At 43.7% G+C, this 288,358-nt stretch overlaps 4 protein-coding genes across 5 annotated transcripts; 1 reads left to right on the forward strand and 3 right to left on the reverse strand.

Moving 5' to 3' along the window:
• Positions 1-14,256: 14,256 nt before the first annotated feature.
• Positions 14,257-110,319, forward strand: LOC309672048 (unconventional myosin-X-like; the record flags this gene model as incomplete). The annotated part of the gene is made up of 42 exons (XM_082483453.1): positions 14,257-14,269; positions 19,859-20,043; positions 24,768-24,866; positions 30,515-30,673; positions 34,974-35,161; positions 35,407-35,541; positions 41,874-41,998; positions 44,396-44,409; positions 45,065-45,149; positions 48,626-48,729; positions 50,105-50,234; positions 51,105-51,223; positions 54,969-55,115; positions 55,838-55,938; positions 58,151-58,217; positions 58,677-58,769; positions 63,031-63,099; positions 64,032-64,114; positions 65,640-65,748; positions 66,448-66,528; positions 67,558-67,682; positions 68,480-68,594; positions 74,605-74,711; positions 79,271-79,576; positions 83,662-83,701; positions 85,237-86,028; positions 88,156-88,279; positions 88,688-88,931; positions 89,751-89,846; positions 91,493-91,586; positions 92,208-92,263; positions 93,915-94,057; positions 95,801-95,995; positions 97,193-97,350; positions 98,617-98,740; positions 100,651-100,948; positions 102,259-102,466; positions 103,255-103,391; positions 104,268-104,391; positions 105,954-106,403; positions 107,203-107,394; positions 107,979-110,319. 42 exons carry the CDS (start codon positions 14,257-14,259, stop codon positions 108,090-108,092), a joined length of 6,348 nt encoding a protein of 2,115 aa, XP_082339579.1. The 3' UTR covers positions 108,093-110,319.
• A 6,179-nt stretch (positions 110,320-116,498) lies between these two features.
• LY75 (lymphocyte antigen 75) lies at positions 116,499-166,841 on the reverse strand. The gene is made up of 35 exons (XM_082484562.1): positions 166,545-166,841; positions 163,797-164,171; positions 162,641-162,814; positions 162,199-162,363; positions 161,496-161,606; positions 159,555-159,695; positions 157,638-157,826; positions 156,805-156,962; positions 155,761-155,871; positions 154,411-154,499; positions 153,897-154,069; positions 153,548-153,744; positions 151,989-152,131; positions 146,080-146,161; positions 145,429-145,500; positions 143,959-144,082; positions 143,065-143,100; positions 142,620-142,795; positions 141,450-141,514; positions 140,133-140,209; positions 138,875-139,011; positions 137,716-137,821; positions 135,585-135,745; positions 134,761-134,890; positions 132,059-132,285; positions 130,152-130,320; positions 127,673-127,834; positions 126,620-126,742; positions 126,004-126,198; positions 125,388-125,608; positions 124,061-124,235; positions 123,365-123,532; positions 121,956-122,078; positions 120,315-120,482; positions 116,499-119,377 (listed from the first exon to the last, which is right to left on the reverse strand). The coding sequence occupies exons 1-35, from the start codon at positions 166,627-166,629 to the stop codon at positions 119,193-119,195; spliced, it is 5,193 nt and encodes a 1,730-aa protein (XP_082340688.1). The 5' UTR covers positions 166,630-166,841; the 3' UTR covers positions 116,499-119,192.
• A 22,886-nt stretch (positions 166,842-189,727) lies between these two features.
• On the reverse strand, positions 189,728-233,842 carry PLA2R1 (phospholipase A2 receptor 1; the record flags this gene model as incomplete). Of its 2 annotated transcripts, XM_082484343.1 has the most annotated exons (30): positions 189,728-190,878; positions 191,104-191,133; positions 192,351-192,527; positions 192,964-193,080; positions 193,495-193,635; positions 194,977-195,145; positions 195,672-195,910; positions 199,147-199,291; positions 199,853-199,983; positions 200,857-200,974; positions 201,787-201,929; positions 203,237-203,340; positions 203,721-203,785; positions 206,715-206,872; positions 207,384-207,419; positions 208,201-208,333; positions 209,263-209,347; positions 209,853-209,998; positions 210,298-210,500; positions 211,668-211,837; positions 213,934-214,046; positions 219,430-219,537; positions 220,733-220,890; positions 222,363-222,551; positions 223,523-223,666; positions 224,318-224,431; positions 225,539-225,712; positions 226,816-226,983; positions 229,229-229,612; positions 233,743-233,842. In XM_082484343.1, the coding sequence occupies 30 exons, from the start codon at positions 233,840-233,842 to the stop codon at positions 190,661-190,663; spliced, it is 4,380 nt and encodes a 1,459-aa protein (XP_082340469.1). In that variant the 3' UTR covers positions 189,728-190,660. The 2 variants fall into 2 exon arrangements, with proteins under 2 accessions (XP_082340469.1, XP_082340470.1); XM_082484344.1 differs by lacking the exon at positions 223,523-223,666.
• A 13,139-nt stretch (positions 233,843-246,981) lies between these two features.
• Positions 246,982-285,988, reverse strand: ITGB6 (integrin subunit beta 6; the record flags this gene model as incomplete). The annotated part of the gene is made up of 15 exons (XM_082484452.1): positions 246,982-247,083; positions 248,982-249,148; positions 258,278-258,397; positions 263,230-263,327; positions 265,855-266,077; positions 267,024-267,441; positions 267,871-268,005; positions 272,939-273,028; positions 278,322-278,417; positions 279,180-279,341; positions 279,950-280,115; positions 280,985-281,231; positions 282,147-282,351; positions 285,135-285,214; positions 285,928-285,988. The coding sequence occupies 15 exons, from the start codon at positions 285,986-285,988 to the stop codon at positions 246,982-246,984; spliced, it is 2,370 nt and encodes a 789-aa protein (XP_082340578.1).
• Between the last annotated feature and the right edge of the window lie 2,370 nt (positions 285,989-288,358).

Raw genomic sequence — 288,358 nt, forward strand, 5'->3', positions numbered from 1 at the left:
CTACACCAATAAACTCTTCACAGGAACCACATCTGGCTCTTCGCTTTTGTTTGTTTATTGGCAACAAATTAAATTGATTGCAATTCCATGACACAAAACTGTTTCTTGCCCACAACAGCAGCCAGCAAGGGAGCAAGCCCCAGCTAGAGTGGGGACTGTTACCTTGTCACCCACTACCAGCACAGAGGTTGGCTCTCCACTGCCATCACTAAGCAGGCTGGTTACTGTGGGCCCAGCTGGAGCTCCTGTGCTGGCTGCTGGAAACAGGAGGCCGAGCCCCATATTTAACCAGGAACACGTACTCGTGCCTGCTTGCATCCATACACGCACGCGTGTGTGTGCCTGCATGCTCAGCAGCACTTGGTGCCCATCACCTTACCCAGCCTGTAGCCACACGGCAGGGCCATGGGCTGAGCATGGAGGAGACACCTCATTAAGCATGCATTCCCTCCGTGCTTTCTTCCCAGGCTGGAGCTGAGCCAGGTCCCCATGAGCTGCTGGATGCCTGCACCCCACGTGGTGATGGGTTGGACATCCTCCAGTCATGATCTCCTGGTTGCTGCTGCTGGGACTAGGTGGTGGTTCCACCTCCCGTGGTCAGGGTTGCTGGCGGCTTCTGGGGCTGGTCACTGCCATGGGACATGGCAGAGGGCTGAGCCCACCCGGCTGCAGTGGTGGTGGCTGTCTCGCTTCTGAGCTGGGCCCGCTGTGGGGTGGGCAGTGTCTGGCCTTGCAGCATCCTCTCCAGGTCCCGGCAGCGCTGCTGAACCTGCAGGAGGGAAGGCAGCGAGGGTGTCTGGCTCCTGAGCATGCAGGTGGGCTGGATGGGAGCATCCACAAATGCTTCCTACAGGCTGTTCCTCCACGTTAGGAAACAATCCCTCTCCCATTCCCCAGTCTATGGCTTTCCTTCCTCACACCTGAATGCCCAGGGCTGCCCAATGGACCATTGGTTTGGACTGGAGAGGTTGTGGCTCTACCCAGTCCCGCAAGATCCATGTCTCCACCTGGATGTCCAGCCCTTTCCATGCAGCTCCCCTGCCCATGACAGTGCCCCTGCTCTCGCCCTGGGACATGGGACAGGGAGAGCAAGCCAAACCAGGATGTGCCTCTTACCGCATCCATCCTCCGGATGAGGATGGGCCTGACCTCGAGCTCCAGCAGCCAGTCGGCCTCCAGGATGCTGTGGTGGTACTCCTCCAGCTCCAGGCTCTTCTGCAGCTCCTCAGTCAGGGCAGCCTGGTGCTGATGAGTCCCTCTCTCTGAGCTCCACCTGGGCTGGGCCAGCTCCATCCCTTCACCCTGCTGCTGCAGGCGCAGGACCTTGATGCGCTGGGTGATGTGATGGACTTGAGCACGCAGGGCAGCTGCCCGTTCCCCACGGTGCCGCAGGGCCAGCAGCTCCTCCTGGCTCTCCTGCAGCCGAGCTTGCAGCACCCCAGCGCTGCCGCCTGCGCCCAAGGGCTGCGACAGGACCAAGAGGTCAGGCAAACCCAGGGAAGAGCTGGGCTGCTGGAAGGCCCTGCTGCATGGCGGGGGCTGCATGGTGCTGCGAGACAGTCCTGTTCTCCCCTGCCCTAGTGGCTGCTGTGGCGGTGATGGTGATGGTGATGGTGATGGTGATGGTGATGGTGATGGTGATGGTGGCAGGGAGAGGCTGTACCTGCTGCGGTGGAGATGGACCCACTGTCGGGCAAGCTCCGCCATGGCCAAGCTCCGGTGAAAGACATCAGGGACTAGCCGCAAGACCTTCACAAAAGGCTCCGCACCCGAGAAACCACGCAGGTCACGCAGGCTCCGGGGGCTGAAGACCCGCTCACTGAGGGACCTCCCCTGCAGCAGCAGCCCCCAGTTACGCCGGTGGGTGAAGAGCTGTGCAGCCAGGTGCGGGATGGAGGCCGGGGAGGACCGCCGGGTGGGGTGGGCAGCCGGTTCCTCATGCATGTACAAGTACTCGCAGAGTGGGCTCACCACCCTGGTGTCAAACCTCTCCTTCAGCGCACTCAGATGCTGCAGGTAAGAGGCCAACCAACACACGTAGCTGGCCACGTCGGGGCTTGCTGAGCCAGGCCAGCGCTGGGCAAGGCTCTGCAGGTGCTGCCAGCTCTCCACCTGCCCCGAGGGGCTCCGCGGCAGCACCAGCAGCAGCACGTGGTATAGGCTGCGCAGGTCGAAGCCCTGCTGGCACCGCTGCACGTGCCCTACAAAGACACTGATCTCCCTTTCGAGGGCAGAGTAGAGAGCTTCCATGGACGGCCACGGTGATGGAGAGGATTCAGCTGGGATTGCAGCTCACCCACACGATGCTGGGCCCTGGATGTGCTGGAAAACAAACTGCACTGGGATGCAGTGCATGGGCTGGTGCAGGTGGGATTGCTGCGGGTCTCTGGTTTGGGTCACGTTTGGGCTCAGCCAGCAGACAGTGCTACCAAAGGCTGGCATCCTCCTCCGAAGGGTGGGACATCTGGCCGGCTCAGAGGAGTTGCTCTGCTCAGCAGCTCAGATGATTTGCTCTCCCGGATGCTCTGCTGGAGAGGAGACAACCCATGGGTGGGGAGGAGGGCAACAGGGATGGGCTGTGGTGGGAGCAGTGAGGGAGCTGCAAGGAGTGAGCTCAGAGAGGTACTCTGACTTTTGCGGGACCAGAGAAGGGAAAGGCTGCTGGGTGCTGCCGGACCTGGAGCACTCTGGACCGCAAAACGCCATTGTAGTGCGGGGAGAGGAGTGGAGAGGCTGCCTGCAGCCCCAGGGGATGCTGCTGAGGGTGGGGGAGAATACCCTGGGTGCCCACAGCCCCCCAGCTGCCCGCGGGATGCTCTGGGATGGGGCAAGTATCCTTCTGCTCCCTGGAAGGGGACTCGGTCATGCCAGACCAGGACCACGCTCTGACCAGCAGTTTCTTCCACCTCTTTGCTGTTTGAGAAGTAGTTTATCTCTACAAAAGTAAGCAGCCACCCTTGCCTATCTGGAGAACTAAAAATAGAAGGTCTGTTCCCAAAACTTATTTTAAACCATTGTGTGTTTAGGCAAACTACTTGGGTATCTGTTTCTGCCGCTTGGGTTCAAGTACACCCAAGCTATCTTCTCCAGCTATTTTTATTCTCCGCAGCCAGGAGGGGCTGGCACATCTCTGTTGTGAGATACCACTGGCACCCATTCACATGGATGCGTGGCTGGGAAGTTAAGGAAATTGCTGGCTAAGAATATCCCCACGACACAACTGGGAACCAGTGCCACTGGCACTGTTTCCCCTTTCCCCTGCATAACTGCAAGCCCTTGCCTGGGCTTTGGGGTCTGCTTTTCAGGCACTCAAACTTCTGTAAAATAAGTTAAAAAACCCTTTTTCCTCTTTTTGATGAGGAGGGGATTTGCAAGCCCTGCACCTGGGGGGGCAGGTAAAAATGGCAGGAGGCGGCAGCACACGCGTTCCTCGCACTGCGAGCCGGTGGGGCGAGAGCGGCTTCAGTTGAATTCACCTTCCCCAGTAAGTGTCTCCAAGTGGGTTTGTTTAAATGTGAGTTGCACCATTTTGAGGGGAGCAGAGCTGATGCTGAAGGGTACAATGCCTGTGCACGAAGTCCCAGAGACCACCTCAAGATCAGCCCCAGCTCACAGGTGCTGGGGTCTGGCTTGCTGTTGCAGATGCCGAGACCACCAGTGAGTACTGCTGAGCACCAGTGACCCCACATGTCCCTGCCGTGGCTCCAGCCCCACTCTTTCTGCCCCCTTCTGCCCTCCACCCACCTCCCCTCCGCATTGAAAGAAGGGACTCACCAGCCCCAGGAGAGGCGCCGGGGAGAGGAGAAAGGGCTGAGCTGGGCCCTGCTGCCTGCCAGGAGAGGAACCTGCCCTCCTTGGGCATGGACACAAACCTTCCTCCCCATGGGAACGGCAGGTTCGGACGCGTCCCTCACACCAGAGCCAGCCTTTCCCGGAGCCGGTTGCCGGCCCCGTGGGCATTGCCTCAGAGCTACAGTGGAGAGATGCAGTTTCCTCCAGCCCCGTTCCCTCACACAGGTCTTTGCTAAGGCCACTTCTCCCGCAGGGATGCCTGAATCCTGGGCACGGGGAATGGGCTGGGATAGCACATTTCTGCTATACGAGTACAACTATGCACGGCCCTGAATTTGTCCCAAAGGCGATGTCTGGCCTTGGCAAGAGGGAGGCTCCTTAGCCTTGGGCAGTTCGCTGCCTGTCTGCCGCCTCCTGCCCTGCCCTCCCAGTGCATTGTCCTTCCAGGGATCTTCAGCCCTGCGGCTCCCTGAGGTGCCTGTGCTGGGACTGAGCCCCAAAGGGACTGTTAGGAGAAATAAATGATTTTTCAAGGGAGTGAGAATGGGGAATGGCAGCAAACCCTCTGTTAGAAACCTCTGATGGGGACAGCATCCCTGGAAACAGGGCTCTGACCCTGACTGTTCCCCTTCCACCTCCACCTGGCTGCCCATGGGAGAGGGAGCCTTGACCATGATGTTTCAGCCCGCTCAGGGAGCCAGTCCTGCCTGCTCAGAGAGATGGCCAGGGCTGTGCTCAGCCCTCCTGCCCAGCGCTGGGACCCCATGGGGAGGGAGCCAGGGGCCCTGGGCTGTAAGCTCTTCAATGGGGACAATGCTGGGACACTTCTCCTGTGTCTGTATGAGGTTCTCCTGGCTGGGTGCACGTTTTTGTCTGGGGTACACCTAGCCATGAGCCTCTGTGTCTCGCTGTGCAGAGGTGGCTCACATGAGCAGCTCTGCAGAGAGGGGCAATGTGGGGAAGGCTCAGCCTGAGCTCTAAAATGTGGCTGCCAAAGCTTTTCCCTGCAGGGAGCAGCAGAGATGTGGGCTGGCACCCATGGGTGTCCTGACTCTCTCAAAGAGGGCCATGCAGCAGCTGGAGCAAGGCAAAGCGCTGAGCACCAGTGCTGCACAGCATCCCCCATCGCTCCTGCCACGTTGTTCTGTGACCTCCTGGGCCACGGGCTGCCAGATGTGACCTTGCCACCAAGCAGGACAGACAACTAATTCCTCTCTGTAGTCTTCTGCAGAGAGGGGGGACCTTGCGGTCCCTGCTGCGGGAGCTCAGCTGCATGATCGCCTTCATCTATCAGCCCAGTGTCCCTGGAGGATGTCCCCCCCCTGCCAGCACGAAGGGTGCAGCAACGTCACTGGGGAGGGAGAGGCTGGGCAGCAGCAGACTCCTGCTGTGACAGCCTCTCATCCCCAACAAGGACAGATGGCCAGCTGCTGGGGCCGGTTCCTGGTGCTCTGAACTGGGGCAGCGCTCACTTTTCAGCTCTGAAACAGACCTCGAAACCGAGTGCTTTGGAGACAGGAGATGTCAGCACAGCCTCGCCTGCTCCCTGGGTTTGCCAACCCGGTAGCCCAGCACTGCAGGTTGCCTCCTGCGGACTGACAAGGGACAACTCCATCAAACCGGGGCAGGGGTTGGCATTGCTTTGGCTGCAGGTGCACAGCGAGAAGAGCCCTCTCCTTTAGCACAGAAATGACTTTGCAGGCTGAAGCTGCACAGGCGAGATCAGGAAAGGGAAATGTACCGGGCTCCGGCTCTCAGCACCCGTCAGCAGACCTTGGCCATGGCCAGGGGTGGTGATATGACACCATTTAACCTCCTCGCTCGCTCGCCTGGGTTTATCACGCAGCCAGAGACAAAGACGGAGGGCTACCTGTGCCTGGTAACACAGCCCAGTCTGGGAAAGCGATTGCACCACAGCTGGCTGACACACTTTCTACGGCACGAATCCCGCAGTAACGGTATCTGTGAGCAAAACCTGCTTATGCGCTCACTTAAGCAGAATCCGTAAGGCTGTTTGCAACAGAGCCATCTGTGACCTCCGCAGCATCGCGCCATTAATAGCAGGGCTTGGTCTGGGTCAAACAAAAGCAGGGCAGGCTTAATAGGAGAGGAAATTAGGTGGATGTGCTTGGCTGGCCTCATCCCCGCATGTTCCTACTGTAATTATAGCCTTGTGCAGCTCAGCTCTCTTATTCAGCAATCTCACTGCCGGGACTGCATTTCTCATGATGAGGTGTAAAAGCCGCACATGGATACATTTTGGCCCCAAGCAAACCTGCAGCAGCACAAAGGGACCGGTGGCAGGGAACCTCCGCTTGTCGCTGCTGGCAGATGGACTTGTGGCCCGGGATGTGGCAGGGAAGGGAGGGAAGGGTTGGGCTGGGGGGACAAGACTGGGAACCCCATCTGCAGAGAAAGCTGGAGACACCTCATTATGGGTTTGGTCCATCCAGCACAGCCAAGTGCAGATGGGGCTGGTAGAAAGTCCCAGCTAGTGCTGGCCGCAGTGGCGCAGCTCGGGAGGATGCTTCAGAGGCCATGGGGTGGCACACAGTGACAGTGGGGTGGACTTTCCCAGCATCCACCCTCTGGGCCTATCTGTTCCAGCTCTCTGCTCTTGGGCTCAGGCTGAAAATGAAGAAGACATCCTGTTTTTCTGACCTATGGAGAAAGGGCAGCCCTGGAGGTCATTCCTCCACCTGGACGGGATAAAAAGCCTTTCCCGCTGTGGTCAGATTAAGCAGAGGTGCAGCCGCCCTCGGCCTGGGCTCTGTAGCGTGCAAAGGCAGCACACTCGCTGCTGATGGTGGCTGAAGTGAGATGGGAACCAGAGAGGTGTCCAGGACAGATAAACACCCCCCCCTGCCCTCAAGTCATCCCCCCTTGCAAGGAGGGCTCCCCCTTAACACTCCCGCTCTCTGGGGGAGCAGGTGCTGCAGTTCTTGGTGATACCCTGTGAAAGCCTCTCCCGGCAGCCTTAATCACATTCCTCTGGAGCAGGGACACATCTGGTACAAACATGATCCTGTCCCCAAGGAGCCTGGGCTAATTCCTGCTGCAGAGCCTCAGAGCAGCCCCGGGCAGGGAGAGCTTCGGCACGGCTTTGATCGCCACCGTCCTCATCCTTGCAGGGATGGGGCTGGCTCGCGAGCAGCGGGGCAGGAGGGGAGGTCCACAGCTTCATGCTGAGTTGGGGCAGTCCGAGCCTGAGCTGGCCTGGCTGGACCCTGCCCTGGTCTGAGCTGTGGCCGGGCTCCCCGCAGGCTAGGGATGGGACAAGGGAGGAACTGCCCTTTTTTTAAGCCGATTTCAAGCAATTGTGAAACTGGAGTGGGGAGGGGGGCCAGGGCTTGCGGGGACAGTGTGTGCCCAGGCTGTGTGTCCCCTTCCCCTCTCATATGTGCAGTCTGTGGCAGGAGAGTGCCTCAGTGTCTGGTGCTCTGCCAGGGTCAGGCCACTCCTGCAGCAGGGACACGCTTGATTTTTGGTTGCTGCTTCTCAGTATTTCTCCCCCTTTTTGAGAACCTGCTCCTGGCTGCCCTGTGCTTTGAGCAAGGGGGGGATTTGGTAGCCCTGGCAAAGCAGCAGGACCTGCCAGCGGGGGCTGCGATGGTGGTGACGCACAGCAGAGCCCGGGTGCCCTCCTCCTGCATCCGTGCCACCTTGTGCCCCCTGGGTCCAAGGTATCCTGCCTCTGCTGCCAGCTGTCCCAAGTGACATCATCCCAGGGATGACGGCGGAGGAGATCCGTTCCCCACCCTACAAGCACAGCTCCAACGAGCCATTGGGGAGGTGGCACCCACGGCCGAGGTGTCACAGCTCATTCCCTCGCAGGTGATGGGAGACCAAGCCTGGCAGATGCTCATCACCCACGGCAGGGGCACGCTGGCCTGCCCGCCTCCCAGCCGTGTGCCAGACCTGTGGCAGAGGAGGAAATCAGGATATTGTCTGGTGTCCAGGAGGAATTCCTGCCTCGGCTTGTTCCTGCCAGTCCTCTGCCGACCTTTCCTCCGTGTGGAAAGCCCAGCAGGAAGCTGACTCACTGTCTGCTGCCGCCACGGCTGGGTGCGGGGCTCTGCTGCCTGCAGCACCGGAGCGCTGCTCCTTTCACGGACGCAGGAATAGCTCATCGCCCAGACGCCCCCCCGGCACTCGCCCGCTCTGGCTCTCGTCTGCCAGAGCCCGACTCTCTGCTGAGAAGCAGAGGACAACAGCCGTGGCACCCTGGTTTCTGTGCCGTCTGCAGCTGGGCTGGCGGGAGGGCTGGGAGCTGGTCCGGTTGGACACACTGTCGAACATGTGAGCGGTGCTGCTGCTCCAGGCTCGGGGCAGGAGGCAGCCCCGAGGCAAGGAGGGGGGCTGATGGGCTGGAGAGGGGTCCCCAGGCTTGTCCCGGGCGGTGGGGTCCATGCCAGCTCTCGTTGTCTGCTTCGTGTTCATCGCGTCGCTGATGTGGCAACCAGCCCTGGAGCTGCTGGGGGGCAGAAGCAAGGTGCCAGGCACATGGTGGTGGCAGCGTCCGGGCAGCCAGCGAAGGCAAGTTAGCACTCGCCTGCTTATCAAAGCTCTACAAAGAAGCAGATTGTGGTAGCCACCCCTTCCCGGTGAGCAGCACCTAAAGAGATTTAGGAGACAGTTCAGACATCCTCGGTTCCAGCTGGGCTGTATGGACGTAGGACTAACGATTTAATTCTGTAACAGAAAGGAGCAAATATCGTGCATAAGTTTCTTATCAAGATTCTTGCCACTTTTCCTACCAGGCAGATGGAGCACAGGGCTGACAGCATCACTCACTGCTGCTGTGTTTGGGGAATCCAATGTTTATTGCCTGGATAGTTTGGAAGGCTACTTTGTTTTGAGGACTGGATCAAGCCACCTTCTTCTTCCCTCCTAGATGGTGTCACTTGACAGTTGTGTTAATACTAAAAACCTTGTCTTTTGAAAGGTTGGTTCCTTACCTCACCCTGGGCTTTCCAAATCCCATTAACCCTCTGGCTCAGAGCTGCAGGGAGATCTGCCAGGCTGGAGCAGTGACTGCTCCCTTACAGCCCAGCGGTACACGGGCTGCACTGCTGTCACCGTACTGAAAACTGCAGCAGTTACCAGCTAAGAAATTTCTTCCACGGTGTGTGTGGAAACACAGACTCGCAGCACTCTCTGGGAGCTGATGAATAGGAAAGGGGAAAGGAGCTCACAAGGACCCTGGCCTGGGAAACAGGGGTAAGGCCCGGAGCTTACAATAAGAGCATTTGGGTTGCTTGGTGTGTTTGCTGTTAGCTTGACACTTCATTGTCAGACCTTCCTTGACATGCAGCTGTGAGGGTCATGCCTTGATGGGCAACGCAGCCCTGGATGCCAAGAACCATGGCCAAAGTTTCTCCACTAAAGAAGTCTGGGAGGGGACATCTGGTGCTGAAGGTGCCTGCTGGTGGAGACCTTTGGCAGGCAGGCAGAAGAGGTAAAGGAGAGGTGTGCTCCTCAGCTTTTCCGTGGCTGTGAGGAGCTCCACAGCCCCCTGGTGAGCACTCAAAAGGGTGGAGCTGGACAGTCAAAATGGTCTGCAGAAGCAGCAATAGCAGAGGAGGAACTGTCCTCCTGCAGAAAGCTGGCTGTGGCAGAAACAGCCTGATGACAAATGTGTGGCTGCGGAGGGGACTGTCAAGGACACATCGCTGTTGAGTTGATCTAATCCCCTTCACTAACAGGATAATTGGCCTTGTGGATAGAAGTATTAGATGGGAGATAAGAACTGTAGTTAGGCTTCTGGCGCTGTCTTGCATGACGTTTTCATAAGACGGGGAAAGTGGTGTAGATTAAGCTAATCTAGCGCAAGTACGAAAGAGGTTGGAGAGTCATGCCCAGCGTAGCTCTCAGTGACTTGATATCAAAATGGAAGGACACATGACAGTGACACATATTAGGAAACTTTACCAAAAGGTCCAGACAGTGAAGGTGGAAGAGGGTGGTGGGGGTGTTTGTCGCAGGCATCTGTTGCAGTGACCTAGGCGTGACTCTGTCTTGTTGCAGAGGTCGGACAAGATACTGCCACCTCGCTCAGAACCGTGTCTCTCTTAAGTAGTTCAAAAAGCACCTAATTCACCAAAAAAATCCCAATCCCCAAAACTTCCCTCTCCCTTTGTTTGATCTCCTTCTTTCAGAATAAAGAAACGATTTCTTACTGCTGCAAGGAACATCCCCCACAGTGTAGGTACTCATGGACTGTGATCTAGCCACACTTTTTTGACAAACTTCACCCAGCCTGTTGCTCTACGTTAGCTGTTCCAAATCCGAGAGATACAACTTTGAAGTGCTGTCAGGATTCCCGATAACAGTCTCTCTCACGGCACCACGCTACGCTACCCTGCTGAAGGGACCCCGAACCCAACACGTTTGCTCTTCCAGAAGACACCAGTTGCCCTTCCAAACCCCACGCTTGGCTGCGGTGGCTGTATACGGAGGCGGTCCCTCCTCGCCGCTGCGTGTCCGTGGGTGGCACCGGCCGCCCGGGCTCAGCCGGCGCCTCCCGCACCCCAAACCCTTTCCCTCATCCCAAACCCTTTCCCGCATCCCCCCTCTGGAGATGCTGGCTCCTCCCCAGCCGGCGTGACCAGCTCCCCGGCTCCTCAACGCCCAAGCCCCGCCGCAGCCGCGCTTCCCCGCGCCCCGGGGCGGAGCGGAGCGGGGCGGAGCGGGGCGGCCCGACCGCTCCCCGCTGCCCGCGGCCGGCGAGGCGGAGCCAACGAGGCGCGGGGCCGGCGAGTCGTGCCCACCCGGCCCCGGGGATGCGGCGTTGAGAGCCGGCCGGCAGCGCTCCGTGCGGGGCCAGACCGCCGATGGACGCCGCTCTCCGCCAGGTGGGTAGCGGCGGGGACCGGGGTGGAGCCGGGGGGGGACGGGGGGACGGCGGAGGGGCTGCCCGCCTTCCTGCTGGCCCCTACCCCGGGGGAGGCGGGCGTAGAAGCCGGCCGGTAGGGTCAGGTCCCGGGGTGGGATGAGCATCGGTGTGCCGTGCCCGAGCTCGGGGCCGGCGGGCGCTGCCCCGGGCCGGGTGCGCCCCGGGAGCGGCGGGATGGTGCGCTCCCCGCCGCCCCCCTCGGCAGGGCAGTCCCGGTTGAGCTTTTTCTTGAGCGCCGAGAGGCCACCGGGGTTTGTCCCCGAGCGCTCCCCAGGCCCAGCGCGGCCCCGGGCGACCCTTGTGAAGGAGCTGAAGGGGTTACGGGAGCCAAAGCCCGAGTGATGCGCGGTTCCGGCGATTCAGGCTGAGGGCTGCTTGCAGGAGGAGAGAGGATTTGTCGCATGATAGTCATGGCTGCCCGGAGACGGCTCGCATGCTGCTTTAATCCCTTGGAGCGACTTAAGGGTCCAAAGACTGCTCCTGCCTGCGTGTGCGTGTCACGGCTCGGCTCGCCATGCGTGGCACCGGGCCAGGGCCCGGCCGGTGAGGAACCGGGAAACGTGCGACGGGGAGGGAGCCTCCGCCTCAGCCCGCTGCCTTCCCCGTGCCTCTGCCCAGTCACCTTCACGCCGGCGGGCAGAGCGGGCTCCTCCGGAGCCGGGCTCGTTCGTACCTGTTAGATGTGGGCTCTGGTCCTACGTGTGCCTGCGGTGCCCTTTCCTTGGGGGTTTATCCCACAGCCCGGGGAGGGGGAAAGTGATGTGCAGCCTGAATGCATGTGGTCCAGTGCCATGCACATCCCAGACACCCCCAAAATTCACTCTGTCTCCTTCCTTGCCCTGAGCACACACAGGTTTCCAGCTCAGCCTGATGCTGCCTTTGGTTGAGGGGCAGGTGGATGCAAGGCTGGGGCAGCCCTTGCTGACCTCATGGCTGACAGCAGATGCCCATGGCAGTGGGCACGGCAGGCACTGTGAGGTGACAGGGCCATCCTGAGGTCTGCGGATGAGCCCTGAAAGCCTCCTGGTTGGGGCCAGGGGCTTCAGACACTCCCCCTCCTCCCAACCCCCCAGTTGGTTTCCAGGCCATTAAACCCAGTGTCTGGCCCTTGTCGTGTCCTGGGTGCGGCGGGGGAACTGGCAGCCCCCTCGGAGCAGCCCGTTGTCGGTGGGCTGGAGCAGCGGATGGGCTCCGGCCTGCCCCCTCCCTGGTGAAGCGCTTTCTTTATCAGAACAGATGTTTTCCCAGATCTGGCCCCAGCGAGGAAGGAGTGGCTGCCCCGGGGGCTGTGCATCTGGGGCTGCCCCGCGGCATGCACAGCACATCGCCCAGGATCATTTCAGCCATTAACTGATTAACCTGCTGCTCCTGGAAGTCTGGGCCGCCTGTATCTAATCAGATGGAGGCCAGGGTTTCCCAAAGGGCCATTTCACCAGAGCCTTTATGCCCACCCCTCTGTCACGAGGAAACTCCTGGCTTCTTGCAACAGGAGTAGCCACCGGGGAGCCTGAAGCCCCTGATGGGAATGGGAGGCTGGAGAGGAGATGCCCAGAGGTGCATGTCTCAGCAAGTAGCACCCAGCAGAGAGCTGCCTGCTTTGTCCAGCTCCACTTGTCCGGGCGTGATTCCGCTGTCGTACGGAGAAACAAGGAATTTCCAGGGAAGGACTGAGGGGCAGCCCTGAAGCCAGGGACTCTCTAGGAGTCTTAAACCTCTTGTAAATCACGGGCTTAAAACCTAGTGAAGCGAGGTGGCCAAGGCTGGAGGGACGGGGAGAGTGTGCGTGGGAAAGCATCAAGCTTTGCTTTGCAGGAAAGGCAGTAGGGGTGGGAGAGGGGGACGTGGCTTCCCTGGAGTGGGAATGTTTGGCATTTGCTGCACCCCAGCCACTCTTCCTCCTTCTCCATGGGGGGTTCTTGGTGGGAGGGCAACGCCTGAGCAGAAGGGAGTTGCTCCAGTTCTTTCTGCTGCAGCAGAAGCCAAGCTTGTCCCAGGGGATACATGTCTTCCCTTACAATGAATAGCTTAAACCCCAGCTTGTTGTTGGTCTTGCCTTAGCAGGCTCCCATGCTGTGCTTGCAGCATTTAGGTACTACACTCAGTAATGTGGTCAGTGTCTGGGGTTAGGTGGGGATGCTGTGGGTCTTCCCAGCTTCCCTGGTTCCTGCCTTGCAGGCAGGAGACCAAAGGAGTTCCTATTCTTTGAAGTTTATCTATGGTAAGTGGCTTAGTGATGGGTTCAACCAACTTATCGTTCTGGCTCTGCCGAGGAGGGAATGGTTTTGGCTGGTTGTGTCTGCTTGACACTGCTGAAGAGCTTCCCATGTGCTGTGCCCTCCTCTGGCTGCTGACCCCAGGGACGGAGAGCTGGCGGGGCGCATGCTGCCACCGCTCTTTCCCGGCGCCGTCCCAAGCGGGCCAGATTATAAAGCCTGTATCCTCAGCAAGTGGTACAGCACAAGGATGTGTGCCTCTGCCATCTGAGGTCTGGTGTGCGGTGTGGCTCAGAGATATGATAGATGATGCCTTTGCTCGAGCCGGGCATGAGCAGAGGAGCCGAGGCGGTGTGTGCGCTCTGCCGTCTCCTTTCTTGGCTGCTGCAGCGAGTCCTGTGCCCAGACAGGGAAGGAGGGGCCCTGGAGGCCAGGGCTGTGGCACGGTGACGGATGATAGTTTCCCTGCGTGTCTGGAGTGTGGGCAGGATGTGGGGGTGACACAGAGGATGTGACTCGCTCTCCAATTCCCCCAAGGAGCAGGAATGTCATGGCCAGGGTTAAAGGAGACACTTCTCCCATCCCGTTCCTCTCTGCTCTCCAGTTGGAGTGACCAGCCGGCACGGCCCCACGGTCAGCCTGCACTGAGCAGCGGCATCCAGTGGAGTCACAGATGCTGTTCTCCTGCTCATGTGCCACTGGCCTAGAAATGCTGGCATTTTAAGTGTTAAACAGTTTTTATCATTGCTTTTTTGGTGAAGTGCAATGCTTTTCATCTATGTTGTAAAATAAATCCCCGAAAGTCCTTAAGCTTTCTGACATTGAGAGAGAAAAGCAGGGTGGATCCTGTGCTCATGTCCTGTGTGGCTCTTCCCTATAGCTGGCCTGGTCTTCACTTACTGTCCCCCATCCTCTCCTGGCTGCAGGCCATTTCTTCTTTGTGGCCTGGGACGTCTGCCGTGGAAGTAGGGAGCTGAGCCACCTCCCCTGAGGACACATGCAGACCAGCAGAAAGCCTCAGGGTCAAGCCCATGGAGGAGCACAAGGGCTGCCCAAGTTGCCACCATGCATGTATCTGAGCTGCTTTCTTGGCCCCAAACCGAAGCATCATGGTGGGGAGCAAGCAAGCAGCTTCACCAGGTCTCATTTGCTCTGACAGCTTTGCCCTAGCTGCTGCATGGTAGTGCTGACTGCCTGATGCAACTGGAAAGTTTCTGACTACTCCACAAAGCCATCAGCTAGTCTGCAGAGTGTGACCCTTTGCTGGCCATGTGACACTCAGCTGTACACACTGTCCTCCAGGTGTCTGATGGCTCCATAGTCCTGGTGTAAACTCACATGTGTAAGCATTCGCAGATGGAGTACATGGGTAAGGAGAAGAGCTGAAAGGACTTGTCTGCGAATGTGCCTTTGCAGTGTGGAGCCTGTCTCCTGCAGCAGGTACGGGACTGCTCTGATTTTTGGTTGCACATGCGATTCTCACGAGCTCTTGGTTGAAGCTGCCTGGCTGCATCATTCAGAGATCAGTGTCCCCAGGGAACCCAGGCTGTGCTGGGTATGGAGGGCTCGTACATGGCATCCTGGATTAGGTTTCTCAGCAGCTTGGTTTGCCCTCCCCACACTCCCTGAAGCGGGGAGAAGATGGAGTTCCTGTGAGAGAAGAGCATGGCTGGGTGTCCCAGAGAATCCTTCCAGAGACTCCTGTCTGAGACGAGGGAAATGGATGACGCTGACCATGAGTGATGTGCTGTCTTTCAAGATAACAATGAGCTGAGTGCCTGTGTATTAACAACCCTTGGCTTAGGAAAAGGCCATCTTGGAAAGAAACAGCATCGTCGTCTTCAGCGTGGGGCTGCTCCGTGAAGGAGTATTCCCACCAAGCTTCTCTCCTCCCCTGAGGACCATGTGCTTTGCCGACTTTCCCTGATGACCTCCTCTCAGTTTACCAAGAATATGGTGACCTCTTAGAAAAGAGGATCTGGAGAGATTGGGAAGAGACAGAGAAATGCTGACTGTTACATTCATGCTGTGAATGTAATGCTCTCTGAGTCAATACCAAAGAGAGCAACCCCTCTCTGTTTAATTAGTCAGTGTAGTTCAGCTAAAGAGGAGTACCGCTGTCCTTGAAGATATCCGTGGGGCTGGTGTAGCATGGATGCAGAATCCTCCATCCCAACGGCATCTTCCCAAAACCATTCAGAGTGATAAAGAGGCAGATGTAGGGCAAAAGGACCCGTCTGCCCTGTTGTGGAGCAGCAATTGCAGGGAAGAAAGCTCTTGTGCCAAAGGTGACATGAAGAAGTGTCTGGCAGAAGAGAGGGAGCCCAGTTAGCTCCCTCCTTAGGGCATTCATCTGGAACCAGGCTGCGTGAGCTGCAACCTTGTCAGATCCTATCAGCGGTGTGAGGGTGGGCTGGCGCAGGCGCTGGGTGGGAGCCCCCCCGTGAAGGGGAGCCAGGTCTCCCTGTGCCAGCCTGCAGCGGCCCCGTTGCTGCCTCCAAAACCACCTCGTACCGCTCCGGTTTCACTTCTTGCCTCGCTTTTTTTTTTTTTTTTTAACATAATAATCGCAAATGTTTCGCAATTTCTTATTTCCCATTTTGCATTGAGGAGAATGTGCGAGCTATTTAAATGTGATCATTAAGACTGAAACTTCTGCGAGTCTGGGTTTCCTGGTTATCCTCCAGTTACCCTGAGCTCTGTGGTTCTGCCTCCTCATTTCCATCCGAGATGGCACACAGTTCAGCAGTGCTGTAGAGCCGAATCCCAGGAAAAACACCTACGGAGAGCCTGTCTGCCATGCACCGCTTGGCACAGCGTCCGGGGTCCCTTGGGTCCTGTCATTATAAACACAATAATTAGTGTAACAACTGAACCGGTGGTGGGGCCTCTCGTAGATACAGTGATCAGCCTATTTGATGGGAAGGGGGGAAATTTGGGTTAGGACCAGGGCTGTGCATTAGTCCTGTCAATTCCTGCTACCTGCGTCTTGAGCCAATGATCAAGATTTGGCTGAATCACACTTTCTGGAAAGGCTTCTTATTTCTGGAGGATCCCCCGCCTTCTGCAGTTTCTTCAAGTGGTTACACAACCTTGTTTTAAAATAAATCCTGCTTCATTTCTAAAGTGTCTGGCAGCTCCATGCGTTTTTGGGCCCTACTTTTTTTCTGCTTCATGAGAGTTGTTTCATCCCAAGTAACTTCTCTGTCTGCGAGAAATTATCCTCCGGCACCGGGTTGCTGACAAAGGTGAGGCAGCAGGCAGCAGAGCAATGGTCTCGGTACTGCCGGCAGCGGCGTCCTCGCGGCAGGGGTTAGTTAGTTGAGTATGCGGGGACCAAGGTGAGGTTTGCAGCCCACGCTGGGCCACACGCTGCTGTGATCCCCCCCGCTATCAGCGTCTGGGCTAGATAGGGCAGCCCTGGCTCTGGCAAATCTACATAATGACATTAACATTTTCACAAGTACTTTTGCATTACAAGGGATCTTTCCGAATAGCAAAAATGACCGGATTTTTTAGATTTTCTCTGGAAGGCTTCTCTCGCACCTCAAAGCATAAGTAAGCAGTAAACTTCCTTACTCCTGTTTATACATCCCAGACACGCATCAGCTTTTGTTGCAACCAAATGTCCTGGGAGTTCCTGTTCAGCAATTTGCAGTCCTCTTTGGGTCTGTGACTTTGCAGAAGACATTCCTCCGTTTGAAGTGCTCCTTGCATTCCTTCTACCCTGAAGCTGACCTTTCAGTTTGGCTGTATTTTAATCCCATTTTGTTCAAACAAGCGGACTGTGGAATCCACACTGCTCTGATGGTCTCATCCTGGTGGGTACTTAGTGATCTACCAGATGTTGGCATCTGCTAGTACTGTCAGCCCTACTTCTGATGTTAGGTCCTTGATGAGAATGCAAAATAGCACTGCCTCTGCTGAGTTTTTGGTAGAAACTCCCTCTTAGTCCTGATTTTCCCCGTTCATAACAACTGTTTTGAGATCCCTTTGCTGCTGTTTGCTCCCCAAGGTCTGACTTTTATCAGAATGATGTGTTCCAGATGATCAATGCCATGAGAATCTGTTACTGTCCTATTTATCTTTTTGCTTGGATGCGAAGGACGAAGAAGTCTATTTGACTAGACTTCTTTCCACATGTTGACTGGCACCGGACAATGATTAAAGCTAGAGTCTCTGTAAGGGAAAAGCTGAAGGCAAACCCCCCGTATTTTCCCTGGGATTGTGAGACTAAGCGACCCATGGTTACTTGGGATAATCCTGCTATTGCCCTCCTTTAGGCTCTGACCTTTCCAGTCTCTTGGAATTTCCTCATCATTTCTAGGCTTATCAAAATTGAAAATCAGCTGGTGAGAAACTTTACTGGACAGATCTCTGGGAACTTGTGGGGCTGTTGATTTTTAAAATGTTTTACATCCTTTCCGTTTACTAATATATGGGAAAGCACTTCAGCACCTCAGTGTGGTGCAAGAGGGGTGCTTTCCAGGGGTGTTTATTAAAAACTTCTGCACGTCTCTGCTGTTACTCACAATGCTGCCATTCCCATCCAGTAGTTGGATGCTCCTACAAGCACGTCTTTCTCCCCAATGATTTTAGAAGAGAAGATAGTGAAACATGGACTTTACTGTCTTTACTGTTTCCCAGCTTCGTACTTACGTGGGCTGTTTCCCCCCTTTTACTCGTGTTTCAGATTGGCTGACAGTGCATCCCAGCTCAGAGGCACTCCACCTGCTTTCTGTCTGGTGTTTGAGGGAAGGACACTGAGGACGATCAAACACCAGGAAAATGTCTCACGTGAAGAGTTTAAAAACCCTGGGAATACTTTATTAGCAAAATGACAAATAGGGGGAGACGTGGCAAAAGAGCAGAAAATAATGGATGAGACAGAGAAGGTGGATTGGATTCCTCTGTTCCTCCACCTCTGACTGCAAGAAAAAGGGATTTTCTGCTTCACAGTGATGAGACTGATTGATTAAAAAGTGTATGTTTCCATATAAAGTGTGAGTAGATGGTAGGACTCCGCATGGCAGGGAATTATTGAAGTCAAGGATGTGGCAAAATGCAAAAAGGCATTGGACATAATCCCAAATTATGTGTAACAAACATCGCAGAAGAAATACTATTTCAGGACTCTCATCTGAGATTTTTACAAAACGCATTGCGTTGTGGCTCCTCAGAGGCAGGATGCTGGAGCTGGCGTCCCTGTGACAGACTGCTGTATCCTTGTGGCTTCCTGAGGTCCTTGAGCTCTCCTCTCTGGACCTTGGATGCCACTCAGCCATCTGTCAGCCCAGCTTCAACCTTAAAGCCATTGGCCAAATTTGAGAGAGGGAGGGAGCTGCAAGGAATCTTCCTCACTATATATTTGGTGGCGAGAGGGAGAGGAGACCCAAAGCAATGCCCGTGTTGAGGGCAGGGCAGGAATAGCTCTTCACTTGCTCAGTTTGGAGCCGCTAGCCGGTCAGTGAAAGCTCTGCTAGGGCCAGGCTAGGCTTTTGCACATACCGTGTTGGCTCCTTCCTTTCAGGGCTTCAGAGAAGACGTAGGAAAGCCAGCGTTGCCATGATGTGTCAGGGATGTTCAGAGACAGGGAATACACATCTGTTGATCCATGTGAGTAACGTGCCCTGGTGAATGACTTGTTTTAAATTCAAGTTTTAGGTGGGGAAGAGCTTGTAGAGAAGGCACGGAAGCGGTGCTGGCTTTTATGAACAGAGCTTTAGTATGCATTTTTGAGGCAGGTGAGTAGTTGCAGACTCTATAGGATTGTTGCTTCACCTGAGGAGGCCAGCGACTCCGCTGCTCGTGGTGGAATTGCAGGGGGCAGCTCATCTTAATCTGAGCCTGGGGAGAGCTTGCAGTCAAGTCTGGAAGGATGCACGCCTGCCTCCTCCCTGTGCACCTTGTGCTCAGGGCAAAGGGTGGCCTTGAAGCGTGGGAAGACAGTTGGGGGTTCGCTCCTTCCACTTTCACGGTGAAGAGCCGGTGTGGTTGCTGTAGTGGGTAGTTGCTCGTTTGAAAAGAGCAAGAATTACCTTCAAGGACCAGGCATTTCCTGGGGGATATCTGAAGCTGGGAGATGTGCAGGAGAGTGGGGAGAAGAGAAGCTGTGTAGCAGCCAAACTGGGGGAGGAGAGAGGAACAGAACAGATGGGAGGGGGAGGCAGAAGAGGGGTGGGAAGCAGTGCACATACATCAGTGACCAGAAGTGACAAACTGCTCTTAGATTAGACAGCATAAAAAATGCACAAACCTTTTCCTGATTCTGCAGTTCTGCAGAGCTGCTGGCAGGCCGAAGGCTTTGCTCCTTAATTAGTAAGGAATGGGGCTGCTAATTGGTAGGACTAGTCTGAGTCACCGGCTCAGCCTGGGCTGCAGCTCTGGAGCAGTAGGACCCGTGGCTGCAGCTTTGTGCTAGGCTCCGTGAGCTGTGGTGGCTTCCAGAAGCTGCCTGGGCCAAGTGGGCTACTGTGTGGGAGCCATGGGTCCTTCCTGGGTGAAATCCAGTCCCTTCTTGCTCTGCAGTGTGTCATCCTTGTGCTTTGCAAGAAGTAGACTTCTGTTATCCCTGGTGCTGTTGCAGGTATAGTCCCTCGTGCCAGCTGCTCCATGCTGGCTGTTGGCAGCTCAGCTGTTCTTGCTTTTGTATCTCTCTTTACCTGTGGCCTCCTGAGCTTCCCCCTCCCTTCCAGCAGCTGCTCCAGGTTTTGCTGATCAGATCTAACCCAGGGACTGGCTGTATGACTTCATTTCAGGCTGACATCAGAAAAACTGCAAGGCTGCATTCCTTCCCATAAGGGTCTAGGGTGTCAGGGACTCCCCCTCCCCACCAATCTTGTATCCATTAGCTAAGTGTCTTTATATCTGTCCTATCACTTATTCATGATCATCTAGATCAATCTGTTGAAAAGTGCATTTATTGAAACCTGATCCTGACTTTGTCTGGGTTGCAAAGGCCTTTCTAGCCCAATCTCCGCTGCGTGGTTTACAACCACAAAGCCCGTTGAGGCTGGGAAGAACGCCGGCTTAGCGCAATGCTGCTTCCAAGCCTGGGAGCGTGTGGATCCATCGCCAGGAAAAAGCACAAGGTTTGGATGCCTGATATCCGTTGAACAGCTTCAGTGTGCTAGGACGACGAAGGTATGTATATACACAATAGTTACAGCTGGAAAAACTCAGCAATTTTTAACTTGGAATCACAGTGCAGAGACATTTCTCACGTTTTTGAGACAGCACAGCTGCAGCAGCCGTCGGGGATAGTTACCCAACCCAAGGCACTGCAAGAGCCTCTTCAGCATTGTGTTTGCAGGTTCATTTGGATCCTCAGAACTATGTTCACTCACAAAAGAAAACATCACAAAAGCCTCCCATAATGGGAACAGAGCCGACAATTTTGTGCGTGTTTCGTACCCTGGAAGGCGTCTTCCAACCAAGAGCGCTTTTCTGCTCTGAATAGCTCCTGCAAAATTGATGCACCCATCACGGTTGCAGACCCTGCCAAGCATGTTCCTTCTGGGAGTTGTGCAGGTTTGTGCACAAGGAGGAATGGGGCACGTGAGTGCTGTCAGAGGCAGTGCTGCTGTCTCCTCAAATCCTGTACAGCTGGGGCAGCTCGCTCTCCCTTGCACCTGGGAAGAAGCCATTTCCAGAAAAGAGGAGGTCCTGGGGAAATATGAAGATTCAAGGATAGTCTGGACTACACAAATAAGAGGAGAGCAGGAGAAGATGACTGCAGGATACAGCACAGTTGCAGAGCAGTGGCTTGCTCATGTCAGTCCCTGAACGTGTCACCTGCTGGGCTGGCAGGTTGTGGAGAGGCAAAGGCAGGTACAGAGTTCTGTGTCTTGTCCTCTGGCACTCTCTTTGCCTTCAGTCGGAGGATAGCTGATGAGGAGGGTGTACCTGCTGGTAGCTGCACACTCTGCTTTAATGCCTGGGTGCTTTGCTTCTGCCGTCAGGGTTGTGACCTGCTTGTCTGCCTCTATGCCCTGTCCCTGGGGTACCACTGTGCAAGGTCTCCTTTATCCTCTCCCTGCCCACACGGCATGCCGTGTCCGCTTGGATGTGGATACAGGCGTGGGAATGCAAGAGAGAACTCCTGGTATCAGTCACTCTTAAAAAAGCCAGAGAAGGCCGAAGAAATCTATGGCTTCAATTGATTTCTGGATATCATGGATACCAGGAAATGTTATTTATTTCCAAGCGTAGGACCCCAAAGGGCCAGGTGTTATGTGAACTGAGAAAAGCGACATCTTAGAGTTTACTGTCCACAGTGGAAGAGAGCATGGTGTGAGAGGGAGGCACTACTGATGAAACGGTAGGCTCGGCATGCAAGCAACTTTGTTTTCTAAATTATAACCCTCTGTTATGGGATCAGTTTTCAGGATTGTGCTTTGCTATGCACTTTGTGGCAAGGCCGGTTCACGGACAGATTATCACTGAGGCCATAGGAACGAGGATGCTGGTCTCTCAGAGTTCATTTAACATTTGAGTGACCTACCCTCCATACAGGAACTCTGGTACATTACTACTTTATTCTTTCTTTCAGTACCTGCTGTTGTTGCTCCACTTAAAACAACCCCCTAATAAACTCCCAGTTAAAAGAAGAATTGGGAGGGGGTGAGCTATTCTCATTATCTGAGGGGTTGAAGTTAACTGTATCATCCGTATTCAGCCGGCTTTATTCAGTGGAAAGCAGTTACACAAAATCATCACTCTGCTGTTCCTTAGCTGTCTTTTAAGGTCTTCTTTTCAAATCCGTGATTGCTTGTTGCTTCATTTTGTTAAACTCTTTTTGTCTCTGGACGTGGGTGAGACCTTCTACATCCCAGTTTGAAAACTGAAGGGTTTTCCCATCGTCTGCGGTGCCAGCAGGAGCTGGGACCCACCAGAGCCGGCAGGTCGCTGCTCTGCAGTGCTGGGCCATGCTCTGCTGCCCTTGCTTCTGCCGTGGAAGTTCAGCCTTGCTGCCTGGCAGTTCTTGGAGGTTTTCTGCTCAATTTAATCCTTTCAACTGATCAATGAAATGTGTGGTATTGGGGGAGAGGGGAGCAGTGTGAGGGCAGTCTCTTTGGTGTCACCATCTGTTTCTGTCTTTAGCCAAGGCTCCTTGGGGAATTTCATGTTTAGAAAAACGGGCTGATGGAAGGAGATGCACTAAAACAAACCTCAGCCTTTCAGGAAACGGGGGCTACGCTGGGCAGAAGTTACAATAATTATTTGCTCTGTGGTTCCTATTCTGGCTGGCTCAGCATGATGTTCCTTTTGGAAACAACATAAATGGGTGCAGTTATTCTACTGGGCAGAGGCAATTGCTGTTGTAAAAACAGCTACAACATCAAAGTAAGCTGAAGTAAGTAGTTCTGGGCAGCTGAAATGCCAGAGTGCCTGGGAGTTTCATCATGTTGCCTTCTACTCCTTTAGCAGCACACAGCAGGATCTGCCCTAAGTCTGTAGGAAATGGTGCAATATTGTACAAAAGAATTTGGTCTCCTTTGGGGAGTATTTGTTACTACTTTTGCACATGGACTTCTGCGGAGAAAGGGGTCTGGACTTTTGGATAATTTCTAGGTGTTGAAGATGCCAGAGGGATCTCACTGCCCATCTCCCCTCTTTTTCTCTCTAAATGGTACCTATTAAATAACGGTGTTCGTGCCCGGGGAGTGTCTCCTGTGTGTCAGATTGTCAACTGCCTCTATCTCCAAACTAATTTCCAAGCTCAGGAAATGGAAAGTGTGTGTAACCCTGACCCCCCCGGGTCTGCAGGGAGAGACCATGTAGGGTTCTGTGAGCGTGGCACACTCCTAGTGCTGAGGTGTGTGCGCGTTTCTGTGCCTGCCATGGCATCGGGGTGCAGTGTGTGTGGGGCGGCGCAGTCTTGGCTCCTGATTAAACTGCTCTTCCCTGCAGGCTCCCATCTGTGTGCTCCTGGGTTACTGGTGTCTGAAGGCGTTGCAATGCCCTGTTGGGCATGAGCGTTCGTGATAAGTGGATTAGAAAAGGTTTTCTTTCATCCCACTGTTGGGAACTCCAGACGCAACTTCGCTGTTTTCTGACTCTTTGCTCTCGGTGCCGTGATGGTAGTAGGAGCCTTTGGTGAAAATAGCATAAAAATCTACTAACGCATGTTGCTGTTCATACGTTTGTGCGGAACAGTCAGCATGGGATTTGGGAAACGGCTGATTTCTCAACAGCAATGTCTTGCCCAGATGCCTCAGGACACTTAGTCTCAAGCATCAAGATTTTCAGAAAATGTAAGAGGATGTCATGAAGGCCTCTATATAGTTCCTCAAAATCTGTATTCAATGCGTTGCTTACTGGCTCTCTGGGATCTTGAAACTTGAATCTGCAACATAAGACAGCAATGCTTTCTATTGCTCGCTGGCCACGAGGGTGATCTTCGCACACTATTCTTGGGTTAGGTACTGATCAGATGCACTGGTGCTTTTCATTCATTTGGTGAGGGCAAATTAATCTGCCTGTTGTGGAAACTCTAGAGCAGAACACAGCAGCAAAGCTAGAATTATGTAGGCCTTTTTTAATGTCATTAAAACTAGCCTCTTCATTCTGAGGACCGGAGGTTGGCCAGTAAACATATCTTCTACAATAAGGAAAATCCAGGGTACCAAAGTGTTTAAAGCGACCAAAGTAGTTTTAGAAAAAAACCCACCTAAACCAAAATAAATCATTAAAAATACAATTAGTGTTCCACATTCTGTATAATATGCTGTAGAAATACTATTGCATCTCTTCAGACATAATAAGCCTATAAGCAAAGAGCTAACGGTGCTGACGGGTTTAAGAGGATAGGAAGGGGTTTTATAATCAATAACTTGGGGGCAGAAAACAAATTAAGAAGAAAGTAGGTCTATGAATCGATGAAAAGCAGGATGGCCTTAACGTTACTCAACAGTTGAGCACTTTGGCTTTTTCTCAATAATTATCTACGCAGAGTTTATGTGATCTCTATGGAAAGACATGGAACAGATTAGTTTGCAATAACTGAAATGTGGGTGTGACGTTATGCCTAATTCTGGGTAATTGTAGGTCACGCTCTCCCTGATTTGCTTTCGTGTTCCTGCTCTTTCCCTTGAACCAGGTCCCAAAGTCGGGCAGGGCAGAAGAGGCCAGGCCAGCAAACTGATTTCCCCAGCACTTTTTTGGTAGGCGAGGTATGAGATCTGCTTGTCCTGCAGATCCTTGCATTTGTGTTACCAGAAGTCTGGTGCTCAGGGTTGACTTGGGAGACACTGAGGAATTTAAGATGCTGTGGTGTGTGTGAAACTATATATACATCAGAGTGTATATACATCAGTTTATATACACGTCGGAGAAACACTCAAGTCATGTCATTTACGCAAGGAAACTTTTGCAAGAGAGGAAAAAGCTCTGTGAAGTCTACTTAGCTGTAGCTGATGACTTCTGGAAGCATTTTGACTTACAATGATGTGTGGGTGTATGAAACTCTAAACATGCTTTATTTACATTTTCTATTATTATTATAGCATGATTTTTAATGACCAGCTATTCTAAGTTTGAAAATATTTAGACAGTCAAACCCACTATTGTGCGTGTTTTTGTATCTTTCCATGACTCTTCTTATAAAAACTGATGCTTCCTTACATTGGTTTCTGCATGAAGCTGATTAAAACTGCTTTTTCGTCCTCTCATGTTACGTTAAGAAAGTCAAAACCAGTTTCCCTGAAAACGTAACTAGGACTTGCTTAAAAATTTTAAGCAGCTGTAGCTTGGAAGTCGCCTCTGAATACTGCAGCTTCCCCCAGCTTTCCGTGGGTGTTTGCACCCCGTGTACAGATCTTGCAAGTTCCAGTTCTTTCTAACGGGAGGTCTTCTGGTTTTTGCAGGGTGCCAGGGTATGGCTGCGGGAGCAGGACCAGCTGCAGCCATGCACTGTTGGCTCATCTGCCGATGGAAACGTGCTCTTCACCTCAGATTACGGCACGGTAAGTGAAGTTTGCGTGAGGCTGTAGCCTATGCCAAGTTGCAAGATGGACTTCTTGGGTCTTCTACAACCTTCACGTTAAAAGGAAATTTATCAATTGAAATGCTGCAATTGTGTCTGAAAATGGACCCAGCTCTGTTACAAACCATGCCAAAGGTCTAAGGAAGGTTAAAAAGATAAGATTGTTCTTTCTTCTGTTCATTTGTCTGCCCACTTTCCTTTGCTTGGCTTTTCTTGTGCCATCTTTGAAGGAGTTGCATTAACAGCGTAGCAAAACCATTATATTGGCGAAATGCTCCTAGGAAGGAAGCAGCTCTACCAACTCAGCAGCCCTTTCTGCCAGGGTGTGCTTCTTGCCAGCCGTGCTGCTGCAAGGGCTGTTGGGCTCACCGCTGTCTGCTTCGGTGGGTTTTGCCATCAGCCCTTTGGGTCAGGGGCACGTGGAAGTGAGCTCCTTATCTAAGTGCAGCAAGCTACGCATCAGAGAGTTCAACAAGGCAGCTGAGGTCCTGTGAGAGCAGAGCTCGCTGCTGGCGATAAGAATCAGGTCTTTTCCCTGCCTTATTTCCAGCCCTGTGTTCCTTGTGGTTCCCCAGCATGCCTGCTCCCGTGCTCGTGGAGTAATATTGGTAGGAAGGGACCTCTGGGGATCATCCAAGTCCTCAGTGAGTCAGCTCTGCTCTCTAACCCTGGGAAAACTATTCACTGCCTTCACTGAGGTTCTTATTGAGTCAAACTAGTGCCTGGGCTGGGAGGAGGATGGGGAAACGGGCAGGACTGTGCCTTCCAGCAGTGAGCAATTAGATCTGCTAACGGTGCTCTGCAGGCAGCTTCTTTGTTACAGAAAATCGGACAGGTTTTTTTCAGCCTCTTACCTGGCAAACAAAGGAGGATGCAGGGGGAAAAGGGGATTTAGGACTCCAGCTTGTGGAGAGTCAGTGGTAGGACTCTCATATTTTTCAGTCTTGCTTTGAAAGGGCTAGATTTCAAATCACCATTCCTCTTTAAAGAGCCCAATTTGTTTCTCAGAGACAAAAACTCACCTAGCAAACACAGATTTTCCATCTGGTTACTGTGGCCTCTCAAATCCTTTCTTGAGGAGCTGCCTTGTGATGGGAGCGCTGGATAGTCACTTACTCAGTTCAGGAGATCACAGAGGCATTCATCACAGGTAATGCAGCAGCCTGCGAAGCGTCAGCCAATGGTGAGTACTTCTGTGACTCCCAGACTTGCTCCTGTCTCTTTTGATATGATTCTGTGGCCTTGGAAAATCCTCCAAACCCACCTGGCACCTCTGAAAGGACACCAGAAATCCCACCGTAGAGCCAGCTGAGTGGGTGCACCCGCCGCCAGCCTGTGTCTGTGCTAGAAAAAGTGCACAGGATAATGCCAGGTGGAGTCACAGGTCTTAAAAGAAAAAAAAAAAAAAAAAGCTGGATTTGTTTTTTTTTCCACCATGAAAGAAGAAACCAGTAGACTGAAGGAGTATGTGCTTTATGGCTTATGCAGAAAAAGCACATGGTGATCATTGAAGGGCTTGCTTTATTCAGTGCCCTCCACAATAGCTGTCCTATGTGCTTCCCTTGCCTGCTGCCTTCATTGCTTGATAACTGTAGGCAGGACTGGCTGTCTTACCCCAGGTGAAAACTCAGATGAAAACATCTTCGCTTTTCTTTGAGATGGATGGGCCAGATGATCTTTCTGATTTTAGGATCCCTAGATCTAACGTCCTCATGTTTGCTGTGGCCCAACATCCCTGCAGCTCTTGCAGCTCTGAGGTAAGGCGGCCAGTCATGCTTCAGAGCTTTTGCCATTTGTTTTTACTTCCTTAAAACCACCTCAAGCAACAAATCCATCAGAGATGTGACTTCCTGGGAGGAAAGGAGGAGCCAACGCTTAGGAAACACAAGATTGGAAACCACAGTCGAGACAGACCAGCTGAATGCTTTATGGATAAACATAACTTAGATGCTGGGTGGGAGCTTTGCTCATGTGCTCAGGGTTGCACTAATGGATTGATCTGAGGCTGAGAAGGAATAATTTCTCCCCTGGAAAGCCTGGCTTGGTTGGCAATCCTTTTATTGGCTTGTCTGCCAGCCAGGTTTTGCTTTATTCCTGACCATTGCAGGGGCTTGGAGAGTCCTGGTCGTTTTGTTCTGACTGTGGGCTAAATCTGAGGCAATCAGTTCATCACTGGGGAGAAAGTAGATCTCTTTGGCTGTGTCGTGAGCTGCCTGTGTAGTATTTGATGGCTTATTTGTAGTTAGACTGAAAGCTGACAGGCTTTCTTCTCAAATACTAAAGATCATCTTATTAATGCCTATAAGTTTCTGTTTAAGTATTACTTGTTGGGAAAGGGATGTCCCAGAGGCAGCTCTGCTGAGAGATCAGTTTGTGTTCTCACTTGCTTCAGGCAAAATCAACCAGGAAAATCAGCAAGCTGCTGAAGCCGGACTGGCTCACCTTACCTGGAGCGGGATGATGGGGAGGATGTTCCTCCAATCTGCTCTTCTAGCATGTTGCTGGAGGAGTCCAGAAGTGAGCAGTGGGGTAACAAGAACCTCTTTGCTGGGGTGACTGGAGGTGGGAAAGGGCCTGGCTGGCATGGATCAGTGCAGCACCTTGCAAGCTCTAAGGGTTGAAGGGTCATTATGTGGGTCATGTTTGGGTCTAATCTCAGAACTCCTCAGGAAAAGCCCCTTTGACACAATCTTGGGAACAAAAAACCACCACATGTTTATCTCCAGAACGCTGGATGGTGTCTGCAGCCTGTTGGTGATATGGAGACTGGAAACTTGTCTCTACCCTGGAGGGCAGAGGACAGATTAAAAGCCAGCTCTCTTCCAGTGCCAGGGAAGGCCTGAAACCTCTCCCACATGCCACAAGTGCTTTCCAGAGGCACAGAGACCTCACCTCCCAAATCTCAGTGGGGCTGGAGGCCCCAGCCTCTGCCTGAAGAAGGGTGAGCTGCTAGGTGTGACATGGAGGACAACGGTACTTGGTGAACCTCCCCAGCCTCAGGGACAGACAAGTGACATCTTGGTCTTGGCTAGGGTGTCAATGTGGCATCAGACTGCTCCTCCAGGGAGTATATTTCACCTATGCAGTGTTTCTGTCCAGAGGGTACCAGAGTCAATGCTCCCAATCCACCTTTGCTGCAGTCCTGCCGGAGTACTTGCTTTGAGGATCATGGACCAGATTTTATTTAGAGAGGGATGACTGAATAACCCCAATCAGGTGGCTCAAGACAGGTTTAACAAGTGATGATCTAATCCCTACTAATCACTTACTTGTGTATTTAGGGTCCCTGTTGCTATTCAGGGTCCCATTTTCTCTTGTGTTGTCTACAAGAGCAAGCAAACAAGCTCTGACCCATCACACAGTTATTTTTCATGCACAGCAGCCTCTTGGTAAAGGTGCTGCCAACCACCTGGTATCTTTTGGGATATTTGTCCACTCAGCTTTTCCCTAGATATTTTCTTAATGTTTCTCTTCTGGCCCAAATGGCCACAAGTGCTGACAATGTGGTCAATGAGTAAGGGCACGGCAGACCTAAGGAAAGATCACGTCATACTGTTTTGGACTTGTCCTCTTCCAAAATTTGTCCAAGTCAGCAGAGAAGAGAGAGCCAGGGTGGTTTGCTACCTCATGGTTTGAAAGTGCTGTAGTGGTTTTTTCTCCTGACGGAGTCCAGTTCATGTTGTGCATCTGCAGCTTGTACTGTCCCCTGAATTTAGTTGTCCCATTCTCCCTTCCTGCTCCCTCAGTTTTCTTCTGGAAGTGCCTGAGGCCTCTGCTGTGAAAAGGAGGGGAAAAAAAAAATGATGCATTTTTTTTGGGGCCATGCCTGCAGAGTGGGGGTCGTGCTGCTGGCAGAGTCATACCTCTCTGATACCCGGGTGGAGAAGTGGTGCAGAGAAGACCAGAGAGGCCTGTAGAGAGTCTGTGTGCTGGAGTGGGCTTCATTCCGTGCTGCTCATGAAAACGAGCTAGGTATTTTTGAAAGCTTCCTGGCTGGTGAGAAAATTGGGCTGTGGAGCAGTTTCCCAGTGGAAGAGACCGAGTCTTTGTCGCGTTAGGTGTGACTGGGCAGACCTGGGGTGAAGACATCTGGGGAAGTGAGCCTGCTTCTCCTCCCCAGCTCCCTCCAGGAGCAGAATTGCTGTTTTCGATTGTGCACGTTTTTGCAGGCATCCTGGGGAGAGGTGTGTGTCTGGTAAAGACATCCCATGCCAGGTTGTTCCTTCCCCGCAGTGGCAAGGGTGCAGGCTCAGAGCTGAGGAGGGGTGTTTGGTGGGCACTTGCAACGCGCTGCAGCAGTGAGCTCCCTGCGGGGGACTCGCAAGGGTGGCTCGCTGGAGGGGGCAGGGTGACCTCATTCTGTCTTCAGCCTGCAGCTGCGTGGATGGCCTCTCCCTAGTAGTTACGGCAGCCCGAGGACTCCAGGAAAGCAGGCAGGAGAAACCAGTTAGATCAATGCTATAGATCATGGTTCATTCTCTACGGGGTCCATCAGTTTCTTGCTGGCACCCAGGAGGACTGACAAGCAGGGATGGAAATGGAGACCCAGAAGGGAAGGAAAAGCCCAAGTTTCTTTGGAAGGGTTACCACGGGCCAGTTTGCTTCTCCAGGCTGCCCGTATGAAGTCTCCCATCTGTCTACCTTGGGTCTTACCATCTAGTGCAGCTTGGGATGCTGGGTGGGAGATGGCGCATCGTTGAATCCAAGAGTGGGAAGCAACTGAAATAACTTTTGTGAAATGCCAGCGTCGTGCTTGAGGAGGAGGAAAGGAGGGCTGGGATGTGGCTATGGTGGAAGGAAACAGTCACATAATCTTAGCTGTGTTGAAAGGGGGTGAAGAAGATGACCTGATAGCTGAGGAGTGGGTTATTGAGGAGGAGGAAGCTCCAGCAGGAAGAAGGATGCGGAGGTTGAAGCAAGAGGAGTGCAACTGCATAGAGAGGGAAGTGGGCACTTCCCAGAGCAGTGATAGAAGCTAATAGCTGTCACTGTACAAACATTCTGAAAGCTGCATCATATACATACATGCCAGCATGCACACAGGATGTCACCACTTTATTTGGCTTCTCATCTGCTTTGCGTTCCTTTGCTCTTGACGTGACTGCCTTTCCCGGGCACTCTCTGGCTGCTCCTATGGAGAGTGCAGGGCCAAACCTGGAATGTGGATAACCTCAACTTCCCCCCAGTCAGATATGATCTCACCTGTGTTTTTGTGAAAGACTGTTCCTGGTGTCTTGGGAGCAGCTGCCATCGTTATTCCCACTCGTGAGTGCAGTGTGTGATACCTGTCCAGCCTGGTACAGCTGGAGGCTGGTGTGCTGCTCCTGCTAAGAGGATTTTGGTAAAAATCAAGTAACCTTGAATTCATAAGTCACTGTCAGTAGTGAAGATGAGAGATTGACTCTGTAGCAAAACAAGGGAGTGCACTGTATGGCTTCTGGCCAGAGAGCTCAAATAGGTAGGAACAGAAACGGAAGAATGACTATAAAAATAGGGAGCAGATCTGCGCCTTATTTCCTTTTCCAATGCTGAAGTATAAAGCTGTGCAAACGGGCACGTTTCTGGTAGGAAATCAGACCATGTGCCCAGGTGTCATGAGCTTATTTGTCCTTCTCCCCATTCTTCCAGGTATTCCAGTACCCCAAGGCCTCCCTTTCCAGAGGAAAGGTCTTGCCAATGCACCAGACCAGCGTTGATGGGGTAGAAGACATGTCCATGCTGGGAGATCTGCATGAAGCTGCCATCCTGCTCAACCTGCACCAGCGCTACCAACAGGGTAACATCTATGTAAGTGCTCAAGCTGGGCCACGTCCCTTCTGGCCGATGATGTTAGTTTAGCTCCGGGGCTGTCACTTTTTGCATGTGAAATACTGATTTTAGCATTGTTTCATGTGGATAGAAATGGAGGGGTTTTTCTGCCTTGCCAGCTCCATCAGCCCTGTGAGAGCCTACCCCTACCAGAGGGGCCTCTTTGCTTCTACAGAAAAACTTCCAAAACATGAACATTCACCTCTAGGCTTTGTGGTAATTGTGCAGCTCTCTATCCTCCCTGACCACTCGTGTTTTACAAGCTGGCATTTGTGTTCCCCAGATTCCCCACTATTACTGTTCAGAGTTTTATATGGCCAAGTAGACTGGAAAGTGTAGGGTACACAGGTTGCTGTTGAGTATCCCTTCTGATCCAGAGAAAGCTACTGCTTGACAAACCTAGGAAAGCAAACCTGTTGCCTAATTCTTTGGCTTTTCTGTGCAATTGTGCCTTTTTTGAGTTGCTCTGCTCCTCTTGCACAGATGAATGCTCAAAGCATCTCCTAATTTCCCTCTCGGGCCCACAAGAAGGAGGCAAGAGTCAGGAAAGGGACTTGTGAAGAAAAGCACACCTCGGACGAGACATCCCTGGAGTGCTGGGATGGCAGCGTGCTCTGCTGAGACTTGGAGAGGACTAGGAGGATATATTGCAAAGACTGCCTTCCCTTGCTTTACTCTTACCTTGCTTGTCCATGCTTCGTGCACCCAGAGTTTTTCATATTATGACAGGAAAAATGTAAATCTCTCTCTGTGTTGCATAGCAACTGTTACCAAGACAACCAAACCATACGCACCTGTATTCCAGGGAATGATCAATAAAGTGACCCCATTTCTGAACCACCTCCTGCACTGGGATGCAGAGGAGGCTGCAAATTCTCCTTTTTGTTGCTGTAGACTCCCTTGCCCGTTGTCTGTCAACATAGCCTTGTGACCCTGTGGCGGTACCCACGTCCACACGCTCTTTTGATGGCCCTTGTCCTTGCTGCTCGTCCTGACCCGTGTTTGATGTGTGCTATGTGCTTGTGTAGCTCTTCGCCCGTTTGGGTGCATTCCTCCTGTTACTCTTCCTCACACTTTGAAACGCGAGGCGGGATTCTCTCCCTTTTCAGTCTGTGCCTTGCACCAGAAATGCCACAACACCAGCACTGTGACAGTGTCACAGCAGCTGTATCTCCTTAAGCCTTTCCTCTAGCTCTGATATGTCATTCCTTCTCCTCTTCAACATTAGGTCCGTGGCTTCTCCATCCATGTGTTAAAATTGTTAAAAGTTTAAATACGATGTCGGTTTTTTGCCTGTGCATAGTGCATGAATGTCAGCCGTGCACCTCAGATCTGAATTTTGGGGAGATTTCTGAAGGGGCCCGACTTCTGTAATATGCTGAGCACTGGGAAGAAACCCTCGGTGAAGGATTGTAAGCCCCTTCTTGAGGGGGACCGTATCTGGGCATATGTTTGTGCAATGTCTGACCTGGAGGACACCAAACCGGACAAGGGCTGTTTTGCATTTCTGCAGTTCAGACATTAATATTGCAGTTACCTTATCACTAACTGTTAGTTTTTGCCACAGCCCTGCTGTGTATAGTTTTCAGTTAAGCAGAAATTGGTAATGTCAGCTGTAGTGCCCCCTAATGATTTGCAGTGATCTGTGAATACCATGAATGTTACAGGGGTTGAGTTCATTTAATATCGTTCTCCATGCTCTCCGCAGATCGAGCACAGTAGGCTAAAGTTGCAGATGAAGCTGTACTGAGAGGAGTTATGCCTATCAGTCAGGGCCAAAAATATTTGGAAGGAAATCACAGAGATCAGAAATGGGTGAGAGATATCATCATTTTCTGGAAAACAAATTCACCTGAAGGAAGGGGTAACCTGGAATACTGGTAATTAGTATTAAAAAAAATAATAAATAATAATAAAAATAAATAATGTGGGGATGGAAAACTGAAAACGTGGAATGGACAACTGCTGTGAAAAAGGGCAGTGCAGTTTTGAGCTGCGTGCCTGGAGGCATCCTACCATGAACTTCTAAAGAGGATCCTTTCTGGTCATGGAGTGTAGGTAGCAGTACTGATGTGGTACCCATAATTAACATGCTACAGGAACACTTAAAATCGCAAAAGTATCTTTTGTTTTCCAAAGAAATACTATTCAAGCTCTACCAAGCTGTTTAAGGAAATTATGTGAGCACAGCAACAGCCTGCAGCGTTTAAAAGTGTATCTTCCCCCTTCATTCCTGCAATTCCTGCATCCCTTAATAAAGTAGACCCAACATAACATGAGTGATGTATAAATGAACCAGGAGATGTACTGCCACGTTTTGTGCTGTTCCTAGCTCTGCCATGCCTAACCACCCAAGTAGGATCTATTGTCTTGAGAAGTAGACATGCCACGTGTGGCTTGTCCTGCTCTAGAGAGTTCTCTGGGGACGATCACCCCTTGCTAATAGAGTGGCTGGTATGTACATGGTTGATGCACAAATGCTACTATTAAAAATTGTGGATAGAAATTGTCTATAGGGGACTGCAGGTGATGAGGAGACTGCAACTGGGGGATGGAGAAGTTTCCTAGAAACACCTTTGAAAGAGATGGCTGTACTGGGAGAAGTTCTAGAAAGGACTGAGGTGGGAGCTCTGTTCCTTGGGAGAGCTGAACCTGGAGTGGGAAATGCAAAATGAAACATCTGAGAGGAAAAAATACTGTGAAGGTCTGGGAGAAGTGTTAGGATGGACGTCACTGTCTTGCAGTCTCTGGACAATGTCTGTTGCTGAACTGGTCATATAGTGCTTTTTCCCGATCCAGGTTTTCTCTCTGTTCTCTCCCATTTCCTCCCACCTGTCTTGCCAAAGTTCATCTGCTTGCTTATTGCTTCCATCACCAACACCCACAATATTTCCACCCACAAAGGTCCATGTCAAAGGGTCCTCAGGTCTTGTTCCATGCTAGCCTGTTCATACTGATAATGCAATTAGGGCTAGGTAATGTTTTTTGTTGGTTTGTTTTGTTTTGTTTTGTTTTGTTTCCCCTGATGATCTGTGACTGCTGCTTTAATAAATGATTTTTAAATATTTCGGTGACTCGAGCATCTTAGTTTGGCTTCAGAGCTTGGCATTGCAGTATGGCCCCAGATTTCATTTGGCAGGGAGAAAGCACGCATCTTTCTTGTCACCAAGTGTTTTGTTTACAGCTTCTCCAATGGATGCATGCAAATCCTTGTATATGTATGTGGTGACTCGCAGTTCATGGTTTGGAAATAATACTAGATGTTGTCCCTGGCCACAAAGCTTGGCACCTTGGCAATCTTAAGTATTTCCTCTGACACCCCTGCTGAGAATGGGTATTCCTGGAGTAGAGCAGCCCAAGATGTCCCCATAAAGGAGGCCACTGCACCAGCAGCAGGATTTAAGCTGGATGTTGACCATATTACAAAGCCCTTGTTAGGAGAGAGGTGGTACCATTGCTCTGAACTGCAGCTCTGAGAATAACTGGATTTGAGCTGGTTGGCTGAACCGAAAAAGTCATGCCCCAAAAGCCAAAATGAATTTCATTCTGACTTCACAAAAGAATACATTCGAAATTCAATATTAGGCTTTGGGTATTTTATTTTAAACCTTAGTAACTCTTTTCTTGAACTGCGAGATTTTCAAATGAAATATTTTCAAAATAAAATGTTTAGAAAATATAGAAATGTTTTGACTTGAAATACTCAGCTTTGTCTTCAGCTGTCAATTTTGATTCAGCTTACCAAATGATTTAACCTCCTCCAAACAGCATTTTTCAGTAGAAGAAAAACGATACGCTTCAATGGCTCTTTGCACCCATGTGTGCATATCTCTGTCCCACCTCTTTGTTCAAGAGGTGCTTGAACCCTGCCAAGCCCCCTCTTCGGGGCTTAAGACTGTGGATGGGGCACTGAAAGTATCTCCTGACACTCCTGCAGTCCTGGCTCTGCTTTTCAGCTTCAAGCACAGTGCAAGGTAGCTGGGTATGAAGATAGCTTCATGTTTTTAAATTGTGTAAGCTTAATTTAGCAAAGACAACAGACTAAGGACATTTTATTGTAAAGCAGCGAAATTCAAATTGCCTCATCCATACCCAGTCATGCAGCCCCTGCCCTGGGGTTTGACATTCTTTGCCAAATTGGGGAGCTCTTTGCTGAAGCTCAACTTCCTTATTTAGGCTTTCTCCCTTCATCGTGAGTTATTTCAGGGTCCAGGTTTGTCGTGATTTTTTTTTTTCCAGGAGCTTTATTTCCTTGCTGTGTTTTGTTTTCTCCCCCTAGACAAACATTGGTTCCATCTTGGCATCAGTAAATCCCTACAAACCCATCCCTGGTCTGTACAGTGTGGATGCCATAGACCTGTACAGACAGCACCGCCTGGGTGAGCTGCCTCCCCATATCTTCGCCACCGCTAACGAGTGCTACTGCTGCTTGTGGAAGCGTCATGACAGCCAGTGTGTTCTGATAAGGTTAGAAACGGGAGAACCGGCTACTCCCTGACTGCATTACACGCCTTGCTCCTGCCGCTCCGTTTGCAATGACATCTGCCTAAATATCCACACCATCCTACCCTACCCTGTGCCTGACTCCTGCTTGCCGCAGTGGAAACGCCACGTGTTTATTCCTGGAGATCACTTCTCTGCCGTGGGTGGGATGGTCTTTAGCTCGTTGTGTCCTGGATTTGTGAATGGAACCTCTGTCTTTTCCTTAACAGTGGGGAAAGCGGAGCTGGAAAGACCGAGAGCACCAAGCTGCTGCTGAAATTTCTGTCGGCCATGAGCCAGACCTCCCTGGGGGCCCCTGCATCAGAGAAGAGCACTCGTGTGGAAGAAGCCATCCTGGAAAGCAGGTACGGTCACCCCCACGGGCACCGTGGTCCCCGTCCCTGCGGGTGCTGGTGTGCTGGGGCAGCCTGCCTTTGGCAGGGGCAGTGTCTGCGTTTGGGCCACCCATGGAGCTGAAGCTGGGCGGTGAGGTGAGGCTCGTGCAGCCCGACGGTGTCATGTCAGGGAAATGGGGAGGTCGCAGTCTCGCCGGGATGCCTCACGCTGGCCACTCTCCCAGCGGCTTGTGGATTAATTTGGCTTCTTTCCAAGAGCAACATGGGGTGTGTGTGGCAGCTGGAGAATTCATGCTCTCGCCAAGGCTGGGCTTCCTCCTTCCTTCAGTAACTCGTTCTCCATGCCTGCCTGGCTGCCGCCTGTACATCACTGCGCCGTCCCTCTTTCTGGCTCTCAGGTCCACGTCTCTCATGGAATTGGCTGGAGTGGACGTGGGTAACATCCCAGGTTGTCCCTGTCTCCCACAGCTCTTGGTTGTGGCTGTGCTCGTGGTGAGTCTCCATCACGCTCCAACTCCCGGCCTCCATTTGTTTCAGGCCACCAGTACGTCTTGCCCTCACAGGTCCTGTGCACCACCTTGCAGCTCTCTTCCTGTCCAGGCAGGTGATTTCACAGAGAAATGTTCACGGGAACTGTAAGAGGCAGGAGCGAGGAGGTTTCCCTGGGGGCTGCAGTGGGGTCCATGTGGGTCTGGGGCTGGTTGGAGCTGGTCTTGGCCAGAGCTGGCACTGGGGAATAACCACCACCTGCCAAAACCTTGCCAAGGCATCAGGACAGCAGGGAAGCACATGGTGCCTAGATCAAATGTGTTCGGGAGAGAAACTGGCAGCCACGAGGGCATGGAGATACAGTGTGCAGGGGATCCTTCTTGCCAAAGGAGGTCCTGATGCCCCTGAGGGACCATGGCCCATGCCAGGGCAGGTACGCTCTTCAGGGACCATGGGTGACCCATGCTGGAACATGAACACCAAGGAAAAAAGTGTCAGGAAATCCTGAAGAAGCAAAGTGCAGCTGAGGAAAAGCAGTAAGAGGCAAAGAGCAGCCGAGAAAACGAGTGAGAGGTGTCCCTGCCTATGGCAGGGGGGTTGGAGCTCGATGATCTTCAAGGTGCCTTCTGACCTAAACCATTCTATGATTCTAAAACAAGCCTCCTGTGCTGCCCGCTGCCTTGTGGGGGGAGCTGTGAGGGACTGGTTGTAACCTGAGGTTAAAAATGAAAGCTGAGGCTAAGAAAAGGAGGACAATAGTTGTTTGATTTTCAGGTAAGCCTTGGGAAGAGGGAGGAAAGATGTTTACTTAAGTGCCTGTTTTATTGTTTGTGTCCTCCTTTTTCTTAACACCTGAATTCTATTTAATAAATTGAATTAAATTAAACAAAAATTTCCCAACACAAGACTGTCTTGCCTATGACTGGAGGACCTTGCTGGGAGCCTTGCAGTGTGGTACTGTCTAGGGCGAGGCTGCAGGTTGGTCCCAGTTCGAGCCTGTGACAGTGGCAGAAACCTCCAAAGGAGTAAATCATAGAATGGTTTAGGTTGGAAAGGACCTTGAAGATCATCGGGTTCCAACCCCCCTGCCATAGGCAGGGACACCTCCCACTAGACCAGACTGCCCAAGGCCACGTCCAGCCTGGCCTTGAACACCTCCAGGGATGGGCCCTCAATAACCTCTCTCGCCAACCTGTTCCAGTGCCTTAATGCCCTCAAAGTGAAAAACTTCTTCCTAATGTTTAATCTGAACCTGCCCTCTTCCAGGGTAAAGCCATTCCCCCTCGTCCTATCGCTACATGCCTTAGTAAAAAGTCCTTCCCCAGGTCTCCTGTAGGCCCCCTTTAGGTACTGGAAGGCCGCAATAAGATCTCCCCGGAGCCTTCTCTTCTCCAGGCTGAACAGCCCCAACTCTTTCAGCCTCTCCTCATAGGAAAGGTGCTCCAGCCCTTGGATCATCCTCGTGGCTCTCCTCTGGACACGCTCCAGCAGGTCCGTGTCCTTCTTATGTTGGGGACTCCAGAGCTGGATGCAGTACTCCAGGTGGGGTCTCACGAGAGTGGAGTAGAGGGGCAGAATCACCTCCTTTGACCTGCTGGCCACACTTCTGATGCAGCCCAGGATACGGTTGGCCGCCTGGGCTGCGATCGCCCATTGCTGGCTCATGTTGAGCTTCTCGTCAATCAGCACACCCAGGTCCTTCTCCTCAGGGCTGCTCTCCAGCCATTCCCTGCTGAGCCTGTATTTGTGCTTGGGATTGCCCCAACCCAGATGGAAGACCTTGCACTTGGCCTTGTTGAACTGCATGAGGTTGGCTTGGGCCCACCTCTCCAGCCTGTCCAGGTCCCCCTGGATGGCATCCCTCCCCTCCAGCGTGTCTACCTTGCCAAAGAGCTTGGTATCATTGGCAAACTTCTGATGGTGCGTTCAACCCCACTGTCCATGTCGCCGACAAAGATGTTGAACAGGACAGGTTCCAGTACTGACCCCTGAGGGGTTATATGAGGTCGTATGTCCGCAACAGGCTCTAGTTGTGTAATAAGCTGGAATCCGTTGAACCATCTGTGTAAAAGTGACCCTCATGCAAGTGGCATATTTCAGGCCCCAGAGAGTAGAAAGAAGGAATGTTTCCTGGAAGATGGTGACTCAAAAAATTACTAGCAACTGTGGTGCAAATAGCCTAAGCAGACATGCAGTGTCTAACGTGGCAGCTGCAAGAGCAGTGCAGGATTAGGCCCCTTCTAAGCAGAGCAGCTGTTGAGCAGAAGGGTTGCTGCCTTTGGACCTGGAGCTTGAGACATAGTGGTTGGATGATTTATCCTTTGCAGGTGTGCAGATTTTACCAGGGACGTTGGCAAATTGGAAAAAGCTCCTAAGTGCAATATGGTCACAACTCAAGATCTGCAAAATCCACTTTAAGGCAAGTGGCTTAGAAGGCTCAAGCCTGCTTAGCAGTTAAGTGGTAACTTGACTGCGATCCAGAAAGCTTACGATGGTAGGTAGATGATTCCTGAGTCTGCAAGATCCCACAGCTGTGAGGTGGAGTGAGAGCTCTCGACCCGTTTTGTGTACATCTCAAGTGCTACGTGAGCTACTGCAATGCAAGTGCAGGAGAATTTCATTTGTCACCTTTTCCCTGAAGAAGAGAAGCTGAAGACCTGGCCCAGAGCCAGAAGCTGCTGCCACTCCTAACGAGTCTACCTCATATGTTTGCAGTTCAGCTTCACTTGCTCTGCCAGCGGCCCTCCTTGGGTTAGCTTATGGAGGATTTTCATCCTTGCCCCCCAGCACATACCCAGGAACAATGCTGGATTCTTTCTCCATTTCAGACAGCATTATAAACAAAGCGTTACGTCAGCTTTCTATCATTTACTTGTGTGTTGTAACATTCATGCTTTGGTGTATTTCTCAGAAATCAGGCTCTGAAAAATCCCTTGGCACTGTTGATTTGTTCTGTTTTCCTTCTTGAAAATATCCATCAGTCCATTACAAATCCTGCTAACTTTCCTCTTGGCTTTTTTTCTTGCTTGCTTGACTCTGAAGCTCCCATCTTTTCCTTGTTGGGTGCCACTGCTGACAGCATAGCCGCATTTCCTTTTATTCATCCCTCTAATCTTCAAAACATCTTTTTTGTCTTTAGCTATGCGCCTGAATCCTGGACCTGTGTCCGTTGCAATATTTCTAAAATCCAGGCTTCCCTTTCCACTGCCCTGCTGAAACCGGTTCCCGTCATTTTGATTCCTGCAGCACAGCCTGCCCACATCCAGCCGAGCAGCCACCATCACCTTCCTCACGCACGACTCCACCTCACAGAGTTCACTGCTGCATCAGATGCCACGGCATCCTGGCCTGTATCAGGAATAATGTAGCCAATAGGACCAGGGAGGTGATTTTACCCCTGTACTTGGCACTGGTGAGGCCACATCTTGAGTGCTATGTTCAGTTTTGGGCGCCTTACCACAAGAAGGACATTGAGGCGCTGAAGCATGTGCAAAGAAGGGCAACGAAACTGGTGAGGGGTTTGGAGCACATGTCTTATGAGGAGCAGCTGAGGTTGTTTAGCCTGGAGAAAAGGAGGGTCAGGGGAGACCTTATCACTTTCTACAACTATCTGAAAAGATAGAGAGGTGGGAGTCGACCTGTTCTGTCAAGTAACAGGTGATAGAACAGGAGGAAATGGCTTCAAGTTGCACCAAGGGAAGTTTAGATTGGATATTAGGAAGAATTTCCTTACTGAAAGGGTCATCAGGCACTGGAACGCGTTATCCAGGGCAGTGGTGGAGTCCCCATCCCTGGAGGTATTTAAGGGTCATGTAGATATGGCGCTCAGGGACATGGTTTTATGATGGGCTTGTCAGTGTTAGGTTAATGATTGGACTAGATGATCTTACAGGTCTTTTCCAATCTAGGAGATTCTGTGATTCTGTTGTGCTGTGCCTGCTGGCGCAGGCAGTTCGCTTGGCCCAGGCACCTGCCCTCGTTCCTGGCTGCGTCAGCTCTCCCACCCCTCCGCCTTCCAGCTGCCGCCAGCCTCGGACACCCACGTGCCTATTTCCTCCCCCGTCCCTGGAAGACTTCTGCACTCATATGCCAAACTAAACATCAAAGATACTTCCTTGTGCTTTGCCGATCTAATTTAGCATGATTTAGAGCCATAGAGATTGGCTGGCTGGTTACTGCGCTCTCACTGCAACTGTGGTGGTCATATAACATAACCCTGTCCTCCCTTTTTTCTGGTTGTCCCCGTTAATTTTTGTTGATTCATGGCATTGGTGTGCTCAGTGGGATATTCCTGTGCAATGTCCTTATTTACATACTTGTTTCAGAGGCGTGGGTCTTGGAGTTCAAATTCTCCAGGGCGAGGAACTTAGCTCCTGATCCGTACACACAGATTTCTGTGACTGGGTTTTCTATGGTTGTAATGTATTGTAAGAGAGCAATTTCATTTCTATGCTTATGTTTGTTTAAAGTGATATTTTCAAGAGATACATTAGGAAAATGCTGCCTGAAGTTTCCTGAAGGTTGTTGGGCCTTTCCCACAACAGCTCTTGCTTAGCTAACACTTGCAAGGCCTGAAGCTTTCAGCAAACTCCAGCAGTATCTGCAGTTGTGATTATTTTTCATAATTATTAACTTGTGATTAATCCTGGGTCTGCCCCATCTCCAGTGGAACTGCTCAGTAGATTGATGGAGGTGTTTGAAAAGCCAGTATTTGCCAGGGTAGTAACTGCAATAACTTTTGTTTAAAGCCATGTATGTTTCAGAATTAAACATAGAATCATAGAATTATTAAGGTTGGAAGGGACCTTTAAGATCATCAAGTCCAACCATTAACCTAACCTGACAAAACCACTTCTAAACCATGTCCCCAAGTATCACATCTACCCTTTTTCTTGTAGCGTCTCCGTGACTCCTTGCTTGTCAGGCCTTCAGACTATTTTAGAATTGGCTAAATTGCAAAAATGAACAATTTTAATCCTGGATTCAGTGTGCCAGTTTCAATGGTTTGGGATTTTCTCTTGTACTGTTCTGTGGAGCAAGAATCAAGCTGCATTTTAACTCCCTCTTTTCCGTGTTGTATGAACCTCCTGAAGACAGGAAGGTGAACAGGAGACAAAATTCTTCAGTTCATCATCTGTCTGAAGTTTGGCAATAGATTTTTTTTTTTTTGCCACTTTTTTTTTCCTGAAGCAGATGATATAGCTCCCTTAGAATGAACTTTTCAAATCTATAATGTGTGTGTATTCCCTCTGCTTGGAAACCATGTGGCTCATATCAACCTAAGCAAGATGTAAGTAACACCAAGGGTTTGTGTGTTCCGGTATCAAATTTCGGTACCAAACAAATCAGTTTAGTACTATGTTTGTCTGTTAGGTTGAAAATATTTACCTGTAATTTTAAGAGATGTCTTATACTCTCTTCTCTTTCAAAGGCTGAAACGGAAACAAAGTATGTGGTTTAAAGCTACAGAGTGTTTGCCCTATATGTCTGATGCTTCTGAAAATCCTGAAAAGAAATACAAATCCATTAACCCATTTCATGGGAAGCTGCTGTGTCAAGCATACAGCCTGGCGGGGAATGCCCTCGACAGCGTGAACGCCAGCTGCCCATACTGATTCGGGACTGATTTAATTAACTCCATTCCCAAAGGTTTAAAATTCGTCTAGCAGTGTGTTAAATTGCTCTTGCCATCCTTCCTTGCCCTTGAGCTCTTCCTACTTGTCCAGTCTGGTGCTGTAACAAATTAATCTCACATGGCAGTGCACGCTGTGCACATGGCAAAAGGCTGGGCACACGCTTTGCTGTAATGGTATCCCATCACCAATCCTATCTCCATTGCCTTGTTTCTGCAGCCCTATTCTGGAGGCCTTTGGAAATGCCAAGACAGTTTATAACAACAACTCCAGCCGCTTTGGCAAGTTCATCCAGCTGCACTTCTCTCAACACGGACACATCCAGGGAGGACGAGTAACTGATTGTATCCTTTTCTTCAGTGGACCAGAAACGGGTGGAGTGAGCGAAGATGAGGAGCAGCTCAGAGTGGGTCAGGAAATCCCTCATCACAGTTTCTCAAAGGCAGTTTATAACTGTGGGCAAATTTGCAACTTAAAGAGGGAAGAAGTGTTTGTTTTGTGGCTCTGCAGCACCTAAATCTGGAAACCTTTTGTCTAGGTGCTACATTAGGTAGGGACATAGTTTGACTTTTCACTTTGGTAATCGCAACACTTGATTCTTCCAATTCCTAGAATTTTCTCCCTAGGAAGATCCCTCACATTCATTGCATCCTGTTTCTCCCAGAAGATTGTTCTCTTATGTTAGTTCTGCCAATTAAATCATGATTTAGAAAAGTGAGACCAAGCTAAGAATCAATATATTATGCACAGTATTTGGATGCAGAGAATAGGAATTTAGAGGGCCAATTATGACTCCCTGTTTTGGGCTGCCCATCTCCAGTGGACCTTGGAACCCTAATCATAGAATATCTCAAGTTGGAAGGGACCCATAAAGATCATCGAGTCCAACTCCCTGCTCCTTTCAGGCCTACCTAAAATTAAATCACATGATTAAGAGCATTGTCCAGACACTCCTTGAACTCTGAAAGGCTTGGTGCTGTGACCACTTCCCTGGGGAGCCTGTTCCAGGGACAACAAGGACAGGGAAGACTTGGTGGATTGAGAACTGGCTGACAGACAGAGCTCAGAAGGTTGTGGTTAGTGGTGCAGTCTAGCTGGAGGTCAATAACGAGTGGTGTCCCTCAGGGGTCAGTACTGAGTCCAGTCCTGTTCAATATATTTGTCAATGACATGGATGAAGGGATAGAGTGTACCATCAGTAAGTTTGCTGATGACATGAAACTGGGAGGAGTGGCTGACATGCCAGAAGGCTGTGCTGCCTTACAGCGTGATCTGGACAGGCTGGAGAGTTGGGCAGAGAGAAACCTTATGAAATTCAACAAGGGCAAGTGTAGGGTACTGCACCTGGGGAGGAATAACCCCATGCATCAGTACAGGTTGGGGACTGACCTCCTGGAGAGCAGCTCTGTGGAAAGGGACCTGGGAGTCCTGGTGGACAACAGGATGAACATGAGCCAGCAATGTGCCCTGGTGGCCAAGAAGGTGAATGGCATCCTGGGGTGCATCAAGAAGAGTATGGCCAGCAGGTCGAGGGAGGTCATCCTCCCCCTCTGCTCTGCCCTGGTGAGGCCTCATCTGGAGTACTGTGTCCAGTTCTGGGCTCCCCAGTTCAAGAAAGATAGGGATCTGCTGGAGAGGGTCCAGCAAAGGGCTACAAAGATGATTACGGGGTTGGAGCATTTCTCTTATGAGGAAAGGCTGAGGGACTTGGGTCTTTTTAGGGTAGAGAAAAGAAGATTGAGGGGGGATCTTATTAATGCTTATAAATACTTAAAGGGAGGGTGCCAGGGGGATGGGACCAGTCTTTTTTCAGTGGTGTCCAGTGATAGGACAAGAGGTAACGGGCACAAACTTGAGCGTAGGAAGTTCCATCTTAACATGAGGAGGAACTTCTTTCCTTTGCGGGTGGCAGAGCACTGGCACAGGCTGCCCAGAGAGGCTGTGGAGTCTCCCACTCTGGAGACATTCAAAACCCACCTGGACGCCGTCCTGTGCAACCTGCTGTAGGTGACCCTGCTCTGGCAGGGGGGGTTGGACTAGATGACCTCCAGAGGTCCCTTCCAACCCTGACCATTCTGTGATTCTGTGATATAGTTGAATTATGTTGTGCCACGACCACTTCCTTCCCTGTATGCCCATGTACCCCTCTCCCAAAGGCTTTGACATACGTTTTGTCTACATGAGGCAGCTAAAGCTGCCCTGGCTACATTTCGTGATGTTGATGTTCAAAGCTGCTGATGACTACAAACCACAATTTCCACTGGAGTAGCAGTCAGATGAATTTACTACTGTTGTAAATAACAGGCTTGGATTGTTTAGTCTCTGCTCTTTGTGCTGTGGGTAGATTAAAGATAGCGGTGTCTTACAGAAGCAATGAGAACTGATGCAAGACTTGCTGTGTGTAATACAGACTTTCAGATTAGAGCGGCTGCTCTAATCTTTCTAGGTGTCCCTAATGTGGCTCATCCTTTGTTAGGTTACCTCACCATTGTGCAGATCTTATGCTCTATCTGACCCTGCCCCTTTAAATATCTCTTTGGCACATAATACCTCTGTGGACAAGGAGCGAAGAGGAGGATCCGAGATGATGTTTGGGACCACTCTTTGTCCACTTTCCAAAGCATCATTTATTTCATGGTTGTTACAGGGTTCACCCCAGTGCGTCTAGAAGATTCTTTGCCCATTGTTAGGAGGTCTGTCAATATGTCATTTGAATGTTTTCTCCTTAATGTGCTGTTCAGATTTACTGGAAAAGGTAGGTATTACCTCTACTGGCTGCTTGGTGAGACCCTTCCTGATAGTATGGTGGGGCAGTGCTGGATCTCCTCCTGGATGATGCTGCCACCTTCATCACAGCACACAGACATTAGCTCTTCAGGTGTTACTCCTGCAACTGTCCCAGCTGTGGGAGGAAAAGGATGGTGGAGGAACAATGTTCTGTATCTATCGGAGCTTGTTCTCCTGCCTTTTGATAAATGCCATGCATTACAGAGAGACTCCAAGAAAAAGCTGTTTACCTAAGGGGAAAGGGGGAGAGAAAAAATGCCTGGAAACTCAGTTCCGTAGAGAGGAATATGGGCGTACAAGTCCAAATGCAGACATCTCAACTCTGATGTAGTTTACTTTGGACCCAGGAACTCACTGAGCAGCAGGGCCAGAACTGAGAAGGTTCAGTTTGTCCGTGCGCGCACTCTCTAAGCAAGTTCAGAGAAGCCTGTACGTGCTCGGTTACACAGCCACATGACAAGATCGTGATGTACAGCTTATTTAGACACCACCATCCCTAAACTGGAAGAAGCCCCTCTTGTGCATTGCCCCTGGAGATTTACCTGTATCCTGGTCCCCTCTTTGCCTTTGCAACCACAAATGTGATCTTTTTCTACTGTCTACTCCTGTATTCTTTGTTTCAGAACAGAGTGGTACACCAGAACCCCGGAGAGAGGAATTATCACATCTTTTATGCTCTGCTAGCTGGTGTGAGCGGGGAGCAGAAAGGTAATTTTCATTTTTTGGGATATGGCTCTGTCCTCTTTCCAGTCCAGCATGTGAAGCAGGTATAAGTCAACTAGAGCATGGATATTTCAGGTACTTGATATAAAACTTTCTTGAAGGCCATATGGTGGTTTCATGGGAAACAGAACGGGAGGTTGAGAGAAAGAGGCTGAGGATGACAGAAATGCTGTATGAGAAAAAGACACTTTGGGTATTCTGAGCTGGAGGGAAAAGTCTGTGCAAAGTGAAGAGGGAATATAGAGAGATGAGGTAATGAAACTGGCCTAGAGGCAAAGGAAAGGTAGAGAGTCTTAATTCAGATGTTGATGGAAGCTGTTCAAGGAGTTCAAAGGTTGGACTGACAGAAATACTTTTACAACAAACTTTCAGTATAGGTAATAGGAGAGATAAGAATTAGAAAGACAAGTGATGTAGTGGCAGGACTAGAGTCAACACATGTAGTATCTGAACAAAGGGTTTATAGCTCTGTACATGGGGAAGGGAGAGGTGGGTCTGGAAGAGGGCATGCAGCGAAAGTGGCAGCTGTGGAACTCTTTGTAGTGCAGCACCCCCTTAACAATATTTGTGTGTACCTGCTCCAGGCACTGCTGAGCACTGATGGTCTTGCTGAAGAGGTCAGATAGGTGGGCAGGAACATGTTACAGTTGCACTCTGGTTTTGAGGGCCTGAGGAATTTATTTATGTCTTTGTTCTGTGTGTGTTAGAATAATCAAATGGAAGAATGAGCCTGACACAGAGTGGAAGGAAGTAGGGCTTTAGTTCTAGGGAGTTCATGCAGTAATGGCCATGTGGGTCAATTCAGAGATCCATCTAAAGCAAAGGCAAATAGTGGGGACCATGGTTATCAGCAAGTACTTAGGGAAAGCATACAAAACAGGTTACGTTCTTCTGCAGATCTCTGCTATTTTCCCCCATCTCCCTTTCATAGAATCGTAGAATAGTTTAGGTTGGAAAGGACCTTGAAGATCATCAAGTTCCAACCCCCCTGCCATAGGCAGGGATACCTCCCACTAGACCAGGTTGCCCAAGGATGGATGTTGCCACATCTAGCCTGGCCTTGAACACCTCCAGGGATGGGCCCTCAATAACCTCTCTCGACAACCTGTTCCAGTGCCTCACCACCCTCAAAGTGAAAAACTTCTTCCTAATGTTTAATCTGAACCTGCCCTCTTCCTGGGTAAAGCCATTCCCCCTCGTCCTATCGCTACATGCCTTAGTAAAAAGTCCTTCCCCAGCTCTCCTGTAGGCCCCCTTTAGGTACTGGAAGGCCGCAATAAGATCTCCCCGGAGCCTTCTCTTCTCCAGGCTGAACAGCCCCCACTCTTTCAGCCTCTCCTCATAGGAGAGGTGCTCCAGCCCTCGGATCATCCTCGTGGCTCTCCTCTGGACACGCTCCAGCAGGTCCGTGTCCTTCTTATGTTGGGGACTCCAGAGCTGGATGCAGTACTCCAGGTGGGGTCTCATGAGAGTGGAGTAGAGGGGCAGAATCACCTCCTTTGACCTGCTGGCCACACTTCTGATGCAGCCCAGGGTACGGTTGGCCTTCTGGGCTGCGATCGCCCATTGCTGGCTCATGTTGAGCTTCTCATCAATCAGCACACCCAGGTCCTTCTCCTCAGGGCTGCTCTTGATCCATTCCCCGCCGAGCCTGTATTTGTGCTTGGGATTGCCCCAACCCAGATGGAAGACGTTGCACTTGGCCTTGTTGAACTGCATGAGGTTGGCTTGGGCCCACCTCTCCAGCCTGTCCAGGTCCCCCTGGATGGCATCCCTCCCCTCCAGCATGTCTACCTTGCCAAAGAGCTTGGTATCATCGGCAAACTTGCTGAAGGTGCACTCAACCCCACTGTCCATGTCGCCGACAAAGATGTTGAACAGTACAGGTCCCAGTACCACCCCCTGAGGAACGCTACTTGTCACTGCTCTCCACTTGGACATCAAGCCATTGACCACAACTCTTTGAGTGCGACCGTCCAGCCAGTTCCTTATCCACCGAGTGGTCCATTTGTCGAATCCATGTCTCTTCAATTTAGAGACCTGGATATTGTGCAGGACAGTGTCAAACGCTTTGCACAAGTCCAAGTAGACGACATCAGTTGGTCTTCCCTTATCCACTACCGCCTGTAACCCCTTCGTAGAAGGCCACCGAATTTGTCAGGCATGACTTGCCTTTGGTGAAGCCATGCTGGCTGTCACCAATCACCTCCTTGTTTTCTATGGGCCTTAGCAGAGTTTCCAGGAGGATCTGCTCCATGATCTTGCCAGGCACAGAGGTGAGACTGACTGGCCTGTAGTTCCCTGGGTTTCCCTTTTTGAAAATAGGGGTTATGTTTCCCCTTTTCCAGTCGGCAGGAACCTTGCCAGACCACCACGACTTCTCAAATATGATGGCTAGTGGCTTAGCGACTTCATCTGCCAGTTTCCTCAGGACCCGCGGATGTATCTCATCGGGTCCCATGGACTTGTGCACCTTCAGATTCCTCAGGTGTTCTCGGACTTGATCTTCATCTACAGTGGGCAGTTCTCCATTTTCCCAATCCTCGCCTTTGCATTCTGCATCATGGGCAGTGTGGCTGCAGTCCTTGCCAGTGAAGACTGAGGCAAAAAAGTCATTGAGTACCTCAGCTCTGTCTCTGTCCTGGGTAACCAGTTCTTGCGTTTCCTTCCGGAGAGGGCCCACGTTTCCCCTAGTCTTTCTTTTCTCGCTGACATACTTAAAGAAGGATTTTTTGTTTGTCTTAATGTCCTTGGCCAGACTTAGTTCTATCTGGGCTTTAGCTCAGATCATTCTTGTCTCCTTTCTCCATAGATTTTTTTTAGTTCTCCTTTATCCTTTTTGAAATGGGGAATCAAACCTGCAGATAGTATTTAAGATGTGGTTATGCTACAGGTATGTACAGAGACCTAATTCTGATGTTTAGTTCTGTGTTCCTTCTAAAACTGAAGGAACTGAACTGTATTCAGTTTTTGACTGCTGCTCAGCACTGAGATGATGTCTTTAGAAGTCTTACTGTGACTCTCTCAACTCTGTCTCAAGTGCCGATACCTAATTTAGAAGTCATTACTGTATGTGTATAGTTAAGACACATATATTCTGTACACTTTATGGGACTGAATTTCATCTTCTGGGTTTTTTGTTTGTTTGTTTGTTTGTTTGTTTTTCTGAGTCAATTCACTACTGAAATATTCCTCTGCCACTCTGCAGCTTGGGATTTGACTGTTCTAAATCATTTTGCATACCATCTGCAAGCATTGTTACCAGACACCCTTCTCTTCCTGCTCCCCAGAGCATTTACTGTCTAGGTGCGGCTTTTGAGGGATATGGGATCTGTTCAGATGAACTCTCCCTATGGTAGACATACACACTGTCTTGGGAGACAAAGGTCATAGAATGAAAAGGCTGATTGCTAAATAAATTGTTGTCTTTCTCCTCCTTGCCTCTTTTTCCTCTGTTGCAGAGAGCCTCTCCCTCTCTGAGCCAGAAGCTTATCGCTACTTGAACCAGTCTGGTTGTGTGACTGATGAGAACCTGAATGACGTCGAGATGTTCAGTAAGGTCATGGTGAGTCCTGTCCGAAGTCCTCCTGAACTTCCGGGCACAGTCTCAGGGCTAAACGTGCTGCAGGGTCTAGATCTCACAGGCAGAGTTTATTTGCCCTAAGCTAAAATTTGATATTCAGTAAGTCTGAAACTCAGCTCTGTTTATGGTAAAAACAAGGCTTGATGAGTGGTTTTAGTGTACAGAAATAGGGGAATTTGGGAAACAATCAAGGATGAATAATAATTTAGAATGATGGAGACTTTGGAGAGCATGAACCCCACACCCCACCCCGTAATGTTTCCTGGGAGCCCTCTAGATGGCCTGATGCAGGAAACCTCACATTGACCATTAGATGGGGAACAGTTTGGTCTGAAGTTAGTGTTTTGCAAAAATGTTGTAGTAAAGTTGTATCACCTGTGCAAATGGCATGTTCCGAAATACTACGCAGATTTCAATAGCCATCTGTAACTTTACCAGAGATTATGGGTTTAGCAGGATGAATATGCAATTGAAGTTTTGTTTGATAAGTGGTTATCACCCTGAAGGCTTTAAATAATGTAGGTGAAACCAGATAGGCAAGGTGAGAGGAGTCAGCTTAGGATTTCAATAACTCCTGCTTAGGTGCGATTTAAAGGAAGGAAATGTCTCCTGTACAGCAGAAGTTTCAATGGCGACATCGTATTTATACTTCAGCTGAGGAGAGGCCTCCTGGAGGAAAGAAGGGAACTAGAACCCTGACAGGGCAAATGCTTGAAAACTAAGTTCTACCTCTCAAAGTCAATTTATGCCCCAAGAACCCTGTGCCACATGCATGAACTAAGACAGAGGGAACGTGCCATACTTCCTCATTTTCTGGTAATCTGTTTCTAGCCTTCTAGCAGTTAATGCCAAAAGCCTGGGTTTAAATCTTGCTGCATACATCTACTATTCTAAGCTAGACCAAATTAAAGGGGTTACATGGATCAGAGTAAATTAAATATATTACATGGATCCGTCCTTCACGGAAGACAATAAGACAGAATGTGGAAGCAGTCCAGTGATATCTGTAACCTGTACTGCCAGTGTTCAGGGAAGGATTTCCTCACACAGGCACAGACAAACCATGTCACGTTCCTGTGACAGACAGGCAACGGCAGCAGCAAAGTCCAACTTGAGGACAGGGCAAATGCCCACCTGCCCTAGACGGGGGTAGGGTATATGAAGGAGAGAATGGGAGACAGTCAGGATCATTGACAGATGTATAGCTGAGAGAGGGGCTATGCCACCCCATTTCACTTTGATTTATGATGACTATAATTCTGAGTTTTACGTCTTATATGGGCTGGCCATGAGCGTGGCGGTTGCGTTTTACTGTGGCTGTATGTACAGCCGACATTAGCTGTATGGTTTTGCATAGACTGCCATGAAGGTGGTGGACTTCAGCACTGAAGAAATCAGAGACATCTTCAAACTTCTTTCTGGCACACTTCATCTGGGAAATGTTGAATTCATGACAGCCGGTGGGGCCCAGGTTACAACGAAAGCGGGTAAGTGTGACCCTAGCAACCTGGTAGACCATGCAAAGCCTCGTAAGGCCCCCCATAATTCTCACTCCATCGTCCTTTCTCCCTCTGCTGTGCTGGCCTGTAGTGCCTTTGCCAGCAGGTTCCCTGCAGTTTTACCCAGCAAAAGTACTGTCACAGGATGCATGGCTCCAGAGCGCTGGTATGGTTTAGCTGGGCTGTGACCCTGTGATCCGTTTTGTTCTCCTGGATACTCTCAGACTGAGTCCACAGTCTCACAGTTTCTCTTCTGTGTTGAAAGAGCAGTAGGAAATAGGAACAGGGAGGAGTCAGAGATAAAAGTAGTCTGTTACAGACTTTCCCACATCTTCCTTCGAAGCATCTGCTAGTGTGCAGTCTGTTACAGTTATCCAATCTGAGCTGGTCTGGTAAAGTGAATCCCTAAACAGAGAGAAGCAATAAATATATATTACAAGTGCTTCAAGTCTTAATTTAATTGCTTCTTTTCTAGACATCCACATTTAGCAATCCCATGCTCAGACTGCACTATAGTGCCTTTAGGAAAACATATCTTCTCATTCAATAAATATTTTGCTGGTGCTGAGCTTTACACTGTGCTTTGCTTTTCCGTTGTCAGCAGAAAGGCTGACTTACATGAGCATCTGACTGTGGCCCATAACAGGTGCTGACCCTACCTCGGACTGGATATGTGAGCTTACAGCTTTGGGTATGCCAAAGAGAACTTAAGTAAAGGGAAGTGTGTTTTGTGCTGGGGCTTAGTCACTTGCCTTGTAGGAGTCCCTGGGATTTCCTCACTGAGTTGCAGAATATGGATCCCTCATGAGCGATGGGGATCCATGCAGGAGAAAAAACTGTGTCCTCCTTTGTTATTAGTGCTGAACATTGCCAGTGACCTCCTGGGCTTAGATGCCTTCCAGCTTTCTGAAGTACTGACGCAGAGGTCCATGATTCTGCGTGGGGAAGAGATCAGCTCCCCTCTCACCGTGGAGCAGGTAAGCGTCCTAGTGTATGCTCCTGGTTCTGCCGCTTCTGCATTTCCAGGCCCTCTGTCTTCCACTTGTATCATCCATTCAAGTTTAGGGTTTCCTTAAGGTGCTCAGCTGTGTCCCCAGGTATTTTGCCCTTATTGATAGTTCAGGTCCCAACGTTGACTCTGCTTTTTAGGCTTTACAGGGGAGTTCACTTGCAAATGGGAACGCACAATACTGTTTTTAAGTCACCTTCACTCACCAGGAATTGGTCGTGCTGGTGTCATGCGGAAGGTACATCAGATGTTTTGTGGTCATTGCATGTGTGCATGCTTTTACCTTGCAGAACTCCCAGGTTGTGCTGCCGTGCTGTTATGTAGATGAAAGCTTGCACACAGTTACAACAAAACATCCGGTAGATGGTAGGTTGTTACCCCACAGTAGCTTCTTTGTATATCCATACAACCGCAAAGGAGGACCAAATAAACTGATATGCAGTTCTCATCTTCTGAACCTGTACTGTGTGCTGGAGCCAGTCCTGCTTATCTATTACATTTCCCTGTGGTTCATTACAGTGTTGTGCCTACTAACTTTAACTTGTGGTGTTGCTGATCACTTGAGGGCACTCTTGGTGTTTTAGGTCCATGCACAGATAACTAGAAAATCTTCTGTCATTAACAAAATACAAGACACTGGGAAACAAGGAACAATATTACTAGGATGGAAGAAGCATAGCGTTGTAGCAAGACGAACATTTGTAATGGAAATCTTGTGCTGGCACGGACTGCAGAGGTTTATCAATCCAACCCCTACATTGGCAGAGAAACCAGAGTTACTAGGCGTTCTGTGATGGATGTCTGTCTAACTTTCCTTCAGATTTCCCATGGAAGGAATTTCACAGCCTCTTTAAGTATCCTGCTCTAGCTGCAGTGGAATCTGGAGCTGAAAAGATATTCCTCGTATTTAGATTACCTTTGACATCCCAGCTGTCCACCTTATAAGCTTCCGCTTCTGTGAAGTTTTTCATGTGGTATTCTCTTTTCTAAGCTAAACAATCCAGTTCCTTCAATGTTTCCTTGTAAGTAATTTTCTAAATCTCTTCTTCTTCTTCTTCTTCTGTCTCTGTTTTCCCTCATCTTTCAAGAAGTGGAGTGCCTATAACTGGATGCTATATTCAAGCTGAAGTCTCAGCAGTGCTCATTACAGCAGGGTAGTTCCTTCTTTTCTTGCTGTGGACACACCTGTTAAAATATCACAAACTAAGCTTTGCCTTTAAGAAATGGTATCTTTTTTTCATAAGCTGTGACCTTTCTTTGCAATGAAATGGTGTGAAAATTATTTTTCAGCCTATAGTCCGTGGTAGATATCCTCAGTATGTAGTTCTCTTCTCAGCTGTCTGTCCAAAACAAGCCACACCTTTCTATATCAGTGCACGAGGATGGATAACGAGTAATGCCAGAGACAGTCCATGCAGTCCAGAGCAACAGTGCACAGTTGTAGGATTTAGAGTCTCCCTGAACAGAGCTTTTCCTGATAGTATAGCTATTCCTGACATTTGTGCGTGTTGGACCCCATACTTATTGCTTGCAGCCCAGTGAAGTACTGAGGCTGTAAGAAAATTGTTCGAGCAAGTGGATGCTGCTACTTAGCTGTTCTCAGTAGGTGTGCCTGTCCCACTGAACACGGGGCCTGTAGAGACTGTTCCCGCTTAAGCCCTCGTGTACTGTGCCCACCTATGCCCACTTGTTGTCGCAGGAACACATTGAGAGAGCTGCCAGGGATTTCTCATTGTGTAACGGGCTCCTTGCCCATCTGAGCTTTGACATTTCAGTGGGCTGAATGGATGAACTGGCCTGAAGGCGGGCAAAGCTGGGAGGATGAAAGGAGCCTTTGAGAATCTCATTTGAGCCATATTGTGGGGAAGGCGGCTTTGCTTACAGCTGGATGGGGAGGTTCTGTTCCAAGAAAATGCGTCCAACTTGCTGTGTAGTCAGAGACACTGCGAGAGGCCTTGAGGGCAATCTCAGTCCCAACTAATAAGACAGACCATCTGATGGAGAGGAGAAATACCCAGAAAAGGTGTGTGTGCCCATGATTTGAAATGTTCTCTTCTGTGGAGAAGGGAGGTTGCTGTGTCTCCTAGGCCTTGGGTTGCTGGAGGGGAGATACTAACCAGGAAGAGAAAGGAGGAGAAAAACAGTGAAATTAGGTGAAAAGGAGAATCTTGCAGGCTGAGAGGTGCTGGGAGGATTCAGAGGCAGTTGGCCTGTGCCATAAGCAAAGCAGAGCAGGAGGGGTCATGTTATCCAGGCTTGTAAAACTAAAGAGGATGAGGGTGCATTTAGAAGATGTCTGTCATTGCTGGTCAGGCCTGCTGAAGGAATTACCCTGGTGTCATAGGCAAGACACAGTAAAAAACCTGTAATTGATCTAGATACTGCGGTTTATTTATGAAATGATAAGATTATAGCTTTTACCCTACTTGATTATTTCACATACTTGCTCTCTCACCCCTCAGCATTATGTTCACTGGGTGTCAACTTCTTTTCCCAGTAGGGAGATTGCTGCTTGTCCAGGGGATTGGGGAGAAAGTTATGTTGGTTGATATTGTGTAGCTCCTTGCAGTTACGAGTCTCAGGAACTACCATCCAAGGTCCTCAGGTGTACCCTGACATTTGTCTCCACATGTCTCTGATCTCCAGGATCTTTCCCCACTTCCAGCATCTTTCTTCCAGTCAAGATCCTTGCCACCTTCTTTCCTGGCCCTTTTTTCTACTCTCTGGGATCACATCTTCTTTTTGGGAACACTTATTTTTGGCTTCCTCTTCTTTCCAGAACCTTAAGCCCTGGTTTACCAGTCTAAATAGCGTATGCGCAGGACAGCATGTGATCAACATCTTAATTTGTGATTCTGTGTCATGTCTTTTTATTAATTGGAGGATTTGGGGCATGTCCCTTTTGTTTAGTTCAAGTCTTATCAAAACTTACAACCAGCCCATTCCTGTTACAGCTGTCAAGTAGCAGGCTTTTGCTTGAGATTTCAAAAGCTCAATTTTGGACATTTATCCACACACTTACATAACACCCTATTATCTACTGCCTGTTAGCGATCACAATTTAAGTTATTTTTTCCACCTCTGACCCTTGGTTATGATCGCTGCATGGCATGTTGGGTCAGCTCCAGAAAGGTCTCTCAACCCATGCTTTTTTGGGGCATGTGTCCTGGCTGTTGGATGTCCTACCCTGTCTTCCAGTAAGATAATGCTGTTTGCAGAAAAGTTTTGGAGAGGGGATTTTTGCGGCTAACTTGGTGACACAATACTCTATTAAATCCTGCCCTACCAGTTTTTGAAAAATTGAGTGGACACCCATTTGACAGCTCTACTAGGAGTACTGAACCGAGATATCTTGCCTGTCACTGCATATGTTGGCTCAGGTGATGCAAATGACTTGTATGGGCTTAGTCATAAGGTATTTTGCGACCTTCCCTGCCCCAGCACTTGTTCCAAAAGATGTCAAGGATTTTGCTGCTTCCTTCAGCCTCTCAAGTTCAGTTTCCCAAAGGTCAGACATGGTACATCTGTGTGTGCATGGGCTATTTGCAAACTTGAGTGTTGACTGTGCATACAAATACTGCACCATGCACAAGCAGTACAGAGGCTGAGACATCTAAAGAGGACTGGAGGAACCTGAAGTCCCATATTGATTCGTGGTGCCCCTTATGCTTTATCTTCTCCTTGTGACTTATTTTTTCTCTCTGCATTTACAGGCAGCTGACTCCAGGGACTCCCTCTCTATGGCGCTGTATTCCCAGTGTTTTTCATGGCTCATTAGCAAGATTAATACGAAGATCAAAGGCAAGGAAAACTTTAAGTCTGTGGGCATCCTGGATATCTTTGGCTTCGAGAACTTTCAGGTCAGGATTTTGTCTTTTGCAGGGTGGGTTGGTTTGGGAGATGTAAGCACATATAGGAAGGGGTTTTGGTAGGTTTGTATCCTGTTTAGGTTAGCATAGGGCATTCTGGGATTTCTCCACTGTCACTTCCCTCTGGCAGCAGCAAGATATATTTAGCTGTCCATTTCTGCCACCGCTATTCATGTAGGCTGATGCTCAAGGTCTGGTTTGTCACACAGACTGTAAACAGATATGCCGTGATAGATAATATTGAATTTGTGACTTGTATACAAATTAAATGTCCAACTCTTATGTGCACTTTGTTTGTTTACATCTGTTTTGCCTTGTGTTGAGAATCCTGTGTGTAATACTTCTGATTGCAACTGATGAGGGACATATGTTCAGCAGCCATATAGTCACTGCTCAGACATTTCACAGAAGAGAAAGCCCAGTGACCTAACACTTAGGGAATTATGTTTCTTTCTTCCTAAGAAGAAGAGAAATGTGATTGTCCTTAGCATTCTTTACTACCATTTAGGCCGACTTAATTAACCTTGCATGAGCTACAAAAGCTGTTCTCCCAGTGGACCTCCCCATGCTGTCCACCTCATGTCCACCTGACACCCCTTGCCTCTATACTCTGGCTTTATTCCAGCCTGGCACCTTCCCCATCACTGTTACACGTTCTTTTAGAGCCCAGGGAAAAGAATGTTAAGTTTTATAATCTTTGTTTCTTCTCACAGGTGAATCGCTTTGAGCAGTTTAACATTAACTATGCAAATGAGAAACTCCAGGAATATTTCAACAAACACATCTTCTCTTTGGAGCAGCTGGAGTACAACAGGTGACAAATGGAGGGAGTGGCCCCCTACTGCTTTCACGGGTGGTAGAATGGGGGACATCGTTCCTCCTTTGCGCTCTCCAGTCCCTACTGCTAAGGCCGGAGAGGCAGCTGGGCCTTACTGCAACCCTGCCAGTGGATGTGTCTCTCTAAGCACTGCCCATGTGCTTTGCCACCATAGGTCACTTCTCTTCAAGCAAAAGCTTTCTCTCCTGTAAAATTTAGAAAGTCCAGATTCCGTTCTGTCTCTCAGCTGAATAGGAATATCTTGGGCTTTAACCCATTGGAACACACGGTCACTGGCCTTGTTACTGACTTCAGTAATGATCTACTTAAGGTAGCGGTGGTGTTATGCAGGGGGAGTTTTGGTGTGCAACAAGTAAAGTCCCTAAAGATAGATGGATAGATATCCGACAGCCCTTTCTGTTCTAGAGATTCCTATGCTGTGAAAAGGGTTCTTCTCCTCAGCTAGGAGATTAAATCAGGCTGTTTCCTGAGCTTAAAGAGCGTGAGGTGTTCTGCACAGCTGTTTCTCTTCTGTGGGCTTCATATTGGATTGTACTTTGTGAAGTACCTGGGATGTTCTAGAGTATTTCTGCTTCTAGAGAAGGCTGCTAGACAAATACTTCAGTTCTCTCTCTGAAACAGAAGTCTTTATGTTTGTGAATGAAGCAATTGAATAGGGTCAGTGCGGGCAAATGAGAGCAGCCTTGTCAAGGGAGACAGTTGAATAGGCAATTCATGAAATTCTAAAGATTACAAAACTGCAAGGCTATTTATGCACTCACTTCTCAGGCCAATTCCACCATTGCAGGAAGCTTGTGTTAAGAATGGTATCATCGTGACAAAAGATTTTTTCCTGATGATTACATAGGAGTTTCAGTTCTGTGGCTTAACTTTGGAAAGAACAAGAGAATTTCATTATTGACTACTCATCAAGTTATATTTATCATTAAAGCTTATCTTTCACAGTATCAGCTCTGCTTCCTCAGGTTTAGTAAGCAGCTCCGTGTATTTCATCATTCAATTAGACAAGACGTCTGTGGCACTAGACACAACTTGATTCATTTGTGATTTGATTTGTTTCAGAAAAATCTGCTCCCTTCAATTCTGGAAAGACTGCTTGCTCTTAGAAGGAATCCAAGAGGTCTTTTTGTAAAAAATATATGGCCTCTCTAAAACCCATTGTTGCAAATATCTGAAACACTGTGAACTGATATTTTCTGTCATTAAATGGATAAGATATTCTGTTTCCTGTGGGGGATAGATAGTTCTTTCCATTCTTCAGAAATTATTCCAGTTTGTTGCTTCCAACTGTTGCCCACAGGTTTCTGAATGCTTTTTGAAATGCGTGAAGCCTAGGCTGAAGGGTTTGTAGACAACAGCTTCATTATCTTCAAAACATTAGCCTTCACCTGAAAGGTGTCTGTATCAGAATCGCAGTAAGTAGCTTCACACATAGCCTGTAGTCTTCCTTGGATTCCTGAGCAAGAGTTATTCCCAGGCTTCTCTGAATTCTGAAAACAGAAACAGCCTGTATTACGGGAGTATAAGAAAGTGATACAGAGGGTGGGGGGAGAAGCACATTCAGCACAGATCTACAGAATGTCATGGATGATTTTCAAAGCACTGCTGTACCTACATCAGTTCCCATTCTGAAAGATGCAGGGCCATCCTGTAGGTTTCCTGCATGTCAGGCCACAGCTTATCTGTGTCATCCTCTTCAAAACTCTCCCTGAAAAGTGTTACTGTCTCTTTTTCTGGTGGACCTATGAATTGTGGTTCAGTCTTCTGGCAGGTGTGCTTCAGGCCTGCATTCCATATGGGTGGGTCAGCAGGTGACTCTTGAAGCTGTGTAGCACGTTGTGCATCATCACCACCACTTAGGCTGATGCTCATCACTCCTGAAAGAGCAACTAAGAGCAACTACAATTTCTTAGTGTTTGGTGTGGAATTTGCTCGATGACTACAAGATAAGCATCAGTCTAAATCACTGGGATGGATAAGAGAGGCTGTCTCCTACTTCCATCTCCATGTGTTAGCAGTGCATTGTGTGTCCTGTTCTTTTTCCCCAGCCATGGCAAAGCCTAATTCCTGCACATCATTGTTTTGAGTCCTGAGACACCTGCCATGCTCAGCTACTTCTGTTCTTCTGCACCTCAGGGTACTGGATCCTGCATTTCACAGCTTTGTTCTATTTGTTCTTGACTGTCAGGGAAGGGATAAACTGGGAAGCCATTGACTGGATGGATAATGCAGAGTGCCTGGACCTTATCGAGAAGGTGAGCCGTTAATCTGGGACAGTTTCCAGGGATCACAATTGGGATTGCTGATTGTCTTGCGACCTTCCCTAGGGTCTTCTGGTTTTAAAACCAGGTGGTTGCTTAGATCCTCTTCCCATCATGACCTGGCAAAAGTATGAGCTGTTCTATCCATATCACAGCTCAAGAAAGCAGATCTCTGCTCATTGTTAAGAGTAAGCTTAGGGAGGGTGTCATAGTTTTAGACAGGGAGCAACATTTAAGTAAAACCTTAATGTGAATTTTTCATAAATAATCTCCACTTATCTTCCTCTTGCTGAATGCACTGACTGGACAGAATTCGGCTTTCAGCTCAAGCTTTGCTGGGTATAACTCGGGGGTTATCGCTCAATGTGTTGTCCAGATCTGCAGTTCTTGGCTTGCTGCTGTGTAGTTAGAGCTTCTGCTGAGTGTAAAAGCCTGTCTCTTGTCTGGCTGTAGAAACTGGGTCTACTGGCTTTGGTGAATGAAGAGAGTCGATTCCCCAAAGGCACAGACAACACCCTTCTGGAAAAACTTCACAGCCAGCATATGGTAAGTAAGAAAATAACCTGGCAGGCAAATGATCAGTGTGTTAGCCCCATCAGCATTTCAAAACTGAAAGGGAAGGTTTTGTTGATGTAAAATATGTGCTTTGTGCAGGAAATTTAAAATGCCTTAGGCCCCAACCTGTGAGTGTTTAATAAGGCTGCACTGAACAAAAGTAGTATGTGAAGGAACCTGAAAATGGTCTCTTGTGCACATAGAGAGAGGGACTGTGTGTTCCACAGGCTGTGGTTAAGGGAGATTTGAATTTGCAGCATGGGTTCAGGTCAGGTTCTGCTGGTCCGTGACGGGACACGAGGCGCCACCCCAGGCACAGGATGCGGCTGCACAGTGCGCATGGGTTTCTCCTGCCGGCTGACTCACAGGAGTCTGCTCCAGAGCATGTCAAATCTCTGTCTCCTGGGGCTGGGGCTGGCTTTTGCCTCATGACTTTTAATGAAAGTGCTCTCATTGTTCCTAATTAATTAAACTCTTTCCTCCTCTTTCTTGTATTCTGGACACAGGAGTAGAAGGGCTTTTTCATGCAGGTCAAAAAGTTATCCTGGGGACACACAAACCACAGTGAGATCACCATAGCAATCACTTACCCTGTCTGTGGTACAGCCAACACTCTCTTCTTCTTAATAGTAAATAGACTGAAAACAAAGCAAATTAAACCCTGTAGCAGGGAATTATGGAATGATTTACTACTTAGTAAAAACATTGTCAGCTAATATGTTTCCTTGTCCTCCAATTCGGGTTTCATCCAAGCCTGAAAACATATTGTCATGGTTTAACCCCAGCCAGCAACTAGAACCACACAGCTGCTCGCTTACTGCCCGAGGTGGGATGGGGAAGAGAATCAGAAGAGTAAAAGTGTGGAAAAACTTGTGGGTTGAGATAAAGGCAGTCTAATAGGTAGAGCAAGAGCCGCACACGCAAGCAAAGCAAAACAAGGAATTTATTCACTGCTTCCCATCGGCAGGCAGGTGTTCAGCCATCCCCTGGAAAGCAGGGCTCCATCATATGTAACTGTTACTTGGGAAGAAAAATGCCATAACTCTGAACACACACAGACACACACACACCCCCAGCCCCCCTTCCTTCTTCTTCCCACAGCGTTATATGCTGAGCGTGACATCACATGGTATGGCATATCCTTTTGGTCAGTTGGGGTCAGCCGTCCTGGCTGCGTCCCCTCCCACCCTCTTGTGCACCCCCAACCTGCTCGCTGGCGGGGCGGTGTGAGGAGCAGAAAAGGCCTTGACTGCTTAGCAACAACCAAAACCATCAGTGCGCTATCATCACTGTCTCCCATCCCAAATCCAAAACATAGCACTATACCAGCTGCTGGCAAGAAAGTTAACTCCATCCCAGCTGAAACCATGACAAATACAAATTTGTATCCTTTACCTGACAATTGTTTTTTTTTTTAATTGGCATAGATGCGGATATTCTCATTTTTCATATTTGCTTCTAACTCTGCTAGTAATACTCATGACTACCAATTGGATACAATAGCAATGACTTCTGGTTGGCTATTTATGCAGCTTTGTGGAAATATTTCCTTTCTTTAGGCTTAAATTTATGCCTTCAATTTCATCTGCTGTGGCTGTCCCTTGTATTATACGTCAAGATATATGAAAATGCCTGATTTACCTTTTTTATTGTTGTTGGTATTTTGTTAACTTTTAATATAGAACTTATGAATATTTTTAATATATCACTTCTTTTGAATGTTCTTTCTGAACTGTCCCAGCCTCTTCAGTTTGTCTTCAAATGGAGAAATTTCAAAGCTCCTCTTTCTTTCTCCTGTTTGTCTCTGAATTCCTCTACGTCTTTTCTCTATTATTTTCTGAGATAAATAATCAGACCAGTTCCCTTGGTAAGAAGGCACCTGTGGTTTATTGTACAGCAGCACGAGGCTGTCAGTACTATTTTGCATTCAACATTGCAACATTTTGGTTGCTATTTCTGGTGATTCCTGTGCATTGAGTAGCCTTTTAATTGAGCTGTTCATAGTGTTACCTCTGTCTGCTTTGAGGGGATAGCAGTTAACATGGAACCTTAGGGAGCTTACGAGAGATGGAAGAGCCTGAGGAGTTGGAGTGCAGGGAGAAATGATGAAGTAGACAGTGTTCTAGGATTTGCATTTTTTTGAAGGCAAAATTGTTTTTTCTACCAGTTGAAGTCTTTAGTGCTGGCTGGAAGAGCACTGGAAGGCATCTAGCCAGCATTGCTGGAAAGCCTGAAGGACATTATAATAGACCAAGCCCTCTTCTCTGTGTTTTCTGTGGACTGCAATAGGCTTACGGAGGAAAACCATAGAGCTGGGATTTAAGAGGATATGACCTCTGATACAGCCGGGGTTAGGAGCAATAGGGGAGATGGGAGAAGGAACCAGAAGTTTTGTAAGCATCGATGAAATATAGAGAGGGAGAGGAGGGTGCCAAGCCATGTGAGAGAGTCAGTAACAGTCATGTTTGGAGTGGAAGAGAGGGGAATTTGTGGCTGGAAAAGGAAAGGGAAGAGCAAAGAAATGGGGTCAATATGAAAAGGAAAAAAGGCAATGAAGAAGTTTTCAATAGCACTAAGAAATTATCAGGATCAGAAGCCATCCACCCAATACTGCTAAAAGAACTTGAAGATGAAAGAGCTGAATTACTAACAGTATTGTGCAACATCTTACTTAAAATTTCCTTACTACTTGTATTTGAGAAGGTGGGAAATTATTTTCATTTTTATAAGTATTCTGGGAAATTGTAGGATTATACTTCACATATATTTCACTACTGGGTAAATTCACAGAATGTAAATGGTGAGTTACCTCAATGGAGGGAGTCCCACAAGACTCTATCCCATACAACCACTGAGGTGGCAGTTTTCTGGTGATTCACAGGGCAAGGCTGGGCCTTATGAGACTGATTGGGTTGTAAAATGAAGATGAAAAGAAGTGTAGATAAATGTAAAATGGTGTGCCTGAAGGAAAACAGTCCCAGTTTCACATTTGAAATGACGGGCCCTGAGCTGATTGCTGCTTTTCAGGAGCAAGACCTAGACAGACGCTGGGATGGATAGTTCCATGGAAACATCAGCATAGTGCTCAGCAGTAATAAAAAACCCAGACCAAGTATCAGAAATTCCTAGGAAAGAAACAGAATAAAAGCAGAAAACGTTGTTATGGCACTGTATAATCCATGGATCACCTGCACTTTGAACAGTGTACATCACTGGGCCCCTCCACTCAAGAAGGGTTATATCAGATCCGGTAAACAACAGGTCTGGGACAGCTCCAGTGTTATGGAAAACTGTGTTGAAGGGACCCCGCACTGTGGAGATAATATGACTAAGGGGGCGTGTGATGGGTTTAAAAATCACACGTGGCCCGTAGAAGAAGAATGGCACTAATGGGAGCCAGGCTTAAAACCTACTGGCTGTAGTTCCCTGTGTGGTTGATTGAGAGCTCCCTGTGAAAGGACGCTCTGGATGTAGGAAGTCTGCGTGGGTTCAGGTTTGGAATGGGCAGGTATTTCAAAGAGAAATTCTCTTGGGGTTACTAGTTATGCAAACCTCATGAAAATAATTGGAGTTTGAGAGAGTATTAGGATAAAAGTGTCATTAACTTGCCTTGTTCTTGCTCTACCCTACAGAGCTACTGCTGGAGGCAGAATAATCAGCTGGATGGACCATTGGTCTCAAGTGGCATGGCAGTTCTTACACAGTTAACCATTTTCATAGAACTAAGAAAGGTGGTGAAAAAGGAGAGAGTAGAACAGCTAGTAAGAGAAAGGAAAAATGAGTATTGGAAAAAGGGGAAGAGAGGTCCAAAGAAAGATGAAATACAGAGGAAGACAAGGGATTGGTTTGATATTTCCTTTGACAAAGAAAAGATGTGTAGGCGTTCTGCAAAGCTGCCATCTTCCCTGCATCCTGATTCCATGTCCTGCACCACATGGTTTGTACAGAGCTCAGTCTCCTCAGGTATCAGGCGCGCAAGAATTAACATTTCATCCATGGCATGCGTGCCCAACCTTTATTCTGCAAGCCCTTGCTCACATGAGTAATGTCTTGAAGGGCTGGATTTTTCCATCTTATTGGAATAACATATTGGTAATGTAGCTGCAGATAACTGCAGCAGATGCGGTCAGGCTCTGCAACAGCTAAAGTCCTTGCCCATCCCGGCATTGTCATAGCCATGGCAGAGTTCCTGACTGAGCCTATTTATTCTTACACTGGCATTATAAGAAGACTTATTTTTCTTTCATTTCAGAGCAACCACTACTATGTGAAGCCTCGGGTAACAGACCATCAGTTTGGCATAAGACATTACGCTGGAGAGGTAGGTGTTTGTAGTGTGTCTGTGAGATGCTTGCACTTGGACTTGAGCTCCTGGAATTTAGATTCCAAAAATCAAGAATATCTCTGAGCTGTGTGTTTCTGCAGTTAGTGCCCCATACCGGAGTGCAGGGTGTGTGATGGGCTTAAAATAGCATGTCATGATCCTGCTTGGACATTTGTTTGAGTTTCTTAGGTAACTTCTGGTTTGGGCGACAAACTCCTCCTTACTTCTGTTATTCATGTTGTCTTTGCTTGGATGTTCACAAACAAAACCCAAAATAAAAGTCACAAGGAAAATTTTACTTTTGTGGTGGAGGAGAAAAGGCTAAATACCTATTGCAAAGAGGAAAAGGTCTCCAAGCCTTCAAGGTTAAATGCTGCGCTTTGTTGTGGAGAGATATGGAGCTGTGTAAGGGGAGGGCACCTGCACACTAAAGAAGGACTAACGTCCTAGAATCATATCTGCTGAGCACTAGTGGTTGGGAGGTCAGGGCACTGGGTGGCATAGTTTGTATTTCCTGAAGTGAATGGAGTACCTCGCACCTTGCAGAGAGAGGACTTCCCCCCACACTCCCCAAAGCAAATCTCTGCAGCTGTTTCACTTGGCTCCTGTTTTTGAAGTTGTTGGGGTGGGTTTTTTTTTTGTTTGGTTTTCTTTGTTTGTTTCTTGGGTTTTGTTTTTTTATTTTATTTTATTTTATTTTATTTTATTTTATTTTATTTTATTTTATATTTTTAATTGATGGCTAAAAGCCACTTTCTTGCCAGTAACTGCAGAGCTCTGGAACTCTTTTACCCCAAAAGTTTGGATCTTGGCACATGCCTGCAGCGTTACTGTGTAGCTCTGCTGCATGTCTTGTACATTGTCATGTTAATGTAGAAATGCTTAATGATTTTTACTGCGCTGTTCTAGTAGCTCTGTCTGTGTTGCAGGTGCTATACGATGTGAGAGGCTTTCTGGAGAAGAACAGAGACACCTTTCGAGATGACATTTTAAACATGCTGAAAGACAGCAGGTATGCCCCACTTATGCTTCTGAGGGAGCCACATCTGTTGTGCTGGACTAAGCCATGTTCATTTAATAACCAGATCAAGGAAAGCAATTGCTTTTGTCTGAGCATCAGGCATCATTCTTTATCATTCTTCTCTTTGTGCTTAAATATCCTGGCAAAAGAAAGGAGAGCTGGAGAAGTCAGACAAGGCACAGATTTAATCAGTAGTCTTGTCCCAGTTTTGAAGAGAGCTATAAAAGCACGACAGAAATCCCTCTAGGCAATGCTGATTTTCTCCCTCCTCTCTTCTGCTTTTCCTCTTCTTCCTCTTACCTCCCTGTCCCAACAGTAGCAAATTTGCCCCTGAATGAGTCAAGGCTCTTTGCCATGCTGTCAAATGCCAGCCTTTCTACGGAGGCTGCTTGTTTTCCAGCCTGCTTGTTAGTGGAGAGACTCTGTCCTTATCCTGAGCCAAACTGAGCCCTCGCTGTGGGACTAGGCATGGCCCCTACTATTTTATCCCAGTGCTGCAACATGACCCTAGAGAAATTAGCTGAATTTGACCTTGAGTAAGGTCTGGAAAAGAGAGGTGGGGCTTAATAGGAGAGAAGCATTTAATAACATGGTGCACCCTAGAAGTTTTTGAGTAGCAACTCTACCACATGCCCCTTACCATAGTCCACAGAGTCCTTTGGGCTCCAGCCTGCTGAGACTGTTTCAGAATTGCATCTTCTCTAAAGCCTGCCGCAGAGTTTGCACTGTGAGCAGCCTTGAAACAAGCTGAGAGAGCTGAGAGTGTGAGCTGCTTGTAGCTGCCTTACTCGGACAGTGGCATCTGGGGAACATTTTACACAGGGCTTGAAGCCAGAATTGTGGTCATCATTGTCCAGCATAATAGAAGGACTCAGGGGTTTTCAACGAGCCAGAAAGGAAAATTCTGCTAGAAGCAGTCACAGCAATAAACAGGCACCAGAAGTGCTGGAGAACTTTGTGCCACTTCGTAGGAACCAGCACCACTGTCTAAGGAGTGGCAAAACAGTGGAAGATTCCCCAGAGGTGACCTACACTGAGGCTAGCTCTAGAAGTCCTCTGGCCACAGAAGGGCTGTGGTTGCACTTGCGTGAGCATGTCATGGATGCTCACCATGAGAGCTTGGTCGAGAGGGGCATGACAGCACACAGTCTAGCTGGAATACCTTCAAGGCAGTTTTGCCTGGGGGCATATAGCTCACGGGGAGGTGTCCTTGCCAGTACAGAATGGACATCTTCCTTTGTGTAATATCCAGCTTGACAGCGTGACATGGGGTTTCTGGCTTTGCAGCCGAATGTGGCATACAGGGCAGCCCACAGGCTCTGGGCAGCCACATGGAAAGTATTAATTTCCTCACGGAAGTTCCCAGCTGAACTGTTTCCTGCAGCCACTCTGTGGCACAGCAGGAATAAAAATGAGGTGTTTCACACTGGGACAGGACGGTAGCTGAGAATGAGAGCCATCTTCTCACAGGTGGTGGGTGTCTTGTGTCTGCTTTAATTCTTTTCTTCTCCCTTAGGCTGGACTTCATCTATGACCTTTTTGAAAGAGTCTGCAGTCGTAGCAGTGAAGAGACACTGAAGATGGGCACCCAGAGGCGCAGACCGACTGTCAGTTCCCAATTCAGGGTAGGATGTTTTCCAAGAGACCAGCAAGCTTCTGGGGAGGAGCAGATGGGTAAAGCAAGGCCTGCAGCCAAGAGGAGTCATTCATCCTTGTTTTGTGTCCAGTACTGAAAATGTGCAGGAATGTTGTAGTGCTAAAAAAAGACAGTGCTACTGCCCTGAGGATTTCTGTGTGTAAAATGTGAGATGCTAAGACTGAACAGGGTGGCAGAGAAAAAGAATACTTTGCTAAGTATATGAAGTTCTTGAGGTTCTTTGACCTTTCGTGTTGGTTTGGTGTTTCAGCTAAGTGTACGTGTCCTTTTAGGCCACATCTTTTGCAGATGTAGTGGCAACTCCAATAGAACTTTATTGGGCGGACCTTGCAGGTATGAATCTCACCGCCCTAGATTGTCTGCAAACCTTCTGTTAGTTTCAGAGTTTTAGTTGCCTATATTTAAATTTTGAGAGTCTTTTAGAAATAACTCTCATCAGCTATACAGCTCTGAGAACAAGGATGGTCACGTAAACAGGGTTAGAGTAAACTAACTGTGTGGGTGTGTTTTGGACAGGAAGGGGTCTCCTGGGTTGCTGAGGTTTTGGTAGGCAGAGTCAAAGGACATTAGGAATGGGAGGGCTGCATGAAGACCCTATTGCATCAAATGTAGGCCCTTTCCCTCACAGAGTGACTGATCCTTTGGGTTTTGTCTTGCTGCTTTTCAGGATTCTCTCCATTCCCTGATGGCCACGCTTAGTACTTCCAACCCATTCTTCATCCGCTGCATCAAGCCAAATACAGAAAAGGCAAGTCTGTCTTCCAGCAAAATGTATGCATGCAACACAGGCCTTCATGAGCGCTCACTTGCACAGACGCCTGACAGCTGCCTCTGTCAGGGTCCAAACTGAGGATAAGAGCAGTTCCCCCTCACTTTCCTTTTTTTCTTCTAGTTGTTTTATAGTTGAGGAAAAATACACCCTCCTCCCGGTATCAGATGAATAGACTACATGCTGAGTATGGTATGATATGATATGATATGATATAGCCATTGCCACCTCTTTATGTGCTTACGAAGCCTGGAAGATGAACCAGGCTTGTGCAGAGCCCAGAGCTGTGGTAAAAGACGCAATCGCTCCTGTTTGTGGTGCCTGTAGACAATTTGTTCTGGAATGCAAGGCTTGTGCGGTAGGAAGCATCTCCTGCAGATCCCTGGCTCTGAGACAGAGGAGGTGGATGCTTCATGAGCAAGTCACAGTGCTTAGAGACAGGCTGGCTCTTGCTTGTATTGTGAACTGTGATGGGAGGATATGCTGCTAACTAGATTGGGCGGGGAGCTCTGAACCCATCATTTTCTTGGTGTGTTTTGAAACCATTTATGATATGGCAGAGGAAGACCTGCTGGGGGTTTTATGCCAGAAAAGAATTCGGTAGTTTGTCTCCAGTTTGACTGGAGAGAGACACTGCAAAGAGAATTGAGTCAGAGTTCTGCATTTTGTATGTATTAATGCATTATATCATTGCCTTACTGCAATGATCCGACTACGACAGCAGTCTGCAGACTGTTTTTTCCCAGGATCTGCCCAGCTCCCTTTCATCCCTTTTTCTGCACCGTGCAGTGTTGTGAGGTTGCTTTCTCCTTGACTCAAGCTTCCCCCTTTTCACCTGGCACGCCCGAATATGCAGGGCTGACTTTCTGGAGAGAAACAGATATACAACCTGTGACCGTCTGTGCTCAAAGAAACGGTCGCTGTTCAAGTCAGCGAAGAAGTAATACCAAGATCAACACTTATTATGTCTCGCTTCTTATTTGTTTTTGAATCTGGATCACTATGTAGGCGCCAAACCTCTTCAATCCAGATGTGGTGCTAAATCAGCTCCGTTATTCAGGGATGCTGGAGACAGTGAAAGTTCGGAGAGCGGGTTTCCCTATACGACGCCTTTACCAGGACTTTCTCAGCAGGTAACTGCTATCATTGTACCACATGCTGTAACAGCCCCAAGGTATATGATTCTATGTATTTGTTTCCTCTAGAACTGCTGTTACTGATATGGATCATTTGTGGGATGTTTTTCTAACCGTGCCCTTATTCCCCGCATCATACACAGATTTGGAAGACCTTTTGGAGACTTGCCTTTAGGGTAAAAGTCAGAATGGAAAAATAGCCAGATGGTCCATTTTTAATTTTTTTTTTTTTTGTAGCTTTGCCACAGATTTGCTTGTGTGATGCTGTGAAACCCAGCTGGTCATAATATGTAAAAAGAAAATACCATACTTAAAACCTTTAATCTGGCAGGCTGAAGCAAAATTTAATGGACAGTATAGTTGATGATTAATACTGAAAAGAGTGATTATTTCTTTTAATTAGCTGCATCAAAAGGATTTCTTGAAGTTTAAGTCTAGAAGAGACCACTGAACATTGCTTCCTTTGTCTCTTGGAGCGTTAAATGCCACCCCTATACTGAACAAAATAACTTGTGTCTGATGAAAGCACATGTTTCAGAAAGACAGTTGCTCTTTACTGAAAAATGCTGTTGAGTTTGTATTTTATTACTGGGATTGCAACAATAATTGCCAGTGTGGTAGGAACAGATAAAGGTTGGGGGATGGAAATTTCCAATTTGGAAGGCAAATATAAAGAAGGGAGATCCCAGAGAAAGAAGGACTAATGGGAGGAAGATAATGAGAGTTAAAAGACTGGGGCAGGGGGGCCAGGCTACTGTCATACATAATCTCATGAGATTTTGTTTGGTTCTTAGGTACAAGATGCTTGTGAAGGGGCCAAGTTTCTCAGACAACAGCAAAGCTGTATGTGCAGCCTTTCTTCAGACCTATGACAGCAGCAAGAAAGAGTGGCAGTTGGGTAAAACCAAGGTACATCATCAGTGTGGGGCAGGGCATGGCTTTGTTCCAGCTGCAAGGGGATGTGATTGCATCTGGTGAGATTCAAGCCGGTGGAAAGGGCAAAGTAGTAATGACCCTTTAAATACAGTCAACTATACCACTGACCTGTAGCATCTCAAATATTACCCATATCAAGTACCTAGAGATGTAGAAGGCTTTTTGATTTTATCTAAACTCCTTCTCATTGACCAAACCGGATTGATTTTGTTGTGTCTGATCCAATTTATGGATCCAAGGAGAACAAGCATGGGTGTCATTGCATGCAATTGCTATGTGTGCCATTAACTCTTGTCTCTTGTGCCAGATATTTCGCTCTGCTTGGCTTGCTGAAATTCTTGCAGGAGGCAGCGAGCTGCTGCTTGGTATATATCTAAACTGTGAATAGGTAGCTAGATGACCAGATGTGTGACAGCCTTCTGTTGTGGAAGCTCAGCTGAGGGTTTGCGTGGTTAGCCCAGATGCTAGCATGTGTTTTCTAGGGAAAGGTATCCAAATGCTTCTCCCCACTATAATAATATAGATTTTGCATCTGTTTTGGTGAATGTTTACCACTTCTCTCTTGCCTGGTATAGTCTGGATTGTGTGTTTTGGGGGATTTTTTTTGTGTGTGTTTTTTTTTTTTTTTTTTCTCTAGATACCCAGCTGGAAATGTACCATTATCTTTCATTAAATGGGGAGGGAGCTGGGTGTTTCAGTCTGGATTTTTTCAAGCTTTGAGACAGCTTCACACAGAAATAGATGAGTGTTGTGAGGTATATTGCTTTAGAAATCTGGGAGTGGGAAAAACTGTCTCTATCACAACTTTCCACATACTCCAGTAAATTCTTCAAAGAATATTCCAAGATGGATGGTGTCCAGTGCAGACAGCATTTCTATTTACTGGGTATGCAGTCCATATCCAGAGCAGATGGTGATCTATCAAAGCAACTTTTCTTGCATTTTTTGCCCTTAAGCCTTCAAAAAAACTAGTTCAGAGTGTTTCCAGGGTCACAGTGAAACTGGAAGTGATTCCAGTGAATTCACATGTAATTTGTCCAGGAGATCTGATCATGATATTTGTTGCTTTGAGCAACCATTTCTTAATGAGTGGATAGACTATAATGTTTCTCAGAGAGCGAGATCTCTCTCTCCGTATCTTAGAGGAGCGGTAATAGCCCAGTTGGTAGTCTGGGCTATGAACTCTGTGTGATGACCAAGGAAAATACTGGCCATTTCTGTAGGAAGGAGATGTGTTAACCTGAAGTTTCTAATGCCTTCCTTCAATGCCTGCACTGATGTTCAAGAAAGGTTTTATCACTTAGCCGTATTTCTGCTCTATGATTAAGGTCTTCCCCATCTTTGATTTGGGAATCTGGTGTCTCCTCACTGATCCCAGCAAATCAGGAAACCATTTCAGTCATTCTTGTCCCTAGATAACCCACACTGCTTAGGTGGCTGCCAGTCTCAGAGCATTTTAGGGTTAAAGCCAGTGTAGAGAGTGTGTGTGTGTGTATTGCAGAGCTGCTTGTACCTGGGAAGCTTTAGAAAGGGGTGGTTAGAGCTGGTAAACATGGAGTTTGAACTTTCTTCCTAGCATGACAAAAGATGGAAGATCGCTGGGCTACAGCAAGGGCAACAGGGAAATGCATGTGAGGACCAAACTCACATGCAGACACTCACCTGTTAGAGTACAAAAGGTTGTAAGCTATATAGCTGGAGTACAGGGACTACAACAGACTGACGACAAGCAGGAAATTCAGGCTGCTTTGAGCCCCTGGCAGCAATAGGATCCCTTTTCTTTTCAGTCCCCATTGTGCATCCTGAAGGACTGAGTCCATCCATCTGTTTTCACTCACTCCTTGACCTGCACAAACAAATTCTTTTGGAAAAAACAATGTAGGTGGTAAAATGTGGCAAACAACGTTTGTTTGTATTTTGCCAAAACACTGGATGTACTCTAATGTAATTTTTTTGGACAATTTGGTCCTATAAACTAAAGCTTGGCTGAAGAGCTGTACGCAGCATGTTGGTAAACAGCAGTCTCTCTGGTAAGGCACTGGTTGCTGTCGGGTCTGAATATTATGGGAAGAAAGAAATGATTAAGAATGGCAGTGTTTGTATCTCTTTATCTCTTTATGACTGGGAAGGAAAATTGAAAGGGGTTGAGAAGCAGTTGAGCCATCTTGTTTGGTTGTAGAAGTTATTTTATATTCAAGCATGGTTAGGATTAGAGATGTGTGTCCTGGTAGAGGGGAGCAGTTCTATTTATTCTAAAGAATATATCACTCCAAGGCTGTCCTGGCCTGTTCCACCCCTGCTGCCGTGCTGAATGGCTGGCCAGCCCCTGGCTGCTCCAAGGTGCTGTCACCATTGCCTTGCCATTTCATTCTTCAGTTGAGTTGCTTGACGTTCTTTCCCATGCTCAGATGGTGGCAAAGTCATTTCGTTGCTCCCTTGGAGAGCCCTCTTGCAACTCTGCTTTCTGACAGTGCCTCCAGAAAGCCGGCCCCTAGGTAAAGCAGATGCCAAGGTGAGGCTGTGTAGGGCAGTGGTGTTTCCTCGTAGTCCCTTCCTTGCTGCCTGTATCCAGCTGTTGTGTCTTGGTTTTGGATTAGAGAGTGCTTTGTCTGTGTTCATGTTCGAGCCGGTGCTGGGTAACACAGGGTTATACTTGGGTTGATGAAGAAAAGAGCCCTAGTTTTTCCAGAGGCTTTCAGGTAAGGGTGAAGTGAATCTACCAGCTAAGGGGCACAGAGTGTAGGTCATTGTCCTGGAGAGGAAGTCCCCTGTGTGCCCTTGCTGCCACTTTTGCTGCTACAGGTGCAGCTCTGGGTACCCAGGTAGTGGTTCTCAACACCAGGAGAGAACTAACCTTGTCTTACAGTCAGGAGTAGCTACTGAAAAGGGTGGGACAGGCCGATGGGGATGTAACCTAGGAAGAAGTATAAGGGGTGGGTGAAGAGCGAAGCTTATAGAAGGGGGAATACTTCCTGCAAAATGAATGGAAGGATAATTATATCCCTAGCAATTGTTTGGAGGAGGAAGGAAAAGACTTTGTGAATTAGTGCAGGGGATTGTGAAGCTTGGGAAAGGAAACGGGGGAGGAAGGGCAGGATGATCTTTGTGTTTTTCATTAAGAATAGAGCAGCTGCTGTGCTGGCAATTGTCAAATTAATGTTTATAAGAGGTATTAATGTATATAAGGCAGGTTTTATCCGGTGGCATGACAGAGATGAAGGCTTGGATGCAAACAAGCAGTGTGATGACGGAAGAGCTTGTGCTGAGGTGCCCTTGTCTTTACTCGGGAAGTGCCGGGATGGAGCAGCAGCTTCTGTGCCCCTTTCCTCGGTGCACCTGGACCTTCTGCCATACTTGCCCATACCCACAACACAGATTTCCTAAGGCTGTTTAACACAGCAATTCTTCTTGTTTGAAAGCATTCATTTCCACATTTCAACCTGCTGTTTTGCAGGGCCTGTTTGAAGGGAGAAGGTTGCTGTAGACTATCTGGCATCCAGGTCACAGTGACCCACTTCCTGCTTTCCCAGTGTTGTCCCCGAGAATCATATGATCCCACTTATGTACACACGGGTTCACACACAGTTACATTTGTGTCTGCTGATCTACACGTAACCTTAACATGTTCACTGTTGCATTGGCGGTGCATGCGGGCATTGAGGTTGTGTGAGGAGCACTGTGGTGCTGCACTGTGGTTTAAAACTTGGCCAGTGGCTAATAGGAGCAGATATGATAGATGTAACCTTGTCTGTTTTGTTTAATCATTCCTTCCTCAGATGAAAGTGATCTCATGTTTACAGAAAGTGACTATGAATTATGACAAAGAAATGGCCACCTTCCAAGTTATTTCCACAAGGCATCAAAAATATTTCTGAGTTTGAATATGTTTTACTCTTCTTTGTCATCTAGGGGAGTCTAAAAAACCCCTCAAAATGCCAATAGCTTATAACTAGATATCGTAACGTTATTTGAGATTAACCCCTCACTCTCCAGCATACATAGAAACTCTGATGGGATTAGGGTTGTGTCTTGTTGAACTCTGCATGCCTCAAAGTTAGGTTTTTCCCCTCTTCTTCCTGGCACGGCAAAGTCTATGCTTGCTAGCGAAATACTGATGCATTGAATATCTTTGCAATTTGATGAAGATAATGGACTGAGACAGTGTTTTGCTGGTTGCATTCCTGAAATGGGTGACTGCTGCTTGTTTCTGGAATGTAATGGAAAGAGCAATCCCTGCCTCAAAGAAGTCTTTAAAAGATTGTTGAGTTGACAGAGGGAGTGGATGTACAACTTGCAGGGAAGGGTGCCAGCTTCATGGTTGGCAGTACCTTGATAATGAACTTTCTTTTAAGGCTACCCACAGTTACTTAGTCATTACAAAACAACTCATTTCTTCAGACCATCTTAATGGAAGTGGCTCCCGAGGAGAAATTGGAGTCCAGGGAAGCCAATGGCAATGGGTACTAACTCAGGGCAAGGTTTCAGTACCCGATGGTCTTTGCAGAGGGGAAAAGGAGCCTAAATAAGTGATCAGGCCAAAAGCAGTGATGGAAGGGAAGGTACAGAGAGACATAAGGGGAGGTAAGTGGGGAGAAGGAGAGTTTGTGGAGGACACTGGACTAAATAGCTATTCAAATCTTTGAGCATCCCTCTGCCCTCTTGGCATAGTCACATGCATCCAATAAATTTGTAAGGAGTTTTTACTGATTAATATCGTTCTGCAGATTGAGCAGCCCGTGTTCACGGCAGTGCTTTAACAAGTAGGGCAGCACTTTCCTACTGTAGTCCATTCTGCTGCTAGCCCTGGCAGTGATTTAGCCCATGTCAGGCCAGCAGGTCGCATGAGCACAGCCATATGGCAGTTGCTGCTGTGACTGCAGCTTGTATGGACATACCTTAGCCAACTTTATCTAGGCTGGGTACTGCTAGCAGCGTACCCACAGCGCCGTGGAGCTCCATGCAGGCTGCAGTCCATCTCAAAAAGCAAAGCATTTATTTCAGGATTTTATGCTGGACTCTGTGCTAAGATAACGCGAGCCAGCTGATTTAAAGTAGCTCAGATAAGTCATCGAAATTCCTGTAAACATGCCCTTATCTTGCTTGTATCGCAGTCCTTTTGTCTCTAAGATAGCACCTTCATCCCTCACACAAGCATTTAGCACTGAGCAGAGGTTTGAAATACAGGTGATGGAAGATGCTTGAGAATTGAAATACTGGACTCTGAAGTGCAATCAGTAGTATTTGGAGACCTCTCCTGTTGGGGCTCAGTTCCCCCTAATGCATGCTGCACGGCTGAACTTCGGCAGCGAGGAAGCATCTCCACCTCAGAGTTTCTGGAGGTTGGTGGAGGGCTTCAGCTTCCGCCCAGAGCCGGTGGACTGGGTGCTCAGCTTTGCACCTCGACAGGGATTTTAGCTTTTGACTCTTCTTCCACTATTAGGGCTGCTGTTAAAATTGCTTCCCAGAGCCTAGAAACCTAAATGTTCCTGCCTTTGCTTAAAATGCGGAGGAGTTTCTTTGCCAAATATTTAATCACCCAAGTAGGCACCAGTGCCTGCTGCAGGGAGGTACTGGATTGTGCGGGGAAAGCTGTCAGCTGGGAAAGAGTTAACCACAGGCGCAAGCCCGGGCTCTCCTCCTCCTCCTCCCTCCTCTTTCCCTCCTTCCTCTGCTCCCTCCCTCCCTCTCTCTCTCTTTTAAGTCTTGACCACAGAGTGAGGGAGGCGGGGGTTGGGCACAGAGTTTGGCTCATGTGGCTGCAAAACTTTTTCCTGGTGCTGTGAGCGGGGGCAGCCCGGGGCGCGGCGCCGCGCCTGGCGCTGGAGCGGCGGCGGCGGCGGCGGCGGCGGCATCGGCGGCCGCGGGCGCCCGGGCACAGCGCGCACCCCGCGCCGCTCACCCGGGGATGAAATCTCCCGGCTCTCCCGGGGACTGACTTCTTTCCTCTCTTTGTGTTTATCGAAACTCCTCCCCGTGGCGTCAGGTTTTCCTGAAGGAAGCTCTTGAGCAGAAGCTGGAGAAGGATCGGGAAGAGGAGTTGAGGAAAGCAGCTATAGTCATCCGAGCCCACGTCTTGGGCTACATGGCAAGGTCAGTGCTGGGGGCTGCCCCACCATCCCTGTGCTTGTGTGCCTGGGTTGCCCCGACCCCCTGCTTTGCTCTCTCGTCCCCTCGCATCCCTCCCTTCTTCCCCTCCTGTATTCTAAGGGAGAGCTGCGTTATCTGCCCTCCCTGCGGGCATCAGTTCTGCTGAAACAGTTCTGCGCCTTTGCCACCTCTTCTTCAATTCCGTGCACACTCGCACCCTCCCTCAGTGCTGCTCTGCAGGGACCTCTGTACCCATTGCTTGCCTCCAATGACACCTTTTCCTTGCCTTCAGGGCTCTCCTGGCAGGGCCCCACCTATGCTATGGGTCCTCTCCTTTTCCTTATGCCTGTCAACTCTGCTTCCTGCTCCCCCTGCAAATCGCTTCTTCCTCACTTGCAGCTCTGCCTTTGCTCACCCTCTTTCCTCGCCCTGCCTGTTTGCCTCGTGATCTCCCTCTCCTTTTAATTAACTCTTCAGAATTGGTTTTTGGCCAGCTTTGCACCAGTAATCTCCTCTTGCCGCTCCCTTTTGCACCTGACCAGAGGCGGGTTGGGAGAACCAACTGCAGACAAACCGCCCTTCCTCTGCCCCTCGCAGTCATCCTAACAGCTGACTCCTTAATGGCTGTGGCACGCACACTTAATCCCAGTAAGATGCTCTTTCCTGGCTGGTCTCTGCTCCAGACACCTGTCAGTCAGGCGTGTGAGGAGGTGAAATCCCTGGCCAGCAGAGCTGTTTCAGCAGGCGCTCTTATTAGAGCTCCAGTTACAGCAGGTAGCTCATTTTGCATTGGGAAATGTGTGCAAGGGTTGTACCCTGCCTTGCCAATGTGGAATATCAGCAAAATACACATTTGGTCTCAGGGGCTTTTATTCATTTATTTATTTCCCTCTAGGAAGACAAATGAGCTAGCTCTATTGTTTGTACATGAGATTGCAAGTTCTTTGTGTCAGGGCCTCTGCTCTATTTTACTTTGTGTCTAGCGGTTGGAGAGAGGGGTAGGGATTAGCACAGGAAAATTGATTTTTCTGGGAAACATCACTGCAGGCAAACTGGATTACTGCTTTTCTGAGTTCCTGGGAAGGTAGCTGCTGCCCTGCAGGGCTGTGGTGGAGACAGCGTTGCAGGAGTGTTCTTTGCTAGAAATCTCACGGTCCTCCAGTCTCCACAGGTCTGAATTCCTTGCCCCACATGTTGCTCTTCTGAGTCTCATCTTTAGGAACAAGCTGTGCTTCTGCAGCCAGAGTGGAAATCCTTACAAGCAGCTGGAGGTAACTGGACTTTGCAGGGGATGAGAGCAGGAAGTGAAGAAAGAGCTAGGGAGGGAGACTGGAAAACTTTTTCCAGTTGCACTGCACCTGTATTGGAGAAGGTCCGGTAAGAAGGGAGTTCATCTGGGCGAGTAGTGAATGGTCTGTGAAGAGTTGGGCAGAGGTCAGGAGTACCCGTGTGTGCTGCTTTAAGCTTTGATACCATTTCTGTCAGGTTTGCAAGAATGAATGTATTTAAATTCATTTGGTCTCATGCAAAGTAGATTGGCAAAGAAGGGTACATCTATTGCAGGAAGGATTTTACTGGTTTCTCCCCCTTTGTGAACTTGTTCTGTGAGCCTGGAGAACCAGTCCTAAGGGCAAGAACGTTTTTTTTTTTTTGCTCTTGTTCCCTGCAGCCCGCTATCTCTGATCACTAAAATGTGAGACAAGAAAATCAGCCCGTTCAAATGACCCCATTTTTCGTAGCTAATCTGTGGAACTCCGAGCTGCAGGTAACAGCTTCACCAGCTAAAATACATGTAACTGTTCCCAGGCTTGCAGGATCCATGTAAAAATTTGGCTGTGTCCCTGCATTCTGTAGGACCTTATTGCCCAAGGTAAGAGACGGTAGGAAATTACTCTTTAGCCCTGTGTTCTCTAGTCCTTGGAGGCGTAACTGCTAACTACAGCTCATCGACATAATTAACAGAATTCCAAATGCAGCATTGGCGCTTTGTAACCACCCCATGTTCTCTTGGGATGTCTCCCAACTCCGCGGCGTGGGGTGCAGGTTGACTTTCTTTGGCCAGTGCAGGAGGGTGAGTGGAAGGCTTGAACAAGGGGAATGAAATTCGCCGCCCGTGCGCAGCAATTCGGCTGAAGGGCGTCTGCAAGCTTGGCTGCGGTCATGAGGAATGAGGGGGCACTTCAGCCTGGCAGATTAGCAGGCAGAGCCTGCCCTGTGGCTGGGCAGGGCTTGGCACGTGTTGCACTTGAGCGAGTTTCTGGCAGATGCGTTTTGTAAAAGTCAGAGCGCCCTTTTTTGATGCACTTATATCTGCCTTGGCAGAAGGTGCGGGTGCAGCTGTTCACACCCCATGTGCAGGGCGCAGGGAGGACAGCGGGAGCAGGGGTGAGGGGACGGCAGCCCAGGAGCAATTCGTGTAAAACCTCCCACTTCTTATCACCTCTTCCCTTTCCTCTTCTTTTCTCTGTGCTTCCTCCCTTTGACTTAATACTCATGGAAAAGAGCGTGACCTCTGCACGTTACTGCCATAAGCATCCCTCTCCTCATTTTCTCGACTAGGCCGACGTATCTGATGTGCAGGGAGGTAGCAAGCTGTCAGCATGGGTCCCTGTTGCTATTTGAAGGGGGGTTGATTGCCAGGAAGGGGATTTTGAGGTGTGTCTTTTCCTCAGGGGTTGCAGAAGGTCTGTGGGAAGGATATGTGAGAATACCGTGCTATTTCCAGCGCGCTTTCTAGGACTGTAAGACCTCACAGGATTACTGTAGTCTGCTGGTCCTGGATCCTGGGTAACAGCCCTATAGAATTTCCCTCTGCAAATTCTGGTTTGGAGTAAAGAAGGTTTTGATCTGAATAGTACCAATGATTTTATTTTTTTTTCCCTACAGCAAGATATTAAGGTGTCTAAATATATTCAATTACTTTAAAAAATGTCCACTTATTTCCAGCCTGAACAGACTTCAGCTTCAGGTCAATTAAATCTTGTTATGTGCCCTGTTGGATAAATAGAAATGCCACCCAAAACTGTGGGTACTTTGGCTGGGATCAAGTGTTTCCTTAGCCCTCTCTTTCTTAAGGTCACGGAGAAGACACTGTCTTTCTATAAGCCAGGATTTCTGCTTCCAATCCGGCTTCCTCAGCAATCACTTGAGCATCTAACAGTGTTCTTGAAATGGAGGTGCTAACACTGAACAGAGGATGAAAGTAGCCGTGCAGTCACCTTCTACACAGTATTTCCACTTGCAAGTATAAGATTCAGTTGGGAGTTTGCCTTCACCTGGTGATCTCTGTGGCCCCTAAATCCTTTTTTGACTTACTGTCTCCTAACATAGTCCCACGTCAGGTGTGTTCGGCCTTTGGTTCTTCAATAGAAGACCTTATGTTCGGCTCTTTTGAATTGTTTAATGTTTGCTTGAATCTAGCTTACAAATTGATCCAGATTACTGTGTAATAGTAACCCTTTTGTTATTTGGCCAGTTTGTCTATCATGTACAAACTTCTACCAGTCGCTTTTTTTTCAGGTCCTTGATAAAAAAATATTCTATACTGCAGAGGCAAGAACCAACTTTTCTGGAACTTTACTAGGCTACAGAAATACTGAAATGATGATTCTTTTCTTTTGGGGCTCTAGCATGTTTTTTTGGTTTTAAAGTGCTGCAAAGCTGATTTTGACATCATTATTGTTTAAGCAAAATGTTGTGCAATGTAAGTATATGTTTATGGGAGCCTGTTACAATGTTACATTCAGCAACCAATATTTTGTATCACTGTGTTTTCCCCCAAACAATACCAGATTAACATGGCCAGATCTATTTTTGCCCCGTTTTTGTTTTTCCTGGAGTAATTTGTTTTTGGCCACTTAAAAGGCAGGGCAATATAGGACTTTGTTCTCATATAGTAAGGACATTGGTATGTTTTTATTATAATAGAATCATAGAATGGTTTAGGTTGGAAGGGACCTTGAAGATCATTGAGTTCCACCCCCCCTGCCATGGGCAGGGACACCTCCCACTAGACCAGGTTGCTCAAAACCCCATCCAGGCTGGCCTTGAACACCTCCAGGGATGGGGCATCCACAGCTTCTCTGGGCAACCTGTTCCAGTGCCTCACCACCCTCAGAGTGAAAAATTTCTTCCTAATATCTAATCTAAATCTACCTTCTTCCAGTTTGAAGCCATTCCCCCTCGTCCTATCAAATAAATCCTCACTGAACGATTAAGCCAACTGCACAGTGAATGTGCGTGATGTGCAATGCAAGGAGGGTTTGGGCCAGTGGACCTTCACTTTCCGTGTGCCAAATGTCTGTCCTTCATCCTCTGAGGGTCTTCACGAAAGCAGGTGCCCATGGAAACAAACCAGTGGTAGATATAGGAGTGAGAACAGTGAGGAGAATATGATTTACGGGTAGTGGCCGTAGAGCAACAGAAATTGTGTTATTTCTGAGCAACATTTTTCCAAAGCCGTTCTTCCGTGGATGTGGTAAGATTGCTCAATATACCAGGGCATGGGAAACGCAAAGCATGTGTTGCTTCATGGTGCATTAAGTGTCTGGTTCTGTTTTTAGGAAGAAGTACCAAAAGGTGCTAGCCAGTGTTGTTATAATCCAAAAGAACTACCGGGCGTACTTCTGGAAGAAGAGCCTGCTGCAACTGAAGGCCTCTGCAGTCACCCTGCAGAAGCACTGGCGTGGCCGCCTGGCTCGCAGCCTCTACCAGCACCTGCTGCAGCAGGAACTCAGGCGGAAGCAGGAGGTGGAGGAGAGGAGGAGGCGAGAAGAGGAAGAACAGATCAGAAGAGAGGAAGAGGAAAGACAATGGCAAGAAGAGGAGGAGCGTAGGAGGAAACGGGAAGAGGAAGAGGTGAAGGAAAGGTACAAGATGGTATCTTGCATTCATCGTTCCCTAGCGCTAAAGCTGCTGAGGGGTAAAAGCAGGTCTGGGGCACTGGTGTGATGGTGACACTGGAACAGCGTCCCAGTGCCAGGGGGCAGAGTCGGGGTGGGCTGTGGGCTACTCAGAATAGAAAAGCAGAATGGAAAAGGGGTGTCCTGCTTCCTTTAGGAACACTGATTCTGGTGTATTTTTACCTCTGTTTTTTAGTGTTTTTCTGCTTTGGAATGTACGTGAAAGGAGGCGGTTTCACTGATTGGGCAGAGATGCATAAGTTTCTCCTTGTCTTTGCAACGGGAAAGGAAGTTTTATGCAGTCTTCCAAAATCTGGAGGGCTTAGCAGTGTGAGAAAGCACCAGAGTTCATGGGTCTTGGTGTGACCAGTAAGCTGGGTCAGAGAGTAAGGTGGGCAGCGCACCTGTGCTCCTACTGCAGTTCTTACACTCATGAGACTACACGTGCTCTCCCTGTTCCTGCCGCTGCTTATCTCTCATCAGGGATATGGATGTGTCAAGAGATCAGGAGAGGAAAGGAAAAGCTAATGTGACAAAAAGAGGCAATCTGTGACCAGTGACAGTACACCTATTGAGAATCCTGCACCTCATGCATCATTTACTGTTCACTCCATGGTTACCTACATCCTATCCAAACTGGGTGTCTCTATAATCTTTTGTTTTAAGAAGCATAAAACTTAAACGATGAGATTATTATATGTTTGAACAAATAATCTTGTGATATTTTAAGGTTTTCGTAAATAGTTGGTTACATTTCTTATAGCCTTTTGTTACATGCTTGTCCCAAAGTTGGATCATGGCAGACTAACAGGTGTGACAAGCATCAGAAAGTTCCAAGGTTAGAAGCATGTCACAAGGAAAAGGGATTGCCTGTGGTTTCACCGGAGACTGTCGGGTGATGTATCTGCTGGGACAAGGCATGGAGTCAGTGACACCAGCGATGAACAGTTTGGTCTAGGAATTTGTTGAACAACACTGAAGGCTCCGTTTTATCAATGTGTCAATTTTCAACAACAGCCTCATCAGCAACACGAAGCTGTACAAGTTCAGAGTGTCAGTAACTAGTTTGCAGAAATCAAATGCCACCGACGCTCTCTCAGGTCTGCAGTCCTCATTGTACTAAGTAGAGTTTGTCCCTACCTAGTTTTAGATAAAAGTATCTATTTAGTTTATTCATTCTAGAGTGTTTCTGCCCCTGCCCTCTAGTTCCCAGCCCATGAAAGATATGGTGAACATCACTGTAAAGAAGCGTCAGTGTTTCTAGGCATCAGGTGAACTGCTCATTTTGCTTTCATTTTCTACTTGGTATCAAATGGCCTCATTCAGAGTGAGTAGCCAAAAAGGTACTGGCAGACCAACTTGGCCTAACCCTGAACTTCCATTTGACCTCAAAAATGAGGTGGAAGTCCACAGAAATTGCGAATCAGCTAAGCTACTGAGAACAAGTGAAAAAACCCCGATGCACCTGCAGAGACAAAATTAGAAAGACCAAGATGCAAACTGAGCTATGACAAACTAAAAGTTGGCATGCAGTTATTGTGCATACACTGTTAGTAAAAGGGAGACATGGAGCAATTTTGTCTGCTGTTCAACAGGAAGAAAAAATTCTAATGTTGAGAAAGCCGAGGTATTTGTTGGGCACTAAATACAATTAGCACAGACGTGCGAGAATTCAGAACCTAGCAGGGAAATAAAAGGTTCGAGAATGCTCAGAGAAATCAGATTACAAAGAAATCATCCAGACTTGGTGAAATTAATGTTTGGGTACTTCAGGAACCAGCTGAAGCAGTTTGAATCAGCAGCTATTCCCTTTCCCCTCTTTTGTGGATAGCAATGGAGTTTCCATAAAACTGGAAAATTCCAAACATAGTGACCCTCTTTTAAAATGGGAAAAGGAAGAACAAGGGAACTGTGGACCTCAATTGAGCCTAACCTCAATTTCAGGAAGCTTCTGAAACAAGTAATACAGTTGTAAATGCTTGATAAAGGAGTTAACAGCCAATGTGGATTTCTGAAGAACAAACAGCATTAAAGTTATCTGTTTCCTTCTGTGATAGCTTATGACATGCCTTGTGGACAGGGAAAAGCCCCAGAGGGTAGGTAACTTGCCTTTGGGTAGGTAAGGGCTTAGGACAATACTCTAAGACACTATAATGAATGTGGTTTGGAAAAAAGTAGATGAAGCAAGACTAGGATTTATGGGTTTACTGCATTGTATTATTGCATTTTAATTAGTAAACAATAGTAGTTTTTTTGTTAAATAGGAGAGAACTCTTGGATGGGATTCTTCCACGGTCTGTGCTGGCTATGGTGCTAGTGCAATGTTTTCATAATAAGTTGGATGAAGAAATACGAGTATCCTTATTAAAGTTGCAGATGAAACCATCTGGTGAGGGGCTGTAAGTGTAAAGCTAGACAGGATTACAATTCAAATAATTTTGGCAAATTAAAGAAATGGTCTGAAAAGCATAGGATAACATTCAATACAGACACGCAGATCTACAGTTAGGAATAATCAAATGCACAGAGAGAGAAGGAGGAATGCCTACTTCAACAGCAGGAAGAAGGTCTGGAGGCTAAGTTGAGTATTAGTCATCAGTGTCATGCTGTGTGAGAGGAGAAAGCAAATGCTGTCTATAAACAGGATTGTTTCTGTAAGATGTGGGGGTGATTCTTCTGTTCCACTTGGCACTGGTAAGGCTTCAGTTGGAGTACTGTCCCTAGTTTTGGGTATCACATTTCAGGAAGAGTGTGGATCAGTTGGAGATTGATGGAAAGCAGCAAGAAATATCAGAAGTCTAAAAAAATGTGAGGAACAGTTGCAGGAATTAGTGTGTAGATTGTAGGTGGTATTTCTGATTTGTTTTAAAATGGCTCTGCGTCTTGAACCCTTATATCATTTAAGGCAGTTGTTTAACTCATGACTACTCTTAGACATCTTTCAGTAGAGTTGGAACCATCTGGATCTCACTTATGTCAGCTTTCATTTATAAACATCTCCTGGATTTTTTTGAGAGAGGCTGAGCGCGTAAGAGTGAGAGCTTTAAGGACCGTGTGACTTGCAGCTGCAATTTAGAATTTGGCTGGGAAAAGCTACAGGGCCTGGGAAATAAATAGTGTTGCCCTCCTGTTCTGCTTGGGGTGGAATTATAGATTTGAGAGTTCCACTGCCAGCCTGAATTTAGCTGCACCGTGGTTGCTACAGGCAGACTCTTCCATCCAGCCACATCCTAGCCTTGCTCCCTATGCATGGCCCTGGCATTTGTCTGTCACTAGTTCAGTTGCTTGTCATGTGCTTGTTATGGAGAAACTGGCCATAGTGACAGCTTTCCCTTGTAGTACGACCTCTTTGATCTGGGTCGAGATGCAGCACCGTGTGATAGTTTTGTCCTCTACTCATGTCTACTAACAAACTCTTGGCTCTCACAGCCTTTACTAGGTAGGAGACTATGTTTTGCATGCCACTGAGAAGTCGCGCAAGCTGGAACACTCAGGTCTTCAGAATAGAAAGTCCTCAGCCTAGTCAGTTAACGTAGGACAAAAATTTGATAAATTTGGGGGTATTTTAATATAAAAGTAAAAGCAAAATAAAACACAAATTCAATGTTGGTATTGCAATAATTCTGTTCTGTTTTAAAAAATCAAACAAACAAACACAGTTTCCTGATATCTGTCAGTTACACATGTACAACCTCATTTATAGCCACGGATGTATAGTACTTCAGAAGATTCTATTTACACTTATTATGAGTCTAACTGATGTGTCTTTCTGTCACTGTTTCCAATGTCCTTCCTAGTGTGTTCCAACTAATTCAATTTCCCGATTGATCTGAAAGTTAAGTGCATGGGGAAAATCTGTTGTATCCACAAAGGTCATGCCAACCACAGAGAATTGGATTTTTACTAAATTACAAAAGCTTTTAAATCAATCTTACAACAGGTACCTTAGTTTAACCTTATCCATGGAGGGATGAAGTGTCCATGTAATGCTAAAAGCCTTGTGTAGGAAAATTGGGTCTATCTCTGACTATTGTTTCTTGTTTTTTTAACAGAGAAAAGGAGCAACTGAATGTGCTGCTCCAGGTGGCTCAGGTAAGTTTAACAGTTATTCTTTTCACATGTCTTCTCTGAGTATCTGTGAAGGGTCCTTCATTGCCCATGCTTTGCCTGGAGCTACTGTTGTTATTGTGGCACCGCTATTTTAAAAATGGGCTTTGTTCACTCAAAACCTGCAGCTGTTTGGCTTTGGCAGAGGTGCACAGTTAACAAGGTGGGTGTTGGGTTTTTTTCTAAGGCTGATGCACCAGCTTGCATAGTTCCTATTTGAAAATTTCTGTATTGAGTGTGCAGCGTCCTTTTTTATCTCTACTGCTTGAGCTTATTACGTGACCTTGTGATGTGCTACACTGTGACACAGTCTGTTTTGCCGGATTGTTGCCTGTCACAGCCAAAATAAGAGTGCAGACTGCTGCTACCATGGCTAAAATAAACCCCTTGTAACTGATCTGATTGGGTTTTGGTACATGATATATCAAAGAGCAGACCACCTACCCTGAGCTGTGTGAAAACAGCTTATTTCTTTTCCCAAACCACTTGTTCCCCAGGTCAGCTCTGTTGAGGAGAGATGTCAGATTGGAGTCTAAAATTGCATTTGTCCACAAGTGAGAGTCAAGTAGGCAACAAGAAACAGGGTAATTGTAAAGAAAACGGGGATTATGGCTTAAATGGGCCAATTCGTTGGCTGCATTGTCATACTCCTACCAGGAAGTACATGAAATCCTTTTGGAATTCGCTTTTGCTTTTTCTTGTGTGTGTGTGTGTGTGTTTTCAATATCCTCCGTGGAGGGGAAGGTGGCTTTATCTTATGGCTTAATGTCAGTGAAAGTTACCAGTATCTTCTGTCTTCTAATTATTGTGTACTTGCTAGAAATTTCCTGTTACTTCAATGCGGAGAATAGAGGAAGACAGAGTCTTCAGCAGCCAGCCAGCCATCATCCATCCAGTGATGCTAAAGAACGCCAAGAAATTCTGGGTGAAATTTTGGTGGGGTGGGGTTGGAGTGGATACAGTCCTGCTTCATTGCAAATATTCCTTCCAGACCTAGATTCTGGTGGTCAGACCCTCAACTCGGGAAGCAGCAAGGTCCCCAAATCTTCTAGTGAATTTCTGGGAAATCTTCAGCTCTTAAGCAGGCTATGTATATATGTATTCATATAGAGTTGCTTTCTCCTGTATGCGTGTATGTCTGTGAGGTAGCTCAAAAAGAGAGGACAGACTTTGAGAATACTTCTATACAAACTGTAGCGTACAAAGGGCTGTAACATGAACAGAAGATAGAGAGGCTTTTCTAAAAATTTACTGATCCCAGTGAGCTACTTTGTACGATTCAGAAAGGGGGTAGGCTGCTGGAAGAGAGGAATTACCTAAAGACCCAGTAGTTCTACCTTTAGCATTTACATGATGGATGATGGCATATGCTGATCAGAAAAGGAGAGGATGCTTAGAGTAATTTTTTTGCACGTGGGAGGTACAAGGCAAGCCACAGGAGACAGGAAGAATGAAAGGTCCAGGCAAGGAACACATATGGGTTGAAGAAACTGCTTTAACACTCTTATAAATTCTTTAAGGTGGAAGCAGTAAAGACTGAGGAGGTAGATATTCCCCTGCAAGAAGAAGAGAGACGTCAGATGGAGGAGATCTTAAGACTGGAGAAGGAGATTGAGAAGTTGCAGCAACAGAAAGAGGATCACATGTCTATCATCTGTGAAAACACCAGGAATGAAATCAATCGGCAGCGAGAAGAGGAGATCCAGAGGTTGGAAAAGGAGGCATCTAGGGTTGCCCAGGAGTTCTTGGAGCTGCTGGATTTTGGCAGTCTGGATGAAAGTGTGCAGAACTTAGAGCATTCGCTTTCTAGTGAGGGGACACTCAACATTGACTGCAGCCTGGTGGCACCACTGGCTGAAGAAGAAGTGGATGAGGGTTTTCATGCTGATGACGAAGGACGGCCAACTTCCAGTTTGGTGGTCTTGAATCAGCATGGCACAAGAAACAGCGATAACTACTCAGAGGAAGGTGTGGACCCCAGCCTTTCAATTGTCCAAAGAGAAGTGGGAGAGGTTGTCCCTGCTCCAGGACAACCTGTGGAAAGAACCACTAGCGCCAAAGAGCAGAGAGCCCTATCTGACCCAGCAGAAAGCATTCACAGCACTGTCTCAGATACACCGAAGAGTAACAGTAGAGAGGTGGGAGAACCGATTTACACTTCCCCCCCAGACGTGGAGTCTGACTATGACCATGAGGAGTTTGATGGCTGTGGAGATGCAGGTAGCGCCTCAGCTGAGCCCCTGAACGGTGAGGAAGGTTTGAGACACTCCCACGGTACCAGCCTGGACTCCAACCGTGGCAGCCTGGACTCGGTAAGAATCCTTCCCTTCACCTTTCTGGACATTAGCATGACTTTGCTGATATTTATGACATCCTTGCCTTCTTACTGTATGCCTGCTTGCTCTGGGTGTTGTTATCAATATAGAACTCCCTCTTACATCGATAATCAGCTTGAAAAAAAGGGAAGAGCTGATAGGCTGAATGCCAAGGGGCTTGTGACTGTCCAGTGTCACTGGTACCACCAGCGAGCACATACGTACCTAGGCTATTTTAGATTGTTTCCATCACCGTATGTGACACCCTTTAGGAAGACTGAAAGCAGGCAACGAGTGTCTTGCAGGTATGTGTTCTACCTTAGAGAGATTTCGCAGAAGTAGCCTGAGCTGCTAATGGACGGTCACAAGAGGGAATTGGAAAGGCTGGGGTTTTATTTGTTACCATCACTAAAACTTCTTTTGTTCCAGTCCTGTCACCGTTCAGAGTCAAGGGTTTATTTTCAGCCGCTGTGTACAAGTTAAACTGTCCTAAGGCTTGAAGAAATTACTGTGCTGATCTAGGCTGGGTCCCATTGCACACAACCAAGACCACCGAACCTTTTCATTCCTACCTCAGGGACAATGCCAGGGTAGTAAAGCTGGGCTGTTAGCCTCGGGCTTGAAGCATCTCAGCTTCCATCCCACGCTATGCTCTGGACTTCCTGAGTGCCCTCAGGCTAGTTGCTTAATAATGCAACGATAAATCCCCTTACAGAACAGGATGTCAGATAAGCCCACACAAGATTGTGAGGAGTTCAGGTGTGGAGCCAATGACAGCCATAAAAATACTTCAGATAAATGGTGTCCCTAAGAATAGAGACCAGAGCTACAAAATATCTTTTAGAAAACTATTGATATTTTTCTTTTGGTTTTGTTTTGTTTTGTTTTTTTTCTAAGGAATTCAATTTACTTCCTTTGCTATTCTTTTCCAATAGGCAAATTGTGACCCTTCTTAAAAAGTTGCATTATTTTTACTGTTTGCATTTCCCTAATGTCAGCTGCCAGCCGTCAGAATTTTTTATGATATGATTTGCTTGAGTAAAGGTACCTTCTCTGTGGGCGGATACTCACAGATCACTGTCAGGTAATCTTCAAGTCATGAATCATTCTGTCACAACTTAGGCCAGTTTCTACCATTCTTCTTAAAATGTAAATAGAAGTGGAGGATTTTATTGGGCTGGTCAGTGAGTAAGACTCATGAAAAACCCGGTTGATACTATGTCATGGCATGAGCCACAGGAAGAGATAGCTGCAGCTGGGTCAAGATCCCATCAGTAGCTGCTGATCCAAGAGTACCTGCTTTTTGAAACTTAATGGCAAGAGAGGGAGAATGAATGAGTGGAACAGCAATGAGACAAAAGAGGAACGCAAAGGGGTCACAGAGAGAGGACAGAAGGGAAATGAAAAGAAGCAACATGCATCTGAGGAAGGAAGAGGTCTAAGGAGCTGACTTCATTAGTATTAAATTAATAAAGCCGATCAAAGGAAGCTGTATTTAGGGTAAAGGAAATGATAGGGTAATTTGGGATTTCATGTGTCAAGTACTTTCCTATGGCTGAGGGTCATTATCTAGTTGGAGAACAGGGAAGAGTAAATACTGTACTGTTATTTCAGTAATTTAGGTCTTTGTTTTTAGGGTTCAGTTATCCTGGAATGTGCTTTTTTTTTCTAATCAAACCAAAGCAAGACATTTCCTTGCTGGGGTTAGATTAGCGCTCCATCTTGTCCAGCATCTTGGCATGTCTGCCAAAAAAAAAAAATCAGAAAAATCCCCCAAAATGAAAAATTCTCCCTTAATCCCATTGAATCGGTTTTTGGACTGTGGCCTCTGCCTTGAAACAGGAAGGTTTGTTGCTGCAGGTAACTGGAGTTTTCTAGCCATGTCCACTGCCGAATGTCACTCTCCTTTCTGGTATGAAAATTCCATGCTCTGGAGATTCTTGCTTTAGGCATTAATGGGTAAGCTGTCAAGCCTGTAGTTTTACTGTATTGCTTTTTTTGTAACGGGAGTAGGCATAGTTTTGCACCTTCCGATCATGTGACTTCTCTAGCCTTGTTACTTTGCTCCACTCCTCCTCTGACCAGGAGAACCCAAGTAGCGTGTATTTCTTCTTTTCCTTTTAGTTTCTGGACAGTGAAGAAGAAGTGGATGTTTACATTGACACGGATGAAGAGTTTTGTAATGGACGAGTCACTATCTTCAACGGCTCAGGACCACCCTATTTTCACAGCTATCTCTACATGAAGGGTAAGCGGCTTTAGCCAAAACCATGGAAGGATGGAATCCGGGAAACCCACTTTCCTCTTCTGTTTCTCCAGAATCATCGTCTTCATCTGCTCTTAGTTCTCTGTTTACTCTCTCTTTTCTTTTTTTCCTCTTTTATTTAAAACAAGCAAATAGAACAAAGAGCTAGGAGGTGGATGTCAGGGAATTAGACTGGATATCTTTGCCACTGAGACAAAGTTGTGCCCACTTAGTATGGGCTTAAATGACTCATTCTGAGCTACAAAACTGAAGACAATACAAAAATATTTGAGTAGAGCATATATTTCTATACTTTGTGTTTGTTTCACTAGTTTGTTCTGGTTTTAATCTGTCCAAACTTAAGCATGTCTTGTTGCGTGTCTGATGAAATCTTGCTCCCTCACTTTGCAGGAGGTCTCATGAACCCATGGAGGCGGCGCTGGTGTGTTTTGAAGAACGAGGCCTTCATGTGGTTCCGCACCAAACAAGAGGCACTGAAGTCCGGCTGGCTCTATAAAAAAGGTGGAGGCATGTCAACACTTTCACGCCGCAACTGGAAACGACGTTGGTTTGTGCTTCGAGAATCCAAGCTGATGTACTTTGAGAATGATAGTGAGGAAAAGCTGAAGGGGACAATTGATATCAGAAGGGCAAAGTGAGTGAAGAAATAAATCCTTTCGATCCCTAGTATTCACTCTAAATCAATAACGAAGTGTTCAGTGCTGTCAGTTCATTGGCCTATGTATCTCCCATAGGGCTAGGAGAATCAGAAATGTAAGGGAAGGAAAAGACACTCGGAGGCTGGAATTACTTGGTGGTTCTTTTTCCAGTCTTGCATTTCATAATCTGGCAGAAGCTCTTTCCAAGCCATGGATTGAGCCAGACCAGGAGGGGCTAATTAAGTGCATACCCCATGCATTCTCCCCTACTCTGACTCCATCTGTTTCCTGGCTTCTCCAGGCGCTTCACAGAGGTGGTATGAAGCTCACAGTAGGACTTGAATTTGGCAGCATGTACTCTGCCTTTTCGTGAGCCCTGAATGCTCTTTTCACTGCCATAGCCAATTCCTCAGCTCCTGCTGTAAGAAAGAGAGACTAGTCACTTGTTGGCATTATGTGGGCCTGTAAAGCGTCAAAAAGAGCGGCACACCCCACTTTGTAAACAGCCTTCTGCATCAACCTCTCTGTTACCTCTTCTTCCATCTAGTCTGCTGGTATCTTGAGGAAAATCCATTTAACACCTGAAGCTTTGCTTTTGTAGTGGTTTAACTGTACGAATCTTTTTAAGGGGACCCTAAAAGTCTTAATATGTATTAGAGGAATTTTGTATTTCTGTCAGAGTTAGAAGCCGTCTAAATCAGTGATTTCCCTTCCATATGGTGAATGGTACGATGTGAAAAAAAAAACCTGCCCAGATGGAATTTATGTCTGTGAAAGGTTTTCAGTTTTGGCTCTTGTGATTTGCTGTGTTCCAGGGAGATTGTGGACATTCATGAAAAGGAGAATGCCTTGGACATTGTGACAGAAGACAGAGTTTATCATATTGTCGCAGAGTCACCTGAAGATGCCAGGTATAAGAGGGAGGTTTCTTAGATTTGTTCGGGCAGTGCAGGTCTGACCCAACTCCTCATGGGAGAACCTGGGAAACATAATCCTTTCCTTTTTGCTGGAGAAAAGGGGATTCGTTCCAGAGTGTAAATTTGTTCTTACTGGGAGGTACCACACCTACTTTGGGGTCTCTCTGTTGCAGCTGTGGAGATGCTGGTTCGGCCTATTGGTCAGTCACAGGACTTCCACCTTCTTATGTGGCTGTGAGCATGCTGAATTCAAGGGTTACTTCAGGAGACACACAAAACCTTAATATAAACTGGAACATCTAATAGCTGATTTATTTATTAAATGGAATCTTGAATCAAACAAAAAGTCTATTCATGTTGTCTGTAAATGATTGCGAGAGCAGCTGGGTTTTATCCAGGAGACAGAGAAAAGGCTGCAGCTTATTCAGAGTCTGTAGTGTCATCTGATAAAATCTTCCCTGTGCAAAGCAAACAAATGACTCACGTCCTTCCTTCTTGGTGTCCTGGGCAGGCAGTGGGAATCAGTTGTTTAAGGGCAGGTTGGGCAACCTGTTCTGGCTATGCAAAGCCAAGTTAAGAGGTTACTGTCCCGAGCTGCTCATGTCTTACCACTTTTCCCACTCTTACCAAGGCTTCTGCTCTCTCAGCCCAGCCAGTGTAACTGTTTCTCTAATCTAATGTGATTCTGTGAAGTTATTTAGGGTCTGTTGTTATTTCGTTTGGATGTAGAGACAGGAAGAGGGAAACTGTTTGGACACAAATAAATTAACAGAAATAGACTAACGAACAGCCACATGAACAAGACACAGGCAAATTCAGGGAGCAGTAGCTGAAGAAACAGTAACTTAACCCAGAACTTCCACAGCTGGAATAGGCATGCCCTAAGATAACACTGCAGAATTGCTAGGGCCAGTGTAAACCCAATGTGGCCTCTGTCAATGCCCTATCGGTCTCTGTTCTGAGGGAGAAGAAAGCACTAACACTTGCACTAGCAAAGGGCAGATTAGCAGATGTCATAGAGTATCCAATTTGAGAATCCTCCATGAAGTCTAGATATTTGCGGATCTCAGTGGAAGCTGCAGATAAGAATCTGTTTGTTCTGCAGCAGAGATTACCCTCCAGATATGTCTGTACCGAGAAGCCCTTTCACAGACAAATAACTCCAAATTAACTTATAAACCCCCCCATGATTAACTGAAAGCCATATGACTTTCAAGTTTATGAGCGGATCAGAGAGAAGCTAGTTAAGAAGGCTCCCAGGCGTCTCTAGGACTCTAGTCCAGGAAGATTCCCAACTGACCATGTCTTTACAACTGCTATACGCTCTTCTCCGTCTGCTGACATGTGCTCCCTGGTAAGGCCGCTGCCTGCCTACGGTTCCTTGAATAGCAAGTAGAAAACTGGATTTTGCGGGAGCAGCTGTCAGTGGGTTGAAGAACGTGCGCAGAATTTTCATGGATAAATAAGGAGGAAGACATTAGAGTCTGGTATGATCAGCCCAAGAGATATTTCGTAGCACAGTCCTCAGGAAATTGTGAATGAAGAAATTTTCCCACAGGCAGCTTTCCAGGTTCCTTGATCATATTCTAGAGCTAGCTTCGCTACCCAAGTCCTAATTTTGAGTCTGTTTTGATTGTCAGTGGTTGGTTTAATGTCCTGAGCCGAGTACACAGCGCTACAGCGCAGCAGCTGAGGGAAATGCAAGATGAACAGGCCAATCCAAAGAATGCTGTGGTGAGTTACTGTGCAACCAGTCCGTGGGCACGCTTGGAACCCTCTGTGCTTAACTATTTTGTGCGTATTTTTCCAGCACATGCAGTGCTGTAGTTCATGAGCAGTATAAGTTGGACAATTATTATAATGAAACAGCAAAGCTGATAGAAAAGAGGGTAAGCAGCGGGGAACGTGGCGGTTGTGGTGGGTGGCTCGGCTTGATCATCTTTGGTTTGCGCAGAAGAGGGGGCTGCTTCATGCGGATAAAAATGTCTTTGGATGGGATTATGGGACTAGTCAGGGTCACAGTTACCCCAGACAGAAGACACGCGGTTGGAAAGAACAATGTATTTATGTATTTTGCTAATTCTGAGATACTAGCAAAGGTTATCTCAGACCTTCCTAACGCTCTCTGGAAATTTGTAGCTCTTTTTTTCTCCAGTCCTGTGGAGCCCTTACACATCTTCTCATGCTGTTTAGGGAGCAAAGATGACTCACTCGTGCCTTTCTCGTATGTTCATTACTACTCAAGCTATTGGAATTCAGAAGAATGTTTTCAGTTCCAGTCCTAGTCACAAAGGAGAATGTCTGTAATTTAAGATGCAAGCAATTCCTGTTATCTGTGTCTTTCTCACCGTGCAGGGAACCCTGGACGTTGGGCTTATTGACTCTGTCTGTGCCTCAGACAACCCTGATAGGTAGGTACAGCAACCTGACCATCTCTTAGATCAGAAACTCTCTAACGTATTTTTGTGGGTAGGTCCAGGTTTTCTTTGGGGTTTGCATTTGTTTAAACTCAGAAGAATTTATCTCCAAACAAATAAATATAACTGAAGTCTTTAGCTTGTTTTAAGCTATGCCACCTCACAGGCATGAAGTTCACAGGTGTATTTTCTTCGAACGAAAGTTTCTCCTTTCCCTCTTAAAAGTGGAAGCAGCATAATCTCAATGTCAAGAAATTATAGTCTTACCTGTTATTAATACTAAACAAAAATTTCCAGCAAAAGCAGCACTTCCAGTTTTTCAACAGAACAATTTTGAGTTAATCTTGTAAATTTAGGGGAAAGACACAGCATTGTGGAAGAATAATGGGTGAATTTAGAAACCTGTACTCTTCTTGAAATCTTTGCAATGCAACAGAGCACAGACCTTTAGTTCACAGATTGGTTAGTTTCAGAGAAAAGATCATGGGACGTTTCCTATCACTTTACGTTAACATTTAATTATTTCCTACAGTGTTAACAGGTTCAGCCGGGGCAAAGATTCTTACTACAGTGCTGAAGTAAAATGTTAGCTATTAAGTTATTTACCTCTGTGGTCTGTTTTTGTTCTCACACAGGATTGACAGAACTTTGGGGTCACTAGTTTAGAAAATGCGCATCTCAGTAGCGAACTAAGATTTCATTGATCAAAAGGCCAGTTCTCAGCCTGGGCTCCTCATAGTTAACCTGTGTCCCAGTAAATAGTAAGACGAACAGTCAAAATTTGCTCATGCATCTGCTGAGGTACGCTCTTCTGGAGTATCAACGTTTGAATCAGCCTTAAACAAATTCTGAGGAGAATGCTTATTTTTCAGCAAAGCTTTTTATGCAGCTTATTTTTATCTTCTGTAGGTTTATGCAATGGCCAGAAAGTTGCTTCTACCTTTTGCTTCATACTTGAGGCACTTTCAATTTCTCTGTTTTCTCATAGAAATCTGTGTTTGCTTTCAAAGCTTTCTGAGTCTGTCCTCTTGGAACTGGCCATATTTTTATTTTTCCTTTTTCCTGTCAATTCTGTGCAAAATTGCGAATGTTCTTTTGATAGGACACATTTGTCTGTTGCAAGAGAAGGACAAAGTCATCTAGGAGCAACATAATGTTTTTTCCTCTGTTTTGTCAGGATCAGCTCATCCTTTCTAAAACCGATCTCAAACCCACTTTAGCTGACCCTGCTGGGACCTACGTTTGCTACTGCATCACTGGTTTTAATAAGTACGAGGAGAATGGTTGTACTAGCTCAGCCCAGTAGTGCTAGCCCTATCTCAATCCAATCTGAAGGTAGAACAAGTCTTTTGCTTATGAACCCAGGACATTTTACAGCTGGTCATTAGCCAATTAATGTTTTCTAGTCTTCGGAAATAGCTTTGGAAAGATGTTTAATTCCATTTATCTGGTCTCTGCCTTCATCAATTTGCAGACCAACTGCCCAGGAGACACTCTTAAGCATTTCTACATTCCTCAGTAGTTTGTATTCAGAGAATCTTTCTGCGTTGTTTATGGGAAGGTAGAGGACGTGGCTTCAGGTGTGCTGTGAGTTGAGATATTTGTATGGTTATAGACCAATTTTAATGCTTTTATTTTCTGGCAGACCAAATTCTTTTGTGATCATCACAGCAAATCGAGTGATTCACTGCAACAGCGACACCCCTGAGGAGATGCATCACTGGATCTCCCTGCTGCAGAAACCAAAAGGCGAATCTAAGGTTGATGGCCAGGAATTCCTTGTGAGAGGTAAAAGCAAATGCATGCAATTACCACATGTGGAACTCATCTTCCGCTTATAATCTGAGGGGGAGGCTTGATTGTAGCTAATCCAATCTAGGGTTTAGCTGCTCCCCAAAACCAATCATTCTCTGCCCCTCTACACCTTCCTGCCTGCTACTTACCACGTCCTGCGTTGTGCTGACATTGGCTCGCATCTGATTCCCTGTCGGGTGGATTCAGAAAGCTAAAGCTGGGGAAAAAAAAAAGAAAAGTACTTCTTTATACGTTTAGGTTTCTAATGTTAGTTCCATAGCCTATTTCAACATGTCCAGCAAATGCCATCAGGGAATAGGAGGGAGCATGGCTGCTGCTTAGGAGCAGCTGGCTTGGACTGACTATAACGTGACACTGCAGCTTTTGTTTTCAGAAAGCTCTGTTCCTTCTGACACCTGTCATGTAGAGAGAGAGGGAGAGAGATCTTTGTCTGCTGTCCTCGGCTAAAGAAACTAACCTGATTATGGTAGACATAGTGAGGTGAGAATAATTCTCTGAAGCTGAGCAAAAGATTTAAATTATGGCTCTAGTTAGGGCTTAGTTGGAAATAGAGGAAATACACGAGTAGTGATCACACACATATTACAAAATATTCCCCCTTTTGGCTCAAATATTTTTAAATTGCCTTAGTACTTTCAGCTAATCACATGGTCTTAAATGAACGAAGACACGCCTGATCCAATCTGTGGAAAGCAAGCACATGAGCAAATTGCCTTACGTCTTTCAGAAAGTATCTATGAGGGAGTAAAGGTCTGAGAGTGGTCATCGCAAGGCAGGAGGACAGGAAGAAAAGGGTCATCAAAAAGTGGCATAGGCATTCCATCCTAGTCTTAAAACATTTCAAGGAGATTGAATGATATAAAGCAGATTATGAGACAACACTTGAAAATACTTAATTGGAAGGCAACAGTTCCTTTTATCTCGTATTGTTCATTAGTTAAATTAAAAAAGGAATGCTCCTTTGCACAGTCACTGTATGCTCTGCGCTTCACAATAAGATATGTGTGTGACAGCAGTGTAGACACGAAGGTATATATTCAGGAAGGTCTGTCTCTTTATCTTTTCTTTATATGAAACCTCGGCTCAGTCCCACATTCTTTGAACTTTTTGCCTTGTGGGTGGACATTGCTTTTTACGGTTCGAAATACAAAATTGTATTTTGACAGCTTTAGCAATACAGAATGTCATTTTTTCTTTTATAGTATTGAACTTTCTTTTATTTTTCTTTTTTTTTTCTTTTGTGAGGAATGTAAAATGAGAGAGAAATTATTTTTCCTGTCTGTGGGAGGAAGAGACGCTTGTAACGCTTACAGATCTTTCTACTGGAAGACATGCATCACCAAACCTCTTCCATCAAGGTTTGGATAGGCATTCGGCATCTCTTTGGAAGGATGAATTGTAAATTATTTATTCAGATGTTTGTGACTTCTGAGGGCAGCATCCTGAATAGAGGATGCCCTCATGGTGATGGCAAACTAAACCACCGATCATTGGTAAAAAAAATACATAGGGCTGAAGGATGTGGAAAATTGTGGGCTGATTTCTTACAGTGACAGTGCCAAGATACTGCTATAGCCAGCAAAGCAGAGCTGGTTGGTCCCAGATGAGCCTTTTGCAGAGAGGTGGAGTTCTGGTCCCAGAGTTAGAGAGCCACCAGGCAAGAGACAGGATGGCTGTGGTGGTGAAACCACTGACATGTTTGTGTTCCTGTGCTAGGCTGGCTTCATAAAGAGGTTCAGAGCAGCAACAAGATGTCCTCCCTGAAGATGAAGAAACGCTGGTTTGTTCTGACAAACACTGCCCTCGATTACTACAAGTCATCTGAGCGCACAGCTGCCAAGCTCGGCACACTTGTGCTCAACAGCCTCTGCTCCATAGTGCAGCCCGATGAGAGGGTCTTTAAAGACACAGGTAAGAGGAAGAAAATGGTAATGAGTAGACTTTCCATGTGTGGAGCTGCCTGAAGAGGGGATGGTGCAGGAACGTGATGGTGTGTCATGTTGAGAAGATAGTCTTAATGTTATCTGAGGCTCTGGCTGCAAATAGCTTTCCCCACGGAAACCGTAAGAGACTTGCAAAGGGCCAGAGAGTAGCGTGCAAGTGACGGTGAGTCCCTCACACCTGGTGGAGTTATGCGGGGCTGATGTTTTTTCATTGAGTAGTGTCACTCTTTATCTAAGTGTTTCCCAAATAGGGAAGGAGTTATGAGTTCATATAGTTGACACTGCAATTATCAGTACATCTCCATAAATAGCTGTCACTTTGTGGCATAACCCACGTTTGTCTCTGGGGACAGTGTTACCCTCTTAAATAAGAGGAACGGCATACGTGGTAAGTCTTTTTTTGTAGCATCACTCAACTTGTTAAAAATAAGAGATGAGAAGGGCCTGTGTTTGCTTTCTGTGCAGTGTGACACAGTTCTGGAAAGGCAGGATCTGGCATGATCCTCCATTGCTTGCCTTATGAGTTTGGGAGGAAACTCGGGTTATGAGGCAAAGGGTGAATCCCTGTGTCAAGGAAGGTGGACCTTAGAACAAGATTTTAAATACTAGACATTTGAGTAGTGAAGTTAGTTGGGATATTTTTAAAAAGGGCTGGAAGCATTTTCGTAAACTGAGATGAGAGGAAATTTATTCCGCTCACTCGCAACAGATGTCTGGGGCTGCCATTAGCAGAGCGGATTGTCATCGCCCTGACCTGTTCTCTCAATTTATGTCAAACATGTTATTTTTAAAATTTGCGAGAACTGATTTGGCGATCTGACCGGGTGCTGTGTTCAGAGTGGTCATTTTCTGACTGATAGTGTAGCCCAAACCCTGTCTGAAAATAAGCTGCCTGGTTGGCAGGGAAGTATTCATGTTACGCTGCAAGATACTTGTCTCTTGGAAAGCTGTCTTTGTACCAAAACCCGGATTGGGACCTTCCTGCTGATAAATATGCTTTTATCTTGCTGATAAATATGTTAATGTCTACCTAGTCAATTTTAACCAGACACACCATATGTTGCTATCAAAGCAGGAAGGGTTTTCCTCAGCCACGTGCTACAGACAAAAGGAGAAGATAGCAGGGAAGCAAGTTTCACCTTCCAGCTTCTTCGTTTCTCCACAGGCTATTGGAACATCATTGTCCATGGGCGAAAGCACTCCTACAGACTGTACACGAAGCTGCTGAATGAAGCTATGCGCTGGGCCTCTGCCATTCAAGGTGTCATTGACAGCAAAGTTCCCATAGAAACACCTACACAGCAACTCATTCGTGACATCAGGGTAGGTGGCATCATGCTAATTCCAAAGCGAGTTGGGAGCAGCCAGGTCACCGCTGGCCTTACCCAGTCATTGCTGAGGACGTGGCAAGAAATGGGGCTGCTGTCTTAGGGGAGAAAAAAAAAAAAAAAGAAGAGAAAAGAAACCTAAATGACTGTGCAATTAATAATCAAACGTTAGGTGAACTTTGTTTTGAATTAGCGTGTTAATTGCTCTGCATAAGTCTGGGCTACCACTGCTGTGCAATTAGAAATTGCATGCAGGATTACACCATCAAGTATTTACAAATCCCTGCTTCATCCTTTCTTCTCCTAAGCATCCTCCGGACACAAATATAAAAACTTCCGTTCCTACCAGCCATGTGACTTTGCTGTACCCTGAAGTCCTCTTCACACCTTAGGCTTGTGTGGTCCAATAGCAGAGTACGGGGTGGAAGGAAAATGTCCTTCAAAGTAGCAGAAATTGTGCCACTGTAGTGTAGTAATTTTTTAAAAGGCTTCATTCCAGAAACTTTGGCAAATTAAATGTAGAATCATATTAGAAGACACACCAAAGCATATTTCGGAAGAAACGTATAGGTAAAATACACATTGTGATGAGCTCTAAACTAGATGCAATTAGATAGTAACTATTCAGGAAGAAAGAGCTGGGAGTGATTGTGGAGAATCTTGGAAAATTTCATCTCAGCGTTCAAGGACAAATGGAACATTAGGTACTGTTTGGGAAGGAATATAGGACAAAACGTGGAAGAATTTGATGGCAGTGGGTATGATAGTGACAGGCCTAGATTCTGAACACTATGTGCATTTTGGTTGTCTGTTCTGTAAACACATGTAGTACAACCAGACAAATTCAGCAAGGACAGGCTCGTTATTAGATACTAAACATGGTGGATCTGTGGTCAGAAAGTCCATTAACCATTTACTGTTGAAAGCTTGAAGGCTATACCAGGGAGGAATCATGCCATACGTGCCCGTTATACACTTGCATTAGGTATCAGCCGTAAGCCACATTTGAAGTTAAGATCCTGTGCTTGGTGACCTTTGGTATGACCCAGCATGGCTATTCTTATGTTTTTTCAGAAATAATGTACAGAGTAATTTTTACACGTGAATTATGCTTTGGTCACTTAGTCCCTCTATGGACCTCCAGAAACTTAGATAAAGGTGGTTGAGCTCGAACCTAAATGTATAAAGATATCCTGCAAAAGACTATCCCCATTTGAGGATAATTCCTTTTTTTTTTTTCTTTCTTTTTTTTTTTTTCCAGGAAAACAGCACAAATTTTGAAGTAGTGGAACAGACATATAGGAGGAACCCAATCTTGCGATATACCCAGCACCCTTTGCATTCCCCATTGCTCCCACTACCATATGGAGATGTTAGTGTCAGCTGTAAGTATTTTCGCTGTGTGACAGGACCCGCTCACGTTTTGGGGATCAGCGTGGAGCCTGAGCACCACAAAAGTGGTCTGTACATTCTCTCTGTGCAGGTGAAGTCCATCTGGGGCGGTGTAGCCCGCAGGGTTCAGAAAGAGGGAACAGTCTATTTCTCTACCTGGAATGTATTCCGTGTCCACTGCCTCGTATGTTGGTAACACTGAATCTTAAAGTAAACAGGGGCAGATAGTTTATCATCCAACCAGGGGACGTGCAGCCTGTCATCCTTGAGCTGCAACTGGGTTGCTCCAATGGAAATCCTACAACAGGATTACATCGTGCAGCTGGCAGTGGGATAGTAGTCATACAGAAGCTGCTGTAAAACCAGACTAAACAAATCCTTTCTTCAAATGCTTCAGGAACATGAAGGAGCTAGACTGTTTGATAGGCCACCAGAGAACCAAAGTGATTTGCTGATGATTCCAGACTGGCATACGAAAAGTGAAAGCGGCTGTTGAAGACCTATAGAAAAATGTCTAACATGGAGTGGCTGGGCCACAAAATCTTTTCAGAAATTAATTTCCATCTGGATATGCAAAGCAATGTATATGGGATAAACAGTCTGCCACATAGGCAGTGATGGGTCTGAGTGATCTAGTTCTGCTTAGGAAAGTGAACACAAATTTACATAGCTTTATGAAAATGGCAACTCTTGTGCTGAGCACAGAAACAAAACAGCTAATGCAAGGTTTTGAAAGCTTAGAAAAGGAAAAAGAAAGTCTTTGTGCGGGCGGCTGTATTGATGTATCATGCACCTGCATCTTGAATACGGGATGCAGCTTGGCATTCCGCGTCTTAACAAAGATACAGGAGTGGTAAAAACCTACCCAAAGATGATCAAAGGCATAGAAAGACTTGCCTACAATTAAGAGGCTAAATAGACCAGGACTCTTCAGCCTCAAAACGAAGTTTTCGGGGTTAGAGGGCTGTCATGGAGAAAGTGAAAAGGGAGTAACTGCTCACTGTCTCTCATGATACAAGGGTTAAATTAAGTGGCAGATTAAAAGCACAGAAAAAATAAATTCTGAAATACAGCAAAGTTACAGAGCAAGTATTTACACTGTGGAACTTATTGCTACAGGCTGTGTATTTGTATTGTACAACGGCCACTGAAGAAGCAATGGCTGTATAGGAGATGCAGAAGGGCCTATAGCCCCAGAGATGCACGAAGGGGAATGCAAGCCCGCACCCGCGTGGTAGTATCACACTTCTGAGCAATTCAAAGCAGACATTTAGGTGCCTAAAAGACATAACCAGTGTTGGTGTAGGCGTCTTAAATCTGTATTATAGGTAAAAGGTGCATCTGTGGTACAGCAATTCGCCAAAATGTTGTGTTGGCTCAGGGGTCAAAGCTAACATCGGCATGACGCAGAATTTTGGAAGTACGTAAGCCAGGCTTTGGTGTCTGCATTCAGGCACCTAAAGCTTTAACTGCATGAGTGACCCTCTGCTTTAGAGCTGCTCTCAGGTGAGGAGATGACTTTCTGCCACCCCTTCACCTGTGTCTGCAGGTGAGGTGCCAAAAGCTGTCTCTTGGCACCTCATCTGCGGACGCGGAAGCCTGAACTTGATTTCAGTGCTACCTTCCCCTAAAAGCGTTACTCTGCTTTTCTGCACAGTATATCCAAAAATGGATTTGCAGCGGTAACAAGGTAGATATTGATAAATGCTAATTAAAAGTGTATTTGCACATTTGAAGGGGAAGCATTAATGAATTTTGAGTATAAATTTAAGTTCAGGAGATGAGCTAGTGCTCAAGTTGCCGTTCTTCTGTGACAGACTAGTACAGTGGCTAGTAGCATTGCTGAGCTGGTAGAAAATGAGGGAGATGCTCACCACTTGTCACCTTTGTGATCATTCCCCAGTGCAACAAGAGAAGGGTTACAGCAGCTTACAGGATGAAGCAGTGAAGATCTTTAACTCCCTTCAGGAAATCGAGACAGTGTCTGACCCCATACCCATTATCCAAGGCATCCTGCAGACCTGCCATGATTTAAAGCCCCTTCGTGATGAAGTGTACTGTCAGCTCATCAAACAAACTAACCACATGCCGCATCCCAACAGTACCGGCAACCTGCACCACTGGCAGCTGATGTCATGTATGAGCTGCACTTTTCTGCCCAGCAGAGGGATCCTGCGCTACCTCAAGTTCCACCTTCGAAGGTACGCGTCCTTCTCCTTTGCAGCCTGTTTCCTTGCTCTCTGCTTATCTTCCACTGCTTGTTGTAGTTCCCTGTCTCGCCCTCCTCCTGTGCAAACATCTTCCTGTGGCGTTGCAGCCTCCTACCTTTGCTACCAGTTGTTCTGTTGCATTCAAACTCCCCCCTTGCCACCCCCATCTGTTGTGTGAAAAGGATGCGGAAAGTAAGGCTACCCAAACAGAATACCGTGAGACTGTGTTAAAAGTGGATTTAAAGCCAATGATTGTGGATCCGAAAAGTGGATTTCAATCCAAAAGTGGATTTCAATCCAAAAGTGGATTTAAAGCTTACTGACGTCCATATAAACATTCTCAACCTGCAGGAAAGGCGAGGGCTGGGCTTTCATATACATTGAAATACATACTACCTTGCAGCTGCCACGGGCAAAATGTGTACTGTAGAGTAGGAGATATACTGTAAATGCAATTTATAATTTTTCAATATTGTTTGCTTAACTAAGCACACAGTGCTGACAGTTTGTTTTTCTAATCTGCTTTAATCTCCAATTTTTGTGAATTAAATAATTTACATTTCTTCCCATGATGTTCGGCATTAGGTGTTCAGCATCTGATGCAGCTTTCCAAAGCAGTCTGCATTGGGGCTGAGCTGCAGCCATGTACCCTCACTCCACTCATGAATGACGAGAAAGATTAATAAAATGTTTTTGATTCCTTCCAAGCTAGAAAAGAGTGAGGTGAAATTTGTGCCAGTACACCAAATAGCCGCATCCAGGGCCCGGTTCTAGAAGATGCTGAGGAATACTTCATGTTGCCATTTCATGTTTTTATCACTGGAGTTGCAGATAATGTTATACTTAGAACTGCTGGCCTTGGAGCCATACAAGCATACAGGCATCTACTTTCTACCTTCTTGATTCTGGAAAATACTATAAAAGTGGCTCAAGCACAGCCAGCAACTTAAAAAACAATTAAGAATAAATGAAGAAAGTTTACATTTGATTTCGTAGTTCTTAATCTCGGGTTTGTAACTTAAGATAGTTAATCCTGCTGTCTTCAGCTGGTACTACAGTCCTGAAAGTTGGAACTGCTTATTTCATACATTGCTGAGAAATGCCACTGAAGTGACTTTGGAGTGACTAGTAAAAGCAGGTTGTATGGTTTAGGAAATAAGCAGGCTCGTTCTTCATGTGGTTGCACTTGACATCACTATCTCTGCTGAACTCTTTACGTGCAGTAGTCCAAGTTATATGGCAATGCACGTGCTTTCTGGTTTACTGTGTAACGGGCTTCTTTTGCTTCTCTTTACAATTAGGGTAAAAGATCTCTTTCCAGGCTCAGAAATAGACAGGTATGCGCAATTCATAAGTGATTCCCTGAAGAGAACAAAGACGAGGGAGTTTGTGCCCTCCCAGGAGGAAATACAGGCTCTTCTCACCCGTGAAGAAATGACCACAACAGTGTACTGCCATGGCGGCGGCTCCTGTAAAATAACCATCAATTCCCACACGAGCGCTGGGGAGGTAATGCATTAGTAGCATTAACCAGGTGTGAGCACATCTCTGCGTCTGGATACCGGGTCTGTTGAAGGGACTCCTTTTTCCCATTCATCTCCAATTTCTCTCTTTTTTTTTTTTTTTAATTACTTTTTTTTTTTTTTTGCTGTATCTGCAAAGTCTGTCAGGAAAGCTCAGCTTTCCCAGAATTATGCAAGGCCTATGCCCAGGCTGTAGAATATCACTTAACAATTGTGTTGCAAAATCAAAACTTTTTTGGTGTTCTGGAAAGGTAATAATTCTGAAGACTTGCTAAACACAGTTTTCTGGACAACTTGAAATTTCAGTTCATAATGTAATCCTTCTGAAAAGGATTATTCTACCAGTAACTTAATCGTTAGCAGGTCAGAAGCAAGATTCCAGCTTATAGTAGGCACACCTGTGAAAACATTTGTGCTAAACAGAGGTAAAAATAGTAGTAGAGTGAAATTGTTGCTAGAGGAACCGAGAATATCATCATGACATCTAAATCCATTACATGCCTGTATCTTGGGCAGAGTTCTAATTCCCCCATCTCTAGAAGGGTAGTGGAGATTGAAAAGGTTCACAGAAGAACCGCGAGGATGATCGAATATCAGTAATGACTTCCTTGCAGGGAATGATTTTTTAGGGTTAGAATTCTTTAATCTGAAAATGAGATAACCAAGGGAGAAACGTGACGGAGATCTACGAAATGATGAGTGTCCTGAAGAGGTACTGATTTGCGGTTGTGGAAGTGTGTGTGATCTGTGATCTGTCTCTCTCTGATTTTGCAGGTGGTTGAAAAGCTGATCCGAGGTTTAGCAATGGAAGACAGCCGTAATATGTTTGCGCTCTTTGAACATAATCAGCAAGTGGACCGTGCTGTGGAGAGTCGAGTGATTGTGGCTGATATCTTGGCCAAGTTTGAGAGGTAGAAGAATGTTTCATAAAATCTTTAACTCCTAGTTGGATGTAACACTGGGTTAAGTGATAGTACGCTCAGGTGGTTTCATCTAAAGCAGCCGCAGTGATTCAACCGTTCACTCTGGTTTGAACTTCCCTTTGGTAAGGTTCAAGTGCTCTTTCTCACTGTGGAAAACCGTGTTCACATCTATTTCGGTGACAAAGAAGCATTCTTTATCAGGCGCGTCAGGACAAAATTAGTAGTGCCTTTATCAAAGAGTAACGGTTTACTAGCAGAGCTCAGGGACAGTTTGTTTAGGTCTCAGTGTTCTTCTCAATTTGCATCATGATAGCTATATCAGAAGACAGAGCAATAATTTGGGCATAGAAATGCAGCTCTAGTTTCTTACTGTGGACTGTGATTTTGTGGGCAGATACACAAAGAAAGCAGTAAATTATGAAAGAAGCTGGCAATGCCATTTTCTATTTTCTATCTGTTCTAAAGACAGAATTAAAATTGTTCCAAATGGTGGCAAGGCTGATGCTTTTCAGAGTCACAAGATTACATGGAAACAGTATCTTGAACATGGGGAATACTTTGTGTCCTGCCCCCAACTCTTGCATTTATCTAGAACCATTGATTTCATTGTTTGATGAAGTATATCAGATAAGAACTTTGGGTCCTTCTGAATCAAAATTTCATGTGACTCAGAGGAAAAAAATGGAAGCTCTCAGAAATTGTGCTGCACTGAGATTGTCCTGGTAAATTAGGTAGTTCTGTATGCTCTCTGTTTCAGAAATCCAGGGGTACCTTCATATTGTGAGATGGACTGTGGACATCCCAGTACCGTGGTGCTTCTGGCTACTGGGGTTTTCCCCTCTCATTCTCTTTCCTGTCTTACAGACTGGCTGGCTCTGAAGAAGAAGAGGAGGAAGGACAGTGGCAGCTGTATTTTAAGCTTTATTGCTTCTTGGATATTGAGAATGTTCCCAAAGATGGTGTGGAGTTTGCCTTCATGTTTGAACAGGTAAACTCACTCTGGGAGAATTATTTGGTTTCCAGGGTCACCGAAGCACAGAAGACTATACAGAAAACTGGCTTACCTTTGCATTAGAAGTAGGAATGCTGGTTTGAACAGAAGAATTTAGCGTGTTGGATTTTTGCCTGGAATCTACCAAGCAGATATACTGTGAAGTTCTATAGGGAATAGGAGTATTAGAACAAAAGCAAGAAAAATGAACAAAGGCTTCAAAAGACTGGAAGACCAATGATAATAAAATGCTTTTAAAATTTATCTTTAATTTTAAAAGATACAGAAATTCGAATAATTATTCAAGAACAATCATTAAAAGTAACTGCTTGCAGAACATAGATGTAAAGAAAACTGGAAAATCTGGCTATCTGTATGTCAGCTTACAAGAACAGCACATCCTTGAGGTGTTACAGGAATTGCCTAAAAAACCCCTATCTTTGGGCCAGTTTCTTTTGATTAACAGAGAGGCACTAGAAGAGTACTGCAGGAAAAAGAAACGAGAATGTAGTTGGCAATATTTATCTGCTGAGTAATTTTTTTAAAAGTCACTATAATCCATAGCACAACAATGCTGTTTAGGGCAGAGATCACGCTGGTATGAAATAACCTTGCAATTAGGGATGCAAAACTAAACTGACTGGAGAACCCAGTTGTATGATCTGTCCCATCTTTCCTACTTCTAATGAACACTTTGATCTTGCCTCAGAAAATCATAGCTGTTGAAAATAATATGTGTTAAAGGGGGTCAGTGTTACGGAGATTGAAACTCGCTGACAGTCAAATGGGTGGCACGTACGTCATACAGACAATGGTTCCCTAAGAGGGCTTTCTTGAAATGAATATTAAGCACTGTTAACTACAGAACGTCTAGGAAACAGTCGGGAACAAGACCTCACGGTACTCTCTGGAAACTCAATTGTACCAAACTCCCTATTGGTGAGGCTTTCAGCCTACACAGCTTTCACAAGCAGAGAGTGGCAGAAGAGGAGTAACAGTAGGAGAGTAGATGTTATCCAGAAATTAGATGTATGTAGCAAATAAACCCCATAAATATATTTCACAGAAGAACAGGCAAAGGGAAGAAGACTGGGGGAGAAATCAGGTGAAAGAGGAGGGGGTGGGAGGTGCTGGTGTGCAATGAGACTGAGGTTGAGAGTCTTGAGTTCTTTACATCTGACTCTCTGGTGTTTAATATAATCTTCACACAGGAGCTCTAGCTCGTACAGCACAAAACAAATTGCTGCAATTCCAGTCTCTTCCATCTGTTCCAGACGTAAAAGGCCTTATTGTAAGACTTTCAGTACAGGATAGGGGCTCCTCAGAGATCTCAGTCCTGTCCAGGCTTACAGAAAGAGATGTTCCCCCTGCATTGACCAGTTACAGACTTTGACTTCTTTATTATTCTGCTCTGACCTCCTGAATTATGTCTTTCCTGCTGGGACTGGCTTTCCTGCTGGGATGGGCAGATATCATAGGAATCTGTACATGGACCCAGCTGTGAATAAAGTGTGCTTCTGCTTTCTAATGACTTTGGGGGACTTTTTGTTTGCTTGTAGGCTCATGAAAGCCTCGTAGATGGTCATTTTCCTGCACCGGAAGACACTCTGCAGCGCCTAGCAGCTCTACGGCTGCAGTATCTTCATGGAGATTATTCTAAAATAAGTTGGACCCTTGATGGAATCTACCCGGTTAACAGACTAAAATCCAAAATACTGCAGTCAACAAAGAGCAGCGGCACTACCAGTCATACTCTGGAGAGGAGACGGACCAGCTTCCTTGAAGGGACATTGAAACGTAGCTTCAAGACAGGCTCTGTAAAGAAGCAGAAGGTAGAAGAGGAGCAGATGATGGAGATGTGGATAAAGGAAGAGCTTTCAGCCGCTCGGGCGAGCATAGCACAGAAATGGACCAAGCTGCAGGGACTCTCTCAGCATCAGGCCATGGTGAAATACATGTCCATTGTAAAGGAGTGGCCAGGTTATGGGTCGACCCTCTTTGATGTTGAGGTGAGCGATGTATAAACTCATGTAGCTACTGCCAAGGAGAGGCGTCGGTCTGGAGAACAGATACAGCTGTGTGTATTTCATTGCTCAGCACCAGAAGGGAATTTCAGGAAATAGCTGCATTTTACCTTAGTAAGTTTAGGGTAAACCTGCAGTGCCACATACCCAAAGAGGTGTGACACAGAGAGCACAGAGCAAGCAAGCTGGTGCGCCCTGGTAAACGCACCTGGGAGACAACGAATTCCCACTTCATTAGAAGAGCAATAGAATTTGGGAAACTTTTCTGAGCTTTAGAAGGTGACAGCTAGTGAAAGTGGCAGTAGAATGAAGCTCTGCTGTCCTTAACGGCAAAAAGCGTAATGCTGTTCTGCAGCAATACAACGGAACCAGCTCAGACTGGGTCGCTTAGACCATTGTGCTTAGCTTGCTAAAGTAGGATTCCAGAGTTCCAGTTTGTTGGTGCCTAGGTGGATTACCATGGGAAGTTGCTTACGCTTGCTGTATTATCTGTAAAATAGTAAGTCGAATATTGACTTTCTAAATGACTTTAAAATCTGGTGAGAGCTGTTAGGTGTTACGATTATTTATTACTCAACTAGTATTTGACTCACAGCCATGTCACTTTGGAATCTTTGCAGCAGGAGTGCCTGTGAGATTCCTTCTGCAGACATCCTATTTTTTCTATTGGGGTGAAGAGTTGAAATGTCCTATAGGAGCCAGAAATGGAGAGCTTTTCCTTGAATCAAAAAGCATTTGATCCTCCACTGCATTTATGCAAAATTTCATGTTTCTCTTTCTGCAGTGCAAGGAGGGTGGATTTCCAAATGATCTTTGGCTTGGAGTCAGCACGGAGAATGTGTCAGTCTACAAACGAGGGGATCCTAAGCCACTAGAAACTTTCCAGTACGAGCACATTGTTTTCTTCGGAGCACCACAGCCTAACACCTTCAAAATTACAGTGGATGAGAGAGAAATGTTCTTTGAAACATCCCAGGTATATGAAAGCACAAGGCTTGTTGTACGTGCGGTTTTACTAGCACTTCGGTAAAGCTCTAATTTCCATGGACTAGACAAATTTATATGCAAGAACTCCTGCTGAATGGACTGGACAGCCAAGGAAAAAAATGAAGGGAGCTTATGCCCAAAGTGGCATGGTACCTCTTCTTGAATTCAGGGATAAACAGAAAAAAAAAATTATGATGCTGGTTAGAAAGTGAAGAAGATTGAATGTTCTTCCAATGCACCAGGGATTTCAAACTTTGGGTGCTCATGAGCATGCCTGTCTTTTTCATTCCCTTCCATATATCAATGGGGAGTTCACAAACTCAGAAAAATCCAACAAGTTTAGTAGCATTAAAGTTGCTTTTCTTTGAGCTACGAGCCTTTTGAGTGTCACTACCCAGAGCACAATCTTATCAAGCATTTCTTTCCTTGCTGTCACGTTCACATTTAGCATTAACATGCAAAATTTGTAGTGCCATGACTTTGGACAAGGGGAATCTTTTCCTGCAAAATGTCTGGAATGCCTCAATGAGTTTTTTAATGTGCTTATCCTCTGTTATTGTGTTCTCTTTCCAGGTGGGCGAGATAATAAAGATCATGAAAGCATACATCAACATGATTGTGAAGAAACGCTGCAGTGTCAAATCAGCCACCAGTGTGGACAGTCATGCTAGCATCTGGACTAGGTGATATGAATGAACTGCCATGGGAGAGAGGCAGTTGTTTAATGATTGGTATTTGCAACTTGCCAGCACAAGTGTAGCAAAGATGTTTTTTAAGGACTCCTCTTGACTGACTACTGTACTTAAAAACTGAAGTGACATCTACAGTACCATAGGATTTGCACCTCTGCCCAAAGACATTAAACAGTAACAACCGTTGTTAGACATTAATGACCCAAAACTTGTTTTCCCCTTGCTTGTTTGATGAACAGTGTACCTTAAAGAAGCAAAGTCAGAAGCATCTTCCCCCTGCTTGTCTTCTCTGCTGCTTTGACCATTACCTGTCATACTGGCAGAAAAATTCACAAGAATCATTTCTGCACTACAGGAAGCAGGCTTAAGCTTCCTTATGAATTTCCAACACGCAAACATCTGGATCATGGGATTGCAGCATGGTCGGCTGAAAGAATATTTGGTTTTTATTTATTTTGCAAGCAATTCTAAAATATAAGTCACTGTGGGGTTTATTTCAGGATATACTAATGATCTGATCTTGTCTTAAAAGAAGAAGCCTTTGTGTAATTGAAGGCAAGTGGTCCAACTGAGAGGTCAAACCCTACATGAGAGAGCATTAAACAAACAAACAAATAAAAACACCCGAGGTGATTCTTTACCTTCCAATAGAAGTTCACAGGTACACAATTGTAAAGCGGCACTTTAAGTTAAAATTTTAAATACTCCAACATAGGGGAAAATCTTTGGGAGTAGCACCACTGAAATAGATGATCAGGTGCCATCCCAGGTACATGCCAAGCAGCACCCGTTGCCTAAAAATTAAAGACTGCCTTTCCCCTATACAGCCCAGGAGGTGAGACTGATTTTGTTGCATTTCCAGAAGAGCTGTTCTCCACAAACTCCGGGTTTTAGATGGAGGTCAGGGGTTTTTATGGTGAGCAGCCTCTCTGCGTTAAGATCCTTCTTTCTCTATACAGGATTTTAGGAGGGCTGGGATCCCTGAACTTTAGTTTTAAGTAAGTGAACTGTTTTCTACTGAGTGAATAGGTTAAATGGTAATAGGATAAATGGTTACAGGCAAGAATTTCACTTCCTCTGTACTACTGTAAGCAGATGCCAAACCCTTCATCCTCCTCCAAATTCTAGTTGGAAGTGCTCCCATCGCTGAATCCCCAAATCCCCTTCCAGTCTCCTCTAGGTCCCTTGTCAGCAGCAAAACTTGAAAACAAAGCTGTTTTGCCAAAACAACTGCCTTTTTGGAGGTTTTTATAGCTACTTGCAATTTGAAGAAGCAGATTTTTTTTTTTCTTGTCAGTGAAAGGTGACAGTCATATTCAGTCTCTTGACTTCAGAAAGTTGATTTCATTATTTAAAACAATATTCAGTGTCACATCACAAATTGGTTGCATTAGCAATCAAGAAACCCGGTGGTTAGCCATTTTCTATGACCCTCATCTAGTCTTGGGATCCCATTCAGTTTCTTAATGAAACTGAAGAGCTGTACGTAACGTGGGCCTCATTGCTTGTTCATTTAAAATCAGATGTCTCCATCTCTGAAGAAGTGGCAGCTCAGGCCTATGAGCTATGAAACAGAAATTTCATAGAAAAGAAAACTAGGAGTCAGTATGCAACAGCTTCCATTCCAATTCATCATCAAATTGTGCCGTGTCACTAATACTGGGTCGCTGAACGCTGTAGTTTTGAGGTTGACAGTACAAGAAGAAACACTGTACATAATCTGTGCTTTTCTCTCATTTCCACCACACTGCAGCATGTGCAAACACTGTCCACTTGCCACACAACCAGCCTAAGAGGATAAGCCACTACTGTGTATCGTATGTTCGAAAACTGGAGTCTTGCCTTAAATAGCTTTACTAAAGGGATCCTACAACCGTCCCCTTTTTGTCACAAAGAGTAAAAAGATGAGCAGGTCACAAGTGAGAGAGAACAGGAATGCAGAGGCAACCTGAGAAGTAACACTTTGTATCGGTCCGTACACTGACTAGATCTCTTTATGATGTATCAGAATAGCCTTGATTATCCCTGTCCTAACTCTGCACTATCTCTGTGTTCTGGCTCTTGGGTTGCTGCAGGCAGCTTGAACCCACTTGGGAATGTAACTCCCATTAATATTTGTTGTAATTTTGCTCATTTCTATTACAGAATTCCTTCTGCTGTCTTTTTTAATTTGTAACTGGCTTTACAAGATGAAAGTTTAATAAATTATTGGATTGCACAGACTGTATTCACTCACGGACATTGTGTGCTCATGCTAAGATGTTTACTCGGAGATTTAATACTGAGAACTTGTAAGGGAAAAGTAGGTATCAATCATCAGCATGAGGAGACAACAGCCCTTCCTCCCAGAAGCAAATTTTGCTTTTGTGGCAAATTATAGAAAATAGTTTGCAGCTACAGTGGGGAAGGGTTGTTTCCTCTTCCTGCTGCTCTGTCTGGGTCGCACCTTTGGTCAGTGGGAGATGACCCGTGTGAGTTCAAGGGACCAGTTCTGAGGCGGTTACTGTGGTGAATGAATCATCTCCAAAGGCCCGCTCTGCAGGATCAGCTCCATCCCTTCTCATCGGCGCCTGCAAAGTCACCAATCACTTCTAGCTCAAATAAGCTGCCAGCTGCGCTTCTCTTACTGGAGCATGACACAGGCACAGTGTTTGTTCCCCTGTACTCGGCACTGGTGAGGCCCCACCTCGAGTGCTGTGTTCAGTTTTGGGCCCCTCACTACAAGAAAGACATAGAGGTGCTGGAGCATGTCCAGAGAAGGGCAACGAAGCTGGTGAGGGGTCTGGAGAACAAGTCTTATGAGAAGTGGCCAAGGGAACTGGGCTTGTTTAATCTGGAGAAAAGGAGGCTGAAGGGAGACCACTCTCTACAGCTACCTGAAAAGCAGTTGTAGAGAGGTGGGGGGGTCAGTCTCTTCTCACTAATAACAAGCAATAGAAGAAGGGGTAGGTTTAGGATGGATATCAGGAAAAAGTTCTTCATAGATAGGGTTGCTAAACATTGGAACAGGCTGCACAGGGAAGTGGTGGAGTCGCTATCCCTGGAGGCATTTAAAAGACGTGTAGACGTGGTGCTTAGGGACATGGTTTAGTGGTGGTTTTGGCAGTGTTAGGTTGATGGTTGGCCTTGATGATCTTCAAGGTCCCTTCCAACCTAGACAATTCTATGATTCTATACTTCTATGATTCATCTAAGAGCATGTGTCACCAAAGTGGAAGATCTGGACTGGGGGCAGCTGGGCTATTGGCAACACAGACTGTCCTCTAGCAGACAAAATTCCCTCAACTCATGCACAGGTATGGAAACCAAGCAGTGATGTGTAATCCCCATTCATGTGCTCTCATACATCCTTTGGTCAGATGTGGGACCCTGGAGATCGGTCTATGCAATTTCATCTCCAACTGTTCACAGATTTTTAGTTTCTTCATCGTTATCACCTTGCATAGTCTTGCCAGGTCTTTATTTGAGGCTGGAACTGCCTCCACTTACTTCAGCAGTTGCTTTTCTTTCCTCGGCTGTTGTGTTCCTTTCTGTGTACTTCCAAACCCACACTGTCTGCTTGGGAAGCCTGAAGTCACACACAGGGGTGACTTGTTTGAGTAGAGGAGGGGGCCAAAACCAAATGCCCTGTCAGTGTGATGTGCAGTCCCTTCTGGCCTCCACCCCGGTATTTCTCTAATAGTTAATTCAAGTTTGTATGCTCTAACATTTCTTTTATATGAAACGGTTTCATGCCAATGAGTGTTGGAGTTAGGCTGTGGAACAGGGTACAATTTACAATCAGCACCTACGCAGTAAACATAGAATAGTTTGCACATAAAATCACAGCCCCTGGTAAGGTATGTAACAAGCAAGTGTATCTAATTATTAAACCAGTTTGACTGTAAACTTTTATTTACAATTCTAAACAGTTTATTTACACCGTGTTCTAAAACACACAGCCTTTCCTTGTGTAGGCTGTACGTTGTGTCATTACGCTGCCCGTTGCTCCCCATGGGCATTCAAGCAAATTCCTCGCGCATGAATTCCAGCCCCCGCTCTAAAATACAAGCTGCTAAATCTGTGTATTGTGAATTTGCTAAGCTCTTGTCCATAATTTTACACCAGAGATTCCTAATGCTACAGTCGGCTCTACGCTTTGGCCCCATGCCACCGTCAACAGAGAGGTGACTGCTGAGAACTCACCTGCAAGGAAAATTCTCTTCTCTCTCCCGGCCTGTTCAGTGCTGCTCTTCAAGCACGGCTGCAGGCTGGACAGCCTTCTCAACCCCAGCGGGGAGACCTCCATCTCACGACGTGCCTGGACTCTGCACCAGGGTTTACGTCTGGATGCAACCAAGAGAAAACGGCATTATTTTGGGTGGTGCTGGTTCTTATCAGACTTGTGCTACCACCCGCTGCCCCGTGGCTGGGGCAGCCCGGCCGGCTGCGGGGCACCGCTGGCTGGAGCACAGTTCCACCTCCTCCCACCGCTGTGGACACCTCTGTGGCCTCCCACGGCCCCCAGGTGCTGCCCCCCGGCACGGCGGACCCTCGGGCCTTCCCGGACGTGCTGTGATGGCTCAGGATTACCATCCCAAACACGTGTCCTCCCTGTACAACCAAGCACCAATAAAACCCGTGCAACTCTTCATCAAACAGTGACAGCTCATCAGGATAAACTCATCAGGTTCTGAAAGGGGTTACGCATTGGGCACAGTCTTTGCAAGGCCAGTAATGGAGCAGATGTGTTCATAGGAGCAACTTACCTGCCGTCGTTCTTCTGCTGCAGCACCAAGCTCAGTAAGTGAGGGGAACCTCAGCTGTCCCCTATTGTGCCTCGTCAGGGTGTGCCCATGGGCACAGCGGTATTTAAACCAGGAGCCTTCTCCTCTCATTTCTCCTGGGGTGGCTGCATCTTGGCTTGTCACCCTCTCTGAGCTCCAGTGATGTGGAGGGAGGTCTGTGCTGAAGTGCTGAGAAGCAGAGCTGGTCCTGCAAGGTGAGACTGGTGCGGGGTATGAGGGTGCTGAGCCTGTGTGGTAGGAGAAGCCCTGGTTGCAGAAGGAGGGGTGGCCTTGAGGAAGTCCCCAGGGGCTGGAAAAGGAGAGCGTTGGCTCTTGCCCACACCAAGCTCTTCCTTGTTGCATTGTGAGTGCTCGGGCCAGGGTTGAGAGAGCTGCTCTCTCCCTGGCTGATGTAGGTTTACTGCTCCCAGAGGAGGGGAACAGACCCACTGTGCTGAGGCAGTGGTGTCCTGGTGTCACTGGACATTCTGGCTGTCCATGATGGCTCTTCTGGCTGTTTCCCAGCCCCCTGTGCCAGTACAGCAGGGCCGCTGGCAGTGCTCATCCTGTGCCTTTCCGGCTTGTGGCTGCACTTGCTGGCTGCCACCAGCTCCTTTCCCATCAGCTGGACTGGTCAGCTCTCATGTCTGTAGTGGCGCGTTCGTCATTTGGTGGCTTATTCATCATTGCTGCAAAGCTTGTGTGAGACAAGAGGTACAAAGGCAGAACGGTGGCCCCAGGAGAAAACACAAGATGGAAACACCAGGAACCCAGCCCTTTCCCTCAGAGTAGCTCCTGATCCAAGCCCTGGGTAAACGTGCCTTTGTGTTATCCACATACATGTATAATTCTCACTCTCACTTGACACAAGATGCTCTTTAAATACCCAGATCATGTTTATGAAAATAAAGACATTTCGATGAAACAGAAAGCAGCTCGGTTGCTAATGGGGATGACATTCAATCATGCATATTTGTGAAATCATCTCAACCAACTACTTTGTAAGTTTAATTTGAATATGCATACAAGGCTTGTGAGTTTTTACAGAGTACGAGCACCACATTTTTATATAATTATCTGTTCTGTATCATCTGTTAAAGAGGAGCTGTGACACATGACATTTGAAAAGAGAAGTTTAATAGAAAGCAGTAGAATGCTTACCATCCATACGAGCGTCCTGAGAGACGGCGTGCGGAGAAAGGTCTTTGTTCTCATTTGTTCTATCACAAAATGTGCGCGTAAGGGGCCAGCGTAATGAAGAAAGCACATTTTGCAATAACTATTTTCTATCACTGAAATTCCACTTTCTTAAAAAGCAACCTTGGAGTAAATTATTCTATTTATGCTGAAAAGGAGCAAAGCTGACAAGCAACTGTTGTTCTGTTTATAATTAGAGTCCCTTCTGCATTCAGATAGAAATCCAGAGGACTTAACGGTCTGTGTTGCATTACTGTGTAATCACAATAAAAACCTCATCTGGTATCCTCCCCTACCCCCTCAAATCTGGTAAAAGTCTTAGTTACTACCAGCAGATATTATGATAGAGTGCACAGGAGTTTTTCCACAAAGGAATAAAACCAAGATAAGAGCATTTTATACTGGCATTTATGCTATGCACCATTTGCAAGTTAATTTGCTATCAATAGAAAATTACCTTTTCTAGTGCTTTGTCAACTCTCATCTTAAAACTCCAGAACTAAACGGGAAAGGTCCATCAGAGCGACAGTTGAATTCTTCTCTCCAGTAGCTTCTCTTCTGTTTTTCCTAAGCTTAGCTCTTTAATCTTGCTCATAGCTCTCGCTTTAAAATTGTGCAAAGTCTGCTTAATTTGGCCAATAAGAACTTTATACGTACCTCTTGACAACGGAATGAATTCAGCTAACTGTTACAAACCTGGGTGTTACATATCCCGCTGCGCTCCGTACACACAGCAACAGCAGATGCATAAAGGGTACGAATTGTGACCCTGACTTTTAGCAACAAAAGTTGTAGTTTGGTCTTGGTTTATTTGCAACCGCACCAAAAAAACATCGCTGAGGGGCCATGCAATTTACTTCCTCCTTTCAAAAATGTTTAGATGCGCAACATATGTCCAGAGCAATGAGCAGATGGTGCATTTGGTTTAAAGAAAAAGGGGAAAAAAAAAAAAAAAAAGGTAAGAAATACAACAAATGCAGAAGGCCCAAATAGCGCTCATGCATAAGCACTTGTGGTTGATTTCTGTGTCAGTTAAGTTATTGGCGCAGAAGCGGTGTAACACTAAAAATAGTGGCTGCTCTGGTGGCAGATGTGGACAAATCTTTCCATGGCACGGAGACTCCAGAGACAGGGCAAAATTGAGGAAGGGGAACCAAACCCCATGGTCCTCTACTGGCTGTGGGAGGAGCTCATTCCCGCAGGAGCGAGCTCTGTCCTGACAAGAGAGAGGCCGGTGAGACACAGAGTCACAGGTCTCTCAGCCTGGAGAAGAGAAGGCTCCGGGGAGATCTTATTGCGGCCTTCCAGTACCTAAAGGGGGCCTACAGGAGAGCTGGGGAAGGACTTTTTACTAGGGCATGCAGCGATAGGACGAGGGGGAATGGCTTTAAACTGGAAGAGGGCAGGTTCAGATTGAACATTAGGAAGAAGTTTTTCACTTTGAGCGTGGTGAGGCACTGGAACAGGTTGCCCAGAGAGGTTGTTGAGGCCCCATCCCTGGAGGTGTTCAAGGCCAGGCTGGACGTGACCTTGGGCAACCTGGTCTAGTGGGAGGTGTCGCTGCCCATGGCAGGGGGGTTGGAACTTGATGATTTTCAAGGTCCTTTCCAACCTAAACTATTCTATGAAGTTGTGAGAGCACAAAAAAACCCCTTGCATGTTTACCTGAAGTTGGGCAGTTTTTGCCTAAAGCCACCATAGTCCAGCAGACGAAGGAGCTTTATTTGGGGTGTCTTCCCAACTCTATTGCTCTGTGAGCTGGGAAAAGCACTTCATTTCTGTGCTTCTCTTTCCCTGCCCATCATCTTCAGTTTTTAATTAATGTTCCTGAAACAGACGACCTCGTTCATAGTCTTGCACAAGAGGATGTTTTTCCCAGCAAGCACGGCATGCCATTGCTGTAGCTAAAAATAACATTGCCCTTCCACCAGCAGTTGCAAATTTTGGAGGTCTGGAATTCAGAGTTCAGATGATACTTAAAATGAATATATCTCATGCTTTAATTGCAAAGGATACAGGGCTGAAAGTAATTTAACCTTGCCCATATTTTATGAGGAGTTACCTTGGGAGCCCTTATAAACTGCTTTGGAGCTCTGATGGGCCACAAGACAAGGTGCTAACAAACACCACCTTGAATGGAAGAAAAAAAAAAAACCACTGTGCAAACCCAGAAGCAGCTTGATAAAAGCTAGGTATAACCACGTTCCATGATAAAGTGTGTCTTCAGCTGCAAAAAAGAAAGTTAGTGGCATTCTTTTTAAATACACCAAAGATTTTTATTACCTCTAAGGTCTTCCTATGGTGGCAACGCTTATCTGCTCTAATTGTTATCACAGCCCCTGTGCTGTGTGCTTTTTTTTTTTTTTTAATCCAGTGATTAATGAGCTGTACTTTAGCTGTGATAACTGCTTCCACAGAAATAAAGCCAGTGTAAGCAGTTTAGTGTTTTATTTAACTTTATTCTTTCAATAACAATACTGCTAAATAATCTATGTATTTCAAATAAAGTGTGTTACTCACCTGCACCCAGGCAGTTGTGCTTACTCAAATAAGAATTACCAGTGATTAGACAACTCGGGTATTATGAAATAAACATGTGAAACAGGGCCTTAAAAATTATTTACATCATTCATAAGATTAAAATATACGATTTTTTTTTTTATAAAAAGTATATATTCATGTGCGTTGGAGAATTAGGATTTTACTACTAATTTCCTTTTTCCATTTCCGATTCGCACCTAAAAATGCGCAAAGTATAAACATCTATAAAACTAGTAAATCTTAAAACCAGGAGAATTTGTAAATAATTTTCCCCCACTTAGTACTGTTGTTAGAAAAAGGACAATAAACAACACTTTTTTTTTTTTTTTTTTTAAGTCCATTCCATTCGGTGACATTTGGCAAAGCACTCGGGCGTACAAGCTAACCCAGAGGAGGACAGGACCCAGGCTTTGTTACGTTTCAAACACTTCTCATACCGGGGTAAGTTTAAGGTGGGTGAGGGGGATTTTCACTACACAGCAACTAACATCATAACTACTTTTTCTACAAGTTACCTCAAGGAAGAAGAAAGAAAACGCTCACAATTGTGCCCAAAGTACCAAATAAACAACGAAAGTGCTTAAACTTCTTTATCAGCAAACTAACGCGACGGTTCCCTCGCTGTGCCCCTTGGGGCTGCTGTTTTAACAGGCTCTAAAGCGGTTATCGACAAGAAGTTCTCTATTTCTCAATACAAATGATAAACACGTGCTTATCACAATAGTGCAAACAGGAAGAGAGAAAAGTGCTGTCGACATATGTAAACTGCACGGGGGGGGTGGGGGGGGAAGAGGCAGCTGAACATCATGACCTCGCAGCGCTGTTTCAGAGAAATCAGTAGTACTTTTCTCAGCACGTCAAGCCAAGGGTAGTCCTATCCATCGTGTCACACCATTGTTACACCGGGACCGGATTTGGTCTTTTCACATACCCTCCTTCATAAAAGTAAATCCACCTGTTCTTTGTGTTGTGCATTAAAAAAGTCTAAAGACTTTTTTGAAACATTAGTTGACCCAAATCCTTAGAGCAATTAATAGATACAATTCTGTCTTCCCTTTTTCCCTTTATAGCTTTCTTTGGAGTGCATAGAAAAGGCCACAGTGACACATCACATACAAAAATCAAGTTTGTTTTACATAAAATACTCAAGTATTTTTAGCATTTATGTACACAAGTTTATTTGCCATACATTCTTTCTCACTCTTTCCTTAGATATATCTTTACCTTGTTTCTTGGACAGATGACATATTTCACCTATAAAGTTAGGCACTTTAACCCTAGTATAAATAAGAGTATGTGGGGAAGTGTGTGTCAGGAGGATCTCCTTACAGAACAAGGAACACTGTCACCGCAACACTCCTGTCCCTGGGTGTCACAGTGCAACAGATCATGAAATGGAGCAGTTCTTTTCTGTTTTGATCCAAAAGAAAATTGCTCAGGTCTCATTTCAGTGTAGTTTGAAGACATAAGATAGAACATGGATGTCTTTCTCCAAATTACTACTCTAAGTGCAGGGGGTTTAATCTTATTTAATTAATGCTTAGGTGCAGATACTGATTTTCCCTGTAAACATTCCTGCTATTTGTGCTTTTGAAACTTTGTGAAAGGAGCTGTGAAAAGAAACTGAACCATTTACTTAAAGAACAGTTATGTCACGGGATAAACCATGACATTCATGCCTTTGCTCTAATAGGGCTGAGGCTTTTACCGTATCTTGAGTTCTGGTTGTGTTTGCAGTTAGCCCTTAATGGGTATTTTTGTTAGCCACACTACCACCTTCAGGGGTAAGAGTAGCAATCTGCCAGCTTGCCATAGTCTTGGGCATCAAATATTCTGTGTTTGTTTAATTTACTCCTGGATGGCATGGGTTTAGTTCAGGGTATTCCCCATAACTCTCTTATTCAAAACGTACATTCTAAGGAAAATTCTCACCACTATGGGGGTTTTTGTGTATCTTTGGTGGGGGCAATCACAAAACTATGTTCCTCTACTATAACAAGAAAATTTAAGTTCTGGTTGGATGTGCATAAAAACTTAGTTGTCTGGTAACTCCCTTCTCCCCCGCTATGTCAAAATTTATAACTGCAGTTGCAAAATCTGTTACACAAAGACAGTTGGTCTCCTATTTTTCATCTTTGTGTTAGCTTCTACAGGGTAACCCAATGCTAGCAGCAAAACCCTTACGCATATTGAAATGGTTCCTCATTTGGCATGAAGTTATTGATGGATAATTGTACAGAGTTATGGAATTCACACTGCAACTTTAAGTGCATTTGTTAAGGTGATGTTGCATGAAGTATTGTTGGCATTAATTATTCCATTAAAAACTTTCCAGTAAAAAGAGGAAATACTGTAAATTAAAAAATATCACAGAACTCTAGAAACCTTGCACCTTAAATGGCTGAGGCCAAATGTAAATAATTACCACGGACTTGAATAAAAATTGCACTTGTATACAAGACCAAAATTTAGCCCACATTAATAACCTTCTTATTACTTTTCCAAAAAGAAGTAATAAAACATCAAGTAGTTCATTCCTTATGGCTTCACACAGTGAAGTTCACGCTAAATTGCCGAGAAGGAACAGTTTCTCAATAGCTATCTTTTGTGAACACATCATCAGTTTCATCATCATTCATCCCTCTTTGATAGCGTACTGAAGAGAAGGCACTCCAGTGAAGGCGCTTCTTTTTATAGAGATACCACACTAATCCAATGATGAAGACTAAGATAATTAGCAGGGCAAATGCTACGGCCACCCCAGTATGATTAGAACCTGTAACAGAACAAAACATAAATAGTTATTCTTTAAGAGTTTTGGAAAGAATATTTTCTCATGGGGTTGATGCTTCGGTAGCTATACACTAACACCGCACACATTTACTTGAAGTTAAGGCAAACTGCTTCATCATATTAATAGTTTTCATCAAGTGGCAAGTTTGGTTCCCATAAGAGTCAGCACCGACTAGCTTATTTTGGGCATTCTGTTGGTAATTGCCTAATCATATTGAGGTTGGAAGGGACCTCTGGAGGTCAAAAAACCTACTAGTAAGTGCTGCGCTCATTTCAAGTTTTGTACACGTCAGAAAAGTAATGAGTTCCTGGACTCTCTCGGAGCAGAAGGGAATGTGCTTCCCTTGGACTGAAAAGATCTTGTTGAGGTCCTCCTTAGCGGCATGATGTTAAATCTATTCCTGCGGTTCCACGTCAGTGAAGAAGTACACAAAAGCAGAAAGATTCCGCCAATTCTCAGGAACTTGCTCGCTTAACGCTCTGGTAACTGCTTTCTTTCCCAGACACAGCAGAGTATGAGGAAGTAACACGAGGCGGGAGTTTTTCCTGGAGCTGCGGGGCACCGTTTTCAGAAGTGTTTCTGTTCCCACCTACACAGACTCACCACAGGGTATCTCTCATGGGTGAGAAGTGACAGCAACTACTCTATGCTCTCTTTCAAGCGGAAATTTCAGTTCTCTCCCTTACCCTTTAAGTGGAAAGTGAGAGCCGGGAGGAGTAAATTCCGAGAGAATTTGTCCCTAAACGCAATTTCATGGCAGAACAACAGAGGGCTCTTGCTTAGGCAGAGGTACGTGATAGGTTCTTTGGTCAATTGCACCTTCACTATTTCAACACAGACTTTCCCCACCAAAAAAAAGAAAATCCTGAAAATAGGCGCTACAAAACTAAGTCTCTGTGAAAAATCAATGCTTCCATACCTAAAGGAGCTTTACAAACCACTCTGCTTTGACTACGACTGCAGTCGACTTTGGACCACGTGCCAGTTGTGGACAGGATAACACTGCATTTTTCATTGACTTCAGCCGTTCTGTTTTCCCAGTTGGCGTAATTAACCGATGAGCCATCAAGCCAGTTCAGGGACTGATCTGTTGGGGAAAAAAACCCAAACTTTGCTTAGTTTAGATCACCGGAACAGGCTGTAATGCTACACAATGTCATTCACAAGCTATTGATTTCTTTACATTGTTAAAAGAAACGGGGCTCACTGACTATCCCGTATATTAAAAGCAGTAAATATGAACACATCGCTTTTCATGGAGTCATGGAATTTTCAGAGTTGGAAGGGGACCTCTAGAGATCATCTAGTCCAACTTCCCTGCTAAAGCAGGATTGCCTAGAGCACATTACTCAGGACTGCATCCAGGCGGGTCTCAAAAATCTCCAGAGAAGGGGACTCCACAACCTCCCTGGGCAGCCTGTGCCAGTGCTCTGTCACCCTCACCGTAAAGAAGTGTTTCTGTGTATTTGAACGGAACTTCCTATGTTCTAACTTGTGCCCATTACCCCTTGTTCTGTCACTGGGAACCATTGAAAAGAGCCTGGCTCCATCCTCCTTCAACCCACCCTTTAGATACTTGTACGCCATAAGGTCTCCCCTCAGCCTTCTCTTCTCCAGGCTAAAGAGTCCCAGCTCTCTCAGCCTTTCCTCATAAGGCAGATGCTCCAAGCCCTTAATCATCTTAGTTGCCCTTCGCTGGACTCGCTCCAGCAGTTCCCTGTCCCTCTTGAACTGGGGAGCCCAAAACTGGACACGGTGTTCCAGTTGTGGCCTCACCAGTGCAGAGTAGAGAAGAATGACCTCCCTTGACCTACTGGCCACACTCTTCCCTATGCAGCCCAGGATTCCATTGGCCTTTTTGGCAACAAGGGCACATTGCTGGGCCATGGATAATTTACTGTCTACCAGGACCCCCAGATCCGTCTCCTCTGAGCTACTTCCCAGCAGGTCCGCCCCTAACCTATACTGGTGCTTTGCATTCTTCCTCCCCAGGTGCAGGACCTTGCACTTGCTATTGTTGAACCTCATTAGGTTCTTTTCTGCCCAGCTCTCCAGCCTGTCCAGGTCATGCTGGATGGCAGCATGGCCCTCTGGGGTGTCAGCCACCCCTCCCAGTTTGGTATCATCAGCGAACTTGCTGAGGATACACTCCATCCCCTCATCCAGGCCATTAATGAATATATTGAACAAAATTGGACCAAATATTGACCCCTGGGGGACACCACTGGTTACAGGCCTCCAACTAGACTCTGCTTTTAGCCCCACCGCTTCCCTAGATCTTTAGCATTTGAGGCATTTGCAGCTTAACTATTAGGCACCAATGGCAGTGTTGGGGAAAACTAATTCCAGCACCTCCTGGTTAGCTTAAGTGTGCAACAGGAGGAGGCTTAAGCTACAATGAAGTCCAAAAGGCTTTATAATGCTAAACAGGGGATTCCAACCTCGGGCAGGAGTTACTGTAGGCTATCAACACTACAAAACTGTATTCTTATTTGAGGATTCACGCGTTTTTATTTACCACATGAAACCCTCCTGCTCATACACGGTTGCTACTTCTTACCCTTCGGGCTCTGAGCTAGGCCAAGCCATACGTTCTTGGTGATGAGATCATTTTCCTTTATGTGCGTGCTCACAAATGCATTTTCTTCAGCATCTGCTATAGTCAGAAGGGTTGCTGAGGGACCTAAGGGGAAGAGGAAACCAGTCAGAATCGCAGCATCAGAGATGTCTTCGTTGTGCTAGTACTTTGAGTTTTCTGTGGGAACAATTCTTATGGGAAAAGATTTGCTGATCTGGGCTTGTGAAATTAGCTTGAAGTAACCAGCAGAATAAAGACATAACCCCCCCCCCCCGCCATTTCCTAAAATACAGCATGTCATACAAAACTGCTTCAGATGACTGGTTATTTAAGCAGGTCACACAAAATAAAACGAGAGTAAGCTTACTGCAGCTGTGGACTACATACATGGATATGCCACGTTCAGAATGATTAGTCTTGTCCAAGCGATAAGCCCTTCTCAAAAATGTTGTTGAACAAAAGTTCAGTATTTTGCCGAGTCAAGTTAATTTCTAAATCAATCCCTCATTGTGCCTCGGGTTTTTATATACAGTATTATAGCCACTGAGGAGTAAGAGGGAGGAAAGGGTATACTGGAAACAGGCTCAGAGTGTACCCATTCTTTACAACTATAGGCAGACATAAGCCAGAAGCTTCATTTAGAGAAAGATCACTTTCTCTTTCAACTACCAGGCCAGGTAGGACTCAATAGAAAAAAACGCATCCAGGACTGGGACTACTCGCACCTTTTGTTTTTCATCCTAATGGTGAGTACAACTTCACATTGTAAGATAATTCAATAAAAAAAAGTTATGACAGTCACTAGCTTCTAAGCTAAGAAGGTGATTAAGAATTCTGTAAGCGAGATTGCTTAACATCGTCTTCTGCAATACAGTTCCCCTCGTAGCTTATCAAAGAAGAGAGAAAATCCTTTAATTTGACATAAAAATAAGTTTTTAGTGGTATCATGTGCCTTAATAATATCTAGAAAGTACGTGCTTTGAACCATTTGATAGGTTAGCAAGCTCCCTATTAGCAAGCAGCTAATGCAATGATGTAATAAGAAAGCACTGCTAATAGAACTAACTTTGTAATAAAGTTAATTGTATGCAAATAAAATATTTTCCTCCAAACTGTAAGCCTGACATTTCTGAATACTCTATCAATGGGGCTCTGCCTTTTACTTGCAGATATCCATGTGCCAAACAGTCAGCACATTGCAGAGTTTTATCAAGAACCTTAATCAGATGTTCAAAAGAAAAAGTGTGCTGTTACTTTTCCTAAAGAAGCATAAAAGCTGAAAAGGTGAAGTATAACCAGTGTAGGTTTTTTGGTTGTTGTTTTTTTCTTCTTCTTCTTTTCAAGTAATGGACTAATTACAAGTTGTAATGTGATAAGGAGTCTAAACATACTCAGTTTCTGGCAGACTTTCTTAGCATCTTCCACATTATATACTGAAAAATTGTAGAACGCCATGTCAAATGCGTAACAGTGATCCTTATACTGTATCCACTGTAGGGTACCACTAATTTGTGGGCATCCTGGAGCTCTGCTCACTTCCTTTGGCTGCAATTGTCTCTCTGCAAAGAAAAAAAAAGAAAAAAAGACATTATTTCTGCTGCAGGGGTTTGTGTGTAGTCTCTTTGTAGTAAGAGGACACTAAGTGTTAACAAGGACTACTTCTCCCAACAACCGTGATTCAATTAGCTTACATTGCTTCTTCATGTGTCATAGACCAATTTATTTGAAAAAGAGCATAAGGCAAGTCACAAAGGTCTGAGAACCATTTTTTTCTTGCCTTTTAGGGGGTTTTGAAGTCTGGTGTATGTGTTTGATAATGATTTCTATTCAGAAAAGATACACACAGTAAGATATTCATATTGCAGGTGATCAAAAAAGTGATCAGGATTGTTTTAGTTTTTCACGACTGGAATGGAGAGAGAATTAATCTCTCTTAAGTATTAAAAAGTGTTTTATCGCTCCTGACAGACAACTCTTCTTAAAGAGGGAATCATGTAGTATTTCATCCTTCATCTCTAGTTCCAAATACAACGTGTAAAGATAGAATACATAAGAAAACTACACAAAATATTAAACATAACACTTACTGTTTGGAGGGCTATAGCAAATGGCACCTTCAGCAACATTTGTACATTTTGTACGGTTCCAAGATCCTTTAGTATCCAACAGAACACAGTTCTCAGTAGTATTTGAGTTCTCTAATTCCCAAGGATAGTAGTCAAAGTCACTTCCGTCTGACCATTCAAAATTAGCTTTACTTCCCTAATTAAAGAAAAAAAACACAGCTTTTAAACCACAGCATATGGTTGTGGTTTAAATCTTGTCAGTCATTAGTAAGTCACGTAGCAATATTTATCCCCTGTAGAGTTTAAAATTAAAATGCAGGTGCCTCATTTGCTAAATCCATACTAAATAAATGTACAACACAGTTTGCATTTTCCAAGCAATTCTTAACGCAGAAATCCTGCTTATTCGTGGGAACTGTGAAAGTGGTGCCGGCACATTTGTAAACCTGCAACATGCCTTGTTTTATGCTGTGGGGAACGTTTTACTTAATTTCACCCTGCTGTATCATTTAAGCAGTCTGTTCTCCTTGCTAGGAACATTAGTAGATAACGTTGCAAACTGCTAAACTGTCGAGATGGTCTCACTGAGTAAAGCTGTCCAGCTTGGGAACGGTTTGCTGTGCTAGCGAACCTCCTTCAGATACGCTGCTGGGAACCCATGACAACAAAAGGTGAAGTTGTGAGAAGCGGAGGGACCCATTCGGACCAAAGGACGGGCAGAGGTAGCAAAGGTACGCATAGAAATCACGCACCTCTCCCTGCAGAGGGGTATTCTTGCCAATGAACGACCACGGCCAGGTCTGGGGAGTAGGGTGGGGAGCAAGGTTGGGGCCACAAGCTTTTGACCCCAAGGTTAAGCAGAAAGAGGAGGAGGAAGATCTGCAGCTGTCTCTTACTATGCCTCCTGGGAGAAGGGATGCACAAGTTGCCAGATCGCCAGTTCCTGAGCTGCATTGGAGAGCCAGTCCTGACCTGGAGGAAACAAGCTCCACACTGCCTTGTCTGACTGTATTTGCTAATGGAATCTGACCCTACAGAGGGCCATAAATCTGGAGCCTCTAAAGGCAGTGTTGCAAATTGCACTTCCTCGTGCCACCAGGCATTATGTGGGGCCTTTATATTATTTTAAAATTTCAGGGATTTGGAAAGACGTCTCAGTGCGGCTACATACACTAAAATTTAATATACTTTAACATATGTTACATGCAGTTGAAAAAGAAAGTGATTTACTACATGGAATAGAAATTCTGAAAAACTGGGAAAAAAAAGCATCAGAAAAGATTTCCTATCCTGTGCAGAAAATTATTTACAAGCTCTGTTACGAAGGTTGCCAACAGTATGTACTTACATCATGAACTGACAACCCAAGCCACAGAGGATAGCCATCCCGCTTGACAACATCTTCTAGAAATAACTGTTGTGATTCACTGTGTACACTTGCTAAATCACTCCTATTGTGTTTGCATTCTCTCAATGCCTCGTACCATGTTAACTTTTTCTGAAGGATCCTGTATGTCCTGTTTCCATGTGGAATCGACTCAGGCAACGGAGGCTTGTGCTGTTGGGGCCCTATTTCAAAGAATTAAGAAGACAACAAGTTTTGTGCACTTCGTTCATGTTACTAGGAACATACAGAGAGCATTAAAATCCACCTATATTAATGTAACTCAAGCATTAAAAGTGTTCAGTACATGCCACTTATATCAAGTCAGTCATCCTTTGCTACTTTGAAGACTGTGAGCAGTTGATGGAGGAGTACAGCAAACACGTTCCTCCCGATCAGAATATTACAGCTGTGATGCGCAGCCTGACCATAAAACCCCAGAAGCCCATGACAGCTGTGCCATGCATTTCACTGGGAGCAAAACCGAAGCCTTATCCAGCAGGTACTGCAGAACCAGGGCTTAAATTTTGACCCTCATCCAATACTCCAATGCTACATCTAAATCTTTTCCATTACTTACCCCTTTCGATTTTACAGGCGAGAATACTGTACACATTATAGTGATGAGCATGCCAACTCTGAGAATAATTATAAATATCCCAAAACCCATCAAGATTTACACCAGCAAAAAAACTGTTCTTCTTTACGTTAGGTCTTCCCAGCCTCCAGTTATTGTAAGTCAGATGAGTTTCATCGTACCACTTGAGAACTTTATCTGTGGAAAACATTGCACATTTATTAAAACACTGGCATGATGTGTACAAATACCATTTAACTTTGAATATATTAATGAGATTAACAGATATTCACTCTGGAAAAAAATGCAGTGATACTCTAAGTTATTGTAAATCAATTCCATATACAGTATTAAATATGTTAGCATTACTCATCCAGGCCCTTTTAAGTCCTGCTTTCCAGGGAAATCAAATCTAGACTAAACAGAACATATCGGATATAATTATCACTCAAACAGAAAGCACTCCTGGTTATTTTTTTCTAGAAAATAAATACAAATATAAAGCATTGTTATAGGTTTGCATTCAGTTTGACTTTAGTTGTATACTGAAACATGCACTTAAAATGGTGCAAACTTTGTCTCCAATCCAGTTATTAAGAAAAAAACCCTGAAACCTTACCACTGTCATCATAAATCACACCCAGCCAGACCCACATAGCCAGACCGCTGAATGAACGAAGCTGCTCAGTAACGAAGTTATTCTCTTCTTCATCTCGAACGCTCAGAACAAATGCTTCTGGGTCTGTTGAAAATTTTTAAAAATTAATTTCTTACAAATTCACCTTTCAGTTACAAAATAAATTAAATATTTTTTGCTATTATTGTTAATAGTTATTACAGATAGGTCAAGAACGAGTGAAGGCTAGACCTTTAAAATATAGTAACCAAATGAACAGGGCGAAAACAAATTTCAAAAGGTATTATCAACAGTGCTTCCCCTGGTTTTGTGGATAAATGAAAGACATCAACTCCAGAGATATTTGTGGGTTCTACTGTCACTTCACGTTGTATGTAGTAAAAATCCTCTGCACGGAACATAAAAATATCAGCAGTCTTCCCTGATTTTCTTGAACAGTATTTAGAAAAAGACTGAATTGAAATCAGTTCATGAAAAATAAAGACATGCATCTTTCCAGAAGCTGTTTGGAGTGCCATGAGCAACGGTTTAATATGAGGGAAGCTGTTCCGAAGCTTACACTCTGTTCAGGATGGACAGGAAAAGCCCACGTGCTTTTCTGAATTGGACTATTCTCAGTCTGCTTATTTTGTTCACCTAAGTGTTTCATGCAGCAAGGGGGGAAAAAAACCCTCCATGAATTAAAGGTGACTGTAAAGCCAAAATGTTGCCAAGGGGACAACAATCACCCAACCTATTTAAAATCTGCAGGTTATAAAGAGAAAAAGACCCAAAGACAACATTCCAATTTTTCCGAACTCTCAGAATTCTTAAGCCACCCCTCTCTCAAATTCTACCCACGCTCTGGCACCTTTTATCAGAGCAGTGCAAGGGCAAACAGCATTTGGCAGCGCAACGCCAATGCACATTCCCAAATGCTACAACCTTTCTCATCACTCGCTTTTGCTGTCATTGCAAGGCAGTGACTCAGATCTAAAACTCATCTCCCTCAAGCTAATAAGTCCATAAATACCTGTAACATGACAAAATACTTACTCATTTTCTTGCATAAATGATGAGCTTCTTGAGACTTCAGTTCTCTCCATCTATTTTTTGTTATCATAAAAGTGTAACAATTGTTTCTAAATGATACCCAGGGCGTATTTTTAATCTTATGTGGGCACTTCACTTGTGTAACTTGTTCTTTTTCAGTCTTCTCTAAAGAAGGGAAAGATGACACTCAGGACATGATTTAATAACAACACTTAAACTTACACACCAGAAAACACTTTCAGGTACCATTTAAAAACATGCAAGACAAATTAAGTGTCATCCTCTAAATGTGTCACGCATTGTTGCTTTCAGTTTCCTCGTAACGGTGATTATCCTGGTCTCTAAATTAGAGAGACATGGATTCGACAGATGGACCACTCGGTGGATAAGGCACTCAAAGAGCTGTGGTCAATGGCTCGATGTCCAAGTGGAGAGCAGTGACAAGTGGCATTCCTCAGGGGTCGGTACTGGAACCTGTACTGTTCAACATCTTTGTTGGTGATATGGACAGTGGGGTCGAGTGCACTCTCAGCAAGTTTGCCGATGATACCAAACTGCTTGGCGAGGTAGACACGCTGGAGGGGAGGGATGCCATCCAGAGGGACCTGGACAGGCTGCAGAGGTGGGCCCATGCCAACCTCATGCAGTTCAACAAGGCCGAGTGCAAGGTCTTACATCTGGGTCGGGGAAATCCCAAGCATAAATACAGGCTCGGCGGGGAATGGATCAAGAGCAGCCCTGAGGAGAAGGACCTGGGTGTGCTGATTGATGAGAAGCTCAACATGAGCCAGCAATGTGTGATCGCAGCCCAGAATGCCAGGCGTATCCTGGGCTGCATCAGAAGAAGTGTGGCCAGCAGGTCAAGGGAGGTGATTCTTCCCCTCTACCCTACTCTGGTGAGACCCCACCTGGAGTACTCTGTCCAGCTCTGGAGCCCCCAACGTAGGAAAGACATGGACCTGTTGGAGCAGGTCCAGAGGAGGGCCACAAAGATGATCAGAGGGCCGGAGCACTTCTCCTATGAGGACAGGCTGAGAGAGTTGGGGTTGTTCAGCCTGGAGAAGAGAAGGCTCTGAGGAGACCTTTAGCGGCCTCCCAGTAGCTAAAGGGGGGGGCTACAGAGAGCTGGGGAAGGACTTTTTACAAGGGCGTGTAGTGATAGGACAAGGGGGAATGGCTTCAAACTGGAAGAAGGCAGATTTAGATTAGATACTAGTACGAAGTTTTTCACTGTGAGGGTGGTGAGGCACTGGAACAGGTTGCCCAGAGAAGTTGTGGATGCCCCATCCCTGGAATGTGTTCAAGGCCATGCCGGATGGGGCTTTGAGCAACCTGGTGTAGTAGGAGGTGTCCCTGCCCATGGCAGGGGGGTTGGGGCTAGATGATCTTCAAGGTCCCAACCTAAACCATTCTATGAGTCTATGATTTTTTTTTTTAAGTAACAAACCCAGCAGTAAGCAGTATCAAATACAGATGCTTACAACTTTTCACAACTGTTACGTTATACAGGTTTAAGAATAAAATCCTTATGTAAAAGTGCTAAGTGTGGACCAATAACTAAAGGTCTTATTGCCTCTCGTATGAAGGCAGATCACCATAACAAATAAGCTACTTCATAGCTGGCAACACTTCTCAGTTCTGTGGCTTTATGTAATACTTAGGAATTGAGAAGGATTCTTCCTGCAGTTGCTCAGACTGCAAGCACACAATAGTTAAGGACGTCGTAATGCCAAGTATACACTTTACTGTGACTCAGTATTTACAACAACGGCTTAACTGCGTCCTCTCACGGAAAAACCTCAAAACTTATAGGGAAGAAAGTATAATGGCCTTATAGGGAAGAAGTCGGTGACGATCTCTCAGAAAGACCTTTTTTTTATTTTTCCAGAAAAGGGCTGTGCTACATATGTTTTCCCCCAAAAAAGACATCCTGCTATATCCTTACCTGTCTTGCTATAATTGGTATATAGTTAGAAGGGTTTTGCAAAATGCAGGTGACTTCAATTTACACCTTTCAATTCAGTGTCTACCTGTTATCTTTCTTCTCCATGTAGTCATGTGCCTCCTCCCCATATAGACTTCCGTGTCTGAAGGGATTTCAGGAGGTCCCAATATTAAGATGTAAACAGTACAGAGGCAGTTGGATCTTCTTCCACATGTAAGTGGGAGAGTTTAGTGTGCAACTGTCTCACAGAAACAGGGCAAAGGTAGAATCAGTTGATAACATGAAGGGTACGGTCTGGACCAAGGCACCTGTGCTGAATTCATTTGGAAGGAACATGTGGATTAAGACCAAACAGGTGCACGCACCCCTATTTGAAGTTTGCTTCTTTTCTTCCTGGCAGGCAAATCAGCCTGTCTGAGAAAATGTCACGTTAAAAAAAAAAATTGTAGTTTTGAAGTTACAATCTGCAATTATCAAACATTCTTCATAATAAAACAAAAATTCAGCTTTTATAAAGTACTACGCTAGGATACATACTTTCCGATGCGTAGCAAATAGCACCTCGATTTTCAGAGGAACAGTCAGAAGTTTTCCAGAAGCCATCAGTGTCCAAAAACACACATTCTTCGCTTGTTTCTTCATCATCTTCAGACCAGCGACTAAAACTAACGTGCTTCCCATCCAACCAGCCATAATGTTTTCCACCCTAACATTGTATAAGTAAAAGGTATGAGTTTACATAATAAAAAAATATTAGGTACAGAAAATGACATGGTAACATATTTACATTGCCTAGACATTTAGAGTGTCTTCGGTGAGAACTGTAAGTGTTCCACTGCCCTCATGTTCTGATCTGGTCCTCACAATAAAACAAGCTTTTTTTGAGTTTTGCAGTTGCAAAAATATGATTTAGCTGAAGTGGATGGCAAAGTATCAAGTGTTGATGTTTAAGTACTGTGCTTATGGAGGAAGGCCTGGAAATGACATGTCCAAATTGCATCACTTGCACCTGTAAACCAATGGTGGATATAATTATCTGGTCTTGGAAAACTGATAATATCTGAAAATAAAGCCCAGTCTCAGTTACTCCACACTGAGTTGAAAATAATCTATTAAATACTAAACTGATTTAATAAAGCAGATGTGTTCCTGCCCTGGAGGACGCAGGATAAATAAGAAAAAACCTACATACAACAAGCAGGCCATCCTTTAAGAATCTTACATTTAAAGGTTTTATTCAGGAAATCCCCCTGCTGCTTTTTAATTTAACTTATCTTGTATCTTTCTCTTGTGCCTATAATTCCAGCACTGGAGTAACAAGTTCTGTTGACCAGTATCATTATAATTTCCTTTCATGTGACTTTTTAATTTTGCCCAAATAACAAAGTGTTGCAATAGTGAAAAGCTAGCGCATGCCTGAGTTGTATGCAGCAAAATGAATCATTTGATCTTCACTTACAGATAAAGATTCAAAAGAGGAACAAAAATAGGTTGTTCTGGTTTCCCCACGTTCACTAAGATTAAATGCTTTCCTTTAAAAAATGTTCTCGATAAAGTATATACTAAAATTTTTATCCCTCCCATTTCCCCCCCGCTTCGCCTAGGATACTCAGTAGCCCATTACTGACATAGGAAGATCATAACACCACAGATGCTGAGAGAGCACCATCAGCCTTTTGTAGGTAAGGCACTTCTCAAACAAATTTTAACTTTTTTCTTCCAATTATCTCAAGACTCATGGGCTTGACAGAAAAGATAAACCCTGGAGCAAGCCCAGGCCATTTCATTAACAGCTGAGAAAGCCCTCAGTCCACAATGAAGATCTTCAAGAGGTCCTCTGGCTAATAAAGGCAAAGCAGTACCTCCTGCATTGACTTTTCCAAAGACAAAACAAACAGAAGGAAAAAAGAGAAACCCACTAATTTGTCTCAGGGATGTCTCCCTCTAACTCAAAACACAGGCACAAATAACATGAAATAACAATAGAGTCTAAGTTCAGCTTTAGAAATGTATCTCCAGAAGCATTCAATGATTCCTTCTGGATTTTATTTGCCACTTTTAGTTTCTCCCTTTCAAAACAGATTTTGGGTTGTCTTTCTAGAGTGGTACTGTAAACAGTGGCAATGATATTCATTAACAAAAGAGACAAAGCTGGTTCAGTGATCCATATTGCTGCTACCCTACAATATATCCCACTTCATCCTATATTCTTTTAAAAGAATTGTCTCCTCATCATCAATCTGTCCAGTGGAGTTCAACAACTATGTAACTTGGAGAACGGAAGATTTAGAACATTGATCTTGAGACCTTCCAGATGGTTATCCTGAAATGAAAACAGTTACCCCAGAAACCGATTTTTCATTGCATTTCTCCATCCCAGTTTCCATTTCACACAACTCTAAAAACTACCTTAAGCCACAGCCTGAGGGGAAAGTAAAACTTACATCTCTGCTGAAGAGTCCAGTCCACAGTGGGTAATTATGAAGGGCAGCCTGAACAGCGAGAAAAGCCTGCTGGAACTGATCCGTGATGCTAACCAGCTGCATCTTGTTATTTATGCATGCAGCCATTGCATCATTCCAGGACATATTCTTCAGAATTACCATGTAGTGAACATTTTGATAACTCAGTGTTTCATTAAGGACTGGCTCTGCCTGGTTATCAGCAGTTCCTATAAGTAAGAAAGAAAGAAATCCAGTTATTAGATGGGTAAATGCTGGAATACATTTTAAACTCCCAATTTCTCTGTGACAAACAGAAAAATCTGTTTGAATTATCCCTGGGGAAAAAAATAAATAATTCTTAGACCGTATATTATGCTAATAATAAGAGTTAGAAGCAAATATCTTTGACACTTTAAATATAAAAGAAAAAAATAAGAAGGATTATTTTCAGCCAATCTATTTTTATATATCCCTCTCTCAACTTAGGTTCACATCTTTTTATATTTGCTCTTTTTAACTAACTGGCAAATAATGTTAAGAATCCTATTTATTGAACTGAAAACATATTCTAGAACTTTAATTAAATACAAGAATGGGAGAGAGTGACTTCTCTCTGCTGCAATATAGCAATAGGCAAACTTGACTCATTCATCTCTGTGGAGCCTGTGGATTTATGCTTATGCGAATCTAATGAGCCACAAAACTTGTCTATGCAGATCTTACATTTGTACAGCACAGTCCCAGAATTCTTTACTGCCACCCATGGTATAGTGGGAATTGATTTTGCCTCCACATGTGCTTAACTAATTGCAGAAAATCCACCTTGCATGGTTGTGGGGGGGTTATAATTCACTATTTGTGCTCTAAGCACTGAGTGTTATCACAGTTATGAGCACCATACTGAAGGCACACAGCTCAGCGATGCACAGCAACTGCAGCTAATAAAAGATGCAAACATTCCCATGGGTGGCAAATTAAAGCATGCAAACCTGGTAAGCCCAAAAATTTTATATACAAACAAAAATAAATTGGCTTTTCAAAAGGGAGTAAGCCCCTGAAATTTAAAATATCTCAAGCAGAAAAAGGCTCACTGAGGGGGGGGGGGGGGGAATTAAAAAAGCAGTTTACAAACAAGAGGATATAAATGGCTGACTGATAGGCTGATGGGGCCATTTTCCAAAACACAAGAAGACAGAAACATAATATTAATTTGATATTTATACACAATTTACAGCTTTCAATAGATCAGGAAAGTGACAAAGCTGAAACAGATTGTTTGAAGTGGTTTGTGTCTGCTGCCAAATGCTTTCACTTAGTAAACAGCTACAAGAAAGAACCGTGGAACCAAGGGTGCCACCACACATCAAGGGGTACCAAATTGGAAACGAGGTAGTAAGGAAAGTGTCCATTTCTGAAAAAAGTAATTCCTGATGATTAACATCTCAAGAAGTTCTGCAAACCACAATCATGCCAAGATTCCCAAGGAATCTCTCTCATGGCTGTCCCTGCATCCTGCTGAGGTCCCTTCCAGCCAGAATTATCCTTAGATCCCTAATACAATGATAAGACCCGACCGTACCAGGACATATTCTCTGGTGGTCCAAAACCCGTTCTCATTACACCTTCTACAGCTGTGGCTAGAAAGAAGTGCTCAGTATTTTAGTCAGCCCAGACTAATAATATATTGATCTACACAGACATATTGTCAACCTCTTATTAATAAAAATCCCCTTTTCCAATTTTTATGACTACATCTCTTCCATCCAGACTTCTAATCTGGACACTGGGAATTTCTGAAGTATTTGGCACCGAAATAAAGATTTTTTTGTGTTAAATGGAGGTGGAAATCTCTGCCTATTTGAGAATGAAGAAGGTGGGCATATTCTTGGGTGCTCTGCACACCTGTTTTGCTTTTATTTTTTTTTTTTTTCCAGAAGATAGCATGTTAGTTACTTAAAAGGATTATTTACACAGAGGAACATACTCAGAAGTGGGTATGCTGAACGCTAGCTCACAGCAGTAATTAAATGCATATAATAGCTATATGCGTTTGATCTGATTCCAGTAATTGGTGTCAACCAACCCACATGGCTACATCAGAATATTATTTTTAGTTCAGATTAAGAAAACCCACTCACACCAACAGATCTGTATGAAGCTAGGGAAAGCTGCATCACTCAAAATTAGCACTCCCCATGTACGCCCTCAAGGTTTGCTCTGGGGAGACCAATTTAAACGTTAAAAGTATATGATAACTCATATTCTGATAGTGCTAAAACCCACAGGATATGTTTAAGGATGGAAATGTTGCAAGATTCCTTCCTAGGTCTTCTCACTTCCACAGTTCTGAAGAGGAAAAGAGAGTCGCTTGTTCAACCCCTTGATGTATATGACCTCTGTATCTACAGAACATTAAAGGCCATCTGCTGAAGTATGGTTCCACTGACACCACACAGAGTGTCTCAGGAAAACGGATTCCCTCTGAACTGGGCTACGAAAAACGAAAAGGGAAAATTCTCTACGGCTGATAAAATAGGTCCCAGATCATCCTCCACACTCTGCTTTTCTAAAGTTTATCTGCTCAGTCTCTACAAGAATCTTGCTCTTCAAGTGCAACAATTTACATGCGTTAGAAGGTCTCCTAGCACACGCATCTTAACTGCAAACTCTGGCTGTAATTTATTTTGACTCTTCAGACTTACCTATAGGCCGCTGGCATATACCCAAGAAGTGCCTGTCAGCACAAGCAGTGAAATTCCACGTTCCAACATACTGTGATTTGGGATCATTGAGGATTACACCGCACTGATTGTTAAATTCTTCATCAAAAAGCTGAAAACCAGAAATACGCTTATCAGACTCAAGTAAGGCATAAACATACTTGCGTAGAGAAGGTGAAGTAACATGAGGCTCGGAGAACCCGACCTGTCTGAACTTGTTTAAGAAGTTTCAAAAGGAGTGGTGCAATACAGCTTACCTATTTTACAAACACTACCAGGTGCCTGGACTCAAAAAGAATTCATAAAGTTAAATGCAAGGGAGAATATTAAATTAAATCATTTAACGCTTAAAATAAATCTTGTTTGTAGGTGTGATTCGATTAAATTCATTATGCTTCACCCTGGTCAGAGCGGCGAGCAAAACACCAATGTATAATGGTTTACAGACGCATTCTTAGTGTAACAGAACCAAGTATTATTGGTGACATCTTTTTGATGACTGTTTTCATGTAGTCTTTAAATTGCAAATAGAGGTTCCAGAGGAGTCACTAAACAGTTTTTTCTGCTTTCTTCCTTCACCCTTCAGTGTTTCATATCTCAGTTCAGAAGTTGTCATCCAAATAAAGGTAAACGGAACCCCAATACTGTCAGTCAACTTGCTTGCCAATTAAAACCACTGACTGGGGGATAGGGGGATATGGTCTGTTAACAGATATTTTGGCTCTTCCCCCCCCCACCCCCCACCCCAGTCAGTATTCCAAATTTCATTACTCAATAGCCAAGAGAAGTCACAAGTAAGAACTTACGTCCAGTGGAATTTTCCTTAATCTTCCTGTCAGGAGTGGGTGAAAGTTACTATACAGTAGTCTACTGTCATCTATCCATTTGTTTTCCCTTGTGCTGAACAGAAACTGCAAACCAATCCAAATATCTTTCGGCATACCGGGAAGCAAGGATGTTATATAATCTGTCAAGCAGAACAGTAAATGTACATATCGTGGTTCAGACAACAAGAGTAAACGTATGAAAAAGCACTTCACATAAATAAGATAATGCAATCCCCGTTTGTATTAACTTAATTTTGCCAACACTTTGCGATTGCCAAACGCTTATCATCCCTTCCTTCCATAGATAACACCTTTCACGTTGATTTTGTCTGAAAGGAGCAGACTATTGGTATTTGTCCTCCAAATTCTCATCTCAGGAGCAGGTATTTAACCTGTTCCTCTGCCCACTACTTTGTATTCTTGCGCTTCTATCCAAATTTGAGAAGCTGCTTTTCCATAGGTCTGCAAGATCTTCTATTGTCTCCCTGAAGAGATAATGGAAGCGCTCCCTCCTGCCCTCTCTCAATTGGTGGAGGAAGTCTTATCTCCCATTTTCCTCCCCTACTGATATGTAGCATAAATCAGAACCATTTCTTGGACTCTGGCAGCGTTTGCCCACCCCACCATCAGAGAAAGCAGGACAGGACCAAGAGTCGGGTTTATTTGGAAGAAAATCCAGCCAGGAAAACCTTAAATGAGACCCCTCTTCGTGAGCATCCTGGCACGAAACAATGGGCTTCAGTAACCCCTCAGGCACCAAAGGCATTCTCTTGTCTAGATTAGGAAGACAAGTTGAAGCTACATAATTAGCTACTGCTGATGTGTCTTAACTATTGGCCAAATGCCAGACTAGCCGCAGCCCATTTTCTGAGCTAGACAAAGCCATTGCATATTTACATGTCAGAGCTGCTGGCCGCCTAATGCCACCGGGAAGAGGAGAAGCAGCCTACAGAGAGGGGCATGCTTCTTTAAGAGGACTGTGCCTTCTTTCAGTATAGGTGGGAAAGAAAAAACAAACACATACCAATAACAAACACTTCCATATGCACCAAGTCGGACTATGTAAACATTTCAGAAGGGCTCTGCTTTTGCAATCTTAAAAGCATCCAAAGCCAAGCAGGTCTCAGACATGTATATTCCTGTATGGTTACAACCCTATTCCTCCCCAAAAATGGCAGAGAAAAAAATATTACCATTCAGCTGCTGCCTGCAGGTACACTAGCGGCCCTCCTAGTCCATTTTCCAAAATCCATTTGGCAAGAGGTTATTTGCTTATAAAGAAAATATGCACACTGCAGAATTCAAATGAGCTACTTCAGCTACACCTACAGAGAACTGTTAGTTATCCACAAGAATATAGGCGCAAATTCGGCTGTCTCATTCAGCAGTTTATCGCTGAACATCACTTGCAGCCATTGTGAACACATTTCTTCCTCGCTGCGTTGACCTCAATGACTCTAGTTTGTATGACAGCTGAGAGGCAGGTCCCAAAGGTGGAACCACTCTGTTTTGCAGTCCCCTTGCCTTCCACCCTCCTACCAGTGTCCTGCAGAGCTCGCAGGTGGTGGTTGGTTTAGATACGCTGCCGTAATAGACTGCTCAGCACACACAGACACAGAGGGTCCGATGTGCTCCAGTGGGCATCGTCTTTGCCGTCTCGTCCCCACACAGATGGCTGAGCTAGTCTTGGAAGCAGCTCCCAAGGTGGTTTTCACAGTGCAAAGTCTACAGTCTCAGTTCGGTTTTAACTTGCAAAATAAAATATGGGAATGCTTCACTCAGTGGTGACCCTTCTATCCTCAACCCTTAATGCAAAGTTTGAGAAATTTTTCTTTTTATAACAGGTGAAGATCATACAGAGAAACTGCTCTTCAAACTGGCTCAAATGTTTCCTGACTGCATTTCCATGTTATGTTTCCAGCATTTTGACTGCATTTCCATGTTATGTTTCCAATAGACATCACATATTTAACTGGTCTTGGATTTTTAGAATGCTCCCAGTATGCCTGTAGGTAACTAAGTGATTTTTATGCTCAAGTTCTTAAGCAGAACTACGCTGAATTTGGAAGAGAAGCTGCATATTAAAAGTGCCCCCAGTTCACCACCGTACCTTGCTCAGCTTGATTTGAGATAGATGGAAGAGAGCCTCCAAAAGTTACGCACTTTTCATTAGCTGCATTAAATGTTAAATATTCGTGTTTCATCTTTAGAAAACACTGCAAAATAAACACAATGAAACTGATTTTCATCATACCATTGCTTTCTATGAAATAACTTGCAAGAAAAGGTTCTTAAACCAACCCTAAAAACTCACTTCTCGTTTCCTGCAATAAAACACAATTATTTTTCTCAGAAAGCAAGGGAACTGATAGTAGCTGCATGTGTTTCTTATTAGATTCAACAGAGTAGCTAAATATAAGATGATGAATAATCCCACTGAGTAACTCCTCCTTCACTGAGGATTAGAATTCAGTAATTTTTAATTGGCTGCACCGGGATCACATACTGCTTTAAGAATTAAGAATTCACACACAAACTCTAAAGTCAGACAGGGTCGGGCCAGGAACCTGCATTGTTACCTTTTGGGAGAAACTACATGGGAACTCCAAAGCCAAATTCTGCAATGATGTGAAGTAAATTTGCAAACCTTGGCACAATGCAATGTGCAGATTTGATGCAGGTTCCTTCTTATGTACAGAATAATGGCAGGCCAAATACCAGGAATCAGTCTCACTAAGATTCAAGATGACTGCCTTAAAACATCGTACTGAGATAGACTACAGTATGGCTTCTGACCTCAGTTGGTTCATTCTGAAAAGCTGCTTCTAATGCTTAAGTGAGTTAAGTCCTTAAGGCAACTTAGGGAGCCAAGTGTCTGCCGGCTCGCTGCCCGCCTGTGATTAACTCAGCAGAAGAATGAAGATGCTTCTGCCACAGAAACCTCATCCTCTCCCTTTCTAGTCCTTCTCTTCTTTCAAAGCAGAGCCCAAGATTAGACAATACAACCAACGTTCCTGGACCTAAACGTGTGGTGATGGGAAAGCAAAAAACCTGAAATTTACTGCTTGGAAATTAAGACACTATCAATCCTGAACGAGGTACAGAGAAGGGGGAGAGATTATTTTAATCACTGCATGTAATTTTCAAAAGCCACCTCCCAGTCCTCTCCTGAACAGAGAAGCCACTTCCTCACCTCTTTCAGCAGGGCACTCCATCTTACTGGACTATGAAAAACAGGTAAGGATGATTGCTCTGTATTATCTCTGTACCTTATTCCGGAACTGATGCCAACCTTTAGGGCAACCTCCTCCGACTGGTCGGTAACTGGGATCGTGTTTCTCTAGTAAGGAGGCGTTATTTTTTTCACAGATGAAGGGCAGTTTCACGTTGCAGTTAACTGGGTAGTCTGCAGAAATATAAATTTTAAAAACCAGTTACGGTAATGCCTATCATGCTCCAGCTGTCATCCATACTTCATGACATGACAAAGACCAATCTGAAGTGAAGTCCTTTTCAGTGCAACCACAGTGAAGTGCTATGAAATCTAAAGCATTAAAAGTAACAGCAGAGCAAAAGAAACATACATGATTTCTATCAGACACTAATACAATATCCCTAAAAATCCAGAGTCTGATCCTTTACTTCCAGTAGTAACACGTCATACAGGCAGAGGAAACTTCAAACAGAAAAAAAAAAAAAAAAAATCACAAAATACAAAGATTTTGAATATGAGGACTAATCTCATATTCTGGCATCGGGGGTACGTGACCTAAAGGTCATGAAAGCCAAAAGGAATCCTTCAACATCCATACGGAGAGCATCTGGTCTGTACTGCTCTACGTGACTCCTACAGTAACTGGACTGGCTTCCTAATCAAGAGCAATTTTTGGCTAACAGTGATGAAAACACATCAGCAAGACACAACAGAATAACGTGCTTTCAAGTGGAAATGGGAGTAGACAGGAGGAACTAATTGTTCTCCAGGCGTTATACGTTTTCCTCAATACAAAACAGTGTTTAAAAAAGGAAATACGAAGCTTCAAGTACCACCAGGTGGCATTTCCATTACTTTGTGTACCTCTTCCAGTATGACTCCACTACTTGATGCAATTTGCATCTCCAGATGCATATAGTGGTTGCAAGTATTCAGTCAAGCTCCTCTAACTAACACTAAGACTTAATTTCCAGAGCTCGGAGTATGTAGCATAAACACATAAAGGTAACCACCAAAACCAGATTTCAGCTGGTCAATTTATGCCGCAAAAAAGAGTGACAATCAATCATAAAAAACTGTCATCTGAATCCAGGTTTGCCCCTGGTCACCAAGAAATATTATCAAGGCTTCTCCCACAAGGGAGAAATAAATGATTCAAAATTCAATCAGATTATCGTCAAGAAGCTATTCACTCCTAATTCAATATGAGTTTACATTCAATTTAAGAGTTTGGGCAGAAGAGTAATTATTATTTTATGTAAAAAACCCCAAAAATTTGACAGAGAGGGGTGAAAAAATAAAAACAACCTTACCTCTATACCAGTTCTTTCTAGAAACATACCAGCAGTCCCTCAGGAATCGATCATGGAAGCGTGAAAATAACTGTAAACTGGATACAAACATTTCAGAGTCAATCTCCAATCCAGTGTGATCTTCAAGTGGAAACTCTGATAGCAACAGAGCCAGTGCAAACAAAAAATTGGGCTGGTAACTGTTTCTAGGAGATGCCCTACAACACTGGAAAGGACAGAGGGGGGAAAAACTAGACAAGGAACAAATATGTGGTAGGTTCAGTAGTTATGCACCTTGCCCAAATTAACTGATTTGCGGAGATGTGCAGAACGGGGGTAGGAGGTTATTTAGCACCACGCTACAGTCGCTGGCACCTTGCCAGGGCAAGCGAGGAGAACGGGCAACAGCCCCTGTTTCATTGTCAAAGCAGGATATTGCTCTAGCGTTTTGCAAGTGAAGAATTTTCCTTGTAAGAAGCCTGTGGTCCTTCGCTGCAGCCATGAACGGGCACGAGGCAATGTTTGCTCTGAGTCACCTCAGCTCTACAGGGGTATACTATAAGGCCTCCAAGACTTTGGCATTACCTAACTGGAAGAGTGATGTCTTAAACCAATTTCACATTGCCTGGTCTCACGTATTTCTCAGCTACTCTCAGACAGGGTTTCTTCAGATTTTTTTTTTTTTTCTTCACCAATTTTTAACAGAACATAGAAGTGAGCTTAAAAATCCATTAAAAGCATTTTAAAGATAAATGGAATATATTAGCTATTAGGACCACAGATTTCAAGGATTCACATGACAAGATTAAGATGTCAAAGCCCAACAACCTGAAATTTAGAGGCTCTGAGTCACACAAGAAAGGCATTATGAATTCAGTAGTTATTGTTATTTTGAATTAAATTTCTGATGTTGGTAATGCTTGTAGTGGGAATAGAACTCAGAATTAGGCAGCTAATGAAAATATTTCAACAATATTTTTAAATAGACCCACTTTCTAGTTGTACACAGATACTGTCTTAACCACTATTTGCTTTGTCTGAGCACTACACAGTTCTACTCTCTGTTTTAGGTACTCTACCACCTGAGTTTAGGATGGCAAGAATAGACGAGGCACATGTGAACAAAAGCAGACAACAGTGGTCACTGAATAATGCCATATTGTTTTCTATCTTAGTTCAAATTATTTACCTTACTTCTTGGGGATGATACAGAAGAAGTAATGTTTTACAGATTTGGGGATAAAATATTTTCCTTGGGAAACTATTCCAGTTAACTATATTCTTAAAAAGCACACCAACAAAGCTTACAATAAAGCATCCCATAATTATTCTACATACGGTGAATGATAGCTGTAGCCATAATCAATAAACTTCAGCCACCACTTCTGTTCGCTGTTCGATAACTGTGGAAATAAAGAACAAAAAACCCAGTATTTTACAATCCATAGAGAAAGAGCTCCAGACTCTACCAAGGATAAATCACTGACAAAATTAATTTTGATTTTAAACGTTTCTAAAATGTGCAGGAATTACTATTCTTCGACAATAGGAAAGGATACAGTTTGAGACAGATGTGCCAAGTAGAGGGACCCAAACACATACTAGAAAAAAAAGCCCACATTTTCCACTCTGCTGGGTAAAGCTCCAGAAAGTCTTGCAGCACTGTCCTAAGTGTGTGCTAGATATATCTTTCCCACAAAATTCATAGCAGAACTCTACCAGATAACCAGGACATAGCTGCAAGCTGCCTAAAGCTGATGTTGTTCCTTTCTTCTTCAGAATAATGCTGTTCTTCCAGCAGATAGCCTAACAACAAATAGTTCATGAAAAGCCTATAGAGATTTAGCAGGTCAAAGCCTCGATTTCTCCTGTCTTGTAATTTCTCCTTGCAGGTAACGTCTTGTCAGGAGAAAGTTCACGAAGAGGGCTTGCAAGCTGCCAATTTCAGAAAGTATTGTTGCCTCACAAGCAGTACCACTGAAGAAAGGCAGTAACAGAGGTGCTGAAACTCGAACTGTTTCTGAAACTTGAAATGTTTTGGTAAGATTCCTTAAAAGAATGCACTTTGATGCTATGAACACCACAAACCCCTTTCAGTAAAGGCTATCAGACCACCAACGCATTTCTAATTAAATTCTCTCATCAGGTGAAAAATGATGTGCTGTCCCATGCACAAAACTAAGAACTGGCACAACTGTTAGTGAAGTATTTGCAGACGATGGGATGCTTACATGGTGGTCCTGTTATGATGATTTCTCTCCATTTGGAGATGAGGGGTTTTTTCCCCCCGTGTTGTTAAGGCTGCTTTTTTAAAAAAATTCTTTTACAAGACTGACATTAAAATAATTCTCTTTCCACTCATCTTTTCCTTGTATGTATGATTAAAAACTATTAAGGCCAACAGGAAAAGAAAAAAAATTAAGCATTGACATTTTCTTATATTGGAAGAACTGGCAAGAAATTTCCCTACAGTGGAAAGTATCCGTTAGACAGATTACACCTCCTTACCTTTTCTATTTGGGATAGTATTGTCCTGAGTTTTGGGTAAGAATCCACAGAGGCTAAATCACTATCATTTTTTTGACAGTAGAAAATAGCTTCCTGGAAGCTCAGGTTTTTATCTGGTACAAACCACAGCTCAGCTCCATCAACAACAAGTGGGGCTCCATGAATTCCAATTTCATCTACGCAGAAGAAATACCACACACATAAGAAATAAGTTCTGAAACACTCAGCCTTTTGTTTTCTGAATATAATGAGAAATTTCAGATTGACACTGGGAAGAACCAACACTCCTTGCATTCTGAGCTCTCAGATTCTAAGTCTATCAGTCATGAACTTTACCGGTATCAAACAGGTGTTTACAGTAGTAACATAACAAAACTAAGGAAAGATATAGAGTATTAACAACTATATAGACATAGCAGAAGAATATGCAAAAAAGTGCATTTACCTGGTATGTACCACTCGGGTGTCTTTGGAGTGCTACCTGTCCAGAGTGAAAAAAGGAACAGACACTTCAAGTTCACCTTCTAACAAGACTGTGGTCACCAATAATGGACTTGATGTATAGTATTCATGCTTTTAATAGTTTAAAATAAGGTTTAATAGTTTAAAATAAGCTCACGTAAAACTAATGGGAGTTTTGCATACCTCGGTCTTAAACAACTGGGGCTTTTTTTCCTCCCAAGCACAATACAAGCATCAAAGTAGTATATCTACCTGTATCTCCCCGCAACAAAAAGTTTCAACCCCTCAAATGCCTTTTAATGAACAACCAAAACGTAAAAGCCCATTGGATTACAGCACTTTTCATTCTGCATGGAAAAAACCTGGATCTCTGCAGATATGCCGTGCCATTCTTTCGTGTTCCCAGTCCTCGTCTCGCTACAAGGAGGAGCTAGTACTCCAGTTTTACCAGAAGGCGGCTAATTCACCGAAGGTTGAAGCAGACTGTACACCCAAGAAGTCTGTGGTCAGACATCAGAAAGATTAAGCGAAGTCCACAAATGCTGCAACTCGGTGGGTTTTATCACCTCACCTAATAAGAAGCCACTTCTCGCTTCATGGGACAAGAAAGCATATGGCAGCAGTGACACTGCATCCTCCTCATGGTCATTTTCTGATGTATCTTTGAATATTCACTTTGAAAGTGCACTTTGAAAAATGCACGTCTGTTTGTATGTGACATAGGTGAGAGACCTCACGTACTGACCTCTTAACAGCTCAGAAAGGAAACAACAAAAATATTGTTTGCAAAGTTTCTGTTATTGGGCAATAATGACAAGTCAGTGGTAATAAATAATACACTATTTTATAGGAATAAATGGATGTAACTGGAGTTTACCTTTTGTTATCTGACAGACCCATTCAAGTTTAGCTTCGCAATCAAAAGGCTTAAAGTAAAATTCCAGGTCTCTGCCTTCGTGGAAATAAAATCTCCAAAATGATCTCCGTGAAAACTGAGAGGTCTGTATAAAAGTAGAAACAGAGAACGGAGTTAGTATGGCATAGGCCTCTGAAACGAGAAATGAAACCGTATTAAAAAGGTACCTTGGCAAAGTCAGTATATTTTACTGAGGTTTCAGTCCCACAACTTATTTTGCAGAAAATGAGCGTATACAACTGTAACTCTTCAACTACAATTCTCCATGCTAGCCAAGTTTGTGAAGCAATTAGGTAAAGGACTTAAGTCAGTCTACATACAAAAGTCTCTTCTTGCAATGTTTCTTTGCTTTTTTGTAGTGCACAGGACCTCATTGATGCTAATTATTGAATTATCTGTTGCCCTGAAACAATTGGCATTTCTGCTCAAAAGAAGCAACCATCTGAACCGGCATAGAAATAATCTTTCTTATTTAAGACTATTTCTCACAATCAAGCTTAAAACTTGACTTCACTCTTGCCAATCTCTCCAACAAGGAGAATTTTTTATCATTTGCAGTGTCCCCTTCAAATTTCTCTCCTCTTGCCTAAAATTTTTAGTAGCTTAATGCTGACAGCTTCTTGGCCTGGGGTCACGAACACAGAAGAGAATGAGGGGAAACGGCTGTGAACAGAAGCAAAGAGATGCAACTATCCTTTCCTTCAGCAAATCCTAAAAGCAGAGGTCCATCTAATTGGGTTAAAGGAAGGGGTGGTATTGGAATGATCTTATAAGAAGTCAGGTGATGCTTCAGAAAAGTTAAAGGCCATTTTAAAACTCGTGCCATCAAGACAAAATTAAGCAATGAAGAACGTAATTAGGAATTAAGCAGAGGCCTGACGCTTTGAATTAGAAACCGACAAAGCACTTAAAGGCTATTTCACAAGCAAACAAGGAAATATACACAATAAACACAAACACACGCTCTATCCTGGCTACTGCATTCCTCTACTTTAGGTTTCAAACATTTTCTTAATTTGCAGTTCAGAAAAACTATTCGAGAGTTTAGAAGTTACTGGTAGAGCTCTGTCTGCTCTTTTGTTTTAGACTCCATGTTACATCCTTAAGTGTTATGTGTAATATACAAGAGATACATAGTATAGCATTACGCAATAGAGAATAGCACCGTTACCAAAATATTTTGTGGTTCAAAAGAAGTCTTATGAAAGGTTATCATTAGCACAGCACTTGGTTCATAAAAAAACCTCTTGAATAAGGGAAAAATTACAATAGGTGTAGCTGATAAAGGGAATACTAGCAACTTTTTCACTATGCAAAGAAATCACCCTGGATTTAGGCAACCTAAATTCAATATCTGGCTGGCAAAACTATTTTTTCCAAGTACTTCCATGTAAAAACATGTATGCTGTTATTAAAAACCTTGAAACTAACCTTTAATGCAGCACAGTCTCTTGTATCATATTCATCTTCCAGATAATCAAGTGGCATAACAACACTAGTTACCTACAGGATGGACAGGATGAAAGAATCATTACTTTATGACTATTTGTGCTACAGTAATCCCCAGAGATAACCATTCAAACCTGAGATCCCATTACGTTTATCACTATTAAAATAGGCGTTAAATGGCAGTTACTGGTTCAGTTTTGAGTCTGCGTACCTGTTATTATGAGGGAAGAGAGGAAAAGAACTCACAATTTCAGGCAAATAAATAAATTACAGTGGGGAAGATATTTTTTGGAGAAGTCTGACATATCAAGGAGATGAACTGGTAAACCCTCCCCTCTGTTGTGGCATGAAGACATCTTGTTCTCTCCACCAGTTCTTAGATGTTTACTACTGTATTTCTGTTAAAATATTTTAATGCAATAGAGACAGAAATCAGGTTAACCTTATTAAAGATACATTTTTAATTGGAAATCTGCCTGGATGGCAGCTCTTAAGTGCACAATCTTCTTCTGAATCATTCATCTGTTGAAGGATCTGCCATATTTTAATTAAAATATTTAACAATTTACTTTCAATGCAGTCCAGGCTGAAACAAATCAGGACATGACATTTCCTGGTTAAAAGTTAACTTACGGGTTTATCGTCACTCCATTGCCAAGTTCCCAAAGAATCTGGACTCCTCTTATTCATTCCAATCCATACCCATCTGTCGTTGCTGTAAATGAACAAGATAAAATCTTAAGCCAAGTATAGGGTTCAGCTCATTTAATAGAAAGACTGACCTATGTCATGGCATTACTTGGGACCAAGCAGCAAAACCAAAGGTTTACTACCGCAAGTTGTAGCAGTTCAAAGAGAAATGGGCGTAAGGGCTAGGACCTCTTCTGCACTTTTCTTTAAGAAGATCTGTGGGTTGTCTTTCCCTGACCACAGAGAAAACTGACTAAATGAGGTAATTCCTTTGTTCGCTGCATCACCACTTCACCAGTTGCCACTTGACAGAAAGGTCTCTTTTCTACACTGTTCTTCCAGAATCACAGACAAGGTGTTTATTTGCCTCACTTCTCTTTTTCTTGTCCATCTCAGGTCATCTCTCTCTACAGTATCATCTCAAATATACTCTTCCTCAAACTACACGAAAACTTCTACTCATACAGAATAACTGACTTTGTATTTCCCTTAAGTTTGTCAGTGATATAAAACAAACCAAGCATGGGCCATATTTCAATTATGCACCTTCATAAGAGAGGCACAGACATAAATGCGCACGTAACACCACTGACTCCAGTGCTTGCATAAAAGAATGGCAATAGAAAGTTTACTCCATTTTACAGGATTACAGTCAGAACTGTATTTTTTTTTTCCTAGATTTTACTTCTTCATTTTTCATAAACAGGGGATGCTTAAATTCAAAATTTCAGCTATGGTTCAAGATACAGAGTTGCCCAAAAAATGGGTTTACAATGTAAATACTTAAATCTGCAGTAACATCATTTACCATACTCTTTTACTATTCCTTATGAATCTAAAGACACTATTACAAAATGAAATACGTGCTAATCAAATTGCAAGATTAGTTCTGTACTGCAACCTCTACATCTCAAAGTATCAATTTTGTGCTAAGTACTGAAGTTTGTGATTATTCACTCCAACCCTCTACCTTGCCCAAGACAGGCAGTAGACACTTTACCGAATGATGGCATCAGTTGGAAGCAGCAGAGGGGAGAAAGACCACAAGTTTTCTATGAAATCACCGGCTACGTGAAACCCTACTGCAATAGAGCTGTGGAAAAAGCACTCTCATCAATGTGGTCTGACAGCAATAGTAAAGTATCGGTGCCACAAGTACAGGGCTCTTGTAAAACTGCATCAGGAATACTATTCCATAAATTCGTGTTGTATCAAATACAGAGGAGGAATACAGGATATTGGAGGAAACAAGACTTTAGGTTATAAACAAGAACTAACTATTTTCTTGTCTAGCCTTGACAAAGAAAGGCGGGGAAAGGATATAATTATTCTTCACAACATATTAGGAGACTAAACCCCCAAGAAGAGGAGCTATTTGAGCAGAAAGGACGTTGTTTCTGAAGGAACCACAACTCAGAAACAAATTTAGGCTCAAAATTGGAAAGAGATGTCTGACCAGCAGAGGTCAGAGTTTGGAAACAGCTCCCAAAAAAAAGTAGTGCTGACAAACTTGAAGTTATTTTAAGACAAAACTTTCCAAGTTTATGAAAATAACCTTGTTATGTGGAGGGATGGACTCAGACCCAGGTCTACCTGCATAAGCGATGTTATGAAATCACGGGGCAACGTTAAGAAATTCTTTGGTACGACTGTGCCACTACCTTTCCACACATATTCCCATAAAGATGCTAAGTTGAGCCTGAAATGGCTGACAGTGCAGCACCAACAAACAGCAGCTTAGCCCAGAGTATGTGGGCTAAACACACGAAATCCAAGAAGGGCAACAACGTTGTATTTGGTAGGGTTCTCATTAGGAAGAAAAGCATGAGCTACCGACAAATCTTTTTTCCCCCCCCCCCCTCAACTCCAGTATTAATTTTCTGACATTGGTGCGATAGTGTGATCACAGTAGTGTGATCTTATCATACTGAATAGTCTTTAGTCTTTTAATGATATCACTAAGGAGCCTTTAAAGAGCCTAAATGCCCCGTATCACTCCAGAGGGAAAACCGTCAGCCAAACGTTCACAGCTGTCAAGCAGCTAAGTGGCTTTTGGCAATTTGCCCTTAGGATTTTATTTTTCTGCGATTGTTCTTTCCAATTATGAATCAGACATTGCTTAACCCTCCCCTCCTAATTGTCACCTACAGGCTAAGTGCGGTTTAAGCAATTGATCATCACAGAGGAATATCTACTAAAAAGATAAATTAAAGACGCTCATTGCGAAAGGATCTGCAGTAATTACCTGAGGAACCAGAGCAATTTTTCAAAGTCTTTCAACTTGTGTTTGGCTTTTATGTAATAAATACATAAATAACAAAAACTTTAAAAGTGTGCCAGGTCAAGAATTTCTCCAGCTTATCTCCCAATTTACAATTACTGGTCTGCAAACATAACAATGTTTTCCAGCTGACCGGGTACTTACACATTAACGTACATTTTTTGCTTCTTTTGGAACTGTTCAGACATGACCGCAAGTAATTCAGTAACAGCTACACTATCCTTGATAGCACTTTTAAGCTGACTTTTGATAGCCCTCTGAAATTATACTATCACCTCAGAGGAGAATTCTGCCAACTATTTAAGACAAATATGAATTAAGACTCTGCATTGCAACTAAGCTTGCAGCAAGGAATTTGCTTGTGGTCTAGGTATCTCTCTCCTCATTGGAAAGCATTTCAAATTCATCCTATGGACTTGTATCAAAATGGATTTATCAGTGCCAGAGTATTCTTGGAGCTACGTTCCTGGAACCGCCTCTAAAACCTAGATTATCTTGAGTTTTTAACCTGAAAAATAGGCGCAATTTGTGCTTTGCAATGGACTCTGTGATGATTAACAATGAAAGACCCTAAATCTCCCGCAATCCCTGTGGAATACCCACGGCTTTTCTCTCACACAGAACTAAAACTTCATAAAATTCAATGTTGTGCAGGAGCGGATAAATACAGTTTAGATCAACGAGAAGGAAATATAGACCAGTAATTTTTCCACTGTCATACTCTAACTGCTGAAATAGAAAAAGGACTTTTTTTCTGTCCCTCATGTCAGCTCCAACACAAGATTAAGAGCCTAAGCGAAGTTACTGCCGCTTGTAGTCCAACCTAGGTCTTGACAAGAGGGAACACGTGTACATCTGGGCTAACCCCCTAACGGTGCAATTTAAGGCACCATTTAATTTTAGGCAACGCTGGCCCAAAAGTATAGATGAAGCCCGTTTGACCCCCGGCTCTTCCCTCTGTAACAGGCTACTGCCACCAGCCGAATCCCCATCCTGCTTATCACCTACTCTTTAACGGAAGAAAAGAGAAGTTATATTAATGCAATTACTACAACTTGCATCTCAGCTTTCTTGCTGCTCTGGCCAATGCGGTGAGAATGAGGTCAGGTTTTTTTTCCTTGCAGACTCAAGCGTTAGTGAGGCTTTCTGGATTCAGAACAATTACAGCAGCAGAGCTGTGCATATAAAAGGCATCTGATTTCTTTCCAGTAAGGTGTCCTCACCGAAATGTTATTTCTAAGCAATCCAAGCTGTTACTCTCCTTGCGTCCAGCGTCGCTGCCAGCTATAAGCTGCGGAATGCTCCCACAAAAACAGTAACTGGAAGTAACTGAACCGGATCTGTTCTGCCTCTATCGCGTCCCTCGACGTGAAAAGAGGTTATCTCCTATTTCTTTCAGCCAGGGGAAGGCTGGCAGGCAATTTTTGTTTTCCTTTCCAGTGGCAATCGCCTGACTTGGCTGGAGCAATTCTAGCTCTTATTTGCCTCTAAGGTGGAATCCGAGTAAAGAACAGAATGGACTAGGCAAGCTGCCCTTTCCCTGGTGAACCAAACTGACTTTTGCTAACATTTAAAAACAAACAGTTCTCAATGAGTCACCGGAGAACTGTGCAAAGGGAAAAAAAAAACCCGAAACCAAAAAAACCCAAGGTGTGGCTCCTTCCCCAAGCTGAAAGGAGTGCACTGAATGAATAGTTTAGGTCAGAGTTTGCACTATGTAAACACAGGGAACACGGACAAACTGCCATGCACTCCGGCAGCTAATCACATCTAACATTATCTTCGGATGATTTCTCCCATTACCTAAATTATTTGTTCTTGGTGAAACAATTCACTTGGTTTCTTCTCTCCTTTCTCAAACGAGTTTATTCTCAGACACACCACCCTTCACTCTTGATCTCCAAAATACTTTATATAATCACCACCTCTGAGTAATTTCAAAGCATAACTAACTTAAACACTTCATTACGTTACCTAAACAAACAAACGCTATATAAAAGACCAGGACAAGGCAATATCAAGTATGTAGTATTTCTCTTCAGGAAGTTTTGCACTGCTTGAAAATGGGTTAACCCAGATGAAAATACTGGGTTTGGGCTATACGTGGCACATGCAGTTACTGCAAAACTGACTGCAAAGTCAATTTATACTAGGTTCGATATATATTGCCACTTATTTACATACTGGGCTCAATATATTTCCCTTTATGTTCTGGTAGAATAACACTGAAGTACTGGGACTCTCCTTCTTCCGGAATAAGTTCTAGTTTTCTGAAATATGGGAACTGCAGTACCATCATGTGTCAGTTGACTTTCTGGAAAAGCAGGAAAAGTCTCCACCTTTAAACTCCGAATAAAAAATGGCCATTAACTATAATTAATACCTCAGATGGTCTGCAAGCCAAAAAGTAGTTCCAAGTACTTGCAGGAAAATAAGTCACTTCTCTATTCATGTTTCATAGTAGATTAGGTACACTAAAGCAAAATTTGTGATGGCAAAACAGTATACTAAGATCTACAGCTAAAAATAATTTGTGCACTAATTTTTATTTTAGGGACTTTAGTCACTTTAGCAAAGGAGTCACAAGTGGCTTTTATACAAGCTAAACCATCTATATATAGAGCAACCAAGTTTGTTTTTTGTTGCTTATTAACATAAACATCGAGTAATTTTCGTGATTTGTGCACTTCTAAAAAAAGTTCAATGGGTTTTCAAGAAGGCATCTCTTCAGTCATCAGGTTTTAAAATTTAATCGCAGTGTTGTACATTGGCAGCTTCTGAAATAAACCCAATTTGGTTTGTTGATGAAAAAATTTAGATCATATAACTGGCAGCATTTGAGTTTAAGCTGGCAAAAGTTCTGAAAAACCACGCTGCCAATCAAAAAAAACATGTTACACAAGGATCTGACATCACACCAATGCCTAATAAAGCTTTGTAGTGACAGTTCCTTTGATTAAAAATAGAGCCTTAGACTCATAAATTATGTAGCATTTAATTTGTTGATACCAGAAAACTCAACACACCCATCTAATGCCCATATAGTGTTATTGCAGTTATGCCAAATGGGATCCGTGCCAACCAGATTGCTGGACACTACATTATTCACGTTTTCAAAAGATAGCACCCAGTTTAGTCAGGAAGCATTTCATGAATAAAGATGAGACCTAGCTGAAAAACTGAAATAATAACTCATCTCTAAAGAATGTATCAGTAAAGAATAGGAACAACTATCACCTGGCGTGCCAAAATTCAACATAAAGAAGGAAACATTTATTATAACACAGAGAGTTAAATTCATGTAATGGAAGATGCTCAAAGCAAATCTCTCTTTTCCTGTGCTCCCTCGAGCAATGCGAAACATTTGCCCAAGCTGTCCTCCCTTGACATTTTCCAGGAAGGCAGTGACATGACCAGCAGTTCAAATGCCCCATCTAGCAGTTTTTACTGTGGGAAACACAGTCACCGTACACTATCTCATACTTGCCATTTGGGGTCAGCAGCAGCGTTTGAGATCTGCTGCACAACGCAACCGAAATAAAAAATTTTAGCCCGTGGCTAGTTTGTTTACCTGATTATTTTTCTCAGGATAGAGTGAAGCGCCTTGATTTCTTCTGAGTGACTAAAACTAGGCAGATGGCCTCCGAGGGCTTCGCAGAACCTTTCCGCCTCTTCCCAGGTCCTGGTTCGCAGCACTCTCTCACTGTGGAAGAACTTCACAACAGCCAAACATCAGAGTAGAAGATGACACGAGTGACAGAATTTTTAAAACGCTCCTGTACTACCCAAATATGGCCACCCTAGGTAGGAACGAATAACTGGTGTTGCCATAGGGAGAGAGCTTGACTTCTTAACAATTATTTTATTTTTTTTCCCCCGGTTTGTTTGACAACAGCCAGACTCTGAAGTTTAGCTGACAAAATTTGTTTCCACTGCAACGTATTCCATATGGCAGGCTTTCTCTGTTTTGCTTTACCAGAAAGATTTTACAAAACAACACCCAACTCACTCCAAAACTGCAAGCCAAATTCCAGGTTTTACGGGATGTCGTTCTTTCAAATTCACGGTGAACTGCAAAGCCTATTTTTTACCACAACCGGGCCCGTTTGGGTGCCGCAGGTGAAGAAAGTTCTTCGGCACACCCGGTGCTACCTGCGCGTATCAGACTCGCACATGTGGCTCAGACACCTCAGCTAATGTGTCCACTTGATCCCCTTGACTTCAGTCCAACCCAGTTCCCCATCAGCTGCACCTCTCTGCCCAGACACGCTGCACTTTGGTCAACAAGAGTTTTGGGGAAACTGCCAGGGCCAGCTGTCACCCTCCATCAGCTCCGGGACAGCTACGCTGCACGCAGGCCGGACCAGCCCTTCGGGATCCTTGCCCACCGCCTGGTCGTTCAAGCTGGCTTTCCCCGCTTTGCTACATGAGCTGTTTACCAGACACTGTTCGTTACAGACGCCAAGCCCATAAATAAAGAATAAATAATCCAATAAACAGCCTTGGTTTTACCTTGATTTGATCATTAATAGGAGGGGGGGGGCGGGGAACCTGCATTTCTAAATGCACTCTTGTTTAGGCCATTCCAGATAACAGCATGGCTGCTTACTTCCATTATTTACTTCAAAACCAGCAAAATACAACTGAGGCTGCACTTTCTGGATAACGTTTGACATCCATATTCAAACCAGAGAAAATCCCACCTCTCCTATCTACAGCTCTTGGAGTATAGGAAGGACAAGGACCGGGGGAAGGCGATGCGAAGTGCTTCCCTTCCCTATCCGTGTGTCTCTGCGTGCCAGATGATGGCGAGCAGGCGAGGACACGGGCACGGCACCCTCCTCCTGAGATGGCAGCACAGGTTAATTCTGTCACCCCACTCAGCTCTGATGTGCAGAGCTGGCCACAGAAAGAGCAAGGAGAGGCACACCGCGTCTTTTGGGAACTGGCCGAGGATGACGCATGACAACATCTGGAGGCAGTCAACCTGAATCAACATGAACCCCTCCTCCCAGCATAAAACATTTTTTAAATACCTTTCAGAGCAGTTACAGGCCACAAAATGGCTAATCACACACTTGCCGCAAGACAGTAATGAACAACTAACATCTAATAGGAATAACGCTTTACCTTGTAGCAGGCAAGGCCAGATCCATTGTGCCACCCAGGGGGACAGGGATCAGTTGGCTTTGGGAGCACTTCTGGCTCCTTGGGCAGCCCGATGTATTTTTTGCAGATAGAAAATGCTTTGGTGGTTTTGCAGTCCTTAGTTTCCCACTTTCCAAGAGACTTTCCACTGGGCATGGCCACACATCCTCCTGAAAACTCTAAGATTTAAGCCACCAAAGACATATTTAATACTACTGGCAGGTTTTCAAAAAAATCCATAGATCTCTGAATTACTGTTTTATTTCATCCATGGAGTTCTATAACACAGTACTCCAGTGCTTGCTCAATGTAAAACGATAGATAAATTTACCTGGTTGCAAGGAATTCCAGTTAGTGTATGTCACAGCTTCAGCTTTTTCCCCATCCACTGTACCCCAGGAATATATTCCTGATTGGCTAATATCCTGCAAACCAGTCCAGAAGTATTTTTCTTCAACTTTGGTGTGTTTTCTAATTAGACTGTTTATAAATTCTTGCTCAAATCTGAAAATCCACAAATTAATTGAAGTCAATATTTGAAAAATACCCGAAACTATTGAGTCAATTTGAAAACCAGGCATATTATTACAGGAGTTAGTCAAAGGGGCTGTTCAGGCAGTCTCATATTGAACCCGGGGTAAGGAGGCTGGGAATTCACGTACTTGCAAGAAAGTTTTATACTGTAGGTTTACCACTCTCACACTGTGGAAAACACGGTTTGCTACAAAAGCAATTGTATTTTTTCTTTATAAACCACTAATTAGCATACAGAGGTTTTAATCTCTGACTGTATCTCCAGGATCATACTGTAAAACATGCCCATAAATTACAGAGATGTGCTCTACCTGTTCATCACTGTAAGATTGCACTGTGCTCCAAATGAAACTTCTGTTTTATAAATCTTGTAACAGTAGTTTCCATGTCTCTCCCATCCCTGGTTAGAGAATGAAAGACACCTTTATACATAACAGCCTAATTTAGGCATTCTCTACAGGAGAAAATAAACCATTGCTCACATTGGTGATCGCCCACAAGCTGGCACAGCACAGACAAGAAAGAAATACAGTGCACCACATACAAGGTCCAGTATCATCGACTCTCGGACTCACAGTTCTAAGAAATAATGCAACCGCGGGAATAAAATACAGCACTGTTTTAGCTCGACTGTGCTGAGTCTTCTGACTGCCATGTGCATTTAGAGAGAGAAACACAAGGGCGACAGCCTTATCCTATTCAAAACAATAGGAGTTTTCATGCTGTTCCACCAACGCAACGCTAGGATTCGAACAGATGAATAGTAAGAGGGCGTTACTACTGTTCTTTACTGCTGAAAAAAAAAAAGTTTTATACTGAAAATGTGTAAACTTACAAAATTTCTCTATTATTCAAATCTTTTCCCCTATATTTACACTGAAGTTTCTAGGAACGTTAATGCGTTACCTCTTTGCTAGCCTACCAACGCCACTGGTGGCTGAAGCGCACAGAAAGCTATAACTCTACATCCTGGCAGTCTCCAAACAGACAGAATAAAAATACTCCGAGCTTGTGCAGAAAGAAAGATAAGGAGTAAACGCGTTTCCTGTTGCCACACAAAACTGAACCGAAGAACTCTGAAGTAGCTAGTAATGCCATCCCAAGATTGTTCAAAATAGAAAAGACTTCAAGCGTTATTTATGCTGTAACATGTTATACTATAAGAAAAAAAACAAACAAAACCCACAAAACAACCACCAGCCAACCCCCTCACCTTTATTCAAGTCAAAGAACAAAAATGAGCCAAGTGAAGCGTAACAGAAACCTAATCTCATTTATCAATCTCTGCATATCTTTATGTTGCCAAGTGCTTATCCTAAATTTTAAAACATACTTCAAGCAAAAGCCACAAAGCAAATGGCATTAGCGATAAGATATCCAGTAAAAGCAATTTTTTTTTGCCCAAACAAAAAAATAAAACACATCATGTCCTGGGTCCAAGCTCCTACTACTTTCATCAATAAACAGAGTGGTAATACATCCAGAGCCTATTTAGGAGCATCAGAAATTTGGCTCATGCTATATAAATGTCTTTTTTCAGCTAAAATGTTCCATTGATTTTATTGTACAGGCAAGAAGGAAATGGGAAGTAGAGGGAATTGGCAATTTTATGCAGGTTTCTGAACCAAGTGAAAGTAAAAGAAACACAGATTTCCTATTACCTCTTCCAGTGAACAACTTTTATCTGATTTTGTTTCATTCAAAATCTCTCCTTTTTTCTTGCACACGTATTTCAATTTTTCTTCACAGGATTTGACTCTCCACTGTCCCAACTGTGATAAGGAAAGGAGAAGAAACTATTTAAAACTCTAAAATCTTTCCATTTCCATAGTGCAGGGGCTGAGACTTCATAAGGGGGAAAGCCAAAATGCCTCTAGCAAAAATATCGGGGGTGGGATGCCCTGGATTATACGCATAGGTGCATGTTTGGAAAGGAGCGAGAAAGCCGACAAGCGCGAAGATAGGAGGATTCTGGATCACATCTGAAAAGGGAAGAAGAGGCCAGCGTGGTGCCAACTCTCTTGGATCCGGGAGGGAGCGGGCGCAGGGAGCGTGCCCAGCTTGCCCAGCTTGCCGCAGAAGCTGGGAGGAGGCAGCCCAGAGGAGTGGGGCACACGAGCTCTGCTGCCAGCCCGACCGCACCACGGACAGACGCTTGTCCCAGTTTTCTACTGAACCTGGGAGATGGGATACAGCCTGCTTCCCTCTCCGCTCATCCTTGTGACCTCCTTCCCCCACCCACCCCTTGCTGCTCCTGTACCGCATTCCCCCCGCCTCGGGTCTGTGCTCCCCTCTTCTCTTACTGAGGCATCTCGCTACCCATCCTCAGACAGGGTGGCCCAAATTGGTCCCAGCTCTTCCTTTCAATAGTTCAGCCCATCTCCTTCCTACCTCTCTGCCACGGACACATGAGAATACAGTAAACCCAAAAATGCAGAGTGACAAGGACAACTGGCTGGCCAACAGCAGAGGCAGTCTCAGAGCTGTGAGCAATTTCGTCCATTCTTCGCAGTACAGAGCTACCAAGTGTAAGCTACACAATTTTTAGAAATTTGCTTGTACAAAAGCAATTATTTCTGGAATAATCTTTAAAATACAGTTAAAATCAGTTACCTCCTTCACCCTCCCCTTGACTTTTACACATATCAGTGTTGCCTCTACTATGACGGAAAAAAACTAAAAAAACCCCAACAATGTATTCCTACCTCGCCTGAATATGACACACAGTTAGGAGTGCTGTTAAAAGGAACTTTTGGTTCGTTCTGATCCCAATATGTAAAAACCACAGCTGAGCCATCTGACCATTTGAACAAGGTCGGTACATCTTCATTCCTGAGACCCATCCACATTTCCTCTTTAGCATCTGTAATTTAAAATGAGGACAATACCATAGTTTCAAAATAATATTCAAACTAATTCAAACTAAAAGGAACGTGAAATCAGCAAAATTAGGTTTTTATCACTATACTGCACAGCATAAACGCCACATTATTTCCTTACAGTGAGAAAGGGGATTTGAGACATGCACAGTATATTTTCATTATCTTGTTTCTTAACTTATATTCATGAATGTAAGTTTCAAAGAAAGGTAACAAATGGGGGAAAACAACCAAACCACAAATAATGATCACTCAAGCAAAAAAAGCTCAACAAAATTTAAGTTTTAGAGCGCACACAAAAGCATAAGACCACAGAGTACAGATAATCTTTATTAGTTCAGTGACCCAGTAGTCAAATATTGACCCAACTATCTACGATTCTCTTTGAATGAGAAAATCAAACACAAGGTATTGGGCAACTAGAAGTAGGTTAGCCCAATAAATAAATAAATAAAACAGATCAAACCAAAACAAGGGCTAATACAGAGGGATTGGACCTGAACAGCAACACTCAGCACTAGCCTGGGTACAAGCTCAGCATTGGCACCTTCACGTAAAAGCCAGAGGTTATGACAACCATATGCTAGAACATGGGAAGTGGTTTGTAATTTACGGTGTCCAGCACTTGGTGCTTGACCTTTACAAGCATCCCAACTCACCATTATGAAGCTTCGTGACGACCAGTTCGACATCTGCTAATGAGTGTATGCTGATGAGGTTACTCTTACTTGCTTTGCACAACTCATCTGCTGTACTCCAAGGTGCCTGGTTGTCTATCAGCATGTAGCAAAAGCCATGGTGGGGAAGCCAGCCCGAATCACAGCGAGTATCCAAGTGCCTCCAAAACTCTAATAGTGAAGAGAAACGGAATTAGAGGGTTTTGTTTTACATTGGCTAGTACAACGGGCTGGCGTTTTCTTCGCGTTTGAGATCCAGCAGCACCTTGAAAACAGCCAGAAAGCAGCGATCAGAATGCATCCATGTGTCTTCAGGGGTAATGTTTTTTAAAAAAGGGTCACGATTCAGACAAGCAAATAGACTTGACTGAGCAGCATTATGGGGATTCGTAGTATTTTGGGGCCATGAGGTAGGCAAAAGGAGAAAGAAATTAGTGGGAGTGAAAGTAAAAAGCTGGAATGTGTTACACTAAGTTGGTCTTAGTGTAAGTGAAAGGTTCAGAAGTAACTACAGGTGAGATTTCAAAAGCAATTAAAAGCAAATCAAGTTACTTCATTGCAGGACAGCAGCTTCAGTAAAAAGTTGCTTGTTTTGTTCTGGCAGGGGTTTGCACTTGCATAGCATATTATCTATATGCACTACCGTATATAAGACCAATTTTGAATATCTCACAATGAAATAAATGCTTAGTTTTAAATATTTTTTCTTCTGAAAACTAAGATATTCAAGAAGTCAAACAGTTTTTAATGCATGCTGAAAAAGGTATATACTAATAGCCATTCTGGTTCAAAACACACTATAAAAATACTCCACCAATCACAAGAATTTTCAGTTTTTAATTAATAAAACGCTGTATAAACACTGGCAACAACTCTACATACCCCACTGAGGAGCCAGAGAACAGGTGAGGATCGTTACTTGACAACTAGTTTTCAAGGAAACATTTAAAAATATGAACCAGTTTAGTGGAATTTAAACTGCTCACAAATTTTTTCCTCAGAGGCACACGATTTCCCTGGGGGAGCTGGAGAGAACACGTCTTAGCCAGTGACATGCCATGACACTTTTCACCTCCAGGACACTGCCTCATGCCTCTTATCCCCTAGTCCTCCCCTCATCCAAGGACAATCATCTTCCAGTAAAAGTCTTCCCATGAGAGCCCCACAAGCACGAGCCCTGGAAGCTGGTAAGGCCAAAGCACACATGGAAGAACAGGCCAGGGATACGGGAAGGGTTGGACATCCAGTTGTAGGTAAATAGCCAAAAGCATGGAAGCAGTTATATATCACAGCTGGACACTGTAAAAACTGAAGGACTGTGTGTGCATGTGTAGGGAGGAGGGAATAAATATCTCGTAAGAGCTGTTATGGATCCAGTAAAGACTACATACTGGGCAAGCTACCAACTCTTGCACTCTGATTTCCAGTGCTAGGCCTGGTTAGGATAGTAAGGTCATTTAACCACTTCTATTTGAATTCAACAGAGTTTCATCCAAGTCCCGGGTAGGTCCCACTTTATGTCAATACGCACCAAGAGCGAGAGAAATGGGCTTAAAGCAGAGATGGAAAGGTTCGAGGTGCAACTGGCAGTTCCAGACTTTCAGCAGCACACGAAAGAAGGCCCAAGCCATGGAGGGAAACGCGAGATGAAAAGGGCAGGACTGTGCTGGGAAATGGTTTGCGTGTGAATGAGAAAGCTGCAAAAAAAAGGAAAGCTGTTTGTGATGCATCATCTTGACACTGAAGATACAGAGTTTGCTTCTGCTCTGCTAAAAAACCCAAAGCTGTTGTGAAAGTGTTTTGGCAGAGCCACCTAGGAAGGCTTGGGCAGGGGAAAAAAAAGACTCCATAAGTGAACATTACGCTTGTATTAACGTACAAATATGCAAGCTGTCCTACCTGGGAGGCTTGAAACTTCACTGAGTGACTTCTTGCAAATATATGGAAGTGGAGTCCCACAATGGTAACTCTGCCACTGACCTGAGGCGGCATTCATCACCACACAGCTAGTCCCATCCAACGGGGACAAACTCTGCATATCTATAGACAGGAACAAATAAAAATAGAAGAGCACAAGTTATCAAACAGTAAGGTAGGGACCGCTTCTTTTTTCTATTGCTTTTCAATACAAGAATAATATACTTTGCATAGTACAGCACCTTGTATTTCAAGAACATCACTTGCTTTGAATGAAGGCACCTGTCCTACCACAGGTCCACAGAAAGTTTTCCGTAAAACAGGGAGTTTCAGAATCGAGGAATCTGGACTTCTTTTCCAACGTTTAATCATAGAACCAGGAGGAATGTTCTATTTACAATACAACAAACCCTTGGCAGACTACTTTCCCAGACTAGAAATATCTCAGGGGAGAACCCTTTTTGCAGCCCTCAGTTTCCTTTGGCAGCCCCTTTCCAGCCCCACTCCAAACACAGCTCTGCACTCTTTCTCTCAACGCGAACCATAACCCTTACCTCAACAGAAACCTGAGACAAGGCCCCAGATTAAAAATGGCACAAAGGAGAACTTTTTTTTTTTTTTTGGCAGTCTCCAGCTTCCCTTGGAGTCCCTCTCCGACAGTACTTTTGGGGCTTTCTCTTTGAGCCCCAATGCCACCCGAGCTGTCCCCCCCAGCTCCCAGAGCACTCCAGCTCCCCCTGCACTGGGTTCGTTCAGTCTCCCACAGAAAAGGCTCAGGGTGGATCTTAATTCTTCATGGGAGAGTACAACGGAGACAAGGCCAGGCTCTTTTCAGAGCTGTACAGTGAAAGGACAAGAAGCAATGGGCACAACTTGCCGCCAGCAAAATTCCTGTTAGATACCAGTAAGTATTCTTCACAAGAGGGACAGACATCAGTATGTCTGCCATGATTGCAGACCAACTTATGCCGCTGTAACTCGGGATAGTCTAGTCTCCAGCTCTGCATTACAGTCCTACAGTGTCATCACAGTTCCAGAAGAAGGTGCAGCCAGCAGTACCAGCAGCAGCAAAGTCCTTAACCTTTCCAAAAGACAGAGCACGTTTGGAAAAAATCTCACAGAAAACTCTCAGTAAAGCTTTCAAAGACATAACAGAAGCCACTTGTTATCTTTTTCACAGAATTCATGTTGCAGCCCTATTCTAGAAACTGAAGGAAAAAGAGAATTCCCCTTTAAAAAGGTCAAATTCAGCTCGAATGACAGAACAATATTAGCTTCAGTATTCCTGATTATTATTCTTCCGGGGTTCTCATATATATATATATATATATATATATACACACACACCTCTCTCCATGGCGCATTTGTGAGAATATTACAAATACATGCTGAAAATTCCAAACAAACAAGACTCTCACCAATTCTACTAGGAACTTGGAAGTAATTAAAAAAGGGTTTTCAAAGGTTTTATACTTCTTTCATCTTCACCTCAAAACAAATTTAAGCAACCTTGAAGTTTAAAAACACAAGCCAGGCTTCTATGTAACATCACTCCTTGCACATACATCAATAATTGTAATATCTGAGGAAAAGTCAATGACATTCTGTCAGTGGGAAGAGAAATCTAGCAGCTAGGGAAGCTGTAGATCCTTTACCAAAAGGGACCTCAAAGATACTATTTAAGTTTTACCTTTTTAGAGATTTATTAACCTAATCATCCATAAATATAGAATGAGAACAGAAAGATTCACTGGCGAGGAGGAAAAGATGCTTCTGAACTTTTAAACAGAAGTGGAACAACAATGATTGTTTTGATGAAGTCCAATAGAGAAGGGTAAAAATAATACAAAAAGAAAAAAAAAAGGAAAGCAAAATACTAGTTAGTGTTGTGAATATTGCTAATACCACCAGAAACATCATTACCTGGATGCCAGTTGAGAAAATTCAAAGGTTTGTGATCTGACCACTGCCAACCTCCAGAAACATCCAGTTGATTTAAGCCAATCCAAAAGATCTCAGCGATGTCATCCTTAGCTGGAGATAATTTTTTTTTTTTTTTAAGAAAACAATTAGTATAAAGTGCTCATCCTTTATTGGTCTCCTTTAATTAAAAACACAATCTGAAAGGGCATGCATTTGAGGAAAGAAAGATTGCTATGATAATCGGACATGCAAACTTTCTTGAACTGAGGAGGAATTCACCCACACAAGTCTTCCCTCCCAATGACTTCAGATGTTTGTCCTTTGGTTTTATATTCCCAAAGGCACACTGATAATTCCTCCAGCCTGAATATCAGTGAGGACAATTTCATAACAACAAGTGGGTAGCATGCTGCTAAAACACCAACTGCCACTCTAGCTCGTATTTGAAATTACGGGGACATTCCTCATTATAAATACGAACAACAGCTAACCACTACAATGAAATCCCACAGATTAAATTTAAAGAAATTACTCTAATGTGAGATTACCAGTTTATTTTTGCTACACAAATGAAAGCACCGACGCGTCTTAAGTACAATAAAGTTTTAACCCAGAATTTTAAGACAGAAACTAAAATGCTGTCTTGACTTTACGTTTATTTGTCAAGATTTCCTGATATTCATATGTGAATAATTGCACCTACCTTGTATGTAACTTAATTCAGACGCATCTTGGATGCTAAGTAAATCTCCCCCTTGCCTTTGACATGATATATAAGCTTCCTTCCAAGAAAGAGCAGACTGTGTATTAAACTGGTAGCAACTTTCAGATCCTGGATCGTGTTCCCAGATATCACGACAACCATCCTCTGTTTAAAGGAAGCAGAAGGTACTCGTGACTACAACTACACTGAAACATCACGAAAGCTTCAAAAGAAAAATCATAATACTGAAGGCCTATTGATTTTTATATTGGTAATCACATATACCGCAGATTAAGCACATGCTGATTGTCCTGCCAACGCTGCAATAGAAAAGGGACCTGCTTTTATCCAGCCTAACAGCGACATGCTATGCCAAGGTGGGGCCGTATATACGTGAAGTGACAGAATGCTCTTATGACGTCTATTTAGAAACCCAACGTGCCTGGTTGTAAGCAGATTCCCCATTTTCCGTCGTGAGTATAATCTTCAGATGTGGCGCACCATTTCCCACCCGTATGCGTTTCATCCTGAATGCAGTCGTGATGCCACGTCTCATTATACAGAAAAGGGAACTCGCAGGGCTTTCCATAGGAATTCCCATCTCTGGTATAAACCTCTGCAGGGGAAAGAAATTAAAGAAGTAGATACAAGTTGTCTAGGGAAGGAAAGGACAGCAAGTCAATGTTACTGCTTGTACAGACATTGTTAACTTAAAAGCATGCAAATCACACTTGTGGTCTTAAAACACTGTATCTTCATGTTACAGATAACATACAGCAAAGCCAGAGCTGAAAGAAATGAGAGGAAAATATTTTTCTGTACTTTTTCTTTTGAGTGGGACATAACACAGCGGAAAGCTCTTTTCCTCTTTCTGGTAAGTTAGGGATAAATACACTGTTCTGTTGAAATCCGGGCGGCTTGCACAGAGTACTACAGAACAGGGCTCTAGGAATCAACACATACAGGACAGGGAAAAGATTTCAAACCGGAGCCCACTGGGCCTTTCAGAATGGCCACTCTGAACAACTCAAATGCGAAGAAAATTCTGCTCCCGAATACGGTAAAGCAAGTTTTCACCACTTCTCCCAGCAAGCATGAGATTTCAGATGAGGCTGGCTTCCACGGCAAGCGGACAGACTCCCAGACCAAAGCAAAGGCATGGTTCCTGGCAGCCCAACAGCTGCGAGCCAGCAGCACGCACTGAATCTGATCGTGCAGCCTGCCAGCAAAGAAAATATCCCCAATCCCTGCTAACAGCAAAATTCCCATCACTGCGAAGAAGGCAGTGTCAGTTCTGACAGAAGGTGGTTGATATCCCCCCATTAAATAGGCTCTCACTAAAGTGCAGGGGGAGGGATTTACACACGCCGAGAAAGCCACTTGATAACAGAACTTCCGCAGTTATGCACATTTATTTTTTTATTAAAAACAGTTAAAGTTTCATACTTGAATACCGATATCTCTCTACAGCAAAACATTCTATAGCTCTACTGATCAGTCCTTTCACATGATTAACTTTAAGAATTTTTTGGCATAGAGATACAGCAACAATATCTTGAAAAAAAAAAAAAATCCTCTAAACCCCTATGCAAACTTACCATGGTAAGGATACCGACATATATCATCAGAGGAACTGTTGCTTCTCCACTGGTCTGTTGCATTTATGCTTGCAGTTACGTATGTACTCTTGATAGTCACTTTGTACTGAGATGCACCAAGGATGGAAGCATCAGCACAACGCCACCACAGCATTAGTTCCGAGTTACAATCAACCATTTTCAGACGAGACAGCGATTTGGTGAATATATCGAGTCCCAGGCACTGCTTGGACCCCAAATGAAAGAGGCGGTTCTGGGATACCCATTTCCATAAAGCTTCACTTGTCTCCTTGCAGTCATCTATCACTATCCGTGAGTTTTTAACTTGTATGCACTTGTTCAGTGTGTCATGGCGAATGGTAAAAACATCACTGCCTGTATAAGAACAAACAAATATCCACATATGGGTATGATTCACTATCACAGGAAGTTAATTTTTAAAAATGTAATCACGTTCTGAGACATGCTACCAGAAAAGTACAGCAACTGCATGTGTACATTTTACTATTTCTTTTGTATAAGCCAGATTAAGTACATTTTCCAGTTTTTTAGTGAGTATCTGTTACTTCTCGGGGCGGGGTGGTATCTTTCAAAGTTAGAGGGGAGACAAAATGAGGCTGTTTCCTAAGTCCAATCCTATTGATGAGAATTCTTCCTCTGATTTTAAACACATACTGATCAGATCAATCTCTGATTAATTTGCAAGCTTACTGGGTAAAGAATCTTGTCTTCACACCTATCTGCAAATGCAGTAACATACATCAGATATCATCAAATATAATTAATGATAGTCTTCACTTAGTAAGTACCTTTCTAAAAAAAAAAAACAACTGGGTATCATATATGATACAGAGCATGACAGGCTCATATGTGAGCCAGTTTGTGGGTGCAACTGCAGTATTACTGGCACGGCTTTTGGGAGAGAGTTTTAGAATTAATATCCCACCCAAGGTGTCACACAAAGATTACGAATATAATTTTCAAAATGATACAGGAACCCTAGTTTCATTTTCAGCTATGATGTGGCCTGTCATTGAAAAGAAAAAAAAAAAAAAAGTGACAAAGCATAGTATACAATTCTAAAAATATAAGGATCACCCTACTGATACAAGCAGACATTTCCACAAGTACAAGAATATCTCTATGACAAGTGGCAGCAGATTTAAGCTAACCAAGAAAAAAATGCCCTAAAACTATTTCTCTGCCACAATAAAGATGGCCCCACAGTATAAAACTTTCACTAACTAGGCTGCAATGGACCTTGGCTGTCCCAGACCCACAAGGCTACTACGCTGCTGTTTAAGCAAGGAATCTGCTGAGTAGTGTTTTGTATTTAATAGTAATGCACTGTCAATCACATTCCTACTGCGTTTTTTTTTTTAATATGACTTAATAATAGGTTTGGCTGAACAGCAAGGAAAATATTCAGTGATGTTATGCAGTGAATTTTACCACTACTTCCCAGTATACTCGTGAATTTTCCACTGTGTAAGTGCCAAATAGTATCTAAATAGTACTGAGCTGGTCAAACTGTAAAGAAGAATCTCTAAGTCAGCCACCTACTGGAGTGACTTTTTCTAAATAGCACACTCCAACCAACCTCCTCTTTCATCCTCTCTATTAACTAAATAAGACATTTTAACAACCAAACCTCCTTTTGTGGTATTGTTTTACCCTGTGCTATTTCAGCACTATATCTGGTTTTTGCTTTTTAATCTCTCCACACACACCCCCCCCCGGACTTTCTTCTTCAATTTCTTGTGACATGTTCTCTGCCTCTTCTTGGATCTTCCCCTTTCCTCGTTCTTCTTTCACTTCTTCCCACACAACCCTCATTCTGACATCCAGAAGAAACCCACTTTTTAAAATTTCCCCAGAAAAACTGCTGATGTCATCTCACCAAACCTCTCTGTACAGCAATCTACTATTACTGGTGCTCCAATGACTCCGGTTCGACGCTCTTGCCGTGAAGTTTTTTACCTGACATCTTTAGCTACCAAACCCAGCCTGTTCCTGTCACAGGATGTAAAAAATACAGTGGCGCAACTACTGAGCGAAGAGCCGAACGTGTTTCCCAGCAGCTCTCACCACGCTGGCGGCTTCGCCTTACAAGAATTTGCTCAACGCGAAACTTTTCCACCTGCTCTCTGAAAGACAGCGCTGAGCCTCCTTCCTCCCTCTCCCGGCGTAAAGCTGCGAATAAAACCGACGGCAGGAGACCCGCCTTGAGCTCGGGGTTATTGCTCCTCCGGAGGTAACAGGCCAGAGGCCCGCCCGCCTCCCTCTCTTCCTCCCTCCCACCGCTCCGCTCCGCGCCGCCGGCCCGGCGCTGCCCCGGCTCGGGGGCGGCCCCCGCCACCGCGGGCACCGAGAACGTGGCACCCCGGGGGCGGCGGGGCAGCGGCTGGTTTCCCGACGCCCCAGGCGAAGCGCAACGCTCCGGGAGGGAAGTTTGAGTTGTTTGTTTTGTTTGGGGGTTTTATTGTTGTTTTTTTTTTTTTTTCTCCCTTTTTTTCGCTCCTCCCTGCTAAGTTTCCCACGTTGTTTCCACGCAGCTGGACTTTGCCACCTAGCGCAACGCCCGGAGCTGCCGGGAACCGTCGAGGCGGAAGGCCCGTCACCGCGCTGCCTTCCCCCCCTCCCCACCAGGCGCCCACCGGGACGGAAAAAGAGCCTTCCGCGCCGCTGCGCACCCGCGCAGCGCCGTCCCCCCCCGCCCCCCCCCGGTAAGGTGAGCACCCGGCTTACCTAAGGGGTGCCGGCGAGCAGCGCAGCAGGCGAGGAGCCAGGCGAGGCCGCAGGCGGCCAGGCAGAGCCCCGCCGCCCGCGCCATCCTCCCGCGGCGCGGCGCGCAAGCTGCGCGGAGCTCTGCCGGAGCGTCGCGCCTGCCGCTGGCGGGACAGGACGGGACGGGACGGGACGGGACGGGACGGGACGGCGACCGAGCAACCGGATTGGCCCCGCCCCGGGCGGCGTCACTTGTTGCCAGGAGAAGAGCGGCGGCGGGTTTTGCAGCGAGGTGTGGGGCGGGGCCGGGGCCGGGGCCGGGGCCGGGGCCGGGGCCGGGGCCGGGGCCGGGGCCGGGGCCGGGCGGCGGTGGGGTGTAAGCGGGTCGCGGCGGCGGGGGAGGGCCGGCCCCGGCGGGAGAGGGGTTAGAGGTGAGGGGCAGCGACACGCAGGGAAGGGAAAGGAAGGGGGAAAATAAAGAGGAGAAATGAGGAAAACACGAGAGAAATGAAGGGAAAATGAGGACCAAAAAAAAAAAAAAAAAAAAAAGGAAAAGAGGAAGGAGGAAAAAATTAAGGAAAACCCGAGGAAAATGAAGAAAAAAAAAAAAAAAGGAAAGCTGACCTGATTATCTCGTGGTAATTAAAAGTAAAAAAAAAAAAAGTTGTTAGAAGTTCAGTCGGGAAAGAAAGGGAAAGCATAAGTGCCAGAAGTGAAGAAAAGGCAAAAAATTAAAGAGAATATAAACCAAAATTGATAAATAATAGCAGACACTGAGACACTAAAGTGAAATACCTACAAATGGGTCAAATAATACATTTCCAAACGTCACCCTGTGATCCTCGTCCCCCTCTGGCCACGGGGCCACATGCCAGCCAGGCCTGGTGTGAGGGCCACAATGCCACCACCAAGGCCGGGGAGACGGTGGCCATCCCTGGGCTCGCTGCCCTGCCGGCGAGGTGGCCAAGAAGGCCTGGTGTCACCGTAGGGTCCCTCCCTGGGACCCCCACGGCCAGGCCTCAAAGCCGTCCCCTCTGGCCCCGTTACACACCTGCCTCTGCATATGTGCCCAAAGGGCAAATATGGACCTTTGCGAAGCTGAAGAGGGCACAGAAGCGGGCCGGGCAGCCTCGCCGTGCTTTCTAAGAGCTTTCTGGTAGCTAGCAGCTAAAATTGCAATTGTCCGATCCTTTTCTGCCAGGGAAGGGGGAGGAGGGGATGAGATTGGGAGCAGTTGAAATAACTGTTGCCGAGAAAATTAGGATGCTGGCTGCAGGAAGTTACAGTAACCAAAAATAAAGAAAATGCAAAGACGCAGAGAACCAGTTGGCCTGAAGGGAGGACAAGAGAAAGAAAGGAAACTGACAGAAAGTATGTAAAATGAAATCGTGTCTGTTTATAGCTGCACGTTGGGTGATTCGGCGCTGACCTGGAAAGGCTGTATAGCTCGAACCCCAGCTGTGCAAGAAAGCGCTTGCAAAGTCACAAGAAAAAAAGAAAAATTGGCTAGGAAAATCTATTTTGATTAGACTTGGAGGAGCAGTCGTTCAGGGAGAGAAATACTAGATTTTCATAAAGATGGGACGTGCAATGTGCAGTCTGTTTTATGCATTTCAAATGCGCCCATCATGTAGGAATCCGGATAGCCAGGGAACGCAGGAGTTGAGGGTGTGCCGGGCTGGGAATTGGGAGGAAAGACAGTGAACAAAAGCAGGCATCTGTAAGTGAGCAAATGTTCTCTCCTGCTGGAAACCGCAGAGCAAGACCTGGCTGCCAAGGCAGGAGCTGTTTGAAAAATCAGAAATCAGGTTCAGGCAGAGAGGGGTCCGTAGCTGCGGCAAAATGGGAGCTGTGCTACCAGAAACGGTGCGTTTTCTGGAAGAGTGAAGCTTTAAAGTCTTCAACGCAGAGAGTGGGAGGCAGAAATTCCCCACTGATGAGCCTGATACAAAAGCAAGCTACTGAAACTAAAATTAAATACGTGGTGGGATGGTGTGTCTCTTTTTAAATAAAACGTCATAACAAGAAGCGGTAGGTGTGAACCCCCCATCCCCGTGAACCTTTCGAGTGCGTGCTGTTTTCAATGTAATAACTGACTGTCCCGGTTGGTATGGAGGGTAGTAACGAGTTTAACTTTGAAACTAACAGCGTGCAGTGCATATTTCCTGAACATACACCAGCAGCTCTGAAATTAACAGCATCCTATTTACCGAACGTGTATCAGCAAATATGTATATTAATAGAGGAGAAGTTCTTTTAAGGTATCTTAATGTATCTAACATATGCTCCTCCAATGGGCACTTCCAATTTGAGGTCCTTTTTTGCTTATCTGTTTATAAAAGACCGTGCTGGATAACAGAGGATCAGACCCTGATCCTGACTCAAAGATTAAAGATAGGGATGGGAAAGATCGCTGTTTGCACTTGGTGCTTCTTTGTTTCAGTTTTGTGTGCGTGTGCGTGCCCTGCACTTCAACTCTGTCCTATGTTAATGTAAGAGGAGATACGCAATATACTGAAAATTAGGAAGTTATTGAAAATCACAAGTAAACAGTAGGTTTACTGCTTTTTATACCAAGAGCATTTAAAAAAAAAGCCTGAACACAAATAATTTTTTGTTTGTTCTTTCTTTTTTTTGTTTTGTCTTCTACTACGATAAAATGAGTTGTGGTGAATGTTTTGTGATTTGTGGAAACGATCAATTAAAAGTTAATATGCAAACTGTGGGTTTTAACTCTTCAGTGGGCTCACACAGTGTCTCCGCGGCTAACCAAATTTTGTATACTCTGATGCTGTGCGCTCCCCCACTAAGGCAAAGGACTGTCAGTCTGCCTGGCAGCCTGTGCAGGGCAAAACCCACCGTGACAACACTGAACTCTGTAGGACACACGGACACACAGACCAGTGCTACAGGAATTAGAAGGATCCGGGCATTGGAAAATATCCTTTATCTGGAGCGGTGTAGGTATTTGGCAAGGCCAAATATTCCTCGCAGAAGGATGCTCCCAAAAGGCAGAAATCCACACAACCTACCCAGAAAAGCCAGCCCCCATGTCCATTACATGATGTTATGGTTTGAGAAACCCACAACAATTTATTGTCATTTAGACAATTATTATATCACCCAGTGATCCCTCCCCACCTGGGAAGGGGAATCAGGGAAAACCAAGGATACGCGAGGGTTGAAATAAAGAGATTTAATAGGATAAGACTAAATAATTAACATTAGTAATACTAAAGAACCAGTATTGATCCTGATAGCAATATAAAATATACAAGGATTATACTCAGCCAATTCCATCAGTCGGAAGCTGTGCACTCCCAGCAGTGACAGCAAATATGGGACACTGTGAGCGCTACGGCTTCGGGAGGAAGGGAAGGGCTCAGGGGTCCGGCACTGGGGCAAGAAGTCCTCAGGACGGCAGCCTCAAGGGAGAGAGAGCACTTCACAGCAAACTTTCTAATTTATATTGACTGTGACGTTCATGGCATGAAATAACCCCGTTGGCCAGCTCGGGTCAGGTGCCCGGGTCTCGCTCCTCCTCATCCCCGCACCTGGCGAGCTCGAAAACACTGAGACCTTGAGACCCACACACCATAACTGGCTATGAAGTAAATATTTTCACGAATTCAGGCACTGGAGTCTTCTAAAAATGCAGTCTGCCCGAGCACTAGAAGAGAAATTAGTCCTTTGTCGCTCAAATCACGACACACGACTGGAAATTTCTCACCCATCTCTTCCTAATGGAGGCAGCTTTCAAAGGCAGTATCTCAAACAACCTTTCCTCTCCTGAATTTGCTGATCCTCTGACCTGAGCAATGTGCCTCTCCTGTGAAAGACTCCTGTCCTCCTCTCGTCATTCATGTTTTAATCATGCCAGATTTAAAAAAGGGGAATTGAAAATATTTCCTCAAGGCAGATGGCTGTAAAGGGAGCAATCACTCTGCAAACAAACAAACAAAAAGCTCCCAAACAAACAAACTAGTAAGTTGGAAAGAACACTGCAGGAAAAATCAAAATTGGTGTATGTCATATGATAACCTTTGGAACTCTAATACAATTTTCCGTTAATTGAAAAAGTGGGTTTGTACCAAAGCTTATCAACCCCCTAACGATGCCAAAGCCTACTTCTTAAAGGATTTATCCCAGCTTTATCGACGAGGCTTCTTTCTGCATTTAATGTGAGCTGCGCCGCAGCACTACTCACAGCATAAGCGGTGAACGATTTCTGTATTGCAAATCGCAAACGTTATCATGTCCCCATAAATACCCGCTGCTTGTTGCAAAGCAGCACTAGTAGCAGAGCAAACTTGAGGCATGCCTATGGAGATAACCCAATACAGAATTTCAGACACAGGAGGGACTCCACCGCGGAGCTGACAATATTGCACAGCAGCCTTTTCTCTTGCTTCCAAGCAGATTACTTTGCCTTTCCAGTCAGAAAAGCCTTTCGAGGTGCCAACATCATAACTAAGAGCCTTGTATTTCTAGCAGGAGGCATTCTTGCTCATCAACAGATAATTTCTTTGCTTTTATGCCCATATGTTTGTAACAATAGCGTTACCTGCAGAAAGCATTAACACCTGTCTGTGCATAAACCTCCACCCCATCTCTCTTCTCCTCACCACATGAAATAGATACTTTGCATGAAGAACCTTCCTCCGTCTTTTACAATCAACACATTGTAATCCAGTTTTTCTGGCTGGGTTGAGCGCATCCACATGCCAGTGAGCACAAAGGGAATGCTGGAAAAGGATTTGCTACCTCCAGCATCTCCCAAGGGTGGGAGGAGGCTCTGGAGATGATAATTTCTGCTCTTCTCTGCTCCCCCCAGCAGTGACTTTGAAACTGTGACATCTGAACAGAGAACACTACTTGTTTATTACTTTTTCCACCTTGCAACAGTGGTGCTTGCAATACACAGGGCCTTACAGAAAAAAAAAAACAACCAACCCAAACAAACAAACAAAAAACACCAAAAAAATGAGGGCTTACAAGAGTTGCAGGAGAAGGGTTATTTCCTGAGGCAGATGACTTTCTCTAAGAAAGTCATGGTGCCCACTAAGCAGCCAGCAGACAGATTTCAGTCCCACCTAGACTCTGCTGCTAAGTTTAATTTTGGAACGTGGCTCTGGTTTGAGTAAAGTGTCTGCTAACCATCTAAAATACCAGCCCCGGATATGTTTAAAGATAGTTTAATGGAACAGAAAACCAGACAATTGCAACTTTTACCATAGGTGTGGCTAAAAGCCAAATGATTCTTTTTTGACACACACCAGTTTGGTTTGATTGAGTTAATCCCACACATGGCCATGAAAAAAAATCACTAAAATTCAAAGAGGAGGTGAGAAGCATCCAGCAACTGGTTTGGATACAGAGAGATCATATCCAGAGAGGTCTTTAAGCAATAACTTTGACTTATTTTTGCATTAACTCCACCTGGATGGTCTTTTCTTCACGGACGCTAACTTTATTTGCTGGCTTGCTTTTTTAACTGGATGTTGAGGACTTAATTATTTTTAAACACTAAAGAATATTTTGCTTTTAGCAAAAAGGGAAGACAAAGGAAAAAGGCTTTTCTCTGTTGTTGCCTTAGATTTCCTGTTTCAGTGGCAGCAGCCTAACCTTTTAACACATTATGAAACTCTCGTATTGCACAGTAAGCTTAACATGAAACCGCACACTCTCGCAGCTGAATTTTTATGTATTTCGTACATCTCTTTAACAATCTCTACATGAATCTTTGGCACGAGCTCCAAGGTTTCCAGTTTTTCATTGAGTTTGAAGGGTTTATTATTGTTAGGGATCCTTCCGTTTGACTCTCTTAAAGTGTCATCGTTCATAATAAATAGGCTAGATGTTATTACAGCATTGTAGAGGTTGTTCTGTTTCTCCCACTGCACATGGCAGGTAACTTCCAGAAATAACAAAAGGAATCGCAAACCTTTATTCTAATACCAACCTCCTTTTTTACTCAAATGCGAGGGTTGCCAGCTTCTGTAGCGCTGCCTCCGGCTCTGTCCTGCTCCGTATTCAAACTCAGATTAGAGGAGGCCTACTGAAATACAAGAACAAGGTTTGAGAAACAAGACAAAGAAAGGAATGTGGACGCATCCACCCTTCATCTTTGTCTGCTGATAGCAGGGAACGTCTTTCGCTGTGTGTTGGTTTGGCTTTGACTCCTGCTGGGATCTCCGCGTGCTCCTGGAAGAACAACAAAATAATTCGAACGGTACTTTAACGTTCAGAGAACTGCTTAAAATCGTAAAGTAAGTGGTAAATTATATTCTTTTGTAGCACTTTAAGAAAGGGTCTCTGACACCTGTACTGTGCAATTTTAATGGAAATTGTGCCTCGGTGTAGTAATTCTACTGGCAGCGCTAACATGCTCAATCTCCTTAAAAGCTGTTTCCCGTTGTTACTGTGCCAGTGTAGGATTATTACTCAAATTATGATTGTGGGAGATGGCAACTCGGATAATATTTTATACCACATTACGTTTGTTGCAAAAAACTTAGTTTGGAGGAATGGTTTGAAAGAGCATCAGTTATAATTTGGGAAATGTTTTTAAGCAAATAAAAATTATTTCAGGTGGAGGAGCTTTTAAATTTAAATGAAAAAATCTTTAAACATGCAAAGCAGAACAGTTGCCGAAAAGCGCTGGGGGAAGAGCCTGTGGTTTTGAGCCTCACATGATGTTCTGGAGGCAAAATTCAGCTCGTTGGAGGGAAGATGAAGATAAAACCCTCTCCAACGGCACTCTCCAAAATGCTGCCACTGCCTTATGTATGAGAGGCAAACTTTCAACGTGCAGCTGAGAAGACGGTGTAAAGAGCAAAATTTCAGCTTGGTCTGGATTTGGGAGCACTTCTGAGATAAAAAGAGCCTGAGTGGAAAGGATGGACTCACTGGGGACTAAACTACTGGCATTTAAAGGTTGAGATTGATTAAGCTATAAACTGAAGAGCAGCAGGTGCGGGGAACACGCAGATCAGCATGCCATCAGCAAAGGCTTAGAAATTGTGCCTTTTTGAGTGCAGGAGAGGTCAGAGAACAGAGATAAGGAATGGAAAACAAACAGAGTGCCTTTCAAATGGGAGGTGAAGAAGGAAACAAACACTGCCACAACACATGCTTTTACACAAATACTAAAAATCCAGTGAATAAATGGAGGGAAATCAAATGCCTAGTCTTACGTGAAGACAATGACGTGCTGGACACGTGTAGGACACTGCAGTACCAGAACATAAAATACACAGAAAAGATAAGGGTCGCCCCTGCTGGAAATTTATTAGTGAGATCTAATAATCAAATCGAATGAACAAAGTAAGGCCCCACCAGGCGACCCAGAATCTACAGGGAGAGAAACACCAGCTCTCAGCGTACGTAGTGCTGAGTCTGCAGAGTGCCTGCCTGACCAGAAGGACAGAGAGGATATGCTGAGAGAGATCAGATGGGCAAAGATGGCGGGAAATACAACCAAAGCTGTACTTTGGGTAACCCCCGTGTTGTCTGGACAATGCAGCATTGGAATATAACACAGACTACATTTGACTCCATCAATACTGCTTCACAGAGCGGTTGGACAGGGAAGCCGTGGAAGAGACGCAGCCCTTAATTTGGTTCTCATTAATGTGCAAGATCTTGTCCTACATCTTCAGCTCACGGTTGCTGTTCCTGTGTTTATATTCAGAATTCCCACAGGCTTGACAAAGGCCAAGCACGCACAGCAGTTGCACCCAGTTTCAAAAGGGACAGAGACATAGAAATGAGAAAGACTGTGAAGAGGAAACAAAAAGGAGCAGCTCAGAACAGTAAACTCTTACAGGTGGAGCTGAATTTCCTGCGCCGCATCAGTGTATGTCGTTTACTAAAGTCTTGAGAACTGATAAAAGAAAAGTGGGCACAGAGAATCTCCTCACAGGGTAGATTATTAGAAGCAAGAAGCTGAAGTCATCGCCAAATGAAAAACACAGAAAGGATCGTTAACTGACACGTTAAAGGAAAGCACAGTGAAAGAAAGCGTGAGCAGCAGCTAGCAAAAGGAATCCAAGCTAACATTAAATCTTTCCTTAAACACATCAAGACCAAGAAGGCCACTGGGGTCTGACGGATCAGATGACAACTGCAGAGTGAAAAAGAGGAGAGGCCAAAACATTTCCAGAGAAGCTAAATGATGTATCTGCATGTGTTCACTGGAATAAGCAGATGATCCCCATACTTGAACCCTTCTTTCTGAGGGAGTTGGCAGAGACTCTGCCTGAAAGCGGGCGAGCTGGGAAAGGCTGTAATCCAAAGTACGCAGAGTAGCAAATCCCCAGGCACCTGAGCTTTCCGAGGGAGGGCGGATCTGCTAATGGACTTACCTTCCTCTTCAAGTATTTTCTGTGCCCGGAGACTGGAGGGCGGCAGCGTGACACCAACCTCTAAAAAAGATTCCAGGGGAGAAATGAGGGGACAGGATGGACAGTGCTGAAGGCTGTTAAGCCTGGCATCAGTGCCAGGCAAAGCAGTAGATGCAGCAATAAAGGATAGAATTAGCGTGCACCTGGATAAATATGATATATTTGGGCAGTGCCAACACATCTTCTCCACATGTAGTATTTACCATCTAGGCCTCTAGACACTTTCCTGACGAGGTCAGCAAGCATGCAGACAAGACTGATCTGGCTGATATGGTCCACCAGTAGTTTCTTGATCTGGATGAAAGCTCCTACTGGGTGAACAAATCCGCAGCCACTCCTCACTGGAACTTGCTGTTCACATTTTTTTTTATTGATTTGAGGGGGTTTTGTTGTAAAGAAAATATTTGTACCTTAATCTCATTATTTCTGAGAGTGAGACTGAAATAACTTTTGTTATTATGCACACAGCTTACACGAAGCTGGGACTTGAACAAGAACTACCTGTCTGTGACTCAACACTCACACAACTTGAGATAAAGTTTGTGGGTGGACAGCGCATACAAATGAGTTTATAGAACTTCTCTCCGTGCTTGACACCATGGGTAAATCAGGGAGAAACTATGAGAGTATTGCTATCAGCTTTTCATCACTGCACAACTGCTTCTGGTGAGCTGGTTTCATGTGCTTGATGCAGAATATACAAGGGAGAATGTGGAAGATGAAGATAGTACGGAACAGCAGAGATCCCTTATGACTCAGATCTGCAGTGCTCTGCATATGCACTAACCACTAATAAGCTTCTAGACAAAACTTCAGGGTAGATTTTAAGCTACAAAGCCTTCAGGATTTGGTCACCTCTGTGTATGAAACACTCCCATTGTAGAGATCATCAGTTGTGTCCAAGCTGAACCTGTTCTGGCTTTGATTCTGAGCCCACTCGCTTTCCTTTGCTGAGGCTGTTGAGAAATAAGCCTGCTCATGATGGTGTCTTACGGAAAACTCAACTCTACAACACTGCATGAGTATGTCTGGTTATATTTTTAAATGCAAAAAAAAACCACTCAAAACCCAAGGAAAAAAGATAGCAATACTATATAATCACTAAAATAACTAAACAGTACTATTATCACTTCTCTATTTGTATACATCTTTATTCTCAATATACCTAAATAAAAAAATTTCTAAAAAACCCCCGAGAATGAATAAAAGGTTATAGTAGTGAAGAAAATGCAGCTCCATGTAGAGTTCTAGTTAGTGATCTATTTAATTCATGCTTAACTAAATAGCCCTGTTTCTTTAAGGAGTACATCTACATTTTGATAACACGCCCATAGTACGAAAACATCGGTTGTTGCATATATTCTATTAAACAGCAGCACTTCACTCTATGAAGTCCCTGAGTTTCTTAAGGTTTGTGTGCATTTCACAGCGCTGAAACAGTTATGCCATGCAGAATAACATGGGGCTGGATCTATCATAGGCAGTATTTAAATGACCCAGTAGGAACCTGTGGCCTGTATTTAGGTCCCGTGGGCACACACAAACTTTGGAAACATCAGAAATCTCTTTACAACCAGTGAAACTGGAAGAAATACTCAGATGCTGTTGAAATGAATCCAAGTAACTAAGTAAAAGAATCACAGGATCTCTAGATCTTGTCCAGTGCATCCCCCTGCTTAGAGCGGGGTGAGCTGGAGCAGGCTGCCCAGGGCTGTGTCCAGTTGCATTTTGAGTATCTCCATGGATGGAGGCTCCACAACCTCTCTGGACAATCTGCTCCAGTGTTTGACAGCAACCACAGTAAAAAAAAACACTTTTTCTTCTGTTTAAAAATAATTCCCTGTATGTCAGTTTGTGCCTGTTGCCTCTGGTCCCTTCACTGAATGCCACTGAGAAGAGCCTGGCTCCACCTCCACCTTTAGGTATTTAGATACATTGATAAGATGTCCCTGAGCCTTCTCTCCTCTGGCTCTCAGCCACTCCTCACATGATAAATCCTCCAGTCCCTTAATCATCTTTGTGGCTCTTTGCTGAATTTGCTCCAGTAAATCCATATCTTTCCTGCACTGGGAACTCCAGAACTGGATCCAGCACTCCAGATGTGCCTCACCAGTGCTGAGCAGGGGGAAATGATCACCTGCCTTGGCCTGCTGGCAACGCTCCTCCTAATGCAGGCCAGGATACCGTTGGCCACCTTTGCTGCAAGAGCGCATTGCTGCCTCGTGTTCAAGCTGGTGTTCACCAGGACTCCCAGATCCTTTTCTGTAAAGCTACTTCCCGGCTGGTTGGTCCCCAGCCCCTAATAACGCGTGGGGACATTACTCAACAGGTGCGGGATTTGGCATTTCTCTTTGTTAAACTCCACGAGATTCCTCTTGGCTGATCTCTCCGTCTTGTCGAGATCCTTCTGAATGGCAGCACAACCACCTGGTGTATCAGCCACTCCTCCCAGTCTTCAACTCTCTGCACACTTGCCGAGGATGCACTCTGTCCCATCGTCCATGAGGCTGTAAAACAGTATCGGCCCCGGTATTGACCCCAGGAGTACACCATTAGTGACTGGCGTCCAGCTGGACTTTGTGCCACTGATTATAATCTTTTGAGCCACTGATTATAATCTTTTGAGACTGGCATTTCAGCCAATTTTCACTCCACCTCACTGTCCACTTGTCTAGTCAGCAGTTTGTTAATGAGGCTACTATGACAGCCAGTGATGAAAGCCGTGCTAAAGTTAAGATGATTAACATCCTCTGCTCTCGCCTCGTTAACGAAGCTAGTCATTTCATCATAGAAGGCTATCAGGTTGGTCAGGCATGATTTTCCCTTCATAAATCCATACTGATGACTCCCAATCAATCATCTTCATGTCCTTAATATATTTGGAAATGGTTTCCAGAATTATTTGCTCCAGCACCTTCCTGGGGTGGAGGTAAGGCCGACTGGCCTCTAGTCCCCCACATCCTCACTCCTTTTCTTCCTGCAGCGAGGCGTGACATTCGCATTGAACTTCCAGTCCTCCTCTGATCACTGTGACCAATTTGTTCAAATGTTTTGATCTTCTCCACTGAGGGTAAATCTCCTTTGCTCCAGGTGCTTCCACTGGTCTCAGGGGCCTGGGGTCCCTGAAAGCAAATCTTACTGGTAAAGGCAGAGGTGAAGAAGGCATTGAGTACCTCTGCCTTTTCCACATCCTTTGTTACCACCATCCCACTCAGCAGCAGGCCCACATTTTCCCAAGTCTTCCTTCTGCTGCTGATACACTTGCAGAAGTCTTGACAGTGCAGAGCTATTCAGCCCCTCACTTTTCTCTGAACTTTGTCAGTGGACTGGTCCACTAGGGAAGTTCTCAGACAGAGAAAGAGAAGATGCTGTTGTTCCCTTTTTAACAAATAAATGGACGGTTTGGGCACTTTTGCTATGAAAGATTCAAATGCAATCCCTTTTTCCAAGAGAAATCTGAACCCGCATTGATCCAGATTAAGTCAGCAACTACTCGGCTAAAGCAAGTTCTCAGTGTCTACTGTTGGAGCTGATCCACTTTATTCAAAACACTGAAATATCAGAGGACAAAGTGGAATTTAGGTATCGCTCTTCCCTTTCCCCACAAATGAGTACCGTTACTACTGGAGCACAATCTCGCTCATATTCTCGTTCTGACCTGTTGAATGTTTACTTATTGGTATAAAGTCCGATGGTTAGGCTGTGTTCCCATTATGAATCTAGCCCTTGAACTTGACAACCTGAAGCCTTCCGAAAGACAAAGTGCTAAACACGTAGTGATTTTAACTGTAACTCAGGCATGGGTGCAGAATACAATTGTAATCCTACCTTAAAAATAGAATGACCCAACCACTAACTTCAGAAGTGAATCCTTATGGCAACAATAACCGTATTTGTTAAATCTAGCATTTATCTTTAACCTTTACTCCCACACACTTTTAAAGCCACGAGCCCTGCCGGAGAGGACAAGGCAGACATGGCAAAGTAGGAACAAGCAAAAGGGAAGCCAAGAGTCGTGACTTTAAAAGCAAAAGTTAGTGGAGGCTCCAAGTCAGAGTATCTTTTATTCATCTAACAAAACATGTTTAAACACAAACATTGGACATAAAAAGAAAGCATGGGCAAACGCAATCATAGCGCTGGAGATCACTTTAAACAGAAGTTGCCTACAATTAGTTTATTTTTGTAAACAATACCATGGGTTTTGAAAGATTGCTAATGCTGTAATATAACACCGTAACAATGCTGTAATGAAACAAGTTTGGGATGGTAATCGCACGATTTTAACCCAATACATAACTGAAAATAGACTTTGTTTACCCATTTCATTACACTGTCATTTTAGCTCCTTCCTGTTACTGCTATTAGCCTGGACTGAGAACAAAAGTTACTTCAAGCTTAGTTGGAAAAAAGAACTTTGGAAATTAAATTTTACCAACGGTTTTCTGGCGTGCATCTGCCTGGCCTGAGAAGCAGTCTGGAAACAGTGATGGAATGAGGTACTTCACGCTGTTCCTGCAAGGGGGTTTCCCCTTAGTAACAAGGTGTTGCTTTTGCAACACGCGTGGCACTCGGTAATCATTCTCCCTAGAAGACAGCCAAAGAACAATTTTTCCCCCCTCCATTTTATATGTGGAATACTCGAAGCAAAAAGCAGGTGAGTTGGCCAAGATGACATAGTGATGGCACTAAAGCCAGGGAACAGAGCCTGGACCTCCCCAGCTCCCAGCATCAGGCAAATCCTTTTGCCTGTACCTACCACCAAACAGCACAACAGTAAAATGCACCGCTTTTGCTTTCTTGTTGCCCATTTTTTCTCCGAAATGGAGAAATAAAGCCTGGTTGATTCATGGACTCAATGACTGACCATTGCTCGGGTGTAATTTGGCTACTTGTTTGTTGTTAGTATCGTAACTGCCTACGCAAAGAAGCAGTGATGCCTGCCCACGCATCTTGAATATTCCACCTGTTGGATTTGTTCGCTTGGCTGGAGGTTTGTTTGGTTTGGTTTTTTTTCCTCACAAGGGCAGGATGAAAGCAGCAGGACCAATCTAAGGCATCTCATACAACTGGCACTTCACCAGCAGCAGTCAGGGTTGGGTCCCTTTTGCATTAATTCCCGTGCAAATGTGTGGATTTCCCCCTCTGATCTTGAAGTGTATGGTAACAACCTAAGACTCTCATTCATGGTCACTCTGAGATGCTGAGTTTAATGCTTTCTGTCAAAACTACTGTAAGTGTTCACTGTGCATAACCAGTTGCAATTTGAATCAGTCCTGGCAGGGACAGGGGACTGCTGCAGCATTCCGGCAATGGCACACTTTATAATTACTCCGGCTCATCATTTCTGATATCTGCCAGTACGCACACACACACACACACACACACACACACACGTGTTATATCAAAGCAACTAAAGAGACTTGCAAATAATCAGAGAATGGATAAGTTCAGCAGGTACTTCGCTAGCTACTGTACTGCTCACTGGATAGTACTTTAGCTAAGCTTGTAATACCACCTACAGCATTAAAAACAACTAAAAACTATGCACAGCTCTGATATTTAATTAATTGTCAAGCAATTCAACTTTAAAGAGCTTGCCTAACAATAATAAGATTTTTCTCTAACAATCCGACACCTAAAATGACTACACACTGAATTACAAGGAACAAAACAAAAATCAGTTTATCATCCCACATGATCTATTTGTTTTAAACAATAATGCATTCTGCTACATCTATTTTGGCACTTACTTGCTAACAGCAGATGTCTCTGTGCTGCAACCAACGTATCAAACAGGAAAAGAGCGCTGATGCTAAGCAAATAGTGAAAGTTGTTCCTAAATGTCTTCCCCCATCTTTGTTTTTTTTGTACTGTGATATTTTTCCTTCAATCCCTTTTTTCCATTTCAATTTCATGCTATAATTATAGCTAAGACTGGCCACAATTTAAATGCTGAACGACATTGGAATTTGGTGTACTGCCCATGTCTAGCTCCTTTTTTCTATCCCTAAAACACCTGAAATGGGGGAAAATTACCTGCACATACTATATAACCGCTTCTCTGGCCAGGTTGTAGAGGAAGGATTAGAGCATCCTGGAAGACTGAGATGCAAATATGTCACAGCAGAGCCCACTGTCCAAAGACTATTATGTTTGGTTTTTTCCTTTTGGTTATTTACATTTTTACATTAGGTATCTGAATGTTTATCATAGTGGTTTTAGGAGCTTTAGAATAATATTTTCTAAGGCACAGTATGCAGTTTGATACTCCTCTCTTTACAGCTTCGAAAATCCCCCCCTTTCCTTCTTGCAAAGGGGTCAAGAGGATGACAACAGTCTTCCCCTCCCCCATGATTTATAACACAATAAACGTAAAATTTCTTCATTCCCTAAAGTCATTCCTTAATGTTAGACTTATTTCAACCTCAGGACTGCTGAATCGTACTACAGGGAGAAAACGGGTCTAAGACCAAATTGTTATCCATCTTGAGGAATTCAGTCATATATCACAAATTGTCTCCTTCCTTTCTGCTAAAAATACAAGCCACAGTGTAAGTCTTTCTTTTCCAAAGAGATCTACATTATTTTTTATATTTTCCCATAATGTTTCATATGCACATTTCCAATTCAATCTCTTCCCTAGAGGGTTACTAATTAGCAAACTGACTTCCCCAGCTGGTTTTGTTCAAAGTGCCGTCATCCTCCTGAATTCAGTCAACATCTATCAGAAACAAAGACGTCAAACAAAACATATTAGGCTTCAGTATTCTCTTGTGAAGTTTTGGCCTCCAGCCAGAAAATTTTGTTATTTTCTGTGTAAGCTTTATTTTTCTTTCCCTGACCAGCAGTTAGTATGGATCAAAAGAACCATTGCTTTAAAATACAATCATAAAAATAATAAACACTAGCACTGATATAGCCCTGTGCACCTTAGGTTAAGTCTTGCATGTGTTTGGGGCGTCCTTGTATTTTGGGAACATGCTCCAACATGGGCTTTCTGAGGCTCCAGTTTTTTCAGAATCCCTTGAATGTTCCTCTGTCTCCAGAGGGAGACAGAAAACCTCCTAGCCGTGTTAGGGCTCTCTCTAAATACCATTTCCAGAAACGTTGAAAGATGTTCATGTTAGAATTCATTTTCTTCTTTTTGGTGTTGTTATCTAAATGGATTAAGTGCATCTAATTTCAAAAAGGAATTTTTTAATGATTTCATGATCCTGGTAGAACTGGAGTCAACCATTCCTGCCCTTTCTCACAGCTTACAGCTTTGCTTTGAACCTCATGGGCTTTACAGCCTATCCAGCAGCTCTTGAACCACATTTGGCCACAGATACATTCCAGCAGACCATGGAGCCTGGAACAGATATTTGTAAGTCTGCCAAAAACTGCCCAGTTGTACCTCAGTGCTTTGAACCAGGCAGTTGCTGTGCAGGGAGCTGCTGTTCCCGCTAACACCTTAGAAAAAAGGAAGAAAGGGGAGCCTGGGACATCGCTGCCTCCTACACAGAAGTGAGGGCCACTGCTTCTCCCGGCAGGCTGTCCCCACCTGAGGTCCAGCTCCAGACCTGCTGAAGCCACTGGAGCACTCAAAGGTACATCACAGAGACATCTTCAAAGTGTAACCCAAGTAAAGAGATCATCAGGCATCCCGTCACCTGGGTCTGTGGCTTCTCTGGGGAAAAACAAAACCAAAACCAAAGACAGTAAAAGAAGCAAAAGCCAAAAAAAAAAAAAAAGTTTCTTTTTTGCACGTGTCCTTTTATTTTTGTGCTCTTCATGTAGTGACCCTGGGCCTTCACTTCCTTTACCCTGGATGTGGATTTTAGGTACTCGGGCCAGGCTGGGTGCCTGTGTCCCACTGGCTGCTGTAGTAGATTAATCGGATGATTCAGCTTTACTCGTTTCGGAACTGTCTCTTCCGATCCTGAGGCACACCACAAATTTAACCGGAGGTGTTTCCCATATCCCAGCTGCATGTCCACAGAGATGCTGAATTCTGGCTGCTGAACGCTTGCATGGCTCAGAAGGCTGGAAGCTGGGTTTGGGCTAGAAGGCAGTGGGATGATGCATCAGCAGTCCCACAAACACATACACGCCGCTATTTTTAGGTCAGGCTTACTCATCTTTACCCAGACTGAGCTGAAAGGGCCATCCAGCAGTGTTGTGAATCTATTCCCCAGCAGTGGTGGTGGATTGATTTGTTTATTACAAAATCACAGTTATCCAATTTAACAGTGCACGCTGCCATTGACAGTGACCCTACCACTTATGTCGGCTGCTTATTATTCGGCCCAGCTATTCCCATTGGTACCTATCACGTATGTCCTGCTGCGGTTTCAGTCAGTTACTTCTTGTTCTAGTCTTCCCAACTAGTAGGAATAACTGATCCCTGTTCTCTTTATACATTTGCTTTTACCGGTGATCAGCTCTTCCTTTCCTCTTTCCTCCCACGAGGGTTTGCTTTGTGCTGCATCAGGGCAAGTGGGCAAGCGACCTGCAAGAGCAGCCGAGACTCACCCAACTTCCACTTTACATTCTTTCAATCAGGCAAGAATAAAGCAAATTTATACGTAAATAGCAATAGTTAAAATCCAAATCATCAACTCAGACGGGATTCTGGAAAGTCAGGAGAGGATGGATGGTCAAGGACAAGATGGAGAAAGGAGCCCACATTGGCTTTCCTTTCTTCTCCCATAACTTAACTGTTCCAGGACACCCAGACACGTGCTGTGTATGCTCCAGAAGTGCTGTGTATGCTCCAGAAGTGCTGCATTCAGTGAGGCAAGGCACGCCAGGAGCCTGCACTGATGAAACCAATGTCAGCTGCGTTCCTAGGTATGGCGTGTGGGGGAGAGCCACTCTGCTATTTATACTACAACTATTTTAAACGGTGAAGTAGCTGCTGTTTCTGTAGGTATTCTATTAATCTGTTCTTTCCAGATGGGAAGCCTCACGAAGCTGTTGTGATGCATTTCCACGTTTAACTGAACGGTACCTTAAGTTTTTTTATAGCCACAATGTGTCCCATATGTACAACTCCATCTTTAATATTTGCTTTTGAAACAATATTTAAAGTAATTCAGTTTGCCTCGCAACATCATTTTCATCCCAGCATGACATGATCCCCAGCAGCAGAAACATTATCTTCTTACCTTTTCAGAAAAATCCTTCTGACAGTCTTGAATATTAAATATCAGAAAATATAATGTCTAGGTCATGTAAGCATTTAGGTAGGTGTCAGATTCCAGATACATAATAGGTAAGCCTGCTGGCATCAGAAGCAGCTTCCCAAAAGAAACTAGTACAGATAAAGCAGAATTAGGCGTAATCTGTGCTAGGACCATAACAAATGAAGCCTTACATGACTTAGAATATTCTTTTACTTCATATTAAAAGTTTCTGTAGTCCAGCTCATTGGCAATGTCCAGTGTTAGGGATTCTGTTTGCATACCTGAATGAACCTGGAAGCATCAAGCTCTGGGATGGAGTCCCAAATCCAGCATCAGTGACGCCACGCAGCCCAAAGCTGCTGAGGAGGTAGAGTCTGTCTTTTATCAGCTCTGTGCAAGCTTGCTTTGGGCTTCCAGCAAGGGCTTTCCAGGGGCTTCTCACCTACAACGCACAGAAAGTTTATGGCAGGAAGAAGCGCAAAGCAGATTTAATCAGGTTGTGACTGGGTTCAAAGGCCTAAGATCATGCTTTAGAACAAATGACCTGAATAAGTAACCTCACAAGAGGAACGTGCCTGATGCGATAATTTTCAGTATTCCTTAAAAAACACAAAGAAAAAACACAGAGCGTTTTTTGTACAGCATAAATGGAAACTTTTAATTTCTTAAGATGAACATCCATCTATAAAAATCTGAAAATATACAGGGATAGTTTTGTTTTTCCTGTGTATGGTCTGAGACATTGACCCATCTGTTGCATTCTACCAGTCAACCCAGTGGTGGTGGATGGCCTTCAAGCACCCAGTGATTGCCACCACGAGCTGCAGGCTGGCCGCCTCCGCGGAAAGCAGATTGTTAGTTAGGCCTTTACCTGTGTGATTCAGAGAAAGTCTGCCCTATTTTCCTGTGCTAGCATGCAGAGGAGAGTAACTTTTAGCCCACTACGCATTTCAAGATTTATCTTGTATCTACAAGTTTCACTGTTGTTCTCACTAAAACTGTGTTTCGACGCATTTATTTCTGAGAACCGCAGTGGAGATTTAGTCTGTAGGCTGAGATTAAGAAAAGAGTAGGCTTTGTTACAATAGCAACAAGCCAACGAACAAAAATAAGCATCAGAAATAAAGGAAATGGTAGTAGAAGCGTTTTCGCTATTATCTAGCTGCGCACTTTTGGAAATGATTGCAGCTGAGAATCACCGTAGTGGTTATAAATTACCCTGGTGTTACTCGCAAGCACTGTGGCAGGCTGGGGCTGGTGCACTTCCTTAGGCAACTGCAGTCGCTCCATCACAGGAGGGTCGGGAAAGTCTAGAAGAGCTGCAGTATAAGGAAACAAGTATAAAAACTAAGGCTTTGAAGTGAGGCTTTGTTCCAAAACGATTCTTAATGCCCGTTTTTATGGTTAAGCTTCTGAGATCAGAATTCAAATCACGGTCATCCCGCTTAAGGATAATGGATGTAGAAAGGGATCAGCAACTCTTACGCTCTAAGCAACTTACAGAATAAATTGAGAGAAGGAGAAAATAAATCTGTTTTCAACAGTGCTGTGGAATGATTACTTACGCAATGTATGTCTAATAATTTTCATTTCTACATCTTCAGCTTCCTTTTCCCATGTAAATTAGTAAATAATGCCTGCATTGATACAGTCAAGAAAGAGAACATTAAAACAACTCTATTTACATTAAAGAGACCTGGCTGGGGCATTTTCAGTCAATTGCCTTTCCATCAAAGGGATCAGAACCCAAACATACCACAAAGATCTATTTACTTATTTATTAATACTCAGGAGCCCAAGTGGATTTTCCCATCACTCACCCAACAAAAGAAAAACCCACAGACCAATGCAAGGGCTTGCATTAGCCCATTCCGAGCATTTCAGACGCGTCCCATTAAAGCTGTTGAAAACGAACACTGAGACTTGGAAAGCCGTCTTAACACGGCTTTGTAATGTTGCGGCCAAGAACTGACACTGATATTTGCAGTCCCGCGACTCGGGAGTTTTGCTGCTCATTTAATTAAACTTCTAAAGGATCCGGAGCAGATCCCTCCGATATTTTTTTTTTTTTTTTTTTCTCTTGCACAGCCATTTTGTCAGTTTTGTGTCTACCACTACCATCTACTGGCCAAACCGAGACTGACTGCGTTTTCAAGCAGCAAGATCAACCTTAATTCCTACCGTCTCAGAACAGCGTAGTGCCTGTGAATTTGCTCCTGACGGTTACTTACGCATGAGGGCTGCATCACATTGTAAGAGCTCAGCGCCGGCCTGCAGGGCTTTAAAATCAACAGTCCACCGATTACCAAAGGAAATATTATTACAGCTCAAGGAGAGGCTTTTTTTTTTTTTTTTTAAGCTGAGGATTTAGAGCTCGGTTGCTGAATGTGTGCAATTTAGCTTTTAACCAAAATGTTCTGCTTATATATAAATGCCCTGGAGGAAGGGTATGCCATGGATTCCATTACAGTGGGTTTATTATTACAAGAGACTGAGATGCCTGTTACTACACCAAGGGAGGGGCAACACGATGAAAGAAGAAAGCAGGGGGCTAAAGTAAATGGGAATTCGTGCGATGGTGCCCTGGGAACCAGAGCTGGTCAAGTCTCGCAGAGCCTGCAAAAACCTACTTTTTCCCTACGCTCCCTCCAGACTGCCCTGCACGCATTTTAAGCAGCCCCCCGGCTCCTCTCTTGCAATGACCAAGCCACAAAAGAGAGAGAAAGATATTATCGAGAGAGAGAGTGTGAAAGTGTGAGAGAGTGTGTGTACCTGAAGGTAGGGGAAGGGAGGAGGAGAGCAGAAGGGAGGAGGATGCCTGCACAAGGAAGGGCAGCACTGCACTCTGGCGTGGCACAGCTGGAAAGGGCTTTCCTTAGGAGTTATGGTGCCCACTTACAGCCTTGTGCCCCAACCCTTCGCTCTGCCCCATCATGCTGGACATCTCCAGCATCCATATGTTCCCATTGCAGACTCCTGTCCAGATGGGATCTGACAGCTGCATCAGGCATCTCTTTCCCTCAGAGACATGCTGCAAGGACTGCTGAGGAACCAGGAGGTAAATTTTCTCCTGGTCAAAGTTTGCAAAAATATGGATTTTTTTCTAAGCTGTAATATCCAGTAGACAAGGTTTGTCATATGTTGGCCTGAGGGTATCTATTTCTGGTGGGGATACCTTTCCATCCCCCAAGGGAGTGGTATGAAAACATCTAACACTTCCCTTTCAGTAAACACATTCAGAGAAGCTTGCACAGCAGAGGGAAACGCAACGTTCATTTGCCTGCTCAGGCTCCGGTTAACCATTCTTGGACATGGGAAGCACTTTGTTGCTAGCCACGGAAGCTACTGCGCTGCAGTCCACGTATCTCCACCTTTGTGGCAGCAACGCATGGGCTCCCACACAGCACTGCCTCCACAGTCCAGCAGGAAAATTCCCTCAGCCCATCATCGCTGGTGGCCCCAGCTCCCAGGGCTGCAGGGAACGGGCAGGAGGCTGGGAGAATATCCGTGCATCAGCACCATGCTCTCATCCATCATCCTTACTGGCAGTGCTGTGGCTCCTTCCTCCTCTCAGCACCTCCTGCACACATGTCCTGGAGCATCCTAGTCCGTGCCCTGGGAAACACTGGGGCCACCACGAATGTGGAGACCATCTGCAGTGCCCAGGTCTAGGTCCAGCAGGAAAGGAGGCTGGTGCAAGCTGTTCCTCTCCTAGCAGGATGACCCAGCGTGAAGCCTGGGGACTGCTGTTACGAGACACTGAAGCCTGGCAGCTAATTAAAGCTGGGGAAAAGATTCAAGAAAAATTACAGCACAGAAAATTATTATTCACGCTTTAATTTTCCAGTTGAAATAATACAGTGAATCTCACTGCCAGTATCATCAAGGTCAGCAGTACAAACACAGTCACCACATACTCTGATCAGGAACAGTATAGGAGACCTCTGATTAAGGGAAAACCAACAAAAGCCATAGGTAACAAAATCCAGAATGAAGACTAGAAAGCAATCAATGATTACATTCTTGAGTGAGTAATACCTGCAATTATAAAAGTTAAATGATGGAAGATTTCAAAATAAATATTTAAGGGTCAGTTCCCTCAAAACCATTTCAAAGTAGGAAGAAAACACTGCTTGGGCTATTTTTCCCTTAATGCAAGATCATCTACATCACAGTCGATGTTAATCAACAATCCTTATTTTGAGGTTAGGGATATTTATTATATCTCTGCCCTTCAAATATATTTAAATGATTACAAGGAAAATTGATAAAACGCCTATGTCAAGTTTTGTGAAAAAGATACACACCTTCATTAACCACATCAAAATCTGACCAGAGCCTGCATAACTAGTAACAGCATTGAGGCCCGATAAACACACGTCCTCGGAGATGACAGAGCTCACTCTCGCAAAAAAAAAACCATCCTGAGAGCCACTCGAATTGCTGAGCTGCAAGACAGCAGCACTTACACACTTGTCAGTGAACGTGATGAAGGGGATTTTTTTGGTTTAAGTTCCTCCAACTGTGGTTTACAAAGTTGAAATTCTCATGGGGAAGGGAGAGATGGTCCCAACCTTTTTTTCTTCTTTTCTTCTGGTGGTACAGAAGGTATCACAGCTCACACGTATGAACAGCAGATTATCTGGCAATCGTACTCAAAAGCTGCCGTCCACAAACTCTGATAGTGGACTTCACATAAAATCAGTCCCATAGATAAATCTAGAGGACTAAACCCAAACTTTTAAAACATTACTGAAGACTAATGTATGGGGTCAAACCATTAGATAAAACATACACAGAAAAGCTATTTATACTTTAGATGATGGGGAAATCTCCGATTAAGAACTTGTGATGGCTACACCCATAGAAGTTATCAAAACCAGTAGTTGAAAATGATATTGGGATCAAGCCTCTTTCCCAACATTTTTGAATGGTTCTGTAAACCAGCACTGAAACGTTCTATGTACTAAATAACTTTTAAAAATAGCCCTATCCATAATTATGACACGAACAGGCAATTTTTGTTTCTAGAATTGGCCATGTGAAATCCAACTAAAAGGCAGTCAGACATTCCTGTGCATGTGCACAAACACTGTGTGAAAACATTTCAGTCGGCCTTAGCTGCTTGCTTAATTCTGAGGAACGTACCTCCATCTTAGGGCTCTTGTGAAATTGCTAGAATGAGTCATCTTAAAACAAACAAACCGACAAACCCAACAATAAGCGCGGCCCTTCGCAGCAGCATTTAGAGATGACTGAAGGCACAGTAAATGCATTCTGAAGTAACTCATCATGACTAACCATTTGTTTTTCCACCTGGCAATAAAAAGAAAAAATAAAATCCCTGAAAGCCTTCCAGGCGTTTTCAGAGATGTGGGTGGAGGACCGGTTAGGGTGGTGGGAGTCCCACGGAGAGTAAGTGTTGCTGTCCTGGGCCACCGTAACCGAGGTAGTGCAGAGACCTGAGCTGGGTCCGTCACAACCATCAGCCTTGCAGACCAACTGGTCAGCGAAATTAATCATCTCCTTCGTTAGCACCTTAGTACGAACACTGAAAGTGAAAAGTGTCCTTCCGAGGGTCTGCTACATGGGGTTGTAGGACTTTTTAGCACCTTTGGGGAACAGCAATGTGGCTCCCCCAAGTATCGTCCTTAGGTTTTGAGAGCAGGGTCTCAGAAGAGCGTACATGAATGCTGCTTGCAGAAACACTGTAGGTGAACAGTAAAGCAATTTATTACCATAACTTCAGCAAGATTTATAACAGCTTTTTTTCTTCAAACAGATATTGCCCCAAAAGAGGTTGATGGGATTCCATTTCTGAAATAACCTAGGTGAGAGATCACATAGTTAAATCTTTAACAGGACACTGGATGCATCTCAAATGAATATACTAACTTCAGGATGACAAAGCCCATATGCCATTATACCTCTAGACTAATTTATTTCATAACATGAACTAGGCATCATGGGCCAAACTACCAAAACTCTGCCACTCCCAAGTCAAAAGTGACTTCATCTGTCTGCAAGCTTGGAAATCCACCTGGCAAGAATCCACTGTTTGAAAAATAACTGTTCATTTTGCAGAAGGAATGGCTATTAAGAAAAAAAAATCTACCCCGTGCTCCTTGGAATGTGTTTCAGAGTTCCTAAATTCAAGGCCAAATTTTAGTGATGGCTCATGAGCAGATTCTGTGACGTATTAAAACAAAACACAAAAGCCCAAACGTTCCGAAGGAAAATGTTGCATGAAAATGCCCGCAGCTCCGGGGCCTCAGGCACAACTGCTCCACGTGAGCAGCTGAAGGTTTATGGTGTGAGAGTATTTTCAGTTCCCGGCGTGTCCCAAAGGAGCCAATTTCTCCGTGGTTCTGCTTTGCATCCTCACCTCATCCTGCCACGAAGCAAAAGCTCTCCAAGGTAGGGAGCCCCTACGGCGTTCATACCAATGGCTGTGAGGGTTTCTCTGGATATGGGTACCCCACGGGACCCCCAAGAAGGAGAAAACCACTGTAAATCATGGAGTTTCACATGGAAGACGTGGCTGCTTGCTACTTCTGATCAATTAATTGTTGTCACTTCTTTCAAAATCAGAAATGAGGATGCTTTCCTCTAAAGCAGGAACACCTGAGTTTATCTGTGGCAAATAGGCGTTTCTGACCCACAGTATCCTGCGGAAGAATCGGTTATTCTGTTTGTACAGGCACCACAGAAAAAGGGAAATGGCAGCCAGCATCACCAATGTCACGAGAACAGCCAGAGCTACAACCCCACGGTATGATGCTGGAAGGGAAGGACAGAAATTATTATTAAGCAAATATAGCTACAATTATAAATAATTCTAAATATAAACATTCAGATGTTTTATGGAAAACATTATTACTCCTTATATGTCACACATTCTCCATTACAGGTTTAACAGTGAAAAATGTTACCTCCCAAAATATCGTCTCAAAATGTGTTACTACTCCTTATAAGAAAAATTAAGAAAGTACAGGAGGAACTTACCTTTTTCAGAGGGTTCTGTTGCATCAATATCTGAAATAGAATCCAGAACCGTCATAAAATTACCCACAGAGTGAACAAACATTACTATATATACTCACTGTAAAATTGATACTGAGAAGACAATCTACCTAAACCCATGCAGAAAAGGCTATTCTTTCTTTAATTTGACTCATGTCAATGGGATTGCAACTGGACAAGTTAAACATGACCTAATGTTATCTAAAATCCCTTAAATTTGGCAGAATATATTAATTGACATTTGTGCAAGCATGAGCAGCAGTATTTGTCCATTTTTTAAAGTACAAATCATAGAATGGTTTAGGTTGGAAGGGACCTTGAAGATCATCGAGTTCCAACCCCCCTGCCATGGGCAGGGACACCTCCCACCAGACCAGGTTGCTCAAAGCCCCATCCAGCCTGGCCTTGAACACCTCCAGGGATGGGGCTTCCACAACTTCTCTGGGCAACCTGTTCCAGTGCCTCACCACCCCCACAGTGAAAAATTTCTTCCTCATATCTAATCTAAATCTAGTTTGAAGCCATTCCCCCTTGTCCTGTCACTACATGGCCTTGCAAAAAGTCCCTCTCCAGCTCCCCCTCTCCCTCTCCCCTTTCAGATACTGGAAGGCTGCTATGAGGTCGCCCCGGAGCCTTCTCTTCTCCAGGCTGAACAACCCCAACTCTCTCAGCCTGTCCTCATAGGAGAGGTGCTCCAGCTCTCTCATCATCTTCGTGGCCCTGCTCTGGACCCACTTTAACAGGTCCACATCCCTCTTGTGCTGAGGACTCCAAAGCTGCACACAGTACTCCAGGTGGGGTCTGCACTGGCAGAACTGTGCAGTGATAGATTCATCTAGCTATTGGGTCCAACAGTGACTCGGGCATTTTGGGTGGGTTCTGGAAACCCTTCAGCTCTCTCACAGACCAGTGTTCCTATGGCTGTGGTGCCTGTGTGCTCTTCTGGGCTGCGCCTGCCTGTCCTACAGGGTCTGTGGAGGTCAGACTGATGCTCCGCACGTGGTCACCCACACAACAGAAAGTCTACCACAGAGGGCAATAACGCAAGGGCTGCCCAGGTTCCTCAAAAGGTGGTCACCCTGGATGGTTGGGTTTATTACAGGTATTTTTTCTAATACCAAGGGACAGAATTATTTAAATGAAAACTAAAAGCACGTAAGCAAGCAACAAGGAACATGTAAACCAATCGCTGTAAGGACACAACTGCCTTCTTTTATGGAAGCACATACCTGCATCCATTTTACACACAAATCCCTTTTTTTCTCTGCATGGAGATAATTGCCAAACTCCATCTGTGGTCCTCAGGCTGATACAGAAATTCCCTTTGAGATGCTCAAATTCAGGCTCCCTGATGCCCCAGTTAGAATAATTTAAGGGAGAACCGTCAAACCAGGAGATTGTCTCATCTAAGGGCAGAAGTTATAAATCATTATAAAATATCATAGTGTTTTGATAAATATCTCTGGTTTAGTTGGACTTACCCTCACATTAAAAAAAATACTGTATTATGGAATGCCAGGATTTTGTCTGTTCGGCCACTATATTACTTTTTTTTTTTCTTGAAGGATTTAAAAACATACTATGTAGTTGACATAGAAGACAGCCCGTAGTGCTTCTTTAAGAATAAATTAAAGGTGTTCACATGCATGCATACATCTTGAGTATTCAGAATACTAAGAAATGATTACAGAAAGCTTGACTGGTTTTACGATATCAGGTAATAAGCAGCAAAAAAAAAATCTCAAAAGATAACAGTGTTTTGGAAGATGGTTACACTAGCATTAAAGTAACCAAAACCCAAACCAGATTCTTATGTGCACTTCTCTTCCACCCAAAACTTACTGTCTGTAACAAGCAGGATGTTCAACCAAACCATTTGCACAGAATAACCAAAACCGTGCAATTCTTCCAAAATGAAGGCATTTTCATCTTCATCTTGAATAGTTAGAAGATTTGATCCTATAAATTAAATACAGTTGTCAAACAGTCCATGCCATTAAAATGTAACATTGCATTTCAAAAAGTTAATATTATGAGCCTTAATTGAAAAGCTTGAAAAGTCTGGTTATACATTATAAGTTATTAAATTTGCAATTAATGTGAAAATGCTCACGCTGATATAAAACTGTTCTCACATGATTTGAAAATGAGTGTGAAGGGGGAAAAATTTATTTGATGTGCTATTCCAGAAATCAGTATTTTCACATGGAAAGGAACATGTTTTTGATCTATGTTGCCTCCAATGTCATAGTTGGCTTATGAGCTGCACTATCATTAGAGAAAACACATGCCATGATTTCAGTCCTTTCAGAAAATATGTATTTTTTCTAAGATATCACAATGACATTTTGTAGCTACAAAACAATCACTTACCTTGATTTCTGCAGACTTCGTGTGCTGTATCAAAACTTGTGCCCTGCAGAACTGTGGAAAAGCTGTAGCAACTGTTTTTGAATTTGATCCAGGGAACAGTTTTTTCGGAACATAAGCCTTTATAGGCAGTGAGTTTCTTTTCTGTGATAGAAATAACAGCACAGCTTTATTGGCGCAACAACATACACATTAATATAACGTTCCACTCGCTGTTTTGGAGTAATGCTAATAAGTATGTTATTGCGTTATGCCTATATTTTTCAAAGTGGTTGTACGTATTTGTATTAGGAGAGTAAAGCTGGTTTTATTTCTGATTAAAACCCTTGCTGGATTGCAACAGCACTACCAGGACACTCTAACCGGTTCTGATGCGCGGAGGGAGTTGGGAGCAAACTACGGACACGTCAGAGCACTCCGGGCTGCCCAGCACCTCCCAGAGGGCTGGGGATTTCCAAGGACTGCAGAGCTTCTCTCCGCTAAACCACAAAGATAACGTCTGCCAAATACCGTGGCACAGAGGAGGGTTTCCAGCCTCTCCCGCGTACAACGTGCTGCAGCAAACAGTCCCTCTGACTCAGGGCAACTCTACAAGCCGACTTTTTGGCAGCGCTGTAGATTCAGCTGCATTACCTACGGTCTCACATGCCTCCTACGTTGCTACAAAACACGTTTTTTAAAAATGAAGTAAACCTTAGGCTATATATGATTACATAACTCGACAAATTAGAAAATTAGTCAGCTTCATTACAAAAAGCATGCTAGAGAATAATTTCTGTCTTGAAGGATTCACAGCTTTCTTCTCAACAGTTCTAAAAGCTATAATAAGCTGTAGGCAAACCCCTGGTGATCAATCCCACCCAATAGTTCCTATTCTGAGAACTGGCTGCTGCCAAACACTCTGCAGTCCTGGACTGAATGGAGTTCCAGACCTGAATTCTGGATTCAAATGAAGCCCAAGAGCTTCAGACAGAGCCTTGTAGGAAACACAACATATTTTAGGGTACAGGAAAATATTCTTATCTTTACAAAAAAAGTTGCAAAATCTTTTATGTGCAATCAGTGAAGACGTGACTCTCATTTTTCACTTTGCTCTAAATGCTTCCCTTTTCCCATCCCACAGTTAATTGCAGCAAACTGAATGTATTTCCCTTCGAGCTAGGTTATTAGCAATCATCATTTTTCACAGATAATACAGTGTTCACTGAAGAGACAGAGTAAGTAATTTTACTGTTTCTTTTCTATTATGAAAGTTCTCTTTCCATTCTCCTACAGACCAGACCTGATGGCCAATATTTTATGGGGAAAAGATGGTTTCGCAAATAGGAGCTACAGCAAGGAAATGCCAGAAATATACTTCAGGTTTGAATAATACTATCACTGTTGCTTAACCTCAAACCAATTGATTTCCTTCCGTATACTTCCATCGTCAAGACACACATTTGCGGCTGCAAAGATTTAATGTAAAACTTCACTCTCACTTACTAGGTGGCACATGGCAAACTGCTCCTTGCAGAAGTCGCTCGCAGTTAGCGCTTTTCCAGTGCCCTGAAGTATCAATGTAAACGCAGCTGCCGAAGGCCTGGGACTCGTCATCTTCCCAGAAGGTAAACAAAGACCTAGTCCCATCCGACCATTCAAAGTTAAGCCCGTTCTGCCAAAACAAATTTCAAATTATCTTTCTGACAGGCTTTAGCACCATGCAAGTTCATCGTCTTCTGGTGGCACCCGCACCCAGGTATTACAGAATGCCTTTGACGTCTCCAAAGGCTGGGTAGATCCAGAAGGATCCACAAAAGACAGATCCAAGGATCCTCCCAACTTACTTCTGGGAGACCACAAACTACATCTAACCTGCTCCTTTCAGCAAGTGGTTATTTGGGTCATTTGGCAACTACAAATGAAACAGCATAATTTCAATGTTGACACTACAAGAGATTTTTTGTGTGTTTTCAAATGTTTTCTATGGCTTTTAGTTTCCAGTAGTCATTGCACCAAACTGGCTCCCATCAGATTGATACATTACGTTGCAAAGAAACGGTTAGGGCTCAAGCTTTCCAGGGTTTCTTTTCCAGATGCAAACTTCTTGTGACTTCAAAAGAATGACACAGCTCGTTAGCTTGTTACTGGAAAAACTCCTCTGCAGCATCACATTCCTAGCCAGGGAGTCCACTACGTACATCCGAAGTGAACAGCCCGATCCAGTGGTTGTATCCCAGCCGATTCACAATGACGGTGAGGAAAGCCTGGTGGTACTGGTCCGTAATGCTGACCAACTCCGCACCGTTTGCCATGCAGGTTTTTAAAGCTGAAGACCATGTAAAATTCCCACGTATTAGCTTATACATTCTGTTTCCATACTCTAAAGTATCTGGCACAGGGTACATTTCAGATGCATTGATGACATGTCTGGATGTGTCTGTTATAAACACAAAGAAAGGATTTATTTGTTTTATAAAACAGACAGCTTGCACATAGCAGAACAGCTCCTAAAAAAAATCAGAGCCGTCCTTAAAAACAAATCTAAAAATTGCAAACTCCTTGGTTTCAGGAGGGCACTGTGAACTTTAAAAGGAAAAAGATGATTCCTACTAGAACAGTATCTGAAATTCCATCACAACACAGATCATCACAGGAGATAATGCATTTAATATATAACAACAACAAAAAAAACCCAAACAAACCAATCTGGATGGAGTTAGTTCCACTGACTGGATCTTTGAAGGTCAGTAAGAAATCACCTGGGATCTGGGCGTATCCCAAGTGTCCCATAGCAGTGGGCTGCAGAGTGCTCTTATCCTAGATACCTTACGTGTAATTTAGATTACCTCTTTTTTATCGTAGAATGGTTTAGGTTGGAAGGGATCTTGAAGATCATCAAGCTCCAACCCCCCTGCCATAGGCAGGGACACCTCCCACCACACCAGGTTGCTCAAAGCCTCATCCAGCCTGGCCTTAAACACCTCCAGGGATGGAGCTTACCTGGGCAACCTGTTCCAGTGCCTCACCACTCCCACAGTGAAAAATTTTTTCCCAATATCTATTGACCCGTTATTTTTAATGATTTCCAAGATCAGTTTACAGCACAAAGCCTGGACTCACCAATCACTGTACTGGCACAACCGAGAGGATGACAAACTGTGGCTCATGGTACAAGTAAGTGCTTGGGAAATTCCTGAGCTCATCATTACTGTCCATGAGCCAATGTAGGGAAGATCACAGTACTGGCACTTAAAGAGAAATCCTCTGTGCATGGAGACTTACATCTCTTTTTGATGATAAACTAACATAGCAATGTCCAAAAAAAATGAAAGAAGCAGATTTTTTAGATTTAAGAAATAAGGAAAGTCTCCCATGAGAAAAAAAAAATCATCACCCATCTCCACCCCAGCCCAGTCTGTGATGCTGCTGGGCTCTCTTTTCTACAGGAGGCAAATGCCTTTGCTAATGTGTATGAATGCCCACAGTATAGTTTAAACAAGACTATTAAAATAAAGCAATGCCTCGGTTTTAATCCCGTTTGTCAGTTTGGATTAATTACTACTGTCTGTAAAACTTCTCTCCAATTACAAAATGAAGTGGTTGCTTTGCTATGAGGTGGACTGTTTTTAGACTTGATTCCCTTTATGACTAAGAGAGGTGGAGTGTTAACAGGCATCTTAAAATAGTAAATGAAGTTATTATTTGTCATTCATAAATCACTTAAAATTAGAAATTTCTAAGCAAAAAAAGGTTCTGCTCTTAAACTAACTGAAGCACTCTTATTTTGTTCCACCTTTCAGTGCGTGCCACTGCTTAAAGAAAAGGCAGGGAATGCAGTGAAATGCTGACGCAATCCTAATTCAAGCATCACTAAGAGATCGGAGCCCAGTTCAGATTTCCTGCTGGTTTATTTCATTTTAGTCTCCTACAGAAAATAATTCAAAATGGGGGAGACAGGATGCGGACGGGATGGCAGAAACAAAGCACCAGCTCATCTTTCCAGGAATTGACACATTTGTTTGGACGTTTGAGCAAATCTGGCAGTTCACTACCGCCAGCAAGAGGCTGTCTCACTTCTCCTTCCTTGCTTCTCTGCTCTTCCAGCTGCATATTCCCGTGCAGGGGTCTGGCGTTTGCCTGACCCTGCACTGAGCCAATGCAGCCTGGAAAAGCTGCACAAAATGACACCGACTACGGAAAAAATACAAAAAACAAAGGGGAAAAATAAAAAAAAGAGACAGGAAAGTTTTCTGCTGAATTAGCAAGCTGACGGCCCGATGGTTTGGGAGAGCGCCATGGGTGTCAGGCTGGGGAGGCAGGACTGGTCCCTTCACCCCCAGGGGCACTCTGCTGCGCATGGGGCAGGTGGGCAGCACCGAGCGTGTCCCCCCCAGCCCCACCGCGCTTCGGCCAGGGCTCGTGGGCCACTGTGTGGGAAACATGGGGAGGGTCCTGAGCACCCACTGCAGCCCCAACCCCCCCCCCCCGGCACCCTGCAGCACGCCCGCCCCACGGAAAGTTTTCCTTCCTGCCTTTTAACGCCTCTTCCATCTGTCTGAAGCAGCAGCGAGGGGTTAAAATACAAAGGCTCGGGAGGTAAACGAAACAAACCAGCAGGAAAACGCATTTATTTATTTTTTCTACACTATGGGCAGGATTACTCCAGCACTCCCCACAACTGTAGCTCATAATAAATTATGTCAAATACGGCTACGGTTTGCTAGAGCCACATGTGTGCGCTGCCCAAAGCTTCTATTTGTTTATTCTACTTCTCATTTTCCCTCACCCCCTAAGCAGCCAGCAGGAGAACCTCATCTTTATAGACCCAGGGCTTAACTAAGAGGTGATATATAAAGATGAGGCATACAAAACAACCCCCGCAGTCAATACAGCACCCAAGGACGCTCCCTTACGTGCTCAGATTGCAACTCCCCCTTTGCTTCAGGGTTAACGATTTGCTGCTGGTCTATTTTGGTACCACGCTCTGGCAGCTTCCCACAGCCCTGGGACGGGGCTCCGAAGCTGCCCGAGCGCCCCGGGGATGGATGGCGGGTGGCAGCGGCTCTCGAGCCGACAGGCAACGCCGGAATGCGGCTTGAGGAAACCCAGCAACCCCGCAAAAGCTTCGTGCTTCTGGCAAGTGAACTTTATGGTGACAGAATTAGAGAAGGGTGAAAAGAAAAGCCAAACTCTATTTGATCGGCCAGTCGGTCCGCACCTGCTCACAGAAATACATTTTCTAGAGTTTATTCTGAGCTAATCTTGCGAGTCCCACAGCCTAAAAAAGAAATAAATTAAAACCCTCCATATTTTCATCAAAATTACTCAGTTTTGCCTTTTGTAATTTCATGCCGTTACTCTGCTCGCCATGGCAGAAAACATGAAATTTCATCTCTATTCCCGAAACTGAGATACGCAACGGAAAGCTGAAAGGTAGGAAGAAAATTTAGTAACAAAATATTTTTTTAGAAATTACTTCTGCATCACAGCTATTGATTTATTAAATAGTGTAGAGCTAGTCTGTCTAAATGTCAGAGTAGAACTATCTTAGAAATCTTTCATGTTCCTGGTTTCATAGACACCTATACCAAGCTGCCTCTAGCTGAGAACAAAGTAAGATGAATTCAATATAGTAAGAAAAGAGAACAGAAGGAAAGCAAAATCAAACCTTACCCTGAGTCTTTTGGCAGACAAACCCATAATTTTTCTCACAGTTTTCCAAGTACCATTTTCCCGTAAAATGAAAATTAGGGTTATTTGATACCAATGTACATAGTGGAAGTTGTTCTTGAATGTTTGCACTGTTATAACGCTGTCTCTGCAATTGACACAGAATCTCACGTTAATTATAAAAGACACTGTGTAAAAACAATGCATAATTATTACATTACATTTAGAAGAATAATTATTTGAAAGTCACCATCATAATATTTAGGTAGAACAACAAACACTCCCATAAATACAATTTGAGACAAAAACCTCATAATAAAAAAGTCACAAGCTTTCAGTGAACAAACTAAAATGCTAAGCCCAATATGGACTAACATGGTGTAAAACAATATATTAAAATATTAAATTCGTAATCTTATGCCTAAACTTTACTCAGACCCAGCATATGATACTAACCATATACTTCAAATTTCGGTGCTTAAAAGCCATTGCAAAAGAATGCCACAAGTTACATAAATAACTCTCTCAATAGTGCCTTTTTTTTTACCTCTAGTTATGCCCATAAATCTGTGTCCACAGTTGTTTGAAGTTGCAAAAATTAAGAGAAGACTAATTTGCTATAACATGTTAGGCCTTGTCTTTGTGGCAGTCATTATTTTTATGGATAAAACAGCTTCCCACTGTCCTTAAACCCCCTGGAAATACTCACATCCACTACTTCGACTGGAGACCAGTTGGAATACGTTGGAGGATTTTCATTCAACCATTTTTCATAATCATCACTCTGGAAACCTATCCAAACACTAGTTTTCTGTCCAAATAGATTCATTGTTATGAAAGCTGGAAAATGAAATAGGAATAAAACATAATTAACTGTTAAACACTTAGGGATAGATGAAGTCTCTTCCAACACACTACAGCACTGAGAAATTGAATTACTAATCAATGACATTACATAGTTACTAGAAAGTAAGAACACGAGCAGCATTTTGGTGTCATCTAACTAAAAACTCCGTTAAGCTGATTAACTTCAGTTGGGCTAGGACCTAGTTCATTAAGTAATAAGTTCCAGAAATGGTCACAGCAGCTTGAACATCTTAAGTATTAGTTCAGGCTACTGTCCCGCTGAAAAAGCTTTTCTCAGTTTTAGTCGGAAATAACATTTCTCTAAAGATAGCCAGTGAGATTCCTCCCACCTCCAAATAAGTGGTTTTACAAATGTATGAAATTCAACCAGAGATTTTTATGAATAGGGACTATAAATATTTCTGAAGGTGCTGGCATTTATTGCTCTGACAGTGGTATAGCTTATGTGCTATACCATAGATCGGATTTTAAGGACTATTAATGGATAAAAATGAGATTGCTTTTATAACAGTGTGATGTTGCATTCATAACATAGAAATTTTACATAGCAAAATTTTAAATGAGTATTCCATCATGTTTTTTTATTTCTAATGCATAGTAGTAAGTACAAATTGAATTATAATTACTCCTCAAAACATAACTGTCATATAGCCCAGTGGATATTTGAACCTTTACATTTTGGGAAATTGGGAAAGAGAAACACTAATTTGTTTAAAGCAGTGGAACCATGAGTAGGGTCTGAGGGATCTTTTTTCCTAAAGCTGTATCCAAGATGAAACTTTACTACAGCATCCTACCTAATGAAGATGAAATTTTATTCATTTAAGAATATTTTCAGTACTCTACCTTGTTCCAGTTCATCTCTGAGGGAAGCGAGTGACCCATCATAGCTGCTGCAGAACTCTTGTGCAGAGTACCAGTTTCTCAGATGCTCTGGATCCTTCGGAATTTGTATCAAAAAGCACTGTTTCAAAAAAAAAAGGCTTGTTTTGTTTTTTCTCTAGTTTAAAAATTATTTATCAATTACTAAGAGGGATCACGAAAACATTTCACACACTGTTACTGAAAACTAAGTATTTCATTAGTTTCTGTCCTGCAACGGACCTCTCCAACACGCTCGGTCTCAGTTTTCAGCTGCGATCAGGCTTGGATTCCAATCAGTTGCTCAAAGGCGCACACTATCTGGGCTAAATTTATCCTTGTAGTCACTGCAGTTTAGCACTGGGATAAATCCAGCCGCCTCAGTGCATGTTGCTATTACGGCATGTACGTATTTAAGAGCAGCCTGATGAAATAATTGCCTTTCAACCTTCAATTGCAAACAGACTTTGATTTATAATTATCTTTGATGAACCCTATTTGAAACAGCATCGTTTGGAGGATGGCAGCAGTTTGGGAACATTTAGTACAACCAGGGGTCAGAGACCTGTTTTGAGACCATAAAAGACTCTTGGAATTGTCATAAGTGGAAAAGAGAGGATGGAACAGGCGTTTTACGGCAAAAGCACAAATACACTTAGCTAGCTTTTGCATGTATGACTATTCATTTCCTTCAACTAAAGTAAAATTGTTGACACCTTATTACGACAACTACTGTGTGCAAAGCTACTTAATAGCTGTAAACCTTAGTATCACTGTCGGTAGTTATAAATCTAAGGGCCCTGCTTTCAAAAAGGAAGAAAATCTTCATGTATTGAATAATCCTTAAGAAATCCAATTTCCGTAATAAGTACAGAATGCATTTTGAATTATCAAACAGCAGAAAATATGTTTTACTTTGAATCCAAAGTGCAACCAGCCTTTGGGACATATTCCTTGTTGGTTTTGGTCTTTTGGAATCTCCTTCTCGATTTTCCATGCAAATTTACGCTTACAAATACAGGGAAGAGACACAGTACAGTTTTCATCACCCCAGAGTCCTGTGTAAAAAGAAAAATCAAAGTTCAATATTGGATTAAGAATTGGAAAGTTTTTTTTTTTTTCTTAGCTAGCTTAGATATCGTTAAGAAGGGTATCCTTTAGCGGTTGAGTAAAACAAGATTCTGCATCAAATGTATCTGGACATATCACATTACAGTGCATTCGATCGGACTCATACTTTTATTCCCACTTTGATTTTATTAAGTTAAACCAATTCCTCTACACTGAGTCACATCACATATGCCTCTATCATCGTGTATTTAAAAAAATACCTGTTTTGCCAAAAAAAAAAAAAGTATAGAAATGATGCCTTCCAGATAAAATAGTTTGGCTTCCTTACATTGAAATTTCTTGGCAAGATCCAGGTACTGACATAAACCGCTGACCTGCTGAATACATGTTGACCTGAAAATACGTTTTTTAGTGGAACACAGTGCACTCAACAAATTGTTGACCAGCTCCCATCTGCTGGCCAGCTGACGGGGAAGGGTGGGCGTCCCTTCCTTTTATCTGATACTAACTATAGTAACGTAAAACTCAAGCATTCAAAAGTAATGAATCAAAACCCCAAGATTACCTGGGATTACAGGAGTGCAGCTGCATTAATTGTTTTCAGTCACAAATACAAAGCTGGGTATTTTTTCTTTTCATGCAACCTGACATGTTTACTTTATCATATGATTTGCAGATCTTCAGAAAGCAGAGACTGAGAGATGACAGAAATCACTAGAACCAGCAGCACTGTAATTTTTTTTTTATTATTACTCTAGCAAACTATAGAGCTATGCAGTGGTGCAAAAAACCCACAGTACCCAAAAAATCCCTCAGCAGATTGGCTACGGGGTCAAATAAATTAGAAACCTGAGTATTTAAAGTTGTGTGCTGATAGAAAAACAGTTTATAAACGTAGGAAAAATTATTGCCCATCCATCTGGCTTATCTGATTATGAGAAAACTGACTGTGAAAACCATCAATGCATTAACATTTTTGCTGTGCCACATAACAGATTCTTAGGTAAAATTAAAGACTCGGTATCACTGGAATCTTTATATTTTGCCATTAGAGTACTGGAACTATTAATATACTTTTAAATCCTATAACCTAGTCTCTGAGCATATTCATGATATTGTAATATTCTTTTCTTAACCTTAAAAGCAGTTATGCAAATTATAACCATGTAACAGGACTATGTACTACAGGACCACATAATTGCATTTTTTGAAAGCAATTAAAAAAAATATAACCCCTTTGGCCAACAACAGAATCAAGTCACAACTCCTGCAACAAAAGGGAATATAAAATAACCTGTCTGTGATGAAATGAAGCCGCATCTTCTCCCTGGTTTCTGTGGATCTCTCTCCCTCCCTTCATTCCAGTTCTGGTATGTTACTGGTGATTCATCTCTCCAGCTGCGCAGAAATGTTAAGAGGGTAGTTACACTTTTTCCTATCCTTACTTAAAAATACAACCTCCATTAAAAGTGTTTGTAAGCAGATACAGGGTATAAAGTGCCCCTTTATTAACTATGCTTTAAAAGAGGACAACCAACAACAACAAGGTTGATGTTCATGTCTTTGGCTTGTATCTTTTATGCCCCTTCTAGAAGAAATACCGTACATGGAGATAAATTAAGGGTAATATATTCTGAATGATATTTACACGAGCAATGAAGCTGTCTTGAATGTCCCACTCGGTCATCAAACTGTTTTAGCCCATCGGAGTGAACAGCAGCCTGTAAACGGGGCATGCCAAGAACAACTCACAGCACCTGAAGCGTAGGTATTCTTACCGAAATTCATCGCTGAGGTTTTCTGCGTGCAATCCGATCCACCAGTGAACGTCACTATTCGATAGCTATAAAAAAAAATGTTTTGCCATACATTAATTGTTATTGCCCTCTAGTAAAGCATCAACAAACCCCTAAACTCGGGCTCTGTTTGTATTCAGATGAAGAGCATCTCCATTGGGTTCCAATGGGAAGAACAGGTGCTAAATCCTGCCTGTGTTAATTTATGTGACTTCAGTAAGGTTATTCATGGAGGTAGACCATGATTTAGCCCCCAGTTTCCCCTGGATTGCTGATTTATTTTCTGTAAACTAGGAATTTACAGTTTTAGGAATTTACAGCCCATCTGGCTTGAAAAGGACTGGAGTCTTAGGCTAGAATTTGTTTTTCCACAACTACTAAAAATAGACAACAGCAAATATTTCCTTTTATAGCATTAATATACTGCTGTTTCTTAATGTTTCCAAAATATTTTCTATGAACTGACTTCATACAGCTCATACAAGAGATTCCTAGAGACGCTTTCCAGACTGATCGGTGTTCTCCTGAAAGGTTCTAGACCTCCGGTCTTAAAGGGTGAAGTATTATGCATAAGTCACAGAAATACTGTTATTCAAACAGCCACTTCTTATTGCTGTGCTGACTTGATTCTGCCTTAAACTATGAAGGGGCTTCACTTTCAGGGTTAGCCACTCCATAGTCTCAGCTTTGGGGTCTTTGGGAAAGAGCCAACAAAGGGAAAAAAAGTTCTGAATGTGCAGGACACTGGAAAAGCCACCCTGTCTCTGAGAAACCTTTTTTTTTCCCCAGAAAGAACTGAATTGCAGACTATTATGGCAGCCACGCTGTCCTTGGAGTTATAGTTAGGATTTCACCAGCTTACAACTTACATAGCAATATCAAATCAAGAAAATAGATATATCTGACAAAAAAAAAAAAAAAAAACAACAAACAAAAAACCCCAAAAAACTAAACAAAAAACTCAGGAATGCTGTCTGATTCGGTATTGCGGAGCCCCTGAGTTTAGTTCTCTAATCACAGCACTCAGCCTAGACATTATAGTTTTTAAAGAAATAGTGCAAAATGTGATTTCAAATTCCATGCTAAGAAACTTTGACCAAGTTTTCTGATGACACATGCAAAGTCTATGCAGACTGCTGAGTATTTTAGTGATTGCCATCCTTATTCCTGCTTCCACAGGAAACCGGTTACAATCACTTTGGGACACACCTGGCTATGCTGGGAAAGGTTAGCCAAAGGCAGCAGGCTTTAAAATCCCTGCATAAGTTATATTCTGAGACAAAAATTCAAGGAAGTTAACCTGATTTCCAATGCCAACGGAGTAAACGCAGAATGCTCACAAACTGCCATAATACCCACTAATTTTAATGATAAATCTGCTTTTAAAAGATCTCTCCTAAGTAAACGGGACTTTAAAGAAGCATTCTGATGAGCCATTTGAAGTGATCTTAAGTCAGAAAAATACATCTTTTTTTTTTGAAGTTATATTATTTTTTAAGTCATAAACATTCAGTTTTAGGTAAGGCAGTAATTGCATCACAACACAGTCTCTGGTAGATGAGGAAGAAGACAGCCTAGCCAGTTATGCTGCGCTTTCATTTTAAGTTATTTCTGCCATGAACTGTAGGTTTAAATCCAGTTCATCACGTTCTAATACAAAATTACTTAAATAGCAGATAGAAACAACGCATAATTGCTCGAAAACTTTAAAATCCCTTCTTAATACAACACAATTCTACTTACACTTTCTGTTATAAGTTAAAAGCAGAGAAGGCTGTACACAGTGCAAGCAAAACTCATGTGGGTTGAGAGCTTTTCTACCAAGCACTACTTGTCTTTTTAAAGATTATGCTATGATATCGCTTTACATTACAGCCATATAATTTTGCCCTTAGTAAGGCAGAAAGATTATTTTGATCCATTATTTTTTTTTTGTATTTTCCTTATTTTGCTTTTCTTAAGAATATCTAAAAGAAAACGGACTTAGTTTCTCAGGAATTCATCTGCTTCTGCAGCTATTTCTCAGCTTCAAATCTTTTTGTTACATCAGAGTAGTTCTAGAGAAATTCTGCTTTCATCCTGAGGAAGGAATTTAGAGGCAGATGTCTTTTTTCCCATATAAATATCCATAGTCACAAAGGGGTTTAATTCTGAAGACTTCATACCAACGTGTGGACACATGGGATGTTGCCCAAGCTGGTGGCTGGTGTACACAGAGGAAAAGGTAACCTATTTTCCATGGTCATAAGCACCCACCTCTATGATTTAGAGTTCTAGATTTAATTAAGGTGCAGAGAAATTGGTAATTCTTCGTTCTTGGTCAGCTCTCCCAAAGAGTAACCTTTCAAATCATCACGTTGAAGATTTAAACTATAACAACCGTTTCAAACATCGGGACTTACTGCCCACATCACACTAATATACCCTCTGAAACGTCCCTCGGTATTGCTACCTGATGACCAGCTGTGAGCTACTGAATGGGAATGGAACAGAACCGTGGAACTGTGTGGGATCAGGAGACATCCTGGTGGATGCAGAACCACTGTGTGAACACCTGAGGAACCACGATGGGTCCCCTTGGTCATGGAGGGGTGGGGGAAGAAGAAACAGAGAAGGATGTACACCACGCGAAACAACCCTTTCTCTTTAATTACTTTCATAATTACTAACGGCTAATTACTTTCATAACTTTGGGATAGGAAGCTGATCTTTGCTCCTCTTGAGTCTTTTGAGGCAGACTGACCGACCTGCTCATTAGCAGAGTTGATGCTGCAGATACGGAAATGACTTCTTTAGCTAAACAGGGCTTCAGGGAGGGATGTGGGAAATGAAGACAGCAAGAGAATTATTTCTAAAGTAAAAGGTCTTTCATTTTCTACCTGGAGCAACAGGCAGCCAGATATGCCAAAAGATGCAGCAGGAAATAACCAGATACCGCCTAAGCGTTTATTTTTCCAAAGCGATCGTTTTTGTTACCTTCTTAATTTTATTTTGAATAAAGGCTTGTTCAGCAGAAGAATTTATTGTTGCCATTTCGCTACGAAGCCAGCCACAGACAAACTCATAGGTTTCCCAGTCTGTAGGACTGACATGGAAAAGGTATTCTGCTCCTTGATAATACAACCACGGCAGTTCTAGAAAACAAGCAAAAGAGTCAGTGCTGGGCAGGGGTAAAAACTCATTTCAAGTCTCATTCTTTGTGACCCCCGTGACCCACGTCATAGGACAAATATACCACAGCTAACAGCAGAACTATATTTGACACATACCAAATGATGAAAAAAAAAAAAAAAAAAGAACTATGAGTAAATTTTGGCTTTATATTCTATCTTGTGATACTGCAGTAATGTTACCAGGGTTGCCCAGCCTTTGCAAAAAGGCAGTTTTAACCTGATGGAGAGGTTATCAAACTCCTGTGCTTATTACTGGCAACATTCCTCTACTTAACCTAAGTACTATCTGACGTCTCAGTGTTCCTAAACAAGAGAGCGGCAGGTTTTGATCTGTAGCAACAAGTTCATACAGAGTTCCTTAATGTAAATTTTTAATTTAGAAGATTTTAGTTACTCTATTTTTACTAATAGGTTAAATTATATTTCCAAATGATAATACTTCAAGATGTGAAAAAAGAAAATGTTTTCATACCAGATATGTACCAACTTGGATTCTTTGGTTTAACACCTGCAAAAATACATAGATAAGTTAAAATATTGCTGATTAAGAATGAAAAGAGATATATCACTGAAATTGCATTCTCCACATGGTAAGGATTTAATCAAAATAATGAAGAATCATAGAATCATAGAATTGTCTAGGTTGGAAGAGACCCTTGGGATCATCGAGTCCAACCATCTACCCTACTCTACAAAGTTCTCCCCTACACCATATCCCCCAACACCACATCTAAACATCTCTTAAACACATCCAGGGATGGTGACTCAACCACCTCCCTGGGCAGTCTATTCCAATGCCCGACCACTCTTTCTGTGAAAAATTCTTTCCTGATGTTCAGTCTAAATATGTTGGAGCTTGAAGCCATTCCCTCTTGTTCTGTCATTAATTACCTGTGAGAAGAGACCAGCACCAACCTCTGCACAGAATATTGCTATTCTCATTCAGAGACACAAAAAAAGGAGTTAAACATGGTATAAAATAAAGTAATCGCCACACTTACTAAACATTTTTAGTAACCTTTCTAAATAAGAACTTTGATTAACTCCTGCTAACTAACTACTAATCATCACTATCCATTTTTAAACTGACTGGACATATTAGACCTCTTAACTGGCCAACAAACCCTAACAGCCACATACAGCTTTGCCATGATTTCATGCAGAACATCAATGAGGAGAACTCCAGATGTGGCTAAAAAGCAGGCTTTTAGATATTTTTTTTTTTCCTTGTCCCTCCTGAATTGCAAGCGATGGGTATAATAGGGAACGTATGTCAGTAAAAATTTCACCTTTTGGTATTTTGCATATCCATTCACGCTTTTCATGGCAGTGTGCTGGAAAGACTGTTCTATTTACTTTGAACACACCGCAGTTTCTTGAGTCATCTTCAACATACTTGCTTTCCAAAAATGAAGATACAACCTGAAAAACAGCACACTCGTTATCTTTCACTGAGAATCCAAGGTGAAGCATTTCTAAATCTCATTATGGAGAAAAAGGAAGGATTTGGAGATGTTTGTATGGTAAGAACATCGTAAGTAGCAACTAGAGGACCACATAAATCACGGTGGTAAAAGCCAAAAAATAGGGTCCACAATCTCAGTACCTGTCCAAATTTCCCATTTTGTATCAGACTCCCTCTTCGTAAAAATAATTGAATAGCTATGAAACCTAACAATTTTTTGACGTGATCAGCAGTGGTCACCCACACCTAACAGCCTTTGCTTTGGTTCAACATGTTGGACGAGTGAATTTGACACTCGCATTCTGAAATTACTTAAATAACGCTGGCAGAGCCGGCACCATTCTTTAAGGCTGAAGACTCGTCAGATTTTAAAAGCTCACCCTTCTTGAGTGGTTCGATGTTTAAATCCCAGGTACTAACCATTAGTGTGGCACGTGGCACCAACGTCTTCAAGGATGCAAAATCAAAAGTGGCATTAATAAAGGAAAGACATAGCTCTGAATGCAGGCACGAGCCTAACAGTCATAGAACAAATAAAGCATGTAAGCACAGCTCTAAAGCTTTCCAGTGTATGTGTGTATATATATACACACGTATGTGCTCACTCTGCACATACCCGGTCCTGGGTTAACCACAAAATGCTTTGCAGGGAAGCACACATCTGCAAACCTTTACAACCCTACCAAATTCCTTTCGCAGTTACGCAGGCTGCTATTTTAACAGCAGTGTACTATTGATCCTATTGTGACGATTACTCTAAGTGAAGTATGTGGACATGAAAAACAATTCTCCTGGCCGACGTTTGCTCACAAGGCTTATTTTTGTGAGCTTATGCTCAGATACGACTTGAAAAGTTATGGAAATAATGTAGTATACAGATAGTTACAGGTGTTCTGTCAGACCACTGCCACGTCCCTCCAGAAAGTGGGTTTCTTTTATTAAATCCAATCCAGAACTGCCTTTCTTCTGTCCTATGAGGGAAACAAAGAAAATAACACTTCTCACGCACTTTTTCCGTAGCTATTAAATGGATTATTTTTTAAGTAGTGGGAATACCCAGATTCATTTCTTCCTGAATTCAATATATCATTCTGCAATACATTTCTTAACCTTTTTAGTACCCTTGAGGTAAACTCTGTTTTTCCTACTAAAATGCTAAATGATATCTTTAAAGATGAAAACAGTTAAAATAGGACTAAAATTGCCAAACTTCCATTTCAATGGGTAATGCTAACTCACAAGAATATCACCTTGACTTTAACAGCTGCTCTACATCTACTACAGAGATCATCTTCAAAAGAATCACCTTACAGTGTTACTAATACACTTTTCACCCATTTCCAAGTTCATGTTAGTCAAGAGTAAAGACTTCTTCAGCCACTAGATAAAGAGGATGGAAGAACCTAAATTGTAGATTATTTTTACATATTAGTATGATTAAGATAAATCTTGTTGCTGTAAAAAAAATATATTTACCTATCAAAAATTGTATATAATAAATTGTTTAAAAATGTCTCTTCATAGATATGGCTAAAACTAGCAAGATGTGCTCCAAAATCTTGGCATAACGCTTCTGCTTCATCCCATGTTCTTCTCATCAGAACTTTCTCATTGTGAAATATCTGCAATAAGATAAACACTGCCATAAATGTAGTTGATTTTGGAAAGCAGTTGTTTCAGAAAACCATAAAAATCAAATATTATTTGCAGGTTTTCTTACAATAAAGCCATGTATATTCCAAGTATACTTCTGATTCAAGACTTAAGCCTTTCACTCGCTTTAAAATGCAGTGAAAGATGGTAACAATTGATTTCTGTTTATTAAGTAAAAGAAATAACGATTTATAAAAAATATTTTAGGAACGGTGTATTCCTAAGCCAATGTAGAATCAGAAAAATTCAGAGCAAGTTTGTCACATACCTTGTAGCAGCTGAGTAGATTAGCTTCCGACTCCCACCCAAAATAGCAGGAACTCAAATGTTTTTGAAAAGTGAGTTCAGGTTCTTCATAAGAATTGATTTTCTGCTTACACAATGACATTGCTTTGAAATTCTTACAGTTTTTCACCTCCCAATAACCAATGGGGTGCTGCCCTCGCATAGCCACGCATCCTCCAGAACGACCTAGACATGGAATCAGTATCAGAAGTATCAGAATAAAGCATCTGAATTTTGTGACTTTTTGGTGAAGTGACTGTTTTATTGGCACCAGGTTCTGGATAAAACCTCGATGAGCTCCCAAAAGTAGCAAATTCTCTGGGCAGTGACCACTTTATAATCCTGCCTTGGCTGACTCAAGCTTGTAAAATGAACCGTGACGAAAGATTCCTCTCACAACATGCAGGAGAGGAAACGCAATTTAAAACAGTACTTTTGCAAACTGCAGTAGTAAAGCAATAAACGTAGAGAGCCCAAAGCTCAGAAGCAGTTACTGAAATGGGGTGTCTTTATTATTATGTCTCTATTCTCAGGTATAGCTAAGAGGTTTATGTTTCAAAGGGTGAACAACTACTTCATCTTTTCGTTTTTGTTTTCTTGGAATATTTTCCTTTGGATTGATATAAAACAAACAAAATCGAGCAAGCAAGCCAAGAATCTGCAAACTAAAGGGGACGTAGAAAAAACTTCTATGCAGTGCTCTTGTTGCCAGAAATGTATCTAAGACAAATTCTCCCCTCTTTTTTCATATAAAATGCAAAATTACAAACCGTGACTGATACTGAAGAAAATTCATGACTTCTCTGGGATCTTTCGCTGGGATTCCTGGAAAGCCCTGATGGCCTCCTTGCAAAGGCCACAATGAAATGTATGAAAAACATCCCACAGAAAAAGAAAATACTTTTTTTTCCTGATTCAGTCTTTTCCTAGTGACTGCTGCTGTAAAGGAGCTCACCTCCAACTCCCCAACTCACAAGTTTTTATATTACTTTGTCTTCCCGACAGATGATGGAGAAAATGGTAATTTCCCCCCCCCCCCCGCCGGGTGGAGGGGTGGGCAGAGCGACGCCCAGCATCCCGCCACAACTGGGGAGCCCGCAATAAAGGCGCCCAGGTGGGAAGCGGGGAAGGAAGCTCCAGCTTCTCCACAATTCCCAACTAATCTAACTAAATCCGTTGTAGGAAGTTACACAGGCGACAGAAAACATCCACTTATCTCTCTGCTCTCTTGACCAGGGAGGGAGGAAAGGACCGGGATTCTTCAGCCACTGCTGAGCCAGTGGCGGCAGGGGGAAGAGAGCGCATTGCCCCTCTCCGAACCATTTCTTTTTGTTTTATCAGCGTGTTACTCACGTGGCTGATACCGGTTCCAGTTTGTGTAGCTCACGGAACAATTCTTCCCCGCTGCGCTTAGCCAAAAGTATTCTCCCGTGTTGTTAAGGTCTTGCAATCCTATCCAAAAATAAGTTCTCTCAGATTTTACCACGCTACGGATCATGCTGTTGATAAAAGCTTGTTCAAACCTTGATAAAATAATCAAGACAAAATGCTTATTAGAATAAAACAAGTCAAGTGGTATTTCACTGCATAGCTCTCACGAAATGATTTAAATTATGCGAGAAGAGAAGAATTCATTTTCTTTATAGAATGCTGTGGGGAACTTCTGGCACAAGTCTGTAGTATAAACCATAATTTTTCTCTTTTTCTTATTTCTCCCCCTCAGCATTTGGGCACATAGGAAAAACAGTAGATTAAGATTCTATGAGCTCAATGCTTATGCTAGACGATGTAAAGACAGAATATATTAATGACACACAGATAAAAATAAGACACTCCGTGTATGAAGGAGAAAAAACAGTGGGGTCTGAAAAAGCTACAGAAGAAAGAAAAGAAAACGTTTTGCACAGAAGTATCCTTTTAGAGCTGAACACATAAAACTGCACCGAGAAAGCAGAGCTGAAGGGCTCATAGCACTAGCTGACCTGACTACAGAAGAAATCACCTTTTCCTTCTCTATTTTCCTCATTGAAGTTATCTGAGAGCTTTACACCTTTTTTCAAGTAATAATTGTTGCGTATATTAACCCATTTTTCACTTAAATGTAATTTATTCAGATATAACTGGTATAGCATCATACAAAAAATGCTTTAGTTTATGAGCACATTTAATCAGCTTCCAATGAAAATACATACAGCAAATTCCCAGTTTGATAAAGACTTATACAACTTCTTGGTTTCACATATTGTGAAAAGAATGGCTAAATACTATAAGAATGATGCTAATGTAAAAAACTGAATGTATCTGTAAGATTGAGAGTGAGTGAGGACTTTTATTTTATTTTCATTTCCTCTGTATGTTCTCTTTTTATATCAGCTCTCAGTCCTCTACAGCCTACTTTTGAATTAATATTTTAGGGTCAATACAATGAAGAGTTTTTGCATTTTTCCCATCAGAACAACGAACCTCAACAGCGATTAAAAAAAAAAAAAAGAAAAAACCAAGCTAAACTAACAACTAGCTTCCTTTGCCACTGCAACGTTGGAACTGGGAACCAACACAATAAACACTGATGGCTACACCCGGCAAAAATCAAATAAAAAGAAATAAGCAGAAAAAGACCGAAGATGTGCTTCCAGCGCTGCGCAGCGTGCCCTCAGCTCTCTGTGACGTTTGAGCTGCGAATGCTCAGCTGCGAGAATTTGTCCCATATTGTCCCCGTAAGGATTATGGCCGTAGTGCAGTACAGCGCTGTAGGCATTGAGCGCAACCCTGAAACCACCCGGCAGGCCAAATTCCCACCAATGTAAGTCCTTATGTGGGGTGGTCTGTGTTCTCCTAAAATTTCTAGCTGTTGTTCATCTGATGGCTGGTGGTGACAGTACTTCCCCCATCCTAAAAGGAGGGGAGATTTCCTCCTTACGGTTTTTGTTGTGGTTTGGTTTTTTTGGTTTGTTTTTTTTGTTTGTTTTTTTTTTTTTACAATAAATACATGGAGGTTAAAGGATGTATGTAACGTATCTATCAGTATGTCATAAACCTTAATGGGAATCCAACATATAGGGTAAATCACAAAGAGATCAGAGAAATCCCAAGCGTCTGGACATCTGCAGAGGAGAAAGCCTTTGCTGAAGCTGGAATACAGGTAAATAGGAACAAAGCAAGGCAAGGCAGACCTCAAATGCTTTCAAACATTTACTATCTCCCCTTATTTGGTGAGAACGCACATAAAATGCATACATAAATAGAAACATTTATAAAACATTAATTTATTTGGATTAAAAATTGATATATTTTGATTATAAAAATTAAATATATTTTCATTTTCCAGTATAGTTTCCAAGTGCACTAATAAAGTGTCTTAAAGATGTTACATACCTCTGCAGAAAGCATTTTGTTTAGATTCCTGCATGCTCGCACGTGTGCACGTTGCTATGTGTTTATTAGCCTAACAAGTGCTTTTTACTAAATTTATTTTCAATTAAAAAGTAAAGCAAAGCGCACCTTTCATTTTAGCCAATGTTAGTAATTACGCTCACCTCTCTTTTGCCATGCAACACTTTCTAAAGTTAGAATAGCTCTTGTTAGAGGTATCTTCACACTGTCTAATAGGATTAACTACCTGTTTGTTACTGACACAAGTGCAGATGGGCAGAAATAACCACTGGAAGCATGTTCAAAACTTCGAGGGGTACTGTCGATTTTGTAACAATATCCACCATGTCTTTCCCATCCCTTGAAAGAAATGAACATTATTTTATAGATTGTTAGTTATTATATAGTTGTTAAAAAATTTGATCCCATTTTGTGCCTTCTGTCTGATCATCACTGACGACCCTATAGCCCTTTTCCTTTCTACCGTGGTTCAAGAGTAGTTACCCTCAAGGTCACTGAAAACGTGGGTAAATTTAACAAAAGTTTAAAGTTTAAATCCTTAAATCGTGCAAAAACTGGCTTAACACACACACACGGAATAACATCTTTAATGGGTATGACAAAACTGTGGGCAACAGCTCAGGCACTCTCCCCGCGTACTACTTTTCTTTCAATTTTATACTTTGAATATTGTTTTACTTGACTGAGTTCCGGGGAGGTAGGCCAGGCCCCTCAGACGGCCATCTCTCTGCACGAAGCGTGGAGTGGCACTTGGTGCTTTCCACTAGTGGTAACTCACTGCTGATACCTAATACCTGAAGCGCAGGGTAAACACTGTCACATTCACTTAAGTTGTTATAAGAAAGGATTACAGCTGCCCTTTGTCTTCAGCTGTAAACAGAAAGACTTATTCCAGAAACTGTTGGCCTTTCACGCAGCAATGCACTCAAGTTATTTACCTTTTCTCAGCTCCCTTTCTCTTTTTCACATACAACTTCCAAACAAATAAAAAAAAATAAAAAAATTAATTTAACAGTCATCCTACTCTGATAATGCAGAATTAAAATGACGCATTTTCATGGTTTATCGGACGAGCCAGAACACTGAGTCAGTGGTCAGCCTGCCTTATTTCTTCTTATTGTTTATGTTTTATTTCTTATTCTTCATCTCTGGGTGTCCAGAAGACGCTTCCAGGAGGGGTGTGAATTCTGCCTGTGTAAGTTCATGTGGCATACCTGCCTGATCTTCCTGCTTGAGTGTTTTAAATAATCAAGAGAATAAAGAGATAATAAACAATTTCTGTCTAAACCTCAAGCCACACTGTCCTGGTTTGAGCGACACAGGACTAATTTCTCTTTCGGTAATTTTACTTTTCAGTAAAGTCTTTTCTAGTGCTTGGGAAAACTGCACTTTTGGAAGATTCTAGTGTCTGAATTTGTGAAAATATTTACAGTTTCAAGGTCTCAGTGTTTTCGAGCTCGCCAGGAGCGGGGATGAGGAGGAGCGAGACCCGGGCGCTTGACCCGAGCTGGCCAACGGGGTTATTTCATGCCATGAACGTCACAGTCAATATAAATTAGAAAGTTTGCTGTGAAGTGCTCTCTCTCCCTTGAGGCTGCCGTCCTGAGGACTTCTTGCCCCAGTGCCGGACCCCTGAGCCCTTCCCTTCCTCCCGAAGCCGTAGCGCTCGCAGTGTCCCATATTTGCTGTCACTACTGGGAGTGCACAGCTTCCGACTGATGGAATTGGCTGAGTATAATCCTTGTATATTTTATATTGCTATCAGGATCAATACTGGTTCTTTAGTATTATTAATGTTAATTACTTAGTCTTATCCTATTAAATCTGTTCATATTTCAACCCTCCGTTTTCCCTGTTTTTCCCCAATTCCCCTTCCCAGGCTGGGAGGGGTCATCGTGTGATAGAATAATTGTCTGAACAACAATAAATTGTTGTGGGTTCTTCAAACCATAACGCACACACACAGACAGGGGAACCAGCCAGCCTCGCTTTGCCTCTTCCCTGAGCGAGGTGCTGCTTGCAGGGCAGCTCACAAAGCAGCACAACGGGGAGCAAGCACAGCACCCGGGCGGGCACCATCAAACACCGCTGGCTGGAGACATTAACAGCAAAAGGAGAAAAAAAAGGAGACGGATAAGCTCTTTTTATGCTCTCCATCCTCAGGTACAATAAAACGGACAAGATGCTGCTGCAGAGCTATTCAGGACAGCAATCAAACGTTACGCACATCCTTCAGCCCTGCTGAATCTGGGGAGGCAAATTTCAGCTCCTAGTTAGGAGTGCGTTTGCTGTCAGGGCGGCTGACAGCTCCCCTGCCTTTTACTATCATCCCCCTTGGATGCTTGGAAGATGGCTGGGCACAGCCCTTCGTACGGCACAAAAGCACAGAAGCAAAAAGGAGCTGCGGTATCAATTTCTGTGGCTTCACCGGAACGACACGCATGCATTACTCGGATGTTGGCTTTGCAAGCAGAAGTTGAGGCTCTTCCCTATCTCCATACCAATGAGCTGGGACATCCCAGTGCCTGAAGACTGGAGGAAAGTAATTTGACACTAATCTTTACTTTAAAAAGAGATCACAATACTGTGTAGTCACTAGAGGCCAGTAAGCTTTCACTGAGGGCAAGCACAGACTGAGAAATTCCAAACTTAACAGGCTGAGTAACTGGTCAATGAAATGGCAGACGGCATTCTGTACAGATGAATATGAAGTGATGCACATGGGGATCCCTCTTGCATCCCTCAGTAATTTCATGTATGAAGTGAGGGACAGCTATCTCACTCCCACCAGGCAGGAACGAGATTTGGGGGTTATGATGGTTTAAGTTCCATGAAACACCAGCTTAGTCAAAAAGTCAAATAGAACCTTAAGAATTGTGAGGAGAGAAAGAACAGAGAAGGTTACTCTGTCCTTTTAAATTCACTTTTTGCCTTTTTTTTTTTTTTAGTTCTGTTCCCCAATCTCAGGAAAACATATTAGAAAAGAAGGGCATCAAAGATGACAAAATATACGGCGCTGCTTCCACATAAGCAGTAACTGAGCAGGCTGCGACTCTTCAGCCTGGAAAAAGGAGATGCCTTAGGGAGGTATGACACGGGTCTACAAAACGGTGAGTGCCATGAAGGTGGGCGACTACTTCAGTACAAGACCTTGGGGACGACAAACAAAGCTACGCTATCAGGAGGAAGGTTCAACACAGAAAGAAGGTGGCGTTTTTTCATTCAAAGGGTAGTAGATTTATAGATCTCCTCACTAAGTAATGTTGTGGATGCAAAGAGTTCGCATGAGTTCAAGGAGGAATCATCAAGCACTTGGAGGGGGTGCCCAGTGTGGGCTGTTAGATACACAAATCTTAAAAGGCTCAGGAAATCCCCTGAATGGTTGGGGGTGAAGAGAAAATTGGGGGAAGCTTTATCCGTATTTGCCCTGTCCTGCTCTTCCCCAAACAGCACTTGCAGCCCCCTGGGGGAGGCAGAGCACGAGGCCGAATGGACCCTTATTCTGAGCAGCCGCCCTTCTGCTCTTAACGAGGTTCTGTAGCCTTAATACCAACTCTCTTCTTAGAAGAACAATTCTCTCCTGTTACAACAACAATAAAAACAAATGCTCAATTTAGTGCTATACTGTTATCTTTCGATGCACTAATGAAAGTGTAGAGGACCGGAGAAAGTCACCAGTACAAATACAGTCAGTTCTGCACACGGAAACCTCCAACTCGATTATCAAGCAGCTGACAGCTCCGCAACCTGTTTCAAAAGCCGGTTGAAAGAAAGTGTTTAAAACCATTATCTCAGCATTGGGGAAAACTGCCCAGAGAATCTGACCTTTGCAATAAAATATTTATTCTCAATAACAGCCTGCTGACTAAGAAAAAAGAACAGTTGAGCTGCTAAGGGAAGAAAGCACTTAGTACTTTTTATGTCTCGGGATGACAGAAGTGTAGGGAAAAAAAAAAGAGCTCGGGTTTCTGGTAACTTGATACGGACATATTGCAAAAACTGTGATCAGCAGAACCGCAGAAATTGTTAAAGGCTAGTTCATCTGATGCACTAGTCGTAAAATCAACACAAGATGAAAGCTCAGTAATAACACATAAAACTATAAAGCTTTAGAAAAGCAAACAACTGCCTGGGGCCAAAACTCCCTGAGAATCTACTAGCAATCCAATACGAATGACAGTATGAGGTTAACGAAGCAGAAGATCAAATGTGAGAAACATCAATAGATATTCTGTACGTTTAAGGTAAGCTAGCAACAGAAAAATGGGAAAAAGGGGGTAAATCTGGATGAAATAAAGACTTAGCCCTGGAAAATGACACCACTAACTAGCAACAACATACACATTGAATGTTAAAAGAAAGTGAGTTGTCAAGATAAAATGTCTGAAATCAAAAGTAGCTTTGAGTGAGCTTAGTACTGACTTCTTTTGATTCAACAAATACAGCTTTTTTCACTTCAGAAAGAAAATGATCTATCGAAACCAAGGGACTGTAACAGGGTTTAGCATATGTTTTTACAGGGTATGAAACATCAACAGGCAGAAATTTATCCTGAGTAGGAAGTTTGCCAGAGCAGACCAAACTACCTATGACCAGTGACAATCTCTTGAGTCTCAATCCTGTGAGGTACCAGAAGTTGAAGTGCTCTCAAGCTCCTGACTACAACTGGAAGTCTTGATGCTCTGCACCTTTTTCACACGGTCAGGGCTGTGACAAACCTTTCTTACACTAATAACACACAGAATTCTTGAGTGATGAAATACATTGGTCCAAATGAAAGAAACGAAGTTACCCTAAACTTTTGGAAATGTTAAGCTGGAAGCAAGCAGTAACTTCTGCCTCTGTAGTGGTATGACCAGAAAGCTGGATCCGGCCACTGTTCATCTGGGGAAAAACTGCATCCAACCCCAAACAGTTCAGCTTCAACCTTCTTATAATTCCCCTGAACTGGTTGTGTTTCTTGACTTGTCAAGAAAAAGGACAAGAAATTTAAAAGGAAGTCAACGAGCTAAAAGATAAAGCCAGCTAGAGAAGAGATTTTGTTGATAAAAAAAGTTCACAAAACTCCCCCAGAGTTTTGAAGAAAATTTTAACAACACAAAGTCTTCAAGTTTGTCCTCTTCACGTTGTGAAAAGGAACTGATGGCAAACAAAATCATATTTTAACACGGTACTTTTTACCACCAGAATGCAGAGCCTAAAAGCCTGAAAACCTGTTGCAATGGACTATTTAGATAGCTGTGCTCCTTCCCGTTTTTTGTTTGAAAGTAAAAGGAATGCTAATGTACGAGTGGAAGAGTTCACTCTCCGTGTCAATGAAACTGATTGTTTTTCACCCTGACATTCCATTTCAATGTATGAAAACCATGTGTGGGATGAGGCATCATATAACAGCCATTATTTGCACAGATGGTGGACAAAAGGGTTTTCACTTTTGATCTAGAAAGAAATAGGAACTTAGGTCACAACCGCTGACAACGCAACGAGCCATGAAAGGCACCTCGGGAAAGCTTTTAATCTTACATTAAAATTTAGTTTACATACTTTTAAGGCAAACAATGAGATTTTTCCTAGGGAAATATGCATGTTGTTAATACGAAAAACTGAAGTTATCTATCTATTTAAATCCATAAGTTACGTAGCTACATTTAGAGGTTTCCTATATAATTCTATTTTATTAGTAAGGCTCTAAAAAAACCAAAAAAATTGCAACCCCCCTTACCTCTGGACAACTTGATTCCAGATCAGGAGAAACATGATTAAATTCCCCTGCTTTTTTGCAAATGTAGAAAGATGTGTCTTCACATTTTTTAACTTTCCAGTGTCCATCCTAAGGGAAAAAAAAAATATATTCTGTATATACTCATATTCTCATGCATATCTATACACACACTTAGGATTAAACGCCCTCCTCCTATTTTAACTTTTCGGTAAAACCAAGTAATTTTTCTCACTCTATTAATTTATTTATCCTTAGATGGATCATTTATTTCTACCAACACTGTCAGCAGGACTTTTCAAATCAATCATACAAAAGGTTTTGTCTCGCTGAATCACTCTTCGGGATGTAATGCATTTTAATTAACTAACACTATGGCCATGCCAGAGCACTTACTTTTCAGAATAGAGAGGAACAAAGTTATTATAGTTCTCTGTAAGATTAATCTTTGTATTTGAACAGTCTTTAGTCAAGATATTACAAAGTTTGTATGATATAATTTTCAGACATTTATACATACTGGATATGTACCAAAAATAATGCGTGAAGAATCATATCTTGAACCTCCTTTTCCTTTGTATTTTACATTTCCATTTGTTTGTTTGCAATTGCAAACTGAGTAAAATAGTGCCATTTATGTAAACCATGCATTAGTGAATTTAAGCACTGTTAATTGTAAAAGTAAAGTAAATTTATGTCCAAATTATGAAAAAAATGAGTGCCATGAGTTGTAATTTGACAATATATGGTGTTATTTGAACATTACTTCCAGTTTTACAACACCTGACTGATTTGGGGTCAATCCTACTGCTGTCAACTTCTATAATTTTAAGTAGACATAGACGGCTATCTGTTTTTGAAAGATACTACATAAAATTCATAAATATTGACAGCAAGATAACATAGGCACAGCTGACAGTTTTTCAAAACATTAATTGGAAGCTTTCAAGACAGGGACTGATGTATCGTAAATTATAATATACCCTACTTGGATTTTAAATTACTTTGTCTTCATCAAAATACCTACTGATATTTGTTCTCTTCCATTTGGCTAGCTTTAGGTACGTAACGTTTTTTATTGACTATAAGTTCAAAAATCTATGACTAATTTTCTGTGCATCAGCACTGCAAAATGTATTGGTTTCTAAACGCTACATTGCATTTATCACAACGTGAATACATCAGGAATCAAAAGACAAAGTCTACAGGTCGTGGTCTAAAAAAGTACACACACTGTGAAAATACATTATTATGAGCCAAAATAAAAGCGTCTGTCTAATCCTTTCAAAAATAAAAGGAAACTTACAGGTCCTTGTGCTGAAACACAGAGTTGTCCTGTTCTTTGAAAGGTGTTAGGTTCTTCGCTGTCCCAGCTAGAGAATTTTACTGGGGTGCCATCTGACCACTCAAAAACTACTGGGGTGTTATTACTGTATAACCCAATCCATGTTTCAGTTACATTTTCTGTAAAACAATAAGTCAGTTCAGATTTTAACAGTGAAGAAATAATGCCTGTTGTTCCTGTAGCATCAACACCACTATTAAAAATTATTCATGCAGTTTTCATAAGAATTACCTTCTTTCAGGAAAAAAAAAAGATGTATGAACTTTAGGAAACCTCACTGATGATATAATGTTCTACTGCCCTTGAAGACTAAATTTTTTCAAAAATAGATCAACATACGTGATAATAAGCTCGGAAATCCTGAAAAATACAAATCAAGAGCATATGCACTGTTTTGAAGAGCACGGGGCACAAAACCTGACGTGGAAGGGAAAGATTTCTTTTGTAATCTTCCACGGCACACTCAGCTTTAGGTTTCTCTGAGTGATGCCTGTAAGTCCCAATGACAGCGCGGTTGTAGCCACAGGGGCTGGCAAACATAGGAAAGGCAAGCCTTGCGGTTTAACGTAACATCTTACTTGACCGGCTACTACAGCTAGAGAAAGTAGACAGACCTTCAGGCACATGATCCCTTCTGAAGAGAAGCCTGAAGTAGGTCTGAAGCAGAAGCAGCAGACTTGGAAGCCAAATACAAGCTGAGAACAATTACATCTATCCATTACAGCATCTCTGGAAAAAACGGTATTTGGTATCTATAGAGGGTGTTAATGGAGATGAGGAAGACGTTACAGTGGTTATCTCCAAGGAGAAAGACAGACAGGACAGCGAAGAGGATGGGCGGCAGGAGGGATGATAATGGGAGATGATGGCTGGTAAATCCAGTGTAACGCATTGTCCTGCAACCGCAGCTGATGGGACAGAGTTGATAAAACATGTCACTGTGCCCCAGCTCTGGGAAGCTTAAACTCATGGCCAAACTGTGCGGCTCTGCCAGCACACCGCTGTCAGCTGGAGGCACAAAATACTCACTTTTCTTTGCTGCTGTTATGACAACAAAAGCTTTGGCATTGCCGCACCAAAGAGCTTTTGTTCATTAAGTTCCTTGTGTAATTACGCCGCCTCTCAGGACAATGTGGACCAGCAGAACTCCTTTGATACACCCTGCTGCCATCAAAGGGGACTCTGCCAACACACCAGGAGCAACAACTTTGCAGTGTGGACAAGGCCAGCTTGAAAGCAAAAGATACTCTGAATTGTTGCTGCTTCTAAACACAGTTCTTGCATAAGAATGATCACTGAATATTTTGCAGCAGTTTGCAAGGAACCAGCCAAGAAGAGGAAAGGACAAAAGCCAGCAGGTTTACTGTGGCCTCGTTTTGTTTACCTCTTTATTTTAAGTATGGTTATTGGAGAAGGCGATGCTATACATTTTTAAGACTCCCGGAAGGAGCGTGCATCATGCTTTCTTCGTTTGTAAACATCACTTGGGTGTCCCATAGTGCTTCAGTGGCTAACAATGTTAAAGGGCTGCACAAAAGAGCGTCATGGAACACTTCAAGAAACACTGCACACTTTAACTCCCCAAACTCACCGCTTTCGAGCAAGTTAAGCAGCAGCTCTGCGTCTGCCATGGAGGATATGCTAATGAGCCCACTACTGTCACTTTGGCATGAGATAAAAGCATCGTTCCAGCTCTTCTCCTCTTCATGAAGTCTGTAGCAGTTGCGATTGTGTGGGTACCAGCCAGGGTCACAACGAGTGGCATAATACTTCCACGTATCTTTTAATTAAGCATACGAAGTTTGTGTATATTAGATAGAATTGCCAAGGTTCTGATATGTTCATAACATTCTCGGAGCTATTATTTTATCTCCTGTTGCTGAAAAGAGTCATCCAAGATGATTTAAGGGGCCAAAACACACACTGTATGGAACATCACCTGCCAAGCAAATTGAAATTTCTCCCACTTCATTTTATGATTCAACCATTTGGGCTGCTGGACCAGTGCGAGCACACTAATGGATCTGCTATTCAGTTTTAAACATGTTATATCTCCCTTATTACCTCTGAACCTGATTCAAAACCAGCTAAAACTTTATCAGATGCATTACCTCATTATCTGAAACAAGTAGGGAAACTTTTATGTTATCGGGAAGAAGTTGAAGCTATATAACTTGTTCTTATCAAAACAAAAATTAATGTTCCAATAAACTCGGCTCTGTTTTTAACTTTCCCACAGAATGGGAGTCCGAGGCATTCTATGTACTATATATCCTGTACTCTTTATGTAAACACTTTGAAAAAATATATGCACAATATGGTTGTTTTGTATATCAAAAGTACAGCATACCATAAAAATAACTGCAAACTTCAAACTGCATTTATGCATCTTTATTCTCTGTGGGCCACTGGTTAATTCCATTCGAAGACAAAAACCTATTTTTAAACTCAAAGTGTGGCTCTATTGTAATATAAAGAGAATAAGCATTGTGTAAGCCTCTGATCATGTAAGGAACCAATTAAATGCTATGTATATTAAAATTATTTGTTAGTTTTAAGACTCTCAACACGATTGCATTTAAACAGAAGAAAGTGTTACTACTTCAGTTAAGGTAAACTATTCAACTTAAACAAGCAAACACATACATTTAGTCCAGCTCGGACTCTGTTCTGCCGAGTTTATATTGATGCATCTTCCTCTTGTTCTCCTTCTACACCCACAATAGGCTACAGTAACAGCAAGAGACTTACCCAATGTTTCATGCTCTGTCTTATTTAAATATTTTTTGCATACAAAAGGCAATCCGGAGTCACATAAATAACTTTCCCAGCCGTACTTCAATTTTGAATTAATCACTCCACAATGATTTTCTCTAGAACGCTTATCAGAGACATCTGCAAACGCATTTTTGAAAAGCACAAAATTACAGAAATTCAGTTCTTGCTTGTAAAACGGTGCTGTAAGGCTCTACGCATCTTATTGAACGCATGTCTAAACACCCCTGCACACCCAAACTTCTAGTAATATTACACCAATACTACGGACAGCTGAACATTGACCATGATTTATACCTGTGTGGCAATCCCTCCTTGGCTGCTGCTATCAGATAAGAGGCGTCTATGTTGTGTCTGCTGGTGGACAGACCTCAAAATGTAGCAAAGCAACTCACAAAGCTCATGTTAATGTACTAACGTTGATTACAGCATGTTACACTAAACACATTGAAACTCCTTTCTTCCATGAAACCAGCTAGAGCACGGCTTTTAAATATGCAATTGGAATCCTAAAAACACCTTTAAAGTAAATGACAAAAGGGCTACGTCATTAACGCTTTGGACAGAGCCATCTCGATTGATGCTACGACCCTCGAAGGGGCTTTTCGTTCATTAATATGAATAAATATTTCTGCAAAAAAAGAGGTACGCCGTTCCACTTTATTCACTTTTCAAACGTAGCTATAGGAACAGCACTCCTGTATCTACGCTGCAGTTACAGACGGTATATAATGACACTGCTACAACATATCCAAGAGGAACATCAAGTACTTGCTCTCCAGTTCACAAACGCTAGCGGTGCTCCATCTGACCACTGCCAGCCAGCATCTTTCTCCAGGCGATTCAGGCCCATCCACAGCCTCATGTCTGTGGCGTTTAACTGCCCTGAAACAGAAAAAAACAAAGCAATACTTCACGCTTTCCCCGCGTTTTAAAATATCTACAGGTGTAGATCTGCTGCCCTGACTTGTTACAATGGAAATAAAACAAGACTTCAAATCAGCCTCCAGAAAGTTCAGGCTGTTTTTCCTGTTCTTTGAAAGAGTCTATTACTTTGTTAATCAACACAGAGATGAAAAGGAATAAACTCAGAAGTCTGCATCCTTCAAAAGCGACTCATCCTGCAAAGCTTTCCTGCAGAAGCTGTTCCTGACCTTAGAAGTTAAATCTAGAACAAGCAGCTACATAAACGCTAGCCAGTTTCAGCTGTCCATAAACTAAACAACTTGCAGTCCCTTTACAGCCTGCAGGCATATCAAAAAAGCTAATTCAATATTTTAAAAAACTTCCTGTTAGCTTGTATCCTGCAATTGAAAATCAGCAATGATGGGAAGCGGTGGGCACGACGCCCAAGGCAGCCCTTCGCATCACGGCTCTGCCACCCATTCCTCCGCTCAGTCCTCCCCGCGCACGCTAAACTACCCGCGAAAGCCATGCTGTCGGAAGGCTCTGCCAAATTTGTCTGAGGTGCTCGCTGCATGGGGGAAAGCAAAAGGCTTATCAGAGGAGGACTAGCATCCATTTATGAAAACAGAGCTGGCGTTTTTCCCATACAGGACATTTACTTCACGCCTGCAGCAGTATTCCCGCCATTCACGTTTGGTGAAGTCCAGCTGGCAAAGAAAGGGGACGCCAGGGTACGTTGCAGAGAAGGTAAATATTTGTGTAATTCTCCAAAGAAAACAAACACGCTCCATAACCAGGGCTGCAAGAATAAATGAGAGTCTCTGTGGGGAGGGAGAATTAAGACAATTACACCCTCACAAAAGCCATACCACCGCTTCTGCACTCGGGTTATTAAGGCTGTAACTCACCTTCACCCTTGCTTTTTTGAACAGCTCTACTGAGGTGCGTTACGTGACGCGGCCTCGCAAGCAGCACCGGGAGAGACATCACACAGCATGTGGCTCCAAAGCTTCCCCCTTTTTCAGGGGTAGAGAGGAAATCTAACTACAGGTTTCCTACAAGGTCCCCAGGGAGATGTCTACTCACTGCTTAAGTTACTTATGTAGTTCTGCTCTTCGGGGTCGGTGACGCTCAGCAGGTCCCCTCCTTGCAGCTGACAGGCGGCCCGTGCCTCACGCCAGGTCAGCACAGACCCAAGGTTGAACTGGTAGCAAAGCTGCTTGTCGGGGTTCTTCTTCCAAAAAACGTCGCAGCCGCTCTCTGCTCAAAAACAGACTCATCACCCACAGCCCAAGACTGCAAACTAATCAGAAATATAACACCTTGAACAATTTGATTAATTAATGATGGCAGCACCCCAATGGAAGCACAATTATGAACTCCTTTCATGTTCCTTTGTTAAAGAACATATGGAAATAGGGCAATAACAGAATAAAAACGTTGCTCCATATTTCATATGGTTGATAAAATACTCAGGAGCTGATCTGCAGCTGGTGGTGATTTTCACAGCTCTCATGAAGCCAAGAGAGCTACATTTTAATTTGTACCAGCTGATCAGTTGTTCCTAAAGCTGAATGTTGAAATATGCAAACTATGAACACCTCACCCAACTTGTGGGGGAGCAGTCACTGGATGTCCTTCTATCTTGTACTCAAGGGAATAAACGCGCTGTAATTACAAAGTATAAGCAAGGCTGAAAATACATTCTATTATAATGGTTGCCCGGAAATCCCCGTTACAAAGACACATTTACAGCTGTTTTTAAGATGCTTCGGAACAGAGATTTGAAACATAGCTTGAGCAGGGAGGGCTTTTCCAAACCACTTCTGCTGACAGAAGATACTATTTTGCTTATTTATGCAAGAAGTCGGGATATTCAGGAAGATTATGCATCCAAAATCTCTCCGACAGCAAGTACTTTCAAAGCTATTGCTAAGTGCTTCGGGCCCAAGCCGTGGCCAAGCAGCGCGCAGAAGAAAAGGAATGTGCAAGATGCAATGCAGTCAAAGGCAGAACGTGACTTTGCAAGAGCAACCCTTACTTTCCATGCTTCAGAGCAGCTGCCTATATATCACTGGGACAGAGGAGAGAGAGGTTTAGCCGCGGGGTGAGGTCAACGGGCTGTGCAGAATAACATCCTTTTGCTCACCCCCCGTGGTTTTGCTTTTGGGATGAGGACTTGGGTCTCCAAAGGCCAAACATGATAAATTATGATAAAATTTGCTGAAGTCTTCTTTCGCGTTTTTTAAAGAGACGTTCGCCTCTAACAGAAGGGAAGTAATCCAAACCAGAGTGAGTCCTAGAATTACTAATGAAGAGCAAAAATACTCTTGGGGGGAGAGAGAAGACAAGCAACATCTTACCAGCATTTGGGCAAAACCCCCATTTTTCATCTTGTTCATAGTGAGTTGTTGTGGCACACCAGTCAAATTCCTTTCCTTCTCTGGTACACTCATAATACCACTTGTTGTTATACTTAAATGGAAAAACGCATGGGAAACCAAAAGAATTTCCCTGCAAGGTGTATGTTTCTGGAATAAATAAAGCACAGAGATTAAAAGAATGCAGACCACAGAAATTTCTTCACCCCCATACTTCATTATTCCTGTTTTTAGCAGCAATGATAAAAATAAAATGTCTAAAGTTGTTTTCCAATTTTAATTTATAATTGATAACACAGCATTACAGGTATTGGCAGCACAACTTCAGTGAACACAATTTGGAAATAATAGTTTATGAAATTTGTCACCATGAAACAAGGCACAGTCTCATAACTTACTACAACTGAAAAAAAAACAACCACAAAAGCTGAACAATTAACATAAAATCTGCACTTACATTTCAGAACTACATAAAACAATAGTTATCAGAATCAGTACACATTCAGATGCAAACTCTACTTATTTGTTATTTGTTAGTCTATGAAAGACGAGCAATTTAGCATTATTTCCCTTGCTCCTCCTCCTCTTTATTAACTGGATTTCTAATGTTTTTTCCATTCTCTTTGTCATTCTATGGGAAAGGAAATGTGAAAGACAAAGGAATATTAAATAAGCTTTTAAAAATAAGGTTTTATACCATGGGGAATAATAATTTAGCTAAAGAACTGTTGTTACATACATCTGTTGTCACAATCAATTAATGCCTTATAAAATATTTTAAATATTTTCCTATTGTCCTTTGAGCACCAAAATGTTGAGAGAATCCAGTGCAACTGAAAGCTGTAAATGCTTCACCTCAGTGGGTGCCTCCTTAACCTCAGAGCTTCTACAAAAGGTCAAAGAACCACAGCCGTACTTAGAATGAAATTGTTTGTCAAAGATCCCATGTTGATAGCCAAAAGATTAAAGTCCTTCAACTACAAAGTCAGTACATACTGCCAGGTTCCTAGAGGTTTCCAGAGTTACTGGCTGGCTGCGCACATATAAAAAAGCAGTTTACACATTGTAAATCCCCTTTAAAGCCTTCTGATATGAACAGATGATACAAAAAACATGGGTTAAAAAAAAAAAATAAAAATCAGGATTGCTTCTTTCTGCCCGCTACCATGCTGCTAGCTATGGAGGTGCAAGGGATCATCTCAGTTCTGGCAAGAAACCAAATTCAACAGCTATAGACCTCTCACCACAGTTATACACATTAATTTCTTTGAAGGTAGAGATGCCCACCCCACCCTGGTGGACTAACAGGCTGGCTTGCATTTGTATGTGCATAAGCTAAGGTAGAAGGAGGAAAATAGAAATTGGAGGTGGAAGAGATTTTGCCAACGCAGTTAATTACTTTGGTCCTGAAACTAGACAAGAAGCATCTGCCTAAGGCTGATCCTTTTCTCCCAGATGCTGCAGCACTAGGGCTAAACCAGGTCTACTTTCATCTCGCTATGCGTACATAGAAAATGTGTAAGACTTTTTGTGGGTTTAAATATTTTCTGGTCTTAAGTATAAACTCCACTAGGTTTTCAAGAAGAGGTTGGATGCTATAGTGCTTTCCCAGTTACCACAGCTCCCAAAGGAATGACTTTGGAGTTTGCAGAGGCCAAGCCCAGCTACACCTACAGAGGAAACCACCAAGACCAGATCTGCAAGCCAAACACCCAGTTCAAATGGGGAGAATCAACAGCTCCAGTCTGAGACATGCTGTGCAAACATTAGGTCTCTCCTTCCACAGAAATGCCGAGGAAGGGGTCAAGGTACAGTCTGTCCGTTGCTGTTTGTAGTCAGTGGGTTTATCTTAGTCCTTATACCTGGAAAACTGTTCAGGTCTGCACACCTGGATCTTGACATACATTCCTACGCCTTCACTAGCTGTACAGCAAGATTAATCAAAAACCTGATCTCTGCTCCAAAGTTTGGCACGTTCAGAGTCCAGGCGCTGAACGCTGCAAACATTCGGTTCATGCACGCTGTGATCACAGTCTGATTTTCAGTGACGGGAATTCCAAATCCTTCATTATCTCTCTTTGGGTTTATCTGATAAGAAAAACTGCAGGACAGGCAAGAGCAAATCCTTAGTTCCCCTTTTTATTTCATAGAGGATTTGAAATGAATTTTTCCTGGTTTGCAAGGATACTGGTGCTTTTTTGGGTCCATATAACAGATAAGGGAAAAAAAACCAATTGTGCGGTATGCTCACTGCAACCATTGCATATAAAAAAGCAAACTTTGAGTCCCAAACCACAATAGAGGCTGGAAGGGATCATAAGCACATGACCCTGCTTCACAAAAACTTTTGAAAACTTCTCCCATCTACATTGCTATGACAAAATTTTATTTTTACCTTGGAATGGGTGTTCACAAAGGTCTTCATCATAGGACATGTACTGTTTCCACTGATAAGTAGATTTTTTTTTGGCCACAATACGTTTGTTGTTTTCAACAGCTAATTTGTACTCTGATACACCAACTAATGCTCTTCCATCACAATTCCACCATAACGAGTATTGAGTTGAATCACATTCAAGCATACTTAATGGCTGTTCTGGTCTACTGATGTTCAGTCCTAGACAGGTACTTCTGCCTATGTTGAACAGACGGCGATTGGATACCCATTTCCATAACATATCTTTTGAGAGTTGACCACAGTCTTCCAGAACAAGGCCAACTGTGTCCACTTTAATGCACATGTTGGAGTCTTCACTTTGGATAATAAATATGCCTTTGTCTGTAAGGAAAAAAATAAGAAGTTTCAGTCTGATAATACTGCAATTGATCAAATAGTATCAAAAGACAAATGTTTTAACTGGAGCTATTTAGGAAGAAAACTGAAAATATCCATCAGAATAACTGGCACTTCAAAAAATAAGAGTACTGGTCTAAATTTACTCCCAGCTGAGTTTTTAACATGTTAGCCCCTTGCAAGATCACAAAAATCATAGAATCATAGAATGGTTTAGGTTGGAAAGGACCTTGAAGATCATCGGGTTCCAACCCCACTGCCATGGGCAGGGACACCTCCCACTAGACCAGACTGCCCAAGGCCACGTCCAGCCTGGCCTTGAACACCTCCAGGGATGGGGCCTCAACAACCTCTCTGGGCAACCTGTTCCAGTGCCTGACCACCCTCACAGTGAACAACTTCTTCCTAATGTTCAATCTGAACCTGCCCTCTTCCAGTTTAAAGCCATTCCCCCTCGGCCTATCGCTACATGCCCTAGTAACAATTCCTTCCCCAGCTCTCCTGTAGGCCCCTTTTAGCTACTGGAAGGCCGCAATAAGATCTCCCCGGAGCCTTCTCTTCTCCGGGCTGAACAGCCCCCACTCTTTCAGCCTCTCCTCATAGGAGAGGTGCTCCAGCCCTTGGATCATCCTCGTGGCTCTCCTCTGGACACGCTCCTACAGGTCCATGTCCTTCTTATGTTGGGGACTCCAGAGCTGGATGCAGTACTCCAGGTGGGGTCTCACGAGAGTGGAGTAGAGGGGCAGAATCACCTCCTTTGACCTGCTGGCCACACTTCTTCTGATGCAGCCCAGGATACGGTTGGCCTTCTGGGCTGCGATCGCACATTGCTGGCTCATGTCGAGCTTCTAAGTAATATTTCTCATGTTAGATAGCCAAAAAAAATGGGGTGCTCAAAACCACTGGTCATGTTCAAAGAAAAAAAACCACACTGGTCACCAAGAAACAATCAGTAATGGAGCACAGGTTTAAGTGTTAAGTGTTACAAGAAGTCATACCATATATTGTAAAATAATGCTGGGGGGGGGATCGGAGAGTGCAATTAAAGTAAAAGCTAAAAAGTTTAAGGCTGGCTGCCATATTCTCTGCCATACTCATTCTTGACTCTCTGCAATTATAGAGGCAGAAAGAAAATATTTTGCATTGTAAATAGGATACAGAAAGGGTAGGATTTATCTATACCATGAGAGCTGGTGGCCAAGGGTTAAAGTACGCCTTCCCTACTACATGCATATTGTTCAACCGTACATGACTACCCTGGACCACAGCAGATGTTGCAGGGTTAGCCTGACACCCCAGCTTTCTTGGAATCATGTAGAAATTCACTGAACTATATGACATCACATTAGAAGTATGTGAAAAAAAAAGTCAGCTGCTTAATGTCTTGAGAACAAATGTTTAACTGAGCATATAGACTGAAAAAAATGAGGGCAGCTGAAGAACTGGAAATCAGCAAAATATAAACCTCTAACAGCTCAGCTATTTCATTCACTCTGAAATCCAATGGTAATTAACCCATGGAGTTCCTCTCATGTTATAGGTGAGACATTTATTTTATGCCTCTGGAGATTATGCATTTAAAACCTGAGCAGCCCTTCCATTTTGCCTTGAAATTTTACAGTGATGGTTTCTGCCACGTGTGCTCTCTATCTGCTGTAATTCACTGCACCTAACATCCTGAAGCAGTAACTATAATTAAAAAAAAACCAAAACATCTCGAACTGACACAGCCCACACCTAAAGCATGAGATGCAGAGGTCACCCAGATGCTGCGTCTGGCTTTAGTACACAGAGTTTAGGTGTAGCTCTAGGAAAGAAAGACTTTCTGAGCAGCAGTGGGACAGTGCTGTGTAACAGACAGACAGGAGATCAGCTCACCAATATAACGTGCACACAACAAGCAGAACAGAGAGGATATAGATTGTGGAGAGGTTTTTGGTTACAGATTCTGCACAGAGCACATCAAGTAGTCTAACTTACAGAGAGGACAGAATCACACTGCAGACTGTGTCGCTGGTAACGGGGGCTGTTTTCTACATGGCTGTAGGCATTGGTAGCTTGTGATGGTGTAGGAGCAGGGTGAGCCTTTCTGACCGGCAGCAGGTGAGAATCAGCCTGTCACACGTAATTGCATGTCCCAAGCACCTAGCAGCTGTCCTACATTAAGTCCTTAACTGTTTTGGGCAGAGCAATGTTCCTTTAATCCATTGTATTTCTACATATTTCTGAGCTCACTGAAAAACCATCAGCCAACACTCTGTGACAGATGCCCAGATTGGCCTCTTGCTTTTGAGTTTTCTGTGAAGTTGTGCGGTTTGTGCTGATTCCATCCTTCTTATCCAACCCAAATCTTCCATGGGCGACACAGGCGTCTCTATCTATGCAACCAGAAAGGGTTCTGCCTCTCATGCTAGGGTATGTCTTTCCCACAGAGGTCTTATCTTGGTTGAGCAAGAAAACACACTGTTAATTTGCTAGATAAGTGGAAGCTGGGATGTTGTTAGCACCAGTAAACACTGATTAATGAGGTTAATTCACCATGATACTGGCATTCACACTTAAATAAACTTCTTACGCAAACTCCCAATCTATCTCCACCTCAACAGCACCCAACAGCTCCCATGCAGCAGCTCCTGGGGGTGGAGGGAGCCACACCGCAACCCAAAGATGAAGGATTCTCAACCTTTGAGTGCCTTTATCTGTAAGGCTCTTAACAGTTGCAATGACTGCTGAGAAAAGATAAGGGCCTTCCACAGTATACACAAATAACCCAGCTGGAGGATCTCTGTGAATAATAGCATGCTTCCCTTTCTGATTCTGCAGCCAAGAATGGCCAGATCGTAATTCTTGAGCCACACAGTCCCCTTCTGAATGTGGTTTCCATTCCCCAACTACAAAGTCCAATTGACAAGCGAGCCGTGCTGGCCTGAGGACTGCCAGCTCAAGGCAGAAGTAAGACATGAGAGGTGGTGGGCCCAGCGACAGCCCCACGGGCCCCAGCTCAGCCCTCTCCTCAAGTGGGGCAACGAGACAACTGGAGCAACACCAAGCCTTGGGAATGCCTCTAGGGCTCCCCTCCTTTCAGCCTGTGAAGCCACACCATCCATTTTACATGTGCTCTCACAGAAGGGTTCTGTTACGAAGCTCCTGGGGTCAGGGAGGATTCTGTGCCCAAAATCCTGCAGATGAAGAGCTGTAAGGGGCTCTATAAACTTGCAAGCCCCAGAGGACCCAAGGAGAAAAGGAGATAGCCTATGTGTTAGGAACTGACGGGGTGGAGGGAGGCCTTTGGAAGCATCCCGCTTCTCTTTACATCCAGGCCCCTCCAGACAAGGACAAGGAGACAAGAAACAAAGCGATGCCTCAAGCTGATGTGAAGCCACAGATGAAGAGCTGACAGCTCACCAGTACCTCCAAGTTCCTGTTTACTTAGGTTCCACACAGCTAATAATGAATAAACGGCTGTAACAAAACTAGGAGAACAAGATATTTTCATTTCCTTCCTCCTCACCTCCCACTTCCTTCCTTCCTTCCCCCTTCCCTTCCCTTCCCCCCCCCCCCCCCCCCAAAGAAAAAAAGCAGTGAGAATTGCCGAGGTGGTAACAGAGAAAATAACTGGAATTTATTGGAAGTGAGATAAAACATGATCTATATATCCCTCCAGGTACAACAAAAGCGATGGGCAGCGGAATATCAATCAAGCGGGGAGGGCGAAAAGGGCGCAAGGCACAGCCGGCGGGGCAGGGGCAGCCCCTCGCCCCTCCCAGACCCCTCAGCCCTCCGCGGGGCGAGACCTTCACCCCACCCGTACCCTCCCGGCCCGGGTCGGGCTTGACCCCACCAGGACACTCTCCCCCCACGCCTCGACACGTCCCGGCCGCCCGGCAGCGCTCGGGGCCGCGGGGCAGAGCCCCACGCGGGACGCCCGTGGGCTTCACCCACCGCTGCACGGGGGACGATGGGGGGGACGGCTCAACCCGGCGCGGAGCGGGGACGCTGCCCCCCTCCCCCCCACCGGCACCCCCCGACCCGCCGCGTGGGCCCCCCCCTCCCCGGGGTGCGCGCGCCCCCCGTCCCCCTCCCTCCGCGGGCCGCCCCCCGGAGGCGTCACTCACTCCGAAGGGAGGGCACCTCGTCCCGGCGGAGGGCGGCCGCCCCCCGCGCCCCGCCGAGCAGCAGGCAGCAGGCCAGGAGCCGCAGCCGCACGCCCAGCATCGCCGCGGCTCTGCGCCCACCCGCTCCGCGCCGGGGCACCGGCCCCCGCCGAGCCCTGCCCCCGGGGGAGGGCAAGAGGAGCCGATCCCACCCCGGCGGTGCACCGGGAGGAGGGGCGGCCCGATCCGGACGGGACCGGGGGGGGGCGCAGGGGAGGTGGCGGCAGTCGCGCTGGAGCCGCCCGCCCGCGTCCCCGGGAGGCCCCCCCCTTTCCCGGGGGGGGTGGGGGGGGACACGCCACCGGAGGCCGCTCGGACCGGGTTTGGAAACGGCGCTCGTGCAGCTGGGGCCGGCTGCCCGCATCGGGGTTGTGGATTCAAGCGGACAAAAAGCTCTGTATTGACGCTGTTTTCCATCTGAAAACACTCACTTTCTCATGCCCCCGCTCCGGGTACTCCTAAAAAGAACCAGAAAATTACACAGAGGCACTGGAGGTGGGAGACCACTGACAGCACAGCCCACGTTCAACGAGTTTGCCGCTCTGTCCCTGAGCATCCCCGCTTTTACAGACCCCGCTCAGAGACTTGTTCTTTTTAGCTGGGTCAGCTTGTCGTGGTTTGGGCTGGACTGGCCACGGAATGAATGACCAGGACGCAACTCGAAGTCGTTTTACATTTTGGCATGGGGAAAAATAATGGCCTTCTTCCATTTTTTGTCACCTCTGTCTTCGCTCGAATATTTACAGGAGCTGCCCCGCTTGGGTTGAGTTTCAGTCTTACGGAAGCTATGAATAGCAGAGGGCAAGTCGAAAGCAGAACCTCTGGGTTAAAGATAGGGTAGTGTTACTGGAAATCAGCAGGACAGTTTGGGTTTAAGCTGCATAAGCATATTTCTGCATTGTTCTTTATGCATAGCAGACAAATAAGCATGTAAATGTATACGTGAATGTATAAAAATAAATGTACAGTGTTGGAGCATAACTGAACTGAGCCTCTGCTCCCCCGTGTCCGCCTCAGTCATGATACAAAGGTGGAAACAGAAACCTCCGGGCTTGGGGGGACTTCTCACTGGTAGTTTGGTAGAAGAAGGAACTGAGAAGCAAATGAAGGTGAACACTTAGAAAGAAGCAGTTAACTGGAGGGGTTTCTGCCAGTTTAATAGAAGATAAAAATGTCTGGCAGAGAACAAACAGCAGGAAACTTTGCTGAACAAGCTGTTCTAGAATGGACCTGACTCTGCAAGACAGAAGGGTTGTAATTCTCTCAAGGAACTGTAATGTACCTATCAGGAAAGCTGCAGCTTTCTGAGAACTGCAGTTTCTGAGAGAGAAGATTGTTAATGAGCCATTTATGAAATCCGGCCACTCAGAACTGTCTACATCTCTTCAGGAGTTTTTGGCCACTGCTTTGAGTCCTGAGCTCCAGAAAAAAGGCTCTCTTGATCCAGAACCTGCTTCTGGGTCACAGTGAGAGATCACGCTGTGTTCGTGGTACTATGTTTAAAAAAAAAAAAAAAAAAAGGTGCTGGTGAACAAAAACGAGGCTATTCTGGACTGTGGGAAGGAGCCCCATCTCTGGTGAATTTTTCTGTTCATTTCGGTAAGATCAAAGTGAGCACATTCTGATTACAGATTCCTAATAAAGAACATCTCAACAATGTTTTTGTAAATACTTTAATAAATGCAAATTAGCAACTTATTAATTCTGAGTAGTTTCCCTTGCTCCTATTTTTTTCTTTGATATTCAGATCTACCTCTTTGACTATAGTTTTTTACTGTCTTGAATCTATTCTGGTTTTACTAAACTGGCAAATCTTTTCTAGTGCAGCTGCAGTTATCCTGGCCTGGGTCTTTACAGCTAATCTATACCTACTTAATTATAATGTGACATCTCTGCAACCATAATGGCTTGTAAACCAACATGGTTGGCAACATTTTCTGAAGTAAACTTGATGACATAGTTTATATTATCGTGTACAGTAAATTCTGTAACTTTCAAATTGTATTTATTTATTTGAAGCTTTACCTGTCTTCCTTCAAGGCATTTGCTGTAGTGTTTTGGCTCCTTTATTTTATTTTCTGTCTGGCACACACTTTTTGTAAATAGTTTTGTCTTCATGTCTCTGTTGATGATCTGTTCTCTTTATTTTTGTATATCCTTGGACCCATATATATGTATATATATGCACTTTTCTGAGCTGATTTGCCTTTGCTGTTTAGGTACTCTACACAGATGTTTAGTACCTTCCCATATCTTTGCTTAGACGTTAACTGAGGCTTCTGTAGAAACCTATACACAGATATGAACCCAGTGTGCGGTCATGGCCTTCATCCACAAATACAAGCCCTCATCATATTCGCACTAATTCTGTTTTCTTACAAACCCATTGCTTTTCCGAGGCACACACAGAGATCCAGTGTGCCATGTGCTCAGCATCTTCTCACGCAGTAATTTCTGTTCATAACCTGAAATCTGAGGGCAGGTCTTTATTTTTTTTTTTTTTTCATACTAGCCAGAATGGGAATACCAAACCAGGGAATAGCTAGGAAGAAAAATCAGGACCAAAATTGCTTGCATCAGCCATGCCCAGCATAAAACAATTCCATCTTTTTCAGAAGCACCATCCTAGGCCCTGTTTAGCTCTGAAAAGTGACAGTCTCAGGTCAGCATCTCAGGTCAACTACCAAGTTTGTATTCACAGAATCACAGAATGGTCAGGGTTGGAAGGGACTTCTGGAGATCACCTAATCCAACCCCCCTACCAGAGCAGGGTCACCTACAGCAGGTTGCACAGGACAGAGTCCAGGTAGGTTTTGAATGTCTCCAGAGTGGGAGACTCCACAGCGTCTCTGGGCAGCCTGTGCCAGTGCTCTGCCACCCTCAAAGGAAAGAAGTTCCTCCTCATGTTTAGATGGAACTTCCTTTGTTCAAGTCTGTGCCCGTTACCTCTTGTCCTGTCACTGGGCATCCCCCTGGCACCCTCTCTTTAAGTATTTATAAGCATTGATAAGATCCCCCCTCAGTCTTCTTTTCTCCAGACTGAAAGGACCCAAGTCCCTCAGCCTTTCATCATAAGAAAGATGCTCCAGTCCCCTAATCATCTTCATAGCCTTTCACTTAAAAGTTTTCCTGTTTACCCCAAACAACTCTCATTTATCAGTTCTGCCACTCCAGTTACACCTGGCTACAGGCACTACCGGCACTGCCTCCACCTCCCCTGCCTCCTCTGACATGTCCCAGCCATGCCCAGCGACACCCCTTTTCCCCGTGGCAGCTCTGCCTGCGTGTTCCTCTTACACCACTCCATCCTCCCGTGCTCCCAGGTGATCTCTGCGGCTGCCGGGCTCCGCAGTTTTGATCCCCATCAGCCCACATCGGATAGACGACCCTACAGGACAGCTTCCACCGGCCAGTCTCAGGCTAACGGAAACCCCAAATTGCAAACTGCCCGTTTAATGTCCACTAGTCAGAATGTGTTTTTCTAAATGTCGTTCTAAGTGTCATTAGTTGGCTGTTCATAGCTTTAGCCTGTAAATGCCTTTTTCCAAAATGAAAAACTCCTTTATAATGGTGACACCGACAGCATTAATACAGCCTTATGCTTCCCTTTCCACACTTACCCAATACAGTACTGCACACAAAATCTGCCTGCCTTACCTGTATTTTTCCCGTATTTGCGGCTTTTAAGCAAATCCTCACTTTACTAATACATACACCCTAATACCACGTGTTTCACGTAACTTTAACTACCTGCAGCTAGAACAAAAACACACATACACCTATAAATTATACACGCTGCCATTCCAAATGCCTCTCAGCAGTGGGGCCAGAAGGGCATGGGTAACATAGAGGGTGAAAAGAGTTCTTTGCAGCTTCCCAAACGTGCTGTCAGCATCTCTGCAGGGACCGCCAAGAAAGCAGGGAAGAGGCTGTGGCTCACTCTTGCTCTCCTTGAGGGCAGGGACGCTACCGGGGCCGTGCAGGGAACAGGCCTGGATTTTCCTCAGTCGCCTTTTACCAAACTTCTGAGAAAAGGCAGTGTTAGGTCAGGATTTTGGATCGGTAGAGCAAAACTAAATCACACTGGCACTGTAGAAAGGGGAATTACGTGCAAAGAGCAAACATTCAGTAGAACCCTATTTCTGTCCGACTTCTTCATGCAGCTTTTCACTACTTCTGCTCCCAGCTGCCCCATGTCTGAATTTGTTGGCCCGGGCAGCCCATGCCTGGAGATATTTTGCAGCGTATTCCTGTCTCTGCTAGCTAACATGGGTTTACAGAGCTCAGAGTCATAACGTACAGCTGATCCACTGGTTAAAGCATTTCAAGAATTTGTCATGTAACTGACCTGCATTTAACTTAAATGTTCAACTCTGGCAAAGAAGCTAATTTGTTGCTTAAATTTTAAGAGTGGTGCTTTTAAGGTGCTTATAATGACTTCAAGCCTTTGTATATGCCCCATCTATAAGGTAACTGAGGCGCGTAAGTAGTTTGCTAACCTGAGTCAGCATGCTTAAAACATATGTGGCTGCCATCGAGGGAGACTCCCATTGTTAGTACTATTATAGTGAAATCAATTGTAGAATGAGAGAGACATTTTATGCAAAGATGTGCTACAAAAGGGTAGTTAGTGTGTTCCCAAGAAAAGCTATTAATATTAGACTGTAGACTTGTTTACTAAACAAACCCATGACTCATTGTACTCAATACCAGAAATTACACATACTGTGATAAACAAATGTTACACTTTTTAAACAAACCAATAAAGCCATCATTTAATTGCCTAGCAGGACATTTTAGAATAAATATAAACCTCATAAAACTTTCACAACTTTTGTTTCATGGTTTAAACGCACCTGAGAGACTGTTAGTTTTCTCTGTGTTTCTTGATCATATACTAATAGATTTGTAGGCAAAACCATTCCTGATTTGTTTGGCCAGATGTGTGTTCCGCCCTATGCTAACCAGTTCCTTACGCACAACCCCTCTTCACTTGATGAGAATAAAACAGGGTAACAGGGAATAACAAGGTTCCACTAAAAAAAAAAAAAAAAACAACAACAAAGGGAGCAGTGGACATTGATTCTGACAGTGAAGCACTGAGGATGCTGTTTTTATCAGCTCCAGGAAAATTGATGCTTTCAAGCCTAAGTCCTGCAGCCAGTGCATTCCCTCCATGCCTGCATGCCCACCCTGCCCCACCAGCCAGCGCTGGCGTCTTTGGCCGCAGAGCTGCAAGGCAGCACAGCAGGAGTCCAAACCTGCAGTTGTTGGTCTCCAGTGGCCACCACCAAAACACCTTGCCAGGTCCCATTGCCTCTGGGTGCATCCTGCTGATTTAATGGCGTCTGAAAGAGGAAGGTGGAGCAGGGAGAAGTGAGGATAGGGCATAGCCTGTCGTTTACTAAGAGTCTAAGAACAGCAATTTAGGAAGGAAAGACGACCACTAACAACATACCATCAATCTAGTCAGAAGGAAAAATTGGGTGGGTGTAACACTCAGAACGAGGATATCTCCAGCCACGCACACACATTCCCACTCAGAAATCCTGCATCCAATGGAAACATTTACTGTGCTCATTAGAGAATATGCACACAGAGGAACCCAAAGCAATTTTACTTTGCCTCTTTTCTTTAACCAATTTCTTGTCAGGTGGAATAATTTTTGCATTAGATATCTTACTTTGCATTCAGTAAAAACGCATAGACATTTATGGGGTTTGTTTTCTTCAGTGTTTTGGTTTATGGTAAATCATAGAATCATAGAACGGTTTAGGTTGGAAGAGACCTTTGAAGATCATCGGGTTCCAACCCCACTGCCATGGGCAGGGACACCTCCCACTAGACCAGACTGCCCAAGGCCACGTCCAGACTGGCCTTAAACACCTCCAGGGATGGGGCCTCAACAACCTCTCTGGGCAACCTGTTCCAGTGCCTCACCACCCTCACAGTGAAAAACTTCTTCCTAATGTTCAATCTGAACCTGCCCTCTTCCAGTTTAAAGCCATTCCCCCTCGTCCTATCACTACATGCCTTAGTAAAAAGTCCTTCCCCAGCTCTCCTGTAGGCCCCCTTTAGGTACTGGAAGGCCACAATGGTTGGTCTCATATTTGGGGATTTAAGAACAAGGATTTTAGTAAGTCTGGAAGCCAGAGCTCCCACTGGCTTCACACAGTGGTAGTGTTGTCCCAGATGTGGGCTCTTTACCTGTGCAAAGAGCCCATCCACACCCAGAGTCGATGTGTTTGTTTATCTCATTTCTGCCCAGAGGTGGGTGCTAGGTGGTTCGTCCACAAAGCTGGCACAACTTGGCTTATACATTGTAAACTTTGTTTATTTTACAAAAATAGGCTAATTAGCATCCTATACTTATCACTGGTGCCTCATAATTTCCCAATAAGCTCCTATTGGCTACTTGTATTCTTGCTTCGAATTAAAGATACAGTACATTCCTAAATTACTGCACACGCTCGGTGAGAAGGGCTCTTATCTAGGAGGCATATAGCTTAAGATTTGGAGGTGTGGTTTTCACCTTATAATGAGCTAAATTCACCTCAAGGAGACATACTTTTTTATTTTCAACACTTTGTTACACCCAGCAACCTTGCAGTTCTAACGGAACGCCCCAGTTCCCCCGAGTTAGGTTCCTTGTGCCTTTTTGCTGTCTACAGGCTGATACAACACATCTGTTTTCTTTGATTGCCCAAGGTCTTTTCTTCCTTAGCAACATCTTATCTGCTTTACCTTCGTCAGCAGAATCTGTCTTCATAACTTATATATTTTTTATTACATCCACACACATAAGGGTAGGTGCCAGGGAACCACCTGTTAAAATTTCTGCTCTCTTCTCTGGATTTTATGCTGGTAAGACAATCGAAAAAGAGAAAATATTTTTCCTTTGCATACTTCCATGCCCAAATTGAAAATTTGTTAACAAGCACAAGGAATGACGTTAGATTGATAAAACCCAATGATGATCTTTAGTCACTACTCATTTCAGGTAGGAGGAGAATAACATTTGCTGGTGGATTGTTTTCCTGTGAAAGAACCGGACACGTTTGTGAGAACAGCGTCATTTCTCTGCAGGGAAATTCTGTTTGCTAACATGAGCCTGAGTTTATCATCAGATGCAAATGTGCAGTCAAAAAACTTAAATGCTTTAAATGCAATAGAGTAGCTGCTCTGACTATGAGTCACGAAAGGCTCTAACAACTTTCTAACCAGTGGGAACGACTTGCCACGATGCTCTTAGACCAGTCAGACCAGGTGTCTTGGCCTTTGATATGGAGAAAGGCAGGAAAGTTCCCAGCTATTCATCTTTCTCCTCCTTTATCTTTTTGCAATCTCAACATGGAAGAACTCAAAATTAATTAAATCAGTAACTGTATAGAACACCACGTAAACCGAATTAAACATGTTCAGACACTTCTGTCCTTACTTTGGAATAAAGATTAACTAGATTAAAAGCAGTGCAATTCAAAGTGAACATCGTCTACACAGTTTCCATGTGGATTATCCAGCCCACAGTAAATTCCTAGATCTATTTTGGAATGAATTTCCTGAGTGCTGCTAGTGGACCAACCCTAAGGGACAGTCTTTTTGCAAGCTCTTTTGGGATGCTGACTAATCATCCACAGTGAATACTATGTTCAGTGACAAGCATCTCTCTGTGATAAAGCTCTGTATCAGCCAGATTCAGAGAGCACTGGAAGGGGAATCCAAAACCTGTAGCCTACCGGAGGAAGACGTTGAACTTGTTTCTTGCAGCTGTGGTCCCAGACAGCTTGAAGCAGTAGCTGCAAGTACTGTAGGTTGAATACAAGAAGTACAGCCCACTGTATCTGTAAAAATTCAAATTCTCTTGCTTGACCGAGGTTCATTTGATTGACATCTTCTGCGTTGGCTCATGACACATTACCACAGAGGACTTTCTCTCCCTGCAGACACTGTTGGGGGAGGGGGGGGGAGGGGGGGGGAGGATGTCAAATGGTTTTGTAACAATTAATTGATCTTAAGGATTTCTAGGACTCAGCCTGAACTGTTTTTTTCCCTGGTTTGATATATTTTCAGTCTAAATTTCTTCATCACCTTTGAGATTATTGGGGATTTTTGGTTTCTTTGGTTTGGTTTGTTTCCCCCACCCTTGTTTGGATTGGGGATTGGGGTATTTTTTTTGTTCTTTCCTTTTTTTTTTTTTTTTCATATCTGTTCCTTTTCAAATCTACCGTATCCTAAAATAGAAGCAACTGAGAGTTTGTTACATGGTAATTATACTATAATTATAGGTCTGGTTTTTAAGTAAGTCAGCCAAGAGTTTCAGTGAAAGCAAGTTTTAACCTCTCACCTAAGAAGATCAACAGGAGATACAATTTGCCTTTGAACTGAGTTAGTAACTTTGAAACCTGAAGTTGGTTGTACACACTTTTCCAAACACAGGTAACATCCAACTGCTGAACACTAAATAGAAATTTCCTGTTTCTTCACACATAAAGACCTTGGTTTTATTTACACTCCTACCTATTCCAAATCTGGAAACAGTAATGAAAAAACCCACCGTTGAGAAAAGTTAACCTGTGGAAAAAGGCATTTGAAAAAATACATCATGCTTTAAGAACTTCATCTATCTGAATACAGAAATGTCTTGAAATGACTTTAAATTATCCAATTTGATTAAAAATAAATATAAACTGTAGTGTAAATAGCATGAGTTGCAATGAATTTCAGTTTTTGGTTCTCTCTGCTTTTGCGTGACAACTGGTAGAAGAGAGAGACTGAGTCAGCTTCAAGAAACAAAGTTCACATCTACCAAGATCCTTGAAAAGCCAAAGCCTTGTATTTATCTACACCACCTGTCATTATGGTGCTTTTGTTGCTGTCAATATTAGCCGATAGGCATGTCAGTGAAATCACAGAAGAAAAGTTTCTAAGCATGAACCGTTCCTAAAAACAAACAAACAAACAAACGAATGTGTAGACTTTGGGGGATAGAATACATTCTACATTACATGTGATGAGTATACATTGTGCAATTGTATCCGTTTCAGTTTTCACAATCCACTGTGAAATGCAAGAGAACAAGATCTTCTTGTGTGCCTGGAGAATACAACAGAATTAAAACACAGTGCTGTCAAGGGTGCAGAGGAATGTTCCCTTCCTCAGAGCAGGAAACGAGCAGATGTCAAAATACTCAACTTTTCATTAGAGGGAAAAAAAAAAAAAAGAGACATAACTTGCAGATTAAACAGAAAATAAACACTTTGCCACCTACTTCCCAAAAGATATTACTGCTGTTACACTTACACAATGAATGATCTTTATCTTTAAGCAAGTTGTGCAATTTAGGGATTACTGTATAAAAGAATGCCACATGTAATCAATCAGAGTTCCAGAAATGGGTTGCTTAGAGCATTCATCCATTAACTCATTTCCTTGAGAAGCAAAAGGGTCACAAATAGAAGAAAACCCAGACTCGTTAAACCTCATGCGCTGTCTTAAAAAGGGGGGAGAGTTATAAAATTAGCTCTAGGTTATGCCAAAGCTTGAGCAATTTGCTAAGATTAATCAAACCATGGGGAAAAAAATGATAAAGACACATGCTGAAATGGAAAATGAAGAACAATAGAAGTATATGAAAAAATGCATTCAATTTTACAATCTTTATTCAAAGTTAAGTAATTCCTTTTCTACAGAAACAAGTTGTGGCAAACAGATAAAGAAAAAATGATCTTTCTTTACTTTCAGATTGCGTGTAATAAGCTTTGTGGAGCAATATTTCCCTAATGCCCACTGCAAAACAAACTTGGCCTTGTGCATAATGGTAGACAACACATGAAGAGTATTGCACTTGACATCTGAGCCTTGGTTCCCAGACTTATTACCCACTAGCTATATTACAAAATAAAGTTGAATGCAGCCTGAACATATACAATACAGGTTAACGTGAAACTTTTACAAATCAAATGAAAAATTATCCATTTAACATACAGTACTGAAATTACCATTCTACCGGGTGTAAAAGATACACAAACACCATAATTTTGCTAAAGATTATTCTTTTATTTAGTTTAACTCTTCAGTGAATAGAAGCATTATTATTAAAAATGTTTTGGCCGCTCTCAAGGTCCAGCCTCAGGTCAAAACAATATTCATAAAATCAGCAGAAAGACTTTTTCATCCCACTCACCACACAAAACCCCACCTGTAATTCAGTGCAGGAAAAGTAAAAAAAAAAAAAAAAAAAGAAAAAAAATGGACTTTGGTACAAATGCTACAAGATAAAAATAATATAGTTATTAAAAAAAAGATGAACACCACTCTTGTTTCTAGGGTGAGTGTCAAGTAAGATCTTGAAAGTTCTTGAAATCTGGGGGTTTAGTCAAAATTTATGATCTAAATTAATGTTGTTAAAAGAATGGCTCATATGAATGAGCCTAGTTCTTGGATATTGCTCAATAACAGAGAGCTTCCTCACCGAGCCCTTCTTTTTTCTCTCTTCTGATGAATTCTTAGTTATTTGAGTGATTTCCACCCTGACGATTTTGAAGGTGCACAGAACATTTATAGTACAGTCAGTCACAGCAGGGAAATGGAAAAAATATACCGCCTGATTTCTGTACATCTTTGACAATTCAAAGGATTAATTGGACTGTAAACATTGTCTACATACCAAATTGGATCTTTGCTGGTGATCAGAAGATGCAAGTGATGGAAAAAGAGTGAATAGCTTTGTGAAATGAAATCTCCTGTAGGAACAGGGAATGTAGACCACCAAATGTTTCATGTGAAATATGAACACCACTTTGTTAATAACATTTGAATACTGAAATGTATTTCAATATTGAAATGGGTGACCTAGAGAAGAAGGGCTTTCAGCCCTAACATCGAGCAGCAGAATCAGCCTCCTCAGAAACAGAACTTAAAAGGTATTTAATAAACAGTACAGGTTTTTATTACTTTAAAAGTAATACAAATATTTTCATTTCTTTCAGAGAAATTTTGTCATTTGATGACTTCTACATGAAAAACAGAAGAGTAACAGATAAATCACATGGGCTAAATCCAGATCTCCCTAGTCCCTTAGGCTGTCCTGACCCATGTGGAATCTGAGACAGAATCCAGGGGCCAGCTTTGCCTCCTGTGAGTTTATCCACGTGCCAGGAAAATGGGATTTGGTCCCACATGTAACTTGCACTGACATCTGTGGGAGTCTAGCAGTTGGAAGGGCTGCGGATGCAAGCTTTTGTCTGTGCACAGTTTCCACTATGAGATATGCAGGAATACTGAAGAGTACAGATGTGAACCTGTAATTAATCTGTTCAGGTTTAATGACAGCCATAATTTCCTTCACACTGCAATCATTTTGAATTTAGTACAAGGTTATAGCATCACCTTCTTTCCAAAGGCATCTGATACTGTTTATTTCGCTTTGCACAGAAATATATACTATAGGTTCTAATCCATTAATAGACATTATTAACCAGTTTGTTTAAACAAAACAATCTTTGTAAACCAAAACTAATAGTTTCACTGAAACTAGATCCTCATCTGTAGCCATTGACTCCAGTAGGCTTTGGATCAGGCCCTAAAACAGGCATGGGTCAGAGCTAGCTAACAGATCAGTCTCGCATCCAGGAACCGTAGAGGATATAGAGACTGAAGTTGCACAGACTTTGTAAATATTTGTTACAAAATGGACATTGAATTTTTTAGATCAGGTATATTATTTACCATAGGGAATGTTCGTTATTGTTTGTCTGTGGCTGTGTCAACGTACCTTTGGTTTCTAAGTCTTCTTTTGTAAGTACATTTGTATGTACATTTTTACCATCTGTTCCGGAGTACTAAAAAACGCAGAGGAAAAATGATATTAAAAAGTAAAGTAAATTATTGTTAGCTTAAAATAGCCCAACGTTGTAATTTTTTATGCCAGCATATTAGCTGATTTTGTTGGGGCTTTTTTTTTTTTCCTCGTGCTGTGCATGCTAACAGCATTACAATTTAAGAATTTATGGCAAGTCATTAGTAACTAGCTAAAACTGATATTGTAAAATCCTCATTAATGTCATAGAAATGAATAGGAAGTGGAATCCATAGATCTATTTGTTGCTTAGTTTGATTAAAAAAAAAACAACACCAAAACTGGCCCCAAATTACTGAATGCATTATTTCACACATGAATAAATGGTTTGGCTGCTGGGCATTGAAAGAACCTCACAATTTTGGATATATCAACAGAAGAGTACTGTCTTTGTGTGTGATACTGAGTCTTTGTGCGTGAAGTTTTCCTGCATGTAAAGGGCTCCTGCAACAGTTCACGTAATGGTCCAGCGTGTGAGGTTTATTTTGAGTGCCTAAACAGGATGTAAATGGTGAAATGGAGTTCTGGTAACCCTCTGGTGTAAAGTTTCTCTACTGGAGTCTCTCATTTACAAATAGTCCTCTTTTGCTCTGGATCCTCTCTACTAGAATTTAAAGGAAAGAGAAAAAAAAATAAATAAAAGCAGTCTATGCCTGGAGCAGGAAACAACTCTGCAAGTGAGTAAAGGATTGATGTAACTTTCCCTGAGATAACCCCAGGGACTGAGTTCTTAAAGGACATCAAACAGCAACAAAGAAAGGGGAAACAGGACAAGAAAGAAGAGTTAGAGAGGAGATGTTTCTGTATACCTTAGATACACAGAAGATAGGTAATAACACTACTTGTTTCAGACGAAAAATTACTCAGTCACACAGGTGATATGAGGAACCTCTAACCTCAGTAACTTAAGCAACATTCATGAAAAGATTATCTTTTTTGAATTTAAACCAGCCCACCAAATAAACTGGTACAAATACATTCCTAAACACAAATATATGGGACTGTGTGTATGAACAAAGTAGTATACAGCTCACTGTGTATACCTGATTTCACAAAAATAGGCTTACATATGATAATTTTAATCCTCAGTATTGATGACAAAAACATTTGTGATGCTATTTTTTTAAGATGGGGGCTTTACTATTAAAGCTGGGTTTTTAAATATTTCTAGTAACCTTTACCACTAATACGCTATCTATAATTTTCCCAACACAAGATATATTTTCTCTAACAGAATGATTATACCACTGCAACATGCAAACGAATACCACATAATCAGCTGAGAAGAAACAAGTGGTTTTAGATTGTCTGCCAGTAAAAGTAAGTTTGTAGTGTCGGAGCTGCTAATAGAAACCCGCAGCCATGGTCCCTTTTTGCTTTTCTTGGTTCTTGTAAGTTACATTTTTAAAAGTGGTTGTTGAGCCTCTGTACAGTGGATTTGTTTCCTGAAAAAAAAAAAAAAACCAAAAACAAAAACAGAAGAAATGGAGTCATGCAGAGTTTAACTCATCTTGCCATTGCTTCAGCTGCAAGCAGCTGTAGCTGCATGCCACTGCCTTGAACACTTGAACACACCTCTTCAAGCAAAGGCATCACTTCGATCCATGATGCCTGACCCAGTGTTACAATGCAGGTTGTACATGCACCAGCTAGTACCGCTCTGCTTCCCAGTGTGCAGGAGAAGATGATTTGTGCTCTACTTTGTGAGAAACTCGGGCCAGACCTCTGCTTGGCCCAGCAATTCATTCCCAACAGCGAGTGATGCAGGCTGTCTGTGGAAAAGCTGACACACATCTCACAAACTTCCTGGGTCAGGGGGATGTCCTCCTCCTATGGGTTTGTCTATAGACACTTTGAGTCCATGCAAACAGTAATCATGTAGAATATCTTTGGAAATAAATCCTATGCCTTAACTAAGTGTTGTGTAATTACGTTTTCTGGTTTCTTTGGAGCCTGCTATCTCACTGTACTTGTATGAGACAAGTCGGTGAACAAATGTCTCATCTTCAGTTTCTCCAGTCATAATTTTAAAGTCCCATATCACACTGTCCTCCCACCATTTCTTTTCCCCAGTGAGGACTTTTGGTCTGTTCTTTGTGCAGAAGTAATTTTGTACCTTTGATCGTTTTAGAGTAGCCCTCAGGAGCACGCTTATATTCCAGGCCACTGAAATTGAGACTGGTCTCTATGAGACAGCACAAACCAGTAGGGTCAGAAACATGCTTCCCTTTGCATCTGCCTCCAAATTAGAGTAATGCACATCATCAAACAATACTTTATCAAATACTTCCAATATAATCTGTGTATTAGATGTTGTGGTTGGATCATTCTAAAAACACAGATAGTGTCTCAGTGGTGAGATGTGACTTGTCATGGTCCTCTTGCTTGAGCCCCACAGACTACCATGCCTTGGGAGAAGGACAGGTCCCACCTGCACTATTTATCCTGGCCTCTCCTCATACCTTTCCTATCATTTCCTCTTGCAACAGAAAAGAAAATTAAAGTGCTTCTATCAAGCATATCCTTCCCTCTTACTATATGTAGCTCTCCCAAACGATTAAGAAAACATTCTCAAGTGGCCTTGCCTGTAAGTAACTGATTTTTGCCATCTCAAAAGCTGAAAAGCCATCAGCGTCCATCCTTGCAGAAATGTTGCAATCACAGGGCTTTGTACAAGAATGGAGCCGGGTGAAGGGCAGCCTGTCCTTCTGACACCCACCAGAAACGCTTACTCAACATGCTTTTTTCCAAAGAGCCTCAGAAGTCTTAAAATTTTTGCAGAAGAGCAAAAAAGTCAAAGGCAGAAAGGAAAGAAGAAAAGGGAACATGTGGTATAAGCTTGCATTAGACATGTGCAAGCTATAGATAGAAGGTAAGACCTGAATTCCTCTGTCCTTTTACCTACATTTTAGACAGCTTACATTCATTGCTCCTCTGTGTAAGTGGACTCTCATCGTGACAGCTACCATCAATAATCTCTCTTTCCTAAAACGGGCTCTGTTTCTGGGAAGAGGGGTACACCCCTGATGATTACATTGGCAGCAAACAACTTTGCTGAGATTAATCCAAGGCGAGGTACTGATTAAAAAACAACTAATAAAAAATGTTATCTAAATGATTTTACATGTGGAAGAAATGAAACCAGGAGATTGAACTCTAGCTACTTGTCATCCCTAAAAAATTGTAATCTTACTTCGTAGAATACTAACTGTAGTACAAATCTACCAGTAAAACCTACCCTTTTAAAACAACGAAACCAAGACACAAATAGAATTTTAAAGGCAGCTGTGCATCATGCAACCAAATTAAAGAGCCTCATATAAAATTAATGCATTTAACATACCGTTTGCCATTTCACTTTTGATTTTTCTGCTTCAAACTTGGCCACCTCTTTTCGGTCTTGAACTGACACCAGTAATTTCCATATACAAAGTAAAACAATGCCAATGAGAAGGATAGCAAGGGTGACACCCACCATTATCATTGGAATATTTGGAAGCTGTGGACAATCTGTGGAAACAAGATTTTTTGGGAGAAAAAAAAAACAATTATGACTATGGATATCCAATCAGTAAATTTTAGGCAATTAACAATAGCCAAGAAGCATGCCGGGCTTCTCATATGCTGGGAGCTGTGCGTGCCTTTTCCTTCAAGTCCATATTATTTCCCTCCTGCTAACCTACCGTCATGGTTTAACCCCAGCCAGCAACTAGAACCACGCAGCCGCTTGCTCACCCCCTGAGCTGGGATGGGGGAGAGAACTGGTAGAGTAAAAGTGAGAAAAAACTCATGGGTGAGATAAAGACAGTTTAATAGGTAGAGCAAAAGCCGCGTGCACAAGCAAAGCAAAGCAAAATTCACTGCTTCCCATCAGCAGGCAGGTCTTCAGCCATCCCCAGGAAAGCAGGGCTCCGTCACACAGAACGGTTACTTGGGGAGACAAACACCATCACTCTGAATGTCCCCCCCCCTCTTCCATCTTCTTCTCACAGCTTTGTATACTGAGCATGATGTCATATGGCATGGAATATCCCATTGGTCAGTTGGGGTCAGCTGTCCTGGCTGTGTCCCCTCCCAACTTCCTTTGTACGCCCAGCCTACTTGCTGGTGGGGCGGTGTGAGGAGCAGAAAAGGCCTTGAGAGCTTAGAAATATAGAATTTTCTAGGTTGGAAGTGACCTTTAAGATCATCAAGTCGAACCATCAACCTAACACTGCCAAAACTGCAGATCGTCCTGGAAACTCTGTTAAGGCACATGGAAAAGAAGGAGGTGATTAGGAGCAGCCAACAGGGCTTCACCAAGGGCAAATCATGCCTGAAAAATTTGGTGGTCTTCTACAAGGGGGTTACAGCGGTACTGGACAAGGGAAGAACAACTGATGTCATCTACCTAGACTTGTGCAAAGCATTTGACACTGTCCCACACGATATCCTGATCTCTAAATTGGAAAGACATGGATTCGACAGATGGACCACTCGGTGGATAAAGAACTGGCTGGACGGTCGCACTCTTGTTGTCAACAGCTCGATGTCCAAGTGGAGAGCAGTGACGAATGGCATTCCTCAGGGGGCAGTACTGGAACCTGTCCTGTTCAACATCTTTGTTGGCGACATGGACAGTGGGGTTGAGTGCACCATCAGCAAGTTTGCCAATGATACCAAGCTGAGTGGTGAGGTAGACATGCTGGAGGGAAGGGATGCCATCCAGAGGGACCTGGACAGGCTGCAGAGGTGGGCCTATGCCAACCTCATGCAGTTCAACAAGGCCGAGTGCAAAGTCCTACATGTGGGTTGGGGCAATCCCAAGCACAAATACAGGCTTGGTGGAGAATGGATCAAGAGCAGCTCTGAGGAGAAGGACCTGGGTGTGCTGATTGATGAGAAGCTCAACATGAGCTGGCAATGTGTGATCGCAGCCCAGAATGCCAGGCGTATCCTGGGCTGCATCAGAAGAAGTGTGGCCAGCAGGTCAAGGGAGGTGATTCTGCCCCTCTACTCTGTTCTGGTAAGACCCCACCTGGAGTACTCTGTCCAGCTCTGGAGCCCCCAACACAGGAAAGACATGGACCTGTTGGAGCGGGTCCAGAGGAGGGCGATGATGATGATCAGAGGGCTGGAGCACCTCTCCTATGAGGACAGGCTGAGAGAGGTGGGGTTGTTCAGCCTGGAGAAGAGAAGGCTCTGGGGAGACCTTATAGCGGCCTTCAAGTACTTAAAGGGGGCCTACAGGAGTGCTGGGGAAGGACTTTTTACTAGGGCGTGTAGTAATAGGACGAGGGGAAATGGCTTCAAACTGGAAGAGGAGAGATTTAGATTAGATATCTAATTAGATATCAGAATCGCAGAATCACAGAATGGTCAGGGTTGGAAGGGACCTCTGGAGATCATCTAGTCCAACCCCCCTACCAGACCAGGGTCACCTACATATTAGGAAGAAATTTTTCACTGTGAAGGTGGTGAGGCACTGAAACAGTTTGCCCAGAGAAGCTGTGGAAACTCCATCCCTGGAGGTGTTTAAGGCCTGGTTGCATGGGCAACCTGGTTTAGTGGGAGGTGTCCCTGCCCATGGCAGGGGAGTTGGAACTCAGTAATGTTCAAGGTCCCTTCCAACCTAAACTATTCTATGATTCTATGAAAACCACCACTAAACCATGTCCCTAAGCACCATGTCTACACATCTTTTAAATACTTCTAGGGATGGTGATTCCACCACTTCCCTGGGAAGCCTGGTCCAACGTTTCATAACCCTTTCTGTGAAGAAATTTTTCCTATATCCATCCTAAACCTTCCCTGGTGCAACTTGAGGTCTTTTTCTTTTGTCCTATCTCTTGTTACTTGGGAGAAGAGACCAATCCCCCCCACCACCACCACCTTGCTACAACCACCTTTCAGGTATTTGTAGAGAGCAATAAGGTCTCCCCTCAGCCTCCTTTTCTCCAGGCTAAACAACCCCAGTTCCCTCAGCTGTTCCTCATAAGACTTGTTCTCTAGACCCCTCACCAGCTTTGTTGCCCTTCTCTGGACACACTCCAGAATCTCAGTGTCTTTCTTGTAGTGAGGGGCCCAAAACTGAACACAGTACATGAGGTGGGGCCTCACCAGTGCCGAGTAGAGGGGGACGATTACATCCCTAGCCCTGCTCACCACACTATTCTTCGTACAGGCCAGGATGCCATTGGCCTTCTTGGCCACCTGGGCACACTGCTGGCTCATATTAAGCCAGCTGTTGGCCAATACCCTCAGGTCTTTTTCCACCAGGCAGCTTTCCAGCCACTCTTCTCCAGGCCTGTAGCATTGGCAGGGGTTGTTGTGACCCAAGTGCAGGACCTGGCACTTGGTCTTGTTGAAACTCATACCATTGGCCTCGGACCATCGATCCAGCCTGTCCAGATCCCTCTGTAGTGTCTTCCTACCCTCAGCAGATCAACACTCCCACCCAACTTGGTGTCATCTGCAAACTTACTGAGGGTGCACTTGATCCCCTTGTCCAGGTCGTTGATAAAGATATTAAACAGGACTGGCCCCAGTACTGAGCCCTGGGGAACATCACTTGTGACTGTCCACCAACTGGATTTAACTCCATTCACGACTATTCTTTGCGCCCAGCCTACCAGCCAGTTTTTTACCCAGCAAAGAGTACACCCATCCAAGCCACGAGCAGCCAGTTTCTCCAGGAGAATGCTGTGGAAATGGTGTCAAAGTCTTTACTGAAGTCTGGGTAAACAACATTCACAACCTTTCCCTCATCCACTAAGCAGGTCACCTTGTCACAGAAGGAGATCAGGTTTGTCAAGCAGGACCCGTGCTGACTGGGCCTGATGACCTGGTTGTCCTGCATGTGTCGCATAATGGCACTCAGGATGATCTGTTCCAAAACCTTCCCAGGCGCTGAGGTCAGACTGACAGGCCTGTAGTTCCCCAGATCCACCTTTTGGCCCTTCTTGTGGATGAGCATCACATTTGCTAACCTCCAGTCAACTGGGACCTCCCCAGCCAGGAGTGCTGATAAATGATGGAAGAGTGGCTTGGTAAGCACTTCTGCCAGCTCCCTCAGCACACTTGGGTGGATCCCATCTGGCCACATAGACTTGTGCACGTCTAAGTGCTGTAGCAGGTCACTCACCATTTCCCCATGGATTATGGGGGTTTCATTCTGCTCGCTGTCCCTATATGCTAGCTCAGGGAGCAATTGGTTCTACTACTAAAGACTGAGGCAAAGAAGGCATTAAGTACCTCAGCCTTTTCCTCATCCTTGGTCACTATGTTTCCGTCCCCATCTAATCCGTAGTCCTCCTTTTATTGCTGATGTATTTATAGAAGCTTTTTTTTTATTGTCCTTAACATCAGAAACCAGACTAAGTTCTAGGTAGGCTTTGACCCTTCTAATTTTCTCCCTACGTAGCCTCACAACACCTTTATAGTCCTCATGAGTGGCCTACCCTTTCTTCCAAAGGCCATAAATTCTTCTTTTTATCCCTGAGTTGCAACCATAGTTCTCTGTTCAGCCAGGCTGGTCTTTTTTCCCAACAGCTCATTTTTTGGCACATGGGGACGGCCTACTCCTGTGCCTTTAAGACTTCCTTCTTGAAGATCGCTCAGCCTTCCTGGACTCCTTTGCCCTTGAGGACTGCATCCCAATGGACTCTGTCAACCAGGCCCCTGAAAAGACCAAAGTCTGCCCTCCAGAAGTTCAAGGAGGCAGTTTTGCTGACCCTCCTCCTTGCTTCTCCAAGAAACGAAAACTCTGTCTTTTCATGATCACTATGCCCAAGATGGCCCCAAGCCACCACATCCCCCACAACTCCTTCTGTGTTTACAAACAACAGGTCCATCAGGGCACCTTCCCTAGTTGCCTCCCTTACCAGCTGTGTCAGGAAGTTATCCTCAACACACTCCACACACTTTAGTGACAACTAAAACCACCAGTGCACTATCAAAAGTATTTCTCATCCCGAATCCAAACCATAGCATTATACCAGCTGCTAATAAAAAAGTTAACTGTCCCAACTGAAGCCATGACACCTGCTAAAGGATTTGTGAAACTGGCTGAAAAATATTACATTAAAATGTTTAAAGTAATCAATTGCTAACTTCTTCCACTGCTCTTTTACTGTGTTGATTAGCAGCTGCTGGATACAGACCCAGATCCTGAAAAGTTATAAAATTATTATCAAATGTGTGTCGTTATAATTCTAAAAAATAGGCATAGGTTGACAAGAATATAAACTTTACAATGTTACAGCTGAAGCTCTACTTCAACTGACTGATATAGAGTGTGTTGCAGAGGAAAAGACTTCTAGTGAGATCTGTATCAAAGTAAAGACATTGATGATATCGAAAAAAAGAAGGAAATTTCATTTCACTCACAAAAACAATGAGAAAAAAAAATCCATTAGACTTCCTGAAAAGATTGTACTGAACAATTTGAAGGAATTTTGCATTTCAAATTCTGCAATAAATTTAATCACACAATACTTCAGAGTCAAAATTAAAACTGAAATTTTAGCTTCACCAAAACACAAAGTTGATTATTGTAATATTAAGAATTATTACTCATGAAAATCACTGAATGCTACTATTTTACAAAGTTTTCTGCTGAACCATGGTTTAAGGACATTGAAAATTCATTTTGATCTCATTTGGCTTACAGGGATTGTATTTCACTTAATTTTTTGCTTAATGTTATGGTTTAACTAATTGATGGAGTTTGGTTTGGGCAATGAGTTAACGCTCTGGCTACTGGTGCCATCTTCAATTTGGTTCCACAAATGAAATTAATTTCTAGACCATTATTGGAGGTCTCATCTCCAGTCACATTCGCATGCATCACAACCACCATGGCACATAGTTTCAAGGCTCAGGAGTAGAACAGCAGATGACAGCGAAGCTGGTTATCATAGACTTGTAGGAGGGCCACTACACATAAGTTAATGAACTATGCCTTGCTTACGATATTTCTTTCACTTTTTTTCCCCCCCCCAAATTTACTTAAATGTACAGTAAATGTATTTAATAAAGATAATTAATAAAGATAATTTTTATCAGCGGTTTACCCTTAAATTCTTGAGTCTTAGGGGTGTAGTTTACAAAGTAAACTAGCCTTTGTTACAACCACCTTTGCAGTAATATTAGCCTATATAAAACCAGACTACTGTTCTTATGGTAGAAGCTGCTTTTTTTTCGCAGTGAAACCACTTTTGTTCTCGCATGGATGCTAAAGAAATGCTACACAAAGAATCATAGAATCATAAAATCAGTGAGGTTGGAAGGGACCTTTAAGATCATCAAGTCCAACCATTAACCTACCCTGATAAAAACACCACCACTTCTAAACCATGTCCCTAAGCACCTCATCTACCCTTTTCTTAAACACCTCCAGGGATGGTGAATCCACCACCTCTCTGGGCAGCTTATTCCAATGTTTAATAACCCTTTCAGTGAAAAAATGCTTCCTAATATCCAATCTAAACCTGCCCTGACATAACTTGAACCCGTTTCCTCTTGTCCTATCACTTGTCACCAGGGAGAAGAGGTCAGCTCCCATCTCTCTAAAACCTCCTTTCAGGTAGTTGTAGAGGGTGATAAGGTCTCCCCTCAGCCTCCTCTTCTCCAGGCTAAACAACCCCAGATCCCTCAGTCATTCCTCATAAGGTTTGTCCTCCAGACCCTTCACCAGCTTTGTAGCCCTTCTCTGGACACACTCCAACACCTCACCTGTAGTGAGGGGCCCAAAACTGAACACAGTACTCGAGGTGAGGCCTCACCAGTGCCGAATACAGGGGGATGATTACTTCCCTAGTCCGGCTCACCACACTATTCCTGATGCAGGCCAGGATGGTGTTGGCCTTCTTGGCTGCCTGGGCACACTGCTGGCTCATGCTCAGCCGGTTGTCCACCAACACCCCCAGGTCCTTTTCTGCCAGGCAGCTTTCGAGCCACTCCGCCCCCAGTCTGTAGCGCTGCATGGGGTTGTTGTGACCCAAGTGCAGGACCTGACACTTGGCCTTGTTGAACCTCATACCATTGGCCTCAGCCCATCTGTCCAGCCTGTCCAGATCCCTCTGCAGAGCCAATCTACCCTCAAGCAGATCAACACGCCCCCCTAGTTTAGTGTCGTCTGCGAACTTACTGAGGGTGCATTTGATCCCCTCATCCAGATCGTTGATAAAGATATTAAAGAGAACGGGCCCCAGCACCGATCCCTGGGGTCACCACTCGTGACTGGACACCAACTGGATTTAACTCCATTTACCACCACTCTCTGGACACGGCCATCCAGCCAGTTTTTTACCCAACGAAGAGTATACCTGTCCAGGCCATGAGCAGCCAGTTTCTCCAGGAGAATGCTATGGGAAACGGTGTCAAAAGCCTTGCAAAAATCCAGATAGATAACATCCACAGCTTTTCCCTCGTCCACCAAGTGGGTCACCTTGTCATAGAAGGAGATCAGGTTTGACAGGCATGACCTGCTTTCACAAACCCATGCTGACTGGGCCTGATCACCCTGTTCTCTTGCATGTGCCGTGTGATGGCACTGAGGATGATCTGCTCCATGACCTTCCCAGGCACCGATGTCAGACTGACTGGCCTGTAGTTCCCTGGATCCTCCTTCCGGCCCTTCTTATGGATGGGTGTCACATTTGCCAACCTCCAGTCAGCTGGGACCTCCCCGGTTATCCAGGACTGTTCATAAATGATGCACAGTGGGCCGGTGAGCACTTCCGCCAGCTCCTTCAGTACCCTTGGATGGATCCCATCTGGCCCCATAGATTTGTGCACCTCCAGGTGCTGAAGCAGGTCCCTCACCATTTCCCTTTGGATTACAGGGGCTTCATTCTGCTCCCCATCCCTGTATTCTAGCTCAGGGGTCGGGGAATTCAAGGAACAACTGGTCCTACTGCTGAAGACTGAGGCAAAGACGGCATTAAGTACCTCAGCCTTTTCCTCAGCCTTGGTTACTATGTTACCGGCCCCATCTACTAGAGGACAGATATTATCCTTGGTCCTCTTTTTATCGCTAATGTATTTATAGAAACTTTTTTTGTTGTCCTTGACAACAGAAGCCAGGTTTAGCTCTAGCTGAGATTTGGCCCTTCTGATTTTTTCCCTACATTGCTTCACTACCTCTTTGTAGTCCTCCTGGGTGGCCTGCCCTTCCTTCCAAAGGCTGTATATCCTCTTTTTTTCCCTAAGCTGCAACACTAGCTCCCTGCTTAGCCAGGCCGGTCTTTTTCCCCGACGGCTTGTCTTCCGGCACACGGGGACAGCCTGCTCCTGCGCCTTTAGGACTTCCGTCTTGAAAGACATCCAGGCTTCCTGGGCTCCTTTGCCCTGGAGGACTGCCTCCCAGGGGACTTTGTCAACCAGGCTCCTGAAGAGCCCAAAGTCCGCTTTCCGGAAGTCCAAGGTGGCAGTTCTGCTGACCCCCTTCCTTGCTTCTCCCAGAATTGAGAACTCTATCATTTCGTGGTCACTGTTGCCAAGACGGCCTCCGACCATCACATCCCCCACAAGACCTTCCCTGTTTACAAACAACAGATCCAGCAGGGCACCTTCCCTAGTTGGCTCTTTCACTAGTTGTGTTAAGAAGTTATCCCCAGTACCTTCCAGGAACTTTCTAGACTGTTCCCTCCCTGCTGTATTGTATTCCCAGCAGATGTCCAGCAAATTGAAGTCTCCCACGAGGACTAGAGCTCGCGATCTTGAGACTTCTCCCAGCCGTTTATAGAATATTTCATCTGCCTCCTCATTCTGGTTGGGCGGTCTATAACAGACTCCTACTACAATATCTGCCTTGTTAGCCCTCCCCCTGATCCTTACCCATAAACGCTCAATCCCATTATCACCATCATTTAGTTCAAGACATTCATAACACTCCCTGACATACAGAGTTAACACAAAATAAACACTATTTGTGCCAACAGCACAAGGTTGTAAATCTGTATGGCTTTCCCTAAAACATAACTAACATTTAGCACCAAGACATGGGGTGTGTCCAAAAAAAAAAAAAAAGAGGCGTTTTTATTGCCTGGAAACTAAACAGTTTGGCAGCTGAAAAGTGGTGTCTGTGTTCTCTCCTGTCTTACACGACTCGGAGCTATAATGAAAAATCAGTAGTGAAACAATAGTAAATAAGGAAATAATGTTAAATGAAAGGGTATAAAGAGTTCTGTTGAATATGTTAGTTATGGAAAATATTAAAAACTTAATAATGCTACAACATTAAATGTAACTATAAATATATTTTAGAATTTCATCAGCTATACCCAATCAGATAGTCTTTCAGATATTTGTCCATCTGTGAAATACAAAGTGAAAATTTCAAAGTGAATTATAGTTTTCTCACATAATGCAAAGGGCATTCCGTATCATCATCTTAGAATTGCACAGGGCATTAGAAAAATTAACTTGCTTTTGCAGCCCAGGGATCATTCTGCTCATCTTTCACGGAGGGCCAAATATTCATTTTACTGCCACATTAAATAAGTACTTGAGGAGGTGCTCTTTGGGCTGGGCAGAGGAGAGCTACAAACACAAGGAGGTGCACTGCTGCTTAAAAGAGCTCAGCTTCCAGATAGCTCACCCTGCCTGTATTTTTAAATCAGATTTCACATAGAGAAAGCAATATTCACTGCTTACCTTTCTGTTCTATGCTATGAATGACTGTCCTTCCCTGTTCATCCATAGCCAATAGAAATGTGGTTATACATTCGTTTTCCCCCTGCAAAGAGCAGGAAATGGATTTATTGTCTGAATAATCTGCAGAGGAAGGAAAAAAAAAAAAAAGTCATTCGTCAAATCAAATGAAATTTAACATGTAATAACAAGAGAGACTGCCAGCATCATGTTTGTCACAGACTTGTCTGTGGATGGTAAAGAGTGAAAAACGAAAGCAGAAATACCCTCAAAATTTCTACTAAATTTAATGCCTTTTCTTCCATCCCAAGTTTTGTTTCGCTTCAGATTTTTCACTTATATTTCCAAAGAACTGATTCAGGTGTTGTCGGTCTGCACTGACCATCTCGTGCACCTTATTAATCCGGTGTACTGTGAATTTCAATGAATTGGAAGCGCTTCCAAGATGCTTAACTGCCAGCTGTCTAGGAAATTTAATAGTCCCCAACTATGGGACAAAGTAAACAGTATGTTCTCTTTGGTTTACAGCTACTCCTATGGTGGCTAGATTATGTTTCAGAAGTAGATATACATACATCAAACAGCAATGAATACTGTCGAAAGAGCTGGCATTTATTTCTTCCACAATGCCACTGTCAAAGATTAGCGTGTCCAGGATTGTCACAATAGTAAATATAAATTAATAACAGAAAACTGTGATTCTGGGATCTTTGTAATGTGATTCCAGGGGAAGCAGATAAAAAGTGACCTGGGATGACAGTCTGCCCCGTTTATTTGTCTCTCCACTTAATATACATCTGCATAAAAACTTAATCTTCTTTTTTTCCAGATGATTCCTAACTGGGAAACCTTTTCTGCTGATAAAAGTTCATTCAAAGGGAACAGGGAGACAGGAGGAGGCTGGCTGTGAGGGATGATATACAACAAATAAGATGATCAAAAATTGAGACTTCGGGTCCAGAGCAAGAAATGCCATAATTCGGACCCTGACCATTATATAGTATTTTTACTGAGTGAAAATATCCAACCCTGGAACTGCGTGCAATTATACCTCTGTGGCCTATATGTTTCCATATAACCCATGATTCAAAGAGCATCGCAAACCTAGGTATGCTTTCAATACATTTTTAGTGAAACTTCTTAAGTTTTTATTTTTAGAGGTAAGAAAAACCAGTAAGCTTCTCAAACATTTCTTTGAAAATAGTTGTCACTCTAACCTCTCCATTATTCCTTACCAGTCAAAACTTACTGAAATTTCATAAGCAACTGTGCTAAAAATTTTAATAGCAAGAAATCTAATGAAATATAAAGTAGGAATCTGACAGGAATATGGATTTTAAAGAAATCTATGGTACATAAAGAAATAAGTGCTTACTCTTTTTTCTGTCTTTTCTTGGGTTTTTTTTTTTTCATATTGCTTATTATCATATGGTTTGATCTTATAGAAAAGACTATTAAACACCATAAAGAATGTGAAAGTATAAATAATTGACTACCCAACAGTCCTTTTTTCTACTCATTTTAAAGTGAGAATCACATCTGGTTGGATTTTAATGGAAACACACTCTTGATATGTGATAATCTTGTATTTAACCTGTTGCCTGTCCTTGGTGTCAGAGCAATGTGTTATCTATCAAGGTGACAGGCAGAGACGACTTGCTGATTTAACAAGATTTGGTTTTGTTAAAAGGACCACAAACTACACACTGAGTGTACTCAATTAATGGCACTCAGCACCAGGTCACAATTCCAGTAACACTATCACAAGTTTTGCAATATTTGTTATTTCCCAACTCTTTTAAGCAAGCAGATCCAAAGAATATTCGCTTGTGGGTTTTTTTGTTTTTTTTTAAAAAAAATAAGGAAGAAAAAGGTAGTTGTTAGCTATCCTGAAGGCGAAGAAAAACTTGCGGGCATATTCCAAATATCATCCAGAAGGCAGCAACTGCATGTTAGTTATTTTTAAATTGTAATTTTTAATTTAATGTCATAATTTGAGGCCAAGAGGAACAGAAATCTGATGGTATGCAAGGATGTAGAAATGAAAGCAAAGATGCCAGTTCAAGCTATTCAGAATACCAGTTCAAGCTATTCAGAATACTTATGCTTAGTATTTTTATTTCTCTGATGCTATTTTTCAGATGAGGGATCACTAAGAGAGAATACTGCATAGATTATTTTTGGTTCATCATCACAAAAATTTGCCTAGGTAAGTAAACTCCTGTGATTTACACCTGCGTAATTTTCTGTGTTCTGCAGGGAATCATCACACTTTTCCCACTTCTGCCTGCAGCCTTGTTTTATCCCTGGAGTCACACAGGAAGAAGAATTGGGTAATGGGAGCAAACTGGATCCTTGAAGAGCAAAAGATTGGCTCCTAACAGATACTTAGAGAAAAGATTTTTTTTAAAAAAAAAAAAAAGTCAGTAAATTTAAAGATCATTATGCCTTTTCTTGTTTGTCTTTTGCTCAATAAAATGCTTTTTTTTTTTAACAGTTTCATCTCACTTTGAGTCAGAACAACAGAGTGGTGCTAATATAGAGGTTTATTCAGGCTCCAGCATCCGCTTTGTTGCTGTGCTGGGAATTTGTGTGGTGTCAACACTACAGAGTAGGAAAACTCTGTTTTTTTTCCAAGGGAAACATAACTGTCCCTGTTGGGCTTGTGGCAGGAGTAGCTTGGTGTCCTGTGGCAGGAGACGCTTTTTAGGAATGGCAGTTCCTCCTGGGTAGCAAGTAGAGCAGCAAGGGCTCCTCTTAGACCCATCTGGCAGAGGGGGAATTAACCCAATTTAATATTCAAATATTAAAAAAGGATGAAAATAAATATTCAAAAGCAAGGGATGCCTGCCATGGAGATGAGCCCAGTAAGCGTGAAACCATCAGCACCTCCAGAGCTGCTGTGTCATCCCGTGCCCTGCAGATGCCCAGGCGGAGAGGCTGCCCGCTCCGGTGACCCTGCTGTGGGAGGGTGGGAGGAGAAACCCCCGGCACCCGTTGAACCAAAGCAGAGGAGCTGAAAGGCACGGCTCAGAGGCTAAAACAGGCATTCCAGGAAACAGGAAAATTTAAAGCCTGTGCTTTTTTTTATTGCTCCACAGTTTCAGTCATTGTGTTGCAACATACGCACGCAAAAGAGAAAGTAAATCTTTAAGTGCTAATGTTTTATTTAACCTAGAGCTCTTTCTAATTTTCAAAAAGCCTTGAAGCATTAAAGAAACTGAAATATAAAGCAGAAAGAAGCAGAATGCTATCATATGAAGTTGCTTAATAATCTGTCTTAAATATTATGTGGTGATCTAGTTATACCACTTTCAAATTTTTTTTTTGTTCAGGTAATACAGTTTCAATCTTAGAAATTCTTTTATTAGTTATTATTTTATTTTCAAGATTATTTTTTTTTCTCCTCAGGACTTCTTAAAATGAAGCCACCTCCATGCCAAAACCAAACTCTTGTGCTATTACACAAGCATTTTAGATGAAACACAGTTTCCAAAAGCTTCCTTTTTTTCTTTTTTTTTGGAGGGGTTAGGATGGGAACAGTTATCCAGCCTTCACTACAGCAGTTGCTGTAACTGCTGCAAATAAATTTTAAATCTAAAGAAGTAGCTGACAGTACCAATCGGGGAAGCACAGGACATAAAAAAAGGGAAATAAGCAGGAACAGGAGATGATGTTGTCATTCTCATATTCCTGTGACCTCTGTGTGTGTGAACAGAGCCGTATAAGTGACTGTTCCTGTTCTTGATCAGTATTCATAATATTTGAAAGGAGAATGTCTTATATATTCCTAGCTACAAATATCTGCCATCTGGCAATAGCGACCTGAAAACTTTACTAACTGTAGAGATACAATAAAAGGGCTCATATGTTTTAAAGCTTGTAAAGACATTTTTTATATTTATAAAAAGATACTGATGTCTAGAAAGGCAAAGCATAATAATAATTTTAATAACAATACAAAATTCGAATTAGTTTTCCACACAAGGGCAATATTTGCAACTTCTGAGCTCTATATTATGGAGTAATGCCACCAAAACCAAAAGGTGTAGGTTGGAAAGATGTGTATCAGTGAAATTTATGCATGCGTGCCGCTGTGGACGGGTTCCCATCAGTTTGCAGGCACAATCCTTAGATGTGCATACAGCATTCTACATTGTTGTCCTAACTTTTATATTTTTCTGATTTAATGTTTATGTTTACATCTGTGGTGTGGATATAATGCACCTATGTCCTGCCTCACCTATCAATTGCATTTTGCCATAGGACTGGGGCTAGAGTTGCCACTAGGAGACATACAGACTGCCTACTGTACAGGCAAGCACCTTCCTCTGGAGGAAAGAAAAAGACTTTGATGTAATATTTCATTTAAAGTTGTATTTTTTTCTGAGAGTACTGTTTTATTCAAGGTTAATTCCTGTTCCAGAAATTCCCATTGATGGAGGGCAGTTTTGAATTACAACGAGCAAGCGAAAGATGTGCTTAGCCTTTAGGATACTAGGAATGTCTCAATAAAACCTGACAAGAAGCAGAACGTCATTGCCAGAGGTTAAAGGGCTGCGTCTAGTTGCCGGCTGTAATGGAGAGTGTTCATAAGGACTGGAGTCAGGTTTTGTACGGTAAAAGAAGCCACACTGGAACTCATGGTGTGGGCTGACTTAACCTCAGGGGCTTTCATTGGCCACTGATTTGCAGGGACTGGTATTTATTAAATTCTGTCCTTTCTTACATAAACTGCTTAGAAAGTAGGGATGATCCAATGAGTTAATTAACCTGGAGGGGTAATACCAGCCGGGATCTGCATTTCCTACTTACCACAGAAGAACTGTAGACAGACAGCCATTGCCTTATGATCCCTAGCAGAAAAACAAGGCTACTTTCAAATATAAAATTACTGAAAATAGAAACTATCGCTAATCATGCACACACAGAAAAGGAAGATCGAGTGTACAAACCTTCTGCAGTGCTGACAGTTGCGTCAACCAGTTTGCATTTTTCACTGCATTCACCCGGTGACTTGTCATCGGAAGCCAAGTGACATTCCACACAGCTCCTGTGGAAAATAATTCAGTGGCTCATCAATCTCTGCCTGTCACAAAGCAACAATATAAAAGCCAGTACATATGCATCTGCATTTTAAAAAGAAGCTAAACAAAAGGTCTTGTGCTATGGATACAGTAGTTCTCAGAAATATGATAGGTATTGCCAACAAAAAAAGCCCAACGCCACTTGAATAAAGGTATTGTGGATAAGCTCTCTCATCCTTTTTTCTCTCTTACCTTATTAGCTATCAGACAGAACCCAAGGCAACATTATTCATGGAGGAATATCAAAGTCATGGGGTTATTCACACATAGCATTCATTTCAAAAATAAATATTCCTAACTAAGCTCGTACTAAATACCAGCCAAAGGAATGCCTATCAGATGAACAATATCTGAAATCAGCTTCAGAGAGATCAAGCTGGGGCACCTACTATAAGTCTTCCTTTGTTCAAAGTCTATTGAATAATGTATTAAAACACTACTCAGGTGTCTCAACAGATGTCTCTTGAATGTGATTACTTGTCTCAGGAATTACTTAGGTCCTAATTAAGCAATTTATTGGGAAATTATTTACTTTAACAGTGGAATAACGGAAATATTATTTAAAAACAGAGTCTAAACCAGTTCCTTTAGAAGTGTCTGAAAATCTTCCCAGAAATTCAATGAGGATTTTAATATATCCAAAGGTTATTCATGGAAAAAGGAAGCAACGAACACAATTCCTATATGAAAATTTTTGATCCAAAAGGTATCTTGCTGATTCTTCACAAATAGCTTCAGCCAGATTCAGGGCCCGAGACTCTAAGAAGCAGCCTGAAAGACCAACTGCTTAGAGAAACAAAAAGAGAAGAACTGCAAGAAAACACCCCCGAAAAGAATCGGCCATCTCTTGTTGCATTGAGTTACGTATAAGCATGAGAATACGCTGAGGCTGTCGAGATTATCTTCATGTAATGGAGATGACCTTTATCACTCGCGCTGGAGATGGTGAATAGTAAAGGCGAGCAGGTAATGAGATAGCCTCTATCTCACGGAGGAAAATTCAGCGGTGTTGGTGTTTTTGTCATATTTGCCACGTTTCTCATACTACCACTCTTTTTCTCAGCTGCCTAGCCATTAATCTCCATCCCCTCTGACATGGTCTTTCAGCTCCCTCGGTCACCCTACCCAGATATTCCCAGTGTTGTCTCTCCTTTGGCTTTCCCTGCCCTGCATTTCAGCAAGGGAAGACACTGAAACAGAGAGAAAAGATCTAACACTGCCTACGACATACATGTTTAAATAGGCTAATGTAACGCCCATCGTGTAACTTTATATTTCTTATTCTCTGCCAAATTGTGCAGAGCAAAGCAGCAGCATTGCCCTTCGTGTTTAGTACAGTTGCACGCAGAAGTCCTCTTTGCTGAAAGCTTCCAACAAACTGTTTGACTTGGTTTTGCAGGTCTGATTTAGTGCTAACATAAACAATGATTAAATCACATGCCATAGAATAGCTTCTCATCTCAGATGTAGCGTAGACTGCAATGACAGGCGTGAAAATACAGTGGTGGAGAGCTGGCGTGGAAAAGAAATGGGCCTCAACTCTAAATGAGTTTTTCATTATATAGTCATGAAACATTAATGCAACTTGCACTGACTCGGCACTCAGCAAGCAAAACGAGGGTCATTAATAACGTGTATTCTCTGAAGCCTAATTCAACTCCTAACTTGAATTTCTACTGAAGCCTGCTCATTTGGGGCCGACTGTGGCCCTGCAAGAGCTCACCTGATACAAGCATAAGCATGTGTGTACTTAGAGTGGTCAGCTTTGTGTCACGTATTTTTGGTTGCTTTTCCTACCATGCCCTGTAGCATACACCACACATCACAGCAGGAAAGCGACATAAATTTTCTGTGCTCAGTGAATAGAAGACACTTCACCATTTACAATCAATTTATCATCAACTTATACATGACATACAGCTACCCACTGATTTCATCCCCAGACTGTGACCCAGTTTATCACAGTTGGACCACTTTAATTCAGCCAAGCTTAACTGAATTTGGACTATGAATTTGCACACGTGTAAAGCTTGAGCAGACAGCGTGACCTTATTAATTCACATGCATGAGAACGGTAATACAAATGCCAAACTTTTCTGCGAGTCCTCATTTTTGCTGTAGCAGCTATGCTGGGATGTTCTTATTCTGTACTGTGGACTGCAAGGAGACTCATCTGTATTTGTCTGACGTTATCATAGAAGGCCACCATCCTGATTAGTTGTACAACCAGGGACAGCAGTGAAAGCGTGGTGTTTTACTCGTGCTGCTTGTAGGTGATTAAATTGTTTTCCATAAAGTTCTATTGTACACGAGTAATACTGATAACCGGTTGATGTATGAGTTACAACTACCTCTCTCAAAGGGCAAAGAAGCTCTTGGGTTCTGGTCTGTAAATCCAGTTTGCGGTAGCAGCGGTAAGCACACTGCTGAGGCAGTCTAGGAAATAGATACCTGGATGATACAAACATCAGAGACGCAAAACCAGCACATTACCTCCTGGAACTGCAAGGGTCACTGCAGAGAGGGCATTTTTCACACGTTTGGCCTGAAGCCCCCGGATGGGTGCAAGCACACGACCCACAGACGCATTCGCCTCTCCCGCTGCACAGCGTCCCATCCTCAGCAGTGCAGGTGCTGGTGTCAGTTGTGCAATTACAGTATTCACCAGTCCATCCACTGTGGCACACGCATTCCCCACAATCACAGTCACCATTGCCTGGAAAAACATTTATTATACTTCAAATCAGTCTCTTATTAAGAATCTGAATGATGGCCTTTAAAATAATTCTCCTCAATAGCAGATATTTTCCTGTCTCCAACTCTTCTTGCTCTTAAATGTCCTTCTTCTTCCCCCAGCATTTTCAGTTTTAAGCCAGGATCAAATTTTTGCCTAGGCTGGCTGTAAGCCAGGGCAGCTCCATTCTCTTCACTGGAGTTCTCCACACAGATCTTATCTCCCAACAGTGCACAACCTAATGGGTAAATCCTCTTTCATTTATAGCAGCATAATTTCGGCCTGTCTGTTCAGCACAATCTCATTGCCGGTTCCTGCCAGTTTAATCCTACTCTCATTGTTTCAACAGAATCACTTCTCATTTATAATGGTATAGCCCAGGAAAAAAAAATTATGCATACAAGTTCTCAAATTCTGATTGTATCTTACTAAGATAAACCAAGAGTCATTGAGGTTACTGGGTTAAAATTATAAAAATATCAGAATTATCCTAAAAGTGATTAATTAAGATTGATTAATTAATTAATTAATATTTCTATGCTTTGATAATTACGCCAGAGTGAAACTGTACACTAGCTAACACCGATGTCTGTCAATGTACTTACCTAAGCTTCCCCAGAGCTACAATCATCTACAGCCATTAAAAGCCTGACCCAGTGTGATGGTAGCTGATACGCTCCGATAACGTCATGCCAACTTAGACTAGATATGGAGTGGCTCAAGGTGTCTCATTTTTAAATTTGAACACAGGGTTAAAAACTGTTTCTTGTTTTAAGTTGAAAGGTCATTCAGAAATAGTAAATTACACCTTATACAGAATTGATTGCAACTGAATGTATGATGAAAGTATAGATTCACAAGCTCATAGCTGAGTAAGACAATAATGCTTTAAAATGCAGCCACTAAAAATAGCATCAAGGGACCGTACCTCCACATTGAAGCCCTCTGTGTCTCACACAGGAGAAGTCATCGCACTCACAGCGTGGCCCGTACACCTTTCCGTACGGGGACGGGTGGCAAACGCACTGCCCGCAGTAGCAGTCGCCTCTCCCGCTGCAGGAGCTCTGCTCTGCCGAGCCCCTGCAGGAGCTGGCGCCCAGGGAGCTCTCGTGGCATTCGCAGTGTGGCCCCACGTAGCCCGGGCTGCAGACGCACACCCCGCACTCCCACGATCCTTTCCCTTGGTTGCATTTTGGGCTGTTCTTCTCAGCCTTCGCCTGACAGTTACAGCTGCATTGGGGATGAATTTCCATTTCCAGCGTGTCACTGAGCCCCACTGGTTTTATCACAATATGCCTTCTGTTTTTTTCACAAGAAGAGAGACTTACAGTCACGTTGAAAGAGACCTGGAGGTGAAAATGGTGCCTGTTCAGAGCTGCAGTGCACATAGCTCTGCAGGGTGCTCTGGAAGCACATGCAGAGGACAGAACAAGAAGGTCATAGATCATAGAATGGTTAGAGTTGGAAGGGACCTTAAAGATCATCGAGTTCCACCCCCCCTGCCATGGGCAGGGACACCTCCCACTAGACCAGGTTGCTCAAAGCCCCATCCAACCTGGCCTTGAACACTTCCAGGGATGGGGCCTCCACAACTTCCCTGGGCAACCTGCTCCAGTGTCTCACCACCCTCAGAGTGAAAAATTTCTTCCCAATATCTAATCCTGCCTTTTTGCAACTTGTTCGGAAGAAGATTCTTTAATAAAGGGCAAACTCTCTACCTTGGTGTCCTAAATTCTCTGGACTTCATGTCTTTTGAGAATTTGTTCTTTACTTACTGTGTCTCCCACTTTCACATGAGAGCATTTCTTCTGATGTGGAAAAAGGGTCCCGTTGCTACAGATGGCCGTGAAAGAGAGATTGAGCCCTTCTGTCTCTCCCAAGACCTCCAGATCCACCTCGGACCTCAGCTCCTTAAAGGAAAAAGGCGTGAGATGAATGAAGCGATAACACTGCCAAGTGCTGCTAATGCTCCATGTCTGTGTAACGCAGATTGTAACTTATCCTGACCTACACAGGAGTAATTTGTGGGTTTAGCACTTTATTTACAGACTTCTGTATTGCAAGAAAAATGGAGAACAAGCAAAACAAAGAAAGTGCCGACAGAACTGGCTTTCAGTGGAAAGCAATGGTGGTATCAGTTTAATATCCGCTATCTCGGGGCTTATTTCCTGCCTTTGCAGGAGAATAAATTCAGTCTTTTATTAAATCATCATTCATCACTAAGTGCGCTGCTGACTGATACAGGTTTTCCTTTAGCTCTGCTCTTACCAAGGAACGGATTTGTGTCCCTGACTGCATTGGTAGCTCTGGGCTTCTCCTGATTAGGCAGCCTATGGCAATATCGCTCCCCGCTTATCTCTGCTGGTAGAATCAAATCTCACCCTCTCTCTTACGGCAGAGCAGGCTCCAAGCTCAGTTTTGCCTCAGTGCAGGGCCTTCGTGACTGAGCTCGATGTTTCCACGGCCGGAGACAGAACCAAGTCTCACGGTGAGCTCCCACAGCCGGCGGCCTGGTTCCGTTCCTTCTCCCAATGGAAATTCCTGCTTCATGAGCTGTTGGTGCTATCTCAAGCTGTATACAGCAACGTACTCATTTCTTAAATCAATTTGTTCAATCAAACTTTTATCTCTTAAGTGAAAAACTTACTTCCTGAACTCTCTCACACCCAGGTTTTTATATTTAACTCTTTATAATATTCTGTAGCAACTCTGCTTACACAACTTAGCCTGAATCCAAAGCCTACAGCAGACCATAGGGAAATTCCCTATGACTTCATTGGATGCAGTAAATGGAAATTTTTCAAAAGTACCTTAGCAATTGCTGAGCAAAAGTCTCACTGACTTGCCTTTCTGCTCTTGTGAGCTTAATTGCTTTACAAAATACCCCCTGCACTTCAATCAGAGCACGAGGAACTCACTGACCTTACTTCAGCGAGTCATTCCAGTAAAGTCATCAGGATGACTCACTGGTGTAAAGGCCTGGTGGGGTAAAACCAACTAAAAGTAGAATAGGTATAAACTTGCATAGCCAACAGCTCCCTGTTCTTCATACGTGTCCTGGATTCCCTGGAAATTTGTCTTAGGGTTGTGTTTGGTGGGGTTTTTTTAGCATCTTCTCATTTGGAAAGCCTTGTCAGTAAACCCAAGCACTTAATAAAGAAGAGTAACACGTCATGCAAGATGATGCATTCACGTAATTCCCAGAGGTCTGTCCAGCACACAGCCAGAGCAGTAAAACTGAGCACTGGGCATCGGGTTGGTGACCTTGGTAGCTCTGGACGTGTCCAGTTTTCCCTTCATGTTTGTTTTAGAGTTAGGTGCTTGTGCTGCTATTGAAACAACGCAGAGATTCTTAGAAAATAATTTGTTTGCAATAGCTGGGCTCTCACAAAAAGACGAAATAGAGCAAACCTCTAGGCAAAACTGTGAATGTTAGTATGTGCTAATGTTACAGGAAGTATCACCAAATAGTCCCTCTTCCACCAGCTGCAAAACTACGAGGCTCAAAATGAGGGCAATCACGAGAGAAAATTAAATACTGCCGAAGGCCAAGCGTTATACTGTGAATCCTGGTGCCTGTACTGGGTCATTAAGAACATGCCTTGCTGTTGTGAGAGGTCAAAATACGCACCTGACGCCACAGAAAATGAACGCATAAACTGTGACAATCTCCAGTTTCTTAGATCTTAATGTCTGTGAGTATTTCTAATGGTGTTTTAAATCTCCTAAGCTGCTTGGCCGTAGTTTGGGGACAAACAGCAGAGAGTTTCGTGAGTTTTAAGCCATTCACGGAGAAACATTTGTGGTTCAAAAAATTTTCTGAGTGAAACAACAGACAAAGCAGTGTTACAACCTTGTGCCTTTGTGTTACCTGCCCTGTTTTAATATATTGTTTCTTTGGTCTCATTTCCTGTAAGTGAAAAGGGAACCAAGCACTGAAACAAAAGAGTGGAATTTTTCTGAAATTTTAAAATCCTGGAATAACTTTAGTCAAATGGCCTGATATCTGTCACAAGGCAATTTATCCTACAGCTCTGCAATACCAAGTTAGGCTGAATTCAATGTTAAACAAAGCAGGCAGAAATATGCTTACAGAAGAAAATGAATCATACTTGGAAAGAACACGAGAGCTCCTTGTAACAAATATTTTGACAGCTCAGACTTTCTTAACTTGCTTACTTCCTCCCTGAAGCTTTTAGATAGCAACACATGGGGAATGGCATTAGCAAACCTTGTGCTTGAACAGCAAGCAAAGACTCAAAGGCACTTTAAAAGCGTTAAAAGATTTAGCCTAACTTTCCTCTTGGGTGGCAAATAGTTATTTCTTCCTTTTTTGTGGGTAAAGAAGCAGAGACACCGGGCATTGAAGTACGCTGCTGAGAGTATCATGAGAGGGCTGTGACAAAAGTTGAATTAGATCTTCTGTTTTGCATGTGATTTTTAACCCTCATTTTCCCCTTCCCAGCCCCCCAAAATTCAGATGTCTTCACTTATAAGGTGGTTTTCAGCGTTTCCTACTTGGAAGATTTTCAATCATGAAACAATAAAATGGGCTTGGGGAAATTTTGAGCGTGACATGTCGCTACTTGTACACTTTGTACATCTTGAAATATATGTAGGATTTTAAGAACCTATGAGCAACTCTGGTGCGTGGTCCAGGCATGCTGTACCTGAATGAGGACATGACGAGGTATGGCCCGAAGGCAGGAGCACCGTTCCTGCAGCCGCCTTCCTGCTGCTATGGGAGGGGAGTGAGCACCCAGCTCAGAGACCCCTCCAAACCCTGCCCACAGCATGGCTGAACCCGGGACTGGCCAAAACAACTCAGGAGTTTCACCAGGGTCACCTCTGACAGCTCTGGGAGATGAGCTACTCAGCACACAGCAGCTTAAAAGTCAACAATGTCCTGGGCGTCATGAGCAAGGGGGCTGAGAAGAAGACAGAGGGCATTATTTTTCCTCTGTATAAACCTTAGTGTGCCCTGTCTTGTGTACTTCAAGCTCCTCTGGTCTCCACAGCTCAGGAAGGACTCACTGGAGTCAGGGAGGATAAAGAAAAGTTCAGCTAAAGTCACCAAGGGGATGGAGCAGCTGAGGAGAGATTTAAAAGGTTGGAATTGTCTGATTTGGAGAGAAGGTTGCCGGGGTGGAAGGTGTCTCAGTGATAAAATATTATGAAATCATGAGGACATGAAGATAAGGTGAATGCAGAGCGTTGTTCACCAAACCCGGCAACACCAGAACTAAGGTGCACTCCGTGAAACTTTAAAGCATAGGGAGTAGTTTAAACTGGGAAAACGTATCTTGACACAGACTTGTTTTTGCCACAGGAGGCAATGGAGACTGAAAATATGAGCAAGTTCAAAAAGGAGAGTAGAAAAAAAAAAATAAACGTAGACAATAGATAACTCTACGGCAAGGAGGCAAGGATGCACTCTCCACTTTTCCAGTATTCCAGGAAGGCAGAAGATACCATGACACTGCAATTGGAGGAAGCACCATTCTGCACTTCCCACAAAGTTGCAGCAAAGGCAGGAGGACACAGCACTTGGACAATTATTTTATGTTTTTCCGTTACTCACTGGACAACAAAATGGTATTTCAGCTGTTAAATGTAGGAACCTCTGTCTATGCGCCAGAGTGCCAGCCTCAAGAACCCCTGATAGGAACCAGACGTGACTAGCAACAGGTTGGACTCCAGAAGTGAAATCCTGGTGCCACCAGATTGCTAAACGCAATAGCTTTGCTCATGTAAAGATTTCCCCTCATAGTTACTAAAATGTGTAGAGTCCCAAGATTAACCTTAAAGTTCTTTGCTTACTTAGTTTTCCATAGGATGGAGAATCTTCTGGTACTTTGTATTTCATGTAAAAAACATAACTCGCCGGTTGTATTGCTTTTATAAGGGTTATAAGAATTTGGTTTGCCTTCCTATCGTCAAGACCAAAGGAATTTTTGGCATAATGATGAACACCTCATTCAGATGATAGGAGGAAGATCAGAAAAAAAAAAAAAAAGAGGGGGGAAGAATCAGAAGCTCTTTGCAAAGAGTTGTTTGACATTGGAGCCAACTGGTTGAGCAGGTTTTTAATAAAAAGGGGCTGAGATAGAAGAGAGAAATCTGTGATATATCAGCATATATGTAAATTAATATATCTGTGTAAAGGCATGTAAAACTGTCTCACAACACTCCCCAGAGAGAAGAGAACCAGGCAGCCAGGATGCATTTTACAAACAAAGCTCTGAAGAGCAGCGCTGTGTTTATCTTCCTGTCATCTTTACAGTATTTCTTGTTATTATCTAAGCAAAAGCATTCAAGTCTTGGTATTATCTACACAAACCCATTTCATCTCCTGTGTTCTGTGTTTCAAAAACCTCAGAACAGCCTCAGAGGGGCAGCATCAAATTGCTAAAGCAGAGAAGAGCACTGAGCACAGGATAGTGCTTTTTTCTCCAGATATTCCTGCAGAGCAATTGTACATCTGCTCTGGTGACAGCTACAGATGGGAAGAGAGTTGAGTCCCTGTCGAGATATTGAACCGGGAGACCTGAATACCTATATTAAAGAAGGCTTAAAAGTAGGCATGAAACACGGGACTATGAAGAAGGCAAGACAGATGTGAATTTACCATTCCAGCAGAACTAAGGAATGAGAGAAGGTTATAGGATTTATTTTTTCTGTGCTCACTTAAACCTCAGAGCGACCAAAACTTTTCCTGTTAAGGTCAACACCTAACTGATGTTCTTGTAATCAGTGCAGAAAAAGAATCAAAGACACTTGCTTTTACCAAACTGCAGCGTAACTTTGAAAATATAGACATGCAGGAGGAAGAAAACACCTTACCTGATATGCAGCAATGATCAACTGGAGAATATTTCCAGAATCCTTCTGTAGTCGTCCAACAGTAGCTCCAGGAATAAGCTTTGCATAGTTCTGAAAATAAAAAAAAAATTAAAAAAAAAATTAAAGCATAAAAAAAAGACTAGATGACGAGGTAGGTGACAAGGAGCTACCATCTGGAAAAGAATGAAATATATTGGAGCCAACTAAAATAAATAATAGTGACATTTTCAAGGACCCTTGCAGATTCAATGCGCACGTCCTATTGAAAAAGTCCTATGGAGAAGTGCTAGTTTCACCGCAAATTAACGGGACATCTATTGCTAAATCACCTCTGTGTGCTTGAAAGTTTGATACTGTAGTATTTTTCAGCTATAATTTTTCAAATTTTGAATGAAGATATATTCTGTCAACCGTTGTGTTTTTGTCTAGTAAAAATAACCCAAACCAGATTCAGCTGCTCTACTGTTTCTGTACTATTTGAAAGTCTTGGACCCTACATTCAATAACAGCAGTCACTTTTTTATCTTTGCAAGCAACTGAGCACCTTGAATTCCTGGTTACTGAGGGCACAGAAGTTAAGAACTTTAAACTAAGGGCTACAAGAACTTTGAACAAAGGTCCTCAAAAAAATGCTGCTGGTTTATGATTGATGTAACACCCCCCACATCTCCCAGTGGTCCGTGGCTATGATTGATTGTATGTTGACTTTATGTTAATAATATAGTGCCAATTTAACAATCGATTTCAGGGATAAATTTTCTTTTCCTTTCGCATTAAATTGCATTGTGACACTAACATGACATCTAGCTGCTAGATTTTAAATATGCTTGATTAAAATTTATCTTTCCTGATTGTTAACTACATGAACATCTCTTCCTTGTACCCATGCCTTTGAGAAATAAGTGTTCATCATTAAAAACACACATTGTAACATTCATCTTCCTTTGCAATTTATTGTATCGATGCTGTATTTTAATTAAAAAAAAAAATAATCCAGCGTGCTATTAATACACACGGATAGTGTGATACCCTTATATCCTTCTTATACTTTACATCTCCAAAAGCCCTCTGATTACTTTATACGTTATGTATGGAATACTTATCATTCATTAGATTTCTGAAGTGCTATTGTAAATCAGTGGGATTAACTGCATTTTATGTTACAGCTGGTGACTTCGCATTCCTGACTCCTCCTGTGATCAGTGCTCTCTCGAGGATTCTTAGAATATTGAAACTCTGCGTTTTGTACACGTGGACCTTTTGGGAGATAACTATAAGAAAAGACGATAAACCTGGAATTTAAAGTATAGCACCCTTTAATCTGTGGCATGCCGAACAAACAGCAGGGATATACTGTTCTGAAGACTTTGTTTTATCTTTCCTCTTTGAACAAAAATTTTCTGCATGGTGATACAAGGATGACGTTGCGAGCCCAGTCTAAGTGTGTATCTCCAGTCGACTGGTTAAACCCTCCCTTTTAGCACATATTTCTGTCTAACCATTAAGAAGGTGAGGCAGGCTCATGCTTTTGGAGTACTACTATCACAAAACTATCCAAGGGATGACATGGAATTTAGTCTTTCAGCAAATATTCATTAAAAGATGGTCTTCCCTTTTTATAAAGATACTCTGATTCATGCTAGTGAAATTTGACAATTATGTATTTGAGTTTAGTGGGGTAATGTCTAACTTTTAGCAGTGTAAACGGTAGAATGATTTGCATCATAAATAGAGTGTCATGCCAAATTTATAAAAATAATTTGAAATTCTGCGCAAGTGTGGAGACTGGAATATTTTTAGTTCAATTTTCAGCAGTGAAATGTAGTCTGAAAAAAGCCATTTTTTCAAGCTGTATTCTCCTGTGATATAAAAAGAAATATTTTTTTCCAAAAAAGAGCAATTTCTGTTTCAAAAGAAGTGCTGCTTAGTCAGGATTAAAGAGAGAGTCTTGTCCCTCATCTAGGTTTGAATAAATGTTTAAAGAATTCTGCTTGAAAACAAATAATATCAACAATAATAACAACTACTTCATAAAACCTTAAAGACTGATGCTTTCTTGTATACCAAAATAGGATTTACACTGTGCATCAAAATATCATTATTATTGCAATATTCACAGATGCTTTTTTAGTGAATAGCTTTTACGGAATAAAAACATGCCCTGCTGCTTTGGTAAGACTCATCTGAAACTAATGATGCAAAAAATTGGACTTGTATGAATATATTTTAAAAGACCTTTTTTTGGGGGAAAAAATATTCCTTTTTATAAACAATCTCAAACTATCGGGCCTCAGTGTAAGGAACTTCCTCCCCTCCCTTCCATTTAATTTTGAGTGGCTTTATAAATGTTTCCATGTGGCTGCTTTTAAAGTTCTTGTGGTCAGGGAGAGCATTGGACCTAAATCCTCCCCCTCTTTTAGATTGCTGTGCAGTAGCTGTTTGGTTGCATGGAAGGATCAAAACTAAACCCAGTTACGTTACAAGTATATGCATTCTGTGCTTGTGCAATCCGTAATATTTGTGTGTTGGATAATAATACGCGTACATGTAAGTGGATAAACTGAAAATTCAATTGAAGAGGATCAAGGATATGAAACGACGGAATTATTTAGGGCTAAATTGTTGGGGATTATACAGGGCTAGAAATGTAAAATATATATTTGACAGTCTGAACACTGCACTTAAGACTAATGGAATCCATCAAGTCTATTTAAAGAGGTGCTTTCTAAGTCCTCGCAGTCATTTCAATGTGCATTTCTCCCTAAGAACCGCATTATAAATAGCAATGGTCAGTTTTGAGGTCTGATATAATTAGATGCTGCGTTCAAGTATATTTGAGATGAGATATTTGGGAAGAGGCTTTCCACCTCAAAGGATGATTAAGCTTGGGTTTTCTGAGGGAGACTGCACAATCTCCATCACTGAGGCTTTTTAAAAGAGGTAATACCAAGACAAGAGTGGTTTAATGGTGGTGCCCAAGTGCCGGTTTAGGGTCCTCTCCCAGCTCTTCCAGGTGACCTGAGCAGTGGCCTTAACACAAGAATAACTCCCATTGTCTTGCTTTGTTCTTTTACATTCTAAGCATGGATACCTGGTTATTCACATTTGTATTACAAATTTGAATCACGCAGATGAGAACATGACACTATTGTCCTGTTTGCAGGTCCTACGTGTACCCTTGAAAGTATACTGCAGTGTGGAAAACCTGCAGTGAGACTTATAGAAGATTTTTGTACTTGCACTGACTGATTTTCCACATCACCTACAGGACAGGAAGCAGACTGTAACAACTATAGCTATCCAAATAAGTGACAGAAAGTGGTATTGAAAAGATGAAAGCAGCAGATAGAATGTATTGAATGGGATTACTGTATACCCTACAAGATAGAAGATAATCACACTTTTTTTCCCCTGACAAAGAAAGTAACAAGAACAAGCCATTCCCCAGTTGGGTTAACAATCACTTGCATTTTTTGTTAGCTATAAATCTTCGTTTAGTGTTCCCAGAGAACAAAGGGTGCCACTTGATAACTTTGATACTGCTATAACACTGACACAGGGATACTGAAATAGAAACCCCCTGATAAGCACTGTTGGCCAACTCTGAGGGTGACCACCAGCAATTTCCAAGGGAAAATATAATGCCTTCAGTAAGACAAAAGTTTCTTTGGACAAAATAAGGCTCTGTAAATCAAAGAGATACTTCCAAACCACCTCCTAGAACAGCCCTTATTCATGCAGCTCCTATTAAAATTGGGGAAAAGATGTCATTTGTCATTAATTGGGACCCTATTAAGAAATTGTTGAGCAATAATGAGATCTAGCAAAAGTTTTTTAATGTACAAAGTTCAACTAATCTATGCTGTGACTATAGAATCCCACTGCATTTGTAAGTGATTGATTTCTACTATCGTTGATCTAAATTTTCACGCCTCAGCTCGGGATTCAATACAGTCTTTAAAAAAGCCAGGCAGTCAGTACTGCGAGATGCAGCGTGATTCCTCTCTTGTCAAGACTGTCATCTGAGAATCAGTTTATGAAAGATGTGACTCGGGGGTCTTCCCTGGGTTACACAGAGGATAGAAATAGAAAACCATCATACTGGTGAGTACCTCAAGAGCTCATCTGCTCTCTCTGCTGTAACGTAAGACCTTTTTCCCTACCCTTTCTTTCCTCTTTTCCATGTGGTTATCACACCACAGGAGCACCTTTCTTCTCATTCCTTTACTGTTGGCTTTTAATGAGGAATGTTGTGTGAAGGTTTTTCCTTTGGAAAGCCAAGCTTATTGTATCAGCAGGATCACTCTTATCGACCCCCTCTCAACCAACTTGAATAAATTTGGAGGCACAATTTCTCTCCCCTTGTCCCCCCTTCACATAGTATGTGCTCAAGCAGCCAAGCGTAGGCTGCAGACCTCCTTATTATCCTCACTGCATTCTTCTAGATTTCTTCCCAGCAGCAGGACTGGACAGAAAAGGAAATCAGAATTGCCAATATCCTTCTTATTTTAGCTTGGAGGGCTTTTGCTCACGCTTACTGCAAAAAGTAGTTAGGCAGCCATTGGCGGCTTTGCCTCAGCTCACAGCTGGAACACCAATGGGCCAAAAGCAGCACAGGGCTTCAGGAGGATTTATATCTGTGGACTCTGAAAACAGGTGCCTGCACAGACGACTGATGGAGTTGCAGGTATGAATGATACACAGTTTATTAAAAATATGGATTTTGCGTATCCATAACCACTGCTCTTCTGCTCTCCCCTCTCTCCCAGCTCCCATTTCCCATGACATGATTTCATAGAGCAGGAAATCACTTGATAGAACAGGATCCTGCAAATCCCAATGTCAAAAACTCCTGTAATAACGTGTTTTCCCTCGGTGGACATGAGGAATGATACATGTGGGAAGAGGACTGTCCATCATATTTTGTATTTTTAATCTCACACTACTTTCCTATTTGTCTCGTTGGAAAGAGACACAGAAACAAAGACAACAATAAATTCTCATGTCAGCTGAAAAAACCCACATTGTCTCAGAATTGAGCACGAAGACAAATGTATCTTCTCCAGCCTTATAAAATACAAAATGGTAATCATAATGATTACACTGAATAGTTTAGCAATGCTTAGTTTGACAATCCTTGACCTAAAAAATTAGTGTAATTCAACTTGAAATCCAATTTAAAAGTTACCTAACAATGTCAAAATCAATACATGAAGAAGTACTTCCTAAGTAAAAGAGACTTTCTCTATAATCTCTAATCTCTTATCTATTACACAAACATCTTACAGAATTCAGTCCTCAATACTAGAATTACTGTAGCAGCTGTGAAAAAGGGTCCACCTTAAAACAAATACTGGAGAACTTAACATTTTAGTTTGCTCACCTCATATATGTGAACTTGCTCATTCGTTACAGCAAAAATTAATAAAACATTGTTTTGCACAAGTTTGTCAATTAATTGTCCAATTGTGGGATACTCCTGCAAACAAACAGAAGAGAGCCACATCAATCCATTTTTCATTTGCATCCAGTTGCTAATTATCTCCCATGAAACACACATTCAAATGTTCATAATTAATACTGTATTGTCTGTATAGTATAAACTATAATTAGGCACTACATGTACACAAAATAAAAAACAGTATAATTCCTCGCCTTGTTTTTAAGGAAAACCCTCTGAGAAAAGTACAATGCCAAAATCCATACTGGGACACTTGGCTCAATAGCATCTGTGATATATACATACATACATATATATATATAAAATCCATAGAATAACACTGTGCCAGAGCAAGTCGGTATTTGTCCTACACTGAACACCGCGGTGTATATACTCCGTATTTTTGAACACTGAACCTTAAGCTGTAAGTTCTCCTACATGAATCGTGTTCTACAAATTCCTGAACTCCTCCTGAATTCACACCCTTGCAGGGAACATCATTAATGCAAATTTTGCCTTCCCTGCAGAAGGAAGTACTAGTCGGTCCTGTTCCATGTGTTTTCCAGGTTAACGGGAATAAGATTTGTGCTTTCTTTTTTCCTAGCTATAGTCTATCATGATTCCATACAAACACACTGTTCCCTTTTTACTAAAATGTGCAATTATGAATATAATAGACGACAGTAAATATCTGGATTCCCCAGCTCTTACACATTTCAGTATACTTTAATTAATTTTCTAAGTTGCTCGTATTAGTCTTTAAATTTCCAGAATGCGAGTACAAAATTCATAGTAAATTACCAGAACAGTTGACATGGAATATTCATTATTGTGGTCCAAATGACACTTCCCATCATTAGGAATAACAATCCCTGCCAGTTTACTGTCCATCCCAAAGTGGGAATCAGCATCACTCACAAACACCAGCAAATGTAGAGAATCATTCCTCCATCCAATTTTTTCCTGTCATTCAAAATACAATAGTTTAGCATGCTGTATAGCACTCACAATATAGGAAAGCAGCAAAAGATTTGGAGAACAGCATCTCAAAATAAATTAAGGGAATAATTTTAAAGGGAGTGTCTGAACATCTCTTTTAAGAGATGATGTTCATTCCATTGTCTTTGGCTAACCTTTTATCTCCCTGTTCCTGTGTTTAATAACAAGGGCTGGCCATGTTCACATCAATCTGCTTACTACCCTAAACATAATTAATAAAAAATAGTTAAAGAAAAAACAACCAAGAAAACAGACCCAGTAACTGTACAGTTCTTTTTTTTTTTCTTTCTTTCTTTTTTTTTTTTTTTTATTCCTGGCAGTTAAAAAGAAACACAAAAATATTGCAATATGCATGTTTAACTTGAGACAGCCAAAAATATTTTCACACAAATGTAATGAGGCTCTCGGACTGCATTAAAAAATCTTGAAAAATCATGATCTGCTTCTGAACAGAAAATTGGTTGTGTTTTACCTCAAACCAGGAGATAACATAACCATATAATACTAGAAGTGGTTATATAATAATAATATAATAATTAATAATTAATATCATACCTAGAAGTCTCAATTACCTTGCAAACAGCCGCCTGCATAATTGCATCGAATCCTCCCTCTGGAGTGTCTATATTAGCAGAGATTCGCTGGCCTTTCACAATTGCATTGAATTTTTCAGCATCGTTTGTTAGTGGCAAAACGTGTTTGTATCCGAAGGTGGGTAAGCACTCGTATGGCACACTTCTACAAGATAAGTGAGACATCTTATGGATAACACGGAGTGAAAAATCAGTACAACGGCTACTTGGCAGGCCTGTCTGGATCAGTGGGCTTGGTCATGTAGCTCTGTGTCTGAGACAGATCTAGTGAAAAACGTAAGCGAACCATAGAGCATCCCGTGAGGTGGGCAACGCAACCAGGTCTGCATAGAGCCTGGGAAATGCCTCCTAGAGCAGAGTAATTCAGGCAGCTACCAACGCGAAGTCCTTGCCGTGCTCCCTGCTGCGCCTTGTTTTCATACGCAGCAGCACATTAGGATCTGCAGTCCCCTAATGACATTCAGAGAGCACCACCAAGCTGCTGCAGTCCCGCTTCAGGCTGCAGAGCACAGCTTCTCCTCCACGTAAGTTAGGAAAGGGCTAGGGCACCCTGGGTTTGGGGGATACTGCTAGACCTTACGCGGAAAAAAAAGCAGGAAAGCAACATTGATGGATAAATGAAACTGCTATTTTGTGTCGGGCTTCAGTTTCCACCTGCTTGGTATAGCAATGTCATAAAATTCTTATATATATACATATATTGTAGCAAATCAAAGATACGTAATTATTCTGCATACCTGTTTGTTAACCCATTAAGCCCATTCGTAACTAGCAGCAAAAGCTAAAAAGCAGAATCACTCCCGGATTCCTCTCTCCAAACAACATCAAGACTGAACAGAATAATGATCAGCGAGTGAGACTTAAAGAAACAAATCTCCTTTCCCAAACTGACTCAGTTACAGCTGGAAGAGGGCAGAGGTTCCAGGGAGGCTGATGAATTGAATTTTATCCTAAAGATTAATGTTATGACTTAATGTTGGCATGCAAAAAGAGGTAGGTATTTTCCCTGCCTACCTGCAAGGGTTGTTTATTTCTTCAGCTGTAGTTTTGATAAATGGTGAAACTGGTTTTTCAACAAAAGAACCAAACCCCAGTCTGAAGTTGCTTGTCAGTTTTGACATTTCTTTGGAAAGAGTTGAACCCAGTTCTTTGATTGTATTCAGATCATCATCCATGGAGGCTGAAAGATCCATCAGGTAATAGAGATCAATCGGATAATCTTCAGTTTGGCGAACCTTGATCTGTATTGTTTCTTCATGTCCTGTGAAGGTCATGGGAAAATGGGATACGTATCAGCACTTCTAAATAGAAGTTATGAGCAACACCAAGTTGTTCATAAATTTATATATATGGTAAAAATTATGTAGTATTTCAAGTCATCAGTAGAAATAAAAAAAAAAAAACAACACCAACTTCAAAAATTCTCTGTCAGCTAAAATCTCAAACAGGAGGTTTGCAAAACGAAAAGCAGTTCTAGTGTTTTTTCTAAACTGTTCTTCGGTAAAGCAGGAACCATAGATATACAGCTGATTGCTGTAATTTAAAAACATGAGAACATCACTTAGGCATCATGCAGCTTTAGAAAATTTAGATATGAAGCTCACTACAACTAAAGGTAGCACTTGTGGGACATACCACCTACGTTAGAAATTTAAAGAAAAACAGAGTGTATGCACAGGGTTTATTCTCAGTTCCAGCACTATGACATGACCTAACTGGGTGTCTCTTACGTTTCTTTATTCCAAATTTTCTCCAGGAAAAATTCACATCTCAAGGACCCCAAAGCAGGTCTGGAATGTTTCCATAAATGTCACTGGTACCTTGTAAATCCTCAAAGCAAGATTTTATGCTGCCTCTGAGATACGCTGTTTGCCAGACCTGCGGGGGAGAGGCACAGGAGCAGGGATGGGGGGGGGGGGGGGGGGAGGGGGTCCAGTCTCTCACTGCCACCTCAATGGCAAGAGAATAGCAGCACTAAAAAAATATATCCTCACTTTTATTATGTACCCAGCAGTTCTGAAAGTATTTCGAAGTCAGCCGAACCTAGCTTCCATCTGATGAGTCAACAGATAATTTTGGACTCAACACAGGATTTTTATCTTTCTTCTATCAAGATTTTTTTTTTTAGACCGTTCAGTCTGAGAGCCTTCGGTATATCACATTGACTGAAACTTACCTGGTCGCAGCCTGAGAGTTAATTTTTGAGGAGAAATCTGTGTGATATCAGAATTGTTTTTCTGGGTCGCTACAGTTAGGGGGCTGTTTCTGTGAATTTCTACTTCTGAAATGGGAAATTCAATCAAATTCAACTGGCATCCTTTTGACAACAGGTTTTCTGGGGTATCACACCTCCCATGAATTCCAGCCGAGTCCGTGTAATTCTAAAGCAAACAGGAGATGGAATGGTTGAGTTAAGTGTATTTACTGACCAGCCACCAGCACCTGCCTGACGAAAGGTCAGTCCAACGCAGGGAACAGAAACAAAGGTGCAAGTTAGTGCAAACTAGTGCAGAAAGAGGTCTAGGTGGCACAGAAATCTAAATTTGCCCTTCGTGGATCATGTCACACAGGTGTATAATTAATGTAACTTACACCGATTTGGTATCCTGGGAGAAACTGCTCTATTGTCGGGGAACGGGAATTGTGCCACTCACTGCATTTGGCTTCTCGCAGTACTGGGAATGATCACACAAAGCCCTGGTGAGCCCCTGGTTTTTCTGTTACAGGATTATGCCGCAAATTCATCAGTCTTTCCTAAACAGGTTTGAACTGCTGATGGAACAACTGCATTTAATAACAGAAGAGGTCTCGCAGATAATAAACTCCTACAAACTTTTGACAAACTGATGGTGGGGTACCCGTGTTCACTGCTTTTTTCTGACCCACTCTTTCTCCTCGACCCTGGTTTAACATGTTCACTGAAGCAGGTAGCGAGTCCCCGTTACTCTGCCTGGTGTCCAACAAGCACCAGAGCCTCCCTCCCTCGCTCCCCAGCGCTGGCGGGGCTGCCGGCATGCCCACGTCTGTCTGGTTACGTTTGGCCCAGCATCCTACTTGACCTTCTCCTGTCTGGAGAAAATCACAAGCCTATCAATATCAGTTGCAGTTTGTTTTTGTTACTCATTTCAAAGCGCTTGATATGTATTCCTTTCCACAACACTGCTGCAGGGTAGGTACTACCCCCCCGTAGCGAAGTTAATGGTTAGTTTTACAAAGAGGCTTCTGTGCCTTATTACTGTTTCCTCAAGCTATGTCAAGAGTTTAGATCCTCAAAATCAGTCAACTGCTTCCTGAACTGGAAACTGCTCTGGCCTGTAAGACCTTTTGACCAAAACCTCGGTAATGCCCCGCAGAACCGGCACCGAAACATTCAATTCCCGGCTGACGGTCGTGGGCCTATACCATGGGGCCGCTCTTTTCTACTGGATTTGGGTAAGCAACCTGGGGCTCAGCCATTAAGCCACGAACATTCTCCGAATTCAGTCACTGAAAAAGTTTCCATCCAAAGCAAAACAGATTTATTTTAAACCTATTAAACCAGAACTGGGACCCTTCTTCCCACCAAAATGTCAGCCTTCATGCCTGAAAATTATCAGGGATCTTATATCTGTTGGGTGGAAGCAATGTTGAGACACCTGATGGGAACAGTGGTTTATTAATTTTCAGACTGAATCTGATGTCTCTGCTCAGGCAAAACTCTCACCAACTGCTTTTTGAACACGATGCGCATAAAAGTCACGTATCATTATAAAACTTTCACAGGGAGATCCATATCATCTCCTTTAGTTACACACTTTGAGTTGCCGGCTTTTCAAAACATGTGTGAAACGGCAAACTCATATTTAAGATACAATTACAAGGTGTGTTTTTATCCTACAGAAAACAGTGGTTTCTTTGGAGACACTTGTGTTTACTCTGACACTAAAGCTCTTACATCTTTTGCACTCCTGATGTGTTGTTCTCTTGCAAACAAGTCAATGAGCTTATGAACAAAGAAAAAAAAACATGTTTACCGCTCTGAAGTTTTCAATAGTTCCACAGGGTTTGGTTTTTTTTAATCAATAAATTGTGTTTCATTTTTGTTTTCTGAAAATATGTGGCAGTAGTCAAAATTATGTGATCAAATTTCATTTAAAGATTTTGATTGTTGAGTACAAACATAAAAACTACTGCAAACACACTAACATGGGTGACTTTTTTTCCCATGGTAATAATTTGTGCAAACTGCTTTATTATTTTGAGCAAACTTATTTTTAAAAGAAGTGCTGTTTAGTCTTTGTCAGCTACTTCATAAAGCAATATATTAGTTCCATCCTAGGTATCATTTTGCTATTCAAAAAGGCAAGAAATACTTCTAACAGCAAAGGTGTAAATCAGAAACTATCACGAAAAAGAATTATTTTATTTCTCTATTACTTCTGGCAAGTTTTTAATTGTGATAGCTGACTATCTTGCTAATATTAATGAACTAAGACCTAGAATATTTACCGTGAAATAGGGAGAAATTATTTAGCATCATTTACGGGTGAAAGTTTTAAAAGCAAAGATGTTAAGTGACTTGCCTGGGGTTACACAGAAAGTCTGCAGCAGAATTTTGGGAACAAATCCAGATTTTTCTTTTTAAGCCCAATGTATCAGCGATAACGCTTACACCTATGTCATACTAATTATAAAACTGACACTATCATCATACTTAAAATCAACCACAGATTAATCATTTGCGTATGCAAACTGACTGGAGGACCTTCTGTTTACACTGTCTGGCTTGGCATGTAATATGTAAGACGCAGTCTGGTCTCTGACTTGATGTCTGGTGCTTCAACATCAGCGCTGTGGGTGAGTCAGCCCTGAGGCTGATGACCTGAGCCCCTCTAACAGCACTTTTATTTCTGCCTTAGATGAGGAAGGTTGTTTTCAAAAAGAAAAAAAAAAAAAAAAACAAAAAAAAAACAAAATCCAAAAGAAAAACCCCAAACCAACAATGAATAATAGACCATAAAGTCTAGATTGAATTCCACTTTTGATCCCCAGGAAGGCTTCACTAATCGCTGCACGCATTACAAAACCACGGGCTGACCCAATTAAGTCAATACTTCATCACTCAGAGCTACTACAAACACTTCAAGTCTTACTTTGAAAATTTTCTTTGTATCATTTACTCTACCTCTTGAAAACACCAAGCGCAGTGTGGTCCGGAAAGCAAACAATCTTCACAAGTCACTGCGCTCTCCTGAGTACAGGTCCCTAAATTTTAATCCAAGAAGATAAAAGACTGTTAATAATGTGTTTAATCATTCAGTATATGAAGAATCTTGTCATTTAGAGAATGTGGGAGGTGAAAAATGCACACATTTAGCCATATTTAGGATTACTGCTAAAATTCTTTCTTAACGGTATTTCTATTGGTAGAAGATTAACTTTCTAATAAAAATTAAACCCCCGCAATTGCTGGCAATTAACATACATGCTTTCTCATGCTTTATGGATGGCATTCGCTGAGAACATGTCACTTGTTTTCTCCAGTGCACCTGATAAAGTGTTACACGTGTTTCTGGTATGGTGCAGGTAAGACATTGCCCACATTACCAGGGATATTAAAAAACTCTATACGCTTAAACTGCTTCACTCAGATCTGTAGATACGATTTTAATTTATCGTGCAAGTGCCAGTGAAACACTCAGTCACATGTGTAGTATTAAAGTTTCCCAGAGGATCAAAGAGTGATTAGTATAACCAAAATTGCTCAAACGCCCGTCTCTTTCATACATGTCGTGCTATGTAACGACCACATAAACCTTAGATGAATTTGCAGGGTAGCCCTACAGCAGTCTGTCAAAAAAAAAAAAAGTCATTAAACAGAAAGGAATGGTTAAATACTGAAGACAGAAAGCTATTTTGTATCAACTTCAAGCAAGAAACAATGCGATGAAAGGGATCTCCCTACCCCTGAGCCTTACCTTGTGCGCGGTTATTTCTTTGCAGAAATAGGAAACAGAGGCAAAGCAATTCAATCCCCATTCGTTTTCAGTGCTGGCTGCGTGACAAAAAAATATTAGCGTGTTAATTATCGTCCGCGTAAAGGTAGAACGTCGTAAAAATCATATATTCCCAGAGGGTATGTTTTCAGATGTCACCTACAGCGGATTGCGAGGAAACTTCAACCCTACCGGGACAGACCATGAATAAAAGTGAAAACAAGGGCTACCTGGGCAGGTAAAGAGGACAAGCTGTGCATAAAGTAACGTGAACATGGTTATCACTTCCTTGTTTTCCTGGACTCCTTATAAGGTAGAAGGGGAAAATTCATTCAGGTGAAGATTTCTGTCAATCCCAGTCGCTCTGGGTCCTAAAGCAACCCAGCCAAGGGAGCGGGTTTTTGTGCGTACAGCAACTTTTTAAAGGTTCCTCTAAAATTACACCTTTAATGGTTCCCTGAGGGAGTGTGGTAGGCAGACAGGTCATAGGATTGCCAAGTGATTATACCTGGAGAGACGTAAAAATCCCATTTTTTCAGATTTCCTGATGTGGAGGGAAACTTGTAAAGGGAACTGTGAAAAACAAACAAACAAACAAACAACAAACCACAAAAAGCAATCACTTATGAGAACTGAGGATCTGGCTTCAGTAATTCAAGATACAGAGTACGTTTATTTTATTAACATTGCAAACTGAAAAAGAAGTGCTGCAGTTGTGGATTTTTTAATATGTAGAAGGAGGAATAATTGCATTCTCATTTCTGCAACTGACTTGGAAAAAAATATCGTGTCAGCTTTAACTCTGTGTAATAAGTGGCCAAATATTCCACAGCACAGATACAACAATATAACAAGTTATTGCTATCTCTTCCTCCCCCCCCCCTCACCTGGAATGAAGGCAAAATATGCATTTCTTACAACCTTATTAAAGGAAATAAAATTTCTTATTTGTAGATTTCATCTCTTCCCATCTTTTATGCTCTGCTATTGTCTGTTTTGAAAATCCTTTGTTCAGGGCAAGCCCTCTCTTATCATAAGGGTTTGCAACCGACTCTACGCAGTGCAGCATAAAATTATAATTTCATCAGTCATGTTGCTGGCCTGAAAACATATATCCTTTTTTTCTTCAGTCAGAAATCCTACCAAAGCTCATAAGGACTAGGTTGCTCTCACCAAGAGAACTGGCAGGATCCGACCTCCCTTTTCAAACTGGTGGTAGCTGTAATCTCGGGGCAGGATGTGATGGTGGGGATGGGTCTATACTAGTTAAACTCAACATGCCTGGAAACATTCCTGGGCATCGGGGCCAACTGGCACGGAAAGACCTGAGTTTATGCTTGCAAATTGCCCATTGGGGCCACTCTAGCAACCAAATCGTGCCCAGAAATTGTTTGCAGAGTGTGTTAATTGGAAGAGGTCAAATTCATTCCAGGGAGCATTTTAACAGTTTAATAGCACAGACAATCTCATTCTAGCGCCTGGAAATATTCCCAGGCACATCCGATTGTACTAGTACTTGCACAGTCTACGGGTAGTTTCATAGCAGCTCAAGATGGATTACGTCAAGCCAACCTTTGCCCTGCCCTCGTGCTCCCACCAGTACTCATGTCCAAACAAACAGTGAGCTGATTCCAACTGTTCCAATTATAAGCCAATCACCTTCCGTGGGGAAGGTGGGGGGCTACTTTTCACCTGGGTGGGTCCCTTGAATCATGTGGCTTCCCAGTCCCAAGAGAGCGCCAGGTCAAGGGAGGAAGCAGGAAAGACAGGCAGAGTTAGCGGGAAGGGTGGGAATACGTTAGACTGGATTTAGCCCATCTTAGGCTGTTGTGGAACCATATCTTAACATTTCTGTTTACAGCAACATTCCTGTCTCCTTCAACTGCTTTCTATACCTTGGAGAGTCCTTTGTAAGGCCCTTGTTCAGCTACAGCAATTTCCTGTGGCATGAAAAAAGCATCCGTTGGATTACGTTCCCTCAGCTGGTGAAGACACAACTCTGTGAGGACACTGGCTGCAACTACACAAGCTCAAACAGAAATGGAGGCAACTGAAAATGTTTGCTCATACTAAGAAAAAAATCTTCCTGAGAGTGCCATCCAACACATCTTATTTCCCTGGTTTTAATTTACATTTGTGTACGTGTCCTTTAATATTGTTGCTGCGTCTACAGCCTTGCAGAGCTCCCCAACCCAGTACATTTCCTTTCAATGCAGAAGGTCACTTTGTAGCTCTTACTAGCCCATGATAATGTAACAACACTTCAAACAATGTGCTCAGAGAACTTGGTGGCAGTCCTTCAGCCACCAAAAGGTATCAGACACCAGCAGTGTCCCAGATTAAGGACCAGCCACCTGAACAGCTGGCAATTAGCAAACGCTTATTCTTAGATTCAAGATACCAAACTTCTTAG

This window comes from Vanellus vanellus (genome assembly GCF_965231255.1).
Source record: "Vanellus vanellus genome assembly, chromosome: 5".
NCBI lineage: Eukaryota > Metazoa > Chordata > Aves > Charadriiformes > Charadriidae > Vanellus > Vanellus vanellus.

Bases quoted from the DNA above. Each gene is read 5' to 3' on its own strand.
- LY75 (XM_082484562.1), bottom strand. From the start codon at position 166,629: ATGGCGCGGGCGGCGGGGCTCTGCCTGGCCGCCTGCGGCCTCGCCTGG. The intron at 142,796-143,064 runs GTAAATGCACTT...TCTTCTGCGTAG, and splicing joins ACCCGAGTGGTACATACCAG to ATGAAATTGGAATTCATGGA. The intron at 127,835-130,151 runs GTATGTATCCTA...TCCCTTCTTTAG, and splicing joins TATTTGCTACGCATCGGAAA to AGAAGACTGAAAAAGAACAA.